The sequence below is a fragment of the Seriola lalandi genome, unplaced genomic scaffold (assembly GCF_002814215.2).
Source record: "Seriola lalandi dorsalis isolate HSWRI2012SDOR001 ecotype SW California unplaced genomic scaffold, Sedor1 jcf7180002054522, whole genome shotgun sequence".
NCBI classification, from domain to species: Eukaryota; Metazoa; Chordata; class Actinopteri; order Carangiformes; family Carangidae; genus Seriola; species Seriola lalandi.
In genome coordinates, this window is record NW_019525075.1 from 4,272 (window position 1) to 250,473 (window position 246,202).

The window sequence follows — 246,202 nt, forward strand, 5'->3', positions numbered from 1 at the left end:
ATTATACCGGCTTTGACAGTTGTTTTCAGGTTCTCATAGTTACTAATGGGAAAGTCTTACCATGCAATTTCTCCACATTTAAGGCATTGTAGAGTAATCATAACATCTTCTCCTGGAACTGGAAAATGCTTAGCAGGCCTTTGTGGTGCCTCACAGACAGTGAGCATATACATTACACTGTTAACCTAGATAAGTTGATGTTAAAAGAAATTGAGGCAACAATCTGACAACAAATAACAAATGTAAACATAGATAGTGGAAAAAGTAATTTGTTTGAGTGAAATTGACTGAAATGCTGAATAGATTGGAAGTAACATGTTAAGAATAAACTAAAATTGATACTAAAAGACAAATTATTTAAAATCTTGAGAGAAAATAATTATTATGAGGTAATGATCACAATCATCATTAAAATTTCATTTAAAACAACATCACTTCACATCAACACACATATTGTTGATGACATATACAAAAATTAGATTCAGCATTTCCTTTCAAAAAAAATGTTGTTTTTATACCTTTTCCCAGAGGCTTCTACACTTGTGTGCATTTTGAAGTCAGCTTACTTCCACCAGGGTTCACCATCACCCAGGTTCACCATCTGACTAATGTAAGAAAGTTCAGGTTTGGATGTGCTTCATAGGATGAAAATGATCCCTGCTTTTGATGGGTTTAGGTGAAGAGAAGGCAGGTTTTGGGCTTCATCTTCCTGAAGACAGAGGACTCTCTGAAGGTGTAAAGCACATAATATTGCCTGTCAGTATTTGTTAACATCCTCCCATTTTTATCTCACTGGAACCACTGAACATTAAACGATTAAAATGTAAATTCAAATAAAATCAAATAAAGTTACTCACAAATCTATAGTCTTAAGGAAGTTGATATCACTAACCCCCCAAAAAGTGACAGAAAGCCTCTGTGAGACGCAGCAGCTGATTTTCCCCAACCACAACATGAAAAATGTGTGAAGCTTGGTCTTTTACAGTTGACCAGTTAACGTTGCTTTTTAAAGATGTTCATCAGACGTGTCAGACCTGACTGAATGAAATGAATAAAAAGATGAAGGGAGAAAATGGAGAAACCTCTTTGATTTCATTGCAGTCAGCAGTTAAACTGGTTCACTCATAACAGATATTATCAGTGACCAGAAACTGAGTGTGTGCTGTGATTGTATTTTACATTATTTTAAAATGTTGTCACATTCATACCCTTGATTGAATGCGTTTAGAGAAGGTAATTTAACATCTCCTTTCATGACATAATGGCTAAATGGAGTTTGAAAGTGTTCAGCCAACCCTGCTATTTTATTCTCAAATTGTGTTTTACTTTAATGGGTGTATTGTATCCACAGCAGGACATGCACATAAAAAAAATGACTTCCCTCAGACGACCTTAGTTTAAAAATAACATAAATTGGGGCCCTTAGAACAGACAGGAGATACAAAGTCAATGTTCTGCAGATAGAGATGAGCCCTCAGAGGAAATGCTGACTTTGAAGGTAAAGTCACAGCGTCTGTAAAGAGACATTTCTGATTTGATGTCCGGTACAAAGAGCTGGTGCATTCCAACTGTCCTCTGACAGCTTGTTGATTGTGGCCATTACAGTCCTCAACATCATTGATTATGTGTCCTCAGCCGGGCACTAAGTGAACCATATCTCTGCATTGCTCCCAAGATATGCAAAGCCTATATGTTGCACGCTGAGTGTGTAAATCTGTGTGAAATGAAAATTTACAGTTTCTTTGTGTAAAGTGGCCACCAGGTAAACCAACATTACTACCTCTGTTGTGCATTTGAATGTTTGCATGATTTCATGTCTCAGGTGAGTTCTGCCAATGTTGTCCACATCATGTGAGTTTCCATGACCACAATTTAAAGGGCCGATCAGATAAATTACTCCAAGTCCTTCATTCCTTTTGCCGTCTGGCCACTAAACACCAACAGTTCTCATTCTAAATTATAAATTCAAATTTTATTTTTTTAATTCAGTCATATGCGATACAGAAACTGTAACATAATGTGTTATTTTTTAAATCTATTTTACTTGTTTTATTCTTATTTATTTTACTTATTGCTGCCTGTTGTTCCTTGTATTGGCCCAAGTATGCTGATCTGTTGCCTCTAACTGTACTTTGCCTGTGAGTTTTTAAGGTGTGTGTATGGACTTGGTAAGCTGCAAAGAAATTGCCCTTCTTGGGATAAATAAAGTTGTCTGAATCTGAATCTGAATCTGAATCTGAATTACCATATTCACACATACTTTGGAAAAATATGGCTGATAAATAAGCATTTGTGTGTATCACAACTGATTTGAATTTTACAAAAGCTTGTTCTGCTCAAGTGTTTCTAAACATTCCTCATGACAATGAACCAACACTTCATAAAACATTGATAACTTCATTAAAAACGGATTAGTCTGTGTATTGAAACACCTGCCAGTTAATTTGGGAGGGATGGTTTGGTCCAGCGTGAAATTGCTTTAATGGGTCGTCCCTTTTGTTTAAATTCAAATATTGGCCTTTAACACAGTAAGATCACACAGTTTACAAACATAAATGAAAACACTGTACACTGTCAAACATGAAAATGCCAGCAGCACATGCGGTGCCCTCCCTCGCTTGCAGGAGCATTGACCTCCTTATTCAGCCTTCCAGGAGAAGCTCAGGCACATCACAGGTATGCAGTGACATAAGAGTGAGATTTACTGTACATGTATGCAAAATGTATTCCTCTGATATTTTACAAGTGATGAAGAAGCAACTTCTTCTTTACCTGCACAAATATTAGCAGAGCGAGTGTCCCTGTAGTCTCCGACACTGGTCAACATGACATTATCATGCAAATGTATTTATGTTGGACCGTGTCACATGTGTGCTTGAATGTAATTATTCAGTCACATGGATATCCAGAGGCATTTATGTGCGCTAATTAGATTTTTCCTGCCGGTTTAGCGGATGCATCCCCCCCAGAGCCTTTGGCCGGTTAAATCATTTCACAGTGTTGTCAAAGCATTAATGCCTCTTTCCACATGGTCTCCATAGCATCACCAAACAATTTTGATAGCAAGGCATCCCCTGCAAAGGAGGAGCCGACCACTCTAATTTGTAGTTGTTTGGCATCTATCACAGGAGGTGTCACAAATGACACACCTTTGTAATAAGCTGCTGTCTGTTATCATCTCTCTTCTTTTTGTAGGCCCTAATGAAAATTATTAAAGATTTTCCACCCTTCATTATTTCCTTCGTAATTAGTGTCACACCTCTAAGAATGCAGGAGACGTCAGTGAAATTGTAAATGTCAAGGTCTGTCAGGCTGCTCTATTTCGGTTTGTTGTGTTCGGTCTGATGAATTGAACTCATGAGGCCAAAGATAATATTATGCAGCTCTATTTTGCTTTGTCCTGATTGAAGTCTTTATATTGAAACAATTCTCTCCGTTGCTTGAGTTTATGTGTGTCTGACTGTGTGTTTGACATTCCCCTGCGTCATTTATTCATACGTATTTAATCACAAAAGGCATGGCCCATTCTTCGGATTCTGTGGACCTGCATTGAATGACAAAATGCCTCCACTGAGCTATTTCAAAACACCACAATAGATGGACTACTCTACGATGAATACCCAGGCAGAAGTGACATAACACATGAACTGACACATATGCATATGAATCATGTAGAATGGACTTAAAGTCTGCTTTGTATTAGGTGATTTCTGCTGGAGTCAACCACCGTCCCCTTCCAGCACTCTGCTCAGATATTCAGAAACTGGAAACTGGGAATGTTTAATGACTGGATGCTCAGCCAAGCAGTAATTATACACTTATATTAGCAAGATGACATGATGTACTGAAAGCCTGCAAGACTCTCTCAGGTTTTCAAGAATTATGTTACAAATTAAACCCATAACCAGGTATTTCACATGGTGTCTATTTCAGTGTGGGATTTTTAAATGTTCTTTTCAGTACAGAGTTGTATTACTGTTTCTGTGTGTTTAAGGATTATCTACACTACATTAAGTGTTTTTTTTTAAAAACTGAACAAGTGTCTTTTTTCTTTTTTTCTTTTTGGTTACTCTGCTTCTCTCTCACTCTTTGCTCACTCAAACAAGTGTCTATTCTGGGATGGTGCTAATGAATCCTTTTGGTGTACTCGGAGCTGACTCCTGTCACTCTAAGAGAACAAAGGGGGAAATAAAATCATCTTAAATTCAGTTGCAGTGGTTATGATTTAGTCTGTCATTTCTTGAAAGGGAATCAATTAAAAGCAGACAGACTTTGCCATCTAGTGAAACCCCAGAGATCCCCACCAGACATGTTCTAAGACATATACAAATAAAACTCTGCTTTGAATAATATTGTATGCTTGATTTTTTTTTTTTTTTTACGCAAGGAGAGTTCCATTATCTAAAATATTCGTCTACATTCACTCCCTTTCCCTCATTGAAAAATCCCAGACATAGGAAAAGGCAAATATTTTTCATTTTAAAAGTTTAACTGCGAGGCATGAAGCTGTCTCCTACTTCACTGAAAAGTCTAATCTTTTCGTTTGTGCACTGAAGGTTTTCCACATCACACTTGTGTAAGTTGTGTAAGGTGTCACAAAATCTTCTCGCATTAAAAGCTCGTAAACTGAGATTCTTCAGCAGATGAAAGTGAAAACAGTCTTCTCCTGACAAACTCTTCCCATGCATCATTCTGCACAGCGCAGTTCAAACATCCAAGTTAAGTAACACTAAGCAAAAGAACATTTCTGAGTGGAGGGGAGCTTTAAAATATAGGACTACTGTTGACGCTAATTAACTGAGTCACAGTTTATGAATCTTGCTTTTCTCAAATTATAGGAGGAAAAAGCCTTTGTCAGTTTTAGGGCTGTTTCATGAGAAAAAACGATGTTGAGTATGACTTAACTTTTAGGAGCCAAAAGGTCACAGTGTGTGTTTTTTGATTTCAGGTCAAAGAAACTAATCAACAGACCCCTGCTCTGGATGTTACGCAAAAAAACCATGAGCCAGAGTGGCATCTGCAGAGTAACATGTTACATGCAGGAGACAGCTGTGGGGGAATCTTGTTCAGCTTTTCTTCGGTTAAGTGTTGCATGTGTAGCGCTTTGATGTGAATTAAAACAAGCATCACACATAAGAAATACATTAAGGGAACTGTAACTGAGGTCTCAGATTCATGATTTTATGCAGCTTGGTGGTGGCGTGTGGCTGCTTTTGACATATGTTTCAGATGATGAGAGTATGCTGCTACAGACACTGAGAAAAGCTGTGTCGCCCCTTCTCACTTAAATGTGCCCTTAAAGCAAGAAGCAGCAAACATACCGTAGATCACTGTAGCATATTCATTAACTCTTTTATGCCCAGGGAAAAATGGGCTTTCAAGGGAAACTAAATCCATGCAGCATTAAGTTGTCCCCAAAAAGTATTCCACTAATGCTAAATAGTTGCATGTGAACATAAATCCAGGGATATAAAATTGCATAATATATAACATTAAGTCCACAGGCTGAGAATGTGAAGTACATGTACACATTAACTGTGTGATCCCCGATGAGTATTTGTCTGAAACATCTGCACGATGACATACCTGGTGTTAAAGTGCTTTGTATTATCAGTGTTATGCTGTTATCTATTCTCCACATGCATATCTCTGTCTGATGAGGCCCTTAGCCAGTGAGTCAGCCCTGTGTTAGTCAGTGCACAGAGCTGCACCGGTCTGGGATCTTAACAATGGATGTAGCTGTTGGAAATGACAGCAAACAGATGAAGCCGGAGTTTGTGTCTGCTGTTAAACAATGGACTCAAACAGGCCAGATAGCCTTGTCTTTGAAGACGTCGATGACGGAGCTCTGACCTTGATTAATTTTTCATGTGTTATATGTGATTTGCTTCTACATTGTTAAAATTGGGCTTCAGTTTGATTTAGCAGGAGTAGAACAACAGAAATGACTTTGGCATTTCCACTCCAACACCCTGAGTCTCAAAAACAAAAACATTAAGAATAATATGGCTATTCCTTTCCTGTTTGTTTATGCATTTTTAACCCTTTTAATGTTTACCACAGTATGTTAGAGATAGAAGTTAAGCTGTTTCGTGACCTGGATTTGGAGAATTTTATTTTATTCTAAAGTAATTATTAGCAGTTTTTTACAAACATTACTCAGTGACATGTGACATGAGACGCTATCTGCAGTTAAACTGAAATGAACTTGAGTTCCTCACCGGTAATTGACAGAAGCTGATATTCTTATCAATTCTACATTTACACAACATATTATGTAGGTTTCATGAATATTCTACCCAGAGGTCATTTAATTATTGAGGTGGTAGACGTTCTTTTATGTGCAGGCGCACTTAATTGAAAATTTGCAGGAATTAATTCCTATAATTCGTTGCTAACTGGACTGAACTACATCAGACCAACCAGCTACTAAACTTTAAATTGACTCTATCAGTATGCCTGCCATATCAAATACAACTGTAAATTGATTGATTTCACCTAATATTTTATATGGGTTTACCTTCAAAATGTATACAGTGTGTGGGCCATGAATCTCTCTGATGGGTTTTTAGTGTTTCTGGTAGTACACTTGTAAATCTGACAGTATACAGTGGCTGGAGACGGAAAGGATTATTGTGAGACAGACTGCAGAATGTTTGTTGGAGCTGTCAGTTCACTTTACCTTGTCCTAGTGCACCACAAGGTCACTGATTTTGAATTTTTAAAAACAAACAAACGAACAATATCATTACCATGGTGTTTGTTTATGCACCTTGCACAATCCATGCAGCCATGAAAGACACAGTAATGTTACAACTACTGTCAACCTTTTACCTGCACTGGGTGATTAAACTCATGAACGACTGGGTGGAGATCATTTTAATGGTCTGCTTTCATTTGTTATAACCTCAGAGAATCAATTAAGTAATTAATCAGACATTCAATCATAGGTGTATTAACAGCAAACAAAATCGCCTCACCCATGAATAGCCGTGTGATGAAAGCTAACTCTAACTGATCGCATTGTTTGTGGCCATTTGTTTTTCACTTGCTTCAAATAAACAGGTGTGCTATGAAAGAGTGCAGGGTCAGCTCTGACCCGGGCCTCGGCATCTCATCTTCAAAAACTTCACTTCAAAGTTCAGTCATAAGTGTAAAGCTATATTTGGAATTCCACTGCAAAAACAGCATAAATATAAAAAGTAACACTCAGATCTCAGAGCTCGAATGTGCAATCTATGATCGTGTGTTTCTTGTGCGGGCATATGATCAGGAGTTATGAGCACTGATCTTGTGTGTGCGTGCGTGCGTTGCTTGTCATGAACTCTTTGGTGTTATTTGTGTGAGGGTGAGAGACTTGCTATATCTCTTTGGCTTTCATTTCTTCCCTGCTGCATCCCTGCACATCAATGATACAGGCATAGCTGTAAATGTCACTGAATTCAGGTGTTTCTGTCTGCTAGCACCTTGAAAGTCTGATGATTATTTGAGTTTCTTTTTATTCATGCTTGATGAAGCAAGTCACGACGTAACTTGTTTCATAAATATAAAGCAACCGAAAAGATGTTCCCATCTTGGAGTGAGGTCAGATATTTTTTATGGAAATACATCAAAGTAACATTATTGATTGCCATACAGCATGAAGACTAAAGTATTTCAGGGATCTCTGCAACGCTGTGATCGCTCTCTGACACTCTGAGACCGACAAAGTATCAAAAATAGAAACGGTTCTCGTCCGTTCATAGAACAGTCCCTTGTCTCTGTCCTGCCAACAACATCTCCATCTGTTCTGGCTTTCCTCTCAACTGGAAAGCCCCCGGTTTGGTCCCTCCAAAGTTTTTGCATCTTGCCAAAGTATCTTTGAGCAAAGCACTAAACCCCCACCTACCTGTAATTTGTAACCTGTAAGTCTCTAGCCTAAATGTTGAAATCAAAAAGTGTTAAACTAAGAAAATCTTTAATTGTACATGTTGTGATAAATCACAATAAGGAAATGCAGATGACAATGTTGGAAATGTGTACAACAGAGATGGAATTATTCCTTGGGATAGTAATATGAGTATCTTTGAACTGAGGCAACGGTTTGCATTATCAAGCAAAGAATTGCCTCAGTACAACACAACAACAATTCAACAATTTGGTGAAATTCCCAGATAACTGAGGAGATTAACTCTGCTTATGCAGTTTTCTACTTGTTTTCTTTGTCTTTGTGCTGATTAGAAAATAAACTTCATTTGAACTTTCCAACGTCCTCCTACAACCATGTTGACCCTGTTTTTGACCGCTGATCAAAATGCTAGTGTACGTAAATAACAGTATATCGTATGCATTCTGCCATCACAAATTATGTCTCAGCTTGTGTACCAGCTGCAGGTGATAAATGTAAAAATATCCACTCTCATTTATGATAATTGCACCACCTGCTATTTTTGCCTTAAAACATTTCACATAATGTGGAAACACTTGAAATAAATAATACATGACTTTGATTTGTTTAAATTGTTTTATTCTGATTATGAAAATGAATGGTCTACGGCTTGTCACTGGTCCTTCAGGGGTTTTAGATGAAGAGTGTAACTGCCTCACCATTAATTACTGTGATGAAGCTGAGCTGAAGGCACATAAGATGTAGGTTGAAACAGGAAGTTAATAATGATAATTTTGTTCACTGTGACTCTTAAAAAGAAATCATTCTTTATTGAACAGTTTACTCTCATTTGCGTGTTAATTATAATGGAAGATCAGCCAAATTAGGCCACTGGAGAGGGCTTATGCAACTTCTTTTTCAAACCAGCTGCAGCATCTGTTCTTCATTGATGAAACATACCTCATTCTAGAGGCATACAACAATTTCCATGCCAGCGGAAGTAACTGTAGATTTTTTTTTGTTGGTGATCACTTTACTTTTTCTTCTTCTTCTTTTCTTTCTGAGTAATTTAAATAATTTATAAGATCATTTGCAAGTTTATCTTGGTACGAAACCCACTTTTTCATTATAAGCACCAGCACGTTCATGTCCAGAGATTTGCCATCTTTTTTGCCTCCATTCTTAAGGAGCCTGAAGTCAGCAAGGATGTGTGGCATGGTGCTCACTGCTTTCAGGGGAAAAAAGGAACAAAATCATTTGTAAAAACTGAATATTCATAATGCAACCTAATTACAAAACATGGAGACGGATGGATGTGCTTAGTGATGATATTATAATGACGTAAGGTGTTAGTTGATACTGAATAATGAAAATATAAACTATTTCACTCTCTATAAACAGACATGTTTGTGGGGGTTCTTCTGTAATTAGTGTTACTTAATACATCTTTTCTCCTGTCATCTTAATAACCACTGCTTCCTTTTTCTCACACAATATCCAATTAATTATTATGACATAAAATGACATCCCAGAAAATAAAACTGTTCATGTAAATTGTTTGTTTGAATTGCTTTACAAAACGTGACGTCACATTATCGGATTCCATTGATTGATTGATTTTATAATTGAATGTGTCAGATCTACTAGCCTAAGCTCACATCACTTTAAAATAATGCCAGTAGATGTCAAATTGTAAGTAAGTGATATACTTTCCAGACTAATGAAAAACATGAATACAGTTGCTTGTTTGACATGGTCTTGTTGAACAGGAGTTACTCAGATGGAACAAATTGAATTTTGTTTATATTCTGTCAGTGTGAGCTGCTGGTGTAACACTCTCTGACCAATGAACTACAAAAGCTCATTTCAGAGGGAGATGTAATCACCTAATTTATGCAAAACTTTGTTCTCTGCTTAGTCATCACTATTTCCTAATTCCTAGTAATGAATAGAGTGCTAAGTGCACATTCAACATGTAAAGCTTCATCTGTGTTCATCACACACTTTCTCTGCTGCAGTTTCTCCATCATGTGGCCACAGAGTGAACTACAGACTCTGTCTCGTTGGTGCAATCAATTTAATGTTAATCTTGAGTGAGTCACTTCATCTGTGTATCTCCTCCTTTTAAATCTAACTTTCTGTTTACAACTGCTGTTTAAGTTAAAAGAAGTTACATTTGGTACTACATTTGGAGCAACCCCCACATCTTTGGCTTATTTTGGGGGATGTGCTCCATTCCTCTTCCTTTCTTTGTGAACAGCTCAAGACAAGCTTGATGGATATTGATCTGGCTGCTGATGTGATCATAGAAGTTGGCAGGTTTTTGCAATGGCTCCATTTGTGAAAATGTTCGGGCCCCAAACTGTTCAAGTGTACCAATGTTCATGTTTTTATGAAAAAGTGAACATATCACCCCAAATCTGGCAAATGTCACCTAGAGTAAAAAAAAAAAAAAAAAAAAAAAAAAAAAAAAAACCCATGACAAGAATGTCAAACATTAGAAATCTTACTTAGGTAAAAGGACAGAAGTATAATCTTTACTCAAGGAATCAAAAGTAAAAGTACTTGTTAAGCAGAAAAATGGCCCATGTGATTGTTACATTGCACATATAATGTTATTGGATTAATTTCACTGCTCCATTAATCAGGAAGTAACATTCCCAATGAGCCAATTTCAACCACATACATACTGTTGGGCAGTTTAGTCTGTAACAGTTTGTCATATCATACAAAATGACCAAAGTCTTTGAATGTAGATCTTTACCAGCTGTCTAATAAATGTAGTTAATAGAATATTTCACTCAAAAATATAAAGAAATATTCAAGTAAGGTAAAAGTACCCCAAAATTGTAATTATCTAAACTACTAAATGTTAAAGTCCACCAGTGATGCAAACACATCTTTACCTGTTTCTAAAGCATTGTTAGTCAAATCAACGAGACATATAGTTTGGGTTTTTGTGATGTGCTTCACCTTTTCCTCACAACTGGATCTCAACCTTCTAAAACCACAAATCAAAAACAAATCACTCAGAATATCCAGATCACAGAGCAATAATGGTTTTATTTGGACGCAGGGGTTTTCAACATCCAGTCAGTGGTATGTTGTACATTACATCACAGGGTTTCAACCAACCAGACACTCATCAACAAACAGCATCACTAGACAAACAATTAAAGAGAAGGTAAACAGTGTGACGGCAACTCACACTCCGGTCCCCACAACATGACAGGCGCTCAGCCTGCTCCCTCACTGATATCTTCTTTTTTAATGTCAACCTTAATGTTGTCTCATGTCAGCAGACAAACAGTGTTACCCATTTCAGCATTCATTCCTGGAAAGAAAAAAGTCTGTGTAACATCACATGTAGGGAAAACGAGAGTCATAAGCTCTACATGTAGAGGTTCCATATCAGTCCTGCTGTTTCCAACAATACTGCAATGATTTTTCTTTGAGAGGGAAGAAGCTAAATGACAAGAGTTACGGCTCAACCACAGCACAGGCAGTTCACAGGGAAAACAAAAATATGAAAGAAATATTCTGAGATGACTCTACTGAACTTTACCAGTAGATTGTGTATACAGTAGTTTTTATAACTCCTATTCTTCAGGGATCACCCAAACACAGACGAGCAGTTCATAATAATTGTTGTGTAATTCAAGAGAGGAATATCTTTACACGTTGTACTCCTTATGGTGGTCGACGAGTAATTAGCAATAGAAAGTAAAGATAAAAAAGCAACATCAGTTTATAATTAACATGACAACTAATAGACAACATATTACATTTAAAAAAAAGTAAATACAAAAGTCCAATAAAAACTGATGTTGTGCACAAAAGGCACTCAAATTTTTCTGCTCCACTTACACTCTATAAATAAAAAAAAAAAAACAGTCTAGTTAAATATAATGATGATCATTTCATCTTTTGAAATTGTGTGCTTTCTTCATATTTCAATTAACATATGTTTCTATCTTCATAGATTTCAACAGGTGCAAAACTGTAGCCAGGAAAGATAAGAGGAACGATGCGGATGAACCAGGTGATTGTAATATCAGCTCCAGATCACACTCATAATGCCCACATGAGGTGACGGTGTCTACTGGTTCATCACAAGAAGCAATACCAGCAGGAACCAGCAGAGAGCGTGACTGCGCTGTATGACTTTAAATGCTCTATTGCCTTTTCTCTGGCTGTAGGAGCTCTGTGTTCTTAAAGATTCTCCCACCCTGGATATTTATATATCTGCCCATGACAAGTAAAAAGCAGACAATACATTGACCACAAGCGAATATGTTCCGTTTACAGCATGTATCTCTGTAACACTGCAGAATGTACAGAATGACTGCAGAGTTGGCAGTGGAGTCAATGCCTGGTTGACATGCTTATATTTAAGTTTCCTTTTGCTGAATCAAGCATTGTTAGATCTCTTTCCCTTCTATTTTAACAACTGCTACAAGCGGCTTAATTCATCATTCCCAACCCCCATAAATGTTAAGGCCCGTTTCTTTAAAAAAAAAAAAAAAGTCCAATACTGAAATTATTTGTGCATTTCACCAAGGCAAGGCACCACATACAGCCATTGTTTAACTGCTGCATAATATGAGTCAGTCATTACAGCGCAAAACATGCAGAACAGAGCAGGCTCATAGGGATGCGCATAACAAAGTCTCTGGACTAGAGCTGTGAGAATGACAGTAGATATAAACACTGAAAAGTTCTTATTCAGTTTTCCTCCAAAGGAACAAGAAAGAGTACACAGTCAGAGCAGAACTGTGTCTATCAACAGAGATAAGGACAAGGCAGGAAGGAAGGAAACGGCTTTGATAACGGTATGTCACAACATCTACTTTCAGGTCCCTCTGGGTGAGCATCGCATCTTAAATTTGAAAGAGGAACTATCAGAGGGTACTTTTCAATGTTTCTTATGCAATAATGAAAATCACCCATATCAGTCTTCAACGGGAAACAGTTCCAAGTTTGAAACTGGGTGAGTGTGTCAAAAAAAAAAAAACCATAATGGAGAAAAGATTTGTTCGGCCTTTGCAGTCTGTTCAACAGCAATCAGTTTTCTACAGTACAATTACCAAATGCAATCTAAACACACAGTACACGGTAAATGATCTGAACTATATTGTACACAGCCAAAGAATATGTTTCTAGTTTACTGAAGATGATAAAAAGGTGGTTTATGTTCTTTACAAGTGCCATTCACATCAACCCTTTGCCTTTTTTTTTTTTAATTAGCCTGTACAAGATTAACACTTAAAAAAATTACTAGCTATATATTATGTACAAGTTTACCACAGGATTCCTACATTAGTTGATGCATTAGTTTTCTGCATTTCATATACAGGAAATAGAAAAAAAAAAAAAAACATGGCAACATGCCCACCGCCCATGATGGCAGAGGATGACTCCTGAAAGTAATGTCTACGACTTCAGAGATCATCTTCACGCATCTGGACGCTTTATCTTTAGCAGTGAACAGGATGACTTCAGGTACAACATCTATAGTACCAACAGCCACACACATGGCATCTTTAAAATATAACACTGTAATGTCCTAATGTATTTGAACATTTGAGACTTGATATTTTTTCATCAGGTTTCAAAGTAATTATTTTCTGTTTACAATGAACAACATGAGAAAACTCTGCATCATTACAATAAGCCTTTAATGGTTCCCTTATTTTCTCCAAACCCTGCATGCAGAAGTATATAATGTCACTATGTTGATACTTTGCTGAACATCCACTGAATTATAGTACAAACAGAAACCATGGCAACTTCAAGTAAGTTTTTATGTACAGCCATAAGGCCTATGACCTCAATGATAGATAGACATGGTATATTAGCCTGAATGTGTACACTAGTCCAGATGAGGTGTTTCATACACATCAGCTGAAGTGACTGAAGCATCAGCTGGACAGTGTTCGCTGGGTAGAAACTAATACCAGATTTCACACAAGTATTGCTTCACTTGCATTCACTGCATCTCTGAAACGAGAACATGGCCACAGATTTTTGTTGAAATTGAGGTAAAACTGAAATACACGTATTCCTATACACATTTACTGTAGTTAAATCAAGTTTTAAAGAGGTTCAAGCTTCATGCTGTCACACCTCTACAGCTTCTTCCACCGCTTTATCACCATGGTAACATACGGTAGGCTCGCTTCAGGAGCTTCCTGAATATATGAATTAAGTCAGGCAGAAAACAGAGAGGTGAATATCTGTCTCTGCTTCCCACACATCAGCACCCACTTCCATAAGCTTCCCCCTCACTTGGAAAACTTTACAACCTTCCCACCTAGCAGATTCCACCTTTGCTACATGGTACCAGACTTATCCCCAGCATCACTGGATGCATTCATATTAGAACCAGCAGCTGAATTGTTACTTGGAAACATCTTCTCGGTGGGAGTTACAGCAGGGCTGCCGACTCCTGAGGAGCTGGAGCTGCTGGAGCGGTGCTGCGTCGGAGGAGGACGCACTGGTCTCATGGGTGGGGGGCGTAGCTGAGCCCCGGCCAGGCGGGCGGAGAGAGCAGGTTTGAAGGTGGTCATCATCTCAGAGGTGGAGCTACTGCTGCGGCGCATGGCTGCATCTGGATCACGGATCATAATGGTATGCAGTGGACTGCCGGGCTCAGAGCTAACCGGGTTCTTCATGGGCTCCAGGGTGTCCAAAACCACGTCGGGAGCTTGCTTAACGGTATTCTGTCGCTCCAGCTCCCGCAGCTCGTGGAGCGCTGTAGTCATAGTTTTCTCTATGTCCTGGGAGCAGAGGGACGAGGATGAGGAGAACAGAACAATAATAACAGGCAGGTCAGCAGAGTACGTCACATAGTGCGACATATAGCATGTGAATGTGAACCTGCAGGTTATAGAAGCAAGTATCTGCAGTTTCAGGCACACATTGGTTTAAATTCATTTCTGTTGCTTATGTTGTCTACAATAACTTTTGTTAGTGTTACATTATTATTGTTGTACTTCAGTACTTCCATCACAGGTTGACTTGAAAGGTCTGCACTGCATTAACTCACATCAGTAATCACTTCTGACAGAAAATAGATGCAGGCTTGATGTCTCATCCAACACAACTAAAGCGATTTTCTGAAATACATGATCAGGGCCTTTCTGGTTCTAGTCAAGTTGAAGTAGGAGCTGAACATTTTGTTTGATTGTGTTGGGACCTAATGGCTGCAGTCATTAGCTGATGAGGAGTTGTTATTCAGTTCCAGGCCTCTGTGTCCTTGAGGTGTGTCTATCGCCCAGCTGCAGTCTGGCTCTGACATTTACTGCAGGTCCCAGCTGCTGCTCTCAGACTGACAGCTACAGCAGGGGGCCCAGCTCTGTTCTACCAAATATACCCAATTATATGCTATAATTGTCTGAAATGTTATATTATGTCTGGTACTGACAACACAGAGTCAACAAACATAAAAAATATGTTTATAGCTTACTATATTACTATATTTTCAACAGCTCACACAGTTAAAAGATGTGTGCATGGACAGATAGCTGGATGGTATAAAGAACAGCAGAAAACAGTCCAGTGAACTTGAAGGCACACACATTCAGGTAATGAAAGGCCATGACTAAAAACATTTACAAGCCAGCAGGTTGATGACAAAGCCTTACCTCAGCAAGAGCCTCAGTCTCCAGCGATTTGTGGTCCCCGAGGCTGCTGTGACGAGTGGCCCCTGGCACTGGTCTCAGGGGGTGGCCGTCAGGATAGGCCTTCCTGTCCGGGTAGTTGATGCTTCCTGCACTGCCAAAGGTACCGAGGCGCCTCTTTTCTGGGCTCTCCATGCGACCCTTGCTTATAGACACCTTGTGGGGGCTGCTGGGACAGGCTGCGGCTCGTGGCGGAGTGTCGGCCACTCTTGTCGGACTGTGGGTATCTGTACGGTGACGTGGGATTGCAGCTCCATCGGACCGTAACCTCACCCTGTGCAACGGGATCGTTTTAGTGTCAAACAGGGAAGTCCCTCAGAAGGAGACATTTTCAAAACAAGAAAGGTGTTTATTCTCAGTGGCATCTACCTCCCCATGACTCCGCCAAAGTTGTAATCAGGTGACTGTTCACATGGTGATGGGACGTCATTTTTAGATGAACCTTTATCATCCAGCAACGGTCCACTGCTCGCTTCACTATCTGCTTTCTGACTGAGGTTATCTGAGAAAGCATCATCACTGAAAGACACACACATTTTCTCCTTCAATTTTGTGACATGACAATGAGCCTTGTTAAGCGACTGTAACTATATTGAGACGTAAGTCACTCAAGTTATGAAAATAACCTTTCATAAGAGATTAGGATCACACAAGGGAATTACTGACAATAACACCTACTAAAATACATTCTGCTTTTACTCACAGGTCCTGTACTACAATGTACTGATGTGGGATGAGACCATCAACACCATTATGACGGCCCTCCCACCAGTCTTCAGACGCCCTGTGATACAGAAGAAGAGAGGCTCCCTTCTTGAAGGACAGCTCCCTGGGGCTGCGTCCCACATAGTCAAACTTGGCGATGGCTTCGATCTGTTCAACCTCTAGAAAACATAAACAGACAAAACAAAAAAAAAAAAAAAGAAACATCAGTAAAAAGCTTCATTAATGAACTTCAACATGGCTTTGGTCATATTGAAGGTTATTAGCATGCACCTGTAGCACAAAAACCAGCAATAATAAAAACTTTAGAGCGCTTTAATCCGTGCTGTGATGCAAGACGTAATGTTGTTATCTCCAAAACGTTAAACTCAGTACATCTCTGTAAATTACAATCACAAATCACATACTTATTGCTTACTACATAATTATTTCATTGTAGCTTAAATAATTATTGAGTAGTAGACTATATTACAAATAGATGCTACTGTTTAAACATGTAGGAAAAGGTTTTAGGATAAGTCAAGGCTGATTAATTAAGCAGTTTTTGCCACAGTCAGTCAGTCAAAGTAAACTCTGGGGTTAATATCAATCAGCTCTCAGCAAGAAAACTATTCATTTTGAAAACTCACCAGAGGGGTGCAAGGGTGTTAAAGGGATAATAAGGTTGAAAAGCAGCATTGTTCCAATTTTGGTTTCAATTATAGAGTAATGAAAAGTGAAAAGTTACCATCATCACAGCTTGGCTGACCCGTTCTTAATTTAACAACATCAACTTATTTTTCCTCCATGAAAACTGAATTATTGCCAGAGGCCACGGACTGAACTGACCGCAGAAACTACAGTGCAACAGCAGAGTTTATAATGTCACATAAGACTCTCAGCAGTAAGGCCAGGAAGAGCAGAACCTTACAGAAAGCAAACGACCTTTGTTCTCTTTTCCAAGTAAGAGCAAGAAGAGAGAGAAAGGGTCAGCACTCATTACAGACGCAGCCAACAGCACAGATGAAGCTGTGAGATAGAGTTACCCCAATCTGACCCAACATACTCCATACTTCATAGACCTGTCTGTTCACTCTTCACTGACAGCACAGGTGATATTATTTCATGTATTACCCGTGTTTTGGCTTTTGTGCCTGGCCCAGTTATGTTTTCAAAGCTCAGAGGAGAAATGGGGAAATACTGCACAAAGGAGAAAGTCCCAGGAGAACTGCTGACTAACGCTGAACAAAGAGCGAAGGGGGGGGGGGGGGGGGGAGAGAGAGAAAGAGAGAGAGCAGAGACACACACACATACACATACACACACACACAGAAAGATGGATCAAAGCAGCAGTGCCGCATGCCAACACTGTTTACTCAACTTGCCTTCAGCTTCAAACATCACATAAGCCTTCGCGATCATAAGCTGTTGCAGTGCAAACCTCGCTCACCTCTCAGTCAAAGGCACTTAATAAAAAAGGTCAGTCTGTACTTAAGGTTTTCTCATCCACAAAGACTTCTAAAATCACATCATACACATTCTCATGTGAAATCCATTTAAAACGAATTGCCAAGATGTGAAATACCTTGACATGCTTCTCTTTAAATGATCAATCTATCAAAAAAGTTTTTTCATATTTATCTCTAACACAGTTGGAGAATTTTCAACTTTATAATTAGAGCTTTTTGTGTGCGAACTCAAATGCTAAAGTTACAACAAGTGTAATTCTATATTATCAGAGAAAATATTGGTGACCTCTGCCCCCGGCTCTGATCTTGACTGCAAAACACACAGGCAAGACCCACAGTTCACACGGCTACTAACATTAGAAAAAATGTTCTGCGGGAGTCTACAGCCATCTTCTGTGAGCCTCTATTAAAGTGAACATGCTCACAATAACAATGCCAACATGTTTAGCAGGTACAGTATAATGTTCACCATCTTAGTTCCGTGTGTTAGCATGCTAACATTTCCTAATTAGCACGTAAGTATTATGGGAATGCTATTGGTGTTGCAGGTACTTGGTCATGAACCAAAATATTGGATGAATTTAAATTTTTAACTGAGGATCAGTGCTAAAGTCAGTAGCTGACCAGAGTATGATTCATCCTGTGGGGACCCTGAATATCAGTTTCATGGCAATTAGTTGGTGAAATATTTCAGTCTGGACCAACCGCCAGGCCAGCATTGTCATTCCTAGAGCCAAGCTGCTAAAGTCGCTAAAAACACAGCTGGATGATAACAAAAAAAAAAAAAAAAAAAAAGGATTGAAAAATGACTACAGTGATGTACCGACCTTCATCACTCGTGTGTGGTTCAGTTCCATTGTCGGCCTCGTCAATAGTTCCTGGTTCACTGTGAGGGCTGTCACTGCAGGAGGACATGGAAAGTGAAAAGTCACTGACATTGGAGCATGACAAATATTTTGCTTATGAACAATAAGCATGTTTATGCAGGTGATAATCTGATAAAAATGTCACACTTCCCTCTTAACCTCAACGCAAATCACAGATGACAGGAATGCAATCTCAACATAATTGTCTTTTAATTACATGTTTACCAGCTGGTCCAGCCAATACTCACCAGTACTCCTCCCCCCCAGTCATGCACTTCTCATACACCGGGCCGTCCAGCTCACGTTGACTGGGAAAGATGACTTCATTGTGGATGATGATGGTCTTGATGACCTCATTAACATGTGCCTGGCATGCTACAGGATCCTGGCCATCTGGGATGGGCATCAGGGTTGGTCCAAAGCAGATAGCCAAATTGTATGGATCCATCATGTTCTCATCACTGTACTGGGAGAGACTGGGGGGAAAGGACAGCATTGTTATTTCTTTTTCATGATTATTATGTGTATTAAAATATGTACTTATCAGTTTAGGAGTGATAAGGCTACAATCCTGTGTTGGCTGCACTTTTGTTTACAGTTAGTTTTTGTATCAATTCCATAATGTATGAAAAGTAACTGCTGTGGAGCAGAGACATCTCTTACACAGCGAGTGGCTTCAACTGAATTCAGCTTTGACGTGAAGTATTAATTGCTTCATTGCGCAGCTTTGTTAGTCATTTGCTTAGAAGGACGTCTGATCAGCCATCCCCATCAACAAATCAAGTGCGCTTGTGCATGCCACAACCTACTCTTGGTAACCAAACCTTTCAGAGCTGAAAGAGGAAGTCATAATCAGTCTTTGCATATTATCAACTAGCTGAGGCTGAGCAATCAAGACACAGCTGGAGTAGCTATAACAATGAAGGGGGTAAAGGAGAGCGGAGTGAAACCTGGGGTATGAAATCAAACTCTTTGTTCAGCAGGCGAAGCCACGAGAATGAGCATTAATAACATCTATTATTCGAGGACAGGTAAACTACTTCAGTGAGGCATGGGTTTCCGAGGCTCTAAATAACGTCTAAAGCACTGTAAACGATGAAGCAATAAATAGGTTATATTTTTTATATATAAAAATAATTTGGATCTTAATTGTCTTCCCACCTGACTGTAGCTATTCTGTCTATTCAATATATTTCCACATGGATTTTCCCCTATGGAATTACTGTATATTTACATCTAGGGTAAGATTCAGTGTCATAACACTTTTGGTGATTAATCCAAAGAAGTCATGTTTGTATACTTTGCTTTGCATGACAAAATCTACGGGATGGAATGAGAATCAGCACAAACTCACTGGTTGAGAAAAGCAAACAGGTATCTCATGACGATTATGATGGTCCGAGGAAGAGTCACAATAATCTGCTGGATGTGATGTGCTCTCTCAGCTCCAGACTCCAGCTCTGAAACACAGAGAACAGAGGTTGGTTTACACTGTGACAAACTGGAGACAAATATAGCTTTTAAATCTTTATATAATGTATATGGGCACTGAAACTATGACAACACTTTCCACTAAAATACATTATAAAGCGGACTAGCATGAACAATTGATCAAAGTGAGGCAACAATGCTGAATCAAAAGGCAGTGTAGACTGAAAACTGTTATTTGACAGTTTAATAGATGCCACCTCGTGCCTTTCATCAGACCCTTAGGGAGAACTGATTGATCGAATTATTAGAAAGGGCGAGAAATCAGTGTTCAAAATACAGGGGAGATTGGGGGTGGGGTGGGGTGGGGGCCCCCTAATTAAGACTTGAATCCCAGAAAAGATTAAAAAAACAACAGTTCAAGGGGGCTGAAACATTTATTAAACATTATCTTTATTACCTGTAATTGTAAATATTATAATATATTTCCCATATTCATGCCTGGAAGAATCTTATAATATGATTTCAGACCCCCGCTTAAGTGGACGAAACCATTTCATAACCTTGACCTTAGCTGAACATCTCTGGCTGTGGTGGTTTGGTTAGTCTTTTACCTTTTTGATATTAACTTTTATAATAGGCACCTCCTTTGTTTTCACTCAGGAACACAGTGGTTTTACCTGGTCGTGTAATTATTAGAATACGCGTCAATAGTAATTGTCGTCAGTACATTTACTCTCAGTACTGTAGCTTACCTTAGTACAATTTTGAGGTACTTGTACTTTACTTGAGTATTTCCATTTTATCCCACTACATACTTCCACTCTACATTTCAGAGGGAAATATTGTACTTTCTGCTCCGCTACATTCATTTGACAACTTTAGTTAAAGAAGCAAGAAACTGTAAGGACTGTAATACTTTAATTTCATTGAAGCACGTGTCTGCGCCGTACTGGGCTCCCTTTCGCCCCAGAGAAAAAGTTGACCCCCCTGACTGTCATTGTATAATTTGCACTCTGGGAGAAATGATTCTGTGGTGAACTCGTAGATGGCAAACCGATGTGGCCCGCACTCTCCTCCTCCTGCTGGCTTTCTGTTAAATATCAGGCAGAGAGCCCCGGTGTTAAGATTGCTTCCATGTGCTGCCCTGAATGCCTTTCTCTTCTACAGTAAAGCTGAGTCTCTAAGAAACTGCAAGGTGTGTTTTCTCTTTCCTATTTGAGCAAGCCACTCGCAGCGGTGATTGCTTTGAACGTTTCCTGTTGTGCTTGACTCACTGATGGTAGAGATGAAGTCCAGGAACCGCTCCTTTGGGAAGAGAGGGTTCTCCAGTCCTCTGAAGTACAGCTTCAGCACCCCTGCCACTGAGTTAATATCATGCTCGTTCTGGTCGTCGATCAAGGGATCTTCACCTGGTTTAAGAATGCACGATATATATGGTTTCAGCAGTGGTTTTGGATTAGCTGAAAATGTGTCAGATGGGTTTTATCTCGTTTACGTATTTGTGACATGAAAACAAGGGCTATAAAGCCATCTTTGACTCACCTCTCTCAAAAGAGTTTTTAATATCATTGACCTCCACCTGAGATCCTGGCACGCGAAATATGCCTTGCTGCTGCAACCCTGAAAGAAATACAACCCAGAATTTACAGATTCAGTGTTATGCTACCTGCCATTATCTACAAACCCCAGTGCCAGTTTCGTGAAAGCCCATTGGAAACACATAACACAAAGCAGGAAATGTAATCTAGTCATAAAGGGAGATGCGTATTTTTCCAGGAGAGGGCCCCTCAGTGAGGCTGCAGCATATGGTTTCAGTTAGAGGGTTCCTAATCAGTTTTCTGGAGTTTCATTAGGTCCAGATCCAGGGGAAAAGGCCCGCAGGCTACAGCAATGAGCTGAAGACAGATGTGAAGGTAGACAGGGAGGAGTTATAAAAAAAAGGGTGGGAGGGTGGCTGAACTGACTAAACAAAGACCTATGGTACTTTCAAAACTCTCCCTGTGTGATCTATTGTTATGAGCTTGTCAAATCACTGGCAGGCAGCTGAGTGTCTCAGAGACCGAGGTGCAGAGCAGAGCAGAGCAGGTCAGTCTCTGTACCTGAGGCTATTTGTGGAAATAGATTGCCTTCTCCGAAAGCTGCTGTCACTTCTTATGTGGCTGAAGGAGTTTTCAAATAACTTCATAGTTTGCTTTCGTTTTCTGCCCTTTCACTGAGAAAGTAGTAGTCACAGCAACATAATGTGAAACTTACCGTATAAATTGATGTATCGGATACAGCTTTCAACAACAAGTGGAATTGGTTGACCTGAATCCTGAAATTAAGAGAGACAAGGCAAGACATATAATAGCAAAAGGCAACACACAGCTAAGATATTAAATAATATACAGTATTGCGTGTTACTTTTATACTGCTATAAATTATACAATGTCTTGACGAGGTATCAAACATGCAGTAGTAACTTTGGAATATAGGAATAAGAGAACCACTGCTGTGGTTTATGGTAACAAAAAGAGACACGATATAGAAGCAGGCTAATGCTCCATCATACCACAAAAAGAAAAAAGCTCATAAACATTATTTTAAGCAAATCTCAGGAGGAGCATAATACAAACAGTAGCAGAACAATACGATACTGTTATTTATAATGTGATGCTGCAGAATAAAGACAGAAAACTAGCAGCAAGCAAGTGAAGCTGAAGCAGTAGCAAGTCAATTATTACGATTAGTCCAATAGTCTTGTGCCGTGAGCTACATACTCTAACAACAGAGGTACCTGAATGCGGGTACGGGCATTCCTTCTTCCTCTGGGACAGAAAGCAGCAAAGCACAGAGAAGCACAGGAAGAGAGGGCAGAGAGGCACAAAGTTAGAAAAGCTCAGATGACAGATGACACCTCTGGAGGTTAAAGAAGGCTAAGCACAGGGACTGGCAATAGGAAATGCAGTAAGATGGAGATGCAGTAAAGGACTGGGTGCAGTGAGGGACAAAGCAGACCCACTGCTGTCTCCTGCTTCAAAGTCATCCAAAGACTTACTGGATTTAGAAATAAAGCTAGAGATGGTAAATTGTTCTGGCGGGGAATGAAGAGACAGCTGACTGCCGCTCTGTCTGTCTGCACCGGCAGAACCACGGAAGGGAGGAGGAGGATTAGAGGTTAAACAGAGGCGTTATATCATGATCAAGGGCAGCTGGAAGAGGGAGGAACAGAAGGCCAAAGTGAGGAAGAGAATGAGAGCGAAGGCTTTAGCTGCCTTCCTCTCCTGCTCCACAGGGGCAGGCTCAGTCATACACCACCACCAGAGGGTACCTTGATGAAGGTCTCCATATTGCCGTTAAACAGCTTATGGTTATACACGGAGCGTGGTCTAGGCTTCCGCATTTTCTGTGGTTTAGGGGGAAGGGTTGGGGGCCTGGGAAATGATGGACAAAGGGAACAAAAACACCGTATTCTGTGAAACAGTCGAACCATATGTGGCTCAGAAACAGGTATGGAAAAACAGTCGCTAAAAGAGCGCAATGAAAGAATCTTCATTTTGGGAAAAGTAACAGAAAAAGTCAAAAATCTTCAGTGAAAAACTGAAAAAACCCAAAGGGAGACATTTCATTGAAGAGGTCTTTTATCATTACAACCAGATAAGTCAGCTCTTTAATTACTGTGGTTGGAGTGTGCAAGACTTTAGCACTGGATCTTCAACAAAATGCCTTTCTTGACTCATTAAAAACAAAACACAGATAAATGAACAATAAAAACAAGGCTAATGGAATCAATCCCACCAGTTAATATTTTATGTCGTTCAGAAATTGAAACTGCATGGAACAAACAATCCAAACACATTATATAGGCATGTGAATCCTGCTGACTCTTAGAATATAATTAGATGTATGCCTATGTTATTCTATTAATAATCAAAATGCTGCAAATACTTTATCCAACATTAGAAAACCACGCATATGTACACAGATATGTGCAAGCACAACTCATTTTGAGAAGTATGGGGGGGTGGGGGGGGGTGCAGCTAAAAGTTATTTAAATGTTTATGGAAACCATTTGTCAAGAAGCTACAATTACAATATGTTTGATTCTAAAGGACAACAGCAACTTTAAAACCACTGCCAATTTGTACCTTTTCATTTTGCAGTATAGTACATAACATACTAAATACGGCATTTATTTAGACATCAGTGACAGCAACTGAAAAGCCATGCAATATAATTGAATACAAAATATTTATAAGATATAGAATATTTCTTTACAATTATATAATAATAATTACAGGTATGCTTTTGTCTTTTTTTATTCTATAGCAGAATTCGAGTCTGAAATGAATGGAATGAGCAGACGCTCTGTGGCTGAAAGGCAGGGATCAGAAGCAGCTCACTTATCAAAGGAGATCTTACCTTGTAGTCCCACACTCAGCCCTCTCCCCTGTGGAAAAAAAAACATGAGAGGGACATGTTATATCTTTATGGTACATATTATGCAGACTGCAGTGTCCAGCCTCGGTGAGGGGTTTGATGAGAGGCAACATGACCATTGAGGGTGAGATGAATGGAGCAGTGCTAAAGCCATTCATTGGACAAAGCTATTGAGCAGTCGTTGCTGAATCCTCAGGGGACCCGGAGGACCCTGTGGGGTTACAGGCCTCCTATCAGAGTAAAGAAAGAGGGGCCTGGCGGCTGCAGTGTGTGTATGTTGGGGAGGGAGGGGTGCATCAGTGTTGACACTGAGCAATGTCTGTGCTGGCTCACTGAGCCTTTTGTTGTGGGTTTTTCTCACAACACACGCACATGGTATAGGCTAATAGTCTGAGCATTTCTAAGGGTAATATAGCTTCCATCGCACTGTTTGTGACCAATTAAGGATACATGGAAGTTTATCTTTCCACTTATGATAACAGAAATGCTAAACCAGAATACAACAGATTTGTAAATGAAGTCATATAAAAGATGACCCAGGGTTTCCTTATGAACTCAGAGGAAGACTGTGTCTTTTTCCGGCAGTGACTGGATTATCAACTGGAAGGGCAACAATGGAACCAAAGCATTCGAACATTATTTTTCTACTCCACCTAACAATGGACAGAAAGAGCAAAGGCTAACCCATTTCTCAACACATCCTTCTGACAGATGGGACAAGGTTTCTGGAGCATTCATGTGAAGAAACAACAGCACGTTTCCCAGACATCATTCCTTTGAGTGATAGCCCTGTCTACCTCTGACCAACCAACCTCAAAATTACACCCAGTTTCTCAAGCATGAGCAAAAAAAAAGTCTATGCTGGTTCACCCCCTAATTTCATATCCAAAAGTGCCAGAGTCCCTCAGTGACAGAGGAGATACAGTATCTGTTCTATAAACATCAAAGGTGACAAGCACAAATCAAATTTGTTGAGCAAGGGGATTGGTGCCTCCTTATCTGAGAAACAAGGGCTGGCAGATATCCTAGCACCATATTGTCTGGTGCCAAAGCTTGACATTATGTTTTTATTAATACATGCAGCAAGATGTAAACGCCATGTGGCACTCACCAGTCTCATCTTGTTCCCCTCTGTCATGCTTACACACAACCACACACATACACAAACACGCTATTTCGCGCGTGGAGCAACGAGCTAATGAGCACGACTCAGCCCTTGATTGATCACCTGAATAATTAAACATGGGTGGTACCTGGAGACGCCATATGCTGCGTTCATACACTCTCTCAGCTGCACCATCGTGGACAAACAAACAGATCTGTCCAGAGACTGAGATGAACTATAATGTGAGAGTGTTTTAAGAGTGCCACAGCATGCAGTTGGTTGTTCGCCGCAGAGACCCAGAGGGGAACAACAAGGAGAGATCCTGCGGGCCCCACAAAGGCAACATAAATTATATTAGAGGACAGGAATAAACGAATGAATGAATGAATTATTGAATGAATGAATGAATCCAAGGTGTGAGATCTGGAAATATGCATGTGTGCTGCAAGGTCTCAGCTGTCTGCGTCTGATGCCCTTTTCTATTAGGTGAACCCCTGATGCAGGAGCAGCTGCAGAAATGGGCTTGGGCCTGCTCCTGCTGATTGATTGGGCGTAAACTGTTCACGCCTGAGGTGACAAGGGGACCCTTGGGGAAGGGAGGGGCTGAGGGAAGTCTTTCTTGTTAGAGCCTGGAAATGGGAACCCTTCCCTTCTACACCACATAGAGACTAACCGGATAACACTTTAGCCAGTGGAGATAAGTAGAGAGGAGAATGGATACCTCAAAGTAGATGTTGTCTGCTTTTGGTGTGATAGTTTTCCATTTGAATATCAATTCTCATTTCCTCTTTAATCCCTACAAAAAATGTCTTTGTAGCCTCCATACCTTTTCCCCCACTGCTTATTTGATAAGACCTGCACCACCACCACTAGCCCTGTAGGCAGTGATTTTATAGAGCTATGACAGGATTGTGCAGGTCATAATTACAGGATAAAAACAGCGGGTCAGGCACACAACATTAAAAGACACCGGAGATATTGAGGACAGATGAAGAGAAAAGACTCCTTACCTTCACCCAGTGTCTGCTTCAGTAAGTCATGCTTGGCTTGCAGCTTAATGATGAGGTTACTGCCATTCAGGTACTCTTTGAATTTCTAGACAGACAGAGAGATGAAGGGAGCAGTGAGTGAAGAGCAGCACTAATCCAGTGTAACAGGAGCCCAGTCAAACAATCCAGCGAGGCTCAAATCAGCATAAATTCAATCTGTTCTAGTTTTAATTTAATTTCTATTTTCAGGGCATGTGGAAATGATGACTGATGGCTTGATTTTGAAAAGCGGCGCAAAGTTAGATTTCATCGCTGGTTAGCCATTAAAAATTTCCAAAATCGACACAAACTCACTGAAAAGTAGAACATTTCCGTCTCCTGTTGGTTGGACCTCCTCTTGGCTATGTTCAGCTTGCTCATGTAGGACTCTGAGGCCACAGACTTGATGGATTCAGTGGAGCGGCTGTGTTGGAAGGCGTCCGACACATCGAAGTCCTCCACAGTCAGCATGTCCTGCAGCGTCTGCATCGTGGCATCCAAGGTCTTTCTCACCTGCACAGGCGGAAGCATCATATCTTACATGTTTCCTTTTCATGAGAGTAAAAGCTACTTGTTTTCCACGCAAGCCTTGATGGAACAGGAGCAACTGATGACATTCTCAAGGGGCGAGAGTGATTGACTTACAGCTCTAACATATTTATATCATTGATAAATCGACCCCTGAACAATAAATGACCTTGGACTGCACCGAAATGACACCTAGCAGCATCAGAAGACAAGTCAAGAACAAACCCCCAGGTTAGACATACATCACAGTAAGAGATGAAAATGAAGACTGTCTGGCAGAGACACAAATTGCATATGAAATTACTGAAGGAGGCTTTTTGTTTAGGGCTGAGATTGATAAAGCTCATTTCCAGTGATGACATGGCTCATCCATTATACTCCAGAACACGCGACACAGGAAGACGGGGGGAAGAGGCAGAGCTGTTGGCACAGGCAAGTCTAGCAGGCCTCGGTTATTATCACCTCCATTTGCACCTTTCTGTCTGTTGCTGTTAATGAGAAAGCCCTCTCTTCATCATAAAAGAGACAATTTCATATATAACTTCACAGAAAACACAACATTGGCGCTGTGATAATCCAAATATATTCTCAGCTCCTGCAGAGCAAGGGTCATTGAAGAGTAATTGCAATGAGAACAGATGGTGATGTGGCCCTCCCACTTGGCTCTGGGGAAAATGAGACAGGGCTTTTTTTTTGGGGGGGGGTGTGGTGGTGCTGGACAGACAAAACCATCATGAATCCTCACCTCCTCGTTCTCAATCTTTAGCGTGGCTAAGCGAGACTGCAGCTGGTGGTAGCGCATCAGGAGTTCAGTCTGGACAGGCTGCTGAGCGCTCACCTGGCACACCTGAGGAGGAGGAGGAGGACACATGGACACAAAATAGATCCATCTTTATAACAAACACAAAAAAATATTCTCAGTATGTGGTAACAGAAACAAATCTTTAATGAGAGCTGTGGCATTTGGAGCATCTCACCTCATCTCCCATGTGTGGCAGATATTCAAAGCGCATCGGAGGGCAGAACACCTGGTTATGCATATCCATGATCTTGTGCTTGTCACTGCGAGAGTCCAGGTTGTCCACTGCATTCTCTATGATATCCAGTCCCTCGTGGCGGGACGTCTCCAAGTTGTACTCGGCGGATAAGTAGGTCCTGAAGGTGCGTGCCAAGCTGGCATGGTAGCCGAGGTCACAGCACTATAGAGATAAAATATTTTAAGTAACAAGAAAAAAAAAAAGGACCACTTTGTAAATGTGGAAATGGAACAGCAAATAGAAATCAGGGAAAATACTGTCTGCATTGATTTTAAACTTAAGTAACTTAACACCAGACAGAAAAACAGTGTTTCTCTGCCCTCTCAGGTCTGTTTCTGCCAGGTATGGTTCGGTGTGGTCGGAATTGTGATGTCACAGTGTACTGACCACACCCTAAAGTACACTTTTACATCACTGCAGCAAGATGGGAAGTTAAGCCACTGGCAACCAATAAAACAAGATTTTTAGTTGGTGTTAAGTCGTTCTTTTAACATAATTTACATAAACTCATCAGAGAATGAGGAAGCATGTGAAAGGGCAAATCTGTGTTGTGAAGTCTGTTAGTTAGAGGACCTTCTGTCATGATCAGACCTAGTTCATGGACTAAATCCCAAATTACATCCAGGCATACAGGTTACCTTTCAAAAATAGAAGTAAAGTTCACAGAATTACAGGAGCTGGCACAGTAGGACACCAGGGATAATTACAGAGCCTTATCACACCGAGCTGTATGAAGTAACCTAATTAAGCAGAGGACGGTGGTGAGGAGGTTTAGAGGGAGGCTTGAGGCAACTGACAGCTCTGTGAATCACTAAGTAAACGCTCTTTAGCGCTCTTTAAGCACTGAGGAAGTAGTATCTCTACTTTGGTGCGCAACCCTGATTGCACTACTCAGTCAAAGTGGCTCAGCAGACTGGAGACTAAAGGGACTAAATTAGCTTTTTTTTTTTAAACAAACAAACCGAGTGAGATCACATATCATATTCATATCTGCAGCAGCAGCCTGTAGGAGCAGAGCATCGGGGGAGGGAAGATCAGATGCACCATTTGCTTTGCTTTTAGTATTCTCATCCATTTCATTGGAGCTATGCAAGCAGCAGGTGTACACGTACTATATTAACACTAAAATATGCAAATATTTGGCATTTATTATATATGGAATCAATTTATTTTTTTAAATGTTCATTTTTACACTAGCTGCATTTTGTTTCGTTCACATGCACTTAATGTTAGCTGACCACAACGAATGTAAAGCATGCATAATCACATTTTTTTAAATTCTTGTTATATTCTACTTTATTGCTTTCTGCTGCAAAAATGTTATTTTTCCATTGAACTACAGTAATTTAGGTTTCAACAAATTAATCTTATTTTCCTGTTTCAAGCTTAAATATTTTAATCATACTGACAGCACTGACCAGCGTCACTCTTCACAGCATTCATCATTTCCAGGCAGTGTAATTGTAGAGTTGTAGGGTTGTAAGGTAAACTCAGCATGTTATAAATCTCCCTCCAAACAGTTTAAAAGTCAGTGATGCCGACTGACAAAGCTGACTTCTCGCTGCACGACCGTCTGGTTTGATGTGTGGTGGGTTGTGACTCTGACAGTCAAACGAGTCATGCTCACAATCCTATTCCCTGTGGCTCAGCAGGATTTGGGATGACATGGACCTTTCAGCGGATCCATGAAAGCGGCCCAGCAAAGAGGCAGGGATAGCTATGAATCAGGGTCTGAGGATGTCCAGCTACTACCAACATATCACCTTCACACTGCATATAGCCTGAGACAGGTTTAGCCACAATCTGTCTAAAGTAATCTACCATACTATACGATGTGTAAGTGTTTAAAATCCCAAGTAATGATCATTATATTGTAGAAATCTGACTGAAATCAGATCTTATCATGCCTGACCTGAAAATCTGCATCTATCACTGTGGCTAATGTGGTGAGGCCTCAAGCAAAATATTTGACAACCAGGGCCATAATCACAGAGAGCAGGGGGAAGAAACAAGAACAGGAAAACTGCGGAGCTGACAGGTTCACATCAGATCATAAGATGAAAGTTTCCTTGACCACAAAACCAACATTCAACGCGATAAGTCATGTAAGTCCTCCAATGTAATATAGGCCTCCGTGGCTTTACAGAGCAAAAATCACCAATCAAGTACATTTTCGGTAGCACAACTACGTAGACTATGTTGCACAGGCTACAGCAGATTAGAGCTGCAACTGAGGATGGTTTTCGTCATAAATTAGTAATGCTCGATTATTTCAGAGTCCAAAATCACGTCTTCAAATGTCTTGTTTTGATTGACCAACAGCTCAAAACAAACAAATATCCATTATTACAATGATATTAAACAGAAAAAAAAGCAGAAAATCCTCACATTGGGGAAAATGAAAACAAAAATAAAAGGTTAGCAACTGATTGAAGAATAACTCAAATGATTAATTTTGATTCACCTTTAGAAAACAGTATTACTGATTCCTGAAACCTTCAGTGAAGACTAGAAAAAACTGGGGGACACTGGAAAAAATGAACTAGTTCAAAGCTTTGGGCAATGACATGTACAATGACAATGAATGAAGAAAGCAGACAACACAAAAAGTATCACCTCCCTGAAGAGGGAGCTGTTTGCGCGAGTCTCTGCAGTAAAAGGAACAGATCCAGAGCATTTCCAATGATATTATGTAAAATGGTCAACAGAGGTTTCTTCATCTTAATCTTCATCTGTTTGTCTGCAGGGTGACTGGGAGCAGGTCACCCAGGGCTGAGAGCTCAGTGCCAAGCACATTCAAGCCTCAGTAAACACTGCGTCTGCTCACCAGCCGACTTTGACCGACTTCCAACCATTAGTGGTTTGCTAGACACAGTCATCCTTTTAAACACTACTAATCAGACTTTCCAGCAGTGCGGCTGCTTCATAATTTGCATAACACTTAGTTCATATTCAAGTGCTGTACGTAGGTTTTTTGTTGTCAGATTTTCTCGCAATTCAGGACATACAATATAGGGACTATTGTAGTGTTAACTTAAAATAAAACACCTACTGCTTTTTGAGTCACTTTTAGAAAGGCTGCTTCCTCTACTCTGATCCATGAAAAGAGAAACCACAGAGGGACAGACAATAGAGAAAATGTGTGTGTGTGTGTGTGTGTGTGTGTGTGTGTGTGTCTTGGGTAATGTTTTTCCCTTGGAGACAGTTAGAAGCAGAAAATCACAAGGACATGCTGTGTTTGTCACAGCAAAACTCCCCAAAGCAGCATCAACAAAAACAAATGAATGAAATATCCAGTCAAAAATATCCTTCTGTAGCTGCATGGAACTAAACTCATTTTCATGTCACGACTCACCAGCGTATCAGTGTTCAGTTTGTTAAGCAGAAATTAATAATGATAAAAAAAAAACAAAACAATGGTAAATACATTTATTGGGGCCAACAGAGCAGCTTGGAAACAAACAGCTAACAGGCTGAGAGTGAATGAGACACAGGAACAGATGGTGAGGAAAGTGACAGTGCTGCAGAGTTAAATCAACATGAGAAATCCCAGCTGAGAGATGTAAACAAACACATGTGCCTAGCGCATACTTACATCAATCATATCAGAGACGTCATGGATGTAATATTTTGCCACAACTGCATTTGTTGCTGCCAGGTTCAACAAATAGTCATTCCGGGCTTTTGTGCATTTCAGCTTATTCTCTGAGTACTTGGCTTGCCTCTGGGGAGGAGAGAAGAGACAGAGAAGATGAAGGAAAAAAAACAAAAAGAAAAACATTAGTGCAGGAAAATCAAGCAGTAGGGAGGGTTTGAGCGTGTGCTCAGGCAGCCGCAGCTTTGGGACCATCAGACAGGAAGAGATGGCAGAGAAAGTTTGGAGAAACAGGCTCTAGAGAAGCTTCCTCTAGATAGTAACGTGAAAGGTGCCACAGCCGTGCTTGTGTTTAGTCATTATTCAGTCTCTCAACACTTCAGTACCAGATGCTGCAGAATGTGGATGCTGAGATTTCTGTGTGTTGTGTGGTTTTAAATTTTGTACTTTTTATAAGTATATTTCCCAAAATGTCAATTTACAAAATATTTTCACAGACTGCATATTTCTACTCTTAATGTCTTTGTGTCATACAAGTTTAACTAACATGGTTGGAAACCTACGTGGGTGTATTTGCAGAATGAATATATACAAATAAGTAAAGGAAGTAAGAGTATTTCAGTGGTGCTAAACAGTATTGAGAAAACTACTCTAGCAACACAATGATTCAGACATGTCTCAGAACAACATTATTGCTGTTTGAAAAACAACTACAACATCACAATTCTAAAGCAGAGACTTTTGCCCATTATTTAAATTGTTTATTTGTACATTTCAGTAGTCATGGGCATTTTATTTCCAATTTCACAAAGCCATTATGATGCAAATTTCAGTGGTGGGTTAGAGGAAAAGAGATTAACTTTTTTTTCTTCCTTTTCCTCTTCCAACCTGTTTGCAGGCGGAGTAATGAGACAAAGAGCTTAGAAGAAGACACAGGGAGAAAGAAGAATATTCATTGCCACGTTGTGCTATAAATAGTGTTCGGTTCCCAAGCCAAGCAACATCTCTGAGGATACCAGCTTGAAGAGGGAGAAACGCTGTCGCCCTGACAGCCTTTTGATTTCCTGCACCTGAGAGATAATGGTGGTTTCATTTGCATGAGGAAATTCAAGGAAGGAGATCCAGAATAACAAATGCATAGGTGGGTCTAAAGTACAATGTTCTCCAGAGAACACCAGGGACTTAAGCAAACTAGAAATCTGCACTTAAGATGGAAAGTTGGAGAGTTGGATTACTGGCCAGGAGTGCAGACCTAACAGTATGTTCCTGAGAGTTTTCTGACAACAAACAGAGCTGATTCTCTTATAAATCTAGACTCTTTTAACCTCATCGTTCAGCTTTGAGGAAAAGCTGATTAAAAGGCCTTATCTAGCCTCAGCGCTGAACTGATGACTCAGGACTTTTATCAAGCCAAACAGAACTACACGTGTATGCGAACGCAACACTTGTCTTATCTTAGACATACTCACCTTCTCTTTCATCTTCTCAATTTTCCTGACGGAGCTGCGTCTTGGCTGGCGGTCCTCGTGGCGCAGCAGGTTCACGTTGAGATCTCCTGACTTGCTGAACTGTTTCTCCTCCTGTTTCTCTGCATCCTTCAGCTTGCTCTCTGCGCTGATGCTCTCAGTGTGGTACATGTGGTATGTTTTCATCACCTGCATGGGAAGAGGGACAGATATTTGATAGACTGACAATTAACTGGGCTTACTGTCATCACATTTTACCATATAGGCTATCACATGCTGAAGGAACAGGATACTATGATTTTATCTACAGTACATACCGGAGCCCACAGGCTGAGAGAAGCAAATACAGGTGCAACGGTTGCTCAGTGAGTAACATCGAAATGGATGGAGGGTTTTTTTTTTTTTTTTAAGAGCTGCAACAATTAGTTGAATAATAACTGACAGAAAATTAATCGGCTAGCCGTGTCAATTAATCGTTTCAGTTATTTTTCAAGCAAAAATGACAAATATTCTCAGTTTTCAGCTTCTCAAATGTGAGAACTGGCTCCTCCTTTTCTGTATTTCATATAACAGTAGGCTGAATATCTGTTGGTGAAACACAACAAACTAATCTAGACATAGTTATTTTCTAAAAGATTTTATACACTTGAATTGATTAATCAAGCAAATAAAGAGCAGATTAATCGATAATGAAAATAACTGTTAGTTGCAGGCCTATAGAAAATAATACATGGTGAATAGACTGTGCTGCACAGGATTTGTCTGAAACCTGTAGTAGAAAGGCATCATTAGTATTTTACCAGGGGGCAGCTAGCCATTAATATGTGGAGGTGGCCACTGCTGGGAATCGTAAAAAGGACACGTAAACAAGCTCTGACTCACCCTCTGAGGTGGACACCAGCTCTGAGTCTGTTTTTAAATTTGGATCGACTTGAGATGTGGATATTGTTTTTACTACTCAAGTGTTGTTTATTATATAGAGGGTTGAACACGTGTCTTTTTTGGCCAAACTCCAAAAAACATTCCACAAAAACACATGTGCTTTTGTCCTCATGTGTCGATTCACAAAACAACCCATACCTGTGTACTGACTTGCTTTAACATTACTGTTATCTCTGAGATGTGACCGAAAATAAGGTGAAAACAGGCCTCGCGCTCCTCTTCCGAAAATCTGGTTTGGTTTGAGCCTTTTCATGGTGGCTTGGTGGATCAATTTGGGCCGTCAATACGGCCGTAACACAGATGTCACTACATGTGGAATATTTTAAGTGGATCCAGGGGCCCAGGGTTTAGTCTTGGCCGTCACTTCTTCAGCTCACCCACTTCACTCCCCGCTCACTGTGGCTTTCCTGGCCTATACGTAATTTCTACTGTAGCTCTTCATCACCCCAGGGCCTGTTCATTGTCAGCTCTTTCGTGCAGCAGAGTGACAGCATTGTTTTCTGTGCTCTCTGCAGTTTCCTCTTCACTTTGATCTCCTCTTAGACACTCACATTTTGACACAGACACCTCTCCACCCTACTCCAACACGGTGATGACAAGACTGTAGTGACAGAAAACCCTCATTAGACAAGACAGAAGCATCCTGCATCTTTCTTAACTCGTCCCAGATGCTCATTGAGAGAGTCTCTCCTCTTAGAGGCTCATTCTCAGGCCTCGTAAAGGAACGTCCAGATGTGAGGTGCGTCTTCAAACGTCTCGAGCATTCAGAACTTTCTACGAACACCTCAGGATGTTAGACAATCAAGACAAACAGGCATTTATTTGTTTCCTGTGATCAAGTCAGTAATGCTCACCCGGTGCTGCGCTTGAGCAGTTGGGTTCCTTTTATCTCTATGAGTGCCACTCATCAAAATCACATGTTTGCTGCTGGGTTACTCGCAACTATAATCTTCCACTGACCTCAAACCCTGTGATAGTAATATTTACAAGTGCTGCCACTTGAACAGCCTCTATTTATTCCCCTGTCTGTGCTGGAAAAAATACCTCTGCTCTCCAGGCAGTGCAGGAACAACAAGAACAACAGAGTGACAAAGAGCTCTAAGGCAAACACCTGAGAAGCAAAATAAATAAATAAATAGAATAAAAGACACGGCTCTATTCTCAGAGTGACAGAGCCTACATCGATGTAGCTACTCCACGAAGAGAGAAACTAGGCTAACTCCCTGTTCCTCCCCAGGCACTCAAACTGTTTCTTTCAAATTCCTCTGAATACGTGCTAGATTTCTAGCCAACTTTGAACCATCTGACTGCAGGACCTGCAGCTAAAGACACAAAGTAATTTGCAGGAAGACTGAGCTTCAGCTGTGTCTACAGGAGGTGTGTGCATAGTCGTGTCCTCTGACGACAGCCTAGGGCTATTTGACGCCTGAGCACAGTCTCTAAGCTGGTGAAAGAAACCCAGGAGGGAGAGAATGGCTGGAGGTTTTCATAATGAATGCAAGGTAGATACTTCTATTCATTATAAATCTAAAAACTTCTCAAGGCTAGTGTGGTGCTGAACTTTGTTTCATATCATCCCTCTTCTCTTTCACCTCAAAATATTCCCCCCTCTGACCACATGTAAAAAAAAATCTGCTATTAGGGGGCTTATGAAAATCACAGAGCGACCTATATGGTGAATGGCACAAGGTCAAAAACATGAGGAAGAAACATTCTTACTCAAGGTAATAAGATACCAAAAAATCATAACAAGATCCTTACTATAACTATTGATCCTGCTTGTGCATGAATAATTAATGCTGAGACTCTTCTTAAATGTCCAGATGTGCAGAAGACTCTTTCTTTTTCATGACTTGCATGTTGTCGCCATGAATCAGTGACTTCATAAACGAATGAATAAATGAATGAAAGCTACTCCATCACCCTCGCCTGTTACAGGAGTTTCAGAGTCAGTGTCGTAGCCGTTAACAAAAGAATAACCGTGTATGACACTGAAGCGCAGACAGCAGACTCAAGGTGGCCGATCAGAGAGATAAGATAAGCTAAAGCTTTATTGATCCCAGTGGGGAAATTAAGTCGATGTAGCAGGAAATGAACACAGATTGAAGCAAAGAAAACTTGAATTTCACAGAGCCATGTTGCCCCAAGCAACGTTAGGAAGTGACTGACTGACGTTCAGGCCTTCACTCCCATTTCTCATTTCAGACTCAGTGCTTCTGACAAAAGCCACAGACAACAAGATCTTCACTCTCATTAATACCTCTGCTGCTGCTGCTGCTGCTGCTGCAGTCATACTTTGAACAATATTTGAATAATAGCTTCAGCTCACAGTCGTACGTCTCTCCCTTATGTCTCACTGAGCAGCCAGGGATCCAAATGGGATTTCACAGTTTTCTTTCAGGAAAAATTGTTTTGTTGGCAGCCAGTGAAAACTGTTAGAAAATACCACAAGGCAATCACCATGTGGCCACGCTATTGATTTAGCTATTTCTGTACAATCAAATACTAACAAGGGAGAAGTAATGAAAAACAATACTTTTTTTTCCTCCAACACTCAGACTTACTGCTGCCCGAGGGCCATCATGACGTGAATTCAGATTACTTGTGGAGCATTTCAGGCCACTTTGCCTGTCTGTGCATTGTCAAACTGTACAAATCTTATGGTGGTAACTGGGAATATCCCATCCCAAGTCAACTTCATTTGCACGGTGGTTAATTACAGCTGGTTCCACGGAGCTTCACCACGGCAGCTTAATGAGAACAATCAATATAAATATCTGTCAACCTTAGAGCCTGCACTGAGGTTCATAAACACAAAAGTCAATAGAAAAAAAAAAGGGGGAAGAAATCGTGGAAAAACAGACAAAAACAGGGAACGCCTTTCAAGTACAGTCACAATGCAATGGGTAATTAGAGAGAGAAAATAACGAGAAGCAAAAATGTCTGTGTTAATTAACTAAGGATAATTTGTGTTATTGCAGCAACACATTTTTCACCTTAGCTGTGAATTTCTCACAACTCCCACAACCTTTCTCACACAGTATATGGGGAGATGTAGGCTATACGTCCACATTTGGCTTTTTAATCTTCAGCCAGACAGCAGCTGAGGCCAAGCAGGGCCTGAGAGGAGGGACCATCTGACTTTTATTATGCAGCATTGTCCTGAGCCAGAGAGGGGAGGGTGGCTGAAACAAATATATAGCAAAAAAGTATGAGAGTAATGATTTGTTCCCAAGTGATTCTGGATGCCAGGGTGAACCTTAGATACACTCTGACACTGGAAACCAAACTGGAAATGACTGGCAGGCATAATCCTCTGACAAGGGAGAATAACTGCATTTTTATTTATCATAAGAACTGCCAAGTGTATAGAGCAGCAGCCTTGGTTAGTCTACCAAGGTATCTGAACAATAACAAAGTCCTTTTAGATATATATACGCGTAATAAACATACTGTTTGTGCACTTTTGATGAACACATGCTCCCCATAACGCCGCCTGTTTCAGCATCCAAATGTACAGATGGCAGGATCAGGGAGAGTTGCCAATACTGCCCTTTGGTAGTTTGACTCTCATCACATTGCACATATGAATAACTCATATAAGGCAGCTTTGCCATCTCTTCTGTTTCACCTCAGGGGACAGAAGATTGCTGAAGTTGCCTGGAGCTTGTCCAGTTTTTTGGTCTATAAGCCTCCCTCAGTAAGAACTCCTCTCTGAGTAACAGTGCAGCACTAGTGCAGTGTGTCCTGATCCCCGACATACGTTCATCGATCTGCAGGGTTTTGTGCAGGAAATCCCATTATCAAGAATTCAGTTATTACCAATTACTGTTCAACAAATACAATTCGACGGTAAATGGTTGTAGATACTGGGGGCAAAAGTGAAAAAAAAAAAACTGCTGCTACAGTGATGTCAGTTAGAAACATTTATCGTTACATGCGACAGCGTGTTGGTTCTGTTATCTGACAGTGTTGAACCAACAGGACATGATGGGCTGACACCCCATTTAAAATCACAGACGAGAAATGTTGAGACATGCTGCCCTCATTAATACTGCCCTCTAATTAAGTTGTACTGATCTTTGACTGTAAAAACTCAGTTGACAGTTTAATCCAACTAGGAATGATAAACACAATGAAATATTAATTATGTGGGATTTTTTTATGAGCTAAAACCATCCCACTTGATGATAAGTGCTTTGGGAAACATCCATCCACATATCCATTCACCACCTTTTTTTTTTTTTTTTTTCTTAAAGGAAAACACATGGGAAGCAGCTGCAGGATGCCCAAGAGCTTCTCACTATGAAAAAAATGGGCTGCTCGGAAACTATGAAAAAAAATCTGCTTTTTAGATAAGTGAACGTTATTGGCTACCAACAAATGAAATGCTTCAACACGCCAGCAAAGATAAAGCAAACGTTGTACCAGTGGAGAAACTGGTCATTATAGTAACTGACTATCCACAACAAAGCAAAGTGGCGGCATCAAATAGAAACAAAGCAGTTGAGCTGGAGCTAAAATGAATGAGTTGTCTATTGTTATGGAAACAAGATGCACATTATGTAATCTGCTGATTATTCTTCATCAAGAGCTCCCTACCTCTCTATCACTAATTATGCAAACACAGTCTAATGAATGATGCAGTCATGTGTTATGACAGGCAGGTATTTCACAGGCCTCCACAGAGACAACCAGTGACGTGAACCCTGAACAGGAGCACAGCTGAAGGAGTCGCCAGATGTTGGAGTGATTTGAGTCCAGAAAGTTGGAGAGAGAACTGTAATGTTCCATTTCATCATTTACAACTTCCCAACTCATCAATTACCATCATTGTAATCCCCATTTGTCTAAGCAGATACACAAAAAAATAAAAGAAATCACTTTGAAATGAATTGTTTCCTTCCCACTCAAGGAAATTAAAAACAGCCTGAACGGTCACAAGAACGTGAACAAAATAGAAAGAGTATGAAATAAAATCAGGAAGAAAGAGAGGAAAAAGAGCTTTGGATGGGCCCTGAGATAAGGTGTGAGAGATCGATGCGTCGGAGACACAGAGCATTACTTACAGTGTAGAGTTCATTCGTCACTTTCACCAGCTCCTCGTGCATCTGGATCCCGATGTCCTTGCTCTGTAACACAGCGAGCAGAAAGACCGCGGGTGAGAAAACAAATATCTTTTGAGGCGTCGACAGTGACCTGCTGGAACAAACTCAGTCGATTATGCTGCCACTACGACTTTGGTGAGTCATAGATAAATATCTCGACAACTTTTAGATAGATGTCCGGATATTTAAAGACATCAGAGGATGAATCCACTTTACTTTGGTGATCCCCTGACTTTTCATCCAGCACCACCAACAGGTCAGTGATTATGAAAAGATATCTCTAAAATGGAAGACTGACACTATAATGCACACCAGAAGGTAAACCCTGCTCTTTTAGGTCTTTCTCCTTTTTTTTTGTCCATCCAACAGAGTGTCATAGCCTCACAGGGCTGCTGGAATATAGATTTCAAGTCTTGTTCTAATAGAAAAATTTCAATATAACAACATTTTCAGCAGAGAACACAATAAACAGGCTTTCATAAACATAGAGTGGATTATGGGGCAATGTCCTGACTGGGCCTTTTGTCATATTTGTTTTTATGTTAGAATAATTTCATTCCACCCACTGCCACAGACTCCCCTGCTCACCCAACCACCCCTCCCTCCGTCTCAGCAGCGCTTTCTTTCAGCCAAACATGAAACATCATTCATGAGGAAATGAATGAAAATATGGGACGGCACTGCTTTTAAAACAAATTGTTAGCGGGAACAATAGCGAGGCTCGCAAATCAAGTTGGTGAGCTTCCATACATATTTACACAATGAAGCAAACTTCACAACGAATTCCTTACGATTATAGTGCTTTACTTGGCGCTTCATATTTAGACTTTTGCAAAATCTCTTTTTTCACTCATTACCTACGTGTGTGTGTGTGCACGTGTGTGAAATGAGTCTATGAGGGTGTGCATGTGTGAAGTGCGTCAAGCAGTGAAGACAGGGGCGTGATATCCTCTGACAAAGAAAAACACTGTCTATTGATGCTTGTGCTCTACAGAAGGTAAATAAAAATCAATAATGCATCAGGAAGAAAAACAAGTTCCATTTCCATTTTTATATCTCATCTTGATCATGAAAAGACTGTTTAAGCCATCACGTCGTTCTGCCACCAAGTTTCATCCATTTTGTTTAGAATCACATGCACCGTGACTTTTCCACTGTCACACTGTTAGTCATCGTGTCTTATGATCAAAACCACGGGGCACACCTGGACTGACAGAGTGAATGTAATAATATCTACTTGTATGGGTGAGAGGCATCAAGCGTTAATTTTAACTTGGAGGTGAGAAAATACACCAATGGCCCCAGCATGTCTCAGTGTGATGGTCGGCCACAATGAAAAAAAAGAAACAACACCTTCTCTGACTTGATAAAGCTCACAGTTTCATTTACATGACATCACAGTTTACAGTATGTTGGTACATTTGATTTAGTGGATATTCAGTGTAGGTAGATTGTATGTAGATTAACCCTTTCACGTGGAGAGACATGAAGGAATATGATGCTGATTTGACTGATATTCATGAGCTCTTTTATGTTGCAAAGTATATTTTCACATTCCGCGCATTTTCTGTTTGAATGAGATGTATTCTAGGTGACGGAAGGAAGTGGTGGGACAGATTTTACATAAGCAATCATGCAAGAAGCGGGGGTAGAGCAGGGCACTGACTGACTCACATTAGACTCAGCAATGTTGCCATGTTTTTTGAATGTGAAAAATAAAATCAGCCAAAATGGAGGCAACACTATCTGAGACTGTGGCATTGTGACCTGAACTTTTCCACGTGTGGGTCAAGACACTTAGCCCCGTTAACAGGCCACCACATGACTGACACCGCCCAACCTTTGACCTTTTGGTTATAATTGATTGTAAATGCTGTGCAAGAATTGCAAGAAACTTTAGTGGCTGCAAACTACAATCCTTCACAAAGCCTGGCTGCTATGATGAGTGAGACTTCGTAATGTGAGACGCACTACAGTTTTGGCGTGGAGGAGAAAATGGCCCACAGTAAGAAACATCAAAGCTGACCTGTGGGGAATAACAGTGAAACCACTAAAACATCATAACAAATCCAACTTGCCGGTCAGATCTTAAGGTCTTTACAGCTGATGGATGGAGAGGAAAAACTGTTGAAAGTGAAAAGGTCAAGGAAACTAAAGCCAACTTCATGAGGGAAACAGCTGCAGTTGAGCAAGATGGACTGCTGGTGTGCAGTGAAAACTATAGGTGATGCCTCGTATGCTGCATGTGAAAGTGCACAGTGAGTGGTGTGCTTTCAAATATGATGACATTTAAACCCCCATGCCCTCACTTTCTTTCTTAGACACACCATTTACCAGTGTCAAGGGCTGACTAATTTCTCCTGGTGCACACAAAAGGGTGCAACGTAATGACTCAGCAAGACGCATAATGGTCATTTCACATAGGAATCATTATGAGAGGCTTCATTTTCTGTTGCGCTAGAAGAAAACCTCGCTGCACTCATAGACAAAGAGTAACAGTGAACAGAGACACTACTCATGCAATTCACTCATGCACACACACACACACACACACATACATACACACACACTAACACACACACACACACACCCCGACTCATACCACACCCACCCACTGTTCAGAGGGCTTCATAGACAGATGAAAGTTAATATTTTGGTCCACACCCTGCTCGGCTGTAATAAGTGTGCTTGAAAAAACTTGCTGCTGGTGAGTCAGAAACTAAAACTAATCATTAAAGAAAGAAACACTCAAAAGATGTTCACCTCAACAGTTGCCTCCTTAAACTAGATTTAGAAAATGTACCCAGAAAAGGAAACAACAAAATAACCATAGCAATGCAGAGGGGATTTGTTGTTTTCGCTTCTATCTGGAGTGCAGGCATTAAGTCTTACTCAAACAAGCATTGGACTGAATGTGATAAATGGGGAAGATCCTCAGAGGGCTCCAGCAGCTGGTGAATGGCATCTGTATGCATCAGTGGCTCTGAAGTGAGACAGACTGCAGCATGTACTGCAGAGGCTCAGGGGGAGCAGGGAGGGTTCAATCAGAGAGTGAGCGACCGTGATGCAACGCACTGTAAGAGCTGTAGCAGGTCGTCTCATCCCTTATAGAAACGCCTGCTAATATACGTTCTTGAAATCTTCCTTCTGAGAAAGACACATTTTGCACCCACTGCAGCTTATTAATGTATTCTCTTTGCAATTAATTTATATTTAGAGTCACAGGGCATCAGGCAGACAGCAGGGAAAACCTGCCTTCTATACATAATTTACACACACTTATATATGCTATACATCATTTTGGATCTTGTTGCTGTTCTGAAAAAAAAAGCCTTTTTCCAACAGAGGCATGAAATTAACACCATAGCTGTAAAATATGGAAAACATTTTGGGAATATTTGGCTACATAGAGTACCATATGCAATTTTACATGTTTAGGACTGTCACAAATTGAACATAACATCATAATAAATACATTTTATCCCTAATATGACACATCCCCAATCTAAAAAAGTACAGCTTTTGTCAACAGCTGTACTTTTTTTCCTTGGTCACCTCGCCATGTCCAACAGTCAGTCATCCAAAGCTCTGCCATTCATTTCAGTTTCAGATTCTTAATTCTCTCCAGAACTCCATGACATTATATTTGATACATTATTTGTTATCCTCCAATGTGTCTTCCAGCAAGCAGCAGCTGTGCCATCCACTCACACTTTAAAATATAGAAAAAAAACTACCTGAGGGCACCTAACTCAAAAAACGGTGGAGTGTTTCTCTCTTTTTAGTTTTGGCACAGTCTCTGACACATACACACACACACACACACACACACACACACACACAGTAATATCTGAATGGAGCCTTGTAAGCAGAGTGGAGCTCACCTACAGGAAGGCCTGTAAGGTGAAAACAGGATTCTGATGTTTGGATAAGACTTCAGTCATCTCTGCTATGTGCTGACAATGAGCCAGACGTTGCTCAAACTGGAAGGGGCTGTGGAGCCTTGGGCCAGATGGGTCTCAGCTCCATTTTTCCCCCACAACTACTACTCTGCAAGTCAGACAGAACGTATACACCGTCTACCAGTTCAGAGTGTGCTGAGACCGAGCTCATGGTGCCACATTTCTTAGCGCCTCAGTCAGTCTGCATGCAAGGCTAGACTTCAACTGAGTTCAACTGAAGAGCAACTACAGTGCATACCAATGAGACTCTAAGTTTAGAAATACGATGCCTTTGGTGTTTGTATCTTCCCTTGACGTTTTGTGAGCTGCTGATAAGAAAGTAGGGAGAGGGAGAGATGACAGTTTCACTGACCTTCTTGAACAGGCGGATGACATCCTCGCTGATCTGGGCCAAACGGACAATGACATTGTTGGTGTAGATGTCGCTGAGGGTGGCATGGTCGCGGCTCTCACGCCTCGTCTGGTTCAGCACCAGGTACCAGCAGTTTACTGAGGACAGCAGGTGCTGGTCTTTCCTGAAAAACAAAATATAGGAGGAAGACATGATTGTTAGAATATCCGAGTTTGAACCAGACAAGAAGAGTCTGCAGTCACGCTAGCAGCTCTGTGAGGCCATAGTTCAGGCTCAGTGACGCTTACAGTTAAATGCTAACATCTGCGTGCTCACAATGACAATGTTAGCATGCGGATGTTTATCAAGTATATTAACCATGTTTATAATCTTAGTTTAGTGTGTTTTTGTTATTTGGCAGTTAACACCAAGTACAGCTGAGGATGATGGGAATGTCATTACATTTGCATGTATTTAGTCATAAATCAAAGTAATGGAGAAAGTAAACACTGAGCTGATGAAAACATTAAATGATTACAATTTCCCTGTGGGAGGTCATGAATGTCTGTACCAAATTTCTTGGGAATCCAACCTTAAGTTGTTGAGACATTTCACTAAAAACTACAAATTCAACCTCATGGCGGTGCTAAGGAAAAGTCAGCAAGATTCATCTTCTGGACACCAAGAATGTCCGTCATGGTCATTTCACTTAAAGTGGTGGACTGACAAACCAGCATTGCCGCTAATATGGCTAAAATTATACTGAATGGTTATTGGAGGAATTGCAACAAGTTCAAAACATGGCCAAACACGACTAATGACTGCCCCACAGTGTTCAACAGGCAGCTATAACGCCGTTTGAGTAAAAATGTTATTCTTAAAGTAAACAACATAGCAACCGACATAATGTGCTACAACAAGACGACTGTGGCGGCATCAAATTCCCCAGTGTTTCCTTCTTTCTTTCCTCAGTTTCTGCCTCAGTGAATGTTTAACATGCTCTCACTCCATCATTTCCTCTCTGCCCTCCACACCACTCTAACAATGCTACACTCTAGTAAGGCATCAATTGGTTAAATGTATAATGCTGGTGACCATAATGATCCTCAGAGTCATGGGCCCTGATTGCTGCATAATCAGTTTAAACTGTCTCCGCCTCGCAGGCTTTCAAATAGAAAGACTGAGGCACATAGAAAGAGCAGCAGACAGACACACACACACACACACATACACACAATCCTCTCAAACCCATACCCTTGTCTGGATCCTATCTGAGCATTAATCAATCAACCAACCCCAAGGAAGAAACAAAGAGAGAGAGGGGGAATGGGAGTAAAGGAGGGAGAGAGCCAGAGCAGGGTGGGGGATAGGGTTTCCCGTGGAGCAGAAGAAGGGATGAGCATCAAAGAGCCCTCTGTCAGAGAGCCTTCATAATGCTAATCACATCTAATGAAGTTGATATCTAGCTACTCCAGAGTGCTTTCTCCATTATTCCTTTACTTAAGTCTGCCCCTAAATACACTTACACCAGTCTGACAGGACCCCAGCACCAGCACATCATCCTCATAACATCAGTGGAGATGGGTTGGCATGTGTAGTAAACTTCCATTTATTGTTTGGCCTGTATCTTCAGTGTTAGACTGAGCATGGTGTCCTAAGAGGCACTTTTTCTCAAAGGCAAGTCAATTAATTGGTGATTACAGAAATGTAATGGTCATTTGAAAGAGCTGAGAAACTCCAGTCATCAATCTACGCCACATTTCAAGGATGCAGTCAAGAAGTAATACTGAAATGATTAAATTGGACATTAATTTGCTGTATCGGAATGAGATGAACCCATCTGACAGACTATGAAAAGGATGGGTAAGATTTAGTTTTTACTAACAATAGATGATCCAATGTGGACCTCAATCTCCTTCACTCCTCTGGGATGGCCTATTTCTAATGTCTCACCATCCCTCATTTTGTGCCAGTTCTGCTTGACTGACCTATCTGCCTGTAAGGGGACGCAGCTCGTTGGTGTATAATCGCTGTTTGTGGTGGAGAGATTTAGGGAACAAGTAACTCTACTTTCTGGCTAATCCCTAAAAGTGGTCAGAGATGCTTCATCACATCCCTAAGCACACCCAGGCTCTCATTTTCTTACCTTTTTTATCCTCATCAGCTTCCCACCCAAACACTGTTATGTGTGCACCAGAGGTAAATCCTCAGCTCTCCTCTGATGGTTTAAAGTACTTATGGACCCGTGGTCCTTAATATGCTGATAAATGTGCTGCTTAAGTCACTTTTCCTTTAAGGTTATTAAGTGTTTCACTTGACTAGGGTACCAGGTTATTTACTTTCTATGCCACACTGACTATACTACAATATAACCTACACTTCTGGAATTTATTCCTTACGGATATTTAATCTACAGGAACAAAATAAAACCTATTCATGTTCATAAAGCAAGAAACACAACTAAGACTCTATATCCATGCTCGCACGTCCACTGGGCACAGTTGTGCTTGTAGCTAAACAGGCTCTCAGCTTGTTAGCATGCTCTGAGCTCCCACTGTGAGCATGCATTGTGAGTATGCTAATATGCTCACAATGAAAATGCTAACGTGCTGATGTTTAACAGTTATAGTATAATGCTGATCTTAGTTTAGTGTGTTAGCATGTTAACATTATTTGCAAAACTTAGTACAGCTGGTGTTGATGAGAATGCCAAAAGTATATTGTCATAAAACAAAGTTTTGATCCAATGATGTTCCTATATTGAAAGTAAGAAATCACCAGCATTCTTACATCAATGAAGAGGGGGACATGAATGCATGTACCATATTTCATAACAATGCATTCAATATTTGTTAAAAAATGAAATGCCAACCTCATGGCAGTATTATGGGAAAAGTCACTGAAGTCATTAGGATATATCATCTAGCTACACAAAATTTAATCAATAGTAGATATGGAGACCTTTCACTAGATAAGGGAAAACCTCGACCTGCTTGTGGCACTGAAAAAAGTCTGGAGGACTTCATCTATAGGGACCATGAATGTCTGTACAAAAGCTTATGGAAATGAATTCAATAGTTAGAAATAGAAATATTTAAGTCTGGACCAACGCTACCATTCCTACAGCCAAGTTAAGGTATCCTTACTTATTCTTACATCAACAACTGACTTTGACAGTTTATTATAAAATGTGCAAGGATGATTATTTGAGGAAAATAAGAAGGTCTGAGAATGGCCACGTTCCGATTCTTAATGGTGAACGTTAAAGCGTCAGAGAGAGACACAATGCTTCTTTTTTCCTTGCTGCTGTCCTCATTTCACAGGAATTATGAGCAGAAGGTTGGTAATTAGGCCTGTATACTAGCTGCATCTCTGGGAGTATTTTAACACAAAACTAAATGTAGCTCCTCGCCTTGTTTTATGGCACTGAGACACCACCTTCTCTAGGACCGACACAGCAAAACTCATTCCTCCATCTCTCCTCTGTACCCACTTCTCCTCTCTGATTTCCCGTAAAAAGGCTGAGTATCAGTTGACAGCCTGCAGGTCAATTAATATAGAGGGCTTCAAAAGGGTTGGTTTGGCATGGCTCAGTGCCCTCTGTATTTATACACAGGATATCATTAACATGCAGAAGGCAAACGATGAGCTCTGAGAGTCTCTAGAGAAGTGAGAAGGAAGAGGAGGAGGAGAGAAGAGTGCGGCTTTCTGGCATCCCATTACATCTGTCTCATCCTACAAAGCACTGCCTGACTGTCTCACTGGTTTTTACAGTTCTCTGCTCTCCCTCATCGCCACTGTGAGACAGAGACAAGCACATACTATATTCTGTGAATGCACGGAGGAGCATAAAGGAGACGAGACACAGAGACAGAAGAAGTGACTGGGGGAAACAATGACAGAGTGTATGGTTGGAGAATATTGTGATAATCCTTTGATTCAAGGATAAACTGATGGCAAGCTGTCTCCATAATGTGCATACCCTGAACAAGTAAGCGTTGTATAGAACAGTGCCCGTTCTTTAGTCATGGCTGCACTGGATGCCACCATCTAATCACACGGAGCCTATGATGTGTCTGAGCTAGGATTTCCAGAAGGAAGTGTGTATTTATCAAACCAGGACTCAGCTCTGTGAAGGCCTTTAATCCCCTCCACACTGCCTGCCTGCTGCTTATCAATGAAACAGCCAAGGAAAAGGAGCCAAACGACAAGGGGCACGTGGGCACATGCCGCCAGCTTTGCCATTCAAATTTGCTCTGCCCCCGTTTTCAAGCAGGGCTTCAAGATGCTACGTTGCAGATTTGCACATCATTTAGTTTTTTCTTTTTTTTTTTGGTGAGAGGACAGACTGCCAACATTTGATAACGCACAGCTGCACAGACGCAGGGGCCAGAGCACCAGTGAAGACGAGACGAGGGTCTGACAAGATCTGAAAAAAACAAACTGCAAACCAGCTAATCTACCGATGCTGAACATGCTGCCTTCCATCAGCTGGAACTGTCAATCTGACAAGAGCAGGGAATTGACTGCTGTGTTCAAGCACACCAAGCCAAGAGAGTTATAGTTTAACCTTTTAACCTTTTGCCCCTCAGACCACCAGAGAGCAGTTCAATAACACAGTAAGACTATATGGGGCTTTGTAGTCCACAAAGCACCATTAGAGTATCTTGTCCTATCCTATAACTGCAGATTATTCCTCATAATTATATCATAACTAAAGTATTGCATCCTAGTCTTTCATAGAGGCGGCTTAAATACAAACACAGCTCTGGACACAGGCTGCATCACACTTAATGTGTAATATCGCATTTATGAAAGAAACAGGCCGGAAGATCAATTTCAGCATTTTCAAAGCTGTGCCCTGCTGACCATAAAATGAACAGAGACATCACATAGACATGAGCAGAGGCAGCTTCAAACCTGAAATAACACCCACTGCAAAGAATAACACTTTTCTCCCAGCTCCTCCCAAACCAAGAGATTACTACAAACACACACACACGCACGCACACACACACACACACACACACCAATTTGGACACTACTGCAAGCCCCGTCTTATCTCTCCCAGACAGGTTATTCTCTGTATCAATATTGCATGAGTTGCCTTTCTAATGGTGCTACGCTACATCTGTATATGTCTGTGTAACAGATAGACGATACCAATCCACTCTAATTTGATGGGGTACATTATAAATCCCATTAATGATACACCGTGAAACATCTGCTCCATAATTAAAATCAAGTTAGCTGTTGTCTCTTAGGGACTGCGAACCAGTAAGAAGAAAAAAAGTGGTGCACTATCTGGCATAGCAACTGCAGTATAGATCAGCTAAGTAACCCTTCAGTGTTTCTTTTCACTGAGGCAAATGAGGTAAATTGGAAGAGCAAAATGATCCTTGGTCGGGTTGCTGCGGTGTAGCTGTAGCTATAGCTGCAGAAGCTGTAAATCACAATGGCATTCGGCTTGCTAATGAATCTGCACTGGGAGGGTTCAGCCAACAGACTGTAGGCTGTGATCCAGCACATATGGAAGTCCGTCCTGGTCAGGACGACTCAATTTTACTGCTCTGTTTTGATGTCCCTCAAAGACATAAAGGTACAACTCGGTGGAAGTTACTAGGCATCTTCTGAAGTACTCTTGAGTTTACAGAGCACAACCTTTACTGCAATGAAAGACAGCGAGCTACAGGCATGTCGAAAAATAGTTCAGATTTTGTTGCATCTGATGAAATACCGAGTAGAGAAGATAACAAAGACCAAATCAAAAGCAATTAATAGTGTACACAACAACATAGAGCTCTGTCAGGCTCAAGGGTCTAACATGTTTTCTGTGTTTTGGATGGTGCACAGTGCATGGTTGGGCTTTGTGCCAATTAAATGGTTTTATTGGACAAACACAAGTGGTTTTTCTTGCCTAAGCCCACATGGTGTTTTGGTGGCTCGCCATGAACTTAACTACACTAAAGTGGGAGGAAAGGCGCAGTTAAGGGCGTGTCATAGCTGATTATCAGGATTTGTGGTTGCCTGCCTGCTCAGACCAGGACTGTAAGGCACAAGTTGCAATCATGTTATCAGCCTCTTGTGGCTTCTCCAAATTCACTTCTGATGACAGACTGGTCAGTTTGAATTTAATGAATCTTATGTTTTCATTCTTATGCAAAATGATTGTGTGAAATAACATGTCTGCATGTCAAGCTTGTGCCTCCCACCCACACTTCCTGTTTGATCTGCTACTTCTATCAGTTAAAATCTTCAGCTAATATTGTTGAATTCTTGCAATTATTTTTACACATTTAGTGAATTCATGGGGTAATACAAGGGTTGCAAGTCAGTGCATTCCTCATTGTTGTCCAATGAGGTCTCACTATACTGTGCATGCGTGTGCACTGAGACAATTGGCTTGGCAGAGTAAAGTGTGATATTGTTAGGACAAGTGTCTGAGGTTTAGTTGTTTTTCTGATACCTGTCCCTCACTGTGTGGATTAGATCAACTTTACGAACCAAAGGTTAAGCCGCTGTGTCGCAGCAGCAGCAGCAGCACAGTTCTGTCTACGACCAGACGCCAGTGTGAAGCTGGCCTCCAATAATACAGCTGGACCCAATTATCCAGTCAAATCCTCATCCACGTCACACACACACTCACTCTCACACATACAGTACACGTACATACTGTATACACAAACTTCTACATGACCTTGTCCTATAGAGTGTAAAGAATGCCAAAATATCTTACTAAACTAAAAGTACTGTTGATTTGTTGACAGTATTTTTTTGTTCACAAGTTAACTGTGGAACATGAGGTACGTTGCCAAATGATGACAGTCATGTCGCAAACCTTTAACCCAGGTTTGCAAGAGTAACTGGGACCCACCCAGCTGCGGCAGATCAGTGAGCATCTGAGAGTCAGACAGACTCTCTTCATATTACACATTTCATCCTAAAAATAAGATTTAAGATCCGAAAATGTTTGGAGTGCAGTCCTGCCGGTTCCATTTGCAGGAAGAGTCAGAGCTGTGGTTGGAGTACATATATGATGGTGTAGATTCATGCGTGAGATCTGCTGCCAGATCACAGCTGGGTTAGTGCTCCTGTTTTCAGACTGAACTAAACTTGCCTGTTCGCCTGAGGTGTTTGATTTTGGGAGCGGCAGAGCTTAATTTCATGCCCTGCGTGAGTCATGTACCAATGCGTTAGTGGTGGTTTCTGTGCAGACGAGCCCCTTTTCCTTCACCAGGATACATTTCAGTAATTCCAGGGCTACAAATCTAAATGGGTCAAGGCTACAGGTGAGCTGATTTTGATCCATTGACATTATATGACCTTCCATATTCTCTGTTTCCTTCACTTGCAATATCTGTTTGCCCTTTTTGCCAGTGGACACTTTATTTCAGTACAACAGTACATGTAAAATATTTTATGTCTGTAAAAATAATTTTAAAATGTCTTACTCTGTAAGTGCGTATGTGTAGTTCTGTAATTCTATGTTGATATTGCATAATTTTGTACAACACAGGCCTACAGCCAATACTTTGTTATTGTCTTTCAGCTGCTCCAGTGAAGGGTTACCACAGTGGAGCACCATCCACACATTTGGTTTGGCACAGGTTCTACACCGGACTTCCAAACACAACCTGGATTTCCTTTCGGGGGAGCCTGGGGATTGAACCGCCAACCCATGGACCAGCTGCCAATCACCTGAGCCATGCCATGCCTTGCCGTGACCCGACCCCACCCAACAAACAGTACATAATATTAACACTCTATAAAACCTTTAAATCTATGATGACTAATCCCTGTTCATCCTTGTTAACATCACAATAACACAATGATGTGTCTTTTGCTTGTTAAGTTAATTTAACCTTCAAGCAAACACACATAGCACCAACTGCACTGTAGGGTAGCGATTCTATTTTAGCTATTAAGCAACTATCTTGGAATAAATGACATGGTTTTTAATTCAACATCCACACTGATGCAAACCCAATTCATATGTTTCTGCCTGATGCAGAATTTGTGCTATAGCCACATTTCTACATAATGAGTGCAATTTAAAACATAATGAAGCATAAAGCTTCACTCAAAGCTTTCTTCTATAAAGTTAAGTGCTACATTTCAGCACCAAGAGTGCCTTGAATTTCTTAAGTCCACCCCTCAACAGTCTTCAACTCCATTATTGAACTGCATTCTCAACATCATGCTGACTTTCGAAGACATCATAAAGATGTTGACTGTGATAATAGATATTCCCTTACAGTACTTAAACATGACGGCATATTTTGTTGGATAGATCTGCACTGTAATCAGACGAGGCACTGTGATAAGCAGCAAGGCTGGGTCTTACAGTCTGGTTATAAACAGTGTGTGTAGAGATCGGATCCCTGTGATCAGGGGGCACATTGAAAGGAATAGAGGGAAAGTAACTTTACAAAAATAAACTTAAAGTGAACTTTAAGAAACACAAACAAAAAACTTCTTATTTGAAGTAAATGTCATTAAGGAAAGCAAATATGAAAATGCAACAATAACACACAACCTCTCAAATGCGCACACATTGTACATGCAACATCTGTAGGGAGGGGCACTCACTTGAACTGTTGATGTTCTCTGGAGCTGCGGATCTTGGAGGAGAACCTCTCGGCCAGCTTCTCTAAACTGCGGGAATATTCCAGTTCAATCTCTGCTTTGCGGCGGAAGAACTCCTGCAGGTCCTGCAGCAGCTGGATACGAGACTCAGACTGCTGCTCCAAGCATTTGAACTGCTCCACCAGCTGGTTACGGATCTCTGTCCATCAAAATACCAAACAAAAATGACATGAGTCAACAGTTTACACTGCTGTCACAGCAAATGAACAACATGCCCTGATCAGAGACAACATGTCAAAGCACCACATTATCATGTAAGCTCAGGTATCAGTCTCTGACAGAAGGTTTCTGTGTTAGCAGTTTATGGGACTATGCACAAGATTTCAAAACAGGAAGATCACTTTAAAACTTACAGTGGTAAAACTGCACGAAAGAAATGATCCGTGGTTAAAATGACAGCCGGATTGAACTGCAAGTAGTATTGTTAATGTTGTTCCTCAAAATGACGGCCACATTTCCTGCCTGCTGCTTGGTCTTTCAGAGGACATTTGTTTTTTTCAAGGTTTCTGATAGAAAGGAGACCCCAAAAACATTTGTAGGACTGCTGTTTTCCTACCAGCAACATGAAGCTGAGAGCGAGAGCACCAGTGAGGCTCCCTGCCAAGCCAGTCAGATGACCTTTGTGTACGACCTCTCATAAGTGTCTACACTGTGGACCTACAGTGAGATCAGACTGGTTTAATGAGAAGCTAATGCGCTCCCATTCTAGGCCAAGTCATAGAGTAACATTTCTCCTGAAGAGGAACCTGATGCTGCCGGGCAAACTACAGATCCTTCATGTGACTGGGAACCGACGATAGAAACCTGATTCCTCTTTGTAGTGCTGTCATCAGCAGCAATGATGCCTCCACTCAGGAACAGAGAAAGGCCTATTCTGCAGAACAGAAACACAACTGGATGGAAGGAGCTTCAGTAAACAGCATCAGTGGTGTCACTTATCAAAAGGAAAGAAACCTCCTATCTAATGAGCATCCTTGATTAGAAATCAAATTGTTTCTAATAAACCAAGACGCTTTGTTGTCACATAAAAACTTCCCTCAGTGCACTTCCTGAGTCAATTTAATGACAAGAATTAAAGATTAAAGCACATCCAGCTGTGATTTCATCTCTGTATGTTTTCCATTTTTTTTCCTGTAATCTTGAAGGAATTCCTGCAAATCAACCTGTATGATGACAAATCAAAGTGCTTTGTAGGTTTCTTTAGAAAATGTTTGATTCCTTCATTTCAAGTAATAAGTTCCCATAGGAACACAGAACTCAACACATTATGTGCCGTTTCTAACGAAAGAATTTATTTGGCCAGTTCATTCAAGCTTTTCCTCCACTCAAAAGGACTTTTGCGTTTTGCGTTTTGTCTTTATTTGTTTTCAAAAGGTCGGCATGGAAATGCACTTGAAAGCAGTAACAGAAAAATGAACTTCCTAAATGTAAGTCACTGCATGTTGTAACATCCATTTGTTGCAACATGAGTCACTGCAGGTTAAAACCCTTAAAAAATAAGGACTGAGGATGGATTTTACACATATCTGAGCCACGGCAGCAACACTGCCGGCAGATGAACTGCTGACTGAATGGTGAAACCACAGCGGTGACACAGACTGTGTTTCCATGCTGCTGAGGGTGTAATTTGGTCACCCAAGCCCGCCTCATGGATATATATGCAGGCTCTGTCAGCTGGGGAGGCAGGGGGGCCTTTTCTCTCTCTCTGATGTCGTGCCGCCTGGTCTCAGCCTCGAGCAGCATGCTTCACTCTGTGGTTAACCATTGTCCCAGCCCTCCCCTTTATCCAGGGGCCTCCCTCTGCCCCAAAGCACTGAGGGCTTAAAGCTCGGTTTTTAGTAGGAGCTCTGAACCAGCTCGGGGGAGAGATACCACTTTGCTACATCAGTCAAGAACGTCTTTCCTTTCCAGACAAGCAGCATGTTCCTTGTTTGCAACGGGTTTGTCTTTTTTCTTCAATATTTTTACAGGGACAAACGGTGCCAAAGCGGGCGAGCCAAAAGAAATGCCCCTGGAAAATGTGACACCGATGCGCATGAGTGACAGGGAGGACTTCTGAAAACACTCTTTCACAAAAAGGGAACTCTGAACCACCAGCTGCAGCTCTACATTTGACAGATGAGTTTGGAAAAATAGGTCACACACACACCAAAGTGGTGCGTGCCCTTCCCTCCGAGAAACCATGAGCAATTGGAGAATTATTCCCTAAGTATTCCCAGCTCTTTTGAGAGGCTTCATTCGCTGTGGTTTATTCAAAGTGAGGGACCCTTCTGTGCTTCTTTTCAATCTGTGAGGAGAAGGAATGCTCTGAATATAGGCCTGCAGTCAAAGTTAAGATGATTGCACATAAAGAAATCCTTCTGATATCCATAATTGGCTCTGATTTGTATCAAGTGAAGAAATAAAAATAGCAGTGTTTATAGCACAGATAAAACACTCAGTGAGTAGTTTTAGTCTTTATTGCTGTCAAGAATGATCACCAGCTCGAAACCACCAACAGATCAAGCTTTGGATTAATGTTTAATATCATCCTCCTATAGAATCTGTATAATATCATAACCTTTGTATAAATGCCTCTTGAAATACTCCCACCCCCTAATACCTCCTCACCTTCCTCACATGTATATGAGACAGTTCTTTGAACCCACAAACATGGATGCCCCACTTCCAGCTTGAATGTGTTGCAGCTAGAATGTAATCGAGCATAAACAAAACATTGTTTTCCAAATGAGCCTCTTAATAAAATTGCATATGCAATGTTCTGGAAAAAAATGAATCAACACCAACTGATTTATGGAATGAAAAGGGGACTTTTGGCAGCCAGTTTAACTATATCACTATTAGCATTGCCTGTTGTTCAAAAGCAAAGCATTCAGTGTATTAAAGCATAAGCTCATTTGAAGTTGTTGACCTTTAATTTGAGAAAGAAAAATTAGCATTTCAAACAGTGCTTTTGATTACAGTGTTACTGGATTTAGGGATGGGATGGGAAGTGCTCCCAGTGCAGGTGGGATTTGTTTGGGCAACCTACCAAAAACTCTTCTAATTCAAAGTGGGCAAGTTAAACCTTTAATGTTGGTGCTTGATGAAGCATGCAGTTATTATCTGTGGCAGACCTACTGTGTGTTGCCTCTATGCGTTTCTATTTAGAGAAAGAGCCATCTGCTTTTCTTTTTTTTTTTTTAATAAAAGGAAGGAGGGGGTTATCTTCAGACAAAAAGGCTGATGGAGAAATTTGGGAGTGAGACTGGAGCAGCTGAAACGTGGTCATACTCATACAAATGAAGGCTACAATTCTTTGTGTGAAGGTGACATTCGTCATTTAAAGCTTCATAACAGCTTATAATTGGATGACCAGAGTATGTGTGGCCATTACTATTAAAAATTGTTTTTTCCTTTCCTTCAATTTGGACATTTTCTTACTTAACACTATTTCCTATATATATATATATATATATATATATATATATATAAAAACAATATATGCAATGACCTGTTGTGTTATGCAAACGTTTTTCAGCCTTGTTCACTTCATCGTTTCCCATTAATGAACACTGTTTCTCAACTGTTCGATATATTGACTATAATTAAGTCCACTACAACATCAGCATACTGTTAAGCAAAAGCAAAAGTAATTCCAAAAGCTGCATAAATCCAGTAACATTTGTAGTCAGTGGGTTCATGAGATACTAAACTAATGATGGAGTCATATTTTCACACTAGATCTGCTGAGATCAAAAACCTTTCTTTTCTTTTCTTTTGGACTAGAGTTGTCTGCAGATAACCGCGAACTCATCCATTTGTATTAAAATGCAGACTGTTTCTAACAGCAATTCATTAAACTTAAAGTACGTTGGGATAGAGGAGAATTTGTGTGTGCCTGTGCGTATGTATATCTATTAATGTATGAGCAGAACAGATCCATTTTAAAGTCTGATTATGTCAAAGATAAACAGCCATCTATTAATGTAGAGGCAGCTTCATTTCCGCTGCTTCTTTGTGACATACTGACATATTAAGAGAACAGTTACTATTCATCACAGACACTTTACATTCCTGACCTCAAGTCCATACATCATCATTCTTACTACCCCTTCCACTGGACACCTGCTCCACAGTATTATTTCTGCTGCGCCGTTTAGGGACAGGAATTGAAAACATGGTGGACACTTGTGTCCTCGTAGAACAGGAAAACCTCTGAAAACAATAGCAGGATGTTGGAGATCCATGAACTTTGACCCTCACAGACAGAATCCTGTATTGGCAGCTGTGTTATAGCAAAGCATGGTGATGTGTCTAGCAATAAGTGCAGCTATATCAAATTAAGGTTTAGGTTGAATGAATTGAAACACATTTGCTGGAGTGGCACTACAAACAGCTTTTGTATGTGAAAAGAAAAATGCATTAAACACCAGCTTCCATCTCCATTCTTATGCATTCCCCTGCCAAGCTTGTTAGCGCATGTGCATTGGCTGGAACTATGGATGTATTAGGAGAACTGGATGCAAGACGTATACGGCAAAAACATTTGTAGGCTTTCAGGGGTGTTTGCATTTTTTGGGCCCATACAACACACACTGCACAGCTTTTCTCTGGCTCGGCTGGTTGATAGCATCTGCATTAGAGACTTCCTCTGGCTGGGCAGGCTGACTTCCTGTCGGCCCCCCCTGAACAGTTGAACAGCAATAAAAAATAATTCAGTGATGCACCTTTTCGCTTCTTTTGAAATCAAACTCTGATTTCAGGGTTCCTGTTTGTGACGTTTGTAATGGCTGTGTATAGGGAAAACGTCTTTATGGGCCATACTGAGCTTGGTTTGCACAGAGGTCATTTTATTGCTCTTCCCTTGGTCAGATCATCTGGTTTTGTTGAGTGTGTATTTTCTTTATTGGGGTGATAACTTTGAGTGAACAAAGAGTGAACAAAGCCAGCACACAAAGCGACACACGTGCCTGCTTGTAAGTTTAACAGGGTCATATATGAGGACTGAAGCAGAAGCAGTGTGCTGTATTTTACCCAAAAAAGGGATTGTATGGAAGACACAAACGGACATCAGAGACATGGATTATATTGCAGATGTGATGTGGGTGTGGAGCTCTTCTGTGATGTTTTATTCTGCGCCTCCCTCAGTCGAAATGCAGCTCAGTGCAAAACATTGCCAACAACTTCCCTAACGGATACAAAAAGGCAAAACTGATCGATGGTTATAAAAGGACTCACATTATTTCAGCACTTGAGGTATCACTGCCTTTGATGAATTCAAAGCGCAATATGGACACATTTATGGACTGACAACAAGATGTTACTGATTATATTATATTATCTTATAAAAAATAAAACCTGCGCCTTCTCCTGAAGTCAGTTCAGGACACCAGTGGTGATGCACCAGTACAGCATTTTACTGCAAGTTTGCTCTTAGGGGGGGACCACGTGATGTCTTGACGCAATGAACATTGGAGTGCAGTGAATGAGATGTTTTCTGTAGAGCATCCTGAGGGCAGCAGGGGAAGCCTGGCTGCACAGGGCAGCCGGCAGCCAAAGGAGGATCATGAGAGATGGATCACTTCACTGCGGGATAACAAAGCTAAAATATGATCTCACTTACAGCGGAGTTTGATGGTGAATAATTAAGCGTTTCAGTGAAACAATATGAGGGACAGATTCCACTTTGTGCTTTTGTTACAACACCAGATATTGGTGCAGTGAGTGTGGAGGACAGAACTACATGTCTCCGTGTAATGCGGGCAAATTATAAATCATAAACAGCCTCAGAAGGTTTTAAACACTTTGAAAATAATGTCTTTGGGCATTCACATCATCATGCGTTAAGATGCGCACACATACAGCATCTAGACACACACACCAGACAAAAGCAACTCCGAGCCAAATTCACTAACCTAATCCCCAACTCAGCTCTGCAGTATCTGGGCTCTACACTGCAGAGCCAAATTCACATGAAAAGCAGACACACAGACAAACGCAACCCTTATCTAGACCTTAATTCACTCTCTCTCTCTGTCCCCCGCACTGAGTCTCATAATACAAGTTCCAGTCGATGAACTAATCCCCCACTTCTCTGTTCTTTTTTTTTTTTTTTTTTTTTTCAAATCCCATAATGATTAATGCAATTTTGGATTCATGAGGGCATGCTCCTGATGTTAGTCCTCTGTCTCTATCTCGCCTGGTCCCTCATTAGCCCAGACTGCTGCAGCATGTGTACTCAAAGATAAGACAACAGGAGCTGAGACCAATCAATGGCTAAGCAGAGGTGAACCGATGGAGCATCTTACAGCAAGATGTCAGCTGTCAGTCAGCTGGGCCGTCCCTCACTCTCAATCCCCCCCCTCCTAATTATCGGCTGGTTTGTGCCACGTTCCACTGGATATTCTGTCAAACTAAAAATCTAGAGAGTAAAAATGTACATTAAATCAGCTTGTCTTAAGCAATTTAGCTTTTTGCGCTCACACTATCCTCCCTGAAAATAAATGCTACCTAGGCTACAATCTTTAACATAAAGCTTGACAATAAACAGCCAGACTTCTCATTTAAGCCTCCCAAACTGTAATAAACCTTCAACCACACACTTCGAGGAAAACGCTCAGCCCATAATGACAATAAAACAAACATTCAGCAGAGGCTCAGATTCCCAGTGCAAGGAGAGGAAAATCATTCCAGACTTCCTCATCGCTCTCTCTCTCCCTCTCATTGATTTCCTCTCTGGTGCCCATATCGTCATCACGTCAGCACGTTACACGTGTGTGATGCTTCAGGAAATCAGAAACACGCCCTTTCAGACTCTAGCTGTCCATCTTTTGCCGTATCCAGGATCCAGGCTCTGCAGGACCGGGCTGAGAGGTGTCTCCATGGCAACACGGGCGTGCACCAGTCCCTTGGGAGCAGCTTATTGGCGGAGAGGTGGATTCTGATGGATGTGGATAGGTGGCAGCAGTGAGTGAGGAGGCACGTACGGGTTGTATGCACTGAGACATGGTATAAAAATTGTGTGTGACGCTGATGGGGTGCAGCAGCATCTCATCAGAGCAGTAAACCTAATTTTACCTTTTCCTTCTGAACACTAATTGCATCAAATTAAAGTCAAATACTCCCACCGCATATGCCTTTGTTAATGCATCAAGACACAGGAAGTTTTAAATGATTCAGTTCATTCAACAACATTTAGCTTTTATAAAAGCAGAGTGTGTGGGCGTCTGAAACAACAGCTACATTTAACAATTTTTCAATTACACAAAAACACCTCTGCTCTGGCTCAGAGGAGGTGAAACTGATTGCAGAGTTCAGTTGAAAAAACTGAGAAAAAGAGGACAGACGTGTCACCTTTGTGTTTCTGCCTTTGGTGAGCCACTGATGACTTACAAACAAAGGAGCCCCTTATTTTCTGCAGGTTTCAGGTTGAAGTTCAGTTATTTTGGGGCACATTCTAGAGACAACATACACTACAATTATAGTAAATTGTAAACTAGAGTTGTCAATTAAACATTCAAGAAACGTATTGAGAAAAAATGCAAAACAGTACCTATTTGTAACTTCTTTGTTGTGAGGATTTGTCACTTTTCAGTGACAGTAAACTGTATATATTTGGGTTTTGTGTTGTTGCTCAGACAAAACAAGTAATTTCAGGATGCAATTAGTCAAATATATCGATTCTGAAAATCATCATCATTAGTTGCAGCCAGACAGCAAACAATTCATTAGCTTGCATGTAACAAAATACCACTGTTTTGTGCTCCTAATAACTACGGAGCCTGTGCCACATATGGTGCTATTTCTACCATCAGAGCTGCAAAGAGGAACTCTCTTTAATTATCTAAATTCTATTGTGGGACATGTGCTTCACTGGTACATAATAAAGTTCATCAAGCAGGTCCCTAGCCTACACTGTAAGGACTTAACTAATTACTTCATCAAATAGTGACTTTCTCAAACTCACACAGTAGAGTTATTTTTGCACAACTGCCCTGTTTCCTCTGTTTCTAAGGTTACTTTCTCCCAGCAGGAAGCGCTTTTTTAATCAGACTTTCTTCTTCTTCTTATGTTAACTATTTCTGAATATCACCATGGATACGTGTTGGACAGCAAAGCAAACAATAAAGCAAATGGCAACATTTCCTGTTACTGTTGATTTCTCAATTTTCTAACAATATCATATGCTCTTCTTTCTTCATTTCATATCTATGTTGATGAAATCAGAATGGTTTAAAATGAAACTGGCAACTGCTATAGCTACTAGTTGTAGTCACTCACCATTTTACATTCTTACACTATCTTCAGAAACTTGTCAGTGATTGTATTGAGACAAAAAAACTAATACCTTTGTTGGATCATTAAAGTAAACAACAATTTAAAATTGTGGCATTAACAAAAAAAAAAAATCAGGGAAAGCCACCTGCCTATATAAGCCCAGGTTATGACTGAAGACTGAATCCAAATATTCTCAGTCGTAGTTCACATCCTTTTCACATGGGACTTAAGCTAGTACAGTGTTTCCTGTTATTAGAATGACTCTCCAATCGCAAAATACAAGGATATATATAGCATTAACCTTATATTTCTACAAATACAGGTTGATGAAGGTCTATGTATAAGACTTTAAGGGTCTTCTTATTGGAAAATACAATGATGGCAGAATAAAAGACACAGACAAGACAGAGCTTTTAATGAGCAGGTTTCACGTGTCAGATCAACCACTCGTTTTTTACATTTTAAGTTTAACAGCCCTGTAACTAGGTTTCTAGTCCCCGAGCAAACAGCAGTGCATTACTGGACTTGTAATACAATCAGGGTGTAGAAAGCTACACTTCTCCAGACAGTGCTGATTAAAAATCTTTCAGCATAAACAACTAAATGAAATGAGCAGTGAACTCTCACTGACTGGCACCAAACAACCAAGAAAATGAAACTGTTTCTTCTCTCTGTTTAAATGGACCTTTGTATTCTTTATCAATGCTACGATCACAAACCAGAAGAACTATTCTGAGACTGTGTTAAATGATAATCTATGCCTGGCAGATCAGCCGTTTCATGAAAGGCCAATTATCTCTCGAGTCCTTGTGAAACAGACAGAACAAACTCTCAATTTATCATGTGGCAGCTGCATTCATCATACTGAGTTTCCAGAGACCAGTCTGCTAAGTTACTCTAGTATGATCTACCAATCACATGATGAGACATCAGTATGACATGAATGTATTGTTTTCTAAAAGGGCTGAAGACACAAGTGGACTTCTTCACCTAACGCAGACATTGTCACTCTATACACTGCATCACCTGACTTTCTCCTTTTCTCCCATCATAATTGCTACAACCACTGGAGCTCAACTAACAATAAAGCGTAGCTAACTATGGGTCGTGATAAGCTGCTTGCACAGACGACCTACGGGGCTGCTTTCCACAGGAGGACAGTCACTTGCTTTCTTGGCAATAGTTAACAGGAGAAGATCCGTACCATTCTCGTGTTTGTGCATTATGTATTAAGACACTGCCAGCAAACAGCTAATTTAGCTTCGCATTAAGACTGGAAAAAGAGGGAAACAGAGTGACAAATTGTTGTTTTCACACTTATGTTTTTGTATAAAGATAAAATGTGTGAGCTCATGTAAGTTTTGTTAAATTTAGACGGAGCCAAGCTAGCTGTTTCCCCTTGTTTTCAGTTTTGATGCTAAGTTTAGCGAAGTTAACCAGCTGCAGGTAGTAGCTTCATACTTAGCATACAGACACGTGAGTGGTATCAATCTTTTCATCTAACTCTTGGCATTGATGCAAATAAGTCTACTGTCCAAAATAAGAAAAACTTTTTCTTTAAAACATCACTGTGTATTAATAGTATGAAATCTTGAGTCAGCAGCAATAGAGCTTATTTGGGCTGCCTGTTTGTTTGACTAGTTAATGCCACTCTACACAAACAAACCATTCCTTAATGAAGCCCAAAAATGATTGGACTGCAGAATAAACAAGCTGTCCCACTAAAGATTATTCTGCCTTATTAGCTAGTGGATGAATTTTTTTTTTTTTTTTTTGCTAATCTTCTCTCAGTCAGCAGCAGGTTTGTTAAACAAGCTGGCGATCCTCCGCTGGTGAGTCAGCGTGACCATTTCTTCAACTCTCAACATGTCAGTTTCTGCACAGCCAGCTCCATGCTGCCCAGCAGGTAACTAACGAAATAACACCACAATGGTAACAAGCTCTGAGCTTGAGACAAATTTCCAACATTTACTGAGCAACACATTCATTGTCAGCAATAAACCTGAGTTGGCATGACGGGCTGTAGGAATTTCAGGGCGCAGAGAGACCACAGGCTGTATTCAGCCATCATTGATACTTTGCTAACAAACACCACAAGCCTATGAACAGTTTTCAACATTTAACTCCCTCAGCGAGGAAGCTGTCTGTAGCCTGGAGCAACAACAAACAGAAACACACCTAGTGTCTCACATAATGCTCATACACATTTAACCAAACCCACCAAACAATGTTTAGGGTTATATAAGCGATTAGAAGTGTGGTTTGTGACCACACCGGGCATTTGCTGAGATCTGACTGCTGTTACCAAACACACTGCAAGCTGAAGATCAATAAAAATGTATTTATTATAAAACTGCAGAGAATTTAAAATGATATCACTTTATATTTTGAATTAGCAAGGTGTGTGATCATCTACTCTGATGAGACTTAAACCATGCCTTTAGTTCCTGAATAAGGTACTTAAGTTTGCACTCTGCTGTAAAATTAGACATACACGCTTCTTGCGGAGCCCTGTGTTACGGAAGCTGCTACAGCTAGTTTAGAAATATATGTTGATCAGATTACTTTCAGGGTTATATCAGGGCTGCTGGGGAGTTTAAGCTTGTTTGCACTTGGTGTGACAGAAAAGAACCAGCAAAGACTATAGCAATGAGCAACGAACAACGAACAAAAAAAAAAAAAGAAACCTGAACCGAGAGGTGTAAAAACCACGCTTCCTTTTCAGTATCACCTCAAGTGATTGCGTGTGTATGTTTGTGCGTGTTTGTGTGTGCTTGGCATTAACGCCTAGAACTGGGGGACACCGAAAATGTTCTTTGAGCAGTTGCCTGCATAATTTCCCTGATCAGAGCAGTTGTCTGTAGCCTGGAGGAAAAACAAATGACAACACTCTCAGTCCTGTGTCATTTTCATCACATCAGAACTGTACTTTCTCTCAACAACACAATTCATTGACATGTGCCTGTCTTTGTGTGTGGGTGCAGCGCTGTCAGTGTAAACAACGGTTACATCTAGGAAATGACAACCATGGCAGGCCATGAGCTTTATCTAAAATGTGTAGATTATGTGGCTTTGAACATGAGCTATCCATCTGACCCAACACATTTAAAGCTCTCACTATATGCTGACTTTTATCTTCAACATACTGCAGGATTAATACCATTACTAAGAGTCCAGTGTGCCAGAGAGAGAGAGAGAGTGGGGTAACACTGTGCTGCACTCCAAGTACAATGAATCAGTGATTCTTTGCAGAGGGGGATTCAGGGAAGCCAGCCAACAGGACCTGCTGTCTCTCCAGCCAAAGTACACTACAGCAAAAAGATGTAAACTCAAGACCAATGTAATAAAAAAAAAATTATAAAAGGACAATGGAGTCTAGCCTGGGTGCATACATGTCTTAAAATTTACTAGTGTCCTTAAAGTGTTCAGGTTTTGTTTGAAAGCTTTGTTCTGTGCATGTGCTGTATCATCGCCACCTCTCATCAGCTATCTGTGGGCCACATCCTTAATCTGTTTCTTAAAGTCAGCAGAGTTCACTTGTGATCACTGGACTTATAAAACATGCAGTTCTGCATATTCTATGGACTAAAAGTTCAAGTCATCCCTGTCCTGCTGATGGGAAAGTATGGATTTATACTGAAACCATATTTTGGCCTCAGAACCTCAGTTGTAAATGTCAAACAGCCCGAGAGCAACACTTGCACAAGCTGCTTACAAAACTAGCAAACCGGAGGAGACAGAGCTGCAGACCAGCGACCGCACGGTGGTTAGCTACAAAACGGAGTCCAAGCTCCTCAGCCAGTCCCTCTCTGTTCAGACTATGAACCCTCTCTATTGAAATGCTAATGCAAGATCTGCCAGCTGAACAGCCTGAACAAAGTGAACACCATCTCCCAGGGTCCTTCAGAGACCGAGGCTTTGGCAGCCAGCCTCGAGGGTCGTCAAGAATTCATTCATGGCAGGGGGTTATTCTAGCGGAGTTAAATTTTATGTTAAGACCATCTGCAGTCATCACATTTAAACTAACTAACAGTATTTAGGCATAGCAAAGGTAGTGGTGGTGTTTTTTCTTTGTTGTTAAGCTACTGCTGAAACCGAGTGATTTTTCTCTGTCGCCCATTTATTAGCTCTCATACATAATAAAGCAGCCGTACGATCTTGTTATGACCCAATCAATGACACACTGATGATTTGGCCCCTGCTGCCATGTACACATTAACCATACAGCAATAACTCAGAATGAGACAGGTGCAATTTCCAATCTGAATGTCATTACGGTTTCGTTCACAGCCTGGTTCAACTCATAACATTGTTGGATCACAGGAGCAGAGCCCTCTGCGTCTGTAGACCATGCAACACAGCAGCTGCGAATGAGAAACAAGCAGCAGTCTCCATAAATTAAGATCCTTCTCCCTCACACAGTCTATTGCAAAGAGGCAGCAGACAGGGCCTGGACCTATGAAATGAGCTATTCTCCCATGACACAGCTGGATCTAAACTAAATAACTGATACCTGAATGACTAAGAAAAAATGGTGTGGAATAAAGTGGAAAGCTAGAGAATAAAATGGAAACAAGAGATGTTTACAAGCATTTTCTTTCCCCTCCAAAATGGCCAGCTCATGCCACAAGACAAAAGTAATGTGATAAGAGGCAGAGAAAGTCTGGTGGGTAAAAATCAATCAGCTGATACATTTTCCACACAAAGAGGAATGTGTCTGTAGATCAATCCTACAAATCCAACTCTTTGCACTCCGAGAAAGTCGAGACTCGGGGGGCGATCAGCTGAAACCCCAGAGGTGTAACATTAGTGAGACCACTGAGAGGGAGAATGATAGGTCCAGGGCTTTGAAACTAAACCCCAGCTCCACTTAGGGATATGTCTGCTCTTTGTTTGTGTGTAGAATACACCCCCTCATTTTTACACAACTAAGCAGAACGAACTGTCACTGAAAGCATCTTGTGGATGTTTATTCAGGTGGCCTGTATGTCTTAGATCCTTCTTTAATCACTGCCTTCACGGACTTGGGATATGTCATTTCCCAGTTATCATCTGCGCCCTTTTTTCTCTTTTTTCTATTTAATCAATCAATCATTATCTCCAGGGGGGCATCATATGCACACGGGTACACAGGTAAAGCAGGAATATATGTCAAAATAAAGATGGCAAAAACATCTTGCATCCCAGCGAGCAATGAATCCACTAGTCAGGATTCTTAAGACCAACGCTGATATCTGAGATAATGATGACTCTGAAATGAAGTAAGACGCTACAGAGCCATGCCCTTTACCTGTGATGTGTGTGTGTGTGTGTGTGTGTGTGTGGAAGAGGTACCAGGTGAGAGCAGTAAGAGAGAAAACAGTCAATCACTGATAATAAATCAAAGATAGAAGGTGAGTGTGATGGTCAGGTCTGTGGGTGAAAGCTGAAACCACCTTCTGAACAGAAGCCATCCTAAAATGAGTATGTATTTGACATACAGTGGCCTACACAGTGTTCATTAAATCTTCTTCTAAATCAAAAATTCCCAAATATTTGTGCAACATCTGGAACAACGCTGGGCACCGTAAACCAAATGCAGGCCACACAATGTGAAAGAATGAGGTGTCATAATAATAATAATAATAATAATAATAATAATAATAATAATAATAATAATACCACCACATAATCCTCCATCCTGCACTGATTTCAACACAGGGATCATTTTACCCAGCAACAAAGCTTGCACAACCAGGATCCTATTACCACATTATGACAAATTAACATTCAGCACAGAAATCCCTCTGGCTGTTGGTGAATTAACGAGAGAAACCTTTTGCACATGACAGAGAAAAAAAAAATGCAGGAAAATAAAACGCTCCTGGCACTCTGATGCTCTTGTCATTGGACTGACTGTCACGGTTTGCCTGTCATCTGACGGGGGAAAGTCTACCACTAGCTATCTGTTTTAACGCTGTACAAAAAGGCGTATCCTACACAGAGACGGCAGCACCGTGTTAACGCGAGTAAAAAAATAAATAAAAGAAAAGCAAAAACATGAAGGAGTCAGGCTGGACGGACAAGGCTCTGCAGAGACAATGCACACAGGGAGCGGACACACACATCACACTCACACCGCACCTTTCACTTGGGTCTCATAATCCGCTATGATCTCCTTGTCCTTCTTGAATTTCGTAGATGACATGGTTCCTCTGGTTTTAGGGTGAGACCCTGCAAGTCGAGGACGCTCTTGGGTCTTGGGTGATGATCCCCGACTTGTAACGTTGCAGCACTTTCCTCCGCTTTTCTTCTGTCCTCTCTAGTGGCCGTGCACTGGCGAGAACAAACGCTTGAAAGGTTGCGTTCAAATAACCTTATCGTGGAAATCAGTGCAGGAGAGTTAACACTGGAGCAGCTGCAGTCTGATGTTGCATTCTTCTCTTTTTTCTTTTTTTTTTTTTTTTTTTTTTCCTGCAAAGGGTTTTTCTCTGGCAGAGGAGCCGAGTCCTCCTCCTCCTGGTACCAGTCAAGTCAAAGGCTTCAGCAGGAAAAACAAACAAACAAAAGACACAGGCGAGCTCAAAACTGTACCAACAACATGATGAAGAGAGAGCAGCGTCGCTTGAAGGGTTCAAGCAGTCAGGTCCTTGTAGCGCCTGTGCTCAAAATGAACAGACATGCGGTCGACGAGCGAGGCACCATCCGTACTCTGACAAATTGCGCTGCAGGGAAACAGGAATTTAAGAGACAGTCACGTGAGCCTCCTCATATTGTCAAAACCCACCCCTCCTTCCAAACACACACACACAGGCACGCACGCACACACAAACACGCACGCACGCAGACACACACACACACACACACACACAAATGTCATTTAATTGAATTTAAACGTATTATGTTCAGCCTTTCTGGTCACATTTTGCATTAGTAAACATATAGGGATCATCATCATCATCATCATCCTCACAATCATCAAGCATTCTTCCATAGATCTAACAATGATTTGATTTGATTTGCCCCCTCTGTTCTTCAGACTCCATTGCCTTGGAAACCTCCCACTTTTATCTCTGCATTACTTTCACCATGGCTACTGTTTAGATGTGGCACATCTCAGCAGAGGCTGAGGGATCATTTCTAACAGGCTATTCTGTCACACACACACACACACACACACACAGAGCACAGACCGTGTGAAGTGAAAAGCCTGGTGGGTAAATTTGCTCAGGAATGACACACCAGCACCAACACCACCACCGATGCTTCGATCGTGAAGTCTAACCATGAAGGCAGTGCTGTGCTGACAGCACATATACACAAACCATTATCTTTTAAAGGGACAATTGTGTCTTTACAGCACCTTCCTTTTTTTCTTTTTTTTTTTTGCACACACACACAGTTGCATCCTCATGCTCTTGTTGCATCCATTGTTTACTTCTTTTCTTTTCTTTTGGCAGAGCTGATGTTTACAGTGAAAGAGGAGTGTGATAGCAAGAATGTCACCAGTGGCAGAAATGTCTTTAGCCAATATGAATATAAATAGAAGAAAAATAAAAAATGCATATAAGTCCCTGATCATGACCATGAATACAAAACCTCTCAGATTTACATGAAAAAGTGTTTTCAGTTTTGTGTACACTTGTGGCTTTGTGATGGGAATAATGTGTTCCTCACATGGTGAAAAAAAAGAATATTTGAATTCATATCATGAACAGCAGCAGCTTTTCAAAGCATTGTAGCGACAGGGACTGAGTGTGTTTCCTGGCAGACACTGTCATCTGGGTGCTTCAGTGTGTTTTTAACAGACCAGGGAAGTTGGTGTGTTGTCTGTCACCTTAGTTATTCAGGAGTTCAGGAGGGAACAGGCTGTTGACTCACAATGAGGGGGCACAAACCTGCACACTGACACACTGTAGAAGCCATATAAACTTCATTTCCATCTGCACCGCACAGGCTTGATGTTCTGTATATTTCAAGCTGACAGGCAGGGAGGCGTTTGTTGACAGACTGTAGATCTACATGGTGCCACATTTGAAAAAGCTGTTAAAAAGGATTTCTATGACAACTGTAAAAAAGAAATTGTTCCACTTTCCCTTAATAAAAGGTTTATAAAGTATGACTGATGGCTTTATTAATAGTTAATTAGTTGTTAATAGTGGTTATAGAGGTTTAGAACAACTCTTGGGTTGCCAGGCTATGAAAAAATCCCTGCATGGCAGATTTATCCTCATCAGGAATACCTTTCCAATAGACGGTTTGATGACTTACTTTCTGGAAAAGTCTATTTATTAACAACCTTTTACAACGGCAGACCTTGTGGAATGTTGTGAAAACAGTTATTAATGACTTACTAACATCTATACATTTACTGCAGATTTAATGGCTTAATAGTATAATATATCATTATTGGATTATAACTGCTATAATAAAGCATCAGTAAATTATATATTCGTCATTAATAAGTGCTATACAAAGGCAACTAGACTTGCTTGAGGTTCATGAATACGTCTCATCCAAAAGGCGTCTTCTGTTCTGAATTGAAGTATAGCCCTTAGAAATACACTCTGAGCACTTAGTAGGTAGAAAATCCCATGACCTCAATGACTGAGAATCTTCACAGACACATTTTTTTTTATAGGATATGGCTGAGAAAATGACTTGTGTACCTAACAACATACTGTGTCATTGAGAGGCACTTTGGTGTAAGCTAGAGTCTGATGTTACTCTGCAGCCAGCAACAACAACTTAAAAGACAATGTAATATGTAATATTACATTGTACAAATGAGGTGGAACAATTAGTTACCCAAGAGAGTCTAATTAAACAATTACAGAGATGAAAAGACCTTTCTCTCTCTCTCTTTCTCAACCCTAGAATATCCATTCACACAAATGTTGACGCACTCTAACAATGCCCTGCTGTAGTAATGCTTGAGGAAATCAGGTTTAAATTGATGGCCTTGTAGTGTCCAAAGATATTTTATGCCTGTTGAACACATTAGAGCCCTCTTTACTAGAGTAAAAGCACCTGAGCACTTTTAAATGGTGTCTGAGTGTGTGTATATATATACACTGTATTTATTATGTATCTATGTCTGTGTGTGTGTTTAGCAGCTTTTGTATCTTTGCAGTTCCAGCGGTGAGTCTAAGTCATTTGTCAGGCCTTATATGTCACCTGCGTGTCTGAGGAGCGAAGCCATGAGAGAGCAAACACTTCACTTGTGACACACCAGCTGTGACAGAGGCCCGAGTGACAGCAGGGTGGATTCTGCTTTTGTTTGTGTTTACCATAGAGAAGTCAGCAGAGGTAACCTTCTGTAGTCTCTTTATTCCTCCCACCATCCCTCTGTTGCTCACCCCTACCTCTCTCATCAGGGGGGAAGCCTGGAAAACTGCGACTCCACTGTCTTTATGGCACAAAGATCCATTGTGAGATCCTTTTACTATTTCTTTCTATAGAACAAGAGTGGGAACGGCTCTCGTCTCCATCTCCAACATGTGAACAAACACCACTCTGGGATACAGTCTGGACTTGAATGCCATAATAGGTCATATGTGTAAAGTGTATGCAAATAAAGTTTTTTGCAGCTAAAAATCTCTCAGTGAATCTGGATGTGCATGACAACCATTGTTTACTGTTTCCTACTTGCACATTTTATTTGCTTCATTGTTTTTTAAAGATACTTTTTTTTCACAATTATTGAATAATTTGTTGAGTCAGTGTCAGAAAACTTGCAACAAGGGTCACCAGGTGACCCAGACCAGGGTTGTCATGGTTACAGGCATCTTAGACCACTCAGTCACCAGGACATCCTGCTGTGAATTGCTTTGTCTTTGAAATAAGTGCTACTACTACTTCAAGATTCCTTACATGTCAAATAAAAGTGACAATGTGGGCCCAAAAACAAAATCATGATTATTCATATTATTACATCGAAAAAAGAAATGCATGAGTGCGACTTAATGTGAAGGTGCTCAGCTAAAGTGTTTGGCCGATTATGAAAACTCTGGGCAAGTAGACAGCAGACGAAGCCCTTCAGGCTGATTCTTCATAATGTTTTCTTCTTCATCACCCAGAGGTAGCTTTGCAGGGACTTGTGGGTTCTCATATCACTCATAATTGTACTACATTTAATTAAAAAGCTCTCTGCCCTGTGATATGATGTAACAGGTTTCTCTGTTGAAATCTACAGGACTGCCAGATGTGCAGAATTGACCCTTCAGTAAATGATCTGCAGTAATGATCTGAGTAATGTCTTGCTGAGTGATGGTTCTCCCACTTTCTGCTTCTACTAAGATCAAAGTTTGGTGGATTTTGGAATCAACACAGATTTGTTGATTACTGTACTCCAGGGAAAAGCTTTATTTCCCTTTAAGAAATCTCACTGTGCGAATATACCGTATTTAATGGAATATAATAATAAGAAATTTCAAGCAGGGAGTGGTATATCCCTGCATATCCTTGTTTACCTCTGACAGACTTTATTAATAGTTATTATTGGTAGATTCCCTTCAGATGGATGAGAGTCACACTGGTGTATCCGTCTTGGGCCTATTGTAAAACCATATTTACCTCAATACTGAATCTGTACAATGACAGAGATAGAAATGATTCAGATAAGAAAAAGGATTTGGACGTTCCATTAAGTCATTATTTAAAAATGAAAGGTTAATTACAGATCTGACAAACTTGGCATGAGTGACCTTTGGGCTCTGAATGCAAGGTGTATAGTATTATTAAGAGACTATTTGTCCTGCTGTTGTCAACAGTCTACCAACTGTACTGTTTTATCTATTTTCAGTTACATAAATGGCTTCAAATGTTTGGGTTTTTTTTTATTGTTCACATCTGGTACATATCTCTAAGCAAATACAGCTGTGTGTCTCAGGACATGACTCATTGTTTTCTTGTCTTTCCAATCAGTTAAAGGCTACTAAAGCCCTGACTCCTGTCTGTTGTTAGAACCGATTCCATTGCAAGACAATCATCTGCAAAAACCACTGACAGCGTCTGTTGTAGTCTTTGATACTTGTCATCAATCAATCATCAAGCACTCACGCTGGGAAAGAGATGGCTCCTTGGTACGTTCTGTATTATCTTCCCTAAGATGTAAACTCATATCTCCATAACTGTCACTTCTATTTTAACAGGTAGAACCACACTGAGAGAGGGATCTTGTAAACACTGGGAGACGATCGCCGTGTAAAATCCGATAGGATTTATCATACCTGACTGCTTTGAGGATATTCCCTCATGCTTGTCTTCTCTCCCCATTGCATGTTATTGCAGCTGAGGTTGAGTTACATTTGAGGGTGGAAGCACCAGGTCTGCTTGTGTTGCATGGATAGCCCTTGAATTACAAACAGGTCAGAGAGGACTGTGGTTGTGTGTGTTTGATCTTCTGTCAAAGCAGCAAACCTGGAGCTACAGTATTTTTTTTTTCACCGTAACCTACTCTTTGCTTATTCTCTTTGCAGAGGGAATAAAAACATGTATTATACAAACAGTTGCCTACTGTGTTTATAAGATCATTAAGTTAGCAAAAGTTTTTTGGAGTGTCTGACTGTACTCCAACACTGGCCATCTGTTGTGTAGGACTTTTTTATCCCTGACATGAACACACGCCTCCTTGTCTCTCAGACTTCACACTTTGTTGGAAAGAATGAAGCTAACTTGAAAAACAACAAAATATTCTCAATTAACACTGTATGTAGTGTGGTGAGGCATGAGAGAAGCTATGAAAAGGGTGTTTATTCTGTCAGAGGAAGTCCAGCAGACAAAAAAAAACATTTTCAAAAAATGAATGCTTTCTTGTAATTGTAATGAACTGCTACACATATAAACTTGACATAATCACAGTAAATGAGAAAAGTGGTGAGAATAAATAGAACCGCTCTTTATTTTCTTCCACAGCTGTTTGCTAAAAGAAAGAAAATTATCTTTAGCACTCACATGAAGTAACTGCCCAGAGGTTCAATTAATCACAGAAGAAAATGGGACATAGAGGAGAGGACAGTTACTCTAATCACCACACGCTACATAAACTTCATTCATCACAAATGATAAATGGTGAAACGAGATTATGGGTGACTTTAACAGATTTTCTTTCTCTTTTGTTTAACAATGCTGGAATGGTCCATGCGAGAGACTTAGATATTCTGCGTTTTAAAACCAGTGGCAGTGCATTAAGCAATGCTAAAAAGTCATTGTAATGTCAACTAAAAAGCCTAAAACTGGCTATATGTGACAATATAGTGATATAACTTTTTTTTATTTATGCAAGTGATGATTAATGCTTTATATATAACAAAATCCAACCATGTCGCAGACTCTTCTTGGATCCAGCCAGAAGCAGCAGGAGGTCTGTAGTGCTTCTGTCAGACAAATGCCCATACAATGAATTACAAAAAACACCATGAAATGTTAATAACAACCTATAATTATTGGCATAAATCCATACAAACAGCGTGTGGGCCAGAATAGAGTCTGAGAGAGAAAGCGCAGCTGCCTCCCTTTATCCTTTTACCCTGTTGTTATTTCTGTGACAAGAGCCATCTTTTCTCTCTTTCTCCCTCTCTGTTGTTTGTTGCTCACATATTGGCTGATGCTGGGTTGGGTGCTTCTGTTCAGTGTCATCACACTCAGGTTAAATAAATTACATCATGGCGCCCTCTGCCGTTTACTTATGGTAAATATATACCCGGAAGTAGCTGGTGAAAATGAATTAAAATAAAGCACATCAATAATCGAGATTATCCCAGCTAGCAACTGCTGGATTTCCTGTCTGGGCCTCTGGCTTTCAGAACAAAAGCAAGGCTTTTTCAATGTGAAATCGTTTTAGTCGTGATCTGGCGGTAAAACATCATATTCACTTGAAGGCATATAGTTTATAGCTATAATTAGACTTTACATAATTGTGTTTGACAAGTGACCTTGTTTAGTTATCATCAAACAAGGCTTTACAAAGGTAGACGTGTTTGACAGCCCCACTAGGGTCTCTATCAAATATGCCTTTGAAAACTTATTGAACCTTTGTGTAAGTGCAAAGAAAAAGAAAAGTTCTCTCGAAGCATAGTTCCTGCTACTATTTGGATTTTTTAGTTTAGATGAGTGAGTGGGTGTAACAAACCAAATTCATCTGCTGTTAAGTGTGAGTCAGGGAGAATTTTTTTTGTGTGGACCAATGAATGAATATTGAATATTTTCTACTCATAGCTTGTTCATAAAAATTAAACAGTAATTCTACAGAACAAATTTTATTTACAAAATGTCACCATTTATACAGTGCACCGTTAACTTTGAAGGACAGTGATTTTATTCTTAAATCAACACAGTGTAAGTATGTTAGTGTAAAGATTAAGCCAGTAGCCAGGGGGTATTGACATATAACTTTGGCTGCATTAACTTCCTACAGTGCAGTCGAATCAAACACTTATTCTTGGGCCCCTATTGACCACCATAGATGTTACTGAGCAATCCATGGATTATTAGAAGAAATAATTGTCAGACCTATTGATCGAAAATAATTATTGCTTTCAGTCTTGCAGTGCTTCGATGGTGGAATAATAACTTGCCCAAAGTTTTTCAGTGTGTTCATTACTTGAGAAATGTAAGCAGTTTGATAAAACACAACATTGCAATACTCATACAAAAATGTATACTTGTAACTCTTGTGCAAAACCCTTTAGTTTGCCAGAACAAATCTGTGGAGCTGATGCTTTTATTCTAAAGGATATCGACCGGAAGTGTCGGTGTTGTCGCAGCTGAGCGGAAACAACGTGTGACGCCTCGTGTTTGACGGGTTGGTCTGACTCCAGTTAGCAAACTAGGACCAATAGACTCTTTTAAAACTGTTATCAGCGTCTGCAGTTCAACCGGTGGGCTCATTACACAAACACACATCATTATGTGGCAGTGGTTTCATGTAAATGCTGTATCAACGTTAGCTTGCTTTTTATTCGTAACTAACTTTTTAGCTCCGTAAAGCTAACGTTAGCCAGCTAAGTTGCCTGGTAATATTACTTACTCATCAATAACATAATAGGTGTTTATTCGCAGTGTTCAAATCAACTGTGTTTCTTGCTAACGTATGACATCATGATAGTTCCCAGTAGTATTTTGTGATGTTCTTTCCTTGCTAGTAGATTCTATTCCTGAATATAAAAACATGCAGTATTGACCTTAAATAATATGCAGCCTCTCTCTCTCCAGGTGTTACATGTAATACACTGAGCTCTGCACCAGCTGCCACTCGCATTACTCAGTTATAGCTTTGTCTATTGAGGGACAGACCACTGTACAGCATGTCCTCCCAGGGAGATGGAGCTGCAGAAGAGGGCCCTGAAACAGCCTCCACTGAGACTGATGCCACCAGTGGGGACATCATCACTGTCACCATTGGAGCAACCGTGCCAACTGGGTTTGAACACACTGCTGCGGAGGAGATCAAGGAGAAAATTGGGGTTGATGCACGAATTAGCAAAGATCGTGGTCGTGTATTCTTTCCAATAACCACTGACAAGCTATTCCAGGTAAGACTCAAAGCCAGTGGAGGCCCAGTGCCCTCAGGTTTTTCTTACTATCATATTGCATTATAACCAAAGAAGACATTGCTTTGTGGAGGCCAGTGGTGATATACTGAAACTATCAAGCATATAAATGCACAGTAAATCTCTATCTCACATCTATCTGTCTCCCTATTCATCTATTTTCCCACTTGTAGGTTCATCTTCTGAAGTCTGTGGACAACCTGTTTGTTGTGGTTGAGGAATATCACCATTACCAGTTCAAGGAATCAAAGGTAACGCACAGCCATCTTTATTCTGTTGTAGCTGATATAAAATACATTATTATTGTCAGGGAAGTAACACTTTGTTTTGTACAGGACGAAACATTAATGGAGTTGCAGGAGCTCGCCTCCAAACTCCCATGGACTAATGCCCTAGAGGTCTGGAAACTAAATGGCACCCTAAAAAAGAAGAAAGGCCACCGGAGAGGAGGAAATGCCGCTAAATCAAAGCCCAACTGCGAGACCGGTGATGTAACCTTGGCTGACACTGAGCAGCAAGAGCTACCTCAGGCAGTGTCAGCTGCTGAAGGTCAGACAGGGGCAGAGGACACACATGAGGGGGAGACCTGTACACAGGACTCAGATGAGGCAGCACCCGGGGCCAAACTAATCAAGTTTCGTGTGACGTGCAACAGGGCTGGTGACAAACACAGCTTTTCCTCTAATGAGGCAGCCAGAGACTTTGGTGGAGCTGTACAAGAATTCTTCCAATGGAAAGCAGACATGACAAAGTTTGACATAGAGGTAGGCATGCTTGTTCAGACTCATATGATAAGAAGCAAATACCATTGCGCTAGCCAAAAAACACTCTGCATATTCAGATAAACTCGCACGGCATAACCTAATGTTTAGAGTTAAGGAGTGACAAAAAAAACATGTGCTCTAACATTTTATGAAGATACGCTGTTCTCATTATGTAACATGTTGAAAAAGGCTTCAGCCTTGTATTAAAGGTTGAAGATGATGTGTATGTTTTTTAAGTTGAAGTGAAAAGGTGTAAAAATGATGATCTGTGGCCTTCTACGTTTTGTAGAAATCTGTCATGGTATTTTGTTGCTTTGTAGCAGTTGCCAGGTGTGTAATCTGACGACTAAAACATAGTTTGTGTTCAAGACTAATTTTAATTATAGTTCCTAAAATGGGCTAGCTGTCATATAGATGCCTGTTTGGATACATGTTGAAATAACCAGTGCTTTATGCTCGGATGTTCCAGTTTACTATAGTTTATAGTCCAGAATATTAGGACGACTGCAACTAACCATTATTTTCATTATTGGTTTATCCTCTAGTTAGTTTCTCAATTAACCAATTATTAATTTAGTCCATTCAATCAAAAAGAATGAAAAATGACTGAAATAATTAAAACAAATCAAAATTAATTGTCTTTCAGTAATTTCAGCTGCATAAAATATTAATATTATTGACACTTGATTTCTAATCATGTACTGTATCTTTCTGCACTGTAGGTTTTACTAAACATACACAATGAAGAGGTGGTGATTGGCATTGCACTCACAGAAGAGAGTCTTCACAGGAGAAACATCAGTCACTTTGGACCCACTACACTGCGGTCTACCTTATGCTATGGCATGCTTAGGTAACTCTTTTACACTGTTTTCACCAGGTGCACCATGTGATCCTGAGCTCAGATTATCCATGTGATCCATGTGATGTACATTTTGTCATCCGCTCATGCCTGCAAAGGTCAGAGCGGATGTCTGTGTGCAGCGCCTCCAGATACTATATGTTCTGTAAACAACAGAACTGTGTGCATGTCTGCTGTCCACTCTCCTGTCTGCATCTGTTTTCAAATGTAACAGGGATTTCTGAATTAGAATACTTGAATAACATGTTAGTCCAAAATTATAATTGTCTGGCTGATCTTGTTTAAAAAGGTGAAGGTTGCTGTGTTTATAGGACAAAGTTTCAGTCACAGAAAACATTTTCACCTTTGAACAACTGTCATAATACCAATTATTATGATTACCTTACCAAGGTTACAGAAGAAGAAGGAAAAGTTGGTCAATACTGCCGAGCAGACTGTCACCTAACAGTAGATGTATTTGTTTACCATCTCCCACTCATGCAAATAGATGCACGTGGAAATGAGACATATACCCACTAAATTCTTATTCGAACCTGAATTTTACTCCATAACTTAATCATAATCCATGAGAGAAATATGTCTTTCTTGGTAGTAACAAAGCAAACTTGGCCAAATTACAGAGTGAGTAAAAAGATATGACTTTGGTGCGCTCTGAGCAAGAATTGAGAAAGAAGACGAAGTTGGCAGTGAGGTAATCATGCTTGCCCTGACTTGCTACATGTGTATCCACTATCATCCCTATCACTAGCCAAGAAAAACTTTTCTTGGTCAAACCATGGTGTTTATTTTAAGGCATAACGGAAGAGACAAATGCTCTGCTAACTAACATTTTCCATGAAGATAAGCATGTGATGTAACAAGTGAAATGCAGTTTGGGATGTTTCTTTTTTCAAACTCCAGTTTCTCCAAACCAATTAGGAATCCCCTCACACAGAGGTGATGCTCTGAGCATGTTATCTAGGATTCTCTCCTGTAGGGCCCTAATCCCTGAAGTAGGTATTGAAAATTACAGGTAATTTGACAATTGAAGACAAGGTTTGTCTCTGCATTAAATTTAGTTATCTTACTTATTCTGGTTTGGCTAATATTTGGATGTCTCCTTGGATAATGACATACATTACATAGTTGTTTTAGGTGTCACCAGTATATCAGTCAAAGTATGTGCAAAATCAGTGAATGAAGTATAGAGACTTAGCAGTGGCATCACATCTGGGGTTTGTGGTGCATTTAAGTCAACATTACAAGCAGAAATGGCACTGAGGTTAAATAGGGGACAGCAGTGTGCGGAGATCATTGACCAATGGTTTATGGTTTGTCCAACCAAGGCAATTACCCTGGATACTTATGAGAAATTGTATTTCCTTTAGATATTCATTGAGCATATGATCAAAAAAAAACCTTCATGACTCATTTTCTCAGTTTACAAATCATAACAATGTTCTGCAGTGCTAAGAATAACTCTGCAATTATAAGATACAAATTATGGTGAGAACAAGTGCTCTTGCGTGTCATGTAAATGGCTGTAAGGCGGTTTTGTTTAGTAACTGAATCGTGTGTGTGTGTGAGAGAGAGAGAGAGAGTCATGTTCAGTATTTAGTTTTTAAGAGAGCAGAGAGTTAGAGCAGCACTCATTTAAACATTTTCGTGGCTGATACAATGAGTTGGTTTCATCACAGGTAAAGAACACGTTGAGGCTTGTTAGGAGAGGAATAGCAGAACTGGTGGATGCTAGATGTTGACATGAATAAAATGAGTTAATATGCTTATAAAACATTTTGTATTGGTGCTATATTCATACTCTATTGTCTGTTGACAGGCTGTGCAAACCTCAGGCATCTGATATAATTCTTGATCCAATGTGTGGGACTGGAGCTATACCACTGGAGGTGAGACATTATTTAGGATCCTAACTCTGACCCTGGCTGAATAATATATTTGCAAGTTTTGCTTAGACAATGAAAAAGCACATTGTAAAGGGTACACACAGTGTGTGCATTAAAGCCCTCTCTCATGGCATCATTTGTTCACAGTCTAAACTGTGTTGTGGTCTTAATACTTCTCAAAATCTACTCATCATTACACTGCACTAATATGTCCAACTGCCACAGATCTACAAACAATTGGATCAAGTTTCATGATGATCCACACTTCATACTTGAACTACACACTGCAGGGTTTAATGTCAAAAGATTAGCAAGTACTAATGAACATATTTTTTTTTTAAAAATAAAAAAATAAGGAAAGAAAGAAAATGTATGCTTACTCACACTCATCTCTTTGATGTCTGTAATCTGGCATGTTTAGTTTCGATCAAACTAAGCGCTATCAGAAACTAAACGCATTTTCTGATTCAACAAGTCGTTTGATTAAGTGGTTTATTCATCCTTTTGCCAAGTTCTGATGCATTTTCATCCATGCGCAATCACATTCTCCACCCTTTCCCTGATTGCTACATTGAGCAAATGAACCTAAATACTCAAATGACAAAACATCTTCAGACATGACTTGCTGAATGTTTTGAGGAAGCAAAGTTATTGAGCGATGTTGTTGAGGTCATCGGAGGAGGGCTTTGAATAATTACAAAACACAGGCTGATAATTATGCTTTTTTTTTTTCTCTCCAGGGGGCCATTGAATTCAACAGTTCGTACTACGTTGCCGGTGACAACAATGACATGGCAGTTAACCGCACAGTCAATAATATATGTCACATCCAGAAAAGGAGGGCAGACAAGGGCAGGTGAGAGTGAGCAGCTTTACATCTCATAAGGAAGTCGTTTCATATACAACTTTGTGTAGCCGATGATCATCATGATGTTTTATGATCTTTTTTTGGATCCTTTCAAACAGTGTGTCTGGATTGCCCATTGACACAGTGCAATGGGATCTGTGCAACTTACCCATAAGGACCAGCTCTGTTGACATTATCATCACTGACATGCCCTTTGGGAAGAGGTACAATAACAGTGGTTTACAGTATAGATACTGAGAAGAGTAGATATTTATAAAGGCTGCAGTATAACAGTGAAAAGAACACTGACAATTAAGTAAAATTTTCCCTTGTTTTCTTCAAGAATGGGCTCCAGGAAGAAGAACTGGGACCTCTACCCCTCTTGTCTGAGAGAAATGGCCCGTGTGTGTAGACCAGGCTCAGGAAAAGCTGTCCTGTTGACACAGGACAAGAAATGCTTTTCCAAGGTAACCTATTGCTCTCACAGATAACAGGAATTACAGCAACTATATTAAATTTTTTCCCAAGAATAGAATATGCAAACTGCTAGTGCAGGTCTAGTCCTGCCAGTGTCTTCCTGACAATGATTCATGTTAGCAATTGTTCATTTATTCCAAATGTTTATCCAAATGTAAACTCGCTGGAAGCCTTTGGACACAGCAGACGATTTATGAGGGATACATCTATTCAGTCGCCCACAGAACAGAACAAAACTCACGCCAATAAACAAAAATGACCAATGATGATAAAACCATAAAGACAACACAGAGATGTGTAAGTAGGTGCAACCATAAACATACAGGCAACACAATGACATCAGTGCTGAAACAGAAAAAAAGCAGATACGTGTTCCTTGTACAGTAGGACAATGTTTAAGTACAATGTTGTACGCCCTTTTATAATCAATCGTTTGAGCTTGGATGGAGGTGTGTCAAGAATAAGTACCATATGTGTACAAATATACCACTTGTTGCCATGGATGGTACTAGAAATAATGCCTTTAAATAAGATGTTTCTGTTTTTCTGATGTTTCTGATTAACATCATGTGACCAGTGCTGTAAACGCTAGAAAAGCTGCGCCAGTTAAAGTGGACACACTCCGGGTCTAAACCTGGACCGCAGTCCCCCTATTAGTGACCACGGCACTAGGGGATAGGTACCACAGTGGAAATGGTATTACCAAATCTCTACCTGTGGACACATTTTTACCTTTGCAGGGTATATGCCGTCATATCGCCCAACCCCACTACACACATGTAAGTTTCGTTACTGTATCTTGCAGGTTGTGATTCTATTGTGAGGACATCTGTCCACATACATGTAAACACCTGCCAAAGTACTCAAAACCAGCTTTGTGGTCATTACCACTACAGTAGGTTTCTCCAGGACCACATATTAATGATGACACAGACGCACAAGATAAGAACAACATTAATCTTGCTGTCGCGGATGGTAATAATTTTCCTGTAGTCACAAAATTTCAGGGACACGGCTGCTCACAATCTTAGCCGATGAGATAGTAGTAGCCAAAATCAGTCACAGGCCACATTCCAAAGTAAAGGGAAAAAAAGCCATATTCCTCAGTCATTCCTTGAACTGGACCTTAACTTTCTTCACATTTTGTTATGTTGCAGCCTTAAGCTAAGTTATTGTTTTCCTCATCAATCTACACTCAAAAAGCAAAAACCGAATTTTTGAAATCTTTGCAAATTTATTAAAGAGGAAAACCTGAAATATCAAATTGACATAAGTGCTCGGAACCTTTGCTGTGAGAGATCAAATTTAGCTCAGGTACCTCCCTTTTCTCTTGCTCATCTTTGAGATGTTTTTACATTACATGTTGTTCATACATTCCACCTGTGTTCAGTTCAATTGATTGGACATGATTTGGAAAGGCACACACCTGTCTATATAGGTCTTACAGCTGACAATGGTTCCCAAGAGCACAATGGCCTCCATAATTATTAAATATATAAAATAAAAAATATATTATAAAATAATTATTAAATGAAGTTTCGAATAAGCAACTGAGCAATCAAGGGACAAGAGTCTTGGTAAGAGAGGTGACAAAGACCATGTTGAGCACTCCTGTGTGGAGATGGGAGAAACCTCCAGAAGGACAACCATCACTGCAGCACTCCACTGAAGATGAGGTTGTTGCCAGAGCTCAGGACCTCACACAGGCCCAAAGGTTCACCTTCCAACAGGACAATGACCCTAAACACCCTCCAAGACAGTGTTGGATTGGCTTAGGGACAACTCTGTGAATGACCTTTAGTGACCCAGCCAGATCCCTGACTTCACGCCAAGGGAACATCTCTGGAGAACCTAAAAATGACTGTCTGCCAATGGTCCCGATTTAACCTGACCAAGCTTGAGAGGATTTGCAGAGAAGAATGGCAGAAAATCCCCAAATCCAGGTGTGCAAAGATTGCCATGTCATACCAGGGAAGACTGGAGGCTGGAATCGCTGCCAAAAGTCCTTCAACTGAGTACTGAGGAAAGGGTCTGAACACGTATGTTAGTGTGATACTGATTCAGTATTGACTTTTTAATACATTTGCAAAAAATTACTGAAATTCTGTTTGCACTCTGTCATTATGGGGTATAGAGTGTAGATTGATGAGGGAAAAATGAATTTAATTTCATGGTTAATTCAGCATAAGGCTGCAACCTAAAATGTGAAAAAGTGAAGGCATCTGAACTTTCTGAATGCGCTCTATATGTGACACTGGATGAAAAAATGACAAAATCATAGTGTATTATAACACTTTAACTCACCAAGCACTGTATTAGGGAACACCATATTAATAGATAGAGCCTCGCTTTGCTCTTAAAACAGCCTCAGAGCTTCGTGACATAGATTCAACAAGATGTTGGAACCTTTTCGTCCGTGTTGACGTGGCTGCGTCACATCATTTCTGCAGATTTGTCAGCTGCACATTCATGCTGCCAACCTCCTGTTCTGCCACATCTCAAACGTTGTCCTAATGGATTCGGATCTGGTGATTGGGGAGGCCACTGAGGTTCACTAAACTCATTCTCATGTTCATGAAACCAGTTTGAAACGACTTTTGCTTTGTGACGTGGTGCATTATGCTGGGAGTAACCTTTAGAAGAAGGTAAACAGTAGCAATACATGAACATTCCTCACACCATTACACCACCGCCTGTACTGTTGACACAGGGCAGGTTGGGTTCAGGGATTTATGCTGTTTACACCTTAATTCTGACCCAACCATTTGTATGCCTCGGAAGAAATCCAGATTCATTAGACCAGGCTACGTTTTTCCAGTCTTCACCAGTTTTGGTGAGCCTGTGGTTAAGGTTCTGTGTATTGTGCGTTCTGAGTCACATTTTGTCCACAAGAAAAGTCGTACTCTTTCACATGGGGGCGGCTGCGTACTTTTTTTTGATTTTTCCCCATGCTTTAGGAAAGAATGCTATTCTCAACATGACTTGTGAACAAGAACGGTTTTCCACCGCAGAATGGGGTCATGGGTCACAAAATGCCTCAGTCAGTGACATGGTTTACGATTGACCTTTGCGACGTTTTGTGACTCAACTTATGAGTATCAAAGCCAGTGTTGATGGCTTTATATACTATTACAATCATTCAGCTATCATCATTTGTGAATGTCAGTGTTTTGTGTTTATGCAGCTCTAAGTTTAAACAACTTAATCTGCTTAAGAGCTTGCGTGTGGAATCAATTTATCCTGAAATCATCCCTAAATAGTCTCACCACCGTTTGAGTGATGCGGGTACAACTCAACTCAGACACTACATCATGGAAAAAGACTTCTAATGCTTTATTTGTCTATGCATAGATCCTGCCTCACACAAAACAAATGTCATTTGTTAGTTTGTCCTCACAAGATTTATGTTGTCTCCAGGCTATCTCCAGGATGGGAGGACTGTGGAGGAAGCAGCACACTGTTTGGGTCAATGTCGGGGGTTTACATGCAGGAGTCTACCTCCTCAAGCGCACCGGGGACGTGTTTGGCCAAACTCCTGAGGATGTCTATGAATCACGAGGAACAGTTAATACACAGGGGAATGAGAAGGATGACAAGCAGCTCTCTTAATTCACCTTCTGCATTTAAATTCTGAATTCATATTTGAGGCTATGTACGATCGTCATTATTTATTGTATTTTTGAAGATTTAAGTTCTTCTTAATTCAGGTTTTCTGCTCAACCGTGCCAAGCAGTTTTAATGTCAACTTTTTGTATTTCTCATTTGGTTTAATGTGATAAATGGCGAACTGGAAGAAAGAAGCTATTTTCATGTTCAGCTGCAGTTCAATGGTTCTCACACTGTTTTCACTGAGTTTCATTTGTCATGCTGCTGTTCAGAAACCTCTTAAATCTGCTGTGTCCACTTCACAGAAACTGAACATAGGCATTTGTTCTAATCAATAAAGGTTCAAACTTAACATCAGTTTAATGTAAATATTCATTCATTTGTTTGAAGGTGACACATTTACAACATAGATACTAACACTACGTGAAACAGGAAGTTAGACCTGAAAAATGTTTTCATATATTTGAGCAGCTGAAAATGAAAGAAGGGGAAGATCGTGTGTTTGTGCGCGCGTGTGTGTGTGTGTGTGTGTGTGTGTGTGTGTGTGTGTGTGTGCGCGCGCGTTTCCATATACTTCTGCTCTCACACAACAGGTAGTGAAGCTAATATCAGCTGATATTAAGTCATAGCTGGTTGTTTTTCAGTGACTCAGAGTAAATGAAAGAAATATATTTAGTTGTACGTGAACGTTTGCAAGCAGAAGTATCCTTCCTCTGGCTTAACCCGCCTAGAACCAGACACCCAAGGGACCTTCCAAACAGGAAAAATCTAGATGTTTACCAGCAATTGCCACAACTAATTCCAAGAAGTCTACAGGAACAAATAGCATGCCCAGCAGTATCAAATTTAAGGACTTTGATAAGAATGACTACAGATAACAAATTGCAGAATACTGCTATTTTTTAAACTATAATTTTTAATAATTTACAAAGTCGACTAAGGTGCGGATATTTCTCTGACATCTGAAGCAGTTCTTAAGTAAAACAAAAATACTTTCCTCTTCGTCACGACTGATTTAGTTCATTGTTTAGTATAAATTCGCTAGAATTAAATAGACGCTGAAAATCCTGACAAACGGGAATATTATTTTATTTTTCAATTACTTTATTTCCTTTCCTGATGATGATTTTTTTTTTCTTTTGAACAACGTGACTGAGAGCAGACATCGAGCACGATTACTTGAAGGGGGGGTGTGACTCCTGCGTCATTGTGTGTGAGGAAATCTAATAAATGCCATGTGAGAGCTGAGGGGATTCTAGTGTCTCTGGAGACCGGGAACGTAAACACACGAAATGATCTGGACCATTTGTCTGCTTGTCCAAGCTGCGCTGCTGTATTTCATCCTCACACACAGATCGAGGTAAGTTACTGCTCCATTCACCTGTGTCGTGTTCACACTCACTGTCAATACTATAGAATTAGCTCTGAGCAAAGACAGGTTGTTCTCTTAACCACTGAACTGGTTTGTTCTTGTCTTTTACTTCTCTTTAACGCCTGTTTGTTTATTTGCTGTCAGTATTTTTCATGATGGCAATTTTTATTCATTTGGCTGTTTTAAAAGCCATTTGACGCACATTCAGCTGAGTTTATCACTTATAACAATAATAATAATGATAATAATAACAACAACATAGTGGTGGTAGTGAAAGGACTCAGCTGAAGTTTGTTAGTTTATTGTGCTTCTGTACAAATTACAAGGAATGTGGTTAAACTGCTACAGTGTTAAATAAGTCTCCCTGTATGGAAACTGCTTTTTGTTTTCCTTTGAGGCAATTAAAGGACAAAATCAGTGATTTTTCTGTGATGTCATGACACATTGTTCAATTAATCCCTGTTATTGTTAAGTTCACCTACACCTTTAGAAGTATAATCACATGATAAAGGGCTAGTCAAACAAACAAAGACTGCACAGTGAGTACGCTGATAGCAGCTGGAAGACTAAATACTAATGTTTTACTGTGGCAGACAAGCGAGAAGATGCATGTGAATCACTTTGTTGTTAACTGTTCAGGACTGAATGTTTAGTAGTGTTCCTACCTTTAATGCTGTCATGTCAACAAGTGCCAAGCAAACAGATCAGCCTCTTCAAGTAGCAAAATGCCATTTTAATTATTTGATAATATATGAAATCGGTTTCTTTTTATTTGTTTTTTTTTTCCTTTAGATCCAAGAGTGAGCCGCCTCTAGACAAAGGACTTATCCCATGGTTAGGCCATGCACTTGAGTTTGGAAAAGATGCTTCCAAGTTCTTGAGTCGAATGAAGCTGAAACATGGCGACATTTTCACAGTGAGCAGAAAAAGTCAACAATAATGATTTATTCACAACAAAGCAATCTCGCTTCTGTAGATATTTAAATGATTTAAATTTTGTCTAAGCACTTTAACTAGTATGTTCCATATTAGCTTAAAAATTCAGTCTGTACACATTTACAATACCATAAAAAACGGGCAAACTGCCTCAGCTGAGGAAGATCATATGATTTCTATCAAAAGCTCTAGACAAAGGTAGAGCATGAACCTTGGGGCGAGATTGTTTTGTGAACTGCTGCTTCAAAAATCAAGATTGTATTTTATTTTTATTTTCATCATGCAATGCAACTTTACACTAGATGATACTGAATGCTTGTTTTGGTTGCTGGGAGACATGATGAAAGAGAAGTCGTGTTTGCTTTGTGTGACTTACCTCTCCACCAAATCTAGAATAAGAATATGATAATATTCATGTAACAACATGTTGTGGATCCCATTATGCAACATACATTTGGATCAGGATACACTGATTTTCAGTTATCCTGAAACAAAATACAAAGTTTCACATTTTTTGAGGGGTGCCAACATGTCATTTTCCAAGACATTTGATCTTGAATTTTGTGTTCATTCAGAAGATTGAAGGAATATTACAATATCCTTCAGAAATGTAATAAAGTGTGGTGAATTTATGTTGTTTTATGTTGTGTGATAAATTGTAATGTACGTTTAGTGGTTATTTCTACAAATCAGTTAACAACTCATAAACGCGTGCAAAAAGAATTTACTCAGCGTTTGCATTTCAGTGCATTATATCTGATACAGTCACACTGATGATCTCCAGGTACGTGCTGCTGGACGTTATGTGACGGTGCTGCTGGATCCACACTCGTACGACGAAGCCATCAAGGACTCCGAGTGCCTGGACTTCACACGCTATGCACAGGTGCTCATGGAGAGGATCTTCAACCTGCGGCTCCCACATCACCAGCCGCATAAAGCAAAAGCCATGATGACAAAGTATGTCCTCAAAGTACTTTATACTAACTGAAAGCTTCTCCTGTATGTTTTCATTTTCATTTCATGTAAGCTCGTGTGGAACATTCTTCCCATTTTCAGAAATCTATTCTTAGAGCTACCTGTTTTGTTGTTGCTCAGTTGTTGCGTGGACACTATTTATTTTGTAGAACTGAAAGAAAGTGTTCGCCTGTCTAATCATCAGTAAATATTTCCGGTTCTCAGATTAGACATCAAGGACAGGAAGGGAAAACTACACACTCATTACAATCAGAAGTTTAGAAAGACTCGCACACTTTCCTCCTCAGGTTGCATCAGAGTTATGAGTGTGCAGTCTATGTGTTGTAGTCTGTCACCACTTGACCCAAAATTTTGCTGGATGTTAAATGATGTTTCTCAGGGACAGCAGATTGGGCAACTAAGTCAGATGATGAGCTTTAATAATATGTATTACTGAGTAATTACACTGTTCACAAAACCAAAAATCAGTGTGAAGGCCATCACTTAACCTCTTCTTCTTGTGTCCCCTCTGACCTTTTGTGTCCCCAGGCACTTCATGGGAATGAATTTGGATGCCCTCAACAGCACAGTGAGCAGACACCTGCAGGCCTTGCTGAAAGCTGAGATGCCTCAGAACCGGAAAGACTGGAAAGAGGAGGGACTGTTTGACTTCTCTTACAGTTTACTCTTTAAGTATGAAAGAGCTCCTTCCTCCCACACACACACACACACACACACACACACACACACACGCACACACAACTATGTCAAAAGAGGTATGTGTTCATGTATGTTAAAAGCCTTCAGCTAAACAGTTTACACACCAGTCAATCCTGAGGTCTTCTGTTTGTAAACATGGCAAGAAAAATGTAGGATGACGCTTTCAGAGCAGCCTTTCACACAAATGTTCAGTGTAATCTTTCCGGTTGAGCATGAGGCTCATTTTGGCAGAGCGGATGTGAATGCAATATGTCACTGTTTCTCAAGCTAAGAGGTATCACCAATGGGAAAAAAAAGCAGATAAGTTATGTGGAATCTGAAACATTATATGACAGTAATGTTTACTGTGCATGTTGACATTCACCATGACGAGAGGCTCCACGTTGCGCAGTTCAGTGGAAAATACCAGTAGAAAAGGCATCACATGTGTTTGATGTGTGCTTTCAAAGGCAAAGAGTGTGCGAGCTGGTTATATCTTTCCATCAAGACAGGGAGGGTTGCCATCCGTCATACAAAAAGTCCTGCACATTCCCACACCTTGTGTCTCTCCTTCTCTCTGCAGGGCGGGGTACCTGACGCTGTTTGGAGGAGAACAGAACAACAACAGCTCGGATCCGTCAAGTGTCTACGAGGAGTACAAGAAGTTTGATGGTCTCTTAACCAAAATGGCAAGGGGCACACTAAAGCCAGGTAAGGACAGAGAAAACACCTCCCAGCTAATACATAACTTCCCGTAACTTTTGAAATTTCTGATCAGCTTATCAGAAGCTGAACTCAAAGACGCTGCACTTGTCTGAAAGCATCATTCTCTGTCTAAACACACCAGTCAGTGATGAAGTCGCCTCAATCAAGCATAGATCATCAGCATTACAAACCATAAGTCAGAAAAGGTGATTCAATTGTCCTCACTGTTTACATTTGTCACTGTGCCTCAACTAATATGAGCTGACATCATTACATCATGGATTTGTTTTGTGGTTGCCATGGTGAGGTTCACTTACTCAGTTGCTTACATAGCGTCTCAAAGTGTGTTGTGCCTTTGAGGACTTTTACGATTCACCGTTCATCATCACCAACTTGTGCTGGTAGCTCACTTCACTATCACAAAATGCACCTGATTTCCCCAGGCCTTGTTTGCGTGTCATTGTTTGTAACTACATCTTTGTGGAAATCGGCCAATTACAATATTATTGCGCACCGCCTACGGACGTGCCTGCCACACCTGAAATATTGTTCCGCTCCCCTCTCGTAGGCACAATCATATCTGCTTACATATCAGGCATTTTATTCATCGACATTCACATTGAGCAAAACTATTTATGATTTGCCTGTGACTCACTCACTCACTTAGTGATGTTTGTCTGTGTGTGACAGAGGAGAAGAGGACAGCCCACAGTGTTCAACAGAGACTGTGGGAGCTTTTGGCTCCAGCCGGTCTGACTGAGGACTCGGGGTCGAGCCCTTGGCTTCATGGCTACAGGCGTCTCCTGCAGGAGGAGGGGGCCGATGAGGACACGCAGAGAAAGGCTATACTTATGCAACTGTGGGCCACGCAGGTGAGTTACACTTCAGAAGAAAGACATTCTGTATGTACAAAGCAAGAATTTCTGGTTATCACATCTAGAGATAAGGGAACTTGCCCGATGCTTCAGATGATTCTGATGCCACGATGTCTCTGTCCCACATGAATTCAAAGAGACCAAGATAAGGACATACAATAGCGATGCAGTACTCTTGTTTGCCACAAGAGTGCGCTGTACACCTCCGCTAGTACTTAGTCTGCGTCATGGTCTGTGTCTGTGGGCGAACCATGGAGTAGATTCAGGATAAGAAAATATAAAACTGTACAGTAATTGAGGGCAGTGTCAGTGGTGAGGCAACTTTTTATTGTTGTTGAACTTCAAATTGTTAGTCAAAATCCTTTAATCCTTGGTTTGATGTATGTTTAAAGGTTCGGTTGTGCAGCAGTTTGAACATCTACCTGCATCTCTTCCCATCTCAGAAAAATCAGTTGTTAATTTCACATTTACAAGACAAAAAGCAGGTTATTGGCTCTATTAGTTTGTCTTGAATGGGACTGGAGTTGGTCTTACTCATACAGACTTGGGTTTATTGCATCAAAGGCATTAATCAGAAGTTTACTTCAACATTTGCTTTACCCTGTAGGCTGCTTACTCATCCTTTTTTGCACTTGTCACTGGAGGTTCTTTCCATTTGATTACGAATTTTGAGTCATAACTTTTAGTTATCTCTTCGTCACATTTTCAATATCCTTAAAACTTATTGTCATGCAATATTGTAATCACAGTCAATATTGTTCTGTGTCTATATGAGGCCTTTGATACATCTGCATGTCTAAATCTGGTTAATGTCATGTGAGGCATCTTCTAATAGATACACAAGTTCTATCATCAGCAGTGTTTATGTTCAATAAAGTAATCATTCATTACACTTTGTAGTGTATTATGCAGTTGCTTAACAGGCAATTTCAAGGTAATTTATTCGCTATGTTATGGTTCCATAGTGTTCAGTATTTTATGTTTCTACTGGCAGACAGTACTGTGGTTGGCCATTAAATTAAATAGCTTCAATGTCCTGCCCTTGGATTCAGGCAGATGGCAGGGGACCTCAGGTTTCCACTGGCTTTCCTTTTTAAGTAAACCATTATCACGCTGTGCTTTGCCAGAAGTGAGACTATCCAGAGCATGGCTCTCCTCACCCAAACACATGAAAGGAATCCGTTCTTTTTAATCTCGCCAGCACCTAACATTCATTAGGCTTTTTGATTTAATTGAACTGAACTTTAATTAGAATTTGTGCTTCGTTGCAACTCCAACAAAAGATAGACACGAATAGTATGGATGTAATGTGATGTTCTTATTTGCTGTTACCAGGTAACCACCTGTGCTGTCACTATGCAATGGCGGAGTGTGAGAGCCAACCTTATCATTGCGCTTATGTGAGTCTTTGTTTGTTTCCAGGGTAATGTTGGTCCTGCGACATTTTGGCTGTTGGGCTACTTGTTGACAAACCCTGAAGCTCTGATGGCAGTGAAGAGGGAGTTCAGCCAGATCTCACAGATGGAGACCTCAGAGACTCCTCTCACGGACAGACTTATGAACACCCCTGTGTTTGGTGAGGGCTTGATCCCAGCTTGTGTAAACAGAGGAACATTTATTGGTTGTTTGTATTGTTGGCAAAATGAAACCTGGAATAACAGACAGTGTTATTATTATTATTCAGTATGTAAATGCATAAAATCACAAATTAGTGCAAGAGGCCTTGAAGAGTGAGAGCTGGGCCAATCAAAAGCATCAAGATTTTACAAAATAAATCAAAAGATTAGCTATTGATGAATCCAAATTAGACCCATTGTGCATTGTGCTATTTGATTCATATCAAATATTTGTGAACAAAAATATTTCTGCTCGTTTACAGTTAATACATTGTTTCTCCCTCACAGGTAGTGCTTTGGAAGAGGCACTGAGACTCACTGCTGCCCCCTTCATCACCAGAGAGGTGGTGAAGGAAAAGACCCTCCACATGGCTGATGGCCAAGAGTACCTGCTAAGAAAAGGAGACAGGATGTGTTTGTTCCCCTTCATCAGCCCTCAAATGGACCCTGAGATTTACCACGAGCCACAGGTTTGTTGTAGCGCCTTGTTAAAGTAATAGCCATCGCGTTTCCAACCTCTCCACTCCATCAAAACCTTCCTGTGCTGCCAGCAGGAATAGTAGTAATTGTCTTAGGGACTAGTTGGAGGCAGACTTAAGTGCAATTAGCTTGTGTGGTTGTTTATATAAGGTGGAATCAACGCCTACAAATCTGACCCTGTATTACCCAGTGAGAGGTCAAACCCAGAGCTGCCGACAACTGAGGGATTAGCCATGTAGGAGAACAGAAACACAGCTAATAGGCGTGGGAAGGACATTGCAAGTCTGCTTTAAATGAAATCTGTCCACCAGAAATTAGACAAACAAACAGATGTAATGTGTCATCTCTCATTGCTTGCATCTAATGTCTGCTTCCAAAAAAAAAAAATGTGTTTCCTTTCCAGAAGTACAAGTACAATCGCTTCCTGAATGAGGATGGATCAGTGAAGAAGCATTTCTATAAAGGAGGGAGGCGGCTGAAATATTACACCATGCCGTGGGGCGCAGGGACCAATGGCTGTGTGGGAAAGCAGTTTGCCATCAATACCATCAGACAGTGAGTGTCCTAGAGTTAGTGCATCATGTAACTTTACTTTTGGTTAAGATCTCAAAATGTTCCACGGTGGCGGAGTTTTGTATGTTTTGCTGTTCTAATTTTGGGTTTCATCTGTGTTTACTCTTCAGGTTTGTTTACATGGTGTTGACTAACTACGATTTGGAGCTGTGTGACCCAAATGCTCAGATGCCGGAGGTAAATGCCAGTCGTTATGGATTTGGGATGCTACAACCAGAGGGGGACTTGCTTGTCCGATATAAATTGAGGAATACACACTAGGTCTTTAAAGACAAACAAAACACACATCTTTTATGTACATTTCAACACATGCACATTGTTGTTAATATTCCCTTTGTACTTTTATATTCTATATTTATATCAAACAGTATGTAATTATTTTTGTTATTTATCAATAAATGTAAATAAGACTGTGTATAATCTTGTGTTGTCACATTTTTTGAGTGTATTTTGGTTCAATGATTGGTCCATTAAAGCCACATGTTTGCTTAGCACTGTACATTATTATTCTGTAAGGAAAACTGAAATAACAGAACATTGAATACTTTTTCTTTTTTTCTTTTTTCTGAGCTATAAAAAGTAAGCACTCAAGCACGGTTCTGTATGTTAAATACAGAGAGTGAGCATAATGAGGGGACTGCCTGTACTGTAAACAGAGCCGGCCACACATCTGTCACACTGACACACGCCTGCTGTTTGCAGAGTGAAGCTGAATGGAAAGTTTAGATTTATCTGTCGTTTGGAAAGCAGCTCATCACTTACCAGCAGGAGCAGATTCACCATAGACCACAGATTGTAAGGTATTGTGCAGGTTTTTTGATGGAACAACACAACTAATTTCTACTCAAATTTTTAGCATTTCTGTCCATTCAAATCATGTTTAAGCCATGAATGGTGTTCTGATTAAAAGAGACATATCAAAGTTGTGGCACAGTCATGGACAGAGTTAGGCCTCAGTGAATTTGGCTTTGGTTTAATTGAGTCTCTTAAACGTTGAGTCCTGTGGTGTGGATTAATGAACCTGAGTGTGTAATGGAACTAAGGTTGTCTCTGCCAAGTCTGAATTATAGGCTGACTCTTACACAGACTTCCTTAAGATCAGATATTGTGTTTCACTAAAACTATTTCCTAGTTTGGTATTCACAGGCTGCCATCCAGGGCAGTGGGTTGACTATGTAGTGCATCTTCATACTTTCTTTAATCCCCCTTTCCTCTTGAGACATATGGTGTGTTTAGATAGATAGATAGATAGATAGATAGATAGATAGATAGATAGATAGATAGATAGATAGATAGATAGATAGATAGATAGATAGATAGATAGATAGATAGATAGATACTTTATTTATCCCCTGGGGGAAATTCATGACTTAGTGGCTTTACTTCAAATTTGATCTATAGTTATACTCCTAACACTGATGCATAGTAAGCCTTTAGTAACTATGTAAACACGATTGTAGTTCGATGAGTTCTGGCCAAGGATGTGAACTCCTCATTGTTCACATACCAATGCTGCACCGAGCAGAAATCCAGTGTGGACGAACTGAGCTGTGGCTCGCTGGCTCTGTGAGGGTTAAACTCACACAGGCTGCGCCGCTGGAGGAGCCTCGTTGAAATCAGCCCCTGCAGGATCCCGTTCACAGTCACAGGCGCCGGCCAGCACGCACACTCACACTGAGAGCAGGTGGAGGAGAGGCAATCGACACTATTCCCGGCTGCTCTCCAGAGTTTACTTGTTGAATCGCCCCCAGGAGGAGGGGTGGACAGGGCAGACTGGAGATGGGGATATTTGTGTAAAACAGTTCTATTTTCCCCCAACATTTCGGTAGGTAGCTCAGGATGCCTCCATCAGCTCCCCGCAGAGCACTGGAGACCTGGAGGGACCTAACAAGTTTAAACGTGTTCACTCTCTTGAAATGTTGCGGAGGACCGTCCATGAGGTGAATCGGGATTCACGGGAGTTGCGTATGTATCATATTTCTTTATTCTTTGAATCTATTTTTAGCTTCATTTTTATAAGCAACATGGCTTTGTAGCCTTCTTGGTTTCACTTGTTATTGTCCTGTCAGTATTTGGCGTATCTGGACACCATCGCACTATTTACTACTGTCAAGTGATGTAGTTATATTTAAATACACATTCCCAAAATACACTTGTGTTGCATGACTCACTCATGCGCAAAATAATGTAGTTATTATGGCATATTTGCTTCAGCTAAAATTAACTTTATACATTGTTGTAATTGTTCCCCTTTTGAAAATAAATTGTGACCATGTAAACGTGGACAAATAACACCATGAAGTTGTGAGGCTGCTCTACAGACTGCTCTCAGGCGGTGGTGACATAATATGTTGTGGGCTCTTAATCAAAGTTGATAATCGGTGTTAGTATTAGTCCAGATTAATATCCCTCTGAAGAACAGTTCCGACACACATTCGCCTTTGCACCGGGATCGATCGCTGTCCCACGCGAGAAACGAGACATTTCAGCACCGGAGTCCGCGGACAGCGACAGACACCGGTGGGTCTGTGGAGTGACAGACAGGCGCTTCAGCACCGGGACAGCGCTCACAAGTGGAGTCCAGTTTATCATTGGCCAGGCTCTCTCACCCTTGTCAGCAAGAAAAGCGGCTGTGCGTCTTAAAGCTGATTAAAATATCTATTTGCTTCTCTGATGAGTGGATAAACCACCTGACATTGCTGCTGTAGGACACCGGCCTCGGCTGCTCCAACAACGTCTAAATAATTTCTCTTTTCTTTTTGTTCCAGACACAGGAAAGGTGGAGGGACCCTGATGCGGTCTTCGACAGGACCATGTCTTCTTAATCTGCCACGCTCTTCCAGTCTTTCCAAGTGACCGAGTGACTTGAGTGAATATGATCAAAACGGGCTCCCGGCCGGCCACCACGCTGCCACCGGATACGATGGACATCATCCGTAGCAAGACCCACTCCCGTCGAGTGAGACTCAACGTCGGGGGCCTTCTCCACGAAGTCCTGTGGAGGACACTGGACAGGCTGCCCCGCACAAGACTGGGGAAACTGAGAGACTGCAACACCCACGACTCTATCATGGAGATATGCGATGACTACAGCTTGGATAACAACGAGTACTTTTTCGACAGACACCCCGGCGCGTTCACTTCCATCCTGAACTTCTACCGCACCGGAAAGTTGCACATGATGGAGGAGATGTGCGCCCTGTCTTTCAGTCAAGAGCTGGACTTCTGGGGCATCGATGAGATCTACCTGGAGTCCTGCTGCCAGGCCAGGTATCACCAGAAAAAGGAGCAGATGAATGAGGAGCTGAAAAGAGAGGCCGAGAACATGAGGGAGAGGGAAGGAGAGGTGTTTACAACCACATGCTGCTCCGAAAAGAGGAAGAAACTCTGGGACCTCCTGGAGAAGCCAAGCTCATCATTTGCTGCCAAGGTAATGTCAACCTCAGCATTTCACCACTGCCACACTGCCTGGGCAGATCAAGTGAAAGCAGTAGGTAATCTGAGAGGAGGCAGCACTGGCATACAGCCAACAGGCCTGTATTACCCAAGTTTTAAATAATGATTCCTCTATCTAGACGTGCAAAGAAGGTTGCTGAGTATGAGGTTCTAATGAATGCGGTTTAAATTTAGAAAATAATTAGAGATGAAAACAAAAAAGAACAACAACAAAAAAAAAGACAGCATGAGAAATTCAGTTTAACACCCAGAGGCTGGCATACATCTTTCTTTGAGACCGGCTTGATCTGATGTCTGACTTTCTTTGTACCTGAACCAGTGCTTTTAATCTGTCACTTCAGCAGCTGGAGTACAGGGGGTGGGGTGGGGGGGACAGATAGATAGAGAGATGTTGTTGTACCCAGAGGTGAATGTCAAAGCTGTCTGCAAAGTTTTGCTTATTCATCAGTGTGTACTGAAAAGTGTAAGTTTGGAAATTAATTTTGTTACTCCACTTGAGTCAATAATCTCAACTAGGTGCGCCTCCCTGAGACAAAAAGATTTCAGTGCTGCATTTCTGGGGAGTCAGAACCTTTTTTGTTGTTGTTGTTGTTGTTGTTATTGTTTTTTAGATGAATACATGACAGCCTTCATTGTCTCCCTTTATTGATTTCAGTCAGATACTTGTTCCCATAACAGCATTGTCTGCATGTAAGTCTTCTGGGGTAATTATTGGATGTTTGTTTTTCATTGACAACACCACAGATGAATACATGGATGTAGTTAAGGAGTTTAATACATGTCAGGATTGCGAGAAACCTTCCTGCACAATAGGTATATTTTTAGACTGTCTAATACCCACCACCACCCCGCACACCTTTTCAACAGTCACCCCCCCATCTTGGCTTCATTAGCCACCCCTGCCTCATTTCCAGTGCAGTATTCAATCATCCAGCTCATTAAAAGGCTCATAGCTCACACTCCAGGAACCAGACTACTGCACTTTGCTGGATCAATGGATGTAGTCATGTTAACAGCATTCTTAAGTGAGCTAACATTACAAAAGATGTGACTGGGTCAATATTCAATTACAATGTTAAATAACTACCCAACTGCATTTTACCAACACAACAACTGTTTGGGGAGTCTGCACATTAAGAGACATTGACCTTTCAGTCACTCTACATTTACCAGGGAGAGTGAAAAAGAAAAGTTTAATAAATTATGTCGAGGTATGATTTTTTTTTTTTTCAGATGTGTCATGGTTGTATCACAATTCAAAATGTCTGAAGATGTCACATTTCTGTGAACAGATGACTTCTTGCTAATTATTCCAGAAACAAAAGGTACCATGGTCAATTCACTGTTCAAAGAAATGTCAAACACCTCCCTGGGTTCCTTCATAATTTATTAAATTCATCAATTCAAGGTACCTTACTTTGAATTACTGAAGCTCTTAATTATTTTTCTTAAATATTCAATCACACTGGCTTAAAGACTTGCTCCATTTCATCTCAGCACCACTGGGTTTTCTATTTAGCTTTTTGAAACCCTTAACCACAGACAATTCTTGCATCATCTAATGCTAAATTTAGATCTAAATCTAGATCTAAATCATCTAACTTTGGTAGTCACGTTGACTGGCAGACCTTCTGGCAGCAGAGGAACCAAATTAGATTAACAAGAAAGCAAAGGTTGGCTTTTACCCATTCTTAATATCAAACAGTATAAAGCGGCTTCCACCTATCTCCAGGAAAATTACTGTAGTTGACACTATTAATATTCATTTTATGTCTGTTTAGCAACAATTTTGAAGATCCTGATACATCTTGTAAACCAGCACCGGAGCTTTCCTTCATCTGTCTCCTTAAATGAGCCGTAAATATATGTTCACTGATACAGTTCTTCTCCGACTTTACGAGGTACACCTAGCTAAAATGTAATCGTATAAGGTGCCCTGCAATAATTACTATCCTCACAGAACTTACCAAATTCAGGTTTTGTTGAGGTTGTGTTGAGAGGTATTGATTCAACTCCCTGGTCATTTTGGAGGCTGTAATTTGAGGTGGCTTTATGCTAATCAGAAAATAACATCAGCCAATCCCCTTTTAAAATAATAACAAAGTGATTTAACAAAAACAACTGCTATCTACACTCTGAACTACCAAAGACCAATTTTAATATTGTTCATTATAGTTTTTTATCTGATAAGCAGTCAATGGTGTTAAATTAACCTCCTTTAAAATTATAAAGAGGTTGCTCATGGGTATGTAATGTATGTCTTCTGTTATTGCCAGTGTATATCAATAACATCATTTTTCATTACAGGCTCATTTTTATGCAGATGACAGTATATTGTTTACACCAGAAATTAGCAGACAACAACATGCTCTTGTTGTTCTTCATTCATTTTTCACAAATCCTTTGTTTTAAATTTGAATGAGACTAAATGTGTTGTGATTGCACAAACACATACAGCTGTTATACTTTTTCTTGCTATCCCAATAAATAACAGTGAGGAAATTTAACTTATTTAAAACTTATAAAAACTTGAGTGTGGCCAGGCAGAAGTCTTCTCTTTTAAAACCAGCTGAGAGATTAGTTCAGAGTTTAACATTTAAAAGTTTTTTTTTCTTTAAAAATAAGTAAATCATTATACAATTGACTGGTATATATTTGATTCAATGAAAATAGGTTGTACTCTTATAATGCTCAATTATACCCTAAAATGACTTTATACAGAGTCAGAATCAATGTTCATGAATGTGAGAGACATTACAGTGATGAAGATTGGCCTGTTTATCAGGAAGGGAAACGTACATTTTTGCCTATTGGTTTTTTCTCTGAAAACATTCACAATAACCCCTAACTATTTAATTGCTTTTAAAAGCAATTGAACAACAGATATGAGGCCTACCTATGTAAATACTGGACATAGAAAAACCACTTTGCAGTATTATGCAACTTATGGATGGAACTAATTACACAGGCTTTGAAAGAAGATTATTATATGATATTATATTAGTGCTAACTTATTTGATAATCCTTCTGATTGTTCCTGGATGATAACACTGTAATCACTGTTTCATTCATCTTCATCTTCCATTCTCAGGTTTCCTAAAAAAAAAAAAACAGAATAGCTTTTAGCAAGACGACCTGAGCAAATCCATTTTTGAATCTGAATATTTACTTAGCTCTGCTGTTGTTCACTGAGCTCACAGGACTATGAATTATTAAATAAAGGTCAGGACCAAAGGCATGACCAAGTATGAAAAGCTCCCTTATCTAACAATATTTACATTTCTAAATCATAATAAGCTCATTATGTGGTCCATAGCACAATCATTAATGAACAATCAGCTCTCTTTTGCGTTATTTTTGCAATACTTTGTGAATTTATTACATGTCATTTTCGAAAACATCTTAACAATCACCATTTCCACTTTATGAAGTGCCCCTAGATGCTTTACATTCATTACTGTACGTTTTAGCATTAGTGTCTTTCCTCCACTGTGGTTGTCATTTAACATGAATGATGATTTTTTTCCAACAGGAAAATAGCACAATTTATGACCTTCTCTCATGGTCATTGTAGCATGGAGGCTCTTGTTCCAACCTAACACACAATAGCTGTAACAGGCTGCACAGTGTGTACAGAAAAGGGGCCCATGAATGTTGGAATGAAAGACAGTGGAGTTAATTGGGCGGTTGTTTGACAAATAGGGTCGTTTATAAACGGTTTACTTCCCCATATGAGCCAGAGAAAACTAAAAATGTCAAATTGAGGTTAAATGGCAGCCGTTAAATGCAGTCTTGTTTCTGGAGCTTAATTGAAGAGTTGCATCTGTGAAATGGCTTGTTCCCAAACACATATTCTGCCTCATTTATTTTTCAGTGCTGATGAAATTTTAATTGCACATTAATAACGCTTGACTTAATGCCGGAGAGAGAAGGTGCGATCCAGAATATCTATAGCTCCAGACGTCACCTCACCGTGGACCTTCTGGAGTTATAACCTGCCCAAAAATACACAAAGGCACGAGCGCTCTCTCTCGGAAAAGCCATTTTTCATGTCAATGCAGCAGTGAAGGACACCATGTGTGCAGCTCTTCGATAGTCTGTTTTTCTGCTTGAGATGTAACTGAATAGTTTTAGATACACTTGAGTTTGTATTTGCACTATGAGTCTGGCAACTAAATAGTTTGGCATAATAATATGGACTCCTGGAAACACAGGAAAAGACTTGCAGGTAATAATTTCATCAATAAAAGATAAGTTCTTGTTGATATGGAACAGTGTGTGCTGAATGCCTCTGTTGGTATTTTTACTGTAGTGTGGCCCAGTAGGAGGAAATGGAAAGTGGGTTGTGAATGAAACCAGCCCATGTAATGCAGCATGTCACAGCATGCCTCTGTTGCTCAGTTCTCCCCAAGGTGCGGTTCAGTCTCGGAGGGATCATGGTCGCGTAATAAATCACACTCCCAGGGGTGTGGCATTGGCACGATCATTGTTGTAAACTCCGAAACTCCATTTAAATGAAAACCATTTTTTTGCAGTGAGTTTGCAATGAGCAATTGTGTCTTAGATAAACAGATTAGGTTGTTCCACGTAGGTGAGTTTAGCCTGACATTCTTAGCTGGAAAAAGGCGATGTCACTCACTTCTAATGAAATAATTAACATCTAATCAAACATGTTGAACTTTGACTGTTACTGATTTGGTCATGAATACTTAAGTTCCTAGATAGATAAGTAATATTTTAATATATGATTCCAGGTGTTTTAAACATGCATGTGCTCTAGTTTCAATGAAAGTCGACTTCACTAAAGTGCTGCAGTATAATGTGTCAACTCTCATAGTTTTAGGTCGTGTTTTAAGAGATGAATGTAACAAATACACCTATAGTTTACCTTACATACCTCTGATAGTCAAGGTATCCAGAATCTAGATTCAATTAGCATTTTTTTGTTGAATCAGTATGAATTTGTTAGACTTAAATGAATAATAGAATATATATTTTATTTAGTTTCTTATCTTTCGTTTCAACATTGCAGGGATTAAACATAGACAATTGCACACACTACCACACACAAAAAAATTTGGATTGGGTATAAAATTCCTGTTGAAAAGTCAACTACAAAGTTTATGAATATACAGTAGATATTCATTTTTTTGTGACTTAACAGTAAGTCGATTGTTAAGTTCATGTTAAGTTTCACAGCATCTAAAAAATAATGTTGACTCATAAGGCTTTCATGTAATAGACTTTTCTTGACACTTCAACACTCTGGGATGCGAATTCCTGTCTCTCCTAAAAGCCCTCCAGTGCTTTCTCTACCCACTGAAGCTTTGGTCTAGAACAGGATACTGAGCTATAAAAACTGACACTTAGTTCTTTTGCCTTGGCAGAGGCTGTTTGAACCAATTGCACGGAAACTTCTCTCAGTGAGCCAGAGACAGCCATCACGAGAGGCAGTTAACTGCACTTCTTACCACACATTAGATATGCCCGATTGACTTCACTGTAAGCACTTTGCTTTGTTGTTTGATAAGTCTGAGATCACTGTGTGCCCCGGCTGTAGCTCTGTGTGGAGCGATCCACTGTGTTCTGTTACCGTGCTACACGTTCACCCCACATGGCCTGGGAGACTACTTTTTGTAAGAATGGGAGGAAATCGATGGCAAAGACATTAAGATGTAAGGCAAGCAGGGCTGAGTGAGGACTCACTCTGATCAGCCATTAGAGTGGGACTAAGACGTGTGACTTCCCACGGACCGCTGCCTGCTGATAGCCCTGCATGAGGGAGTGCAGTCTCTCATGCTAACCCCCAGCAGTGTGTCACAGGGGGAGCAGTGGGACCAGAGGAGATATGGCAGCACAGTCACTATGATTTTCTGGTCTCTGTTGTTATTTTCAGCTGTGGCTCAGAGTAATAGAGCATGTCTCTGTCTCCCCTCCCCTCCCTACCTTTCTCTTACTGCCTTTGTTTGTGTGTATGCATGCTCTTAACAGTGCCTGGGACTGTCCAACAGTGTATTTTATGAGTTGTTTTCAAGGGGTTGTTGCTGGGTGACAGCAACTCTTCCATTGTGCTTAGGTGAGCTCTGAGTAGCCACAAATCAATGGTGCACACACTTTCCTAGCTGCCAGACTGATTGCGGTCCCATGTATCGCCAAGTGAGCTTACACAGAGTCACATGGACTGTTCAGCAGATTGACAGAGGGAACCAGAGTCTCTCTCTTTCCCCTCCTTGTTATTTTATCATCTCATCTGCCTGTATCCGTTGCCCTCTACTCCATCCTCTCATTATTCTTATACAAGTAGCCTAATCAGCACGTAAGCACTCATTATTGTATGAATTCTAATTAAAGATAGAAAGATTCTATAAACATATTTGTTTTATTCATCTAGTTCTAGATAATGGCTATCCTCATATAATATAGCACCCCTTGAAAATTCCTTTTTCTAGCTTTTTATAGTCAGCTCTCAGACCGACTGCATTCAGACTGCTAAGTGGACCCAAAAGTAATATTCAAGTGGACGTTTTCAGAAAAAAGCAGTAGTTTGACAATTTATAACTTTTATAACTCCACAAAAATCATCCATATTCTTTAGGCATACAGAACATATTCTTTTTTTTTCACTTTTCAGTCTGTGGACACTTCAGATACAGCCACAGATATAAAGGTTGCCACACTGAACAGCTTTGGCTGAAACAGCAAAGTGCTGTTCCTGTTTTGTTTTCCTCTTAGCTCATGGTATCTGTCTTTACCTCCATGTTTCACCTTTTTTTTCTGCCGTACTTGAAAGAAATTGCCATTGTCCAAAGGCAACCACACGGACTCTGATGAAGCCCTCCTCTAAACTGTGAGAGACATTAGCATTATTGATTTAAAATATGCCTTTGATGCTCTTTGATCAGAGTGCAGAAGCATGTGAATGGAAATTCACCTTAGGAAGTAGCACGTCCCACCAGAGTGGCTGCTAATCGATAGAGGAAAATCTGCCCATCTGTGAACTGCAGACGTGAGGATTAAATTGTTTGTGTAGAGGTCAGAGTGTGTTCCATATGCATCTTACTGGCTAAGCCTTAATGATTTCTCGGAGACTTCAAAGACTCGTGTTGCAATTAGAGGGTCCACGTTGCATTGGAGCTGCAGTTTCCTGTACATTTGTGCTGGACCTTCATACTTCATGCTTCGTTAAGCTCCTACTGAAAACGATATTACTGCTCTCTGTACTGAGGTTTTAAAGGAATGCACTGATGGATAGGAGCTGAAGTTTTACCCAAGCATGTCTCTTACATTTCCTCCAAAATTACCAATAAAGACTGTTTGAAAGAGCAGGATTTAGTTCCCGTGGTCTATAAATGACTTCCTTCATTGATGGAGGGGCTGTGTTACCTGCATAGACAGACTACACAGTTTGCCTGCCAGCTACTGATCTATTTTACACACATATGTTTTTGCCCACAGCTTCACTGTTGTGGTTCACTGTCACTGCTCGAGCAGCTGTTTTCAGTTACGAAGCTCTGATAAACGCACAGTACTCCAGCAGCTCAGCACCGACTGCCAGATAAACAACATTAAGAGACTAGCGGGTGAACAAAGTGGAGCATTTAGCAGCTAAAGAGCCAGATATTTCCCTCAGTACTTGGTGGAGGAGAGTGAATATTTACTTCCGTTCATCGGGTTCAACAGAAACTCGACTCCAAACAAATGCTAATGTTTCTCTGTATCTGCTGGAAGTGTAAACAGGCAACTTTACTGACAAGCTCATATCAACTTAGTCCGATATTTTCCACTGCCCTCAGGTGGACAAAAAAATCAATGAATGCAGGTTTAAGGTTTTGCTTGGAAACACATTCATGTAAGAAGAACTCAGGGATTTCGGACTAATGGATTTAGTCTCAGACTGTGATCCACAAAGCGTTTGCACAGATAACATGATCTGACTGTGCATTTGCCAAATACTGTGATTTAAGCAGGTGGAAATAACAAATCACAAATAATCAGTATATCGATCCATTGTAGCAGAGTAAAGATGTCTCCTTTCTACTATTTCCAGTTTGGAGCAAATGGCTTTGGGATGAGGCAACTGTAGCCCTCTGAATCCTCCATTGCCCTGCAGTTTCCATGGAGAGAGGTGATCTGGTACGCTACATTACCTTATCGCACCAGCCAGCTGGGGCAATACGGCATATTACACATGCGCACATAGACACACAGAGATTCCCACGGCACAGTATCTCTGTTTGACAGATCTACAAAAGCCCGTGCTTTATTTTTCGTACAAAACCTTATCTGATTTTCCTTATATTCCTCACACATTTCTGGAACTGGGTTTTGTGCCTGTAGAGGACATTGACATTTAAAAAGGTCAGAGGTCAATCGCAAAGGGACAGAGACATGACTACTTTGCTGCAGAACTTCATTCATTATTCAGACAGGCCTGTCAGAGAGCGGAGAGAACATCACTCACACGATGTGGAGTGGTGTGGGGCCGAGTGGTCGCCCGCAGACAAAAGCAGAAGTTTCCAGAGAGTTAGACATTACAACCCAAAGCCATTGTGCACTAAAACTGCTTCTTAATCCACAGTTGCACACCACCCCAAGGTTTTCACCGCTCACTCTGCAGGCTGAGACTGAAAAGGTCATTTTCCAGCCACCCGTGCAGGAATGGCAGGCATGACTGAATAATGCAATGAAATTCTGTAGTCAGTCCAATACATTCTCTGACAGCAGATATATTTTTTTCTGCGGAGCCTCAATCTGTGTAATCCATCTCTGAGCTTTCACAGATTCGTCTTCACGTGACACTGCTCTCCGCCGTTGCTCCCTCGACTTCTTGCCCAAACTCAAGTGCTATACAACGTGCCTTACCCTGCTTGTCATCAATCGGTGACTGCACAACAAAAAGATGGCTCGTGCATTTTTAACCAGCTGCTTTCGTCAAAGCGCGCCTCATCCGGGCGCACTTAGCCGTCAAGCGAATGGTAAAGAAACACTATGTAATGACACTGTAACTGAGGAAGTTCTGAGCTTTGGCCTTTTGTTTGACTTCAGTTCAAAAGGCTCAGCTGATTTCACTAGATGTTATACTTGCATCTACTTCTAGTGTTTGCTCCTTAACCATGATATGGAGTTGAAATGATGTTGTTTTTACATCAATACAGACAAAGTGTTTATTCAACTACACACCCAGCAGTGTGAGGCAGCCTGTAGAGATTCAAACCACAATAAACACAAAGTTCCCAACGTTTCCCTTCGTTTAAAATTGCAGTCACGCTATTTGAAGTCCCTCGTCTCCATGAAGGCAGGTGTAAATCCACGTGTGTGCTGCTGCTCACAGCGGCTGCCAGACTGAGGAACAGTAATTACTTGAATTTGATACAGAACCCAACACCTGAAAGCTCCACGGACAAACAGTCAACAACAGGGCTCAATTAACACCGGATCACCTCCAGTCTCTCACTGTGGAGCATCACGTCTGCCATGCTAGACAGGCCGAATTGAACAAAGCTTCGGGTTACAGTTGCACTGAGCATATCACCTGACGATACAGTAAACAAAACAGACATTTTATTTTCCAGTGAGGTTATCTACCTGTGACAAATGCAGCTTCTAAATGAGCTGATATACACGAGAAGAGCGAAGCTGATGCTGCACACATTATGTTATGGAGGTAAAACGTCAGCAGGAATAGAGGCAGATGGGTGTGAGAGATGTGCATTGTTCCCCAGACGTGTCTCATTCAGTAGCTTCTGCTCTTTAGCAAACAGAGTGCGAACGCAAACGCAAACACAGGGGCTATGTTTAAAAACCGCCGTCTGCGCTTCTCATTTTATGCCTCACATTCAGAGTGAGATGTGTGCAATCATGTATGGAGAGGAAAGCTTTAGATCCACTCCTGTGGTTGGTGTACATGTGGAAGTATACCTCACAAATGATCCGCTGCAGCATGAGGGAGTAGAGTTCATCAGGGCTCCACACTTGACATTGTAATGCTTGGTTTCTGAGGCAACTCCCATTGTGGTTTACAGAGATAATGCAGCCCTTGAGATGAGGGTGGTTTGAGTGGGAGTGAGGTAAGAGGTTTTTCCTGTGTCTCCACCTATAATGATCACAGATGAGTCCAGCATAGGGGGATGAGAGCCCGCCTTCACTTTGTTGCAAATCTTCTCACCTCTCTCTGCTCACCTGTGTGGACCCAAGAAGACCCACTGCTGCATTGTCTCTGTGTGTCTGTGTGAGCTTGCCTACCAAGAGAGAAACAGTCATGGGGAGTTCAGTTCAATTTGTAGATCAATGTCTCCGCCTACTCTATTCATTTCTTATAGAACAGAATAACTCATTCAAACCAGGGTATCAATATGAACAGGGAGCATGGAAAGACATGAAGAGTATGGTTTTTATTTTCTTTACTATTTCATGATTTTTTTTTTAATGAAAAACAAGAAAACAAAATTTACAGAGGAAACTGTGGCACAGGTATTTTCAAAACCTACCATCCCAAGATGAGTTTTGTAATGGTGTTTGCACAAAGAGATTTAGAAGGACAAAGCAGAAGAGGAAAGGTTGTTAATATTATACAGGGTGTTGCTCATCCTAATGAGGCACAGCCTGCGAGGAGTGATGAAGCCACCTTAGTGTGACATCCAGCACAACCCCACCAGATCATCTACCTTAGCTCGGTGATGGCATTCCTCTCCCAAGGGGCCTCTATAAATAAATACTTCGTCACACACATGTATACACACACACACACACACACAGACACACACACACACACACACACACACACACACACACACATTCATGCACCAATTTCCAGTCTCTGGCTTCCTTTCAAACACATTTTCTTTTTTAGCCTGTTATTGTCCCACTCATTCTCCCCACGAAGCAACACACACACACACACACACACACACACACACACACACACAAATCACAAACACATATCCTTAAATAGACACATTGATGTTGTAATTTAGGTGATTGTTTGTGACGGCCTGGAACCTTTTCATTGGACTACATCAAACTGTTTGGCAGTCATCTAATTTCCCCAACAACAGACTGTCAGATTCACAAGTATGTTTCTTTTCTAAAGCAGCAGAAGGTATGGCAGAGGTGCCTTTCATAGAGTGGGAGAGAGAAAAAGGGAGTGTGAGGGAGGGAGTGAGATAGACTGGCACTTAAGTGATTGGTGTGATAGCAGAGGGTCGCTGGAGACAGAGAGTGGTCAGAAAGTGGTTTTACTCAGTGCTATCACATAAGTTAGTGTTTTTAAAGTCGAGCACAGAAATGCAATATCTTTGTTTTTCATTTTTATTTGAATTTTCAGATGTAAATAAATATGTCTACATTTTGGAAAATATACTTTTTTTCCCAAGTTAGATGAGAAAAGATACCGCACTGATATCTGTAAGCTAAATACGAAGCTACAGCTAACTGCTGGTTAGCATAGCTTAGCGTAAAGACTGGAAACAGAGGGAAACAGCTAGCCTGGCTCTGTTTAACAAAATCCATCCGCCAACATTTCTAAAACTCACTAACACATTATATCTCGCAGGTTGCAGTTTTTCAGGGGGTGCTGTGGGGTACTATTTCTTGCCTGGGTATAGGGACTTCCTCAAGGCTATGCTGGCCTCTTGGCAAGTTTACAGTGACAACAAGATGAAAAAATTAGATAAATGAGACACAATAGGTTGATTTTTTTTTAACATTTAGACACAGCCAGGCTAGCTGTTTCTGTCTGTTTCTGTGCTAAGCTAAGTTAACTGGCTGCTGAATCCAGCTTTATATTGAATGGGCACAAATGTGAGTGGTATTGAACCTCTGTTTTGACTTTGGGCAAGAATGCACATAAGCATATTTTCTTAAAGTTGAATTTATTCTTCCGTATCCTGTGTGCACAAAAGTGCAGGAGCTTGTTTGTTCTTGTTGTCTAATGGCCGTTGTAATTGGTGCCTAATGCATTTTGCTCTTGATGGCAGAGAACAAATAGGCCTCTCAACAATCTCAGAAACTCAGAAACAATTTTCCACAGCTCAAGTACCAATGAGTAGACGGTAAGAGGAGGTTACAGACCAACAGAGGCATTACTGATGTGCACTCAGCATCTACAAACTTCACTGCAGCTAAAAGTAAGTATTAAACAAGAGCAAAATGCATATGTGCATCCATGTCCAAAAAATATTTTTCTAAATCCTAAAGATTCCTACTTAAAATGAAATTACACAGGCAGATTACAACACTTGTATTCATGATATGCTGTGCTGCATATGTGCTGTGCTGTGCAACTGTATTTACAGTTGTATTACAGTATGTGGGTGTGTGTATTTATCAGGCTTCTCTGAGTAAGTGCAAGTGAGAGAGAGAGACAGAGATATAATGTGGAAAAGAGAAGCTTTTCTGGGTCAACACAGCAAAGAATCGCAGCTTCTATTTAAAACTGAATATAAGGACGTACTTTCCTTTTCGTTTCAAAATGTTTCTGTTGTAGAAGTGTTATTAAGCTAGTCTGAGTTCTGCTAGGTTGGACAGTTTAAGTTGTCATCCAGGGATGCAAATGGGAAAACAGATGCACTGTCAGGCCCGTCAGTCACTCATGCATTGATGTAGACACAGTTAAGTGAGAGGAGCAAAAGTCAGTTTAAAATATGTAGGAAGCAAAGTGAGCATCTTGCGATAGAGGATTAAAGGCCTGGCAGTATTTGTATGCTAATATTGATGGTAATTATGTCGGACTCCTGTGGTGTGCTGACCGAGGAGGAACTAATGTTCATTTGTTGTAATTAAACTCAGCAGAAGTGCTTTCGGTAGCAAAGTACTGTCAATGAGCTATACGAGGCTCTGGAAATCACCTCAGTGGTACCTGACTCTGTTTGCCAGGATGACACCTCAGAGGGAGTCCCTGGGGAGCAGCTGAAAGCAGTATGCCTCAGGTAGGTCACCTGAAACCCTGCAGCCACTTAGCACATGGAATGACTGACATATGCAGGTGTTTCTCCATAAAAGCATCCTGGAAAGGTCCAGTACATTTGGCTGAATTTAAATGCTGTCCTTAGCATACCGCACTGCGTTACACTAAGAACCAGTGTAGCTGATAGTCTGGCAGTGCAGAGTGGGTGGATTGCATTCACTATCCCACTAATCTCCAGGCAGCAATCCCAGGAGTCCCTGTTTCTCCCCAGTTTACTGCCAGAGCCTCAGCCTACTCATTGCTCTCATTTCTCTCACTCCTTCCTTCCGCCTACCAGACACCAGCCATGAGCACATCACCTTACCTCTGTCTGGTATGAGATGTAGGCCACAGAGAGACATGTTGATCTAAAGTGGGCCAAGCAGGAGAAGAGAGGAGAGGAGAGGAGAGGAGAGGAGAGGAGAGGAGAGGAGAGGAGAGGAGAGGAGAAAATATGGGTCACAGGTTGAAGGTTATGAAATTATGGAAGGTCAGTGGACGTAGAGACCAGAGGTGCACAAATACATATTGTTCACTGTCTCTTAGAGCTATTAATATTATCACTACTATGTCTTCATGTTTCTTCTTCCAGTCACAGTCACATGCACCTAAAGCTGCCGGTTTGAGCTCGTAATTATTGGAAATTCATCACGTGGCCGCCTCATTCCGGGTGTGACGTCGATCTGTTAAACTACCTCAGGCAGCTCCATGTCCCCGGAGGGCAGAAGCTGAGAGTCAGTGGGTCCTGTGTAAACTGAGCAGCGTGATGTAAATTGAAAGGGTTAGTGATCTGTGGGAAACTCGACTCCCTTGTCGTTACATTAACACATATCTGTGGTTCGAAATGCGTTGACGCTCAGATGAGGGGGACAATGAACTGTTGCATTTCCTGGATGATTTATGAATGAAATCATCGATTGTTGAGCTGAAACGATTCGTCAATTAACTGTGTAGTCAATCAAAAAATCTGCAACTATTTTGAAGCAATTTATCATTTTTTAAAAAAAATATCTGGTTCTAGATATTTTCTAGATGTAATAATCCATTGTAATTTGAATAATGATTGAGTTTTGTACTTTTGGTTTAACATAACCAGATATTTGAAGTTGTCTTTGAGAAATTCTCATTATTAATCAGTGTTAGCTGCAGCCCTAACTGATGGATTGATGAATTCATAGATACCATCAGATATCATTACCTTTGAAGTGATAATAATAAAACAAATTATATATTATATATTTATATTTTTCCTAATTACCTTCTTACCTAACTCAAATACCTTAATAAATGCAATAGAATGTGTTGTATGTTAAGTAAAGTAAGGGACTTGTAATTAACATGGGCAGATATGATCCTCTGTCTTTTCCTTCTAACACAAAGTGGTGATGCAGACAGCGTGTTTAAGTTTTTGTTTTTTTTGTTTTTTGTTTTTTTTTTTTAATTTTATTATGCCTTTATGTAATACAGTTGGTCAGTCCACTGGGTTTTTTTTTCTCGCAGGACAGGGCTTTGAGAAAATGAGTGGAGAAGGCTGCTTATTAGAGCCTCTTCATCAACCCTCTGCCCAGATCAAAATCAGTATTAGATGGAAATCCCAGGGGCTAACCCATGGAAACCTTGGCTCTGTGAATAATGCCAACAACAGCGTTGCCAAATCTCTAAGGATTTGCTTTCTAATCTTAGTGTGATCTCGCACTCCCAGAGTCTAATGCCAAAAAGTGATTACAGAAATGCTTGTAATTCTTGTTGTGGAGCATACTCACTGTGAACAGAGAGGATACTCAAAGTGAAAGAGCTCTGTTAAACTGTTATGTTGCATTTCTAACAGCATTGTAAATTCAGCAACTTTTTCTTCTTGTGGATAAATGTATCACAAAGTATAAAATAGTTTGCAAATCTAAAAACGAATAGTTTTTATATGATGATAATTAGGTTACTTATAACAGATAATTTGGCATAAACTCGGGCTCAAGTAGTTTAAGGCAAGTAACATAGAGATAAGTGTGAACATTGAGAGAGCTGAAAGAGAAAGATGAGGATCAGCACGTGCATATTCTGCACATTTGACAGGGAGATTATGATTGTTTTGGAAGTGACCTCAGGAAGAAAGGAAAATAAGCATTACTTGGATGAACGAGTAATCGCGTTGAAGTGATCTGGAACTATCATGTAAGTTTGTCAAAATACTCTCAACAGGGAAAGGTACTGTAGTCTCTGTCCCCGCCAGGACACCCTGCAGCCTTTCTTTAATACATCAACCGACACAGTAGCTGGTGGGCAGGACAGCAGCTGCAGCAGAAGAGGCAGATTAGTTGTGGGAAGGATAACAGCTGCAAATTAAAACAGCTCCCTGATTGATTTCTTTCATAAAGGGAAGCACTGTGACTGCCCATTGGTCAGGCAATAAAGTGCTGTTTACTCAACCTAAAGTAAGGTTTGATTGGAAACGATGACTGTGTGTGGCGAGACACTGGAGGGCAGGTCAGCTCAGGTAAACTGAGGATCATCTTAAGTGGATGTAATGGAGGTGAAACAGATCATTAAAAAAAAAAAAAAAAGAAATGTTGGATTGCGGAGAGCAGAGTGAGGGTCATGAGAAGCAGAGGGAGACTGCTTAAGTGTGTTTTAATCTGGGGTCAGAATCTCCATGTATGGCAGTGATTGGCTGGGCTAGCGTGCTTGACTGTCGGCCAGTTTACAACAGGCTGGATGGATATAGGCAGTGTGTGGAGCGTCACCCACCACTCTGACATGTGTTTAGCCTTTTATTTTTCAGTGAGCTGAGCTCCTGGGAAACTAAAGTGAGACCACAGAATTATGAGACTATAGTGTGTGTGTTTTTTTTAATCATGATTTTGTCTGGCACAGTTGGATTGCACCTCCATAAATCTGACCAGAGACTCGTGTCTTTCTCTCTGCCCAGTGTCTCAGCTCCAGGATCCTGAGGATGGCAGCAGCATTAAACACATCCGTCTATAATTTAGAGTTTTGTTCCACTTGCAAATCATCGTCATTGTCACTCCAACTTTATACAACTGGGAAACTCTGCCCTTGTAGATTGGAAATCAGCAGGCTGTTACAGTCGATACTGGATTTCCATTTCTCATTCATACAGTACTATGAAGGCAAGATTTAGATGGGACACAGAGATCAAATAATTACACAATCACAACCACTAACCCATTTGTAATATATTACCCATATTTGATATCTTTACATTGGCAGCCAATCACCTAAAAACAGAGGTCTAATCATTGATATCTGTGTCATCTCTGAAACACATCTTAAACACACTAGCCTATATAAGATTTGTTTGTGCTTTTAGAAATGTACACATGATCTGTGGCCATGCACCAAACTGTAGTAATTGTGGTACTTCCTGGAAGATTGACTGTCTGCTTTCAAGATTTTTGTGTTGGTTTTGACTGAAACAATTAATGGATCTACTCATTGATTCATCAAGTAATCGTTTTCTGATTTGCAGTGTGGCAGGAGCTTGAACTTTTTCCTTCCCAAATACTAAGCACAAAATTTTGAGAGTTTTTTTGTGTGTGTGTGTGTGTGTGTGTGTGTGTGTGTGTGTGTGTGTGTGTGTGTTAACAAAGGAAAGATTGAATGTTTCAGGGAAGAATGAAGAAACAGCCTGTCAAATAAACTTTGAGTGTCACTTAGAACTGACTGATGCTACTCATGCATTGCTATTTTACAAATCAGTGCACTGAAGTGGCCCAGGTTTTTCTTTTTTAACTCACCTCTCTGTTTTACCAGAAGTCAGTGTCAGTCAGTGTCAGCACTGAGGCAGAGCTGTATTTTTCGTCCCCTGCTCTCTTTTTTTTGGTGTCCTGTTTTTGTGAATGCCTTGCTGCATCTGTTATGCAAATGCTCAAAAGCCTCACGTCACCATGGAAACTATCAGCTGAGCTGTACACCAAGGTACCGCCGTCTCCCCATGAGGAGATCTGCGTACACTCTGAGCGTCTGTCTGTCAGTTCATGTGTGTCTCTGCGTGTTGTGCATGTGCACTTTAAGTGTTCATGCACACATGAGGAAAAGAGGAGGAAGGAAGTCGTGTGAGGCAGACACAGAGAGAGTAAGCCTGTTTTTTCATTCCTCCACTGTCATTATACCATGACAATTAATCCCTCTGCGTTCTGCATTAATGGACCGAGCTCTGTTTTTGATCATCAGTGATGTGCAAATCCTGGTTCAGTCAGTCACACATCACATGCACCCGCCTGCCATTGTTTGTGTTCGCCACATATTGTGACAGACAGCTGGACACGCTTTTCTGTCAGATAAAAATCTCTGTCCACTCTTATTACAGCATGACTGAAAGGCCTCGTGGCCCTGACATAAACTGAAAATATCCCATTCTCACGTTTCACTGTAAACACAAGCGCACAATGTGATGCATAAGTTACTGTAAGTGTAGCACAAACCAGTTCTTTCCTCTTGTGCTTTTTAGGCTCCATCACAGAGTCAGTTGTAATGAATGTTATATTTTTGTGTGTCAGGCCTCTAAGCTCAGAATGAATGTTCATCTTTTAAAGGTTAGATCCCTCTAAACTGTTCTTCTCGTAAATGCCAGACTCTCAGTTTCTTTCTTTCTTTCTTTCTTTCTTTCTTTCTTTCTTTCTTTCTTTCTTTCTTTCTTTCTTTCTTTCTTTCTCTCTCTCTCTCTCTCTCGTGGTACAGTTGGAGGACAGTAAACTCACTGGGCTTCATTGTTCTATTTCTGTAGTTGATCATTACTACACAGCTTCATTTTAGCATTTCATTGAGGTTTAAAAAAATAATAGGTCACTTCTAAAGTTTCTTTTCTGCCTGTTGCCTTAGGGCGCTTTAGTGACTGTGCATCTCAGCTGCATACATTATAGACTATACCCTGCACTTCAAACATCTTTTTCTCTTGGTCTCTCTCTACATTATGTATCTCTGGCCTCGCTTTACCACTGAGGATGAACGGCTGTGCCAGAGTGCTGTGGCCTCCAGAGTATTGCACAGTTGGACAGAAATGAGCAGGCCAGGGAGACATTTAGTGGTCTGACACTGATGTAGGAGACACACTGTACGGACGCAGGCAGACAGACAGACACACACACACAGACAGACACACACACACACACACATACATACACAGATGTGGTTCTTGATGGTCAGGTAGGAAGTTCTTTGGTCTGGCCTTCCAGCACTGCTGAAACATTTAAGAGGAGACTGTGGTACACAGCAGGTGTTTCACTTCCACAGAATGAAAAATAGATGGTTTTATGTTACGCTTAGCATCTGTGTTAAGAGTGTAAGAGGCGTATTCTTAGATTTGATTTGTCATGTGTGAAGTCTGACTTAAGTATTCAACACGCAGCTAATAGTACAGTAGGTGAAGAAAAGTGATGTGTGTGGTGGGATTTTCCATCCTGTTTGTTACTTTTGGAGAATTTCATTGTACAAAAAAACAAAAAAGCAACAAAACTTGGAAGTACCAGAGGTGGATTCTAACATGCTGCTTCAACGAGTTTGGATATTCAGCAAGGTGTCAGCTGGATGCTGAATTCTCCATGGGAGATGCATGAGGCACATGTGCTTTTTAAACAAGACCCTGGGCCATTTCTGTCTTTGTGCATTCTGTTTCCTCATCACAGATCATTTTATATAAAACTGTTGGTGTCAAATGGAGGACAGTGCATGTGCCATCTGGCGTTACAACTAAACATTTGCTAATCACCCATCTCTTAAATAGAGATATCTTCATACTCAGACAGAGAGGGAAATGGCAGACATATGTGATGGAAAAGGAAAAGGTGCAGGGGGAAATAGATCCTGCCAGACATCCAGTGGCTCAGCACTTTCTATAATCGCAACCTGGTAAATTTGTTGTCATGACTACAGTGAACGGTGGGCCTGGCACACTGGGACCAGTTAAGATAATTTTAGTTTTGATGCATTAGCAGTTTCACAGGCACATACGGAGAGGTGAGATGTGACAGACCAGAGCTTCCCTGCTGCGATAATGGAGGTGTCAGAGAAGCGTAAGACATGTCAGCCACTGCTGGAGCTACTGTACATCCTTCAGCTCTCAACTAAATGGCAGATAATATTGTTAACCATCATGTTTAAGAAGTAGTTTGACATGTTGGGAAATATGCCTATACACTTGTCTACAGGGAGTTTAATGAGTTGATTGATATCACTCTTTTGTCTGTACAGTAAACATGAAGCTACAGCCAGCAGCCTGTTAGCCTAGCACAAAGACTGGAAACAGGGGGAAACAGCTAGCTGGGCTCTGTCCATTAGTAACAAAATCTGCCCACCAGCACTTTTAAAGCTCATTGATTAACATGGTATATCTCTTATGTTGAATCTGCCATGGAATTGTTGTTTTTTGTGCAGCTTGAACAAGATATATAACGTGTTTATTAATGAGCTTTGGGGGTGCTAGGTGCTAGCTGTTTTAAGTCTTTCTGCTAAATTGTCTCTTGGCTGTAGCTTCATATTTAATGGACTGACATGAGAACAGAACAGCGAAGAAGAAAGCGAATGAGTGTGTTTCCCAAACATGTAGAACTGATCCTTTAAAATATGTTACAGTACCTTCCTACCTACCTAATTTGATTACACATGAGCATCAGACTTATCTGTCTTGTATGTCATCGAATGTCTAGCACTGAAACTGCGGTGTAGAGGTGATATGGCATCATGTAGGATTACAGGCTGCGACCAGGCCTCTCCTGTTTCAGGCGGTGTTTCACGGTGAGCAGCCCAGGTGACTCTCCCTACTCAGTGCTCAATCGTGTCACAGGAACCTGGTGACCTGGTCCTTTATGGTAAACACAGAGGGAGTTCACCGGAGACGGGAAAATAACTGAACATTAATTAGCTGTGAGCAGTCACCAGATCAGTGAAGGCATCTTATTGGCCTCTGTGTCCACTGCTTGGCACGAGCTTGCATCAGACTTGATGAAACCATACGATGAGGCTTTGCTCTTTGTAGCCACGGAGATGGCATGGTGGGAGAGTAGATAGCAGATGACATAAGGAGGTATTCCTCTATATCAGAATTGTGTAATGATGAACGGTATAATGTTACCGGGCATAAAAAGCTTTCACTGGAAACAACTTAATCATTTGGAGTCATTCATTGATTCTCAGGAATCACTTTCTCTGACAGAGGTCATGAACTTCCTTTTCTGATGTAATCTCCTCAGCTCTGTTTGCATTCTGCTCAAAAAACTACATTAAAGCTATAGCAGTGTATTATGCCTCCTGCTCATCTTTAGGCCGCCTGTCTCCTGATGTTGATTACTTCCTCTGTTTGTAATTAAACCTGACTTGACTTGACTGATTGACATATTAATTACACAACCAAAACCTGTTAGCTTTCTCTGCTGGTGTTTATCCTCTTATGTTATGCACTCACCACCACACCCATAATTATAGATGAAAAAGAAACAATAATTTTGCCAAGTGGGCCGTGTTCTCAGAGTTGGTGGTGATTCAGCATTATGTATTCTGTCTTTTGTTTTTCATTTGCCTGCAAACTCTGCTGCCAGTGAGCAAAGACCATGGCAACAAGAGACAGCTGGAGCTCCGCTCTGCAAAAACAAGTATCAAGAACAAAGCCAGATTTTGAATACTTGTCATTTTCAGCTGCGTGTGATGTGTCTCCGCAGAGTGGAGATGTGATTATGCTGTAAGCCTGCGAGTATTGTTGTGATGCTGTTCAGGCCTGCACAAAAATGCCCGCTGGATATCAGAAATGTACATCTTTGGAGATGATACTTGTTTCATTAGCAGGGCTCAGCCATGCAGGCTGTGAGCTTTTTCTGCGGCCTGTTGGAGGAAAGCCTCCTCAGCCTGCTGAGAGTTCCCACAGCAGGCTTACACAGACAGACAGGCACATGCTGTGAGGAGGACCTGCCTGTCTCTCAGTCTCAGCAGAGTGCAGAGCGGGACGGCACACAGTTCATTGAAGGTTCAGCTTATTTCACCTCATTCGAAGCTACATAAAGCTTTTTAATAGGTCATCCATTCTCTTGAAACTGACTGTATATATCATTTATATTAATCATATCAAAAAATACAACAAAAAAGTCCAAAAATAAAGAAAATCAGTTTGAGTAATTTTCACATAAAAATTTTCCAACCTTCATGTTTCCAACAAAAGTCATAAATAGCTGACAACACATTTATTGTACAATGAATCATTAAAAAAAAACAAAAAAAAAGCTTATGTACAAAAGAAAACAGGACTCATTTTCCTCCCAAATTACACATCTCTAATTTGTCATAATATACATATAAGGTATATAGAGATTTTATAATATACAGAACAGTGGTAATAATTGATAAATGCTTTGACATATTCTGGATTTAGATTTTCATACTGTTTGTTGAACCATATTTCCTCTACAGAAGGGCTCTACACCAATATTACAGATAGAAGAAAATTTCAGCACATGGGTTAGAGAAGCTGACAGCAGCAGGATGCAGGGTGATTTCTGGGGATCTGGGACCAATTTATTGTTTGAAATCAATAGTCTTATATCATGAAGGTGATGTGGATCTATAAGCCTCCTTTGCAGTGCCAGTCAAGCAGCTCCTGAGTGGTAATTTATCACTTAATAATCTAGGATCAGTCTTTCATTTCATGCTTAAACTGATTTATATTCCTTATGAAATTACTCAGTCGGAGGAAGAGAGATATCTGCTGCAGCTCAGTTTAGCACATGTGAGATAGTTTTGCTCTTAAATTCTCCAAAGCACATGCAGGAGAGAAGCTGTTATTATAATCTTGAGGCATGTATTATTCAACGTAGACCTGATAACGCATGCGTTCCAGATGTTTCAGAGTCAAAGTTTTCTGTCCCAGGTGAAAGGCTGATGGAAGAAGCCAGGTGTTTTATCAGAGGGGAATGACACTCAGGGCGACAGCACCGGTTCGTACATCAGCCACAGGGGAGAAATCTCTCATCTCGCTTTCTCACTTTGTCACTCTCTTATTTTGTCTTCATTATTCACAGTGTTACCTCTGTGCCTTTTCTCATCCTCTCACCTTTTCTTTGCCGTGCCAAAAATGCATTCATGTCCTCCAAAGATACAGACTTCGCCTCTATGGACACCCGCCAGAACCCAGTGATGAGCTTGAGTTCAAAGTCACAATGAAACTAAACACAAACAGTTGCACACACAAACAATTTGTATTATGATTTATGTCATAGTGGAATTACAGTATTACCTTAACTTTTAACATGAACATTAAGGTCTTACACTTACTGAACTTTTAACTTAAACCATCATCCCTGACGATTAATCTAAACTAAAATGTTCCTTGCAAATGACAACTTCTGTGCGTGTTGTATTCATGAGGGCTCAGATAGACCTACAAAAATCCCACATGTGCACACACACTTAATGCCCTGTGTCTGCGTGCCTCATCATTTTAGCACCACCTTCACACTTCCGAAAGGACACATCCTGTGCGTAGCCGCAAGCTCAGTAATCCATCTCCCTGTCACCTCCTCAGCACATGGCACTGGATGGGCACAGGCTCCCTGCTATAGGCTGAAAGGTGGGACAGAAAAGGTTGTGAGGCAAGGTGAAATGAGGCAGATGAGGCGGAGGGCACATCTGTGCGGGACACAGGAGCGCTTGTCAATTCAGGAGATGCTTAAAGTCATTGCCTATCTGGTTCAGAAACAGATGGGGAAGTTAGTCTCGGGACACTTATGTAATCAGAAACTTCATTGTTTTTTCAACCAGATTGGGATATAAAGTAATTCATAATTAAAACAGTTATTGTTATTTCTACTATTGTGTCTGTTCATCTTTCCATGTCAACTTTCAGAACTTTTAGATTTCCATTGAAGTATTTAAGTAAAAAAAAAAAAAAACACATCAACACTGTATAAAAAGCATCAGTGGATGACAGCTGACCTCTCCATGATCCTGAAAGTTTATGTACTTCAGCTCAGCCCCTAAAGGCATTGCAGGATATAATTGTTACTCCTGCCATTGTGTTGTTTTAGAAGGTTAAAACCTTCAAGAAGTAGCAGCCTGCCAGTGAGTCACTACAAACGCATGCTGTGAAGACAAACATTGTTCAAAACCACAGAACTTTATTTTATATTGTGGTGAAGATTATAAACTTTACAAAGATAACAAATATGGAAGGCTGAATGTTGAGGAACTTTAATATAAATATTTTTTATATTAGTATTATTATATATTAGTTATCACATAAATAGATAGATAGATAGATAGATAGATAGATAGATAGATAGATAGATAGATAGATAGATAGATAGATAGATAGATAGATAGATAGATAGATAGATAGATAGATAGATACTTTATTGTATGCACAAAACATTAAGAATATTTCCATTTGATGGAATGATGCAGCCATAAAAAAAAAACCAACATGGCACAGCTTAATACAGAAAACTGGTCTGGAGATATTCTATATTTTTTTCATTGTCAGCACATCCCATCCCACCGCTAAAACCAGCACTGAATTGATCCTGCTGGCAAGTATCGTCTGTGTAGTCAAAGTCTGATATATCTTTTTCCTCTATCCCACAGAGCTCCATTGTTGTCCAAAAACTATTAAAAAAACACTTGAGTGAGCACCACTGGGTGAAATATTCCTTCATTATGATGAACATGGGCACTGTAGTTTATTTCCAGTCAATCCCATACACACCATCCTGCTGCCGTAAATACTCACCAGAGCACCAAATCTCCCAAACCAGTAAAAATAGCCAAAGGCAACAAAGGCAGTGTTTATTCCTGTTTGAGTAAGTTTGCAAAGAAAAAATTTTATTATTTGAGCAGAAACAAAAGTGGAAACTGTATGTTAAGGGGTTACCTGTAATTAGTTTATGTATGAGAGTAGTTTTACTGCGTCACAGTCCCTATGTGGAACTTTCCAAGAGGATGATTGTAACCCTGGGGACAAAGTGCCTATAGCTGCAAAAGGTTTCTCCGTTTAGTCTGGCGAGAAACACTTCTCCACTTTGTTTACCAGCAGGGTAATTCCATCCATCTTTTCCACTGAAGCCTGTAATAAAAAACAAAATCACAGACACAGTATCCCACAGAGGGAACTACAGCAGAACCACAACAGACCCTGTGGGAGGAAGGTCAGCTGTCAGCGTACAGGGCCAGAAAACATTTATTGGCAAATCGCAGAAGAAGTAATACAATAAGAGGATTAGAGATGCCATCTTACACCTAACATGCCCTCAGAAAATAAAGTGAGTGAGTCACTTTGGGACACAATCCTTCCATTAACTCAGCTCATGTGGTGATGAGGGCAAATCCAGTTACAATGAAAACAAACCAGAACAACCAGAAGTGAATAGATCTTTCACACAGCAAGGCGTAAGGTAAAACGCTGAATAGCGATTAGATTTAGAATAGATTTATTCTGGAGAGTACAATGCCACTTTGTTCATCACATCCTTTGTTCTCAGACCCAAATGCCATTTGTGTGTCTTGTATTTCTCTTTTCATACGTCCCTTACATACCTCCAGTCTCTATCTGACTCGCCTCTCTTTGCCCTGGCTGCGCTCTCCCTTCTGTCTGATCTCTTCTGCCTGGTCTCTCCAGATTCCTCTGTTTCAAAATATTTGACTATGTAATGCTTTATGATTCACCAAGAATTAGACATCCTAACTATTTAAGTCCTCTGAAAAAAACTCTCCCAAAACGTGTCATCTCAGTTTTGTGATACTGATGGCGCTCTAACGCTGGAGCTACAGTGTATGCACATGTCTGTTTTGAATTTAACAGTCATGGGTGAGGTCTAAAAAAGAAACTGTGTATTTAGCTGCATTTTAACAGAAATGCAATTTTGGAAATGTTGGATAATGTCCATTAGTTCACAGCTTTGGTTCAGACTGAAATATCTCAACTGACTTTGGTGATCCCCTGATTTTTCAGCATCATCTGGTCAACAGTTCAGTTTTCCCAGTACTTTGGTTAATTGCTAAATACCTGCAAAACTGACAACATGTTTTTAGTGGTAATTTACAAATGTTAGCATACTAGCATGCTAAACTATGATGGTGAACAGTGTTTCAAGTTTCTTTGAATATGTTTTCATGGAAACATATCACTTCTGTAAGTAACTGCCACAAATCCAAGCTGACCACAGCCTCTTTCCTCATGATGGATTAAATTACAGACCTTTTACCACCATTCAAAACACACAGCTGTGGAAAAAATCTTTCATAATTAAAAGATATATCTTATGTAAAATATCATTTTAAAGTATTTTTGCCCTCCTTTTTTACATTGAGTGTGAATGGAAGGAATGAGACTAAATAAAAAAGGAGCAAGACGAATAATGACTCTAGATAGCACAAAATAAGATCCATTGTCCATCGTGTGTGTTGATAAAACATAGATGGGAAAACCTGTCAAAAGTCATGAATTTCTGACTTTTTCATTCCTGAGAAATGAGCGCAACCTGGCTACACAACATGTATGTGTTATGCTCCCTCTCTGAGGAACTTTCTGCAGCTTCTTTACAGAGAATCTCCATCTCAGTCCAGCCCTCCTTTGATCAGGCATGAAGCAGAGCTAACCTTGTGTGGTGAAAGCAGTGTGAAAACTAGACTACCTCTCTGGCTCTGTAGTCCGTCATGGCCAAGTGAGCGCCCACTCACACACCTTTTCCAGGACAATATAGCTTGCACTTCAGGAGGATATTAAATATTCAGTCTCCTGCCTCCTGGCCTGTGGGGAAGGAAGGCTTGGGGCTAATTACTGAGCAGGCAGTGAATGTGTGTGTTTGTATGTGTGTATGTGTGTGTGTGTGTGTGGGTGTGTGGGTGTGTGTGTTTGTATTTGTTTGTTGTATATCTAAGGGTTGTGCAGAAGTAGCAGCAGCCTTGATCAGATTCATCTCCAGTGTTTCAGTTTTTGCAAACAGGAAGTGAGGCACGCTGTCCCCATGACCTCAGTGCTCATCATTAAGAGCTAATGAGGTAACGCAACACTTACCATAACCCTCTTCAGAAGTGCATCTGTGTCTTAACATCCCTGCTGTAAAGTAAACTACATTCACCTAAATGCATTTTGGCTATATAGGCACTATGAGAATACATTTCTGTTCTCTTCCTGCTCTGCTCTGTCTCACAGTTCATATTGAACTTCTTCACTTTTGAAATGTGTCACCTCTGCATGCACAAATCATACATACACACACATCACACTGCATTGCTTCACCATGGAAACTCACAAATGTCTGTTCAGACTTGGTTTGCCTCAGTTCCTCTGTGTGTCACAGATTTGTCACTGTGCCGTGTGTCCTCTACGCTATCTACTCTATCTGTGTCTCTGTGGTGAGATCACATCCCTATAATCTCCTCTCTGGCTGACCTCATGTTGGCACACTCCCATGGTGAGAGGGGAAAAGGTGAGTAAGAGAGAGAATTTGGTGGGTAGGTTGAGCGGGTCATGCTCCGGCTGTTCTTCACACAACACACCCAGATTCTGTCTTTTGTATTCAGCATGATTCATTGGCCTCTCTCAGGCCTGGTCAGTGCATCAAGCTAGATTAGTGTTGATCTGACTAGTGTGCTTTCCACCGGACGGCCCATTTTAAAACTGAGGCTCAGTAGCCAGTGACTCTCTGCTCCTGTTTCTTTTGAAATGCTACTGATAAATCAATGCTCATACTGTAATTTCCTTTTCTCTCACCTGGGGTTTCTGATAACTGAACTGTCTGAACTCCACATCCTGAAATAACAATGAAAATAGTAACTCTACATTCAACTTGATACGAAGACTATGTTAATGTTTCACATTGCGTTTACATTAGTTGTTTTACTCTCTTGGGGGTGATTATTCAGCAAGAAATCTACCTCTAATGGCTCGTATTTGAGAGTTTTCATCCATCACTCGGTGTCTCTTGGGATGCAGGCTATTTCAGGGAAAGGCTCTGATAGAGTTTACTTTTTTTTTTTTTTTTTTTACCTGCCCTTTAATTCACTCTCACAGCCAAACTATTTGGCTGCTGAAGTTGAAATGCCTTTTCTCTAGTCTTTCTCCTGCCCTCTCTTACCTCCCCTGCAGCAGGGTATCCCTCTTCAAAGGCCAAGGTAGGTGTACAAGCAGTCACCTGTCAAGATTAATTAAAGCTTATGGCTGCTGATTGGTAACAGCTAATAATCCTGCTTGCTACTGGCCTGGGACACAGCTTCCACAGTGACCTTGTGCTGGATTTCACACTGACTCTGGGACAGGAATAATAGGTGTGGCACACCTACACATCCACAACCGTGCAGCCCTCTTAATCCCAAGCACTATGAACGACCCTATTGTACTCAGCAGATTATATCATTAGTAGGCGTCTCGTTGCCTCAGAGGTCTCCAGCAGTCTGTCAGTCAGGCTCACTGAGCGTGTATGGTGTGCTTTGTAAAACAAGTAATACATTGTGATTTTCTTGTAGCCTCAGGCACTGAAGGATTCAAGCATACTGAACAGAAATGGCGTGGAAATGACAAAGAGCAAGTGTGGCAGGGGTTTTAAAAAATGTATCAATACAATACAATCTCAAACTCTCTCTCCCTCCTTCACTGTCTCTCTGTAATGCATACGTCAAAGACTCGGAGAGGGTGGGGGAAAAAAAACATCTACCCAAGAGATCATATTAGCTCTGACCCTGTTTCTTTTGAAATGCTGACATGACATTTCACGAATGCTCATGAAGAAAGTAGCCAGAAAAGTTAAATGGGCCGTGAATATCATCAGGAAATGCCATCACTAGTTGGGATATTTCCGCCAGTTCTGAAACGCAATTTAATTACACAAATGGACCCACACCATTTTGACACACTGAAATGGAGTTTCTCATGGGACTGACCTTCTTCCTCTGACATTGTTAAAGCACTATTTCACTTTGGTGGAGGTTTGTTAACTTTCAGCATGTAGTTCAGGGGCAGTCAAGTACTAACTTTAGCTACACAGGTCACCCACTGTCATGTTCCCCTTTACCCTACTTTTTTAAACACTGCAAATTGCATGCAGGCAAAATTACCTCTTCAGATGTATGATCTGTTATGCATGATGTCAAGATGCTGCTTGGCTCTACTTTTTCTGTTTGGTGTGATTATAATATTGATAAAATAGTTTTACAAAATAAAAACTTATAGTGTGGTACCAAGTTCAGGTTCAATATAATGAAAGCGATACTCACACAAACCCAAAACAGATGGCTTCAGAGTTACTGTGTATTCAGTGCAGCCTTTTAATCTTTAAGTCTATTAATCATTCCGGTCTAGGCAGCAAAATGCTGTTCTGAAGATCAAACGTTTGTAGCTTATTGCACGAAGATTAAAAGACTGGACTGAACATGCAATTAGTCTGATGCCATTCCTATTTTGATAGTATGCACATTCTAATAAGTACCTTGTATTTGATTTGTTACCTGACCAACACACCTTCAAACTTTATTTAAAAGTGACCCTCAAGGACAATTTTATAAACTAAATGTTACCAAACAGGAAGTCTACCACCATGCTAGCTGCTCTGTGAGGCTGCACATAAGCACAGCAGTGATTTGAGCTAAATGCTAACATCAGCATGCTAACATGCTCACAGTGACAATGTGTAACATGTGTATGTTTACCAGGTGATGTTTAATGATAGTTTAGCGTGTTATCATGTTACCAATTAGCAATAAACACTAAGTACAGCTAAGCCTGATGGGAATGTCATTAGTTGTGCAGGTATCTGGTCATAAACCAAATGTAGAGAATCTTTAGACAATCCATCTAGTAGTTATTGAGGCATTTCACCACAATTGTCAAACTCATGGTGGAGCTAAAGGAAGTCAGGGGATCACCACAATGGTGAACCGTCCAGTGGTTATTGAGATATTTCAGTCCGGATCAAAGACTAACTGACCAACATTGCTATCCCTATGGGTATACAGCACCGGGCTCTACTTAGACTACTGTGTGTTTTTTAGTATTTTTAATGTTTTATGTTTTTTCTCTCTGTGCTTTTCAGATCCTGGCAATTATCTCCATCCTCTTCATTGTGTTGTCCACCATTGCCTTGTCTCTGAACACGCTTCCAGAGCTGCAGGACACAGATGAGTTTGGTCAACCCACAGACAACCCACAACTGGCCCACGTGGAAGCTGTGTGTATTGCCTGGTTTACCATGGAGTACCTGCTCCGTTTCCTCTCCTCCCCCAGTAAATGGAAGTTCTTTAAAGGTCCTCTGAATATTATTGACCTACTGGCCATCCTGCCATACTACGTCACCATCTTCCTAACAGAATCCAACAAGAGTGTGCTGCAATTTCAGAACGTCCGTCGTGTGGTTCAGATTTTCCGGATCATGCGGATCCTGCGTATTCTGAAGCTGGCTCGTCACTCCACAGGTCTTCAGTCTCTGGGCTTCACTCTCAGGAGGAGCTATAATGAGCTGGGCCTGCTCATCCTCTTCTTGGCCATGGGCATCATGATATTCTCCAGTCTGGTGTTCTTTGCAGAAAAGGATGAAGAGGACACCAAGTTCAAAAGCATCCCAGCTTCCTTCTGGTGGGCTACCATTACTATGACCACAGTAGGGTATGGAGATATCTACCCAAAAACTCTACTGGGAAAGATAGTTGGAGGTTTGTGTTGCATCGCTGGAGTACTGGTGATAGCCCTGCCTATCCCCATCATTGTAAATAACTTCTCTGAGTTCTACAAAGAGCAAAAGAGGCAGGAGAAAGCTATTAAAAGAAGGGAGGCCCTGGAGCGGGCCAAGAGAAATGGCAGTATTGTGTCTATGAACATTAAAGATGCATTTGGCCGCAGTGTTGAGCTGATGGATGTAATGGTGGAAAAAGCAGATGAAAAGAAGGAGAAGGTGCATGATAATCATGTGTCTCCTTGCCAGCCGAAAGGGACACCCAAACTCAAGTTACAGACCAGCCCCAGCAGCCCCATGAAGACCCTGGAGTCAAGCTACCAAGAGCAGGCCAAACCCTCTAGCAGCCCTCAGCATCTCAGTGCACAGAAACTGGAGGAGATGTACAACAAGATGGCCAAGACCCAGTCACAACCCAACCTCAACAGCAAGGAGAAAGGACCGCTGTCCAAAGCAGTTAGGCAGAAAGCTGAATTTGAGATGGGAAACATTCCGGCTGAAGCCATCTCAAGCACAGCGGAGGCAGTGACGGATATGAGGAGCATGTCCAGCATTGACAGCTTCATCAGCTGCGCCACTGACTTTCCTGAGAGCTCTCGCTTTTCCCACAGCCCCATCAGCAACATGCCAGGGAAGGTCAGCACCAACCCCAGCCTGGAGCCCACCTTGGAGAATGAACATGAAGGATCCCAGGGCACCGCTACACCCCTGACAGGACGGGGAACCAAGCCCGGCCCGTATTCTGGCAGCCCCAAGGGCCTGCACAACAACCCACTCAAAAGCCGATCGCTCAAGGTCAACTTCAAAGACGGTGAGGATTCAGGAACAGGGGCCCTCTCAGACAGCTCATCAGTCCAGAGCCCGGAGGTGTCCGTCTACACGACTGCCAGCGGCAGGACACCCAACAAGAGCCCGGAGAATTTACTGCCCAGCATCTTCACATTCCACGATGCATCCATCAACAAGTTCATTGATGCTGACACGGATGAGGAGGAGCACCTGCATGACGGTTCAGGCACCAACCCATCCCAAAGACTCCTGGAAAAAGCTAGCCCTAAGTTTGGCCATCACTCCAGCTACCAGCAGGAGTCCAACCACATGGAGGGTCTCCAGAGGAAGCTGGGAAACAGCACACTGCCGTTGGAGGGGCAGGAGAACCATGTGGTTCAGGAGCTACAGCCACTTCAGGGGGAGCAGAGTCACTCTAACACTTAAAGTTACAATAAGTGAGAGACCACTGAGGAAACAGACAGGAGGGGAGGCGCAGAGGGGTTGGAGAGCAAATAAGAAGCACAGTGGACTTCCTGAAAGTATGAAAGGCACTGAAAACATTTCAAGAATTACAATACAAAATACTTCCTATGAAAATAAAATAACTGTGGAAGATGGGAAAGATTTTTGTGTTCTGCTCTCCAATGTTTTCTGGCCAAGGACTCCTTAAAGACTTAGCAGTGGAATCTGAAGAATGGCAAGGAATGCCTGTCTGATCATTTTTACTATTTATACATTTGTTTTAGCCCAGATTGTCATCTAAAAATTACAACCTAGTTATAAGAAGTTATAAGAGCACGGGATATCATTTTTATAATCGAAAACCTATTTTTCTGACATCCCTGGATAAAGCCAATAGCAAAGGCTGTCCAATCAGTAGCAAACCAGAGAGGGCATTGAAACGTGACACTGCACACTGGGAAACACATTCAGCTGAGAAATAGTTCAAATAACTATGTCGTAGTGTAAAGGCGGAACATACATTTTTCTTGAAGTTATGATTATACATTGTATGATTATGATTTCACAAACATGTTGGGAAAATGTAGAGTTTGCTTCCATTAACTTCCTTCCTCAAAACTGGCCTTAGTTCATGTTGTCTCCCATGTGTTATGTTTGTGTTTGCATAGGTGAGAGACACAGGCAAAGAGCACATACATATACAAGTGTGTGCATTAATTATCCTTCAGTATATTTATTGTTGTGTAACGTTAACGGTCTCTTGTCTTAAGCGTGAACTTGAGGAGAATCAAGTGTTTCAGTCTGATTCTTTTCAGCAGGAGTTTAGTGTCTTGCTCATCGATATTTTTTACTGCACAGAAAACGTTTAGACGATCGAGAGACACTGTGAGGCTGCATCCATCGATTTCCTTCTCGTTCTCGTTGTGCCCGACTGCTGGCAAGAGAGAGCACCTTAACATGATAATTATTTTTATTATGAACACAGAAAAAAAAAGGAAAATGTTTATTCTTGTTTGTTTACGTATTTGTTTGTTTGTAGTTGTCTGCGTGTGTCCCTCAGATTGGTGTAATCAGAGTTCTTTCTTTGTCTTTTTTTTTTTTATCTGGAGTAAATCAAAAAGTCTTATTATTTCAAAACTTTCTCAAAGGTGTTTTCGGAGGAGTTGTCATATTGTAGCTGAAAAACGTAACTTCATATAAAATGGCAAAGCTTATGAGTATCACTAAAGCTAGAAAGACAGCACTGAAAATCACAAAGATTTTCTATGTTGAACTTCCAGATTTGTAGGTGTGTGAATATTGTACATGTAAAACTACAAAAGTAGAATATTACACATTTATTGTACAAGGTAAAGAATCAAAATCATTTATATTTTTAAGATATTTTCTAAAAGAATGGACTCTTAGACAAAATATATTGTGCTAATCTCATAGATTTACATTTTGATTATGTACTGCATTATTTTGATGGACTTGCATTTATTAGACAATATACTATAGTAGATACATTTGTATTGTTTGCTACTGTCTCCCTGTAAACGTCTGTCCCTCTATCCTTTGTGCAATGTGAAGAACCAAAGAATTGTTCTTTCTGATGACTCATACAGACGATAGTAGTTTTACTGTTTTATCTCAAAATGTTAGAAATTTAAGCATTCCTTTTCTAAACAGCAGAATCTGACATATTTCAGGGAGCCATACTTGCTCATTCAGTACAAACATGTAAGCTGGAGAATGCACAGATGACAGGACTGACATCTGAAGAAGAAAGCTGTTGACGGAGGATCAGAAAAAAAAAAAAGAAAAAGAAGAAGGACAATGAAGAGGGAACACAGCACTTTATTTTACATCCATTTCGAAAACTAATTTGATTATTAACACTCTGTGGTTCTTGGCAAGAGGTTCGCTTCCAGAAATCCAAATTATACTCGTATCAGTTCACATGACATCTCTTACGAACATAGAGCCACTTCGCAGCGACGTACAACTCACCACTGAGGCACACAAAAAGCATGGAGGTACATCGTGTGTCTGCAGGCCACTTTAGTTCAACCAAATACCCTGCATCCTGCTTTCCTGTTCGCACCTGACTCCAAACATATGACCAATCTGGGTGTTGATCATCTGGTGCTCTCATGCTCTTTGTTACATTAATCATGGAAGCATGGTTTTATAATATTCTTAACTTTATGACATATTATGCAAGCATGCTACAAAGCATCTATTTTTAGTAGTGAATCTTTATGCTTAAAATAATAGAAGTATTTACTCTGTATGGTTGTTTGCAATCATTAGACATAATGTGAGTTAGATATTTCTGTGCCTTCGCTTTTAACAAACGCCTGCCCCGCACACTGTATCTGTTGCTGTGCCCTGTCAAATGGAGCCCGAATGACAATTAAACAAACTGTGCAGTAAATAAACACACAGAGAACTGGCTCATCGTGATGTCAGACTCATATGTTAGACATCCACAGCCCTTCCTCTAATGTCTTTCCTGTGTACTTACACCTAAATGTAACAAACATTTACATGAAAAAGGCCCATTCCACAAAAACAAACAGGTGCAGGCTCACTCAGTAGAGTGAATGACCACTGTTTCCATGGTGATGGTTGAGATGACTGGGTGGCTCACATTTGATGCACACAAGTAGCCTAATTTGTAGAGATTGAGTCCTTAAAGACTCAAATAACATATTGCAAATACTCACAGGGTTTACAATCTGTTCATACATTCATTCATTTTATCCCCTCCTCACCTGTGGCTTCACTCGGCTGAATTATTAAAGAAATGATGTAAACAGAAAACTAGATTTTGGGCCTTTCAGTCATCATTCCTCTCTTTCTCACAGAAACATGCACACGTTGCAGCAAATGACAAAAGACGGAGACGAAACTAACAGGTGAAACTATGGTGCTGTTGCTGTGATGTGCATGTTCACGTCAGCTACTTGCTCCCATGGAGAGGATGAGTGTGAAATGTGAACGGAATAGGAAGGAGCGTGTGACAGAGAGAGCGTTGCGGCAGAGCTGTCAGCCTGATTGCAACTGACATTACTAATGATGACTGTAGCACTCTGCTCCCTCACCTCATGTCCAACTTCAGACCAAATAACTCTCTTTAACTCACAGTCAAATGACCATTCAAAGCACTGTTCGTGAGCCCCGCTCTGCTCTTGTGAGAGGATAAAATATTCCTCAGGCAAGAAGGCTGCAGTCCTATCCTGTCAATTAGAAGTTGCCCAGCCAGATTAGGCGCTCAGCACATGTGTTCGTTTTTTTTCATTTCAAGGAGTGTCCCTGTGCTGGAGTCTTTTGTGCAGAATGACAATGCAAAAGTGGCAGTTGGGTTGAGACATCCTTTTGAGGATGTGTTCATCTCTGTGATTCTATAAATATCATCTTGAACACGCAAAGGGAGGGTCTGGGCAAGCAGGAGAGGCTCAGTTACAGCAATGTATTTGGTCAGATGGTGTGTTGGAGTCCTGAGGAACAAACTTTGTAACAGAAGAGTCTGGCTTACAGGAAAGTATACAAAACACTGGTGTGTGGGATTTTTGTTGCAGCCCAGCCCTTAATGCTGCATGGTAATGGAATAAAAATGACAAATGGTCGTATGACTTTCACTACTGAAGGCGTTAGAAACAGACAGAAAAGACTAGCTAGATATAAAAATTTCAAAAAGGGGGGGGGGGGTTACACAGTGAAGAGTGAAGATTCATTAATATTCATCACACATCAGTCAGACAGCAGTGAGTACCGAGAAATCTTTGGAATTGAGCCTCTCATTATTGTGGATTTTCTAAAACAAGCCATAGTCTATTTAAATGGTTACAACTATTTTCTCTGTTGGATGAATGTTAACTTATTACTAATTATCTTATTGCTTTTTATATCTTGTCTTCTTATCTTCTGAACTGCACTTTATTTATTTTTCTGAATTAAATCCTCTGCTGTCTAGCGACCATGCAAATAAATTTCAGCATACAAAAGGACATGCTCAAATACAATTTCCAAAAGCACAAGTTATAATGTTGAGTAACCATTTTCTTTAAGCACAATATGCCACACAAGAGGTTTAAAGCCAAATACAGACACATTATTTAATTTTCAGAATATTCCCCCTTCTTCAGGGAATGAATCACCTCTGTCCAACCAACTCGCACAGGTCTGTATACTGCCCTTACTGTGTCTGGGGAAATGTTTGTTTTGTAAAGTTTCATACTTTGTACCAGTTGACTTTGTAGAATATTATCTTTGTGGTTTCCTGTTGTTCAATGCATGTAGCGCTATTTAAAACTTTGACACACTGAACTTGTAAATAAGCTATAGGAAAATGTCTATGATGAGCAATTTTGAAGCAATTTTACTGACTGATGCTTAATAAAAGACAATAATCCAGCGTTGGTTTTACGAGCTTCACTTCGTCGACTGAAATGTGTTTTTTAATAATACCACTCAATACATAACAACAGGGATGTAATACATGAGAGCGAACAGGTGAGATTGTGCCGGAGCCAGAAGGTTGTGGACGGAGACTGCATACGTTAGACAACAGCACCCTCCAGTGTTTGTGTTCTTAAGTAAAAAACTATTGGATAAATACCAAAGGTAACCACTTACAATGATGTATTTCAGTTCACTGAACTTTGACATCGTAACAGATTGTGCAGTATGACACTGTTTCCACTGTTTCTTTTTAACCTTTAGCCATTATCCTTACTTCTTATCCTGTGTCTAATGATAGATTTTTTTTTTTTTAATCTAATGTTATTAGTTAATATATATATTAATCAGTTACATATTTTAGGTCCCTCGTATGAAAATGGTTGTAATGATTCAATGATACAATCATTTTCAGTCCAATGTACTCAGCCGTAAGCAGCCAACAGACTCCCATTTGTCATGTTACATGATGTCATGACGTCATGGTCGCAGTATAGAGGAGGATTACATCACAGTCAATGCCAGTCACAACTTCAGGCTTTTCCCAAGATACAAACCTTCTTAACTTCCATGACTTGGAATCTCTCTGCAGGAAATACGTAAACAAAAAAATACTAAAACCTGGGTCACACCTACTGTCACATGTTTTAAAGCAACAAAAAAAGATGTAAAATGCAACTGAGGAACAAGAGTAATAATCCAAAATTGCCTGTTTATGAAGAATGCTAAATATTAGGGATTTGTGCACACGTGCTAAGCAGTTTATCACCTTAACATTTTACTCAGAGGTGGCTAATCCACCTCACATCATGGATCAGGAATAACTTTCTATAACAGATGAAAGGAATGTGTACGTAATAGGTGACCAGTCATGGATAAAATACTAAAAATACCATACTTGTGTAAAGGTAGTTTACTATGGTCAGGTGAGGCAGAGGTAACGCTCTTACATAAAAGTCAAAAGAAGCTCAGAGTAAGTTATGGTTTCATTTTTATATAAGAGAATATTGTTAATTTCATGGCAGCTCTAGGAGGACAAAGAGCTCAAACATGTTTTTAAGAGGGAAAAACTTAAAGAGAAGTTAACCCTCTTCTCAGCTGACTGACCAAAAGCTGTAAAATGCATGATCTAAATCAAAATATAATTTCTTACATAAATATTTATTAAAAAATACTCAGAAGAAAAGAGAATGTAATGTTTTACAAATTGTGAGTTTAAAAGTTAAGCTTTCCTGAAGAACAAATAAGCTTTTTTTTTACAAGTAGAACAGAAGGAAAGCATGAAGAAAAGAAGTAAAGCCTTTATTCAAATATAACTGGCACCTTCACATTTTAGCTCCACCTTTATGTGACACTGAACATTTGAAATAAATAAAGTCAGCTTTTGGCCTTTTTGACATCAAACACCACACTGCACACAATGTGAACCTGTCCTTCAAGGAGAACCGGCCTCAGAATTAACATGAAAGGGTTCTAAGCTAAAGCATCGAAATCACAGGAGTTTGGAGAGTCCTGAACCAGGCTGTGGGTCTGCTGAGAGGAAGGCGGCTGCACAATGTTTGTGTAGAAGGTGTTTGTTCCAAGCATTTATGTGAAGCGGCATCAATAACCAACTATTGGTGAAATAAAAAATATGTGAAGTTATAGTGTGACCTGCTCAGGTAATCACACAAGATGCAACTGCTTAAAAACAACATCTTAACATCTATACCTTGTGGAATTTGCTCTGGCAGATGTCTGTGCCTCTCAGCCTGATATTAAACAGTGTTGTTGAGTGTTTTATTAATCCCTGCCTCAGTTTTACTCAGCCACTGTTATGAACGAGTTGTGAATGTGCTTCCCTGGTCATCAGACAAAAAGCTCTTCTATTGGTGGCCACCATCAGTCTGCCTCCTAATCCCACACACACAAGTTATATAAAGTGGCCATCCAATCCCACGTCACACGGACAAACGGCTAACAGTGCAAAGCTAGGCGGTCTGCTTGTGCGGCTCTTTAACTTCTTCCCGGAGCACCATGATTTTTATAGTGGACCTGCTGCTGATGCTCATCGACCTGATCTGCTCCATCCTGACCGCGGTCATCCAGACGTTCCTCCGGCCGAGGCTCAAGAGCATTGACGGGGAGCTCTGTCTGATAACAGGAGCCGGGGGCGCGCTGGGTCGCCTGTTCGCCCTGGAGTTCGCCAAAGAGGGAGCGCGCCTGGTGCTGTGGGACTGCAACACGGCTGCCAACGAGCAGACCGCCGAGCTGGCGCGGGAGATTGGAGTTGAGGTGCACACGTACACAGTTGACCTGTCCAAGCGTCAGAGCATCTACGAGGCGGCGGACAGAGTGAGAGCGGAGGTCGGGGAGGTCTCCATACTGGTCAACAACGCAGGCGTGGTGGCCGGGCGGAGGCTGCTGGACTGTCCAGATGAGCTGTTGGAGAGGACTCTGCTGGTGAACTGCCACGCGCTGTTTTGGGTGAGACTTGACGCACACACCTTTTACGCGCAAACACCTGTGCAAAACCGGGAGACTCCACTTTCCACACACAGCGCTGATGTGACCAGTCTGACATGAATTACATAACATCTATTTACTGTGGTCCTCCCCGCTGGCTCCGGTCAGAGTTTGTGCACTGATGTGTGATGGGATCAGAGCATCCTTTGCCACAGCAGAGCTGGAGCGTCACATGGCAGTAGAGAATGGGATGCCCTTGCAAGTGGCAGTGGAGGGGGAGGGGGGTAACTTTATATCACTCATCCACAGAATAGGAGCCCAAGGGAGCCTACCAGCAAAGACAGCATGTGATTCTGCACTTGATCCTCTTAAAGCCTGAGTCTCGTGCTCCTACAATAAAAGGGTATAAGCTCATAAGCACCAAATATTAAGGATATCAGGGAGAGACATATAGTGGGCGCGTGCTTTCTCCATTTTTGTGAAAGTGCCTTCCTCGCTAGAATGCACCTGGTGGCAGAGGGCTCCCAGTTGCAGCAGAACCTGAGATAATGTGGCCAAGAATGAGGAGCTGATAACCCCTTTTAAACCCAAATAGCCCGAACTGAACATTCATTTCACTGTTGCATATGCATATAAGCAGAATATGAGCTATCCATATTCTGAAAGAAAGTTATAAATTGCAAAACAGTAAAGCCGGGGCTTTTGAGGGCCCAAGGCGGTCATTAGTCTCTTTATTTTATTCACTTATTTTATTGTAATTAAGTTCTAAATTGTATTTTATTGTATCAAATTCTATTCTACCTATTCTTTTATTATTATATTTAATTCTATTTTATCTGCTCCTTTATTATTAATTTTCTCTTTTTTGTTTGCTAATGTTATTATAGCTTTTTTAATCTATTTTATTGTATCTCATTGTAAGCTTTCTTACTTGATTTGTCCTTTTCTTATTGGCTTATCCGTCATCTGTGAAGCACTTTGAACTGCACTAACCTGTGTGTAAAGTGCTATACAAATAAAGTTTGATTGATTGATTGATTGATTGAGACCTTGCCTACAAGGCCACAATAAACGTTGTGAATTCATTTATTTAGTTTTGCTTGTTTGAGACCTAAGGAGAGGGAGCCTGCTACTGCATTGTTAGATTTCTGATGTGTAGCCAGCCCATGTGACAAAAATCTCCAGTAAATAAACCAGGCCACTGTCAACTCAGTTTATTCTGTGCTTATATGCTGCATATTTGTCATATTGTTTCAGATACCCTCCAGCTTGAATAAGTCACATTAACTTTGAAAGGGGGACAACGTAGCCCTGTGGACAAGGCTGATTTTGAATTTGACTCAGGGGACCATGACCATTGTCACGGTTATGGATTAATCACGCCATCATCTCCATTTCTGTTAAATGTACTAATATAATTTTTCCTCACAGATGACGAAGGCCTTCCTGCCTCAGATGAAAGCAAATAACCACGGTCACATTGTAACCATTGCCAGTGCTCTCGGACTATTCAGCACTGCATGTGTAGAGGTAAAATGGTTAATGACTTCATAAAGCAAAAACTGAACAGACACATCCTAGAACAATCCATTTAAAAAGACACATAACTCTAACTGACTTGTCTTGTTTCAATTTCACCCCCAGGATTACTGTGCAAGTAAATTTGGAGCTGTTGGTTTCCATGAGTCACTGACACACGAGTTGCTAGCCGAAGACCTGGATGGCATCAAAACTACTTTAGTGTGCCCTTATATTGTGGACACAGGGATGTTTGCAGGCTGTGAGATCAGGTGAGATACAATCAGTTGTCATTCCAACTTTTCTGGTTGATAGCACTAGAAAGAAAAAAAAAAAAAAGGATGCTATGTTCTCCACTTCCTGTTTGGCATCTTCCAGGAAGGAACTCAGGAGTCTAATTCCACCTCTGCAGCCGCTCTACACCGTGCAGCAGTCCATGAAAGCCATTTTAGCCGAACAGCAAATGATCTGCATTCCTCGCATTATGTACATCCCCTTCCTCACACGAGCGTAAGTATCGATCAGGGCATTTGTGAAACACGTGCAGTATAAACGGTTAGAACCGAGGTGAAAATTAATGCGGGACTTTTGCATTTGATCTTTAGACTGCTACCGTGGGAGGCAAACGTGGCAACATATCGCTTCATGGGAGGCGACAAATGCATGCTACCCTTCATCAAGAATGTTGAAATGAAGACCTCCAACGGTCATATCAAATCCTCCTAACACTTTTCTGACTGTCTTATAACCTTGTTAAATAATGGACTGATGCAGACACCAAAGGCTCATACTGTATATTCTTAATACATGAACTTGTTATCTGAAGGGAGAGCCCACTATCTATACTTGTTCACACCATGGTAACTTCATTCACAGCCATATTGTAGAGTGATGGGTTATTTCTCGTTATAAATAACCAGAACTGGGCATAACGGAAAGTAAAAATGCTGTTATTAACCTCTACACTGGAGGCCAGTAAGATTCACAAACCAAGATAAACTCAAAATACAACAGAAATACCGAAGAGACTGCAATAGTAGCAGATCTATACAAGTGCCTCTTTTTATTCACAGAAACAAACAGTGCAGAAACAGAGACTAGACATAAACAAATCTACAGGAAACATGCAACAGAAAAATATTAAGCATTATGTTTGAGCCACAGACTACAGTCTCCATAACCGTAAAAAGGAATTCAAACATACCAACAAAAAAGCGCAAAAGAAATCTTTCCCATATGAATCAAAGGTTCAGCGTTCCCCAATACTGTTGAAATATATCTCTGCTGCTGCTGCTGTTGTTGTTGTTGTTGTTGGTGGTGTTGTTGTTGAAATAAACTGATTGTATCAGAACTTGAGAATCCTTGTTAGCCTTTGCTACACAGCACACAAAAGGCCCAAACACAAAACAGTAATTCAGTTATGTCAACTTTTGGTCATGTCTTTAAAAACCCTTAAAAAAACTTCCATCAGAGAACACACCCTAAATTCAGGCAAAATGATTATTTCCTCTGTCAAAATCCATCACATAACTGTCAAGTCACACCAAATCTGTAAAGACTCAAGTTCAGCTGAAGCAGGTCTGTCATGTGACCCCGAGGCCGCTGTGGCTACTCCTGCAGTGTATTGCGGTCTCATTATGTGAAGAGCATCACATCCGTTTCAAACCAACTGCACACTGGCTGCCTGTAAGTAACCCTGCAAGAACTGGAGGGCTTCTGCATTCAGACTGGTGCTCAGCATCGAAGGAACCTGCACCAAAATAAAGGGAGACAAGAAGAAACAATAACTGATTTGCTTTCTGCAGCACCCAATCATCTGCACATGCAGCTCAACAGGTCTTTTATTCAAGACAAATCTAAACCAAGTCATTACGACTTGTTTAAACATCACCACAGATTAGCTCTGAAGAACATTTCCTGCATGGCTAAACATACCCTTCCTGGAAAGGCAGTAGAAAGCTTGTGGAGTGATTGTGCCAGCAGAATCTTGGGGTTGCCGACGGCGTCTCCGATCGGGTCATGCTCCTTCTTCCCAGCAAAGGCCAGCTGTGAGAATGCTGTCTGGTAGCCTGGTGTGTCCTCAATGTCGATGAAGTGCTCATCATCTGGGATGCTGTCATCTTCTGGTAACTCAAAAAGACCAATGAGGGCCTGGAGCAGTGGGGTCCTTAACAGACACATGAAAACACAGATGACTATTAGTTAATTTTAACATTCAAGTACAGTATATGTATACTAAACTAGAGCAAATACATATTCAAAATTATAGTGATCCAAATTGGTCATCTATTAATCAAAAGATGACCAAGCTTCCCTGCCCTAGCTTTCATGAATTCAACCTTAAGAACAGATTTCTATTAAAAATTGTAAATCAATCTGAAAACAGAGCTGACATGAAACATGCTTGATCTGATATTAAAGGTCCTGCACACTGCACAGGCACTGTGGGTGTGTAGGAGCTTGAATCAATTGACCATGAAGGATAGAAAGGCAATGCTGTGTTTTCATTGAGCAGCTTCCTTACCAGATTTTAGTGTACTCCGTGTCCATCATTGCAGGACACTCAGTAAGGACTTTTGTAATGCCAACAGCACAGATCTTCTTCTCAACTGCTCCAGACACCTTCTGAACCTCTGGAACAACTATTTTCTCCAACACCATACCAAACATTCTGCAGAAAAAGAAGCAAACAGGATTAATACATTTTGCCACTGGTCTTCTACAAACATAAAGACACACTGGAGACCTGCAAACCCACTTATATCAGGAACTATTGAGGGGCATATTTACTACACTACAGACAACCAACAAATCAGATGACATTTCATATGAAAATGAGAGGTAGCATTACTCACTATATATATGCATATAAATGGGTGGCAAGTGCACTACCAGGTCATCATCAGGATGGAAACATGCAAATCCATTTTAACAGCTGTGAATCCAAGCTGACTACAGCTTCATTATTTTAGGGGCCATCTTTCAAGATTTAACGAGTGTTTGATGATCAAAGTTTTGGCTGCAATATTCCCTCAAAATATGTCCTGTTCCTAGAAAATGGTGCTTCTTCACAGTGAGCAAAGCGGGTTTCAATAGCTCGAGAGGGCCAAACAAATTCAGAGGGACAACCAGCTTATGAATCATTTGACCGCTAAGGTGAATATAACTTCCCATGTTCCCACTGCCTACATGCTGCACTGATGGATGAACCCACTAAATAACCGCAGTCAGACATCAGTGTGCGTTGTGTTTTATATTGAAAATACACTTACTTCGGCTGGATGCTGTCAAAAATCTCCTGAAGTGCAATAGCTCCGTATTTGACACAATACAAGTTGATAAACACCAAGAAACCTGTGAGGAAGAGGGACGCCAGTGAAAATCTGAACACTTGACACTATACTGGCTGATATCACACCCTTGCAGTCAGTTCTAACAACTTAAAGCAAGTGCTCGGTCACTGACTGATCAACAGATTAATAGGTCTAAGCAGAACAGTGAGATGATGGTACTGACTCTTGATGAACTTGGTGGTTTTGGAGCTTTGTAGCCTCTGGAAGAGCAAGATGAAGATCTGTTTCCTGTACTGAGTGATTGATTCTCTGGCAAAAGAAAAAGTAAAACAGGTCAACAAAACATGTCACAATATAACCCAATCAATTTCACCAGGTGCTACATTTCACTACTGATCAAACTATAATCAACTTACGGAGGCATGTGCTCGATGATGCTGTTGAGAAGGTAAAAACCTTGGTGGTCATTGGCCTTAGAGGCAATGAGCTTTTGGAAAACTCCAAGCAAGCCAGGCTGAGGAAGAGAGATGAGATCGCAGCATGAATATACTTGTTACAGTGAATAAAATGGATAATCCATTTATGTTAAGTATGACATGTATGCATTTATAATGCAAGTATGTAAAGATACTATCAATGTCGTCAGCTGCAGACAAGTAAAACATTGCAATATTCTCTGCTACGCACAACACTGCTGTCACTTACTATTTTATCTGCAGCAGAGCTGGCAATAGTGGCACCTCCCTTCTCAAGGTAAGCCTGAAGCAGGCGCACCAGAGGGGGAATGTTTCCTGTCCGCTCCCAAAGCACAGGTTGCAGCAGGTGAGGAAATAAAGCCATGTAGGAAGCGGGAATAGAGTTGGAGTGGATCTCTAAGAGGAGAGACATCACCTGGAACACGTATGGAAGAAACTCTGTAACAGAGGACACGGGGGAGAGGAGTTGAGTTGCCTTTGATCAGCTACCAGCTTTTGTTTTATCAAAATGTCTTCTAAACAAAGACAAATCGATTTCATGGGTAAATGACACACCCTGCACATCATTCTGAAGGATTTCAGTGAAGACTGGGAAGAGAGCCTCCTCGAAGCTGCTGACAGTAGTGGGGTTGGCCTTGCAGGTGATGCGGACAGACAGGCACAGGGACTCAAACAGGTAGTGGTTAAAGTGAGGCTTGCTGGGATTCTGAAAATAAGTGACAGACAGTAGAAAAGATGACACGTGTATCCTTTAAACAGGCATCTTGGTAAAAATATACCTGTATCCATCAATAATAAAGTCTGGATTACCTTGCTGACTAACAGGAGCTTATGAGTGAGCTGCCCAATCAGAGTGGGAATGTAGGGAACAATGGCCTCCTGCAGGAGGGAGAAGCTGCGCATGATGGCTTTAAAAATGGAAAAGAAAAAAAAAAAGAAATAAACACAAAGACATGATGAGACTACTTAAAATAACTTTGGAGTTGGTCTGATACTGACTGAAGACCATTAATGGGGAGCATTTAGACAAAGAAAGTCAGGTATACCTTTCATGATGTATTCATTTTCTGCAGAACCAGGAAGCGCCAGTGCCTTGAACAAGTAGTTGAGCAACTGTTCAGTAAAAGGTGCCATCTCTGCAGGAGAGATACTGAAAAACACAGAGGGTGATTGGCTAAATTAATGGGTTGGTAGCTAAACAGATGGATCTAAAAGCCTGAGCAGACTTTCCATACTGCCATGTTGCTTCAGCTCAGTTGTCCATAAAACTTTTTGTGAACTGTTTACTTTGGTATTCACTCCACACACACAATTAATTAAGCTAAAGATATACAATATAAATATGCGTCACTGTATTGCTTGATACTCACAGTGTGGTGTTGTTGGGGCCTCTCATAGTAAACAGCCTCTCCAAAGCATGGGCAGCGTAAGTGTGCTCCACTGTGCTCTCTGCCTGCAGGTGAGTTATCAGTAGAGGAACTGCCTGCAGCAGCTGCTCTTTAGGAAGCTGAGGGACAGAGAAGAGGCGCTCTGTAATACATTCATTAGGCTTTTTAATTTAATTTAACAAGTTGTTGAGAAAGCAAGAGTTCACACCTGGCTTCTGAAGATCATAACATACTTGATGGCATCTGCCTTCAGCACTGGGAATTCATTAACTACAGTGATAATAGAAGAGATCGATATTAGTTTGTGTATTCACAAAAAAGTTTGGACATTCAAATTTCGCAACAGTTGCGAAACCACAGCACAACTGCAAAACACATTTAAAAGCCATGTCAGTTGAATAGAATGTCCAGTATTTATTTCAACTGCTCAGCTACTAGCTAAAAATAAAACAGTCAAAGTAAACAGTTAGCCAATGTTTAAACACGAGATATTTAGCAACTGTACAGCAGATTGAGGCCTTTAAGAGTATTCTTACCATTGAGGGATTTTAAGTCTGGGAGAATGTGATTGACAAAGAATTCTGTCAGATTCACCAACTCATTGGCTTGTGTTATTCCATGCTAGAGGGGGAAAAAAGGACAACATATATATTTTTAAAAAAATAAATATATAAATAAATAAATATATAAATAAATATATATATATATATATATATATATATATATATATATAAATATAAAAAACACAGATAATGAATTTACACTGTATTACCAGTTACAATAACCCTCAAAATGTTTAGCTCAACCGTACCTTCTGTGTCTGGGCTTTTGATGCCAGTGATGTGACCAAATAGATGGCAGCATCTTTGTGTTTCCAGTTCTGCCCGGGGTTCTTTGCAAACTCTGCCAGCATCGAGTTCACATAGCCAGAGAAGATTGCCGTGACTGGGCCCTCGAAAAACTTACAAAGGCCTCTCACCAAATCACATGCTGCCCTACGACGAGTGTCGATGTCTGAGGAAGAATGAGATGAAGGTTATCCTTAGCATGGTTTGGTTAACTGTCCATCATTTGTCAGGCTGTATGCAGAAAACTTCAATTGAAATATTGGATGCTAACATTCTAATTTACTTTGACTCATCTTATATGACAGGATGGACATCTTTCTGGTATTCTTAACAACAGTCAAACACTTAATTTGAAGAGAAATCACATACGTCATGTGTTGATAATAGTCTGTCATCTTATCATAAGAATTATTTCCATTAGAATCTGCGATCTTTACCGGATCCTTCAAGGTCCCTGCGGATGTATTCCTCAGAGTTATCTTCAAAGGCCTCCTCATCTGCACCTGGTTGGGCATCACAGACAGTCTTGTCAGTATCACAGTACATATTTACATGTTAGTGTCCATGCAAGCAGAGCCCTGATTCAGTCTTCTGCTGAAAACATTTTCTAGGTGCAATCTGATGACTCAGAGAACAAAGCATTTCCTTACTTCTGAACTCCATGTTGGGCACAATGACCTTCTCGCAAATGCTAGTGAGTGTATTCTGGTCCTCAAATAGATGCTTGTAGTGTGGCCTCTCACAGACCGAAGCCAAGAACTGGATAGCATTACTTACAAGCTGCAACAAAGAAAAGGTTTATTGTGAGTACAGGAAAAGAATTTCAAAATAGAACAGCAGCAACAACAGAAACACAGTCAGGGATGAGTGATCTCACCAGGTCATATTTGACTTCCTGGCCAGTAGAAACTAGAAGGTTCCAGATAGCAGTGACGAAGCGGGGAAGGTACGGCTGAAATTCTTCATCGTACTTCTGAGCGTAAAGAGCAGCATTGTCGCAGATCTGAGACTTCAGCAACTCTAGGAGACCTGCTTCCTCCTCATCCTGGAGAGTTGTCAGGACAGAGACACAAAGAAATGTTAAGAATCACTTGAAAGTACAGCAGCTTAAATGAACTCCATGAGCAGAAAAGATACAACTCACATCTGTTTGTAAAAGTTTATTATCCAAAGTCAGGAGGCCATGGAAATTGGTCATCCAGGTTTCCATGTTGTCTTCAAAAAACTCTGGAAGGTCCTGTGTAATAATCCAGAGTACAGCCATAAGTAAATGTGTAGTGTACAAAAATTGAAATGAATTACTACAGAAACAGAAGCTGGATTTACCTCTATATGGAACAAATTCAACATGACACTTTTCTGAAAATACTAATGTATTGCTTGCAATAGTTACCCATTTATTACAATAAATCAATAATTACTATGTAATTGTATTAATTTCCAATTCAAAATAATAAACCATAGCAAACTCATCACTTCTATCGTTTAGTTAGGTTGCCACATTTGTTGAAAAAAAAAAAAAAAAAAAAGAAGAAGAATTAATCCAATAGGTATCAAAGAGATTTGTCCAAAATAGCAAATTCATTCAAGTAAAAACCAAACTGAACTGACCTGGAAGTTAAGACTGTAGAAAAGTTTTGAGATGAGAGTGAGCGAGGAGAAGAGGACCTTCAAGGCATTGACATCTGTAGCATGAGTCTGACACAACTCAATTGTGGCCTACAGAAAAGAAGAGAGAAAATTAACTATAAATAGTTCCTCATATCAAAACATTATCATAACTATGTCAAACATTTCAATATTGGCTAAATCAAACAAATATATTGCTATAACGACTGGTTTACTTGTAAGTGTTGTTGTTGTAATTGCACTGATAGTAATTGCAAACCTTGAACAGCTCTGTCAGAGGCAGAGCAAATGTGTCCAGTACTAGTTTTATCTCCGACCAAAGCTCATTTGATTTGAACTCATGGCGATACCTTGAAAAGCAGAAAAAGGTAAAAAATGTTTGAAATTTCCTGTGCAAAGTTGATTTTAAAAACATTTTTAAAACCTTAAGAGTGACCTCTACCTCTTGAAGAGGGAATGCGCAGTGCGAAGCACTCCATTGATGATGTGGAAGTCTCCACTTCTGAAGCGGGTCACCATCTCAGTTAGCAGGTCTGGCCATTTTTGAGGGAAATCTTCCCTTCCTATGATACTGATGGCATCACTCAACTGGGGAGATATGTAGCATAAACAGGGACTTGGTTGAGCATCTTCCTTCACACCTTCAAGTTAGACCCTTTACGGCACTGTGACATACAAGGGCGTACCTGTTTTTGAATCTGTTCCGGACTGCTTAGCATCAAATTTACAATGTTTGCTTTGATCGCTGTTCGGTCTGCATCAGAGATTTTGTTTGGTTCATCTTCAACCTTTGGGAAAACAGAACACAAACATAGGATATGGAGTCAGTGCACAGTTTATACTGTTTATATACAGTTAGTTATATACAGTAGGTGGGATAAACTTTCCAGTACACCTGACTGTATGATGCAATCTACTGCATCATCACAATCAACAGTCCTAAAAAAATATCACTGCAGTGAAGCAACACTGTAAACTGAACTCAACCTTCTTGAAACGGGGCTTTAACAGCAGTAGATTGTACAAATGTTTACAATGGTGTGTATGTTGTGTAGTGTGAACGCAAAAGCGTCCACTACGGAACCAGCTGATGGACTGTACTGCTGCTGTGCCTATGCAAAACCACTGACCCACTGATGAAAAACCTTGTAACTGCCACTATAGTAGGGTTTATCTACATGGCAGATTATGAACAAGTAGTTTGTCCTCCCTGTTCACAGTTTGTCATAAAGTAGCAAATACAAAAGACAATGTGAAATCTGATGTATGCCATGACGGCAGATATGAACTGTACATTATTTCTACTGGACCTGTCACAATCTAGACAAACTGTATCTACAAACAAGATATTGGATTGGTATGAACAGAATGATAAACATGTCAACTTTATGTTACTTAGTGAGACTCAAACATGTAAACTTTATGTTACTTAGTGAGACTCACAATGCGCCAGTTTCTTTTGATGTAGTTCTTGAATGTAACAGCAGCACAGACGCGAATCACGTTGTCTTGGGACTTCTCCAGCAAAGTGAGTAATAATAAAGGGTAGTTCTGGTTTCCCTCAACAGATTCAAGAAACTTTTCAGCTAATAAAGAAAAGGGATAAACGGAAAACAGGTGTTACAGAGCAGAGATTACACAATCAAATGAATGTTTAACGTAAATAGGTCGATGAGAACAACATTGCATCTGAACTGCATTAGTACAGGCAATGGTATGTCTGTAAACTGTATTACCTGGACGTCTGACTGTTGGGTCTGGATCCAGTGTTTTCCTGAGATACTCAGTGAGGGTTTGTAGGTTAGCATCATTCAGTTCCATGCTGGTAACTGAGGGTGAGAAAACCAGAGAGTGAAGGGGCAGCAATTTGCCCAAGAGGCTGACTGACTTTCTACATATGATTGGACTTTAACTAAATGCTGAGTAATCCTGTACACAAATTTTAGCAATGCGTTATTAAAACGTGTGTATTGGTTCCAGCAAGATCACATTGCTTAAGAGTTTCCAGTGTGCTAAGTTTAATTATTAGAACATCCCATCCCAACATTGTGATTAAAAGCTCCTAAATATTCACTGATCTCTCTGACAAGTCAAAGCTATTCTTGATAACAAGTTTACAGCTCCTCTGCTAGTTTGAGCCATTCATGCAATCAGCCCACCGTTAGCCTGCTAGCAGCTAACCTAGCTAGCTGGCTACAATCTGGCATCCGCTCCGATGGCCCCGCTGACTCCAGATCGGTTTATGCAGCCTTATGTCTAAGCTAGCAGGCTAAAGGTTGTCTAGTCTTCTGCAAGTTCAAATATAAGCACATGGTGGTCGGGATATCACATAAACTGGTCCGCATATAAAGTTTAAGTTATATATAACGGAATATGTCTATTGCTCCTTTGTCCCAACTTACACAACGTACAATACTATCTAAAGCAGCATGGAAAGCAATAACCCAGTTCCAGTGAATAGTCTGATCCAGTAGCCGGTTTCCTCCAAGTCAGCCTGCTAATGTTAGCGCTAGCTTGCTAATGTGTTCAGTGCTAACCACAAAGTTCGCTAATTCCCGAACACTGCGTGTTTACTCGCAGGATATTGGACTATGATCCAGTCTACAAGTTTGAATCTCGCATTACTCGATATGTTGACTGTTAAAGTAATGGGGCGTCTTACCGTTGCAGTGAATTTCTGTCAGAAAGGGATGGGGAGGCACTACGGACCGAACAGACTTGCTCGCCGTGCCAGCTTTCAAATGTCTGGAGCAAAAGGAACTGCGCGGTCAGTATACTGCGCAAGCGCAGATGTCATGCGAAAGCTCTAAGACACACCCCTTGCTTGGCCTCTATCCTCTATCAGAGACAGTAGAGAAGATCTTTGCCTGCGTCAAGTGCAGCAGCGTAAGGCATGTGTTTACTATTTAAATGGTACAAATAGATAAATAATTGTGTTCACTATATGAAGGCTACATATGGACAGTAGAAATGTATTTTCTACTTTCACTTAAGACGTCTGGAAGACTCTTAAAGACACGTGATGGTTCTTCACAAGTGACAGCTATTATATTACAGTTCAAGTGATGCATCTCAAACCTCTGCATACAGTAGATCCTTGTAAGGAAATGAATACAGCCAAATTGAACTGTTCACATTTTAATCGTGAAAGCATGAAGGCATTCATCACAGAATGACAGTCTTAACAATAATGTACTTAGAACAGTATATCTGAAATGTAAAACAAAAAACAGCTTCAACACAGAAAGCAGCTGATATGAATACAAACACATTTTTAAATGACAACACAAATTGAACATTTTTAGTGAGCGTAACCCTTTTCCTGTCTCACAGGTTTGGGAACAGAGGCTCAGAATACTGGTATGCTACAGGTTGTGCGTCTGACGGATGTTTAGGGTGTCTCGCAGCATCAGGTCACGGAGTCGCCAAAGTGCATCTGCCATTGTCTTGTGGGCCCCCTTACTCTTCAGCCAATGGGATGGTAGTCTGCTCTCTTGCTCTTTTGTCAGGCGCACATCTTGTTTTTGAACTGAAAGTGTATAAATATGATAAACATTAAAATCATAGTTATTTAAGGAAGTCAATGAAGTGAAATGAATATTGATGTTCTTTTTAAGGCTTTAATTAAGTGTGTAAAAAAAAGAATAGTTCAATGCATGTGTCTTGACCTGAAAGGGCTTGGTCCCACTTGCTAATAGTAGAGGATTCTGCAGTAAGGCCCTCGATGTATCTGAGGTACGCCTCAGAGTGGAGCAGCCGCTGAGACTTGGCCGGCGGAGACACAAACACTGGGGTGGTTGGCTGCTGGAGTGCAGGTTGTCCCATCTGGCCTTGTCCTGGATATGGTGGTGGAGCTTGCTGCCCTGGGCCCATCAAACCCATCTAATGACATTATTATAAGAACTCTATTATTTCTCTGATCCGGAATAGAATTTACACTGCATTTAAACTTCATCAATATCTTGATTTATTCAAAGCCCCAATCTGGAACTGTTGTGTGTGTCCAAACATCACAAGCGTCATATAGTGGTTGTACATGGTCTGTGGATTAGGGCTATAAGCACCAGGTTTGCATCATCAGCATGTACTGAAATACTAGAAAAAGACAGAAAAAATGGAACTGGATTTTCACTCTCATTTCTGAAAATGTTTTAGAATAGCCTGAAGTAACCATAAATTAACTTCTGATCAATTTCTTGACATTAGCCAGGAGTCTCATAACCTTCTCTGAACACATTAATCTGCATCAACACAGCAACTTGTACCAAAACTTTGATCTTGCATCGAATTTGCAACGATTAGTTTAGAGAGTCTAATAGATTACCTGGGATCCATGAATGTTTCCTACTCCAGGTCCACCTCCCATGCCATTGACACCTGTTGTGATATTTCACATCAAGATACTGTCAGAAAGTGCAGGAGGCCTCTTGATACTGGTTTAGATTACAAACACTACATTCAAAATTCAATACTAAAATGATCCAATGTCATTAATCTACATTAGAACAGTTAAGAATGCCAATTATGAATATATTAATTCAAATATCAGGTTTAGTTTTTTTTTTTGGCTCAATGGAGACACTGAATTTCTCTCAGTGATACATTACCAACAGGCCTACTGGTAATGACCAGGACAAATAACCAAACCCCAGTTGAGGCTATATGCTCTCAACTGAGTAGTCATCAGCTTAAGGACCTCAGCCTATTGGTGCAGGTATCCCCTCCAGTAAGTCAGATTGGTAGACAGGAAGCAACTGCGTGACAGGTGGGGTGGCTATGATGGCACTCTTACCAAAGAATGGCATTCCAGGGAACCCAGGCATAACAGGCAGGAGATGTTGGGGAAAAACAGGCACCCCCATGTGATGTAGTGGTATGCCAGTCATACTAACCATGCCTTCAACATGGCCCTGCAGGGGCATCATAGTTGACCTATATGCACCCATCATTCCTTCTTAGGAAGGGACAGTAGTAACACAAAACAGCAACATGCATCAGTCAAACATGCATCAACTACTTCACTACCAAGCATGCATTCATATGTTAATATACTGTTTATGCTTTCATTTAATCACCACATAATTATGATGGACATGAAATGGAATAAAGACCACACAGATGAAAAATGCACAATCAAGACAATTTGATGCACATGCACTACTCTCAAGCACTCATTAATTTTTTTAGTATCAATCCCCAAATGGTGCGCAGCAACCTTTCCCTTATGGAATGCATTCAAATATTGATATTATGTGGAGTCTATACGATGTGAGGATTGAGGAATAAACAGTAATGTACAACAATCAAGGTTTGGACTTATCAATTAAGTGAAACGTTAGACAACATGAAATTGTATCACAAAGCTGCACATTATGAACATGCAGACATGCTGGTGATTAGGAAATTTAAAAAAGGTGGATAAATCTAGAGGTTCAGCTTCTTATTCCAGCCTTCTGGTGTACACTGGGAATCCATCTGCATCTATGAGGGGTTACCTGACACAGGCGTCATGCTGGGATTTAGCATCCCCATGGGGGTTGGGGGAGGCACCACCCCCATCAGTGCCCCTACTGGGGTACCTGCTCTAGGGGACGTCTGATGATGGGCTCTGTCACGCTCCTGCTGCTCGGCCACTTTAGCTGCTCGCTCTGCAACACAATAAAGACAAATATAATATCTAAACTTTGTACTATTTACAAACCACCGGATCATTACTAGAACTGATCAGTTTTGTCTATCAAATTGGAATAAAAGTTCTTCTCACCTTCATACTCTGCTTTCCTGGAACTCTCCAGATTCCTCCACTCTGTTCCAACGAGGCGGCTCAGCTCCCCGAAGGAGAAGTCTGGGTGCTGGGCTTTGATGACGGCTCGCATCTCACTGCTGAACAGGATGTAGCCACTCATGTTGATCTTCCGCTTTGAGCCTTCCTTCTTTGACAGACCTTTAATAGATTTTGGTGTGGACTGCAAACAAACACAGGAGCCATTTAGAAAATGCTCCTATTTCACCTGTTAGTTTAAGTCAGAATTTTACATTGGTAATGAAAGACTTTTCCCCCCTGACCTGTGGAGGAGTGTAAGGCATGATATCCATGTCACTGGACATGGAAGATTGCATCTGAGGAAGAGACTGGTCCCCTAGCTCGCCATCATCATCCCCAAGATCCTCTAGCTCCTCATCTGTCATGTCAGCAAACTTAGCCTCCAGTTCCTCAATTTTCCTGTCCAACAGAGGTGATGGCTCCTTCTGGGGCACTATGAGCTTTCTGTATAAGACAATCAGCAAAATATACTGTGCATTTTATCCCATTTTTTCCAAATAAATCATTCAGAAAAAACTGGCTGCCATATTTTACATTCTTCTTCCATTATACTGGAAGATAGGCATAGATGATCTTGAAGCAGAAAGGAACAGCCAGGATTTATACCCTTCCATGTTTGGGTTTTGTTTAGGACAAGTGTATAACAGTCCTTTAACAAAGTAGCTAGTCATTCCTTTCCACCTGCCAATAATGACATAAGCATTTAATGTACATATTGTTCACCTAAAATAGTATATTTCATCCTCCACCACCTTCCCAGAGAGTGAAAAGCGCTTAAGCCCCTTGAACTTCTTCATCTGCTTCTCACTCTCGATGTAGCGGCTCTCGCAGAGCAGCACATTCTCTTCAGGTACTTCAGTTGGCCGGCATGACAGGTAGTCTTTGAAGGATGAGACCACACACTTTCCTGTGAAATTAAATACTGATTCAGTGAATGTAACTAAGGATCTCAATGAAGTACAAACACATAAAATAATAGTGATATATCACTTTCTGCTATCTATTTCAACCATATACTGTAAGGAGGGTACCTATGATGCAGGTCATGGGGCAAGTCTCCTCCAGGTTGCTAAGGAACACCTCCTTCTTGTAGAACATCTTAGTGGGCTCATGTTCTGTTTCTTCTGGATGGATGAAAATGGGACCAAAGAAGTAGCCTGCTCCATCTCGCATCCACATTTTCTCAATCCTGTATAATATATTTAAGACATAAGCTGAATTAGATACACTGGTAATTAGATAACCTCTAAATATACTTGCAACACTGTCATGCCATTGCTCCAAGCTCCCTGTATTCCATAATTTCCAACCAGACAACATCAAAAAGTTCCTGTGTTCATGATAGATGGGAAGGAGGTGTTTTGCATGCATTGTATGCATTTAATTGAAAATTGCTTATAAAAAAATGATATCAACTTTTGTCAAATTTAAACAGGGCATACGCAACCATTCTAATACACTGTAAGTACTGGGAAACATATACAAGCATCAACTCTACCTGCCCACTCGGTGGCGCACTAGTCCATGAGAACCAATGTAGACACAGTCTCCCACTTTGAGCCACAGGTTGTTGTAGCAGAGCTGCTCATAGTACTGACACCCTGGCTCCCCATTGGTCATATCCATTGGAACATCCTCCCTCTCCTGCAGACACAAATTGGTTTCCTAACAGTAGTCTGCAATTTTATATATGTGTATTCATTCCAATTTTATAGAAATAACCAACTGGCATTTACCTTCTCCACAATACTATCTGTCATTTTGCTTTCATCAGCCATCTCTGGTGGTTTCTCCTCTTGTTTGGGGGCAAACATGGATGCCACACGGACCACAGGTAAGGGTACCTCTCTGGGAACGAACCGAACCGAGCTCAGGGGCATGGTCCACATCTTGATCTTCTTGAAGGACTTGGATTTGGCAGAGTAGCGTGATTCACAGACAAATACATCCTCGGCTCTGAAGCCTTCTGGGTGAAGTTTGAAGTACTCCTTAAATGCAACACATCATAAACATTTGGTCAGAACTGACTACACACTCCGACTGCTACAGCTCAACAACACGGATGGAAAATCAAGCCTTTACCTTCACAAACATGACCACACATTTGCCAAGAATCTTGCTGACAGGAGCTTTGTTGTAGTAATCGCTCTTAAAGACTTCCTTCTCCAAAAACTTTCTTGTGGCGAGATGAAATGTTTCATTTGGCCTGTAGAACCAGCAGCCATACAGCCACTTCTCACCTGCATTTATCAGAGATGGAAAAAGTTGAATTAGATCAGACCTAAAAAAAAAATGATGCCTTGCTGAACTAGAACAGCAATTGAAGATACAGTACATAAAAATACTGCTTTTCTTTGTAAAAACAGATTATTTTGTGATCAGTGCTAAGGAACTGACCGGTGTCATCTTGCCAAAGGCGTTCAATGTAGATGATATGGGGCTGGAGGTTGGGCTCTGCAGGTTCCACATACACATAGTCTCCCACATGGTACATACTGTCCTTGAAGCTACAGTCCTGACTGTAGGTACGCTGCAGGTTAGACTGCCATGATCCTCCAACAGAATCCTCCCTCTTCTCAGCTTCTGGGAATTCAACAGGTACTCAGTGAAACAAGGCCACAGTATATGCAGAGACAATGCATGGTGGGATAGAACGTCTATGTATTGTGAACTTAAACTAATATTTAACAGCATACCCCTTTTCTCCTCTTCCCTTTTGATTTTGTCCTCCTCGAACTCCTTGGGTAGTTTCTCTTTCTTCTCCTTTTCCACATCACTATGCAGATGTTTGGAGGTATAGCTGAGAGCAGGAGACATCAGGATCTCTCCATTCTTACACAGCTCGTCTCTGATCCGGATAAAGAACTGCTGCAGCTCCACAGCATCTTCAAAGATCTCAGAGTCGGTCCTGTAATGAACAAAAGGTGTAACACTAACTTTAGCTTTGTTTTAATACAATAATGCTGCAATATCAATGCTGCAAGATGATTCGATGGCTGTTACCTCACCTATTCAATCGTCTGGCCTTTTCCAGCACTTCAAACATATGATCCTGAAATACATCCAACCTCTTGTAACGCCCTCGGTCTACATTAGTCCTGATGATCTCAAAATTGAGTCGTGGCTTCTCAGGATTTGCAGGATCTAGGGCGGGAATCTCAGCGAGTGAATCACTGTAGCAACGGCCCTCGTCGTCTTGGTGACTGAGCACGGAAACAAAGAGGCTGCGGATAAGTTCCTGAATGAGGCGGGGCACATCAGGCACATGGGCATCATCTCCTCCCTCCAGGTCACGCCTCGTCTCTAACAGCACCCTGTGCAGCACCAGAGCGTCACGGTAAATCAGAGACTCGGGTTCGTTGTAAGTACAGGCATTGTTGAACATGAGCACCAAGTCCTCCACCAGTGCATCCACATCTTGGTATTTATTAGCCAACATGTGGCTCTTGATCTTCTCCATGTCCACGGGTTTCTTGATGGCGATGTAGTAATCAGGCAGCTCAGCACGAGACGGCAGCCGCAGGAAAATTGTGCTGAGACGACGGCCCCGCTTATCTGTGTAGTTCTTGACAGCCTCATAAAGCTCATTCAGCTTTTGCTGTAGGGGGGTTAAATACTTGGACTTCTTCAGAGTGATACTGTTCTTTCCTGCAGTCAAATAAAGTGTATGTGTGTTACTGGTAACCAATCTTTCTACTTCTTGATAGGTAACAAACCCACAAGTAAAACCCATGAAATTAAACTGTGACATACTTATTTTCAACTTTGGGGACATCATGTCATCATCATCAGTCGCTGGCCCAAGATCCCTGCGTCTGTCTTTCATAATCTTCTCAAGGATGTCAGCGTCATTGTAGACCTTAAACACAACAAAAAGGTTCGTCATGAGGAGATATTGATCTTTTTAAGAACTTTGGATCAGACTATATTTAACTCACAGTTAACAATAACATTTTTCAAAATTCAGATTTACATCCATAGTCTATTGAATTCACTGAAGAACATTGAGGGCTGAGAAATAAGACGTTACCTGGGAGCCTTCCTCATTGTAGTGTCGTGCATTGCGGAACATCAGCTTCATATCTTCCACCATTGAATCTTCAGTCATGTACTTGTCTGAGCGGATGTTGTGCTCAATGGTCCTGAGGTCCATTGGTTCCAGGATGACCTTGTAGTAGTCGGGGTAGTCCTTCTTTGAGGGTTTGACCATGAAAAGGTCACACAGTCTCCGACCACTGCCAGCTTCTCGCGCATCAGTGACCGCAGCTAAGAGAGCTTTCATTCTGTTTTTCTTTGTGTTCTTCTTGTGACTGGAAACAAAGTGCAAGTCAATTGTCACTCTCTCCCTCCACACACACACACACACACACATACACACACACACACACACACACACAAACAAAAAAAAACAAAACTAATAACTACAGAGAGTTAAGCAAATAAAATGTGACGAAGTGCACCTTTTTCTTTTTGTACTACTGGTGTCAGATGTGGCAGAGGAGAGCATGCTGTCTCCATCATCATCATCCCTCTGTAAAAGCTCTTTTTTCTTCATCTAGAAAGATAAAAGGTGATATAAAACTCAAATGGTCTGAATGAATTTAAAACTTTGCTCATTGGTTCTCAAGAACAGGTACACAAAACCTTCTCAGCAAATGTAGAAAAAGAAATTAACACAGATGCAAGTAGAAACTTAGGACTGACCTGCTGAATGTGTTGGAGCTTGAGCGCACGCTTGTAGATGGAGGAGTGAGGAACATTGTAGCGTTTGGCATTCTCAAACATCAGCGTTATATCAGAGTCAATATGCTCAACACTCTCGTATTCATTGTTCTTCATCTTGTTCCTGTGGGGAATTACGGGCTCTCACATTTGGGAAGGAGGGCACAGAAATACTGTACTGTACAGTGAATGTGTGTGACGCCGTAGGGGTAGAAAGTAAAAAGAGAGAATGTTGGTAGAAAGAAAATAAATCAAATTAATGATGAAAGCATGAACAAATTCTTCTAATATTTGCTTGGAAAGCCGCGTAAGTGATCACCAATAACCCTTTCTACCATAATACCAATTGTAATGTACAAAAAACCATTGGATGTAGGACGAGGTAGATGTGTTATCTGACGTATATATGTTGTAAATTCACTGTCTCTAATGACAAATTTCAACCCCGCCGGTAAAAAGCTGATCTACTATAAAAAGCTACATTTGCATTTTATTTTTGAGAACATTTTATATGGCAACCTGGACTATATTCTCAGGCTCCACTAAATATAGAAATATCGAAAGTAAATAGACATTAAACCCCCGAGTCAATACAACACTTTTTCTCAGAGGATCGTTAACTCAATTTCCTCTTCTTGTTAATAACAGACAAATGAACACATAAAGTGAGGTCAGGTCTTTTTATGCCATACTTAATCTGATGGAGGCAGATGGGTTGGCTAATCTGGTGGTAGTAGTCAGGGTAGTCCTTCCTGGAGGGCAGCTGCAGGAAAGGCTCAGAGATCAGCTGGCCCTGGCTGTTCCTGGCACCTCGCACAGCTTCATAAAGCTGGAAGATCGGGTTACTCATGTCCATGTTAGAGGTCATACTCTCTGCCTCTGATTCCCCCTCATCATAGTGAACAGACCCTGAGAAATACGGGAGGTATGACACACCCATCACATTGCAGCAACGCCTGCAACAATTCATTTTACAGAGCATCTTAATCAATGCCCAGCGGAAGCAAATGTCTGTGTGATATTGAGGAAAAGATGTACCGGAGAGTATGCCTTCGTCATCACTTTCATACTGAAGAGCCATGGTGATAGCAGAGAGGCGGTCTCCCTGGGCAGACCTTCTATTCCTGACCAGGACAGACAGAGCAAGAGGAGGAGCAACAGCGTTAAAAACAAAACATTATTTCTTTCCACATTTCTCCCACTATTGGTTCCTGTGTACCTGATACGAATGCTGGATTTGATTGGTTCTCCATGTTCCATCTCAGACTTCTTTTGTGAAAAAATCTTTTTAATGGTGTTTGCATCCTGGAACACATGAGTTATGTCAGATGTTTGCATGTCAAATCTATGCTATATACTGTATCATATTCTCAGTTATGCACTCACCTTAAACACCTGGGATCCGGGCTCATTATAAGTTTTGGCATTCTTGACCAGCAAATCAATGTCTTTAGCCATAGCGCTGACACTCCTGTAGTGGCCCAACTAAAAGAAAATATATTTATTGGACATTTATCAAAAAAATTGTTGTAAATAATGATAATAATAAATAATAATGCATATTTAATGTAGGCGGTGTGACAGCATACCTGAATCTTTTGAGCGATGATTTTCAGATCAATTGGTTCCTTAATGATGGCATAATAATCTGGATATTGCTACATGAAAAAGGCAAACTACACATTAAATTCAAGTCACTAATTTTACTGACAATGTCTTTTTTCATACTGAAGGAGCTTGTACCATTTTGGAGGGAAGCTTCTGGAACAGCTCACTGACCAGACGGCCAGTAGGCTCAGTGTGAGACACCACAGCATCCAGGAGCTGCTCAAGGACCTCTTTCAAGCAGCTAGGTGCACTCTGTCATTTACAAGTTAGGTTAGTTAAGGTAATACAGCATCATCCCTAGTCACATACTGTAAACTGTACATATACTCACAAAACACCAAAAAACTAAAACAAAAAACAAAATCTAAATCTGTCAGTAGTAAGAGAAAATTTTCTTTTAGTGTGGTTTTGCTTTCTAATAATAACTTTGATCAACTATACATATATATAATAATATAATATAATAATATATATAATATTTTGAAGTAAGAGGCACTTGAGCTGCATAATGTCCCCTTAAAAATCATATATATAAAGTATATTAAACATAATAACAAATGGGAATCATTTGAATTCACGTACTTATAGGTGTACACATGACGTATGAGAGCTGTCAATTTGAGTACTATTATCATGATTTAAAGTCTGTGTAAGCTTTGATCACACGTTCAATAAAGAAATGATTTATCCGTTATGTTCAAATGAATGTAGCAAGGTGCTCAACGTGCTACTAGCCCACCTAACCCCTACGTCATGATAGTGTTCAAAAGAACACAAACAGATGCCACCATGTTAACATATCTTGTATGTCATGTACCACAATGGAGTTTGACGAAACACTGTAGGATACTGTGAGTTGATTCAACAGATTAGTATTGCTGATTCTAGCCTAAAGATGGATCTGAATAAAGAGTCATAATAAATCAGAATAAATAGTGTCACCTCATCTTCAGTGGACCCTCCAGGGTTGTCTTGTGCGTCATACCCATCATCATCATCATCATCATATTCCCCTCTCTGAACAAATTCATTCTTGGTGCGCAGGTAAAGGTCCCACAGTTTACAGGCTGCCCTGTACTCAGGACTGTCAGACTACACACAAGCAATACATAGTCATGTTAGGTGTATAGTCGGAGCCATGCACAGATAGATTTTCATTTTCTTTCAACAGACTTATACACATTTTTCTTTACCTTGTAATAGGTTTTTGCGTTGTTAAATAACAACTGAAAGTCACTGGTGAGTTGTTCAACATCATCATATTCCTCCATCTTTAATTTCTGCTGGATTTTCATCATGTCAATAGGCTGAGACACCACGTGGTAGTAGTCTGGTTGATTCCTGGAACAAATAGGGACTTGTAAATTTTCTGTGTCTAATGTTAGTGTTAAATTACTTGATTGATATTAAAAGGAATTTCAGGATGTAATGTATCATGATCGCTCATCCCTCTACTCACCTTCGTTTAGGGGCTCTGATGAACAGTTCACACAACATCCTGCCCTGGTCATCCTTGTAATCTCTGATTGTGTTATATAGTTCATGACATACAGCAATCTGCAAGACAAGAATAAACACTGAAAAATATCCACATCCTTTCCCATGTAAACTACTTAATCAGTCTGTGTGGTAGTATAATTCTGACAGTATGGTTTAAAAGACAGTAACTGAAATCTGTAAAATTACAGGATCCACAGTTGGTATGTTTGAGGTCCTTCTCCTCTTTCTCCCAATTGAAGACACTAACGATGAAGTTTGGCTATCGTCAAAATCTCCTCCACTCACACTGCTAGAAGGGGAAGTCGCCCGTCTCCTTTTCAAGGCCATGACGAACCCTTGAGAGAAAGACAAATTCCAATAAAGTAACAAGTGTCTCTATATGGAAAATGGCTCAGATTAGAGCTATATAATATTACACACTTACTATTATTTCCAAAAGTATTTAAAGAGTTTATCAACTATAGAGACTGAGAGCATAGTCAGTCAGTTAAACCAGCTGATAGGGTTGCAACCTGTGCCACATGATACAGAATAGTGCCCTCCTGAAGATTAGTAGCATTTTTTAATGATTCCTCACAAAACATTGTTCCTAATTTCATACTAAAACCATTTTCATTGTAAAATGTTTATAACAATATTTAAAGCTGGGAGCACTTGCCTCTCCTATTGAGTGTGCACTTTGGTTGTAGCTACAAGTCAGTCTACAAGAGGCTGAGTAAACAAGGTACAAGCATACTGTCACAGCATTTGACAATTTTCTATTATTAATTTTTCTTCTATAAAGTATAAAGGAATGGGGTCTTTTAATATTGTGAACTGGGACATACATACATGTTGTCTAAAGGAATTCTATCGGGAAATTCTTCAGTTACATTGCTCAACCTGCTGAAATACATGAGGACACCAGCTGTACATGGCAGTTCTGCTCTGGTGCCCCATACAGTGAAAATGAATGGACACTAAGACAACTGTTTTGTGTGTTCATCATCTGATTTCTAAATACAGTATATTTATTATTTTTGAAACATCAAAAGTTGAATTTAGGTTTAAGAATAGTTTCTTCCACTTGTTGACACACCCCCTCATGTCAGATGCAACAGACTCCTGAATGGCAAGATGAATAATCTTGGGGTGAAAAGGTAGGAATATGAATAAGAGGCAAAGTTCAAGGTGTCTTTTGCTTTAAAGATAATAAACATACAAATTGAGCAATGTAAATAAACAGGAAAATTGGAAATAGACAATTCACTTTAATGTGGAGAAAAATGGTACTGCTGAATAAACAGATCAAGTTGCTCTTCTCGTCATGGTAGACGATACCTGTAATTCAAGTAACATTTTACTTAAAGTTAATAGGATATATTAGATAGCTGACAGTGCCATTATGAATATTCTCATTATGGGGCCCAAAGGGAGCACTGGAGATGAAATTTTATGTCACCTCATATGAACTTGGAACCCTAATTAAATGTTTTACCTTAAGACTATTGGCCAAACACTTTTGTAAAATCTGTATTTTATAAAAATTGCTCTCATATGGCAACAGACCCTCTGTCCTCCTAGCAGATTTTATGTACCTTTTTTAAGCCTCTAATGGTGACAACCCCACCAGCTGACTGCTATCACCTGAGATAACATTTCTAACAACAGACGACCAATAGAGCTGGCATGTCTGGCGGTCTGACTTAAAAAAAAACCTCGAACAGCTCTCCCTAATGTCACCTAGCTGCACACAGCCACGCACCAGCAATAAGCTAGCGTAAGGAGCAGCAGCTGTCCAGCTGCCTGGCTGTCACTCAGAGCAGACAGGTATACATCGCGGCACAGCTAACGTTAGCTACAGTTAACGGTTAGCCCTCAGCATCAGTTAACGTTACAGCCGAGACAAAGACATCACTGTAACAACGACTAACGTTACAAAGCCTCCGTTAAGTGCATCGACGACAACCCCTGGAAATGATTTCAGTTTAACCCTTTGACATGGTTGTGTGCTTACCTTCTGTCAGCACGTTACTTGACCCACACAATCTTTACCATTAAGAAAACCAATCACTTATCGATTTTAGACAGAGAGACACAAGTGCTAAGTTAGCAACAATTTAACTGCTACTTCCGTCTGTATGCCTTCAGAATAAAAAACCTATATGGTTTATGCGTAGTTATAAGTACGTTTAACATAGCTATAATGATTTTTTTCTGCTCTTCTCGCTTTAATGTGGGATTTGTTTGATATGCAGGTTGCATAATGGTGACTACTTTAGTATTTAGAAACCACATTCATGACACCATTACAAAATAAAGTTACGACGTTTCTGATCAAACAATAAATGCAACGCAGTTCCTGTTAGTTGAATTCTACTTTACACATATTATTCTCGCCATTAAACCTAATGTTTCCAGCTGAACAAAAGCGATTCAGGTTTCTAAAATACACCATCACCTATGTTAAATTTTGCCGCCCTCACATCATCAACATAACTCATGCTTGTTTCCTTGAATGATGTGACTAGATTGTTACCTACAGACAGCAGTTTTATTTCAAATCGACTGAATTCCTGATGCCATTCTCAAGTGATTGAGGATCACACATCAAATTCTGTCTTTTCTTTCCTTGAGTTACATTTACTGTAACCAACATGTCATCTTGCAAATGCAAAATGACTATAAAAGCACACTTTGGCTGCTAGACTGGTTCTCTCACTGATTTCTGAGATTCATCTGAATTGAAGTTGTTGTCTATTCAAGGCAAGCCACATATGTAAAGCCATCATAAAGACAATAAAAGAATGTTTGAGGTGGACTTAGTCCATTCTTGTGAAAGTAATGGTACTATATTGGTGCACACTATTTGTTATCAATAACAGTCAAAACTTAGTAAACTGCAGTAGTAGTAATCTGCAACTGTGGCTCCCAAATTGGGGGTCAGGACCCCTTCAAGCGCTCCCAATATAAGTTTGAAAGTCGAGGGTTGTGAGACAATTGACAGGCTAGAAGAAAAAATGTTATGCTAATCTTATCTTTTAATCTAATGAATTCATGCAAAGCTCTACTACATCAGGCCTCTAAAATTATTTAAAGGAAATCACTCCTTTGTTAACCTGCTCAAAACTTACTCAGGAGGTCACAAATGGACATTGCTTTGTTTTAAGGGGTCAGAAGCCAAGAAGGCTGGGAACCAGTGAGCACTCAAACATGTAACTAGAACATGACTAATAGTCACTTAGCTCTTGTCAGTAGTTTATATGAGAGAAAATGACTAAAAGGGTAAGTAAACAGGTAGAAAAGAAAGAAATGTCACTGGTCAACTATATATGAAAAAATTAAGGCTGGGGTGTCGAATTGAGGTATAATAGTGGTATGTAATTTGATCAGCAGTTCACAAGTTCTACTATTGCTTTATTAAGGGATTTATGCCATTAGACAGTTTCTCATACCACTGTGAACGTGAAGAAGAAAAAAGAAGAAACATTATACCCTACATGACAGGAAAGCATCCCAACGAGGTTATGGGTTCTGTAGACAAACAGAAGATGGGTTGATTGGTAATAGGGTTACTGGTGGAAAACCAGCAGATAATGAACAATGAAGTAATGACAGTCAGCTGCAGTAAAATATCAATGACAGTGGGCAAGACAGAAGAGTGTAAAATTATTTTTGAGGAGGCATCAGAGAGGAACTGCATACCGAAGGACATAATCACCCCTTCAAATTGTTCACAAATATGAAAGAAAATTCCCTTTATTCTTTTGTGCACCCTTAAAAAGTATTCATAATTGACACTCCTACAGTCTGGGGCAGGTTATACCACATTTTTGAGATATGACCAATTGTAACAATGAAAACAAAAAATATTTAAAGTCAAGCCAAGGAATAATATGCACCAAATGATTTGTATTCCAAGTAAAGAACATTCAGTTTGTTTAACAGAGAGCAGCATAAAGCTGGAAAGTTTGAAGTTTGAAACAAAGTTGATACTGTCTGATGTTCCTGTTGCTATGAACCACGAAATGTGATGTATTCAGGTAAATGTGTGAGCAGCTGCATGAAATAAGTGACTGGAATGGGCCAAAGACAGTTTGTTTCAGTAGAGATACAACTTGTTTTCAAAAGAGAGTAACAACAAGACAAATGGACACTGAGCAGTCTTTATTGATATCATGATTTGAGGGCAACACCATGAAAATAAGTTTCAGTGTTTATATGCTATGTCATGCTTCAATTTCATGCATTACATCTTGCCTGTGTCACAGTGTATTTATAGTTTGATCAATTTCATTTAATTGTATACTTTTGTCTTCACATATACATGTCCTAATGTTGGATTGAATCTATGTTTTTTTTTTTAACAGTGCATGATGTGCATGTGCTCTTCATGACAGTGTGAAATAAACTTAATAAAATCATATTAATGAGCCTAATTATCTCCTGAAGATGGCAGTAAAACCACCTTCCACAAACCTTCAAAACAGAAGAAGAAAAAGGCGAGCAGCAGCGTATCGATCAACGAAGAAGTAGAGACCCGGAGCAGGAAGTGTACGTTCATCGGCCCCATGTGTTTCTGTTCACTCGTTCATTCATTGTTGAAACGATAACTTTAGCAACAATACATGCAGTAGTGTTTCTACGGCACACGGACATCATTGTGTTTTTAGGAGACGATAAATTGTAATCACCAAAGACGAAACCGGTGGCAAGGCTGTAAGCAAACAGCAACGCTAGCTAGCTAACGTAGAATTCGCGCTAAAGTTGCCTGCAAAATCACAGGAAGTCTACTGCGATACCTGAATGAAAAGTGCAGTAGACACCAGCATGATCAAGGAAAACCGATGGAACATACCCCCCAATGCCCCAGCGTGCATGGAGAAGCAACTGTGCTCGGCGCAATACAGAGCAGGTCGGTAACAAGCCAGGCTAGCTTAAGGTTTCACAGGTAAACACGTGGTGCCGCTAGTTAGTTAATGTTAGTCCGAGTCTGTTTACATCTTTACAGATGTGCAAGGGTCTGCTACTAAAGTTGAGCCATATATAACTGGACAAATTGTTGAGTAAGAGTCATTTTTGTTCATAAAATTGATGCACATGCTCAGCATCTCAGCTCTTTAGTGCATGTGGCAGGATAATAAGTAATCATGTCAAATAAATTGCACTTAGAAGCTTAACCTCCTAGGACCTGGCGTCCACATATGTGGACCTCACATTTTGGGTTCTCTAGACCACAATACTAACTTTTTCTCAACAAGGGCCTGGTGACCACATATGAGGATATTATACTGCCACTCTAATCGAAATTTAAAACTAATGTCCTCATATGTGGACATCATTTTTCTCAGGTCCCAATCAGCCTAAATAGCAAAGAATAGAGCTCGGGTCTTAGGAGGTTAAATATGATCTGCTCTGTGGATTGGATGGTTGCCGAATTAAAGAATGGCTCCAAGTGATTCTCACAACTACCACAGCAGAATTAAAATGCAGCTGGTTTGCTAATGTGTGTGTGTTTTCCCCTGATTTCCTCTCAGATGGCACCCTGCTGCTTGGTGCCTCTAGCCTCACTGGCAGGAGCTGGCAGGGGTCAGTGTGGATCTACAGTGACCCTGAGCAAGCCCCCAATGAGGGTTTCTGCAAAGCTGGTGTGCAGACTGAGGCTAGTGTCACAGATGTGAAATGGGTGTCAGAAAAGGGTGTTGTTGTTGCATCAGACTCAGGTAAAAAGCACTTTTGCAGCATTTACTATATGAGTCAAGCACTGGGCTTGAGAGTTAATTGACAAACTGGATTTGTTCTACTGTGCAGGTGCCTTGGAGCTCTGGGAACTGGCGGAGGATGAACGCCTGCTTGTGAATTGCTTCACCAAACATGAGCATGACCACATTGTCACTACAGTGAGCCCCATAACTGGAGCAAGCAGTGCCGTCACTGGCAGCATGGACTGCAGGTTAGATGGTATTTTATACAGATACATCCACTGTTGCACGAAGTGTCACTGCTGAATGAAACTCGGTTTGTTTTCAACTCTGGCCTTATGGTTTTAGTAATTACTTTTTTCATCACACTCATCACCGTGCATCTCTTCCCCTTTCTTCACTACAGAATTAAAGTATGGGATCTCAGTCAGGAGACAGTTGTCACTACCTACAATGGTAAGGGAATATTTCAAAATGCCTTTCGAAATAAGATGAGCTGAATTTTATTAACCAAAGTTTTATAGATTTCATACATTTCATAATTATCATTTAGTATAAATAATTCTACTAAAGTAAGGTAAAAAACAAATCCCCTCTTTGTAAATCATTCTTTTGAGTCATGTGTCCCCTGTTTTGTTTGTTTGATAAACTGATCAGGAATGATTGTGATTGGTGGTTCGCTGTGCATATCACTCATTAGCCACATCTTTATGTATCCAAGAATTTTTTTTTTATTATTACGGTATGTCATATCAGACACTCCTCTTCTAGATTAGCCATGGAAAGTGAGAACTGTGCAAGTTTTCCTTTTGTATCAAGCAGCAAAGAAGTTATATGTTTGAGTTAATTTGCTGTTACACTGCACATCCTGCAATGTGACTATTGCACATGCTCACATCTTGATGGCAATGCGTAAACTATATATTGTGCAGCCCTATCCTGCAGTTTTGGCAAAAAATATACACCTAATGCTGTCTAGTGATTTAAAGTGTGATTGCATAATAAATGGTCCTATTGGTAGAATATTGTTTTGACATGTTAGCAGTAATAAAACAAAATCACAAGCATAAAGATGGTAAAAACCATAACTGAATGTGTCTGTTAACTTATTTTTTTCCTCCAGTGCACACACAGCCGGTCAGATGTGTTGCCTGCAGTCCCACAGACGAGTCTCTCTTCATCTCCTGTGGTCAAGTAAGATACTGATCAAGCATTACTGTGAACAGAACACCTAACATAACTGATTGAACTAGGTGACTGTGCACATTATTTAAGAGGAACTGATGTTTTCCTCTTGTGCTGTAACACAAGAAAGCTACAATAAATTCTGTGTATTAACAGATAGTCCACCATTAATAAAGTTGGATGAACTGCACAAGAGCAGAGAGAGAACTGTAAGAATATACTGTTGTCCTCCACCCTTCAGGATGGCCGTGTGCTGATGTGGGACAGGAGGAAGCCAAACAAACCAGCATCAAGAATAGGTGAGCAGCTTGTCCCACCTTAAACAACCAGGCTCAGACATTTTTCCCAGGTCGTTGACGGCGCTGGACTTAATTTTGCTACGGTGGATGTTGGCATCACTGACAGATAACCATCTACTTAGTGATGTGTTTTGTCTGGCTGATTTAACCAACCTTGTGATTGTTCTTTCTGTCCCAGATATAGAGGCCCCCAGCTGCTCACCTACCACTGTAGCGTGGCACCCCCACCACAGAAGCACCATTGCTTTCGGTAAGGCCCAGCAGCTGATTATTGATGGACAGAGACATTAAATTGGCCCTCCCTGCAGTTTTCATCATTTTCATTGTGCCTCAGGTGATGAGCTCGGCAGAGTGACAGTGAAAGATTTCCTTGGAACGGAGCCGGCCCGGGTTGAGAACGTCCACAGCCGCAGAGTTAATGGGCTCGCCTTCTCCACACATAGGTAAATCTAAATTCTTCTGCAATCTCAGTATCCTTCTATAATGTTTCTCTACGAAACTGTAACTTTTTCTTTCTTTCATTCCAGTGCCCCCTTGCTAGCTACTGTCAGCGATGACTGCACCCTTGCTGTTATGGACTCCGAACTGCAAGAAATGTGAGTCTCTGCACTTCAAACTAGGAAACGTCAGTCTCTTGTACCATTTTTAAAAAATTACTAATCCTATATTCTTTCTTCTGCTGTAGACTGAGAGATCGGCGACACCAGGACTTTGTCAAAGGTGTATCCTGGCTCCACGGGGGCTCTAACACCCTGACGACCGTAGGCTGGGATCATCTTGTACTTCACCACACGGTGGGTTCAGCTGCTGGAGCTCCCAACTCCTCCTCTTAGATTCAACAGATGGTCACACGCCTTGGAAGAGAAAGATTTCAACTTACTAAGTTTGTCCCTTATTTTTGAGGGGTGAATCTAAAGAAGTTAAACGTAATATGTGAGTGAGGAGATATGGATTGAGGTGTTTCATTGTCATTCAGTACTCAAGATATGTGCACAATATTTGGGCATTTGCTCTCCTCTCCTGGCCTTGGTGCATTGTGTTGCTCTACTCTATAATATGGTCTCTCCCGCTCCACTTCTTTCACACTGTATAGCATTTCCATTAATGTATAATTACATTTGAGGCAACCCATTTGTATTGCATAATTTTACATTAAAGGTAACTTAATAGCAAGATCATTTTAACATTTCTTTGTGTTTCCTGGATTCTACTATATGCCAGCAACTAAACCATTGTCATATATTGTCTCAGTCACAGAGGCAGACCCACAATTTGCCCACTACTGGGTCAAAAGACGGCAGTGTGTTTAGATGTTCATGTGTGGGCAGGAGGCTTGAACGTTAACAAGATCACACGGGTGATTTGCATAGTCAGTGGCAGTTAAGGGTGTCCCTGCTCATCCGTTGTCTGACGTAGACTGGACTTAAGTGTCCTAATCATTTTCACATGGTACCAGCATAATGTGTTGTGTCGCTAATAATGTCAATATTACCATAATAATTCACATCCTTGGATGTGTAGTGTAACAAACAGCCCCTGAAACAACAGGAACACTTAACAGTGAGGCCCACTTTAGTGAAAGTTATTCCATAGTATTGAATTTGCCAGGTTACATGTGTTTTAACGGGAAAAATCATCTTTAGCCTTTAACCATGATTAAAGTTTATGGAAGCAATTTATTTCCTTCCCATCATCTTAACCATAGTTGTTTTGGTGCTGTCGTTATCAAAGGTAATTTCCTCTGTCACTACAAATGTAATAAAATAAATATACCCCAGGCATTAAAAGGTTTTTCATATATTTAATCCAGAAAGCATCATATATAACTGTTCTTTGCCTTCAACTGAATTACTACACTCTGAATGTATGATGTGGTGCGAAAAGGTGTGTACATTATCAGATCAAGTTTAACTGTGTTTTTCATTTCACAAGGGAATTTCAACATTGAGACTGAGATCTACAAAGCTCCTGAGTCTCGAAAGAGAAAAGATGTAACAATATTATAACATTACTGATCACAGTATGTTGGTGCTTCTATTCTCTTTCCCCTGTCTTATTATATAAAATACAGCACAATTATCGAGCCTTTTTTGTAAAAAGAAAAAAAGAAGAAGAATCTGTCACATGCACACTGTTTTCACTTTTCAATGAGGCTTTTGTTCTCGTGGAGTCATCACCTGTCAGTTTCTGATTTAGTGTTTGTCTCTTGCTTAACTGATAATCTCCATAGATAACAAAGACAAAACACAACAATATAGCATTCTGTAACATTTTTAAGGCATCTGAATACTAACGCAAAAGCTTCATTCTGTGCACAAAAAACTCAAGTACATTTATTAAAACACACAGTTAATGCTTGAATAAATTTCCCAGTTAGGGACTTGGACAACATTTTGTGTAGCTTTGCTTTATGACCAATATATTTTAAATATTTTGATTACATAACTAACATGTACATACAACATGTTACAATAGTTCTTAAATCTTATACAAACGAATATGTACATCAATAACAACATGTGCAGCTACACTGACACAATTGTTACCTCAACAAATAACTGTTATACAAATGTAAAGACATTACCGAGAACAATAAATATGAGAAATAATCCGACTGAGAGATCAGCATGCTCTGACACATGTCTGAATTAACTGTTGGCTTTGCCCCAGTGGACCTACAAAACTGTAACAGTGAAAGAATATTGCAGTTGTGGGACATGAAATTACAGGCCACAGTAATTACATCATACATTATTATTGTGTTTTACAATGAAGATTCCACACAAAGACTTTTCATGTTCTACAAATTACTGTATAATGTCAATTCACTTTCACTCAGCTTGCAGTTTACAGCTATGAATAGCTTAAGCGAAAAGCATTTTATTAATAGGTTTTGCTTATACAATGAATATTACCCATGTGACGCTGAAACTGATTACTTGACAGTGACAGTACATCCTCCAAAGATTGAGCATTACATTCAGACTACATCATTCATAACTGAGCACACCGTTGTTTTGAGATATTTTTAACATGCCAACCATATTTCTGTAACTCAGTGCTTTTTCCCTGTTGCACAAACTCCTGCTAATTGCAAAATCACATTATACAAACACATGGAATGTGTGCTGTATAGATGTGTCTAATTTCCACAGATTTTTAAGGTTCCCCTCTAGTAACCGGGGTAATAGGCTGTTTGGTTCCAGGCCGAATTGTAAAGGTCATACCATACTGATGTTTTGACGGTCCGTTGCTGAAAGAAAAAGAAGATGTTCAGGATTATGATGAATACTGCACCCAAACACTGGGCTTATTGACCTAAAAAGTGAATGTGTCATGTCTGAGCAGTGCAAGTCTTACCTGGTGGGAACCTTCACCGAGGACGTTTCATATTTTTTGGCCACTTTTCCCTCCAATTCCCTCATGTCCAGGGTTGCTGCTTTGTTGACCACAGGGTAATTCTTGCTTTGTGGTGTGGCTTTGGGGACAACAGGGACCTTATTGTCCTCACTAGACAAGGGGGCCTCCCAGTCATCAGAACCAGGCTCTGCCTCCTTCACCGGAGCCATTTTGTGGTCCATTTCCAACATCTTCTTTTGTAAGATGCTCAGGAGTGTGGCCTGACTCGGGGAAAGAGGGGATGGTAGCTGAGGAGGGGCTGATTGAGGTTTTGTCTGGACATGAGGCTTTGGTTTGATATTGATGTCAGGAGGTGGGAGTTTTGGAGCTGCTGGGGGTTTTGGATGGGTTGACGGAGCCGGAGGTGCAGGTGGAAGGGTCACAGGAGGTGCTGGTGCCTTTTTCACAGGAGGGTCAGGTGGACGGACGGAAGGAGGGGGCATCATAATCTCCTCGAAATCATCAAACTCTGGGGGAGGAGGGAGTAATGGCATGCTTATCTCCTCTTTATTATCCTCAGGCTGTGCGGATTGAGTCTTTGGGGGGCTTTGCTCTGCATTTTGTTTCTGCTCAACCAGGTTCGTTGCACTTGGGGATGCAGCTGCTGTGATCCTATTGAGAGCTGGACTGGTAAACGGCATCTGATCAGGACTTGATGCAGGACTTCTGGATTTTTCTGGAGTCTGAATTGTTTGCGTATGTTTCACAGGACTGAGAGAGCTTGGACTCTCCTGTATTCTTTCTTGCGATGTAAGAGAAGAGGACGACTTTGACCTTGGGACGACAACAAAGGAATTGGGACTCGAGTCACTCGGGTGAATGCTTGCGCTTGGCTGCTCGTTCTTCTCAGCACTGTTTTCCCGCGACAGGGAGTGAGTTGATCTGTGTTTATCTCTTTCCTTAGCCGCCATTAAAAGAGCCAGCGGGGAAGCTGCAGGCCCCTCTCGTGCCCCGTTGGTTTCACTACTCTTCAGGCTGCGTAGTTTACGATCTAATAACGGACTGAATTTAGGTCTTTGATATGGTGATCCTTCAAGGTTCCCTTTGCTGGGCTCTGAATTCACCTGAGAACTGTTCACTTTCAGAAGCTGTGGTGACTTCTGAGGAGTAGTCGGGAGCAGTTTGGTTATTTCTGGCTGTGCTGAACCTATCCCTGTTTTAGCCTCCTTGTTTGGCTCAGATAGGGGTGGTTGAGAGGGCTGCGTTATTTGTAAGTTCTCCTTCAGCTCCTGTACATCTTTGGATACCGGTTTAGTCGGTGTAGCCACTTTAGGCACTTTCCCATCCACCTGGACAAGCACCGGTGCAGAGTTAACGGACCCAGAATCTTCGAGGAGTAACATCTGCTTGGGTCTTGTGTCACGATTCTCATGACTGCTGAGAGGTGAGGTTTCAGGGACATTGTAAAGCTTTGCTGTGTTTTGGGGATTAAAGGTGGAGAGCGTGGGTGTATGCAGAGGGGGAGGTGGTGCAGGAGTCTGTGGTGGGGAGTCAAGGTTGGACATAGAGGACAGTCTAATGGGCTTTGGAGGTGGTGTCTTATAAGTCTTCTGTTGCTTTTCAGTAGGGGGTAATGGGGGGGCAAATTTTGGATGCTCGGGAACTTTGGCCGCTGGTGGACTAGAAATGGGCGTGGATGGCGCAGAGCCGGTAGACAAAGTAGATGGAGGCTGTGGTGGAGCCATTGTTGGCCGTTTTAAGAAGCCTAGATCGTTCTCCACGGCCGGTGTCTGTGGAGGGGCTTTTGGAGCAGGCATGGAAGGAGGCTGAAGGGTTGCCAGGTCTGGACTGTTTAGGTCACCCAAGAAGTCTGGAGGAGGGATAAAAGTCCCTGGAGGGGGTGGAGGTGCCATAGAGGGAGGGGGAGGAACAAATATTTCCCCCTCCACAAGATCAGGCACTGATCCGTTGTACAGCTTTTCTCCACTGACTGTGAAAAAAGGGAAGAGAGAGAATGACTGAGTAAACCTCAGTTGTACAGCAGGAGCACTAACAGTGATTAACATGCGCTGCTGCCTCATGTTTAAGCATTTACATTAGACAGAAATATTCAAAAACAGTGATATGGATGTGACGGTGCTTCCACTCTACATCAATGTCAAATTCACTTGTGTGTGGAAATGGCGAATAAAAGCAGAATATCTTAAAAGGGAGAAATAACTGCAAATATCATTGGTCGAGTAACGGCAAAGTCTAAAGGCTGAAATGAGTTTTAAACCTAATAAACACGTAAGATGATAATCTTACTCAATACAGAACTGCTTAAATTCTATTAATGCAAACACTCCCATTCTGTAAATAACCTTGCCAGCTGGAATGGCTGTTTGGGCACATTCAGAAGGGTTATTGAGCAACTGCCTGGGCAAACATTTACCTGCTCTACATTTTCAAGCCTTTATGGAGTCATTCTGATTGCTGTGATCTATCAACTGAGTCTGAGTAAAGGCACCACAAATGATCTTCGTCCTTCAGAGTGTAAATAAAAGATTTCTAGCCTTTGCTGTGTTAAACCTAAAGCACATATCTGAGGTAGTTGGACGCTCACCTGAACCGTTGGCCTTTGGACCATTGACATGGGGAAGAAGGGGGACTTTGGGTGTTGGGACGGCAAACCCTTGAAAACTATCAGATGACTGTGAGGAAAAAAGAAAACACCGTCAGACTGTTGATATTTCTGGGACACAAGAAATAAAGTGTGGTTCAAGAACAGTGGTAATGATTAAATAAAACCTGCATCCTGTTCTAGATGTATTGAAAAGAGTTTTTTTCAGTTTCTTTTCTGGCAACTATTCACTCCCAGAGTGAACAAACCAGTTCCTACTTATTGCAGCGCTCAGTGTTCCTTGAAAACAGATCAGCATAGAGCAAAAGTTGCTTCCAAATAATTTTATTTGCGCTGAGATCGTGGTATTGAGAGACCTAGTGACAGTTAACAAAATGCCTTATTTGCAAATACTTTAGACTTAAACCTGTAAAAAAAAAACATTGACAAAAATACAATAAAATGTATTCTTAGAGAAATTGTAACTCAATGTTTGATGAGTGTGTGAATGTATGTGTCTCTTTCCATTTTAAGGCTAATCCTTAAGGTTTGTCCCAATGAGACTGGAGGTAACATGTTGCTATGGAATCGTTTTTGTACCAAACACTTTCACATACTTCACTCATGAGGAGTACCTGGTGAATCAGAGGATACACCTATTATTCTTCACATTGTCTGCTGCTTAACGTGGGCCTGGCTGAGAAAATTGCAGGCTGTCACTTAGATACCTGTGTGTTTGTATGAATGTATGTGTGAGTGTCAGAGAGAGGCAAAAAAAAGAGAGCGTCGAAGAGATTTGCTGTTCTCTTCACAGCCCAAACCAAACCGCCAGCAAAGATAAACACAGTCTGTGTTGACACAATACAAGTCCATGAGATTTAACAGGGTACATGCCCTTCAAAAGGGCAGAAAATCATTCCAACAACACTTTTTTTTTTTTTTTTTTTACTGATGTAACTCTTGATGTAAAGGCCCTTTGAGTAATTTGCCAATGCAATAACAAAACAGCAAGTTCGCACCAGTTTCACTTAAAAAAATTGTATCTATTTAAACAAGCTGTTGATGACTCATGATCTAAAAGTTGCTGAGATAAAGTTTGTAAGCCCTTTAAAATGCTTGTGTATATAAATGTCATAAAACTACTCAAACTTTAGACCGATAAAGTTGTTGTACAAAAACAAACTGAGAATGAAAATCAGTTGGATGTCTGCCTGATATCACAGCTAGAATGACACCAGTCTCTCTTTGCTTGTAATCATAGGACTTCTGTAGCTTCCTGGAAAAGCATATGAACCCTGCACCACAGGCCAAGGGTGTGTCACTAAAGATGGCGTATGATCCAGTTTGATTTCATCTGTTTGTTCACTGCGTCGTGACTCACTTTCATCTGTCACTGCAGTCTGAGCTGTCCTGCTGGGTGTGCCACATCCAACACATGCCACAGACACATTCATAGAACACTCCCAAACACTGAGGTGTGTGAACCCAGAGCAGATATGAGCTCTTTGTTTGTATCTGCACCCTGATGATATAATGGAAAGCCTGGCAGTCATATAGACTGTTGATGTAATGCTATGAGTGAAATAAAAAACACTTAAAAATGAAAACTTTGTTAGCATGTGGACAAAACAGCAATACACTTGCAATACAGAGTGGTGGATGAAGTATTGGGCTATTTTACTTGAATAAATGTAAAAATATGCCAATACAAGTACATTGAAAATTCAAAATTCTACTTAACTTAAAGTATTAACAGCAAAATGTACAAGCAAAAGTGCTTATTATGCTGCACAATGACTCCTGTGAGTGTTACACTAGCAGTGAGTGAATGACTGTACCTTGTCATTTATTATTTCTGACAGTCACTTTTTTTATTTAGATTTCTATTTTTGAAACTGTGAAACTGAAATCACTTCTTAATGCACCGAATGAATATAATGAGATAATTATAATTGATTCTTGTATTTTGAAATATTATTTCACTGTTCTAGTTCTTGTGTTGCAGTATGTACTGTACAATAGCCTGTATGGTGATATCATCTGTATTGTGGATAACATGATAATATCATTGTTCACTACCATATTGCACATGATTCCCAGAAACATATCAGTGTAATCACTCCCACATGAGAGTATATTGTAGGTATTAGAAAGAAAAGTGTGTCAGTGAACAGATAAACAGCTCCAAACTCAACAGACTCCAAAGTTAAGTAAGAAAATATGTTTTACTCAACTCAGACCAGTTTAGTTTACATTCTCACATGTTGTGTCCCAACGGTTGTTTAAAATGACCCAGATTTACACCCATTCTGCCGAACAATAAACTGTTCATTATCCGCTAATTTGCATCTGTGCAGTTCTGCAGATGTGGAGTGAAGATATGTAATCCCTACAATTCAGCTAAATAACGTTTAACATCGACACTTACTGAAATACTCACAGCGTGATGTTTGACGGTGGGTCTGGCCCGCACACTGGCAGTCCCTGACTCAGGGATCGCTGGTGCATCCAGCACCAACTCCACATTGTCTGAGGAAATAAAAAAAGCAGAGCATTATTATCCTCTGGCAGACCTCTTATAGCAAAACAGGTTTCCACTTAACATTTCAGCCATTCAAATTCTGCTCAAAGCCCCATGAATAATTTGACTAGAAAGGACAAATGAAGGGGTTGGAACAAGACGCAGTAACCCTCCGAAACTGCGCTGCTGTCTGACTGTCTATTGTTCCTCAGTAGAGGTCAGTCCAGCTGATTATCTACTGTTTGATCCCATGTGCTGTTACAGTTCTGTTGTTGACAACTGAATAGTTCTGCACAGCTGAGCAGATGACTTTTGAAATTTACATTTCACCATTGTGTTCACTCAGTTAAAGTGGCAACTGAACTTAATTACAGCAACACAACTTGTAGTATAAAACACAATAATGTCTAAATACCAAAAAACTGTTATAAGAAGCTTCATAAATTTGTACTGGATTGTTTGGATTGTATATATTTTTAGCTAAACATTGATATTTCAATGCATTTAGAGTTGTTTACATTTTTATACATCGTACTGGGGAAAAACAGTGCAACGTTTGTGTATTTTGAATCCAATGTGACAAAGAGATTATTTATATTATTCTGCAATGTTACGGGAAATGTAAAAAAAAAAAAACGGCCTAAAGGTCTGTGTCTTACAGCTTCATCAGGCATTAGTCAATGACTAAACTTTTCTCCATCCAACTTTAGATGTAGAAGTATAAAAAAAAACATTCTGCTAAACTCCATGGTACCTGATAATCTCACAAGTCACTGGGGTTGGTTGAAGAAAAGAAATTTAGAAGTCGCACATTCATTCGCTTTTCGTTCCAGTGTCAGTCATGTTGTTTTTCCAATAAGTGACTGATGACAGACATTTGACACTGAGAGTCACTTAGTCTGCACGTTCTGTCAGTGCTCTAAAGCGATTTTTCATCAGGGCTAAAGAAAGAGAAACCTAAGGGCTTGACATTGTAAATAAGGAAGAAAGCAAAGTGTTTTTCCTCACATTTTTTCTTTAGTCAAGAAGATATGATGGTGCCACTCCAAAAAAAACAAAAAAAAAACAATTCAGTATGGATGACTGCAGAAAGAATTGGCCGTGGTACTAAGCCAGTCTAACCAAATTATTGTCTGATTTAAATAGACAAGTGTTCTCTCTCACGTTGTAGATTTGCATAGCAATTGCTCTTGTTTCCTGCTGTTGCTTGTCAAATGGAATAAAATGTTATGTAAAGCTGGGCAGTTCATCAGGAAGCTGATATCAACATGTGGAGAGTAGATCTGAGTTACCATAATGTTGTGATACGGCTTTTAAGTTGTCTTTTCCTGGTGTTGAAGGCGGCAGAACGCTTACATGGTACAACTTTTGTTTATGGTGAATGAATGCATGGACATCATTCACATTACTAGTGACTTCTTCTCAAAGACTAATGCAAATACCATAGTCTGACCATGTGACAAAAAAAAAAAAATCAAAACTCAAGGTCCATTTATTATATTCTTCCAGTGCTTTCAACCACATCTCACAGTCTACCTCAAACGATGGAGTCATTTGTTACAGTATCTACAGCATGCACGCTGTTATATGTTGTGAGCTGTAATAATTCTGGCTGATCATTTTGTTGTGTATCTGAGACTATAGCTCACTTATATTCACATAAAGGACATTCACTCTTTCTGTAAACAAGCCAGAACTGTAATAATCAGTCAAACAAATACACTGGAAGCGGCTTTTTTTAACCATAAGTCCAATAACATATAGAGATGTTCATTTACGCAATTTTCCCTCCTGGCTGGAGTTTCTTGAAATGCCTATATGCTGCACCTAAATCAGGGCAATTACAGAAGACAGGTCAATAGGACTCCAGATATACAAGGTCAAACAGATGCAGGCATAGAATAATAACATTAAAAAAAACAGATTTTTCATGGATGGATCATATTCCCTTGTTGACACAGTCATTCAATGTCATTTAAAATGCTAAATATTGCTGAGATGTCCTTTTATTAGCTACTTACATCATCAGTTATAAAGTCTACGTGAGCCTTTAACACTTCTGTCCATGTCAACCCCAAGTACAAAGGTCGTGTTAGTCTTCATCAAACCGTATTCTGCATTATATCCCACAGTAAAGGGCCTGTAAGCAGCGTACTCACCCATGTCCCTGATTTTGATATTGGTGTCGAAAAGAGACTGGTTCTTTCGACCCAGAAAATTCAGCGTCCCCTTCCTCATGATTATTGTTTAGTGGATGTGTAGACGCGACTGCACGGCTCAGCGGGGACTATTGAGACATTTTGATCAGCAGGTAAATCCGACGTAACGCGCAGGTGAGCTACTTTTAACGACAGGTGCACCGCTGGGCTCCAGGTGAACCTGATTCCAGTGGTTTGGTGCAGTCTTTTCGGGACAGACAGAGAAAATGGAGCTGACCACGCCTCCTCCCCTTTCACTGTGCCTCCCTGTGTGTCTACACTCCCAACAGGTGAGGCCTCGGCTCTCCTTTCTCAGCCACATTCCAGCGCAGATCTCACCTGCGTGTACCTGCGCACCGAATGAGCTGCACTTCGCTTTAACGATATTGACTGTTCCCTATATAGAGTACTCTCACTGCCCAGCTTTGATTGCCCTCAAATGAGTCCGTGATCATCATCATCATCATCATCACCTTCAAAGCTCTGTGGTCTACAAACTTGACAGGGCTGACATTAACAGTGTTTTCACCTGGAGGGATTATCGGGACAATTTGATCAACAGTCATCATAAATATGTTCAGGAACACAGTTTAACTTTACAGCACCTTGATAAAAAGCCAATAGGCTTTTATTTAATAAGGGTCAGCAGTGTTTTGGCTTTCAACAGGAAATCAGATGTTAATGGGAAATGAGCTGGCTATTTGGTCTTATACTTGTCAATGTGTAATAAAACTGTCATTCTGATCACAAATATGTAAATGTTATGATACACTTTATTTTAATAGCACCTTTCAAAACCAGAGTTATGAGGTGATCCACAGGTGGAACATACTGTAGGTTAAATGCAACTCTGATGTACTTGTACTTGAGTATTTTCATTTTATTTGACTTTATACCTGCACTTCACCTCATTTCCGAAAGTAAGTAACTCAGTTAAAATGAACTCCACTTCAAACAGCCACAAAATTACATTACCGCTCCCTACATGTTAATGCATCAGTAACATAACAGTGTAAGACAAGTAGTGATACTTTAAATACATTTTGCTGAAAATGCATATGTATGTTTACTAACTATATGTAAGTAAGCATTTTTATAGTGTGGTATTGCTTCTTTTACTGAAATGATCTGAATACAACTTCCATCACACATAAATGATCATGATCTACAACAAGAGCTGGACAGTCATTAATATAACCTATCAGGATACACTTAGGTCTGGGTACAACTGCCAGGGAAAACAGGCCTCAACACAGAACATCTGAGTTGCATTAGCATGATGTTTCCACTTCCTTAAGTTACCCATATTTCAATTCACCTACCATAGTTGCAGAGTTTGTTCTGAAAGCACACTATTTTAACAGTGAATAAATGATGAAACAAAGAATAATGATGAACAAATTCTAATTTTACGGTCACAAGCTTTGAGCTACTATTAGTTCAAAAATATCAGAAACGTAATTGAGCCATTAAGTCATCAAAAGAATCACTAGAATGAATGGGAGCCATTGTAATCCAGTGTGTCTTTGTCTGAAACCTCAACATAATAAATCAGCAAGTGCTATTTATCCCTCTGGGTATTTGCTCAGTTAGTTATTGATTAAAGTTGAAACATTACGGGGTTTTTTATTCGTCCATTTTTCGAAAATCTTTATAACAAATCTGTGCCATCACTTAGGTATTCCATGGCAATATTTACCTAAGGAAGGTGAAGCATGTGACCTACTGTATATAAGCAGGATAACTGTAAAGATGATGTTGGAGAGCCTAGGCCAAAGAGGATCAAGAGTCCTCCAAAGCTCAGGGTGATCTAACGCATGACAGCCTACAATCCCATTCACCCACTTTTGCATGTTAGCTAAACCAAGATCTTAGGTTCTTTGTGGCCTTGGAGCTCTAGGGGTAAACAGTTTGGTTGTTTACAGCTGACACTTGACAAACTTGATAGCACTAATGGAAAGAAACTAAGGAGGCTACATTTACTCAAGTACCATAGTTTGTACAATTCTCCAATACTTTTGCCTTACTAAGGCACCCTATTGTGTTTCTATTCATCTTTTTCATCTTCCTCTGCCATGGGAATCTATTGCAGCCCCTAGATGGTAAAAAGTCTTGAAATTTGGCACACTGATTGGGAACACTCTTGTGATGCTTTTCGCCAAGTTTCATGTCTGTGTTCATGTCTCAAGTGCTTTAGCACCAACAGCAGGTCAAAGTTGGAGGTGTGTTCATACGTGTAACTTTTGAACCGTATTTTCAAAAATAGTACCATTGGATTCAGTGCACCTTATGATGTCAATTACTGCCATATTGGATTTTCCGCCATATTTGCATTTATGACTCTTTGGACACACTTCGTCCAATTTTCACCTAAATCGGCACAAGCCTCACAAATGTTATGACATGGATTTTTGATTTTCGAAAGTGTTCATCAGTCACAGCCAACTGAAAATGGCAGCGATGCCACCAAAAAGGAAGCTTTTACAAATGAAAACTAAACTTTGTACATGGTGTCATGACCCCATCAGGTAGTAGCGCAAGAAACCCGGTGTCCTTTGACCTCTGCTGGGTGCTGCAATAAGAAAATTAGCATTTTGCCTTAAAACTGTTGACGCCTTAAAATCAAACCTCCTGTGTCAGGTCTTTGCTTTAAAGACATTTATCTCATAATACTTGCTTACATTTACTTTGTGGTATCACTACTTTTACTTAACTAAAGGATCTCAATGCCTCTTCCACTACTGGTTGGTACATATCCATGAGTCTTACTCAGATCTTAATCTAATAAAGTTGATCTGTTTCCTTGATCAGATTAATATTAAATGAACGATGGCAAAATATTCACATCTTAATATATATTTTAATTAAAGAAGTGAAACTGAGTAAGTTTTGCCTCATGCCTTTAATTGCATAATAGCAGATTTTTAAAAGGTCTTTTTTCTCTCCCTCCTGGCTACAGTCGCTGTGTTCCCGTCAAGTCTGGCTGTCGCACCTACACCTCAGTTGTCCTGGAGACAAACCAGACTGGTCCATCCAGTTCCTCTGTCCTAAGTGGGAATTCATGATGCCGACTAATGCTGGCTGAAATGTGAAGAATGTGCTGGCAAGAGCTTTCAGTGCTGTACCTGCCTTAGACATACTGAACTCAAATACTGAACATGCAAATAGGGTTTAGTCTCATTCATTCATTCATTATTATTCAATTTTTATTTAGTGTCTAGATCTGCTCATCTGGTGAGGAGAAGCACACTGATGGCAGTTTTTTGAGGGATGAATAAAATGTTTCTCTTATCTCTCTTAATTGCATATAAACGAATAAATCCACTTTGCATAGTTGATAAAGGTTTTTATCACATTTTATTGAAACACGGCTGTATCGCGATGGCAAATTGAGCCAGTAAAGGCAGGAGTATGATGAGATGGTAAGACCTTTCTGATCAACTTCTGCTTTCCTCTGCTCTGCTCCCAGGTAGTTTCAGCCACAAATCATACGGACCCTGGCCTGTGCATTAGAAAAAAAATGTAAATCAGCACAAATACAACGGACATAACTGACATCTACAGGAGGAAATGGAGACCGAAAAACCATAAGCATTTTTTCCATTCCATTATGATGAGGTGTGCACTGGTTGTAAATGGAAATGAAACTATGGATTGTCACTGAATCAAATCTATTGTGTGGAAGAACAAGTACAGTTACTTAGACAGCAGCGGTTAGACCGGCATCTGAAGACAGTTTCCATTTTCATCAAAGTAGTTCAAATGAAAACTGTTCACAGTGACGTCTTTTCTGCACTTGCATGACAGTCTTTCACTGTCTTCATGCTTTAATTGTAAACCAGCAGCCCACTGCAGTGTGTCTGACAGCAGATGGAGGAGCTTTAAGAGGGTCTAAATAACCCGGTGGCTGCCATTCATCCAGTAAAAGTAGGGTAAGCTGAGAGAACACTTAAGGAAAGAAGATTTATGAATATAGCCTGATATTTTGAAACTGTCTCACGGAGCTGTGATTTTAACTGTTTTTTAAAAATGGATCATTGTTAGTCAGTTAATTTTCTAACTTACAGTTCAAATACACTGTATGTGTGAACTGCTCAAATACCTCCTGAATATTAAAATAAAAGTTACTTCTGCATTTTATGGTTAGCTATCTGCTTCATGTACCTCTGTGTTCACCTTTTTTTCCCCCTAGATGTCAGTGACCTCCCTGGCTGTTGAGGTCGAGTTCATGTCAGTGTGTGTAGGAACAGAGCAGCTACAGCTTCACAGTATTGTTTGACTTCCAGACTCTGAAGACCTCTGAACTGCAGCAAACTCCAGCTATGGCCCACGTTTTTTCACCTGCGAGGTGGGGACAGGACTTTGACATTAAAGACCATAATGAAAAAGAACCCATTTTTAAAAAAAATCTTATGTAAAGCACCTTCAAACATGTTTTGAAAAGGTCTTACTAATAACATCTGGCAATACAGGTGAACATCAGTAAACACCCAGTCACAGTTTATGATATATGGTTGATAAATTTGTTTTAGAGAAGGTTTTCTGCCACGCCGGTCAGTCCAGACTGAAATACATTCACAGTTGGAAAAACTCAACTTGCTTAGTGAGCTGCATAAGATCAAGATTATTTCAGCCCACTCCCAACCAAAATAAGGAGAAACAAGTCTTTCACAAACTTATCTAAAGAGTTCCTTGAAAGACATTGGATAATTGGATAATCATAATTTATCATACCACACTGATAAAATCGGCAGATAAACATCAAGCTAAATATGGAGGAAATTCTTGATCATATTATGAGGTAAACACATCAAATGATTACATGAAACCATTTGTGTTGCACAGTTCATTAAGCACGGATGAATGATCAGCATTCATTCATATTTGATTCATAAAAGTCAGGCAGAAATCTTAAATATTAGTTTATGGTCACAGCTGGTGTCATTCTGTACACAAAGACTTATTCCAGCACTTAGGTCTCTTTAATTAGTTAAGTCTTCGCTGGCAAGCAGAGTGGATTACAGCTTCTGAGCCTTTCACACAGACGCAAAGAGATATGATTGGCCGACACACACACCCACTGAATCCTGTTGCTTGCAAACACTTTTTGAGTCTGTACACATGCCATGCTTGGTGGATGCAGCACTTTGTTGATATGGTTTTTATGGGATTTCATACATCTATATTTTGAAAAACAGACATGGGAAACTGCAACAACTCGACTGTGGAGCAACTACAAGCTTGTGAGAGTCATCAGTGGTACAGAAAATTCATGACCGAGTGCCCATCTGGACTCCTCACCTTCTACGAGTTCAAGAAGTTCTTTGGCTTGAGGAATCTGTCAGAGACATCAAATGCCTACATTGAGACTATGTTTACAACATTTGATATGAACAACGTAAGATCCATTTTAACGTTTTAACGGGGCAACAAATTTATTGTAATGTTATTATATCAGTGCAGATGAATCTGAAGTGTGCTCATAATTAGTTGCTTTTCATTGATGCTGACTAGCACTGACAGTGAAATGTTTTACAACTAAATCCTTTGCACAAAAAGACAAATGGTCTAGTTCAAAGGAAGCTGATTTATTTGCAGGTAGAAAACCTGTGAAAATGCTGCTTATATGAATAATCCAAGTCACACTCACAGTATACCAATAATACAGAAAATGCTCATAATACGACTCATAATTATCATCATTATGCTCATTCTCATCAGAAATCCCACTGAGATTTAAAACAACATGTATGTTTATTTGCTTGTATGTATGGTGGGTTTTCCACCACTCATATCTATTTCATGTCTATCAATTGGTTAAGGCAAACTCATATGAGCAGAGTGAACAAAGAAACTGGTTCATGTTCAGCTCAGTGTATTTTTGCATCAGTGTTTGTGTTTTCATCAGAGGAATGTTGTTCACGTAGTCTCTGCTAATAAAGAAGAACTTAGCCTATTACAGGAGGAGGTTTATCCCACCCACACCACTTACTCAACTGACCTACAACCTTAAAAAGAGCAGGTGCAACCTCCAGTGAACCAGGAGCAGGTGGATGCTCAGTTATTGGGAATGAATTTCTCTCCCCTATCACAGAGAGTTTCAAACATCAATGTATTTATATCAGCAGCTGTGGCCGTTATTAGACCATTTTTGAGTTATAGATCACAATCAGAGAAATGATAAAATAATAAAAACAGACATTATAGTGTGCGTGGAAGTATAACTTGAATGTGTGCTGCTCTGCTGATGACAATGTTCACTGAGTCATTTTCTTTTATAGGATGGCTTCATTGATTTCATGGAGTATGTGGCCGCTCTGAGCCTGGTGCTAAAAGGAGGAGTGCAGCAGAAGCTCCGCTGGTACTTCAAACTGTATGATATTGATGGAAGTGGCTGCATCGACCGTGAAGAGCTGCTTCTGATAATTAAGGTACGCATGAGCCCTCATGTCATGTTCAAGCTTGATGAATGGCTTAGTGACGGACCTAAGAATATCCCGAGTACTGTCCTGAAACAACCTGCTGAGACACCGCGGTGCTGGGAGGAGAAGACACAAATAGCTGACATTTAGCTGACATCTGCTGGTTGAAAAATGTAACAGTTAAGCACCAGGGTCAGTTTTTAACAGGATCTGTTCTCTCTCTCTCTCTCTCTCTCTCTCTCTCTCTCTCTCTGTCATGTTTAGTCTATCCGTGCGATCAATGGAGTTCCTCATGAGATGTCAGCAGACGACTTTGCCAACATGGTATTTGAAAAGATTGACATCAATGGAGATGGTAAGACCCCTGAACTATATCAAAATATCCCCATCACTGCAACTGATAGTGACACAGTTTGTCATAGCAATATAATATACAGCAGAAGAATGATCTTTATATGTGATTTTCAAAACTGAACATGTTTGAAACAAATTGTCTCACTGATAGAAAGTCCCAGTTGTTGCAGAATGGCAGATTTATGGCTATAAGTTAACCTTATCAAATATAAGTTAACCTTATGGAATTATTCACCAAATATGCAGAAGGATTGAAGGATTTGAGTTCAGGACGTACACTGTATTTCTCCATTTTCCAGGTGAACTGTCCTATGAGGAGTTCATGGAGGGGGTCCAGAATGACGAAATGCTCCTGAAGACACTAACAGAGAGTTTGGACCTCACACACATTGTCCAAAAGATTCAAGGAGAGATAAGGGCCAACACTTAGTGTTTCCAGCTTTGGAGACTACACCAATAGCGGAAATATACATTTTTATGTGACTGTTCACACACAGCTGAATGAGTGAAGATGTGGGTTCAGAATGATCCACAAATCATTATCAGGATCAGTCTGTAAATGTACAGGAACAGCTGGACTGTTTTGGTTTTTACTTCTTCCTCCAATTATGACAATGGTTATTCTTCCATTTCCAGTTGTACTTTGTAGTTGCCCTTAAGATTTAACACGAAGCCTGTGCTACGAATGGCCTGTGGTGTTGAGGGTGACAGTGTGTGTGTGTGTGTGTGTGTGTGTGTGTGTGTGTGTGTGTGTGTGTAAAATGGCATCCATGGCACATAACTAACCTGGTCTGACAGACACAGAAAGACTGGCAACATTTTCAAGGAAGACTGAAGTGTTCATAAAGTTTCTTTTAGCTTTTGGTGACTTTGTTGCTCATATGGAGCATTGTGCATGAGTGGTTCATAACTTTTTTGGCTTATGATTCCTTGAAATGAAGTAACTTGTACTTGTAATCCCATCACCTGCAGGTTATGGCTTACTGTGGACAGTTAAACTGAACTTTTACTGTGTTTTCAGTGGCTCACAGAGGAAAATGTCTGCAGAGTCTCACAAGAAAAAAAAAAAAAATTGAGACAAATCAGAAAAATTTACTACATTTAAAAAGAAACATGCTTTACTTTAATTTTGCTTCAATCATCTGGAGAATCCCCAGATTTATCAAGGGACCCCTGAGGTGGGAACCAGTGCATGACAGATCGGAGACACACGTACCCTTTCTGGTGCTACAGGCAGCCGGCACCAAATTGTCCGGACACAAAGCAACACAACACACCCAAACAATAAACACACATCTTCCAAACACTTTCCCCATCCCGGTAGGCAAAAATAATTAGCATCATAGACACACACGACAACAGGCTCATTATGCATATTGTAGTGAAACCAGGAGGCGCAGAGGGAATAATGCGCAGCTGGATGGCGGGCACACGCTCTAAAGCCAGGAGTGGTTTCAGGGAGTGGCTTGTTATTGTCGGTCTGCTCTGACTCCTGTTGGTGACGGGATAATCACAAACCGTCCACTTCTATGGAAACTCCCGCTCTGCCTGTCAGCTCTGTCCAGTCCTGTCACACATATAAATATTGTCTGCTGGTTGCAGACCAATTCAGGATTATTGGGTCTAGACGTTGGCCACTTATATTAAACCATAAAGATTTTCATCCTCACACTAAATAACATAAAATTGATGAAATATGTTCGTGTGAATAATGTCAATTTTATAAAAATCAACGGAGAAGGATAACAAAAAGGCAAATTAAAAGCCTCCTTGTTAATGGATTGGGGAAATGAAATGTATGTGTAATCAAATTACTTGAAATAAAGAAAAGAGAACACATCTTTAGTTTTTCTTATATATATATCTGTATTTGACAATATCGTAAAAATAAAAATGTAAATATTGTAAATGCAGTCAATTTCAACTTTGTACAAATGCAGCTGTGAACAGAGTGAAAATAAATGTGTTAAATCAAAGTGAAACGAAATATTGTTTTATGATTATCAATTTTTTTATAGGTGTTACTATTCATGTATAATTATTATATATTTATAATTATTCAAGTACACTTGGTCTGTCCTGCAGCCCATGTATATGCCAGACTGTGGAAAAGTGTCATGTCCACGTGCTTCATGATGAGTTGCCCCCCAGCTGCTCAGAAAAGGTGTGTCACCGGCGTGACGTCACAGCCATACCTGAGTTTCGGTAAGGAAAGGGGAAAGACTGAGCCGAGTGGAAAACATCAGCTCCGCCCGGGTCGTTCGAGATCAAACTTTTCTCCGGTTGTTATCGACCAGCTTCGTCGAGGTGATTATCGGTGATCGTTGTTTAGAGGGAGTCTGCAGGGAGCTTTGGATTTGCAGAGGAAACAGTTTTATCCCCAGCTGCTGGTTAGCAGGCCGAGAAGAAAATACTCCTCCAACTTCCTGGTTCGCCACAGGTATGTCAGTCGTTGTTAAGTTCCGTGTCTGGATGCTTTGTTTATTTGAGTTTTGAACTGATCCAACTGTTATTCCCACGTTTAAATATAAGGTGACCGATTACGTGAGGTCCAAGCTGCAAGTAACGGGGTAATGGGGTTAATAGATCAGTTGAAGGCCAGCTCGGCTGACAGGGTGAAGCCATGCAGCTTGAAAATGTTCGGAAAATCCGGACCTGCAGGATTTAGGTGAACGCTGCTGCAGCCCTGTTTGTCACTGAGTGTGTTCCTGTGTATTCCTGGCAGCTGCTGTGGGAAGACTCAGATCTGAGCTCACTGTGGACCGACTGGTTTGTGCTCTCTTTGCAGTCAGGATGTCAGTCACCCCTCGACGTGTCCGCCTGAAGCCCTGGCTGGTCGCTCAGGTGGACAGCGGGCGATACCCGGGTCTGGTGTGGATTGACCGTGAGGCCATGCGCTTCAGGATTCCATGGAAACACGCGACACGACACACACCCCAGCACGAGGATGAGGACACCATATTTAAGGTTAAGACACAAAGTAGCATCAACAGATGTCCTGATAACAAAAACATATAGACGGGTGTATGGAAAGTGTTTGTTTACTCTAAATCAGCTGGTAGACATTGTAAACACGCACCTCTGGCACAGACAGGTGGTGTGACTCTCAAATTCTTATAGTCCATATTTTTTCATCCCACCTTTAAGCAAGTCTCATGCTGGTTTGTGCGTGATAAATATGCTTTTAAAAAGCATGTCTCTGTAGCAACTTCTGGTTTTGCAACCCACTTACATAAGGTTGTGCTTCCAGCATTAGGAAAGATTGGTGCGAGCCGCGAATTTGAGTTGCTTCTATTAATGATAGACATTAAAGACAGTGATGATTGGACATTTTGTATCAAGAGATTGTGCATTCATTGTGTCAGTGCCTCCAGTTTTTTTCCCATGTGCCTGTACACCCGCCAAACTATGTGGAAAAAAACTAGTAAAAATTTGTGCAACATTTACAAAAGCTAGAACAAAGAACATTTTGCATTTGCTTTATTGGAAAGGAAGTCTTTAGAAGTGACCCTTAAACTTTCTACATCTATACCATTGTGCATTTCTTTGGACAGATACCCCACACAATGCATCAACATACTTTAACAAAAGACAATACACACACACACACACACACACACACACACACACGTGGATCCTGTGTAGACATATAAAGATGTGAAAAGAGGATTTGGATATTGATACCTCCACTCCGTGTGAATGTTCCTCCAGGCGTGGGCTGTGGAGACGGGGAAGTTCCAGGAGGGAGTCGATGAACCTGATCCTGCAAAGTGGAAAGCACAGCTTCGATGCGCCCTGAACAAAAGCCGAGAATTCAACCTCATCTACGATGGCACCAAAGAGGTCCCCATGAATCCTCTGAAGATATATGACGTCTGCGACATCCCGCAGCCACTCAGTAACCAAGGTAAAAAATATATGACTGACTTCTTCATCCTCAGTGAATCCTTACACATTTTCCTTCATTTTATTTTCATTTCACAGGATTTACCATATTTTAATATTGTTTCTCACCCAACAGGCTCTTCAGACGCTGGTTCTTGGACTCCGCATGAAGAAGACGGTATTGAGGAAGATGTCCCAAATACACCAGAGTCTCTTCCTCCATACCCATCCAATGGTGAATGGCATCTCCTCTTATTTATATTTTTGATTTCCTGGCATTAAATTTAAAAAAAAAAAAAAAAAAAAAAAAAAAAAAAAAAGAGCAAAGCACAGAGATACAGTTAAATTGCATTTACCAACCATTGAATTCTTCTCTCTTGTAGGCACCAGCCCCTCTCCTCTGATCCTGTGGTCTCCTATGGGCTCAGACTCATCCATGCAGCCTCCAAGTTGTCCCCCTTCAAATGAGGCCTGGCCCAAAGAGGAACCTGTCAAAACCTGGCCCAAAGAGGAGCCTGTGGATGTGGAGATGCATCCCACACCCCTGGCCGACATGCCGCCTGCTCCTCTGCCTGATCCCATCATGCAGCCCCCTCCTCTACCCGACGCCTTGTTTGCCTCTCCAGAGACGTGGATTAGTTCCCTCCCGAGTAAGTACGGGCTTCTTCTAGTGCCGTTAAAAAAAAAAAAAGAAGCAGAAATCCACTGATCACGAGACAGTTCACACAAAAGCACCAATTTACTGTTTCTTGTTTCCCAGAGTGCAGTCAGTAGATTGAGACAGATATAGTGCAATAGGCTGAGGTGTGGGGTTACCTGCTGAAGTGCTCTGTTTCCTTTACTCAAATGACCAAAATACAACATGAAAAGCTGAAAATGGTCACCTGTCTCTAAACTGAAAGACCGTTATTTTCAACACTTTTAACTCTGCACAGAGATAGAAAGCAGGTACGCTGCTGCTGTGCTAAAAGGTTTTCCTTAAGAGATACAGCTGGCGATATTATAATCATTTATTGTTGTTAGCAAATCCAGTGGAAAAAAAACCACAACCAACAACAGGTTAGTCTGTGGCGCCGCACCCGCTGAAGATGTAAAACTTTGAAAATGCACTACAAATTCATTCAGTTTCATTGTTTCCTGAAACAGCTTTATAGCAACCGCTACTCTGACAGCAGTAAATGGAGCATTTGTTGGGGACTGTTTTCAGCTGTGGGTTTGGTGTTCTAGTGTTTACAGCTACAGGGTGACTTACTCTTATTTTAAATAGTTTGAATAGTCTGTGGCACAGAGGAGTGAGCTGCAAAACCATTACGTTATTTATTTTTGATTAATTAATTTGTTTACAATAAGAAAATTATAGAATATCACCAGACGTTTTGTTTTTTTTAATTAAACTTCAATTAATTCAACTCAACATACTAATATATGTCTGCACTTGTCTGTGTCTCAGTGACAGACCTGGAGGTTCAGTTTCAGTACAGAGGGAAGGAAATGTGCCCCACAGCGACCGTCAGTAACCCGCAGGGCTGCAGGCTGTTTTACGGAGACCTCGGCCCCATGGTCAACCAGGAAGAGCTGTTTGGGCCGGTGAACCTGGAACAGTTACGCTTTCCGACCACAGAGCACATCACCAATGACAAGCAGAGGGTCTTCACTAACCGCCTGCTGGATGTGATGGACAGGGGTCTAATCCTGGAGGTTAGTGGTCACGATATCTATGCAGTCCGCCTCTGCCAGTGTAAGGTGTACTGGTCCGGTCCCTGTGCTCCAAATCCAGCTGCACCGAATCTTATAGAGCGACAGAGGAGGGTCAAACTCTTTTGCCTGGAGTCTTTTCTCAGCGGTAAGTAGAACATTCACTGTATCATTCTGTAATTAGATATACATAGTTAAACAAACTTGTGTTCTACTTAGATTGTAATTAAATCAAAGTCCTCTACTTTTTTTGGAAAATGCATCTACTGTGGGAATGAATAATATATATCTCTTTGCATGTTGTGCAGGTGTGATCGCCCACCAGCGTGGCCAGACACCAACCCCCCCTCACTTTGAAATCAGTCTGTGTTTTGGAGAGGAGTGGCCTGATGGTAGGCCCAGAGAGAGGAAGCTTATCATGGTTCAGGTGAGAAATATTGACATATTTTGTAACAAGATTATTTGTGGTCGTCAAGGGCCAATACAAGCCAGCAGATCTGGGGTTACACGCTTTAACCGATACCTGTGTGTCATCAAACTTTTATCTCTGGCTGGATAAAGAAAACAGAGATTCAGTTTACAGTTATTTCAAACAAAGAAAGAAAAGCATCAAATCTTCACACTGAAGAAGCTGTAACAGGAGCATAATTGTTTTTAATAAAAAAATAAATAAAAAAAAGTGCTTAAGCTAATAAGCAGTTATCAAAATAGTTGATTAACTAATAACTTCTTGTTTCATCTCTAAACTACATAGAAATATTTTACTACATGACAAATGAAAATTAAAGAAACAAGCAGAAAGTCGGTTCTTAAACATTTTTCTCCAGCTACAATTCATGAATCCTTTTTTTTTCCCAGCATTTCTCTTGATTGTAGCGAATCTGAATGTTGCTGTGGCTCATTGTTCCCTGTCCTGTCCCTCCTCTGTCCTGCAGGTCATTCCCGTGGTGGCCCGTATGATAAGCGAGATGTTTTCTGGAGACAACACGCGATCCTTTGACAGTGGCAGCGTTCGCCTGCAGATTTCAATCCCAGATATCAAAGACAACATAGTGACCCACCTCAAGCAGCTGTACTGCCTGCTACAGACCCACCAGGGCCAGGACGGCTGGGCGTTGCCCCCGGGGTCAGGCCTGAACATCGTCCAGGCCCTGCAGGCACAGTGAAGCAGCCCACACTGTTAACATGTGTCTCTGTTTGTTTAACACTTCTACTGAGAGTTAGCTATTGGTAGCAAAGAAGTACTTATGTGTAACCTTACTTAGACGTGTGCACCGTATAGTGTAGGATTCATTTGCTTTTCAGCTTTTCTTTTGTATGACTGTGACGATGCTTTTCTGCATATAGAAGCGTGCTTTATTCTGCATTATGTGTGCAGGAACCGTAGAGACATGTGGTGCCTGCATGGGCCAAAGTCCCGCTTGCTGCAAGGGAATATTTAACATAGTTAATGAGTTACAGAAATTGCCCTCTGCGTTATTTATCTAAAATGAGTCAGTGCCTACCAAACTTCCCCAGAATTCCTTTTATCTTTTGACCTTTACATATTTTAAAGCAACACGTATATCGAGGGGATTTGTATATTTTAGAAAAATATAGGAAAATGTGAATGAATCAGTCCAGTGGTTCCCAGCTGTTTGAGACTATTATCCTGTGTGCACATGGAATTAGGTCTTTCAAAATGACCGACAGAAAGTCTTCCACGCAGTTTCGTCTTCAGTCATTTTATTTTTACATTTATAGTGTAGGATATTTTTGTATTCATATCTTTGATTTTAAGCCATTTACTGTATCCAGGCAGCCAAACAACATTCAGCTACATGGGTCTGTTTAAGTATGGATGCCACTGCACTTTGGGGTGCTGAATTATGTTTTATGGCTAGTTGAATGTAAGTGCATTTATCCTGTGATTGTTTGTTTATTTTATCAATAAAAACACCAAAGCAACCTTTTGAGTTTATGAATTAATTTATTCATTACAAACACTGCGAGCTGTTGTTTTGAACAGTGCAATATTATTTTCCCGGTTAACTTTTGTGACCTCATACCTTCTCAGCAGCTGTGCTCCAGCTCTGCAGGTGCTGCAAGGTGACAGATTATGGAGTTGACTGCAGCTCTGCTTTTTCTGAATGTGCCAATGCGACATGGCTGACCTCTAGTGGTTTTGCCTGTGATCAGTGCGATGTGTAGTCCAGGAGAGATCCAGGCCCTGAAGCTCCAAAGTCAGAGTTGTTTGTTAGTTGCATTCATGTGATTTTCCAGCCTTCTGACAATAAATGCTAAACAATACGTGCCCGCAGCAGCTCCTTGACTCCAGAGTTTATCAAACAGACATGAAAATGAAAATTGAAATCATATATTTACTGAAGTTATGATTTCATACCGATTGATCAATTCTTTGAGTATCATAAATACTCTTTATACTTAACACTGGCAGATATGTTAGCTACAGTAGATCCTAAGGTAAACACAGCACAACACCACAAAGTCCAGCATTCAAAGTGTTCATTCAGTAAGAGGAAATAATTACTAACAAAATTTTCTTAAAGTATCAGAAGTGCTCATTCGCATTAGCACCTTTAATCTTTTGGCTGGTAACATTGGAGATACTTTCAACCATTGTTCATATTGTCTGGTATTTCTGTTTAATGAAAAATGCCACATTTTGTCTGTTCTTATAAATTAAAATCTTATCAAATCAAATATATTTAGCAACTTAAAAGTACAGTATTGTATTTTGAGGTAACATTAAAATATTCACTAATTAAATTACAACTACCTGCAAACTGTAACTGCGGTAGCTGCAGTCACTGATGTATTTAGTGCTTTCCATTACTTGGCAGGCAGGATTGCTGTAATTTGTGTGGGTTGCTATTGGGCCATCGCTTCTGTTGTTTTCTTTTAATGGATGATGTGAATCTAAAACAAGCTCTCATCACCACAGTGTATTTAAATCCAATGATGATAAGGTGAGCCCTGTTGTTCTCAATTTCACAGTGAGAACTGTGAAATCCTTATGAGCTGAATATGGTCATGTTGTTATCTGTGTGTTCATTACATCACTAAGGAATTCACTTTGGTTAATGTTTGGCCATGTGATTTGACATAAAATTTAAGTGGCTGCTGGTTTTATTGTGGAGCCAAGGCAGCAAAGTGGACTGACACTTATTTAACGATACTCTGAGTATCTGTATCAGTTTCTGAGGAATTCGAAGATCGATAGAGGAAATGCTGATAAAGATCTTCAGAGCTACAACTTGGCAACACTGATGAGATTTCATATTTCCATTCATATTCTCTAGCTTCTTCAGTATAGACCCCATGTTTATGCAGTATACATTCGACAAGTATTTTACCAGGAACACATGTACACCTATTTGTATTCATGCAGTTATCCAATCAGCCAATCATGTGATGGCAGTGTGGTAAGCAAGCAAGAAAAACTTTATGTATGTATTTCATTCCAGGTGGAAGCACAATGTGCTGCACAAAGCATGAATTATCAAGGAAGTTGCAACCACAAAAACTATATGGATAGTTTAGAGATAAAACATTAGACACAAATTAAAAACACATAAATGACACGTATGAATTAAAAGCCAGTAAGAAAATAAAAATTATTAAGACCAACAACCGATCAGTAAAAAAGCTGTGTAAAATAAAACTGTTAAAAAGTAGAAATAAAATGTGATTTATAAAATAATAAAAAGCCCAATAAAAATAAGACATATAAAACCAACAACAGGTATAAAATAAAATGTTAAATTAAGACCAGCAAACCAGACTACTGGAAATCGTGGCTAGAAAGGAATGTTTTCAGTTTAGATTTAAAAGATAAAGGTAGTGGAAAAACTCATGCAGATAGAGGTCAGGAGGTTCATTTAAGGTTCAAACATCAGAATGGATGGAAAATGTGACTGTGCTACAACTGTTGGTGGCACACAGGCCGAATTAACTATTTCTGAAACTCCTGGGATTTTCACACATGACAGTCTGTAGAGTTTAGTAGAGGTGGTCTGATGAATCTGGATCTCTGCTGAGGCACACAGATGGTTGGGGCAACATTTGGCCTCAACAATATGAAACTGGGAGCCGAGCTGCCTTGCGTCAACAGTCCAGGCTCGTGGTGGTGGCGGTGTAATAGTGTGGGGAATGTTTACCTGGCACACTTTTGGCTCTTTAATGCCAATCAATCATTGTTTAAATGCCACAGCCTTTAGTTGTTTTAGTTTTGTTGCTCACCAAGTGCTTCCCTTTATGGCCTCAATCTAACATCTTCTAATGGTTACTCCCAGAATGATAATGCACCACGTCACAAAGCTAAAGTCGTGAAAGAAATGTTTCCAACATCTTGTTGAATCAATGCCACGAAGAAATGAGGCTATTTTGAGAGCGAAGGGAAGCCCCACCCAGTATTATTATAGTTCTCCTAATAAACTGCTGAGTGAGTGTATGTGGAATTGAAAGCAGATAAAATTGGGTGTGGAATAGAGATGAAGCTGACTTTAGCAGATATTTAAAAAATTATATTTTAAAAGTACAACAAGTACAAATAAAATTCATTATGTTGTTGGCAAACTGTGGTAGAACTTGGATATTTTTAAGCCTTAACTATTTACATGAGGAAAAAAAAAAAAAAAAGAGTTGGGACATTGTGGCTTAATAGTCATGAATGGAAAAATGATAAAATGCTAATAGGATACACAAGCTCTCCTTTATAGCCCTGGAAACCTTTAAGGTTTTACAGGGTAAAGCGATTTCCTCCATATCTGGTAACCTTTGCTCAGATGGGATGCCGCACCAAAGACCACACACCCTCAAATGAGTCGGGTCAGTATTGCACAGATCGTTATGCTACAGACAGTGGACTTTGTCCTTCTCCTTTATGAGGAAGTCTTGGGTGTATAATGTCGCTGACCGAAGTGCAGGATTAAAATGTCAGTTGTATTTGTACTGAGGCATTAATAATACAGCAGGACGCAACAGCAACATTCAACTGCCAGACATCATAGGTAAGAACATCTGACAACCTCCACAGTAAAGTGAAGACTGTATGTTGTTATTTGTGTAAGTAATCTGTACTGAAGGCCAGCTCAGAGTCCAGGTGTCATTTAAGACAATTTTAACAAAACCCACATTAACATCATTTTTTTCCCATATTCCTCATACTAAAATATCTTATAGTTTTAATGCTAAGATAACACACCTGTTGGATTCAAAAAAATTTTACCAGTTATATACTGTGTTTGTGTTTTAACTCCGTCATCTTATTGTATTGTATTGTATTCTCACACATCATTTGCCTATGTTCACACACTTTTCTAATATAATGGTGTCAGCAAACCTCTCTTTAAAATAGCTCTGTATTCTTTACTTTACATTGAAATATCATAACATTGCCATAAAGATCTTGTTCCGATGATCACATGCTGTGTTGCTAGGTGAAAATATCTAGTTCACTCACTTACTTAATTAAATCAGTTCAATTCAATTCAATTCAATTCAATTCAATTCAATTCAATTCAATTCAAAGTGGAAATAGCCATTGCCAAAGCAAGTGTGAAATAACAACAAAAAAATCACATAACGAAGAACAAAAAGACTCGAACTTCTAACGTGTAAAAAGTTGTGTTTCTCCATAACTTTGAGAAAGGGTTTTGTGGTTGAGGTTTTGTGACGTCAGCTTTGCAGCCTTAGATACAAAATAATAAAACTAATTATTCATAGATTTATTTCAGATACAAGTTGCTGACTCAGCTCATCCCACTGATAATTCACATTATCGTGTCATATGTGATACTGCAGCTGTGTCAGCTCAGCACTGAGGATGTTCGGGCGTAACAGTCCCTTTGGCAACGAAACCAGCAGCTATGCAGGATCAATTCAGTCAAAGTATGTACTTCACAGTTTTATGTGATTGGTCCATCGATTGATTGATTGTTTGTTTCATTCACATATTTATTCATCCGCAGATGATCATTACTGTAATTTCTTTTGCAACAGTGGTTATTCCACCATGGATGAGGTTTCATCACAGGTCTCAGGTCTGTCGAGGCTGAGTGCAAAGTCAGTTTACTGTAAGTCAGCACTGCTGTACTTAACATGTGATTACAGCTGCTGGGTTTAATGTCATGAATAATACCGAGCTCCGCTTCATGTGTTGACAGTGCAAAGGCAGGAGTACGCAGTGTCTATAAACAAGATGATGAACAAATTTCAGTACAGAGTGGAGGTAATCACAAGTACCCTCATCTTTATCCATACAAACGTGACCCATTCTGAATCATGCCATGTATAATATTGTTTTTTTTTAAAAATGCAAATGTGTTACAGCACTTGTTCACTTGTGACCTGGATGGGAAGGATTTGAAAAATGTAGGTGACTGTGTGGAGCGTCTGAAGCTGCTGGACGGGATGGGTCGTGTGTGGGGTCAGAACATGCAGCTGGAGGTGCGGGGTGTCAACCTGCTGCTGACAGACACCGAAACCAAGGTAAACAGCATGAGACCTCTACGGGAGTGGTCTCTTATAGATTGCCTCCATCGACAGGGAATGAAGGTTACTGAATGGTTTAATGAGTATGAAAAATTTGCTAGACAGACACTCATACTCCGTGTTTGTCAAAAAAAAAAAAAGAATAACAAAAAATATTAAAATCCATATTTAAGTTTGAATAAAACTCATACTGGTGGGTCTTTTTTTCAGGAGGAGCTGGAGTCCATGGCCCTCAGCGACATCCTGGAGCTAAAGGCTGTGCTGGACACCGGAGTGTTTAACTCCCTGCTCACTATGTCAGTGCAACCCGGGAGAAAAAAGACCACCACTGTCTTCATGTTCCAGTGCGAGGAAGTCAGGGTGAGGACAAACCCGTGGAAATGGCTGTTAATATGATTGATAAGGGAAAGAAATGAGTGAGTGAATGGTTTTCTTTTTGTTGTTGTTGTTGTTATTTCTAGGCTGACTACATTCAAAGGGATCTGTCACGAGCAGTGTCACGCAGGCGAGAAGATCCAAGCTTCAGGTAAGAAGCTGCAGTAACGTCACCGAGCACAAACTGAGTACCGGCAGCTTTACTGATTTCTGATTCTCACACTTTTTGAAACAGCAGAGTGGGACTTATAGCTGCTCATGAAGGACTGAAAAACCATCGTAATGCTGCGACAACCCCTGAACCCAAAGAGCAGAGCCCTGCACTTCACCCAGTGCCCCTGTGGACGTCTCCTGACTATGGTGAGGCGGTAACAGGACACGTACTGTACGACTGCTGCTCTGATTATTAATGAAGGAGTCAAAATCAGCACAAATCTTTCCATTCTTTTTTTTTATTATTATCATTATTTTTTACAGAAGAGGATGACATGAGCGACGATGAGCCTGAACTGCTTGTACCTCAGGAAGAAGAGGAGGAGGATGAGGAGGAGCAGGGGGGTTCACCTTCTAGAGAGGAGGTGCCATCACCACAGCCCCCCAGCATTGAAGAAAAACACTTGCCTCCTCCACGCCAGTACACAGAGCTGAACAGGAGTGTGGTTAGTGTCATTCATATACCCACGAGACAGGAAACGTGACAGTTGTATTTCTTTGATCTGATCTTTTTGTAAAGAAAACATGTTTAATACCATTTAAGAGAAGAAGAATATGGAAATTATTTTCTTTCTTCCTTCCTTTCTTCCTTCCTTCCTTCCTTCCTTCCTTCACAGGATATCTTGAATCATATTCTAACTGACATTGAAATCTTCATGGGACAAGTAGCTGCAGTAGCAGCTAAAAATGCAAAGAAAAAGAAGAAGAAGAAGAAAGGAAAAGGTAATTTGAGGCAGATATATGTGTTGGGTGCATTCTCTCTTTTGTTGTAAATGCTTCATCTTGTATACACTTTTTTATAGTCATGGACGACATGCCCTCTACAGAAGAATTTGCAGGATGTCTCCATAAAATCAAATGTGGTTTCAACCTTCTGGTATGTGTCTTTAATCACATTCACATACTGTCATCATCATCATGGCCGGCGTTGTCCCTGTTCACTCCGTGATGAACAGCTTGTGTAACAGTGTTGCTGCTGTGTGTTGTGACAGGGCGAGCTCAATGGCAGGATTAATAATCCCAGTGCTGCTGAATTTGTTCACTCCCTCTTCTCCACATTAGCATTCGTAAGTCAGCGCTTCTCTTAAATTTGAATAAGTAACTTGGAGCACACATAATGGCACATGTGTGATTTAGCTCATTCTTATAGCTATATTTTGTACTCCTACACCTATTTACCTTTTGATTGTTGAATTAGTGCCATTTCATTCTATTTTTTTTATTTTACTTTATTTTTCTTTATAATAAATTGATTAGATTAATAGATTATATATTTGTTGTAAAATCAGCTGTTTATGAGGACATCTTGGCTCATGCTTAATTAGTTGACCATAATGTCTGTGTTGTTGGAGCTGTAATCCAGTGTGCTTACTTTTCCCTTTCTGCTCATATTACACTAAATATTCAGCCTTGCACCTTCCTCTTACTGGGAGTCCACACTGCACTTACTGTTGTTAGAAGACTGATAATCATTTTTACTCACCAGGTCATAACTCACTGTCCTGAACATCTGCCGCCCAGCATTGTGGCTCCATTGCTGACGCCTCAGTGTATCCGTCTCATGAGTGAAGAGGCGTCCTCAGAGGAGGACCGGCTGTGGCAGTCTCTCGGAGACGCCTGGAACATCCCCAGGTGGGACAGTGTTGGACTTAATAAGTTATTGCTTTTACTATGTGCAAACTCTGATTATACCTCTGCTTGATTTTGACTTTTGCATTTTTTTTTATAAGTCAGACTGCTGTGCGTATGTAGTAAAGCTCCAGGATGATAATCACATGTGATTTTGACAATATTACCAGTACCAAATGGCCGGAGGATGACGAGGACATCCCAACATACACTCTGGAGTTCTCTGACGGCTGGCAGCCGCCTGAGGTAACTGCAGCACCTGCACTCAGTGAACCTGTGAGCAGACAGGAGACTCCACAACATGCACACGGCCAGGTAAACATTCACTTCAAACATTCAGTATGACACCAGTACAGACAGACAGGTAGTCTGTGAGCACCATGACTCTCCACAGGATCTTAATTCAAGCTGAAGTTAGTATAAAAACAACATAACAATACCATTTACTGTTTCTGTGTAGACTTCAGCCAAGTGGACACCACCACATCGTCCACAAAAAGCACGGTATGCACAAGCATACAAAGTATAATTAAGCATAATGGGAACATACACCTAAAGGTTCTAAGTTTTTGATGCGTTTTTTCAGCTCAGGTGAGTCAGAACCACGTCGCATGTGTGTCATGTACGACTTCGTTTCAAGAAACCACAGAGAGCTCACCGTCAGAAAAGGAGAAATAGTCGAGGTGAGTTTTAGTGACATGACCCAACTACTCTTTCTGTTCTTTTTTATAACGAGTGGCATCCAGTTAGAAAGTCCCATAATTCCTCTATACCATGACTAGTCTGTGCTTTATCCATCTACAGCTGCTAGACACAGCGAAGCAGTGGTGGAAAGTGAGGAACAACACGGGGGAGGAGGGCTTCGTACCCAATAATGTCCTGGAGGCTCATGACGAACAACCTGAGGAGGTACGTACCACAAAGCAAAAAATATTGGAGCATCACACAAAGAATGAAATAGACTTAGAATAGACTTTTTCTCAAATTGCCCCATTAAAACTGCATTTCTGTAAATGGAGCAGTTACTTCTTACACATTATGCTTTTGTGTGATTATGTGTCACTTTTCAGTGATTTTGACCTTTTGGCTGACATTTACCTGAGTAAATTAAAGTGGAAGTCACGGTGAAATTAGAGTCACAGCTGCAGCAAGAAAAAAAAAAAAGCAAAACTGCCTGCTGATATGACCAGAGTGATTACGTAATGTAAAATTTGACTCACTCAGTATGTTTGGAAGCTTTAATTAAACTAAATCATTTTGCAAACCAAAACACAGCACTGTAACATTGTATACTAAGGCTTATCAATAATAATAATAATAAAACTCTTGTTATCATTATCATACCATTTTGTCAGCGACATGAACTTCCTGTCCTAACGAAGAAGTCCAAGCCTGCAGAAGTGAGAGCCTGGCTGGAAGACAAAGACTTTAGTAAAATGTAAGTACACAGTTATTAAATTTAATATTAATGAATAAGACGAATAGCAGAGTGCAAACAATTGTTATCTGTTATAGTTATGACTTCCATCAGTCTATAAAGATGCATGTACATCTATGACTGAATTTTGAAAATAATCGGATCAGCTGCTTTATAAAAATGCACGATGATGTAATTTCCACTAACAGTATGTTTCTGTTTCTCCTCACTCCCTTGGATCAGAGGCATTCAGACTGAAACAAGATTGTAAGAAGTGTAATATATAGAAAGCCCTGCTTTAGGGTGTGAGTCCCCATAACAACACCACAAAGTCTAAGTGTTGTGTTGCAGTTGTTTCTTGTGTTTTTGCATTGTATTGGTGCACTCCACTGGTCTGACACACAGAGAGCAGGGAGTGCTACACAGCCAGTAAAAACTGTTGTATGTTTTTATAATGATCTTATCTGGGCTCGGGTTTCAGACTAAACTTTTAAAAGTGTTACAAACTGGAGGTGTGAGGTTTGAAAGAGGTGGGCATTTCAAGGCAGGGACAGTCTAATGAAACATGCTATTGTGTTGCATTATGGGAAATGTAGGATCCAGTGTTTTTGGAGCTTGACACATACTCAGGACTGAGAGCCAGGATATCTGGACCTCTGCTGCAACAATTTAGTCTTAGAGCCGTGATGTTTTGGGGCTGTCGCTGGGCAACACGGACTTTCAACTCCCTCCAAAGATTTTCTATGGGGTTGAGATCTGGAGACTGGCTAGGCCACTCCAGGACCTTGAAATGCTTCTTACGAAGCCACTCCTTCGTTGCCCGGGCGGTGTGTTTGGGATCATTGTCATGCTGAAAGACCCAGCCACGTTTCATCTTCAATGCCCTTGCTGATGGAAGGAGATTTTCACTCAAACTCTCTTTCCTTTACACGAATCAGTCGTCCTGGTCCCTTTGCAGAAAAACAGCCTCAAAGCATGATGTTTCCACCCCCATGCCTCACAGTAGGTATGGTGTTCTTTGGATGCAACTCAGCATTCTTTCTCCTCCAAACACGACAAGTTGAGTTTTTACCAAAAAAAAGTTCTATTTTGGTTTCATCTGACCAAATAACAGTCTCCCAATCCTCTTCTGGATCATCCAAATGCTCTCTAGCAAACTTCAGACAGGCCTGGACATGTACTGGCTCTCGCAGGGGGACACATCTGGCACTGCAGGATTTGAGTCCCTGGCGGCGTAGTGTGTTACTGATGGTGGCCTTTGTTACTTTGGTCCCAGCTCTCTGCAGGTCATTCATTAGGTCCGCTCGTGTTCTGGGATTTTTGCTCACCGTTCTTGTGATCATTTTGACCCCACGGGGTGAGATCTTGCGTGGAGCCCCAGATCGAGGGAAATTATCAGTGGTCTTGTATGTCTTCCATTTAATAATTGCTCCCACAGTTGATTTCTTCACACCAAGCTGCTTACCTATTGCAGATTCAGTCTTCCCAGCCTGGTGCAGGTCTACAATTTTGTTTCTGGTGTCCTTTGACAGCTGTTTGGTCTTGGCCATAGTGGAGTTTGGAGTGTGACTGTTTGAGGTTGTGGACAGGTGTCTTTTATACTGATAACAAGTTCAAACAGGTGCCATTAATACAAGTAACGAGTGGAGGACAGAGGAGCTTCTTAAAGATGAAGTTACAGGTCTGTGAGAGCCAGAAATCTTGCTTGTTTGTAGGTGACCAAATACTTATTTTACCGTGGAATTTACCAATTAATTCATTAAAAATCCTACAATGTGATTTCCTGGATTCTTTCCCCCCATTCTGTCTCTCATAGTTGAAGTGTACCTATGATGAAAATTACAGGCCTCTCTCATCTTTTTAAGTGGGAGAACTTGCACAATTGGTGGCTGACTAAATACTTTTTTGCCCCACTGTAACACTTTTCCACCTTAAAATGAACCCCAGTATTGAGTGATCAGTATTACTTATATATCTCTTGCAGCACTGTACGCTGCCTGGGCGTGCTGAGCGGATCTACTCTCCTGGGGATGACCAGAGAGGAACTGAAGACGGTGTGTCCTGAAGAAGGAGGACGAGTCTTCTTCCAGTTACAAGCAGTCAAGTCTGCCTTGGCTGTAAGTTACAGAACACAGTGCAGTGTCATTTGTCTGTGCCGTCAGTCTTGAGATTTGTTATTATTCATATTATGATTTATATCTCTGTTTGTTTTGTGTTTCAACACTGCAGGCTGCCAATTAAGTGAGACCAACTGGAGAATCGAAGGAGGAGGAATCATGGACCAAAACAGGTCACCAGTGGTTAGATACTGTAAGCCTTCAGCTAATATTACAGAATAAAAATGAGATTAGGTTTATAGTGTGTTTGATATAAAAAAATATATAGTATCCTCTGAAACCTTTAGTCACATTTACAAGAAATATGCTACATACTGTATCAAATAACTTAAATATCATTTCGAAATATACATTAGTAAAGTTGTGTGGTATCATTCAGATATGTCAACATGCAATAAAATCAATGTGTAGAATCAAGTGTAAATGAAAGTACAGCAGACAACATAGCCAGTAGTACTGTGCTAATGATGTGTAACAATGTGAATTGTAACAAAACCAGGAGCCTAATGTATGTGGTCATTATGTAATCTGTAAATAAACATGCTTTATTTCATTGTTCAGACATTACACATGAACTTTATCAGAAGCATTTGAATCTGTAAAACACTGACAATCCATTTCAGACAATAATATGGCTACAGATCAATGGACACAAAATATAGGCAAAATTAAAAATTAAAAATTAAAAAAACCCATGTCAAAAAAGTGACAAGACTGTGTAAAAACAAAGATACTAGAAAAAATATCAGCTGAACACAAACATAACCTGTGAGTGTGAGCATCAGAATATTTGTAATTAATACACTGTGACATTAAAACACACAAATAAATCAAGCTGAATGTCTTAACAACAGAACATATTCATATAGATAGTAGACTATTAATCTGTGAATATTATATTTGAATAACTGGTGTGTTTTTGTGTTGGCATCCAAACAAACTGCTCAGAGAACTCTACAGTATCTTTAAATGGTTTCTACTCTTCTTTTCTCTTGGGAATTGCTTCTCCTGTGCCATTATTTACTGAGATAAATCAATTAGCTAATTGACAGAAAAATAATCAGCAACAATTGTGATGATTTCTTGATCTTTTTACATAATTTTTGAAGAATTCACAGGTTCAAGCTTCTCAAACGTAAAGATTTGTTGTTGTATCTTTGTTTGCTACCATGGTACACCAGGTGTTTGGACTCTTGGTTGGAGAAAACAATCTGATTACATCACCTCACAGCACTGGGAGTTATAACAGGCATTTTCCACTATTTTCTAATTTTATACACCAAGCGATTTATCGAGAAAATAATCAGTGGATTAGTCAGTACTGAAAATAATGATTAGTGTCAGCTAAGCTGTTGCTGAGGACAACACAGAGATTTAATTATCAATTATCATTATCAGAGATTAGTATTTGTGAGGTAGGGCGCACTATGCTGTGAGTGCACAGATGAGTAGCTCTGTGGTGACTGTAAAAGACAACCATGAAGTCGACATAGATACAGTGAACTACAAGTTGTGAAGCTGAATGGACGGAAAAGGTTCGGGTCAGATCCTATTTGTCTTTTAGAGATAAAATCACAACAGGGAAAACTGTCATCGAAAATCTATTTCCATAATTACCTTACAAAATGTTATAAAGTAGTCAACGAGGTGGTTGTTAAACATTGCAGCTAGTGAATGGAGAAATATACTTAATATACTGTGTGCTTCAGCCACCTGATTGGACTGATGTATCAGGACAAGTCAGTGTAGCTCACAGTCCGTCAGTAGATCAGCCCAAGTGAAAAGGACTAAAGTTCTCACAGACATGGTTGAAATGATTGTTTGCATTCAACAAAAAAATGAAAAAGTCAACTGCCTTGATGTAGAATAAGGTTTAGTTTGTGTTTGTGTGTTTCTGTGTGTGTGTGTGTATGTGTGTGTGTGTGTGTGTGTGTAGGGGTCAGTGTCTGGCTGGCTACTGTAGAGACAACTTTTGGTTTTAAAGTCAGAGGTATCAATCGTGTACCTTTCTATCATGAATGGTACAGGTCTACCACAACAACTACCAGTAATAAAAATTAAACATGAGGGGAAACAGTTACTATAATATTAAATCGGCAGAACTTACACTAAGTGTTGTATCCAATTCCTTTAACAAATTAAAAAGGCTAACGACAATAAAACGGCATTGAAAAAAACTATCAACGGCAACAAAACTAAGTGTTAAACCTTGACATCAATATATTGCGAATATAAAATTTCTTATCTCTATATCGCCATTAAAAAAATACACTTTATACATGAAATCCAAGAATCACACATATTCCACCATGTTCAGCGCACAACGCCAGTGCATCCCCTGAACACTTAGAAGCTACTGTATCTCATCTTTCATCTTAATCATCTCTAAAGCAAACGTGTATATATCATAAAACATTACAGGTGGTTATTCAGATAGAGGCCCACATTTCCTGATTCATTATTTTCTAGTCTTGGCGTCATATATTACTCGACAGTAGCGTCCAGGAATAAGAAGAATGCTCACAGTTGATGGGAGGTTGGACAGTGTCCAGTGGCAGGTAGAGTGGTCTGAAAACATGAAGAGTTAACGATACAAAAATCTGAGATGTGTGATCCCAGCTTTAAATCAGATTTGGGGGCGAGTTAAAAACAAATGCTACAAGAACCATGTGACGGTCTCAACCATGTCCCAGCATGGTTTGTTCATGTCTACATGGTGAACAATGCTGAGTTCAATTGTGTTTGCTGTAATATTCACTGCAAACAGATTTCTGACTCGGAAGCTGGTGGGCAGCCCTGAATTAGTTAAGATGCTTTACATAACAGCTTGTGGTAAACGACTCATTCTCTCCTGTCGTCCACTATTCATGCAGACATGCAAAAAAAAAAAAAAAGAAGCACTTATGAGCAGAGAACTAGAAACAAATCAACTTTCCTCCTCAAGTGAAGGCCAAGGTAAAAGTTATTTTACACCAAGCATGCAGCTAGGTGGTTTCAGTTCCATCTGCGTGATTATTACAACAGCGCAGAGGCCTACTGTATATGAGTGAGGAAAAATATATGCAATACTTGTTGCGTGATAAAGAGCAAACCTTTATACATGTAAACAGTTTGGAGAAACATGGGCATGCAGTGCCCAAAAGCTAAAAATGAAAAGGCACTGTGAAATCTTGGCTTGGTGCATATGTACAGTGCACTGCATGCAAAGGGAAAAAAACTCCACGGCTTTCTAGTTCATTCACTGGGGAAGGAATGAGTGTGAGCAGGACCCTCGGAGGGACAGAGGGCCCATGTCTTCATGGCCACAGTGAGGTAAAGGTGAGGGCTTTCTCCTTGGGCGATGCTGAATTCATTCACACTAACTTGTGCTCAAGTTACAATCTACAATACACATTTCCCCTTTATATCTCTCTCAGAAAATATCAAAACAAAAAAGATTTTCTTACTGGGACTCAATTCTTTTGCAGCTAAAAGTAGTTTGCTTCATGGAATGTTTGCTGTCGACTGCAGAAAGTCTGCTTCTGTCTTCACTTGATTGTTATGGAGTTTCTCTCTTTTCTGTTAATGTAGGAGCTGATCGAAATCACGGAAGAACGATTCTGTGTGTGCAATTTGGCGAACAAATGATCTGAAACCACACCAAGCACCATGCATGGCTGATATTCAGCACTGCAGCAGTCAGACTGAAGCTATCGCCTCTTGTTACAGGACTGATTTAGTCTCTTCAAGCTTTAAGCCGCCTGACAAAGTTTGTTGTGTAGGTTTGTCCCACCTTCACAAACAACCTCAGCATTATTCCAATAAAGCTGCATCTGTAGTCATTCTAAGTTTGTATAATGAAGATGATAGAAACACTAAGGTTATTTAAGCAGCATGACTGTACAGTGGAAGATAAGCAACATTCAGAACAGGTTTGCTGTTAGGAAAGTTTACATGTGCAGGTTATCTGTGTTTCTGTAAATACGACAGAGATAATATAATATCTCTGATGAAAACTTTTCAGTGAATGACAGGAAATGTTGCAGGGATCATTTGTTGGCTGCAGCAGGACAGGATGGACAGCCTGACTCATGGACTGGATGGAGAAATAAAGAGAGCATTGTCGTCGTGGGTCTGGTGACGTAAACACTGGCTTCTAGTGTTTCCCTGCTGGTGCATCTGCTAACCATCATCATGCTGACTCAGATTGAACATTACAGGGATACTAAAAAAAGAGCTGGGGAGAACCTCAAATTAAACATTTTAACAATAATATGGATGTAATGTATTTTCCTGCAACATAAAAATGATTTGGACACAAGAAGTTGAAGGATGTCGAAGCTCAAGTGCTCTGGCAGCACTGTATCCTTGGCTTTTTGATAACAGTGCAGCTGTCAGTGTGCGGCATACTTCTATAGTGATGGTTGGTGGTGTTTATACTTTATGTAAAATGAACAGCAGAATTACTCTCGCACCATGCCTGTTCAGTGTCATGCTAGGTGGACCACAGGGTTGTGGGTTTACAGGATGAGACAGGATGACAGTATTCAGCGCTGTCCTGGCAGAGGGCCCATGGACAGAGAGTCCTCCTCATCAATAGTGTCCAGCTCCTCTGTGCGCACGGCATGAGTGATGAGATTAAGCTCCTCAGAGAGCGTCTCGCTGCGGTATGCCACACGGATATCAGGGACGTTGGTGCGACGGATGTCGTTGCTTTCAGGACCCTCCTTGGAATAACTGGGGCCCAACCAGTAACTTTTGGCCTGGAATCAGGAGAAGCTACGTGAGTGGGAAGCTCAGATACAAGTGAAATATAGAACAAAAACAAGCATCTGAAAACTACTGGACGAGTTTTTAGCAAAGTAAGTAAATTTTGAGGAGTGTGTCTTGTGTCTTGCTAAAAAAAAGTCATGTTAATAAAAAGTACATATATGATTAAATACACAAAATAAGAGGCGCTACTAACGGGTTACCTTGTGTGAAAACCCACTCATGAGGACACTGTTTCTTGCCAGCTCACACATGTCACAGGAACTCAGTTTCCACACCTGAGTAGCAATGCTGTATTCCTCCATCAGAGGCTCCTGGGCACAAACACACACACACACACACACACACACACACACACACACACACCAGGACGTAATGTAATTTCAACCACATCACTCTGATGATCTTTTTGCAATTTTGCACATTCAGACAAACCTGCTTCATACTGACCTTAGTGAAGTGGAACTGAAGGGGATCATCAGTGGACAGAGAGACCATGAGGCCTCTGGACAGGTACTCCGGCAGTGGGTTGCGATGGTAACTGAGGAACAGGCTGTTGTTACTCAGTGGTGACATGGCAATGCCAATTTGAGCCAGGTAGTAAAGATACTGCAGCACTGGAGCCTGACAGATATCAAAGAGAGAGAGTGAGACAGAGAGACAGACACACAGGTAAATATAGCTGCAAGCACCAGTCACAAGTTGATATAGAACATCTTTGTCGCAGACTTCTGAACAGCAGCAGCAGACTGGCAGCGTTGTAGCTGTGCTCTGCTGCATGACTGAGCACAGCAGCAGGCCACCTGTCACATACACTAAACAGTATTCTTCTTCTATCCCAGGGGGGACACAGGACCATAACCAGAACTTCTTACCTTGGTCTTCTTTTATATTATGGTTTGGATGATTTTAACAGTTTTATTATGTAATGTTGTTTGATGTTGTTTATATCTATGGTTTCATTTTGCTGGTATTTGTATATATGTGTTTTTGTTATCAGCCCTGGTTGATAAGGATGAGAGCATGGAAATTTCCATGTTCAGTTTTTGTGGATAAACAAACTGAATCTTGAATCTCTATCTCTCTCGTAATTTCACCAGTGACGCCAGGGGGACCCAAAAATAAAAAGTCGTTTCTCAAAACATAATTTAGTCCAATCCAGTTCATTTATCACTAAAACCTGGAGTGATAAATGTGAGTAATACATTAAAAAAGGGGTTTAATTAACTGCTCTTTGACAGTCTCAACAAACATATATATATATGTCACCCATTAATATAGTACAAGAGGTGAAATTCAACAAACATGAAAGCCCGCCAAATTAGTTTTAGAACACAATTCAAATGTTAGACAGCCAGAATGTGTAGTCTTTCAGCACGATCCAGTGTGTCCTGCCTTCACCTTTCTGAGCAGCAGCCCATGGGAGATGTTCTCTGATAACATGAAACCTGACACCAGGTGGTGGATTGGCCCCGCCTCCCCACAGTGAGGTCGCAGGACAAATGTATGGAATCCTCGACGCCTGTGTCAAACAAACAACAACATTAAAACCTCATGTGTTTTTCTGAATAGTTATGTGTTTCAAGGAATAGATGTGATTAACGTGATTCTTGTGTTATAAATGTGTCCGGCTGGCCCGTACCTTCGCAGGTGGTTGAGCACAGTCATGTTGGCGTAAGTATAGTAGAGGTAGTAGGAGTAGGGTGGGTTGTCTTCTTCTGTCCAGTTGGCTGGCAGCGGACTGTCAAGGTTGAAAATGTGGTGCTCAGGTTTGGACTCATCGTCCACACTGTCAAAACCCACCACCTTTTAACACATGCAACACACAACAAAATCAATATTCTGTCAGTTTCTTTGAATGTTAATCATCAGGATAGTCTGGATTTCTTGTGACGTGATACTCACATGTTCCAGGAAGAGATGCAGCTCAGGATGACTGCGGGGGTTGATCGTGACCTCAAACAGAGGTAAGAAGATATTCTCCAACATCTCCTGGAAATTAGCCAGCTGCTTCTTTGTGTGGTAAACATCACTGGAGAGGTGGTGATTGAACAGGGACAATTGTTGTTATCTCAGAGATGATTATTATTTGTTTTATAAAAATGATACCCATTTTATTTCCAATGTAAATTTCATTGCAGAGGCTGGAAGCTTCACGCTAGTTAAAGAGTTAATTATAGTTACCAGTTTGTTCATTGTTCAGCAGGATTACGTAAAAAGTACTGAACCAATTTGCAGCAGACTTGTTAGAGAGATGAGGCAGGGGCCAAGGAAGAACCCATTAAATTTTATTAAATTAATTTGTTATCACATTGCTAAAAATTGTGAAATCTGGCATTATAATTTGGTGCATAAAAAAATGCGGACTCTTCTTGCACTTGAGTTGTACTTAATATTAAAAGTAAGGAACCATATGTGCCATATGCACTTGGCACCAGCAGCACAGATGAATAGGTACTAAAATTACACAATAACAATAACAGTTGTGACATAGCAATGAGTTTTATAATGCTGATGCCCTCATTTCATACAACAGGTAATAACACCATACAGCTGTCTTATGCAAGGATTAAAGACAATGAACAAATAAAGCTGCACTTCAGAACAAAACATGTGTAGGATTGTTTGATTATGTTCTACTGAGTGCGTCTGAGTCTTTTCTTTTGAATAGGCTTGAACCAGGTAGGCAGGACAGGTTGTCTTATACGCATCTATTCTCTTAGACAGGGATATAACCACATACAACACACAGGTTGCATCATGTCACCACCACTGTCACTGCATTGAACTAACTGATTCTTCTCGGTTTATTCTCTAGTTACAACTTTGTCTGTTAGATAAACATTTACACTGACCAGTAGAACCAGAACAGGACCTTCAATCTTAATGTATGCTTATGGAACTAATGAGTGTCCTCAGACACGCACTCCTTCTGACCACATTCAGCTCTGGGGGTTAAATGCTGCACATTTCAGCTACAAGGTAAAGCAAGTTGAAGGAGTACTTACAATAGACGTGGCACCTGGATAAGCCAGCGCACATTATCAGAGTACACTCGGTGTTTGACGGCCCACTGAGCCAGCTTGTCCCACTCATCTCGGGAGCGGCCATAGATGGACAGACGTAGCTCAGAGTTCTGGTATTTGCTCTCCTCCAAGTCATACATCACCTCCTGGACAAATAAAGCCAGAAGATTCTCAGTGTATCAGTTTGTAATATTATTTGTATTAGTTAAAAAAAAAAAAAAGGAAGAAAAAGATAAATTAGTTTTTTCACACCTTGATTATGTGTGCAAAGTATTTTCCTTCAACGTGGTTGTCAGTCTTGATGAAAATCTCTCTGAGGATGGATTCTCCAATGGGGTTGTATTTGGCATTGAACTTGTCAAACCTATGGAACGTGTTACGGTCCTGATAAGCGAGAGAAACCAGTTAAATCTAAATTGTATCTCTACCATATGTTGTCACTAGTTTTTTGTACATAAACTAATACTGCTGCTCCCATTTCTCACCGCATGCATGTCGAGAGTGTCAACACTCAGGTCGAAGGCTGTCAGGTTCATGGTCTCAAACACTTCCTTGAGGGTCTGACCCCGGCCACGCTCAATGTGAACGATCTCCCCGGGATATTTTTTCATGGCTCTCTTGATGAATCGCAGCAGGTGCTTCTGGTTCATGCAGGATGATGCATGTATGTGTGTGTCCACCTTGAGTCAGCACAGAGCAGAACAACAACAACAACAAAGATACCCGTTATATCACTGAGTATTGTAGAATAGTGTTTTCTGTAGATTCTTGTAGATGTGAGTGGCAGAAATAACCTTGTGTCTATGCCAAATCAAATCTGGATCACAGAAGCATTGGTACCACTCAACGTTATCATTTCAATATCTCATTCAGATGATTATATCACAATATACACACAGTTAAGATGTGCTTCAGCTTGAAGGGGTTTAGTAATAAGGTTAACTTATTTCATTTTTTGTAGTTGTGGGAACGTTGTAGCCAAGTGATGCTATCAAAAAAGTAGTGATGGATCAACTAGTTAAGCTAGCAGCACCTTTCGTATATTGTAGAAGTCTCTATGAGGAACCTTCTTCTGAGCTGCTAACTCCTTCATCTCATTCAGGAGGATGTGCATCTGGAATTTGGAGCTTAGGTACTGGAGGCGGCGGTAGCAGAAAGACTTCCTGTGAACACCATGCAGAGGAAACAACAACAGACATTTTCCTTTAAAATATACACTGAGCTAAAAAAAAAAAAAAAACAACGATGATATTTGAAGAACAATGCCGTCAAAGAAACACTCACACTGGCCCGTTGATGATGAGGGCCATCATAACATTCATGTCTGCAATATACTCCTTCAGGTCAGGATACGGCAGGTCCAGTTCTGTGCTTCTGAATAGGAAGACAAAATAAAAGTTTTACAAACAGACTCACTTTTTTAAATGAATGTGTCATCCTACAGGTACAAACACATACTCCATGTTGTTTTTCTTGGTGTAGACACGGACTACTCCATCCACCATCTTGCACCCATATCCAGTGTCTGGTGGCATATTCTTGGGGTCCTGATTGTCATAGGGGTGTGTCTCGGAAACAGGTGGGTGGACGGGGGCATCTAGGAAAACGGGGGGGGGGGGGGTATCAATCAATTTTACACACTAGAAAAAATGAACAAAGAAAACATTTAAAAACAACTGTTAAGGGAGTGTTTCACATTCATGTTATTGTTCTGTGTTTTTTGCCAGCAGCAGTGCATCCGCCTTTTTTTTTTTGATAATGAGTGTTTAATCAAGTACCTCACATAAGAAACAAAACTTTTTGCCCTCATCAAGTTGTTCTTTTTGATAAACAATCGCTTATTGCTCTTTCTGCCCTGTCGAGATACAGTACGTGTTGCACCCATATCCTGTGTCTGCCAGCATACCAGCATCTACAGGGGTCTCCGGTATGTCATCATAGACTCTCAGATCCAGAGGCTTCATCCCGAGGTCCTGTAAGGCGTGAGTTGTGGTCTTACAAAAGCTCTGCATGGATCGGTTTATGTACTTCTCCCGAATGAATAACGCCTTCACCACACACTTAGCAGCATCTACCAGGTCAGTGAAAGGCACCTGGAAGGATATCAACACACACATATGAGAATGGGTGCAAGTAGAATTTATTTATTTATTGGGGTGTAGATTTGACTGCCTGTAAGATCACACACAAGTCAAATGAAAGCAGTTCGATGAAAGCTCCTCACCCCACACTTTTCCTCTCCAGATATTGAGACCCGCTGGTACTCTCGCTCCATTGGCATTTCCCTCCCCTTAAAGCCATCATCAACCGTGTCCACACTCTGCTCCTTCATTAACCTTAAAACACAAACAAAACACAAAAGCACATTTTAATGTTGAAATCAATTAAACTTACAACTTCTTTATGTATATTATGAATCCAATCAACACATCATCCTTTATTCAATATACTGTATTGCACTATAGCTGTGATTCAAGCTTTGAGTATCGTCACATTTAATGTTAAGTTTATCAAGTTTCTATCATATTCTGCAAATTCTCTTCAAATCCACTGTACAAATAGAACAACATCTGGTAAGATGTATCCATAGTATACACTTCAGTGGTCATATCTCAGTGACGGAGAGAAGAGTTAAATCAAGATCAATAGAATATGCAAATGCACTCACAAAATTTAGACTTAGAGAAACTTGTATTTAGAGAGTAAAAAGCAAAACAAAAAGATACCCATTTGAACATTTATCATTTCACCAGCAGGGGGAAGATGTGGTCCATCTCAATATGCTGATAATCTCTCTCAGCTGTTCTGGAGAAAAAGTACTTACACCAGATAAATATATAGTACTGATAAATACTAAACATTCAGGTGAGTCATTGCCATGCATATTTCTAATAGTACAAGGAAGCAAAATAAAATGAATTCAAAGAAAATAAAGAACCAAAGAGAAAATGACCACACAAAACATACATACTGAGGCAGAGCTCACTCACTCTAGGTCTGCCGCACTGTCGATTTTCATGAAGTCCTGTTTGGCACGGAGCAAGATCTCTGGCTCAAGCCTTGGGGTGATATGCAGCGGCGCAGTATAGTGTGGGCAAGGCGGGGGGCAGATGGGCGTCAGAGGTAGTGAGAAGAAATTAAGCACACAAAGGGAGAGAGACCAAATATATGCAAGAGCACACACACACACACACAAACACAAACACACGCACACACACACACACACACACACACACACACACACACACACACACACGTCCACACACACACACGTCCACACAAAGCCTTAGATATTAAGTGATCAGGTGATTGACATAAACAGAAAAATATCAGTAGAGATAAACCCTGATTGGTAAACATGGGCGTGCGGAGGGCATGTCAGATAACCATCCAAACAATCGGCTTAGTGGTGTAGATAGCGCTGAACCCAGGCAACCGAGACAGAACACACCTCCTCAAAAAAGTTTGTGAAAGAAGACTGCACACCAGGGCAGGTGCTATCTGCTGGCTAGCCCAGTTAGCTGTTCACCAGGGTTAGTTAGCCCACAAACTGGCATGTTGGAAGCATGGGTGCATGGGGGGAAGCAAGACTGTGTGTAAAAGGTGAGGGGAGGAGGGAGAGCTATGTCTGTGTGAAGTCATGTTTATTTAACAGGCTTTGTGTGTGTGATGTGTTTGTATTTCCTCACTTAATGTCCTGGCTGATTTGCCTCTCTAGGCGGTGCCGTCTCTCCTCCAGCTGTTCAATAGGGCTGTCCTCCGGGAACTCATAAGGAGCGCTTCGCATCTCGCTCTCTGCCATGCTGCGCGTGAACAGCTCCTGATGTAAACATAAGTTACACCATTTATGGTGTCATAAAATGGGAAAACAGGTCTACTTCCATGCTTATGGACATATGGAAGACACTGAGACTTACACAAAACCACCTGTTCAAATAAAGCGTTAAATGCCCAGGGCAGATATTGAACTGGTTTCTGATGTTTTGCACACTTCACAAGTCATTATTTTGGAATTTACAGTTTTGTTCTTTTTTATTATTTGGGTTTTCCTGAAGTCAATCAATAAACCATTGTCTCAGATTCATCTTGTCTTGTATTGAAAGCTGAAATTATTAACAATAATCAAAACAGAGGTCATTGAAATGACAGACAGTTTATATTTTAACTGCTTTTTTATGGATTTAATGAAGTGGTTTTCAAACTTGCCAACCTTTATTTACATAATCAGTAAATTCGAACAAATACCAGTTACAGCTGATAAAAATATCTGACTGGTTGTAAAACTGATAAAACTCATTTTTAAATTAACCAATATTGCACCAAGTTGAAGTTTATTTTGACCAGCTGTGTCTAGACACTCTAATGTAATAATGGCTCACAGTGTTTCTGTTTTTCTGAGTTTACAGATTATATCTGTCTGATATTCAGTTCTTACCTGAGCAATCTCTTTGTACTTTTCCTCCATGGATGTTCGCAGGTCAATGGGGTAGTGTGTGAGAGAAACAGGCGTCCCTGGGAGGGATCGCTGGGGCCTGAGGGGCTTGGGCCCAGATGCACCACACAGATCTGTAAGCAGATACAGAGTTGTAGTATGTGACAGTAACACATGGAGTCTCCATGATGTCAAAATCAGAAATGAAATTTTCCCTTTCAGATCCTGTAAAGGCAGCGACAATGATTGACAACAAGAAACGAGTAACAACCAGCAAAAAATGAGCTTTTTCAACACAATCACAGAAACATCTACACATTTGGCACCATTCAAACATAAAACAGCCATGAACTGGCAAGAGACTGAAAAGCAGCATGCAGAACAGTTAAGCATTTATAGTGTCTGTCACTTAAACTAGTTTTAATGTTTTTAGGACAGCCTGAAAAAAAATCTAATGTGAAACTGCTGTCTTCTGTAAAAAGTAACTTCAATAGTTATCTCTGACTGAATAATATATATTTTGAGTAAGTTCCCTTTGGCCAGAGGTAAATACCTGGTTTACTTTCCTGCATCTGGAGCCACACAATGTAATTAAAGAATCTGACTTGAACATCCATTTAGCTGTATGGTCAGGTAACTTGGCTCATAAAATGTATGTGCTGTACATGCTAGAGCAAAGAGTTGTTGGACTGATAATGTTCGGGGGGTATTACAGAACGCAGGTTTAACCAACTCTGAGCCTAACCCTGAGTTGATGAACCCTGAGATAGGAAACTGAGTTGTCCTGTTCCTGAACAGCTGATCTGAGTTAGTTCGATCAACTCACAGTATGTTCACTCTGACTTAACTGTGTGCATGAGGAATGTAAAACGCCATCATCAATGGAATGGAGCTCCGATTCAACAATTCGCCATGGCAACGTGTATTTAAAGAGCATTTAACTTAGTGTAGCCAGAAAGATAATGTGTGACGTTAATGCACAGTTATCTTTAAAGCAGGAATGACCATTTTATTCAGTGTAGTCCACTAGACCACATTATGTAGCAGATATTTATTTCCTTAATGGATGTAAAGTGCTGGAATATATTTATTCACCTGTAACCTAATGGGGACATATAAGTTTATAGATCTATCACTATAAACTCATAGTGTGAACCAGTAACAGCCTCTAGATTTTGGTGATTTTCGGTTAGAAAAGGTAACAACTGAGTATAGCTACATTTTCTCTATTTTACATTTACATGCTGTACATTGCTGTACAGCATTTCATCACTATATTTCAACATGTACTAAATTATAAACATTTACTGCAGTTTTTAAATGTTGAAGTATTTCCAGCTGCATTACTGTCATCCTCACTCAGAAATATCACATCATCTACAGTATGATATGACAGCTATGATAGGGAAGGGATGTTCAATCATAACTTGAGAAATTATTATACGTAGATCAGAGTCTGTGTCTCAAGCTTCACAAAACCTTTTCAATTTACAGTGATTAATAATAGAGTCTCAGTGTTATATAGTGACAGTGTATAGATTTGAATCTGATCTGAGGATGAAGTCAACATGTACAACATTTGATTGTAAGAGATCTCTGACTCTGTCCTCACATTGATGAGTGATAATAAAAGAGGTCACGTTAGTAAAGACAGGTCCTGGGTAAAAAAATAATTTCCAATTGGGATTTTAATCTTTTCCAAATGTAAACTTGATGCGCTGTGTCAGAAGTTTCTTAAGTCTTGGCAAGAGATGCGGACACAGACAGAAACTGAGGGTTTGTTGAAGAAAACCTGCTAGTAAGCTGGTTAGCTTTGCAGAGCAAGTTACTGTGGTAACTGACTCAGAGTTAGTGATCTCAGTTTCTGGAACAGAAAACCCAGAGATTCTCATCTCAGAGGTAAGAAACTCAGAGCTTTCACTAAACCTGCTTTCTGTAATACTGCCCTGTAGTTTACAATGTAAATGTTTACTACTGACACACCTCATGACAGTGAAGGATTCACAAAACTTCTTTCCCAACACACCAACACACATATAACATGGGGCTTCTTTACAGCATTCAATTATTGATGCTGGTACATCCAACTGCACGCAACATCATGTGTAATGTGCAGTTAATTAAAAGCATTCACAGGTAAGTCAATGGCGATGATGACAATATCTACTAAATTAACTGTTTATCTTTTCACAGTCTACTGAAAACAGAGACAGGGATATGAATAACTATGATTTCAGCAAACACAACTAACAGGCTGCAACTAAAAGCTGACTATCGAGAGAAAACCAGTGTTCTTAGCAATGAACAATCTTTGGACTAGAGCTCCTTTGTTTCCTTCCTTCAGCTCATGAACACATTAGCCTGTGCTTTTTATATCGAAATAGAAGACATCAAGGAGAAAGAGATCAGCTGCAAAGACTAAACAGTCAGCCAAAAGTTAAACAAAGTCAAATAGGGCATAACTACGATTATCTATGAAGCCCTGGTGACAGTGGCTGCAGCTGTAATCTGTGACAGAGCATGAAAATCCTTGTAAAATGTCCAAGAACAGAAACCATCTTAAGAAAAGACAGCTGTACCAGCAGATACTGTGTCACTTCTCTCACACATGGGCATGCACACACTTGATAAAGAGTTACCTGCACACACATGTACACATTGACATGTGTGTAAACACACCTGGGAGTGACATAGAGGGGCCTTCCCCACTCTAGACCTGCTGGAAACAGATGATGCCAGCTCCACTCCAGATAATACCAAACACGATAGAGTGTTAACTACCAAAAGAAAAAATACATCTGTCTCCTGAAACTAAGCTACACTGAGAAAATCTAGTTTACTGATGTCTGTGTACTTTCTAAACACAGCCATAAATTTAAGATAAAGAGAGCTATAATTTAAAAATTACTATAGTTACAGTATGTGCACACAGTAATTTACTCGCTCATAGTAAGTCTATGGCTTTGAGAGTGGTGTGCTCACTCTCCTCTATAATTGGTGTCATTATTGATGCTGTGTTTGGCCTGTGACAATTAGTCTCTGCCATCTGCTGTCCAGCTTCAAGGCTGTGGAGTTAGGAATGAACAGAGGGTAACTCTCCACAGTATAATACTGGCATCACACTGTAAAACATTTCAATTTTGCACATACATGCTTAAAAGGATGTGAGCATCATGATCTGACAATTATATACTAAAGGACATATAAGAGTGATAGAAAATACATGCATATTATCCTATCCCAACTAATAGTGGGTTTTTAAGACAACTAACATTATATGTTATTGTTAGTATTTCTTAGTGAATATTAAATTTCTTACATGATCACATGTAGGCATAAGCAAACATAAGCAAACCTTTTTGATAAAGAAATTAGATTTTTAAGGAACTATAATCAAACAAACTAAAAAAATGACAATATGGTTTCTACATTAACAGATCTTTGGCATTTCTGTGCTGACATTTCCTGCTACTTACTGGCAAACATGTACTCTGATACTGATATATGTGCAATAAGCTAATATCAACTGATATATCAGATCTTCAAATTTATCAGGCTCTATATACATGGTTATATACCGAGTACACGCGTGTGTGGATATAGGGAGGACGTGCATTTTCACATGGAGCGACAGATGACTTCAAGTATACAGACACACACAAACATAGTCGTGCCCAGTATAGTATCCATGTAATCCCCTGGCCTTTCCACCACAGATGACTCTTAATCCAGTACCCCCAACTCTATTTATCCCAGTGACATCATTGTAGTGGGGTGCACGAGCTTTCCACAGACTTCTACACAAGTAAATACAACAAAACAGAGACACACAAGGCAGATCACAAAATTGAAAATAAAGAAAAGCAAAGAAAGAAACCCTGAACTGCCAAAACTCTCTGCTAGTTTTGGCACCTATTTGGTTCTGCACTGATACCTCTAGTAAAAGTCACCCAACATGCAACTAAAACAACAAAAACACAGTCAACCATCAAAACAACAACAGGAGCCCTAGCAACTATATGATGGAAAACTTAAAGAAAGACTTTAGTCATAAAAGCTTGTATGATTCATTCAGGTAATTAGTTTAAAAATATATTTCCAATAGCAAGTAGGAAAATGAAAATCAGTTTATTAACTTAAATTCACCATGTTATACCTGAGTTCCTCAATCACTCAAAACCTCTTTTGTCTTTTGTCTCCTCATTTCCTCGTTTATATTTCTATGAAGCCACATGAGACATTTTGGTCTTAGTATCAAATCACTGTGCAGATCCATGTTGCATGAGGATGTGTTTTGTCACAGGTTGGCCAAGAAACGTACACACTAGCCTCACCTCAAACACGCTAATTACTGTGTGTGTGTGTGTGTGTGTGTGTGTGTGTGTGTGTGTGTGTGTGTGTGTGTGTGTGTGTGTGTTGATCTATTTTAAAAGACCCTTCCATCTTCATCTGGTCACTGTGAGTTAATTTCTTAGACCTACGAGTAATATTGACAAAGCTCTCCATCTCATCTTTCTCTCACATCCCTGGGACCTTAGTCTGCACACCACCCACATACGCTACCCACCTGTTTTTTTTAACCCTACCAGAGAGTCAGTCATCTAGTATTTGTGGAGCTGCCTCTGCTCCATAAGGATCAATACAATCCCTCCAGTCTGTCTCTTCCTCCCGTCCCTAAGGCCAAAAGCAGCAGCAGCAGCCCTGTTTTGACAGAGCCATTCCAGTTCATATTCTGAAGTAGTCAAACAGAAACATTTTTCAGTATGACCATGAAAATATTCCATGACCACAGCATTCAATATAAATTTGTCAACTTTTACTTTCTTTAATATGCTGGTAAAGTGTATTCTGACAACAAAACAACTTTATTTGCAACAAACAAAAAGACCCATAAGCCTGACTTCACAAACAAAATGTCCCCATCAGGCGTAGTGGCTGAGCCATTTAATGTGATGATACACTCCATCATATCCAGAGAATTAATTAGATTTAGAGTCAGTTATCTCTTCTAGACTTGTAGTCTCCCAGTTTAATTTCTACATTTATTCTATCTTTCAGCACTACTGTCTAGAGTATGCTTACTTATTTAAATCACCAAATTACAAACTGCACAGCCCCAGTCTGCTAAAAACAGACCTTGTTGTTACACAACTATTCTCAGTGCAGCATCAAGGAAATAGTTTTCACCACAATAACAAAAGCCAAGGTAACTGGCATTTTGGTGAATACATCTGGCCTTGCACTGCCTCATCTGCATGGATCTCAACTCAGCGCCCATCCTCCAGTGTTGTGCAGGGTGCACAAATTCCAAACGTACAGGCAGAGCGTTTCCATTAATCAGAAAAATACCGACCGTTGTAGTATACCTTGCTCTACTCTTTGTACCACCAGAACACTAGAGCCAATGGTATGATATGGACAATTTAACCAGTTTGTGTCTCAAAGAAATAATGAGAAAAATATACTATTATTTTACATCCTTTAACATGTAACTTACAAGGCCAGTCTGCAATTCCCTTTCGTCATTGTTGGTTGACGGTGCTCTAATTCGCATTTCAAGTTTGGTGTACAATACACAATTGACGGTTTTCACTAAGATATCTACCTAAATCTCTCCTGATTAAATAAAAAAATACAGCTGTAGGGGGTTGGAGCTCTACTGCTCTGCTCCATGCCGAATTTTACTTTGTATAAACTGTTTAGCAGGTGTTCTGTTTTTTTCAAAAGTGTAGAAAACAACAGCTGCAGAGAGAAATTAATTAATGCGGTAAGCGAACAATGTTTTTTCCTCCTCATCCCACTTGTTTGTCTTTACCTATTTTTACAGTAGACACACCCTGGCATCATGGTATAAATTCATGGGCATGTCTAGCACATCTGTCTAAATGCAGAAAACCAGACACAATGTCTTTATTGGTTAGTTCTTACTTTTTTGCATTCATATTTTTTGTGTAACTAGTGCACTTTAATTATTACTCTCACTAATAGTGAATATGTCTTTTCCCCTGCAGCAAGAGGCAACCGATGTCCACATGCCTTCAGTGGTCTAAGCTGACCCAGAGTCAAGAAAGTTAATAATTAAATAGATAAATCACTATCATCATCATTGTCATCACCTTACCAGCAGAGTATTAGTTTATAATAATAACAATAGTAAAAACTGAAATCAATATATCATGATGTATCTGTTGCATCATCAAACCATGAAAATAATAATTGAGATAAATTAATTACAGACTGTCTACATATATTTGTTCTGGTGTTAAATTGGACTAACGCCAGCTCAAGATGAGCGAAAAGTCATCTAGTCATGTATAGCCAGGGGTGTGACGCAGCAGCAATGCATGATGGGCATCTTAAGAGTGACAGAAACTGTTGACTGGCATAAAAAAATATGCTTGTGTGTGTGAAGTGTTCCATTGCAATGTGTTTTAGTTACTTTTTGGTCTACTGCAATTGTGGCTCCAGTGTTTGGAGACATTTGTTTTTCTTTACAGATTTCACTTTATTCCCTAAGAGGCAGAAGGATGACACACGCTTCAGATGTTCCTTAGCAACCGCAGATGAGAATAAGCCTCTACTTTGGGGCTTCGTCTCAAGAATATATCAGTACTCAGTACTCAGCGGGCTCTTTGCAACGGAACCAACAAAGGTGATGAAATTCACCAGCTAAAAACTACTGCCTGCAATTACACTTTGTATACTGTTGAGGCTTATTTTTTAATTAAAAAAAAATAAGAATAAATAAACAAATATATATATGTATGTAATGAAGGCCCACTAAAGAGAAAAACGTACTCTCCAGGGGATGCAAAAAAAACAAAAAAATATATATATCTACTCTGCAGCTTTCTATAACATAAAAACAGCCTTTAAGAAGAGACAGATAAGTCACTGCCATCACATACACCTAAACACAAACAGATGTCAGCTGTTCTCACAAAAACACAACCCTTATAAACATCAGGAAGGACAACATGTTCAGGTGCACTCTAAAAAATGGCACCCCAGCAGTTTACACAGCAGTCTGCTCACACTACTGTCTTAATGAAGATGTAATTCTGAATACGCTATTAATTTTCTTCCACTTTCAGTGACGCCTGTTCAGCTGTTGACAGACTGGACAATCTTGTAGAACGTTTGCCATATACTGAGTATGTTTTGTCAGCACAATCACAAAAACCTCAGTTGATGAATCCACTGGGCAATAATACTGCATCATGCTAAACTTCAGCAAACAGCAGTGGGGCTAGATGTCCCAAATGTTCACTCAATGCAGCAGCTAGACTTGCAATAAACTATGGACCACATTAAGCTTTGCAATGATCAGCATCATAGCAAGGGACCAACCTAACAAACGCATGACGTATTTCTCTCTTCCATCTGTTTATGCTTCCCCATAAAGAAAATCCCTCTGTCATTACTACATTTCCTGCCACTGTCTTCTGCATGCTGTCAGCTTAATTCAGTACACAGCAACTGTGTTTACTGGCACCTCATCTGTCACTATAAGCTTGCTAGTGCAGTATTTTAGTAATAAGTACCATGCCTAACATACAACTGGTGAAAGTTCTAGTAACACAATATTCACACGAACATGCTCTACAGTATAAGTCATGTCAATTCAAATTGTATGTATATAAAATAAGGTCCGACTGATGATTAATCAGCATAGGTTACAATACCTCTATCTCCCTGCCTTGTCCTGTTCTCACAGTCTCCGTTACGGTCGCAGTGGCCTTGTCAGAGCTCCTGCGGGATGCTGGGACATGTAACTAGGCCTGGGACAGCCGATGTACCCTCCCCCGCTGACACAGTGGAAGAGAGAGAATGACAGCAAAGAGAGAGAAGAGAGAGACAGGATATGCTCTCTCCTAAACACAAGCTGCTCTAACACCGGGATCACACAATTCCCCCTCTTTTTCTCTTTTCTTTGCTTCTCCTGTTGTAACTGTCGCCACCTCCAGTGTGCTGGCGAGGCAGTTTTTTTTTCCTCTTTCCCCTGATTCTCTCTCTGCCTCTGTCTCTCAGCTGCTTCCTGAATTACACTGGGTTTTCAGAGCATGAACAGCGCAGCCTTCAAGCTCCCGGATTTAAATACTGGGTTGGAATATACCACGTGGTAAAAAAGGGGAGGGACTGGGGTCAACCACTTCATGCTCTATTGTGCTGTAAAATGGAGGAGGCCCTGCATCTCTGACCACTCCCACTTCTTCTCCACCTCCCACCTCTTATTCATGAAGACATCTCATGACTGTAAACCTTTATATTACGTTATGATAACCATTATTTGAAAACAATTATTAGATGTCCATTAAAGACATATTTTATTGCACATAGATTCAAACATTCCTTCTTTATGTATGTGATGAAATTACTCAGTTTGCCCTCTTATTAATGTATTTGCATCCTCTGTCGTTACAAACACTATAGCACTAAAATATGGTAATTTCCTTGCTGTTTTATTTGTTCTTATACATTAATTTTATCGGTTTTAATCTGCTTTTACATGTTGCCGTGGGCGAATGTTTAACTGCCATCATGTGCTTTATTCTGTAATTGATGTTTTATATTCTGCTTACTGTTGAGGATTCATGTTGATATTTGTTTTTTTCATGCTGCAACTTTCTTTCATGGTGTAATTTTACCATGACTATCAGATGTTTAAATCCAATGTTTAATCAATGATGACTTATCTTTTTGAGATCAATATTCACATGACTAAGCACGTACAAGTATATCGTTATATGATCATGTGTATGCAAGGTAGCTCATTTGCATACTGCATAACATGTTACTTTACTAATCACATGATGCCAGTGGAAGGTATTTCCCTCCTCTCTCCCATGACTGCTGTATGGCACAAGAAAGGCTTGTTTGTTGTTTTACAGTGCACAAGAAATCTGCTAAGCTTCATTTTAAGTTCGATATTTAGTGACATTTCAAAGCAACACTTAAAAGCAAAGATCATCAAGGAACTTTCCAGATGAAGGTCAAACAAATATAGGCACACATAGAGCTGCACACAAACATCAGCATGAAAGACACACAAAAGGCAGACACAAACCACACCAGGGACTGACTTCTAGACAGATCCTCATTTTTGTGCAAAATACCGTCACATACAAATGACCAGCTGCAACCAAACTCAAGCCAAAAATACACTGTACACAAGACTCAGAGGAAAGTAAAATGACAATGTGTTTCTACTTGTCCGACTCATATTCAAGAGTTTTTCATTGTTCATTCAACCACATCCACACTCAACCCTGTGTACTAACCCAGTCTGAAAGGCCCAAAACACATTGGCATTAAGCAGCTCAGCAACTTTGAGAGATGTGAAATGCCTCCCTCCAGTTGTGTGACTGCATGATTGGTGAAATTGGTGAGGAATGAAATGAACTCTGCATCACACTAGTAGTCTGTATTCCTAGATGTTTACAACTGGGAGCAAAAACAGACTAAGACTTTATTTAACTTTTAAGAGCAGAGAGAATTTTCCTTCTCCACCCTACAAATGAACTGTACTAACCAGAATCAACACCTACCCATCGCCCACAGTGTTTGAAAAAAGTTGACCTACATACACAATACTCATTGCTGTAGCTGTGCAACCAAGACCATGATGGGCCTAAAATGTGGTGGTCAGTGATGTTTCGACATCCTTACTCCTGAGTGAGCAGGACGTTTACTTCTCAGCTGAGGTCAAACTACACCACAGCAAATCAACATCATCTATTTCAAGCTTTTTGCTTCAATAAAGATTTCATTTAAAAACCTGACATCAACATTTCCAGCAAACACGGACAGGTCTTTACCACATAGTCAACATATGGTTCAGTGTTTTACAAATTTAAAAATGTGATTTGATGCTTTGAGATGTCTTGCAGTAATTTACGAAAAACACAAATGAATAAAACAATATAACCAAGAATTTAAAAAGCCTAGAAGTACTCATGACTTTCACTTTGATAAAAACAAGCAAGCAATTCCACAAACACTTGTGGTGAAGCACACATAAGGTCAGAATATATATGTCCAATTTTTGCACTATTTTGATCACAGCAAAGGGGGTATGGTTTTCCCAACAACATGCTCATCAACAGAGGCTGCACCCAAATCTAGCTCCAGCATTTCTACAGCCTAAAATGACATGTGAGTTCCTCAATACCTATTATATTTATAATATCATGTTGTCTGTGCAGAACTGTAACCATAAACTTACTATTCATTAAAACATATCACAGTAAAATAATATCTCTCTGGACATAATCTTGCATTGCTAGAATAGATAACCTACACTAGAGGATAGTAAACAATATGACTGAAAAGCAAAGTTTACAATTTGTTACAATTTATTGTTGCTGCCATGTTTAAACTGCCTCTAGAGGGGATAGTATCTCAAATTCATTCACCTATTAAGAAGCCTATAGAGGAGCCTAATGGTGTCTAAATTTATAAAGGAACTAAATAAAGGAATGAATCTTAACATGTTTAACCGGGTTCTTGGGTAGTATATGAGTGGTACTCTCACATGTATTAAGATTTATGTGACCTATAGCATCCTATAGTGCTTGTGGGGGTTCTCATGCATTATATTTCCATGAACTTCAACTAGCTAAAGGCAAATTTTTTTCTTAGACTTTCTGTTCTGAGCTTAAGAACTGAAATGACATTCAACGTACAGGGTAAGCAATGAGTGTGTGTTCTGCCATAGACTACAGTGTTTGACAATAAATCAGAGCAAGCTGAGAAGTTTGACAGCAAAAGACAGCTACAGTCTGATGTAAATTAAAATTTAGACTGTATATGTCTCCACCCTAGCACTTGGAGTCTTGGTTTATTTTTAACCCCAGCTTGAGCTTCCCTGCTTTTATCGCTGTTGTGTTCAACATATCTGTTTCCCACGAGACTAATAAACAGCACAGGGGAGTACCTGCACATTATTTTCACTCCCTTTCTCCCAGAGACACACAAGAGCTGGCATTATCACTAAGGTCAAGCAAACCTAATTTCCAACCCTGCACAGAAATTCCCATGTGAATAAAACAGGACAAATATTCAAACAAAAATACTTTTGGCTTCTCAGCATTCACTGATGCTGCGGATCTCTCTGCCAAAAGTCCACCAGGAATGTTCTCAAACCAGTAAATCCTCCCTGCAGCAGATCACACACAAATACATATAAAAACACACTGTATACCCATATAAACACATCTGTAGACATGCACAGTGCATACACGCTGAAAGTGACACACTTCAAAAAAAGACAAATACAGACACACGCATTCACACTCCCCCTCCAATCCTCTGCGATTATCCAGCCTGCAGTCTGGCCACAATACCTTTTGCCACCTCGGTCAGTGCAGCTCTCACCATATCTGGATATAGCAAAGAGGAGCACTGTGTCACTTGACACTGTCAACATGTAACACACAGTGCTTAGGAATGCTTGGACATCAAGAGGTTAATATCCAATTCCTGAGACAAAAGGTGTGTCAGGTATCAAAGCTGGAGGCAGTTAAAAGAGTGTTGCTGTGAGGAGGCTTCTGATAACACGTGTCCTGTTTATATGAACTTCGTTAAAGACTCACATGTACATGCACGTACCTTGGCACAGCTGTCTTTACTGAGGGAGACTCTGTTGAAACCATTCTATCCTTTTGATTTAAATAGATTTAGTGTATTGTTTGTTTTGTAGAACTGCCATGACAGAATGCCATAAATGTTATAAAGCCTGTCCTAAGGTCAGATCAAACTTTGGATACTTTGACCACACTCTGGAAGCCACTCTGACTAACTATTCACTATGCAACGGTTTCATTACTGTATCAATTAATCTATTAATCATTTAGTCTATGCAAAGTCAGAAAATACTGAAAAATTTGATTAACTGTCTAAGACCCAAAAACAATAAACTTACAACAGAGAAAAGCACCAACTGATTGCTAAATACAGTAAGCAGTGACAATCTATATAGCATCTACTGATTCTTAGAGCGTTCTCAAGATCAGTAAACTGTGCTGTGTGTGAGTGTGTGTTGAGGACACGTATGTGTATTTGAATCTAGTGTGTGCATGTATACTTAAAAAAGGGAGACTATGAGCAGGGAGATCATTAAAGCTGGTCAGGGACCGAACATCAGGTGACATTGGTCCATCCGCGATAAAAAATGAGATGGATTAAATGGAAATGGATCTTCACTGGGAGCCATGCTGAGAGCAGAGACAGGGCAAAGCAGCATGCTTAACTGTACCTCTGCGATGAAATACAACCCATAATAACCATGAGTATGAGCACAGTCTGTCAGCCTGCAAATCACCCCAGTGAGAAACAGTGTGTCCAGTGACATGATGTTGAGTCTAGCTGCCCTAAGTGTGTGAGTGCGTGTGTGTGTGTGGTGATGACTAAAAGGACAGATATGGTTAGGCTGCTGGCTATCTGGTCCCCTCCAGCAACAACAGGCCCACCTGTTGGTGTGATAGCTTTCAAGGCCTTGGTTCCTAGTTCCCCATTTTCCAGAGCTGACACATTTCCAGTTACATGGGAAGCAACTAAGCTTTCAGAAAGCCATGGAATTTTCCACTGTAACACAGAGCAAACTGGTCTTCAGTCATGTCTTTACTGAAGAACAACCAAAGACCTGAGACACTAACAACCAGCCACATGTTTAAAACTAATGGTCTGATTTTACACCATGGTACGTCCATGCTTTACACAGCACTTTTGTCCCAGCTACTCCCTCTAGTGGCGAGATGGAGATGTACAGATCTGTGTCTATTAAGTACACTATTAAATTGTACTGTAAAAAATAAAAATGTCATCAGAAAATACTTAAATATATTCACAATTTATTACATATTTCACCAAAATAAATCCCCCAAATCCCCCACTGGTATAACTGATTACACATAAAGTTCAAGGACTGTTTTGTAATACATACGGTAAGTCATTACTGCCATACATTTTTAGTTGTGGTTCGTACTACATGTGTCTTCACTCGCTCCCTCAATGCTCTAAATACAGTTTAAAAATATGAATAATATGGTTCAATTGCACAGTGGCACTGAGGTTCTGCTTTGTCTCTCTGTGGTGACGACAAAAATCCTACTGTGACACCTTTTCAGCAAGAATGGGCGACACCTACAATGTGATGTAACACCCACAACCACAACAGTGAAGTTATGGGGCTGCCAGTTGTACAGGTTTAAGTCCATAAGGAAACAATGTGTGGACGCGGCAATTATTCATTCCGAGTGTAACAAAGCTCCCTGGGAGTTACAGAACAGAGCTCACATGATGCGGCAAGTCGTGAGATACAGAATATACTTACAGGAGAGAAGCCCACAGAGACATGGCATGACAGGAACAGTATATCTGGTTAATAATAAACCAGAACAGGGGGAGGCTGGAATAGTGGAAGGAGTACAGTGAGCAGTCAACTGCAGCAGGGAGGTACATTGAGAAGGAAGCCTACAAATCAATGTGGAGCTGAAAATTCAAATGGCCTGTGACTGGTGTTTGTTTGGGTCATCTGACCATCAGCCAGTGTGTTTCATGATTTTGAGTGCATGCCTTGTGTAACACAAAACTTATAGCACAAAAAAATATAAATAAAAATGAAAATATGCATTAATTTAGAATAACACAAATATTCACAAGTATATACATAGTGCTCGAGTCAGTGGAAAGTTGTAATTGTATGCAAAGTGTAGATGCCAGAGACCATCTAAATTCTACATTACCATACAGAGAACAAAAATCCACAGTGGGTTATCATGTAATGAGGCAGCCATCACAGGACTTTGCAAATGTAATTGAGTTGACAAGCCAAGTTGAAAGAAACAAAGAAAATATTTTCCTACAATAATCAAATGACAAGCTAGACTACCAGACAGCCCATATATAAGAGCTTCACAAGATGGTGTTAAGTCAGAGGACAGTAAGTTAGTGAAGATCAAGAGAGACTGTATCGGATCACAACAGAAAGTGCAGTAGTGATTTATGCTAGAGAAAGGAAATCCCACCACCTCTCTGGCAGATACTTTAACAGCCTATATATATCACGTCATATAGCTGCAAAGCTAGGGCATTACATATTCTGCTTCATGTGATGCAATCAGGGTCCAGTGGGAGAGAAAGGCCTGCAGGCAGAGACAGATTCCTGCAGATGAGAAAACTGACTGAGTAATCAATGTTTCCAACAGCAAAGAAAAAAAACTTCAGAGGTTCTTGAAAGGAAAGATGCCGTGGAGCAGAGCTATTTCTGGTGATGGTACAAGAAGAAACACAGGAAATGTTGAAGCCTCCAATTCGTGACATAGTTTAAACACAAAGTGCTCAAGCTGTAGCTACAGTAGATTTTTCTACAGCAGCAATTTGGCATCAAGAATGCTAATAGACTGGTGTGGTCAGATGGAAGTACTATATTGGGTAGCCTACATGTGGCTTTTATAAGAGACTGGGAGTGCAGAGAGCTCAACCAAGCGGCTAATTGAAAGGACTTAAATGTCTGCATGGATGGAGAGACCTCTAAGTTATTTATTACTGCAGCAAAGACAGGCTTCCTCAGCAAATACAATATATTGTGTGTCAACGTGAGTTACTGAGTGAGATCTGCTGCTGCATCCCTCCAAACACTGAACATTTGTGCTGTGCTATGGCACAATGAGGAAGCAACTTCAAATTAAATCAATATTAACATTTAATTGCTTTATAGATAAATTGCTGCTCTAACTCTCTGGTTTCTGTCCACAGAGACCAGTTACCATGAACTCCAAAGGTAATCATAGAGCTACCATCAATTGGCCTGTCTCCTATCACTCTAACATGTTAATCAAACCCCTGCACACACATCGTGAACTGACACTAGTGTAACACTAATAGCAAAAACTCCATCACATGCCAGAGAAGAAGGCCTGTTGTAACTGATTAAAATATGAATGTGTTTACTATGTTAAAATATATGTTTTAATGATATCATCAGATTGCAAATGTAAATAAGAAATGTGTTATTCAAAGAATAGCATCTGAGTTTGAACCGCTACAGTCCACGGGTCAGTCACTTAAGCATGCTAAAAATACATTTAGTGATGGACTCAGTTTTGGATAGTTATCGTATCTTTGATGTTGATAGAGGATTCAAACGGAAACTTCGACGGAGTATAAAATGCAGTAAAACCTTAGCTGTAGTAGCAAAATATTTCAAGACTCAAAATTAGAGGACCATCATATATGCCTGTCGCTGATGTAATGATAGTTTCTTCACAGTCAGTGCATATTCTCCTAAACAAAATTACTGAGGCTGTGGCCAAACAGCTGGAGAAGTGAAGAAGCAAGATAAAAGTACTGCGCTGTTCTGTCTAACCGACACTGATAAGATAAGCAGAGTCCACAGCCAGTAGACCCCTGATAAACTCTTATTGGTACAGGGGGGGCCAACAGGCCAACGGGCCCACTAAAGGGCTGAGCAACCCTTTACAATCCGGCAATAATGCAAATAACCCCTGCTTATCAATTTTAATAAATTAGATTATATTATCTCCAATATTCACTATGCAAACAAGGAAAATAAATGTTTAAAATGAACTCCTGTGTTTCAGTGAGTGGTCAACCCCAGGAAACCACAGTATTAAAGTCAACTTGCAAACTTGGATATGAACGCACCATTAGAGCATATGTTCCCATCTATCTGCAATTGTACTGTATTTACACAGAGACTCACACAAAGATTTTAAAGCAAGAAATAGTAAATACAAAAATGGGTGCATATCTATGTGGGAAACACTATCAAAAGGTGGTTCCTGAAGTACAAATAGTGTGATGTTTCAGCAGCATGCACAATATGACAGTAAAAGACAGTCAAGGACTCTGAGAACACGCAATGTGCTTTAGTCCATATTTTCTAGCATTTTATACACTAAACAATTAAATGGATAATCGCGAAAATAACAACAATACCAATTATCATCAGATTACCTCAGTTTCAGCCCTAGTTGAAGCAATGAATGCATTACATGCACATAGGGCAGCAATACACAACATCAGTCAAAGCTTCAAACAAATTCAATTACGTCTGAAATAAAACTGACACAGTAACTGGAGTTGCAGCAGTCCCTACCTCTGTAAACTCAGTTCTCTGTCTTATTGCTCCTTGTGGGGCAGCATGGATTCTTAAATGCCACTGCAAACGCATCTGTGTAATTTTCTGAACCAGCCATCATGTAATAGAGTTCCCTCACTCCTTCTATGGGACCCCCTCTCACCCACTCACCAGGGCTGGTGGTGCTCTGCAAACTCCCCCTCTTGCGAAACGGGGATTTAGGTTTAGGCTTCCCTTGTCCATCGGTGGTGGAGGAGGAGGAAGAGGATGACATCTTGCCGTCTGTGCTCCTGTTACTACTGGAGCAGAGCGAGTCAGAGCTGCGCAGTGGCCAGCAGAGGGAGAGAGGAGCAGTAGCTCTAATGCTGGAGCTCTGTCTCATGGTGGGGCAGCGGGGCGGCAGGACCCATACTGGGCCGGGAGAAGCTCCTCTGCAGAGTTGGCTCCTCCTCCCTGCCAGCAGCAGGTCAGCAGGCATGCTGCAAAGCGACGAGCTGAAAGGCAGCCCAAGGCTTCCCCCGCTCCTGCTAGGGGCCATCCTCCTTGGTTGCCCTAGCAACCAGGGAATGAGCTTCCTGTAGCCAATGCAGGGGAAAATAGCCACAGAGGAGGGCATTGCAGATCAAAGTGTGTAGCTAGCATGACAGCGAGCAAGCCTGGAGACCGACTACACCCCGCCAGCAGAGCGCCAAGGTGAGCGAAGGACAAAAGTTTTTTCCACTCATCTAAAAATAGGAATTAGATACACTCGATGTCATGAGAATGTGTATTCAGCCAAGAAAAAAAAACACGGTGGATCCAGATGAACGGCAAGTGACGAAAAAAGGCAAAGAATACAGAACGGTCAGTGTGGATAAGCAGAGACACCAGCTTAGTGTGTAAGCTGACTAGTGAACTCCCAATCTTCTTTGCTGGAAAATTCTGAGGGGAGACAGAGAGCTCAGGCTACGGCACACACACACAGCACAGGCCCACCTGACATGAAGTATTATAAATAGTGACAAAACCAATGCCCAACAAGAGCCAGTAAACCAACCCCTGAAAAGTACAGTACATGCACAGCTTTCCCTCATTCTCATGTGGTTCTTGTAGTTTAGCATTTATCATTATCAATATAGACTTTTATTGAAAGTGTAGTAACCACATAAATGTCCTAAAGTCAGGAGACTGATCAAGCAAAACAAAACAAGCTACAGTTGTTTTTTTTACTGACACTTTGTTTTAATTACATTTTGTGTCACTGAAACATATCGTTAAACAAACTCATCACTAAACTGTAAAATAAAACTTTCAAACTCTTTTTCAAAAGTTGTTGTTTATCACATATATTTATATATATCTGAGACAATACAAAACTACACTAATACATTCTACTGCCAGTGTTCATGATAGCTCCAATTTGGCTTTTCAAAATATGTTTTTTTAGACTCCCTAGGCATACATAAAATACAAAATGACTCAGTTCATGTCACAGATCAATATACATATATCTACAAACTGCACCACATCTACTGTATATTAAGATAGCCTGGGAAATATCTAATATTGGTCTTAAAGAGTATTTTGGACCATCTGGATTCTGTCACTGAACAGGGGTAGAGCACAAGGGGTGAAAATACGAGTAAAGATCCCCATCTAGTGGTATAAAAAATGTATGCAGTTAGACAACATAACACGTTTGTCTCCTCCGAACACAAGATTGCTGGTCCAGCAACTTTAGGACTTTTAGCAACTTATTCGCTAGGAAACAAAAACACTGCATTACAGGGGAATTGGTATGCTTTGATGCTGATAATGTCATGAAGTGTGACCACTTTTACACATGGCATTCAACAGTCACCACACTCTATTAAATATTACACTGATCTCTAAACTGATCATCTAAAACACAAACTAGAAGCCACTCTTTGTTAGGATTACTGTGAAATTTGGTTAAAAACTACTTAAGACTGCATTTTAATCACAAACCTATTCAAACTATGTTAACAGACCTGTAAACACAACAATCAAATTAAAAAAATCAAGCCATCTGTTAAATGAGCTCGTCAGTAACGTCTTTCAAACATAAATCTGGTGTGCAGCAGAAAAAAGTGGAAGAAGTCAAGGTTTATCTTTGCCAAATTAAAAAAATCTTGTTTTAGGGTGTCTCCAGCTTTTTCTGAATCTGACCCAGTTTTTGAGAGAGCTGACGCTCACCATCTGGTGCAGCAACAGCAGCAAAGGCTAAAAAACAGAGGCCTACTTTTGTCTGAAAGAAAAATCTTAACTACCCCTACAATATGTCACACATTTTGCTAAAAACCAGACCACTCACATGCTCAAGGCACCTTACCTGGAAACAGAAGGAAATTATGTTACCCTGATAGCTCTTGCTATTCCTTCTTTGGTTTTCTCTTTGCCTCTGCTGCTTAGTCACGCTTTCTGTCTGCACACCCTCTTGCTAAAAATGAGACCACTGTGCATATCACTGGCTGCTTGGGGATTTTTTTTTCACTCCTTCAGAGCAAAGTTCATGGAATTCAGCATTTTGTTTGCAGAGGCCATACACTCAAAAAAAGAAAAACCTAGCCTTTTTATATGTAATGTAAAATGTAAAACGGCATCAAAGCCAACTGAACAAAACATAATTTTCTCTAATTAGATTACCTACACCTTGCATGCAAAGACTAGTTTGCTAGTTTATGCATTAGAAAAACAAACCTAGGATTATTGTAGCTTTTTACAAAACACAGTTTGCATTGCTTTTTCCTAATAATAGCACTGTCTCTGCTAATCACCAGGACTAGACAATTAACGATATATGTTTATTTGCTTGTTTTTATGTAAGCTTGCTTTTTGAGTAAGGGGATTTTCAATCAGGTATTGTACTGTAAGAGTTAGGGTTTTGTTGTAAACAAAGGGCAGTCACTAAAACAACTCTTAACTGAAGACATTAGTAGGGGGAAGTCATGAAACAGTTACCATTAGGCTGCCACCTCAACCATGTCATAGTGACCATGTAACTGTAAGTACCGCTTCTCATTCTCACTTCTTCTTATAAAGTCTGTGTCAGAGGATGTAGAAATCACATTAGTTGTTGCAAGGCCACTAAAGACAATAAAGTGTCCAACAACTAAACCCCCTGACTTATGCATTCAAGCTTGAGGTAAGCAGTGGCATTTAGAGTCAGACGTCCAGAATTTTCCAGGCCAGATTGCAATATCAGGTGGGTTGCTGATTTCTGTTTAGCCACATTCTCATGGGGGTTTAAAGTTCAGCACACAACCACCTATAAGCCACAAAACACAATTTCTTTTACACTATCCCACAGGACAACCTGAGATGACTGCATGCTGGCAGTATGCTACAGATTACAATGACCAAGTTCAAAATAAGATAAATCACAAAAATTTGACATTTATTAAAATATAATAATGATAAAACAGTTTTTAGTGGTTTTCTATCAGGGTTAGTTAGTGTCTCTGAAAATAAAACTGTGCAGGGGACATGACTTGGTGTTCGGTGCAGACAATATTCTTTAACACACTTTATCATGAAATGTTTTTCTTGAAACTTTGCAGTCCCAGCTCACAGTTTTGCAGGTACACCCTGTACAGGACTGTCCTGACATTGTTGTGGTCTGTTTTAAAAGAATATGTCTCTGTGAATTCAGTGGGTCAGGCTTTTACATGAATAGCTGAGGATCGACACAGACACCCCTTGCACATATACAGCATGTACTTGTAACACAAATGAGAAAAATTGCCAGTATATATGAGAATATATACATAGAGGGGAGTGAATACTTTTGATTCATATTGGATCATGTTTTATGTAACAGTTAAAGTGTATTGTATGACTGACTGTGGTCTTGACAGATGTTTGCATTGTGTCACTGCTTGCGGACTTACCACCTGACATTGTTGAGGACCAGCGTCGAGCAGAAACTCACTGAGGCGCGTGAAGACAGGGAATGTCCTGCTGAAAACACACAGCAACACAGCACAGTATGTTGAACTGGCAGAAGATAGCTAAGAAGCTGAGCAGCTATCAGCTACGGCAACACCGAGCACCGTGGAGCCTGATTAAAGTTTACTGTAAGGCTGGAAACTATCGGCTAGTTTGCTAAAAAAAAAAAAAAAAGAATGACCGTGTTTTTCACATAGCTAAGTTTTTCGTACGCCTCTCGTTAGCTAAAGTTAAACCAACTAGTTAGCAGTTCACTGTGAGACGAACTACCAGCAGTTTGATGCCTGTAACGTCAATTTATCGGCTTATAACCAACGTCAGACGTTTAAGTATTTACCTTAGCTAGCAGAAGATACCAAAACAGCCTAATTTAAGCTAGTAAATAGTAACCGGGGGGTAATTTTTTACCTTTGCTCGGTTAGGTGGGGTTTTGTTTTGACGTAAAAGCTGTTTCCTCAAAAGAAAGACGAAGTTTTAGTTTTAAAGGCGCCGCCTGCTGTGAGGGTGAGTAGAGGTCGGGAAATGTCCTCAAATCACCCAGGCAGGGAGTAGAGAAGGAGATGAGCTCCTCTTTGTCCATGTCAAAGTTAGATAAGATTTGATCAGGTCTCGTGCTCAGCTGTACTGTGAAGTAGTTTTGTTGTACATGGGAGACAGTAGTTGTGTTGTATAGGGACAGTAAACGACCATCAGGTGTGCTTATTATGGGGAATTAAATTATATTTTCATTTTCATCACTTCTGACAATTATTTTCTTTAATAACAAATTGATTGTTTAATGCATTAAATGTCAGAAAATAGAATAAAATTTCGTTATTCCTTAACGTACTCCTAATGTCTTGTTTTGTCTGATCACAAAAGAAAATCGTCTTGCTGCCAATTTACTCTTTTTTCAATCAACAAATTGATTAATTAACTTAACCATTAGCTCTTATGCACTAGTTGGTTTCTGGGTGCAATGGGAAATTTAAGTAGCCACAATATGAAAGTGCTCCATTGTAAGTAAAAATCCCTGAATGTCCCAGTCAGTGTTATAGTATATTGTCATACATTATATATTGTTGGATTATTTATACTGATTTATTAACATGTAAGCTTCATTCTAATGTTGTTGCTAAGGAGGACCTAAGTAGCTAATTATCTGTTTAAATTAATACATAGTGATAAATAATATTTAATATGCTTAAAATCTTAACCTGCAAAGTAAGTAATAACTGCAGCTGTTAAATAAATGTAGTGAAGTGAAAAGTACAATATTTCCCTCTGAAATGTGGTCGAGGTAGAATGTATAAGAAATTGGAAATGCTAAAGTAAAACTATCTCAAAGTTCAAAGAATCAAATAACAGTACCACTGGCCACACCCCACTTTCAACACAATACACACCAGCTTTTAAGGAGTAAATTAGCCGTAAATTGCCTCAAACACTATAGTTTGTGTATTCAGTTAAAAGAACGACCAGACATGGTAATTTCAAAAGCAAACGGAAAGACTGCCAGAAACATCAAGTAAAATTGGGAACACATTGCAGTGTTTGCTGACTCGGGGCTTTCGGGACTGAAGTCCAACATTTCATTCAACCATGTGTGTCACTCATGAATAAAAACCATTGACCCTTATTAAAACCAACAGATAAGACTTCAGTTCACTAGTACCATACGAGGTTCCAGTTTGAGCGAGGTGATTGACTGGATCATCAATAGGATCTGGACATATAGATGCATTACTGTTGTGTGCCTCCATTTATGTGCTTCTCAAAATTTGACTTGGGTGCTTATCCATGTGAACTGGACTGTGTTTCTCTGCTTTATCATTTCTCTCTGTTAGCTTTGTTATCATTGTTTTCTTGTTCTCCCTCTCTACCCCATTGTCTAGGTCAGTTTCTGCCACAGAATCCGGCTTCAATCCTCTTGTCCATCTGTCTCCACTTCATCTTGATGACCAGCATCAGGAAACGTGATGTAAAGCAACAACCTCCATCTGGAGTCAACTTTCTGGCTTTGTTCAGTGACAGTTCTGCCCTTTGAAAACAAGGTCAATGACAATTGCAACTGAAATAAGATTTTGAGTGAGCAGCTGGTCTACACAGTGGGCAGCAGAATACATTGAGGACTATTGTTCAGAATCTCCCAAAAATGTTTATTTGAAGCCAAACTTTTACCGTGGCTACTGTATTCCATATGGCTAACATCATCGAGATCAATACAGATCAATCGAGAGTGCTTATGATTATAAATTTGCCCTCTTGATAGTGGCACAGGGCCTATAATACTGTATGGTTCTCTACTACTGGTGTAGAGAATAATGTGTAATAGGAACATGGTTTTTAAAGCTTAAACATTTTTACAATAAAAATGGATCAAATGATAAAGTGTTGTGTAAAAGGCGTCACTCGTAGTAACAAACTAAGCATTTTAGCATCTTTCAGCTCATGGTTTTGGTTTTACACCCCGCACTGTCATCAGTGTTGTTTCCAGATGCAGCAGCAGCTAGTTTCAAAGAAAAGCTCAGGTGAAGCCAATGTACACGATCAGCCCAACACCAAACAGCAGCCAGGCAAAGTAAGGGCCTAGCTGATGAACATGGTGCACCATTTAGCAGCTAAAGAGACAGATATTTTCCTCTGGAATTAGCAGAGACCAAACCAGAGCAAGGAGAGGAGAACAACTATTGGACTTAAATTTGTCAGGTAGCCAGAAAGCTACTCCAGATGAATGATAATGTTGCTTGGTGTCGGCCACATGCGTGAATAGGTAAATGCTTGCTAAGATGTTTGCCATAACAACCCTATATAATGGCAGAGTGTAAGTGTTCAGCTAATTCCACTGTCCCCAATGGAAACATATGAACTACTTCAGTTTTAAGCTAGTACGGGATCCATTTAGGTCTTTTTAATGTTCCAGACTTTGTTCCATAATAATCTACATACTTGTTTCCTTTTCTTCAGCATTTTCATCTCACTTCCAATTTTCACTTCCTGTTTTGGCTCCTTGTGCATCCCCCACACTCTCCAGGCCATGGTTTATAATTGTGCTCCAGCTAAATGCCCTCCATTCAACTGAAGGCTCTCAGTTCATACTGTGATGCTTGACACTCTTTTCTTTGCACTGATCCAGCTATCATGTCATACAGTCTTACTCTGCCTGTCCTACACCTTATCGCTGGCTTTCGAAAATCCTTTAAAATACTTTGTTTACAGCTTGTGTTGTTCTTTTGTTAACAACAATGTTTTCTAGTTGCTGTACAAACAATACAAAGCTGTTTGCTTTGTATTGCTTTGGTCCAAACAGACATTCAGGTAACCATACAGGTTAGGATTGAATTTGCTTGTAATGTAAATAAAAGGATAAAAGTCTTAATTATTTTTACAAACAAATTGTATGTATGGAAACATTTCACACAGTACGTGAAATAACAATTCATTTCAGAATTCAGAATATAACAGTAATGTTTTAATTTCTAAGTAAAAAGATAAGGCAATCCAAGATTACATGGAAATAATCAAAGGTAATTCTAAACAACAGAATAGGAAGGGTTATTTCAGTTTACAATATGAAATACTCACACAAGCAGTCCCCAGATTGTGAAAGAATGACAAAAACATGTGTCAGCTCCAGTTTAGTCTAGAAATATATTTTAAGAAGTCACAGATAAGGGTGTCTTGTTGGATTCCCAATAGAGCAAGCTCCTCCTACCGCCCACTACAGCTCTGAGAAATGTCACTAGGTAATAATTGCCATGGGGATGGCAGAGTCTGGTGAAGCTGGGGGCGGTTTGACTGAGGTCCATCGTTGAGGTGTGAGGCCTGTCACACACCAGCATCTTCCAACTGAAACAGCATTAAACAGTAGCAGGATGGTTGTGATTGAGTACAGTTTAACATTATTTCCCTATCTATCTATCTATCTATCTATCTATCTATCTATCTATCTATCTATCTATCTATCTATCTATCTATCTATCTATCTATCTATCTATCTATCTATCTATCTATCTGACAGTTATCTTTTCTTTCTTAAAAAGGTCATACCACTGGCTCTGGCCTTTGAGGTTTAAATGTTACCTTAAGGTCAAAGTGTTTGAACTGTATCCTCCTACCTTCTCTTTTTGCAATAGAATCTCAAAGCAAAGCGGGGAGATTGTGCCACACACACTGACTCCCAAAATACAGAAATACAGAAATAGAGCAGATGGTAACTCTATTTGTGACAGCAGCCACACACCATTGATCAAATTATGAGAATGCATCAAAAATGTTTTACAAACATAGAAACTCTTTATTACAACAGCATCTCTCACTCAAGTTTTAGCCATGTTTTTTCTAAACACATTCATTTTCTTGCAGTACAGTGGAAGTAATTATTTTATTTTAATCACAGCATTAAAAAAAAACAATATGACCAAGTGAAAATCCTAACACAAACATTCAATGTCATTCACAGTTTGGGATATTTAGACGTGATGAAAAGAAGAGATCAAGCTCAGCAAGCTTTTGATTTGGGCTTGGCTTTGTCACTGAAAAAATATCTTAAAAACCCTGTTTGCACATTAAGAAAGGATTTGATATTTCAATCATACTTTTCCACATACATTTTATCATATTAATCCCTAACGATTTGCTATAAAATACTACTTCATTTCATCATCAAACTCAAGCTGAAAAACTTAGCAAAGTCTGCACCCTCATTTCTAATAAAACCACAACAAGCAATCACATCCTCTTTAGTCTCCTTACAACATTAGAATAAAGTGTGCAGGAGTCACACTTGACATGGAAATGCACAGGGCTGTTAAATAATGTTTTTTTCTTTTCCTGCATCTGAGGTACTGTAAAAACCCTGATGAGCAGGGTAGTCAAAAAAATCGACATGTATTCTCCTTCCGGGATAAAAATTTCCACAGCTGAAAAACACACAAAGAAGGCAGTTACTGCATACGTGTCAAAATACATCGGCCTCCTTGTAATGAAATTCATAACAAATACTTACACTCACTAATAAAAAGAAAAATGGGTGTGGTGAGTGGCATACACAACCCAAACTTATACAGTTTTACTAAACGTAACATACAGTTTAGTACATTTAACAAATGCAAGAATAAGGATCATATTTGAATGTAATGCAGTGCATCAATAGAATACTGATTTTTAAGATCTATATCCAAATATACTGATAAATACATCACATGGCAGAAAGCTGGGTGACCCTTAAGATGAGTTATAAAGCCAACTTACTTCCTAAACTGAGTCACAACAGATCTGGCTCGTTTTTTAGGAAACCAAACAAGAATGTGTGGACAAGCACCAAAGAAAGGAGAACATAATTCAGAAGTTTGTCTGTAAACAACTCGTAGCAATTCCATGAGAGTTAGGCCACAATATGTCTGCCTCCTAATCTAATATGATCAGATTGGCTTAAGGGTTAGAGTGGCATTATCACTGATGAAAGCCCACCTACCACTCAAAAGTGAGAGTAGTGCTTTTCCTTCAATGGATCCCCTAAACAATTTTGTGTATTTTATTGCTGTCTTCCTTGAAGTTTCTAATTTAGAAAACTCTTTTAAAAAATAATCAACTTGCCAGAGTCTCAAAATGATTGATTTGACAGTTACAAATACAGTATCTGTTGTTGTCTGGAGCGTTTAAACTTCTTCTGAATACCAAAGGCCATTCAGTATTCACTAATTTGAGATCAAAAGGGATGTTCTGACACTTATCTCTGAATGGCATTCAATTGGCATCATAGGATCAAACATATATTTAATGTTATTTTTACTTCAAAAAGTTACATTAATATTAATTCACTGAGTCATTTACTGTACAGAGCTGTGCGGTTGTGTGGAAGGCCAAAATACTGCCTTTTTTTTTTTCTTTTTTTTTAAATCTACCAGTAATTTTCCTGGTCACAAGCAACCGACGGAAAGGCATGTCAAACAAATGCGTTTACCTGTATCACTGTGACTGTTTTCAAAATCTAGGATGGAATCTAATGAGGCAAAGTGCAATGATTCAAAGATACAATTTAAAGTCATTTCAGTTAACGGAGCTACCTGTTGAGCAGCTTTCAGTAGAAATAGAGAAACATGTTTCCCTGAAACACTTTATATTCAAATGACCAAAATTAGACTTATTTTCAGGAAATAAAGACATTAAAAACTTAATTGTCTGTATATATGTGGTTGTTTTTCACCTGTTCAGTCTCAATAAACTCTGAAGTCTCCTCTGCAATTTGTCCAGGGATACGGAAATCAATGGGTATGGGCTGTGCTGGCTCAGTTGGTTGGGACTGAGCCATGGGGCAGCAGGCCTCCCCCTTAGGACTGGAGGTGCTGTGAGAGTTTTGAGGATCCAAGTTGCAGCCAGTGCCCTGAAGAAACTGAAGGAAATTCTCCTCTATGGATCCTTCACGGCTGGGCAGTCTGTCCTCCACCTCAACCCCTGCTCGACGAAACAGACAAGGCAGATGCTTGCCCAGCTCCTCCCGGATCTGTCTGTTGAGACAGCCATAGAAGAAGGGATTGGAGGTAAAGCAGAAGTAGCCAATCCAGGTGACCACTTCCTCCAGAGAGGCCAGTGTGGCTGGGGGGCTGGCAGCCAGTGCTGAATACAGGTGGAAAGTAAAGTAGGGCAGCCAGCAACAGAGGAATTGCCCACCTACTGCCGCCAACACTGCTGCAGCCTTTCCTCCCCCAAAGGGGCGCTGTGGAGTGGCTCTTCCTGTCCCTGTCCCCGTCCCAGAGCTGGTAACCATAGTGGAACGGCTGCTGAGTGATTCTGACCGCTGGCGACGAGGTGTGTCCATCCAGGTGGGCAGAGGCCCGTGGTGCATGGCAGCTACCCGAGCCACTTTGAACACATTGCAGTACACAACAAGAATGACAAGCAGTGGACACAGGAAATACACCAGAGTAAATAGGACCATGAAGGCCAAGCGGTTTGAGCCTCCCCCTGTCCAATGCAGTGAGCAGCGCCTGTGACCCTGAGCAGGGGGAGATGGGACAGCCCCACCTCCTCCTCCTCCAACCCCACCACTCTCCAAAAGAGGAGTTTTTCCACCTTGCAGGAACCAAGCAAGCAGCGGCAGAGCAGACATGGCCAGGGCTTTGACCCATATCCCCACCAGCACTGATGCTACCAGGCCAACAGTCATCTTCACTTCATAGCGCATAGGATGTATGATGTAGTAATAACGCTCCACATTGATGACAGATATCGAGAGGATGGCAGCGCTGACCAGGCACACACTGAGAAAGAGGTAGCTCCGGCACAGGGCCTCCCCAAAGAACGCTCGGCTTGAGAGCATGCCAAGGGGCATCAGCACCAGGGCTGCCAGCAGGTCCACCACGCACAGGTGGAAGACAAAGGCAAACTTGTGGAGCTGTGGGGCCTTGGCAATGACCGCCATGACAGCCACATTACCCACCACAGCCAGCAGATCCATGAGCAGCATGGCCAGCAGGGCTAGCGACTGGGACAGAGCCCAGCCCTCAGGCAGAGAGGAGGCAGACATGTTGGACATGAGCTGTGGAGGTGGGTGGGAGGAGTTCCACATCGGCTCCATTGAAGGGTGGGATAAGGCAGGCAGGCAGGATCAGTCACAGGCCCATCACCCATCCTTCAAAGCCAGGAAGTACGGCCAGAAAACAGAGGCTGAGGTCAAAGGCTGCCTTATAGTCCGAGGGATGATGCTGTGATTGTCAGGAGGTTCAGAGTTTATGATTCTTATCCATTTAGAAAATCTTCATGTCTGCAATCAGTTACAACCCACCCTGAAAACAACAGAGAAAGACAGAGGAAGATAAACTGTGAGTGTATTTGTGCCTTCGTTCGCATATCTATTCCTGTCATAGGTGGCCTCTTATTTTCACTTGTGAGTCATATGAACTAATTGTACCAATCAGTTGCTCATGCTGATTTTCACTTTTGCCCCAGCTACCATTAAGATTAATTCACTCGGATGAAGTTTTATAGAATCCTTCCGTACCTTCTCAAATCTCTGTTAAGGCAATCTAACTGATAAGGTAATCCAAAACCAGCCCTCAAACCAATTAACTCAATTAAGTATGCATTATTCAAAGAAGGGACATTTGGCACCTCTTTAGCAATATGCTGAGAGAACTGCAGGAGTAAAATGAATTGAACAATCATAAATCATCACGCATCGGAGTTGAGCCACGTTAACAAATCTGTCGTGCATACATGTTACATGCAAATACATGTTGATGATCACACTGATCGCACAAAAAATGCAAATATGGGATTTCAGATCTTTTTTTTTTTTTTTTTTACAGTTTTATTTATGTCAAGGATAAATCCGGTCTGGTCCGAGGAGCAGCAGTTGATAAATACTTTTCAAGCACACATCCTGTCAATGCATGAATGCAAGCTAATTCCCTAAAACGAATCCTATCACTGAATAGGTAATAGACCTTTACCATCACATCTACACCTGCTGAGAGAGTTCTTGTTGGATATGTATACCACTGGTCTAAACTGATTGTGTATGGCTACTTTTTCCAACAAAAATAAACAATCATGGATTGCAGGAAGGCCTTGCCAATGCGTACCTCATGTATGTAGGTCCAGGTTAAATGTGTGTGGATTTTGCTTTTGTACATAAGCCACAATCGGATGTCTGCCACTACGGAAGTCCTGATCACTAAGTATGAGCGAATTAAGTATTTCAAATGAAAAAAACCTGAGGGTATTCATAGGTTGCAGAGGCTGTCTGCATATTAACTGTGTCTCGCTATTACAGACAACAAACAGACATGGGTGGCTGCTGCTGTATATATGTGTCAGATCAAGAAAACCCATTTGCTTGCTGCTATGAAAGCTCTCTGCCACAGATGCAACAAAAAGCCCGAGATGTTGTCTCCTGTCTGCAGTGATAATAGTACAAATCAGGCTAAAAACTGAGCTCTAACCTCCCTCATCACCTATGAATGATTGCCCTCAGTGAGCAGTGTCTCTAAATCACACATAGGGGTACTCCCAATTCACTTTAACCCTCCTGCCTGGTTTAGTCATGTCTTACCGCCTACTCATTTATATATTAATCATTAATGCATTACACCCACTGTATAAATCAAGGCCCACGTTCTATATATCACATTACAATTGAATTAGATCTATTGGTTGCGCTCAACAGTATGTAATCAGCAGATTAGAAGAAGAGGATGAGAACAAGTAGGAAAATGTGGTGAGAATCAGGCAGCATGATGGGAAGAAACAGAGAGACAACAGGGCAGAGAGAATGATGTACCTAAATCAGAGTATTTCCTGATACATCTGTCTGCTGCTTTGGTCTCTGAGGATGAAAACCTGCTTTAGCTCCCACTGCTGAGGTACACATTGGACATCAATCACTGTACCTTATGAATGCTGCTGAGGTACTTGCCACTGTAAGAGCCTGTTTCTCTTCTCGTCCCCTTGATCTGCCTTGTGCACCCTCCTCCCTGGATGACTACAGCTGTGGCAGCAGAGATTTTTCTGAAACGATGCTGATGCAAATTCTTGCAAAGCCACCAGCTCACTCTCTGCTTTCCCCCACCACTCACACACAGTGACTGCAGAGATGGAGCAGGAGGCAGTGAGAAATAGGACCAGAGCTTCTGTCTCTGCAGGGTCCTAGTGTCCTTACTGTATTGTCCAATTTTACCCTCAGAAATTAGGAAGTGAATATGATCGAAATAACAAAATGCTACACAACACAACATACCATCCATCTAAGCAAATGTGGTCTCAGTCTTTTGCACTCCACCATATGTAAATATATTATGTATAAATAGATCACACACACACATACACACACATATGTATGTATGTTTATATATACAGTATATACATACACACGCACGCACACACACACACACACACACACACACACACACACACACACACACACACACACACACACACAAACATATATATACTGTGTATGTGTGTGTGTATATATATATATCTATATATATATATAGATATATATGCACAGCCGGGCCTTATTGCACCTGAGGCTGACAAAGTAGAGTTTATGCTGCTTTCACACAATGTCGATAGAATAGGAAGAGAGGAAGACCTCCCGTTATCATGTCTTAGGAGTGTTCAAGCATTATTCTGAGATGATTACTTGCACTGCCAGCTTTGTAGTCAGACCAGATAAATGGCCTAAATGAGCTACTTTTTGTGTTAAGTGTTTGTGGCAGTGTCTGAACAAGTAGCTGAATTGATTAATATTGGATTTTATTTAGATGTCACTGTCAGCGTTGGTCGCTTGTCAGCCATGTTTCCAGCAGTTCGTTGACACCTCTGCGGTTCTCTTTGCGAAGCAGGGGATATCATAGCTGTCAGGAATCCCTAATGTCTGAAGTCTTTCTCTCTTGTCTTAGGGTCTGAATGATTGGACTTGAGTGAGGCAAAAGGCTGATGAAATATGGGCCAAATCTCACAGTGCAGAACTGAGCCTGAAAAGGTTTTGTTTGTTACATCTTAAAATGGCCACTCCACGGAGATTTGAAGAAATTTGATTTAAGTAATAAAATGACCTCTCCTAAGCCCTAAGCCCAAACACTGGCACCACCACCAGGCCAAAATGTATGTTTTTCATCCCTTACTTTTAAGGATCAAAGAATAGCAAAGTTTCCTCTAGCAGATTTGTTTTCTCTGTGTAATGTGCACAACCAGGGCCACTATCTTATTTTGTCTTGTCCTAGAAATGCTTGGGAATAAATAGTTATTCTCTTTCCTATTCTTAACGGATGACCTCTAATTGACCTCTTAGTGTTTACTCATAAGTCCTTGCATGTGCACAATGTCCTGCACCTCTCATATCTAATCCCTTATTTCTTGTTCCTCTCCCAGTTTATGTATTTTTGTCAGTCAGCAATGATTCAGGTAGTAATTTCATGGATTAAAGTGCCCTCCAGTACAAGATTTACTGAGACAGTGAGGCATTGATTAGGCCAGGCCTCAGCCTCCACTATCCCAGCTTCTCAAACTGGGGCTCCTGTTGCCACGGTGATCTTTTCCATATACAGTCCATCTCATTGTTCTGTCTGTGGAGGACAATGAAATCTGGGCTATTACGGGTAAGGCTACTCTACTGAAGGAGTGGGCATGGAGCTGCTGAGTCCTAGGTGTTTTTCATTTGCATTTGTAAGGTTCCCCATGATAATACACATAACATTTGCATTTCATGGAAATCATGTTTTGCACCTCTTTCACCAGTAAAGAAAAAGCATGTTTTAATTTACAACACCTCTTATGAATTGATTGATTAATCTAGTTCAGTAATAGCCCCATTGTAATAATATCACTGGTTAAGTCACTGTGAGAATTCAGGTCTTCTGATTGAAATATTATTTAGTTTGTTGCCTTCAGCCCACATAGCAGTGTACTTAGTGCATCAGGAATGATGCAATTACAGATAAACAATGGTGAAAGGCACTTGCTGCTCTCATATTGTGAACTACTGAATAACAAGTAAGTATCATAATAATAGTTATTTAAGTTTTGCCACTACATGCTAGAGCTACAATGATTGACATGACAATGAAAAACATAACATATCGTACATCACTCTAGTAGACAAACCAATAATTGTTCTATTTTAAATTTTACATAAGCCTGCTGCTGCTGAAGTACACTCTACCAATAGAAGCACAGTCTTGTAAACTTGTCTAAGCCTGACTGATGTCTCTTCCCGTCAATACTCCAAACATGAAACATGCTTGGACAGCAGAACATAAGAAAACATGATGCAGTTGGGTGGAGAGATTTAATGGCCAGTGATTACTACAGTTGTCATGGTGAAGATCTATCAAGATGTCTGGTAACAGTTAATGTCTAACTGTTAATGCCTCTCAAACACTATGTACTAAGTATGTGGCGTGGTTTTACACATTGTGTGAGTGTAACTGTCTGTTTACATCTGTATTCAGGCATGTACACCAAGTGTGTGTGTGTGTGTGTGTGTGTGTGTGTGTGTGTGTGTGAGAGAGAGAGAGAGAGAGAGAGAGAGAGAGAGAGAGAGAGAGAGAGAGAGAAAGTGTGTGTATCAGGTGTTGACTCATGACAAAAATAGCAGAATCTTGCTCGGCCGGCAGCACCAATCACTGCCACCACAAATACAATGGTTTCCATGGCAACCTTGAAAATAGACTCCACATTCACACTCAGAAATAGCAAAGGACGCTGCACTAACCCCAGAGAGCCCCTACTGCCAATAATAACCACCCATAGATATGGACGCGCAAATATCAGCCGCACTCAGAAATAAAATCATGCCATTACATTTACCAAAACGTAATTACAGCAACCTACACAAACAATCAACTCAAATTCAAACTCACATTTAGCATGGGTGTACCGAGGCATAGGAGAACATTAACCAGCTTGGTGTTTAATAACATCAAAGCAAAAGCACAAAGAGAGGCTGTTCAGTCAAGCTGCACAATACCTGACATGACTGAAGAAGAGATTCTGTACAAATGTCTAACATACTGTACTAACAAGCATCTGTCATATCGCATTTTTCAGATATCTTAAGCAAAAGCAAAAATGTGTTGGAGTGATGTTACTGGAGATAAAGGGTAAAGTGATGGATGTTGCCTTGGAGACACTTGGGGAGGAAGGTTTATATCACAGCAGACGCTCAGAGGATGGAGGAACAGCTAAAACAAAGTGACTGTGTGTACCCAAGGCAGAATAATATTCTTGTGAATGTTCACCAGTCTGAAGCGTCATCATTCCTGTAGATTCATGCACTGTTTGGCTTTGGGAGTTATAGTGGATCCTATCAGACGTTATGAGTGATTCATGTTAGGGGCGTCGTTTTTTCTCTGAATCACTGTGCCCCTGGAAATAGCTACGAAAAAGATAAACAGGAAAAGTTTCCACTGGAATTGGTAAATATTGAATTTCTGCCAGGCAGGTAGCTGCTTTGATATATATGTATGTGGCTTGTCAAATTCAGTAACATACAGTATGTTTATGGTATGATAATGATGATGACTTTACATGAGTGTTTTCATTTAATTCTACTTTATTCTACTTTGGAATTTCTGCACTCTTTAGTCACCTACATTTATTTCACTAGTTAGTTTGCATATTAAGATTTTACTCACAGAATTATCATTTTATATAATTTATTTTGTATATATGTGAATTTTTACAGGTTAAACCTGCCAACAATTACATAAAGTCATTAAAATGCACTCCACCTCCACTAGCTACAATATTTAATGTTGCTCAGACATTAATGCAACTGTAATAACAATAAAATGATATAACATATAATAACACTCATGATGGCCACTTTGAAGTACATTTTGCTGATAAGACATATTTTACTTGACCAAGATCTTGAATGCAGGACTTTCACTTGCAATGGACTATTTTTACATTGTTGTATTGGTATTCTTTATTGAAGTAAAAGATTGAAATACTTCTTCCACTGGCTGAATGCATTAAAGTAATTCTGTGAACTACAGAAATAAAAGTTGAGATCATATGTCATCGTGACGGTGTTCCAGTGCTTCCAACAAAATGTATTAGAGAGCAGCTTTGTTTTCTTTAACTGTGGAAATGAGTGCATGAAGAGGACATTCAAATATAGCTCAACAAATGTGCACTGAAAATATTTCCAGTCATTGACGTACTGTTCTAAGAAGCACGTTTATCTGGAAACACTGACCAGATCCTTTTACATGAGTCCAGAGCTCAATGGAGATCTGGGATTTGCTCTACAAATTTATCCACAGAAGTCAACTAATCCACCTCTTGCACGGGCCCCTGAACATGCTGGCTATGCCAGATGGTGGCAGTGTGTCCACTATAATGTACATGTAGTGTAGCAGGTGCCTGCTTCAGCCACTGTAACAGAGATTACAGTAGTCTGAGACCTGCCTCACACACACAGATATGGCAACTACAGTAAAAGCGACTGTGTTGGATGACACAATACAAACTATAAGACACGGACACACAGGCACACCACTGCTGTGGAGTGACCTGCCAAACAAACAAACAAAAAAAGTTTTCTAATGTTGATGGTTTTTATTGTTGGGTTTTGAGACTAAAAAAAAATCTAAACCAAAAAAAATGAAGCTTGTGGTATGATCATGTTTTGTGTGTGTGCAGGATTACACAGTATCCAAGTGTTTTTCTCTACAAAGAAATCATAAAAATGTTCTTGTTTTCATTATGTTCTTTGGCTTTCAGTGTTTGATACATCTGACTAACACATTAATAGAATTATTATGGAGCTTTCAGTGAGGAAAATGTGCTCGAACCATTGAGAGAACATGTCATTACGAGTTTAATGATAAACCATGAAAATGAAACCCCATCGCAAGTACAAAAATATGCATGCATGCTCTGTGAGCATTGTCACCAAAGTTATTAAAATTCATCCCGAGGAGAACGCACCAGATCTTATGGTAATCCATTCAATAGTTGTTGAAACATTTCACCAAAAGACACAGATGTCATGATGGTGCTGGAGGAAAAGTCATGTGATCATCATCATCCTCTGAGGACCAAGAATGTGAAAAAAATGACATGTCATACATTGTTGAGGTATTTCCATCTGGACTTAAGTGGCGAACGGACTGACATTTCCATCTCCAGAGGCACAGCACTGCATGGCTGAAGAATTTTAAAACAACAGTACATTCATGCTTATTATAGTTGTAGTATATTATAATTTTATTCTGCTTTCACTCAGAATTACCTGTTGTTTGCTTCTAGTTTGACACCAAAGACTGAAAGAACCTGAAGATCTGCTGCGTCCATCTCTGACCTGTATAATTACCAAATGTTTATGTAAGTGCTGCCATTTGATGCCTCTGTCTATCCACATATACATGACATACTGTATGACACACAGCACTCACTCATGTTTAGTATCACTTCTTACAAAACACTCAAATCCATTTTTTTCCCCAGCTGTGAGCAGCAAGCAGCACTTCTCCAGAGAAGAGGCTGATTTAATTTAGCTGATGGAGAGCTGTGGGCTGAGATGGTTATTACCCAAACCTGCTGCCACTGCCCCAGAGCTGCACCTCATTTATAATTCACAAGAGAGCTGTAACTCTCTGGAGAGCAGGGCGTCCATCCAGCAGACCGCTGCTCAAATCAACCCGGTTATCTGATACTACCCAGACAAACACACATGAAGTTGAATCAGCTTCGTGAACAGGCTGTTGTAACAGTGAGAGGTGAGTTTACATGACTCTGGAACTAAAATCAAAACTACCAGGAGCGCTGAGGTCTGTGCATGCTGAAATACTACGATCAATACAAGTCTACTGTTGAATTAATAATTGATGACTTCGCTGAAGGAAAGACTACATTAGGTTTGTCCTAATGTGAAGACAATTGTAATGAATTTGAAGGAGAAGGCTGGTATATGCTTTTGTTATTGACAACTAATCCCATGAAAAGACCAGGTTTCTGACTTTCAGTCTGTCCGTCACTCTCAGCCCCAAGCGCCTTTGTTTCTACTTAAGATGCCCAGGTCTATTTTCAGATGTGGATTTATTCACATTTGGTGAGCTAGTGAGTATTTACATCAGCAACTGCCTTTGTAGGATTGACTCAAAATGAACTACAGTGCCCGTGTTCATGGTAATGAAGGAACATGTCGCCCTGTGCAGTTGTGTGGCTGTTTTAGGTGTCTTTCATAGTTATTTTCCACAGTATTTTTCCTAGTGGACCTCTGGCCAAACAGGCAATACTCTTATTTTAATGGGATTTGTTGACTATTCATTGCAATCTCATTCAACTTCAATCATGGCAGAAATACTGTACATTTGTTCTGCACAAGTAGCATAATGTGTGTGTGTGTGTGTGTGTGTGTGTGTGTGTGTGTGTGTGTGTGTGTGTCATGCACTGGGCTCGATCAGATTGAG

The 246,202-nt window shown here is 40.4% G+C and overlaps 14 protein-coding genes and 1 long non-coding RNA gene across 31 annotated transcripts; 9 read left to right on the forward strand and 6 right to left on the reverse strand.

The window, feature by feature from the left end:
* Positions 1-10,910: 10,910 nt before the first annotated feature.
* LOC111660764 (SLIT-ROBO Rho GTPase-activating protein 3) lies at positions 10,911-67,133 on the reverse strand. Of its 2 annotated transcripts, none has more exons than XM_023414155.1 (22): positions 66,567-67,133; positions 52,128-52,323; positions 43,560-43,722; positions 39,207-39,269; positions 33,199-33,384; positions 31,730-31,858; positions 28,075-28,296; positions 27,843-27,944; positions 26,885-27,082; positions 26,552-26,636; positions 24,419-24,446; positions 22,794-22,824; positions 22,271-22,331; positions 21,560-21,637; positions 21,292-21,426; positions 19,941-20,046; positions 18,835-19,062; positions 18,548-18,621; positions 16,253-16,433; positions 15,919-16,068; positions 15,514-15,823; positions 10,911-14,646 (listed from the first exon to the last, which is right to left on the reverse strand). In XM_023414155.1, exons 1-22 carry the CDS (start codon positions 66,628-66,630, stop codon positions 14,200-14,202), a joined length of 3,237 nt encoding a protein of 1,078 aa, XP_023269923.1. In that variant the 5' UTR covers positions 66,631-67,133; the 3' UTR covers positions 10,911-14,199. The 2 variants fall into 2 exon arrangements, with proteins under 2 accessions (XP_023269923.1, XP_023269922.1); XM_023414154.1 differs by lacking the exon at positions 22,794-22,824 and adding an exon at positions 23,328-23,430.
* Positions 67,134-74,195: 7,062 nt separating this feature from the next.
* On the forward strand, positions 74,196-83,770 carry thumpd3 (THUMP domain containing 3). Its single transcript, XM_023414244.2, has 10 exons — positions 74,196-74,302; positions 74,637-74,956; positions 75,148-75,225; positions 75,310-75,738; positions 76,461-76,591; positions 78,417-78,486; positions 79,224-79,339; positions 79,450-79,554; positions 79,674-79,797; positions 83,225-83,770. The coding sequence occupies exons 2-10, from the start codon at positions 74,729-74,731 to the stop codon at positions 83,414-83,416; spliced, it is 1,473 nt and encodes a 490-aa protein (XP_023270012.1). The 5' UTR covers positions 74,196-74,302; positions 74,637-74,728; the 3' UTR covers positions 83,417-83,770.
* An 865-nt stretch (positions 83,771-84,635) lies between these two features.
* ptgis (prostaglandin I2 (prostacyclin) synthase) lies at positions 84,636-92,046 on the forward strand. The gene is made up of 10 exons (XM_023414245.2): positions 84,636-84,773; positions 85,578-85,701; positions 86,506-86,681; positions 87,228-87,371; positions 87,961-88,088; positions 88,773-88,954; positions 90,380-90,533; positions 90,862-91,043; positions 91,457-91,608; positions 91,737-92,046. Exons 1-10 carry the CDS (start codon positions 84,706-84,708, stop codon positions 91,885-91,887), a joined length of 1,461 nt encoding a protein of 486 aa, XP_023270013.1. The 5' UTR covers positions 84,636-84,705; the 3' UTR covers positions 91,888-92,046.
* Positions 92,047-93,298: 1,252 nt separating this feature from the next.
* Positions 93,299-130,315, forward strand: LOC111660862 (potassium voltage-gated channel subfamily B member 1-like). Its single transcript, XM_023414289.2, has 3 exons — positions 93,299-93,591; positions 94,395-95,056; positions 124,045-130,315. Exons 2-3 carry the CDS (start codon positions 94,502-94,504, stop codon positions 125,893-125,895), a joined length of 2,406 nt encoding a protein of 801 aa, XP_023270057.2. The 5' UTR covers positions 93,299-93,591; positions 94,395-94,501; the 3' UTR covers positions 125,896-130,315.
* A 1,983-nt stretch (positions 130,316-132,298) lies between these two features.
* On the forward strand, positions 132,299-135,645 carry LOC111660771 (retinol dehydrogenase 10-B-like). The gene is made up of 5 exons (XM_023414164.2): positions 132,299-132,825; positions 134,236-134,334; positions 134,449-134,594; positions 134,701-134,832; positions 134,928-135,645. The coding sequence occupies exons 1-5, from the start codon at positions 132,376-132,378 to the stop codon at positions 135,046-135,048; spliced, it is 948 nt and encodes a 315-aa protein (XP_023269932.1). The 5' UTR covers positions 132,299-132,375; the 3' UTR covers positions 135,049-135,645.
* On the reverse strand, positions 135,357-144,693 carry cse1l (CSE1 chromosome segregation 1-like (yeast)). The gene is made up of 25 exons (XM_023414163.2): positions 144,619-144,693; positions 143,693-143,785; positions 143,400-143,542; positions 142,643-142,744; positions 142,399-142,544; positions 142,216-142,306; positions 141,939-142,046; positions 141,472-141,564; positions 141,205-141,372; positions 140,978-141,107; positions 140,765-140,830; positions 140,291-140,493; positions 140,016-140,100; positions 139,688-139,749; positions 139,462-139,598; positions 139,138-139,241; positions 138,902-138,999; positions 138,647-138,797; positions 138,321-138,529; positions 138,032-138,129; positions 137,839-137,924; positions 137,595-137,676; positions 136,847-136,993; positions 136,258-136,489; positions 135,357-136,072 (listed from the first exon to the last, which is right to left on the reverse strand). Exons 2-25 carry the CDS (start codon positions 143,775-143,777, stop codon positions 135,983-135,985), a joined length of 2,916 nt encoding a protein of 971 aa, XP_023269931.1. The 5' UTR covers positions 143,778-143,785; positions 144,619-144,693; the 3' UTR covers positions 135,357-135,982.
* Positions 144,694-145,078: 385 nt separating this feature from the next.
* On the reverse strand, positions 145,079-157,691 carry LOC111660829 (protein polybromo-1-like). Of its 5 annotated transcripts, none has more exons than XM_023414237.2 (30): positions 157,607-157,691; positions 155,896-155,945; positions 155,570-155,667; positions 155,304-155,451; positions 155,053-155,202; positions 154,246-154,362; positions 154,092-154,160; positions 153,889-153,987; positions 153,722-153,807; positions 153,541-153,626; positions 153,195-153,411; positions 152,485-152,626; positions 152,241-152,335; positions 151,811-152,090; positions 151,534-151,639; positions 150,789-151,428; positions 150,477-150,688; positions 150,178-150,363; positions 149,863-150,020; positions 149,517-149,768; positions 149,279-149,424; positions 148,812-148,969; positions 148,504-148,687; positions 148,023-148,224; positions 147,721-147,922; positions 147,452-147,604; positions 146,749-146,910; positions 146,281-146,333; positions 145,625-145,838; positions 145,079-145,485 (listed from the first exon to the last, which is right to left on the reverse strand). In XM_023414237.2, the coding sequence occupies exons 2-30, from the start codon at positions 155,935-155,937 to the stop codon at positions 145,322-145,324; spliced, it is 4,821 nt and encodes a 1,606-aa protein (XP_023270005.1). In that variant the 5' UTR covers positions 155,938-155,945; positions 157,607-157,691; the 3' UTR covers positions 145,079-145,321. The 5 variants fall into 5 exon arrangements, with proteins under 5 accessions (XP_023270005.1, XP_087032134.1, XP_087032133.1 ...); XM_087176008.1 differs by having other exon boundaries at positions 146,749-146,907; positions 155,797-155,945; XM_087176007.1 differs by having other exon boundaries at positions 155,797-155,945.
* A 2,414-nt stretch (positions 157,692-160,105) lies between these two features.
* Positions 160,106-163,948, forward strand: wdr77 (WD repeat domain 77). Its single transcript, XM_023414167.2, has 10 exons — positions 160,106-160,504; positions 161,127-161,312; positions 161,401-161,542; positions 161,698-161,747; positions 162,415-162,485; positions 162,718-162,775; positions 162,954-163,025; positions 163,110-163,218; positions 163,303-163,371; positions 163,461-163,948. The coding sequence occupies exons 1-10, from the start codon at positions 160,396-160,398 to the stop codon at positions 163,606-163,608; spliced, it is 1,014 nt and encodes a 337-aa protein (XP_023269935.1). The 5' UTR covers positions 160,106-160,395; the 3' UTR covers positions 163,609-163,948.
* Positions 163,949-164,562: 614 nt separating this feature from the next.
* On the reverse strand, positions 164,563-173,726 carry LOC111660772 (uncharacterized). Of its 2 annotated transcripts, none has more exons than XM_023414166.2 (5): positions 173,397-173,726; positions 171,157-171,245; positions 168,720-168,807; positions 166,136-168,104; positions 164,563-166,028 (listed from the first exon to the last, which is right to left on the reverse strand). In XM_023414166.2, the coding sequence occupies exons 1-5, from the start codon at positions 173,473-173,475 to the stop codon at positions 165,935-165,937; spliced, it is 2,319 nt and encodes a 772-aa protein (XP_023269934.1). In that variant the 5' UTR covers positions 173,476-173,726; the 3' UTR covers positions 164,563-165,934. The 2 variants fall into 2 exon arrangements, with proteins under 2 accessions (XP_023269934.1, XP_023269933.1); XM_023414165.2 differs by having other exon boundaries at positions 171,145-171,245.
* On the forward strand, positions 173,586-182,234 carry guca1ab.2 (guanylate cyclase activator 1Ab.2). Its single transcript, XM_023414108.2, has 6 exons — positions 173,586-173,725; positions 176,395-177,783; positions 178,634-178,833; positions 179,717-179,866; positions 180,122-180,212; positions 180,511-182,234. Exons 3-6 carry the CDS (start codon positions 178,636-178,638, stop codon positions 180,639-180,641), a joined length of 570 nt encoding a protein of 189 aa, XP_023269876.1. The 5' UTR covers positions 173,586-173,725; positions 176,395-177,783; positions 178,634-178,635; the 3' UTR covers positions 180,642-182,234.
* A 149-nt stretch (positions 182,235-182,383) lies between these two features.
* Positions 182,384-187,738, forward strand: irf6 (interferon regulatory factor 6). Its single transcript, XM_023414094.2, has 8 exons — positions 182,384-182,651; positions 183,000-183,178; positions 183,923-184,118; positions 184,233-184,331; positions 184,480-184,746; positions 185,547-185,939; positions 186,100-186,218; positions 186,727-187,738. Exons 2-8 carry the CDS (start codon positions 183,005-183,007, stop codon positions 186,955-186,957), a joined length of 1,479 nt encoding a protein of 492 aa, XP_023269862.1. The 5' UTR covers positions 182,384-182,651; positions 183,000-183,004; the 3' UTR covers positions 186,958-187,738.
* Positions 187,739-190,649: 2,911 nt separating this feature from the next.
* Positions 190,650-198,612, forward strand: eps8l3a (EPS8 signaling adaptor L3a). Of its 4 annotated transcripts, none has more exons than XM_023414090.2 (20): positions 190,650-190,803; positions 191,597-191,683; positions 191,795-191,868; positions 191,959-192,023; positions 192,125-192,283; positions 192,497-192,646; positions 192,748-192,812; positions 192,897-193,021; positions 193,139-193,320; positions 193,492-193,597; positions 193,678-193,751; positions 193,867-193,941; positions 194,361-194,506; positions 194,674-194,818; positions 194,964-195,007; positions 195,090-195,186; positions 195,308-195,412; positions 195,859-195,941; positions 197,905-198,037; positions 198,150-198,612. In XM_023414090.2, exons 2-20 carry the CDS (start codon positions 191,619-191,621, stop codon positions 198,159-198,161), a joined length of 1,905 nt encoding a protein of 634 aa, XP_023269858.1. In that variant the 5' UTR covers positions 190,650-190,803; positions 191,597-191,618; the 3' UTR covers positions 198,162-198,612. The 4 variants fall into 4 exon arrangements, with proteins under 4 accessions (XP_023269858.1, XP_023269860.1, XP_023269859.1 ...); XM_023414092.2 differs by having other exon boundaries at positions 192,900-193,021; XM_023414091.2 differs by having other exon boundaries at positions 191,606-191,683.
* Positions 198,547-230,889, reverse strand: ampd2a (adenosine monophosphate deaminase 2a). Of its 8 annotated transcripts, none has more exons than XM_087176010.1 (19): positions 230,703-230,889; positions 230,237-230,303; positions 210,248-210,378; positions 209,502-209,632; positions 208,803-208,871; positions 208,037-208,148; positions 207,719-207,905; positions 207,271-207,409; positions 207,097-207,186; positions 206,846-206,975; positions 206,298-206,492; positions 206,065-206,196; positions 205,795-205,958; positions 204,692-204,818; positions 204,429-204,592; positions 204,188-204,308; positions 203,237-203,410; positions 202,990-203,100; positions 198,547-202,779 (listed from the first exon to the last, which is right to left on the reverse strand). In XM_087176010.1, exons 2-19 carry the CDS (start codon positions 230,244-230,246, stop codon positions 202,564-202,566), a joined length of 2,403 nt encoding a protein of 800 aa, XP_087032136.1. In that variant the 5' UTR covers positions 230,247-230,303; positions 230,703-230,889; the 3' UTR covers positions 198,547-202,563. The 8 variants fall into 8 exon arrangements, with proteins under 8 accessions (XP_087032136.1, XP_023269854.1, XP_087032135.1 ...); XM_023414086.2 differs by having other exon boundaries at positions 230,237-230,306; XM_087176009.1 differs by lacking the exon at positions 230,703-230,889 and having other exon boundaries at positions 230,237-230,403.
* LOC147818692 (uncharacterized) lies at positions 226,907-232,664 on the forward strand. Its single transcript, XR_015437719.1, has 2 exons — positions 226,907-227,039; positions 232,169-232,664. It is a non-coding gene; the product is annotated as an uncharacterized LOC147818692 (long non-coding RNA).
* A 1,521-nt stretch (positions 232,665-234,185) lies between these two features.
* On the reverse strand, positions 234,186-239,834 carry LOC111660724 (G protein-coupled receptor 61-like). The gene is made up of 2 exons (XM_087176012.1): positions 239,666-239,834; positions 234,186-238,060 (listed from the first exon to the last, which is right to left on the reverse strand). Exon 2 carries the CDS (start codon positions 237,850-237,852, stop codon positions 236,449-236,451), a length of 1,404 nt encoding a protein of 467 aa, XP_087032138.1. The 5' UTR covers positions 237,853-238,060; positions 239,666-239,834; the 3' UTR covers positions 234,186-236,448.
* Between the last annotated feature and the right edge of the window lie 6,368 nt (positions 239,835-246,202).

Bases quoted from the DNA above. Each gene is read 5' to 3' on its own strand.
- LOC111660764 (XM_023414154.1), bottom strand. From the start codon at position 66,630: ATGTCATCTACGAAATTCAAGAAGGACAAGGAGATCATAGCGGATTAT. The intron at 33,385-39,206 runs GTAAGTAATGCT...CTTCCCATGCAG, and splicing joins TGACGAATGAACTCTACACT to GTGATGAAAACATACCACAT. The intron at 18,622-18,834 runs GTGAGTATTGGC...GTCCTCCTGCAG, and splicing joins ACTGGGGGGGAGGAGTACTG to TGACAGCCCTCACAGTGAAC.
- thumpd3 (XM_023414244.2), top strand. From the start codon at position 74,729: ATGTCCTCCCAGGGAGATGGAGCTGCAGAAGAGGGCCCTGAAACAGCC. The intron at 76,592-78,416 runs GTAACTCTTTTA...GTCTGTTGACAG, and splicing joins TTATGCTATGGCATGCTTAG to GCTGTGCAAACCTCAGGCAT. The intron at 79,340-79,449 runs GTGAGAGTGAGC...CCTTTCAAACAG, and splicing joins AGGAGGGCAGACAAGGGCAG to TGTGTCTGGATTGCCCATTG.
- ptgis (XM_023414245.2), top strand. From the start codon at position 84,706: ATGATCTGGACCATTTGTCTGCTTGTCCAAGCTGCGCTGCTGTATTTC. The intron at 84,774-85,577 runs GTAAGTTACTGC...TTTTTCCTTTAG, and splicing joins ATCCTCACACACAGATCGAG to ATCCAAGAGTGAGCCGCCTC. The intron at 86,682-87,227 runs GTATGTCCTCAA...TTGTGTCCCCAG, and splicing joins GCAAAAGCCATGATGACAAA to GCACTTCATGGGAATGAATT.
- LOC111660862 (XM_023414289.2), top strand. From the start codon at position 94,502: ATGATCAAAACGGGCTCCCGGCCGGCCACCACGCTGCCACCGGATACG. The intron at 95,057-124,044 runs GTAATGTCAACC...TGTGCTTTTCAG, and splicing joins GCTCATCATTTGCTGCCAAG to ATCCTGGCAATTATCTCCAT.
- LOC111660771 (XM_023414164.2), top strand. From the start codon at position 132,376: ATGATTTTTATAGTGGACCTGCTGCTGATGCTCATCGACCTGATCTGC. The intron at 132,826-134,235 runs GTGAGACTTGAC...TTTTCCTCACAG, and splicing joins ACTGCCACGCGCTGTTTTGG to ATGACGAAGGCCTTCCTGCC. The intron at 134,595-134,700 runs GTGAGATACAAT...GGCATCTTCCAG, and splicing joins TTTGCAGGCTGTGAGATCAG to GAAGGAACTCAGGAGTCTAA.
- cse1l (XM_023414163.2), bottom strand. From the start codon at position 143,777: ATGGAACTGAATGATGCTAACCTACAAACCCTCACTGAGTATCTCAGG. The intron at 138,530-138,646 runs GTGTGTCATTTA...CCTCTGTTACAG, and splicing joins CCTTCAGAATGATGTGCAGG to AGTTTCTTCCATACGTGTTC. The intron at 137,925-138,031 runs GTAAGTTGATTA...TTCTTTTGCCAG, and splicing joins ATCATCGAGCACATGCCTCC to AGAATCAATCACTCAGTACA.
- LOC111660829 (XM_087176007.1), bottom strand. From the start codon at position 155,937: ATGGCCTTGAAAAGGAGACGGGCGACTTCCCCTTCTAGCAGTGTGAGT. The intron at 150,689-150,788 runs GTGAGGTAACAG...TGTTCATTACAG, and splicing joins AAGGCCAGACGATTGAATAG to GACCGACTCTGAGATCTTTG. The intron at 146,334-146,748 runs GTAAGAGTGCCA...ATATCACAACAG, and splicing joins CCCTGGAATGCCATTCTTTG to GTGTCAATGGCATGGGAGGT.
- wdr77 (XM_023414167.2), top strand. From the start codon at position 160,396: ATGAAAAGTGCAGTAGACACCAGCATGATCAAGGAAAACCGATGGAAC. The intron at 161,748-162,414 runs GTAAGGGAATAT...TTTTTCCTCCAG, and splicing joins AGTTGTCACTACCTACAATG to TGCACACACAGCCGGTCAGA. The intron at 163,372-163,460 runs GTGAGTCTCTGC...CTTCTGCTGTAG, and splicing joins GACTCCGAACTGCAAGAAAT to ACTGAGAGATCGGCGACACC.
- LOC111660772 (XM_023414165.2), bottom strand. From the start codon at position 173,475: ATGAGGAAGGGGACGCTGAATTTTCTGGGTCGAAAGAACCAGTCTCTT. The intron at 168,808-171,144 runs GTAAGTGTCGAT...TTTTCCTCACAG, and splicing joins ATCACGCTGTGAGTATTTCA to TCATCTGATAGTTTTCAAGG. The intron at 168,105-168,719 runs GTGAGCGTCCAA...CTTTTTTCACAG, and splicing joins TCCAAAGGCCAACGGTTCAG to TCAGTGGAGAAAAGCTGTAC.
- guca1ab.2 (XM_023414108.2), top strand. From the start codon at position 178,636: ATGGGAAACTGCAACAACTCGACTGTGGAGCAACTACAAGCTTGTGAG. The intron at 178,834-179,716 runs GTAAGATCCATT...TTTCTTTTATAG, and splicing joins CAACATTTGATATGAACAAC to GATGGCTTCATTGATTTCAT. The intron at 179,867-180,121 runs GTACGCATGAGC...TGTCATGTTTAG, and splicing joins AGCTGCTTCTGATAATTAAG to TCTATCCGTGCGATCAATGG.
- irf6 (XM_023414094.2), top strand. From the start codon at position 183,005: ATGTCAGTCACCCCTCGACGTGTCCGCCTGAAGCCCTGGCTGGTCGCT. The intron at 183,179-183,922 runs GTTAAGACACAA...ATGTTCCTCCAG, and splicing joins ATGAGGACACCATATTTAAG to GCGTGGGCTGTGGAGACGGG. The intron at 184,332-184,479 runs GTGAATGGCATC...TCTCTCTTGTAG, and splicing joins TCCTCCATACCCATCCAATG to GCACCAGCCCCTCTCCTCTG.
- eps8l3a (XM_023414090.2), top strand. From the start codon at position 191,619: ATGTTCGGGCGTAACAGTCCCTTTGGCAACGAAACCAGCAGCTATGCA. The intron at 193,942-194,360 runs GTAAGTCAGCGC...TTTACTCACCAG, and splicing joins TCTTCTCCACATTAGCATTC to GTCATAACTCACTGTCCTGA. The intron at 195,413-195,858 runs GTACGTACCACA...CCATTTTGTCAG, and splicing joins ATGACGAACAACCTGAGGAG to CGACATGAACTTCCTGTCCT.
- ampd2a (XM_023414084.2), bottom strand. From the start codon at position 226,962: ATGCCCTCCTCTGTGGCTATTTTCCCCTGCATTGGCTACAGGAAGCTC. The intron at 209,633-210,247 runs GTAAGAACTGAA...TGTTTACATCAG, and splicing joins AGTACAAAGAGATTGCTCAG to GAGCTGTTCACGCGCAGCAT. The intron at 203,101-203,236 runs GTCAGTATGAAG...GTTTGTGCCCAG, and splicing joins TTCAGTTCCACTTCACTAAG to GAGCCTCTGATGGAGGAATA.
- LOC111660724 (XM_087176012.1), bottom strand. From the start codon at position 237,852: ATGGAGCCGATGTGGAACTCCTCCCACCCACCTCCACAGCTCATGTCC.